This window comes from Hypanus sabinus, chromosome 14, assembly GCF_030144855.1.
Source record: "Hypanus sabinus isolate sHypSab1 chromosome 14, sHypSab1.hap1, whole genome shotgun sequence".
NCBI lineage: Eukaryota > Metazoa > Chordata > Chondrichthyes > Myliobatiformes > Dasyatidae > Hypanus > Hypanus sabinus.
In genome coordinates, this window is record NC_082719.1 from 67,921,599 (window position 1) to 68,209,956 (window position 288,358).

At 39.0% G+C, this 288,358-nt stretch overlaps 1 protein-coding gene, 2 long non-coding RNA genes and 2 pseudogenes across 3 annotated transcripts; 1 reads left to right on the forward strand and 4 right to left on the reverse strand.

The window, feature by feature from the left end:
* Positions 1 to 12,617: 12,617 nt before the first annotated feature.
* map3k1 (mitogen-activated protein kinase kinase kinase 1, E3 ubiquitin protein ligase) lies at positions 12,618 to 96,831 on the reverse strand. Its single transcript, XM_059989384.1, has 20 exons — positions 96,167 to 96,831; positions 61,511 to 61,661; positions 60,440 to 60,661; positions 57,813 to 58,013; positions 56,142 to 56,258; positions 54,933 to 55,081; positions 53,759 to 53,880; positions 52,922 to 53,003; positions 49,515 to 49,665; positions 48,956 to 49,249; positions 37,466 to 37,587; positions 36,578 to 36,669; positions 35,727 to 35,925; positions 31,635 to 32,940; positions 30,753 to 30,905; positions 28,510 to 28,672; positions 26,350 to 26,481; positions 25,673 to 25,815; positions 19,303 to 19,434; positions 12,618 to 16,867 (listed from the first exon to the last, which is right to left on the reverse strand). The coding sequence occupies exons 1-20, from the start codon at positions 96,505 to 96,507 to the stop codon at positions 16,721 to 16,723; spliced, it is 4,419 nt and encodes a 1,472-aa protein (XP_059845367.1). The 5' UTR covers positions 96,508 to 96,831; the 3' UTR covers positions 12,618 to 16,720.
* Positions 87,342 to 87,496, reverse strand: LOC132405094 (U1 spliceosomal RNA; annotated as a pseudogene).
* A 67-nt stretch (positions 96,832 to 96,898) lies between the features above and the next one.
* Positions 96,899 to 141,055, forward strand: LOC132404840 (uncharacterized). Its single transcript, XR_009515683.1, has 4 exons — positions 96,899 to 97,002; positions 132,191 to 133,131; positions 134,433 to 134,640; positions 135,858 to 141,055. It is a non-coding gene; the product is annotated as an uncharacterized LOC132404840 (long non-coding RNA).
* Positions 129,647 to 130,214, reverse strand: LOC132404427 (peptidyl-prolyl cis-trans isomerase-like; annotated as a pseudogene).
* A 4,546-nt stretch (positions 141,056 to 145,601) lies between the features above and the next one.
* Positions 145,602 to 157,666, reverse strand: LOC132404847 (uncharacterized). Its single transcript, XR_009515685.1, has 3 exons — positions 157,315 to 157,666; positions 156,729 to 156,839; positions 145,602 to 149,881 (listed from the first exon to the last, which is right to left on the reverse strand). It is a non-coding gene; the product is annotated as an uncharacterized LOC132404847 (long non-coding RNA).
* Positions 157,667 to 288,358: the final 130,692 nt, after the last annotated feature.

Here is a 288,358-nt window from a genome sequence, read left to right on the forward strand (position 1 = left end):
TATTATTTAAGAAGTAAATGGAAGGGCGAAGCTTAGCGGAATATGGGCCACCAAGTACAGACAATTGTGGGGTAAGAGTCTGTAGCTGTTCTGCAATGCTTCATGACTGAACAATCTCTTCTCCCACTCCCTCTCCTTTCCCCTCTCGGCTTCTCTTTCTCATTCCTCCCCCCCCCCCCCCCCCCAGTTTCAAGCTCACGTTCGTTTATTGTCATCGAACCGTACACATGTAAACCACCAAATGAAACAACTCACTCACACACAACACAAAGTAATATTACCACAGATTATAAGGTGCATTTCATGACACAAGCTAGAAAGTCAATGGTACAATGCTACTGACACTTCATACTTGATTAAATCTGGGTGGCAGCAGGGAGTTCAGTGGCCTCATGGACTGGGGGAAGAAGCTGTTTCCTATCCTCAAATGTTATTGTCTTAGTGCCCGATGTACCTCTTACGCAATAAAAGGAGGTCAAAGAGATCATTGGACGGATGGGACGGACCACTGACAATGGTAGCAATCACATCAACGGTGATGAAGTGCTTTGAGAGGGTGGTCATGGCTAGAATGATCTCCTGCCTCAGCAAGGACCTGGTCCCATTGCAATTTGCCTATCACCACAATAGGTCTTCAGCAGATGCAATCTCAATGACACTTCACACTGCCTTAGATCACCTGGACAATATAAACACCTCTGTCAGGTTGCTATTTGTTAACTATAACATCATTCTCACAATCCTGATTGATAAATTATATAACCTGGACCTCTGTACCTCCCTCTGCAATTGGATCCTCAACTTCCTAACTGAAAGACTACAATCTGTGCGGATTGGTGATAATATCGCCTCCTCACTGATGATCAACACTGGTGCATCTCAGGTGTGTGCTTAGCCCACTTCCCTATTCCTTCTGCACCCATAACTGTGATGCACAGGACTGAAAGAAGCTATGGAAAGTTATAAAATTAGTCAGCTCCATCTTGGGTACTAGCCTCAGTAGTCAAGAGTCTTAGCCTCAGTACCCAAGACGCCTTCAAGGAGCGGTGCCACAGAAAGGTGACATCCATTATTAAGGACCCCATCACTCAGGCCATGCCCTTTTCTCACTGTTATCATCAGGTAGGAGATACAGAAGCCTGAAGGCACGCACTCAGTGATTCAGGAAAAGCTTCTTCCCCTCTGCAATCCAATTCCTAAAAGGATATTGAACCCATGAACACTACCTCACTTATTAAAAAATATATATTATTTCTATTTTTGCACTACTTAAAATCTATTCAATATATGTATATATACTTACTGTTATTTATTTATTCTTTCTATAGTGATATATATTATATAGAGAGATAACAGACAACTGCAGGAGACAAAAAGTTATGTGTTACGTACCACGTAACTGGGTGTCTGACCAGCAGAGAAAGAAGAATCCGTTGGAGTCTGGTGGTACCAAACTAAAGGTGTTTATTAGTAAACTACACAATACAATATCAAAAATGCAAATATACATATAAAACAAGTTAGCAGTAATAAACCTAAAAGTGTAGGAATAATAATAACCAATAATAAACAAGCTCTATCGATGTCTAGGGGTAAATGAATTGTCATAGGAAAGTATAGCGTTCAGTTCATAAATGCTGAGGTGGGTATGGTTGTTGTATTGAAATTGTTGAGAGAGAGAGAGAGAGCGAGCGAGATGTAACAGCTACAGCAGCCAAACCTTCCGTTGCTTTCTTAATCCGTCGTATCATTGTGGTCATTCAGTTATGACTCCTCTGTTCTTCAGCCAGACCGTTCTTCTGTGGCGGACTTGTCACTCTGGCATGAGTGGACACACACACAAATCCCCACCAGCCCTGCTGTAACACTGTGAGCTTTACTGATCAATCTCCTGGTTCGGTCTCCAAAACCCCCACCTTTCTGTGGGTTCCCAACACTCAGTCAGTGTCCACTGGTGTGTCTCTCCAGACCTGTCTCTTTATCCCCACTCACAGGGTCTCAGCTATCCATCAACTCTGAATGACCGTGTCCATCAAATCAGGCCACTCCTGCTATCTCCTGAGGAATGTTAACGAGCAAAGTAAAGTCCTTGTAGTGGAAGGTAAATAATCCAGGAAGAGTCATAATACAGTAAATCAGCAGTCTCTCTCCCCCTCTTATCTGTAGCAAATGTTCTTGCCTGGGCTTCATCTCTCTCTCTCTCAATAGCAGCATAATAACAGCAATAGTTCGTAGTTCTCAGGAGGGGGGTTGGGAATGGTTAACTCTGTACCCCATTGTTCATCAGGTCTGTTCATCACTCATAACATATGATTGTAGGGGATTTTAATTTTCCACACATTGATTGGGACTCCCATGCTGTTAAAGGTCTAGATGGGTTAGAGTTTGTGAAATGTATTCAGGAAAGTTTTCTAAATCATTATATAGATGTACCAACTAGGGAGGATGCACTATTAGATCTCCTATTAGGGAATGAGTTAGGGCAGGTGATGGAAGTGAGTGTAGGGGAATACTTTGGTTCCAGTGATCATAAAGTCATTATGATCATGGTTAAAGATAGATCTGGTCCTTGGGTTGAAGTTCTAAACTGGAAAAAAGCCAAATTTGAAGAAATGAGAAAGGATCTAAAAAGCGTAGATTAGGACAGGTTGTTCTTTGGCAAGGATGTGATTGGTAAATGGGAGGCCTTCAAAGGAGAAATTTTGAGAGTGCAGAGTTTGTATGTTCCTGTCAGGGTTAAAGGCAAAGTGAATAAGAATAACGAACCTTGGTTCTCAAGGATTATTGGAACTCTGATAAAGGAGAAGAGAGATATATAACATGTATAGGCAACAGGGAGGAAATAAGATGCTTGAGGAGTATAAAAAGAGTAAGAAAATAGTTAAGAAAGAAATCAGGAGGGCTAAAAGAAGACATAAGGTTGTGTTGGCAGTCAGGGTGAAGGATAATCCTAAGAGCTTCTACAGGTATGTTAAGAGCAATAGTAAGGGATAAAATTGGTCCTCTTGAAGATCAGAGTGGTTGGCTATGTATGGAGCCAAAAGAAATGGGGGAGATCCTCAAATGAGTTTTTTGCATCTGTATTTACTAAGGAAACTGGCATGGAATCTACGGAAACAAGGCAAACAAGTAGGGAGGTCATGGAACTTATACAGATTAAAGAGGAGGAGGTACTTGCTGTCTTGAGGCAAATCAGAGTAGATAAATCCCCAGGACCTGACAGGGTATTCCCTCTGACCTTGAGGGAGACTAGTATTGAAATTGCAGGGGCCCTGGCAGAAATATTTAAAACGTCGCTATCCACAGGTCAGGTGCCGGAGGATTGGAGAATAGCTCATGTAGTTCCGTTGTTTTAAAAAGGCTCAAAAAGTAAGATGGGAAATTATAGGCTGGTAAGTTTGGCATCGGTAGTAGGTAAATTATTGGAAGGAATACTAAGAGATAGGATCTACAAGTATCTGGATAGACAGGGACTTATTAGAAACAATCAGCATAGATTTCTGCATGATAGGTCATGTTTAACCAATCTATTTTTCGAGTAAGTTACCAGGAAAGTGGATGAAGGGAGGGCAGTAGCTGTTGTCTACCTGGACTTCAGTAAGGCCTTTGACAAGGTCCCGCATGGGAGGTTAGTTAGGAAGATTCAGTTGCTAGGTATACATGGAGAGGTAGTAAATTGCATTAGACATTGGCTCAATGGAAGAAGCCAGAGAGTGGTAGTGGAGGATTGCTACTCTGAGTGGAGGCCTGTGACTAGTGGTGTGCTACAGGGATCAGTGATGGGTCCATTGTTATTTGTCATCTATATCAATGATCTGGATGATAATGTGTTAAATTGTATCAGCAAATTTGCTGATGATACAAAGATTGGAGGTGTAGTGGACAGTGAGGAAGGTTTTCAAAGCTTGCAGAGGGATTTGGACCAGTTGGAGGAATGGGCAGAAAAATGGCAGTTGGAGGTTAATGCGGACAAGTGTGAGGTATTGCACTTTGGAAGGTCAAACCAAGGTAGAACATACAAGGTAAATGGTAGGACACTGAGGAGTGCAGTAGAACAGAGGGATTTGGGAGTACAGATACATAATTCTCTAAAAGTGGCGTCACAAGTAGAGTTGTAAAGAGAGCTTTTGGTACATTGGCCTTTATAAATCAAAGTATTGAGTATAAGAGTTGGAATATAATTGTGAGGTTGTGTAAGACATCAGTGAGACCGAATTTGGAGTATTGTGTGCAGTTTTGGTCACCTAATTACAGGAAGGGTATTAATGAGGTTGAAAGAGTGCAGAGAAGGTTTACAAGGATGTTGCTGGGACTTGAGAAGCTGAGTTACAGAGAAAGGTTGAATAGGTTAGGACTTCATTCCCTGGAGTGTAGAAGAATGAGGGGAGACTTGATAGAGGTGTATAAAATTATGATGGGTATAGATAGAGTGAATGTAAGCAGGCTTTTTCCACTGAGGCCAGTGGAGAAAAAAAACAGAGGTCATGGGTTAAGGGTGAAGGGGGAAAAGTTTAAGGGGAACATTGGGGGGGGGCTTCTTCACTCAGGGAATGGTGGGAGTGTGGAATGAGCTGCCAGATGAAGTGGTGAATGCGGGCTCACTTTTGACATTTAAGAAAAACTTGGACAGGTACATGGATGGGAGGTGTATGGAAGGATATGGCCCTGGTACAGGTCAGTGGGACTAGGCAGAAAAATGGTTTGGCACAGCCAAGAAGGACCAAAAGGCCTGTTTCTGTGCTGTAATGTTCTATGGTTCTATGTATTGCATTGAACTGCTGCCGCTAAGTTAACAAATTTCACAACACATGCCAGTGATAACAAACCTGATTCTGATTCTAAGGACCCTGATAGGTGGAAGAAAGACCCTGATGATCCTCTCAGCAGTTCTTGCCATCCTTTGTAGGGACTTGTGGTCAGATGCAGTTCCTATACCAGATGGTGATGCAACTGGTTAGGAATCTCACCCCAAACTCCTTCTCTGTTGATCTTCTTGCTCCTTCCTCCCCATCTCTACTTCTGTATTACTCCTCTCTCTGCTCTGTTTTTCTGCACCCATCTCTCTATCTTCCTTTCTGTCTCTATTTTTTCTGCTGTTTGCTCTCTCTCTCTCACTCATTCTTTCTCCTAATCTTGTTCTCTTTGTTCCCCTCACAGCTCTTATTTCCCTTTTATTTCCTCACTGGTCTCTGCCCAATTCATTTATCTTACCTTCTCTCAAAGTTCAAAGTCAATTTTATTATCTATGTATGTCACTATATACGATCCTGAGATTCATTTTCTTGTGAACTTACTCTACAAATCTATAGAACCGGAACTATAACAGGATCAATGAAAGACCACCCAGCTAGGGCATTCTACCAGAGTTTGGAAGACAACAAACAATGCAAATGCAAATATAAATAAATAGCAATAAATAACAAGAACACAAGATGAAGAGTAATTGAAAGTGTGTCTGTTGGTTCTGGGACTGGTTAAGGAGTAGTAACTGGTCTTGAACCTGGTGGTGCAAGTCCTGAGGCTCTTGAAGCTTATATCTTATAGCAGCAGTGAGAAGAGAGCATGACCTGGGTGGTAGGGATCCCTGATGGTGGACGCTGCCTTCCTACGACAGCGCTTCATGTAGATGTGCTCAATGGTGGGGAGGGTTTTACCTGTGACGTACTAGGCTGAATTCACTACTTTTTGTAGGATTTTCCATTCAATGGTATTGTTGTTTCCATACCTGGTTATGATGCAGCCAGTCAATATACTCTCCACTACACTACACATTTATACTAGTTTGTCAAAATTTTAGAGTTTTGTTATGCCAAATCTCCACGGATTTTGACAGAAGTAGAGGCACTATTTTGCTTTCTTCACAACTGCACATGTGTTGGGCCAAGGACAGGCCTTCTGAAATAGTAACACCTAGGAACTTAAAGTTGCTAACCCTCTCCACCTCTGATCTTCTGATGAGGAATGGCTCATGAACCTCTTGATTCCCTCTCCTTAAGTCTACAATCAGTTCCTTGGTCTTGCTGACGCTGAGTAGGAGGTTGTTGTTATGACACCACAAAGCCAGATTTTCAATCTCCTTCCTATATGCCAATTTATCACCTCCTTTGACTCAGCTCATGACAGTGGTGTCATCAGAAAACTTGTACATGGCATTGCAGCAATGCTTAGTTCCGCAGTTGTAAGTATAAAGGGAGTAGAGCAGGGGTCTGAGCACAAAGCCCTGTGGTGCACCCTGTGTTAAAGGAGATGTGGAGGAGATGTTGACAATCCAAATTGACTGGGGTATTCAACTGAGGAAATCCAGGATCCAAATTGTCAAGGAGGTATTGAAGCCCAGGTCTTTCTCAAACTCGCACTCTCTCTTTAAATAACTAGCTGATTTCAGCTACTATTAGTATCAATTTTAAATAAAACAGTTTCTCAACTGTATTTACAATTTTCCTAAGATACTATCTTTTGATTTAATTACGACATAGCTGATGTGAAAAATAACCAATGCTGACTTTGCAACTAATAGAGCAAGCCACAAAACCAGTAGATGGTGCTGCTGTATAGTATGAAAACAAACATCTACGTATCATAGATAACTTATGCTCCTTTGCGCATTCCCCCTCCCCCCACTACTTTCAAATCTCTTACTATCTTTCCTTTCATTTAGTCCCGACGAAGGGTCTCGGCCCGAAACATTAACAGAGCTTCTCCCTATATATGCTGCCTGGCCTGCTGTGTTCCACCAGCATTTTGTGTGTGTTTTTCGAATTTCGAGCATCTGCAGATTTCCTTGTGTTTGCTCTACATTATTAGTATCTGTTATCAAGGAATAATACAAACTCCGAAAGATAAACCAAAACATGAATGAGAACATAATGAAAACCAGAACTCAAGCAGGTATAAATTTGTTTTTATTATAACTAATTTTAGTTAAAATTTGAATTACTAGTTTTTATCTGGGTGGGACTTTCAGCACTTCAATTTAAGGCGGTTTATAAAATGAAACCCATAACGACTTGAAACGGCTAAATCAGATTGCGGGAATCCCTGTCCTGTGACCAAACAACGTGCACTACTGACTGTGCTGAATGTTGGACTGAATCATATAAACCACCAAAGAATCACATAGCATAGATCAGATTTTTATTTCCAACCTCAGCATAGAGCTTGCAACTCCTATACTCAGTAGTATTGTCTTACTGATACAGAAGGATTGTTTACCTTTGCATCTGTTACGGATTCAGCAACAATAAATATGTGTGAGGTGGGTTTTTTTTATAACGAATAAAACATTTATTAAACACTGAAAAACAAACCCCAAAAGTAAACAAACAGCTAACGCAACCGGAAATCAGCTGCTGTGCGGCAGCTTAAACAGTTTTTAAAGCAATGTTGCAAAAACAGTTCTTCAAAGTAGTACTGTGAAAGTTTAAAATGTTTACAGTCCATTAAAGGAGAGACTTTTTAGACTATTTAAATTCTCTTTAACGTCGTGTTGTTGCGGCTCCCAGTCGAACTATACTTTTACGGGAGAATTTACGAAGATGAAAATGAAACGGCTTTAAGGCACTTGACCTTTACTTGACAAAACTGTACCCAACCCTTTCTGCTATTATTGCAGGGGTTAGCACGGGGATAGCTAACGAATTCCTTCCGAATGAGGATCAAACAAGGTCAAACCTGTTTCACTGTCGAAATCGACTTTCCTCAATCTTTTAACTCCCGAACTCCGATCTTCACTCTCCACCGACTTTTAACTGGCATTATTATAAAGAAACTGCCGGCAATGACCTTTTAAACTTTAGGCATTAAATAAAACTCCACCTTTCAACCAAACTGCGTCATAATATTGGACCACGCAGTGGCATGGAGTCAAAATAGCAAATCCAGCCACGAACTGCCCCTCCTCACAAGGAGAGTTCCTCCTTTTATACCATGTTGAAAAACTGTCACATGACCTTTACTGGCAGGAAAATGACGTCACTCCACCATCACAAGACAATTACCGTAAGTCCTGTATAGCTTCAACACCACTGTCACGTGACGTACCAGATACCCACAGGTACATGACACATCCTTGAGGCAGATGATTTAACATATAATGCTCATTAGTAGTGGCTAATGACCTCAAATGCCATCTATTGTAAAAATTCGCCGATGACGCCACTGTTGTTGGTAGGATCTCAGTTGGTGAAGAGGAGTGCAATAGGTTGGCAGATATGAGTGGTGTCACAACAGCCACCTTGCCAGCAAGATCAAGAAAATGATTGTGGAGTTTGGAAGAGGAAGTCTGGAAAATGCACATCAGCCCACATTGAGGTATCGGCGTTGAAAGGGTGGGCAGCTTCAAGTTCCTGGGCATCAACAATTCGGAAGAGCTGTTCTGGGCTCAACACATAGATACAATTCTGAAAAAGGCCCTCCAGTGACGTTATTTCAGAATCAGAATCAGGTTCCCTATCACTGGCATTTGTCATGAGGTTTTTTGTTTTGCAGCAGCACATTGCAACACATTTAAAAAACTATAAATTACAATAAGAAATATATATATGAATTAAGTAAATAGTGTAAAAAGAGAGAGAAAAAAGTGAGGTAGTGTACACTGGTTTATTATCAATTCAGAAATCTGATGGTGGAGGAGAAGAAGCTGTTCCCTGAAATGTTGAGTGTGTCTTCAGGTACATGTACCTCCTCCTTGTCGGTAGCAATGAGAAGAGGGCATCTCCCAGCCTAGCCGGCCCGGCCCAGCCCAGCCCAGCCCATAGCCTGTCATCTCCATTAGGAGTTTGACAAGATTCAGTGCAGCATGTCACTGAAGATCCTTACACATTCCTATGGATGTTTAATGAAGAGTGTTCTGACTGGTTGCGTCACAGCCTGGTATAGAAGCTCTGAATCACAGGACCACAAGCAGCCTCAGAGGGTTGTAGACTCAGCCAACTCCATCATGGGCACAACCCTCCCCTCCATCAAGAAAAATTGCAAGATGCAGTGCCTCAAGAAGGTGACATTCATCACTAAGGACCTTCACTGTGCAGGACATCCCTCTTAATGTCTCTATCACAGGGAGGAGGTGTAGGAGTCCTAAGAACAAACTCACCTCCGCCACCATATTTCCGAATGGTCCATAAAACCATGAACGTTACCTCGTCATTCATTTGTTTTTCACTATTTACTTGTTTTTGAAAATTATGGTAATTTTATGTCTTTGTGTTGTACTGCTTCTGCAGAGAAATTGCAGTGACGGTAAACTTGATTGCCTTTCAGAATAAAGGTTCTGCTGAATAAAAACTTACAATTCCTTAATTCCAAACAATTTCAAGAGGTTCCTTCTGAAATCATGACTGCTTGCTTCTTGAGAGGGTGTGTTAAGCAAAAGACATCAGTTTCACTTATGTGCCATCTATCATGTGACTTATCACTACACCTACAATATATCTTGACACATCTTCAACACATGCACATTGTGACAACCAAAAGGAGCTCCTCACGCTAAATTTTTCTAGCAGTCTTCATATGCATGTTGTTGCTTCTTACTCCCTATTCTTTTCTATGTCCCTCTTCAATGAATGATACCAAAGTATGGACACTGTGTTGAGATGTGGAAGGAATTGTGCGAATTCTGCACTACTCCAAAGAGCAACCCTGGCTTTGCTTTATTTCCAGACTTCAGGACATTTTTCCATTGTCTTCTTACAGTCTCTCAGGATGGAGGATGTCTTGCTTCTCTTCCATTTTAGCAGAACCCCAGATAACTGATGAGGCCGATGTGGAATATGCAATCTCTGCCGTATGTGGGGTAGGAACTGCTTGACAGGATCGTGTGGAATGATTGGCACCTTCCACTGTTCATACTGGGCTTCTGCATGCTTCACAAGATGATTCATGTTTTGCAACGTTCTAGATGCTTGCTCTGTGTGCTGTTTGGTCAGAGCCTAAGGGTTCTCATGAGTCAGTAAGAATGACTCATGTTGTCAAAGAAGCTTTGAGAATATCCTTGAAACATTTCCCTGTTACTTGGTAACCTTTACTTGTGAACCTAGAATGGATCACTTGCTTCAGGAATCTGATGTCCGCATGTACCAAATTGGCCTGCCTACTAGAGCTGGGTAAACATGATTGCTGCTGGGGATGTTGGCCTGGCAGAGGATGATGAGGTTGGTTCCATTAAAGACACAGGGTGCTGGAAATCTAGAGCAATAAACACAATGTGCTGGAGGAGCTTAGCAGGCCAGGAAGCACCTATGGATGGGAATAAACAGTCGACGACCCTTCACTGGGACTGGAAAGGAAGGGAAAGAGGTCAGGATATGAAGTGGGGGGAGGGTGAAATAAAGAGCTAGAACTTGATTGGAAAAAGAGATGAAGGGGGAATCTGACAGGACACCATGGAAGAGGGAGGAGCACCAGAGGGAGGTAATGGGCAGGTAAGAAGAGGTATGAGGGAAACAAGAATTTACCAGGGGTTATTTACCAGAAGTTCAAGAAATCAACATTTAATTATCCTCTCTGCGGCTTGAGGGGATTTTTCTTTCTACAAGAGTTGGAATGTCTTGTTGCAGCTGTACATAACACTGGCTTCTGTGTACAGTTCCAATTGCCACATTGACACAAAGGATGTGGCGACAGATGTGGTGTGGAAGATTTATCACAATACTGTGTGGAATGAAAGGCTTTACTTGTAATCATACCGCTGATTCCGCCCAGAATGAACCCAAATTTACACAAAATCAAATGGGGCATAAATAGGACCTCTTTCCATGGGTGGGGGAGTCTAAGACTGGAGGGTATAAGTTTAATTAAGAAGTGAAGGAGATCTGCAAAGAGTAATGTTAGAGAAAATGGTAGAAGCAGATACAATTACTGCATTTAAAAAGGTACTTGGACAGTAACTTGGATAGGAAAGGAGTAGAAGGATACAGGTCTATTGTGGAGAAGTAGGATTAGAGTAGACAGGCATCACAGTCACCATTGGTTATTGCTGTATAACTGTGACTATGAGATAGCATTGACAGGTTTTCTTGTGTGTTGGAACACCTACTGTTAAGTGGTCTAGCTGGCGAATGGAATCACTGTTACCCTGTAAGTCTGAGCTTTGTGCTGGGTTTAAGATCTTGACCTTAAACATTTTTTAGGTCATTAGCATCAGCCTTGAGGTATTTTCTGTTGCTAGAATGCTTTTTCCCTTTGGTTCAACTTATGAGCTTATGCAGGTTCCTAACTGCTTTTCCAAAGGCACATTTTCTTTTATGCTTGTGACAATCAACATGATAGTGCAACCAGTGAGCCAGTGCTTACACCATTTTATTCATAGCAGCCTAGACTCTAACACAATAATGAATGGAGCTCTTTATTTGATGATCAGATACTGCTATTTTTGTTGATTTTCATGGGTAAATGGATTACAGATCATTTACACCACAACCTGATTTTGTGTGACTTAGTCTCCAGATAACTGCATTATTTTGTCTGCCTCAGATATAACAACTTTGGGCATGGCCGTTCACTCCAGTCAGTTTCACAAGCATGCAGTTTAGTATCTTAGCTTATATGGCATCTTAATAGAATTCATATTCTTATTGGGCTCCCAATAATTGTCTGAATGTGCTGATATTTCATCATTCCAGCATTATTCAAACGTTTTGCAAATGTGCAGCTTTGCAGCAGTCTCCTCAAGCAATCCTTCTCAATTTGAGATGGCCCATTTTTACAATTTGCTCCAGTGGTGGGTCTTGGGCACTCCAGATTCCTTACCAACTGTAAAAACCTCACCAGCATGTCAGTGATTGTGCTTTTCTCATTAATGGCATTTGATTAAGTTTATGAGATTATCCTGACTCATTAGTAATGCCGCACATTGATAACTTGCTTGTTAATCAACACAATTAATTAAAAATCTGTTCACTTATTGCTTGCAGCAGCATATAGTATATATATAATTCTTTGTATAAATGAATTTCCAAACTCACAGCCTGCTTCATATTGCCTTTTTAAATTACTCTTAAATTTTGGTTAATCGGTGAAATTTTGGCTTTTAGCCTGTGGTCTATCTGAAACACTTGGCTATTATAACTGGTAAGGCTCTCTGTAAGTGATGCCTGGATTAGAGAATATTAGATATAAAGAGGTTATTTTCTCTGGATCTTCAGAGAAGGATAGATGTACATAAAATTATGACAGGTTGGTAGCTAATCTCCCCCCCCCCCCCCCCACTGAGTAGAAATGTCAAATACCAGAAGGCATGGCTTTAAGGTGAGGGGGTGGGAAAGTTCGAAAGATTTAAGAAGTTTAAAAAAAAATTATTAATAAAGAGGGTTGGTAAATGCCTGAACCATGCTGCTGGGTGAAGTGGCTGGTAGTACATACAGTAGCAAAATTTAAGAGGCATTTTAAGGTTCATGGCCAAGCCTTCATCTTTAAATTCCTCTGAAGTTACAATCAGTTCCCAGCTAATTTTTCCACTCCTTCCCCTTTAGCCATCTGACCCATTCCTCCCTCCCTTCATGTTAGGTTAATAGCAGAGGCATTTGTCATGGTAGAGTAGCAGTCGTCTTAGGCACTTTCTCCAGCCACTCACCGAGGGCCTGCCACTGATGAAGACCAAAATAATGAAGCCACATTGTAACCATGGGGTTAAATATATGATTTAATAAGTTTAGCTTAATATAAAAGTAAATGTTACAAGTTTTGAAAAATATGATTGTAATATTTTTGTTTTTAATTACGGAGTAAAAATCAGAACTACCCTCATGCAATTCTACAAATGTAGAGAATGAATGTATTCATAAAATAATTTGATCAGTGCAAAATTAATAATTGTTGGGATACACCATGGCAATCAGTAATCATATTGCATAAAGGGTGCTTTGAGACTTGGTCCATGTAGGTGTAGGAAGTTAACAGTTATTCACTCAGCCAGTAAGTAATAACACACAAATGATCAGTCTCCTCCAAACCCTACAACATATTACAGCCAGAATAAATACTGACCAGGTCACAAACTAGTGAGATGAAATGTGTCTGTATGAATGAGCATGTGATGGGGGCTTTGGTCAATGCCTCATTCAAAAGGCAGCATAGCCTCAAGTGCTGTTCTAGATCAACAAGGTTACGGTTTTTTTTTGCTAAAATCACTGTTTTGGCACTTGAATCCCTGATGTTGACACTCAAAAACAAATGCTTACATCTGTCTGCAGTTCACCGATTAATCCTCTGACTTTAAACAAGATTCTTCATAATTAAAAATGTGAGGGACAAAAAGCAAAGAGAAAACGTTTTTCCAAAAAAACTTTTATTTACTAGAAAGACAAAATAACAACAAAATAGGTCCAAATTATGCTATAAAATGTTTTAAAATGGGGTAAAAATTTCAATAATTAAAATATTTGATATATTTAAAATTACAAAGGATACATTTAACCAAATTTTTTCAACCCTAGAGATTTTTTAAAATTTTGCTTGCACAGCAAGGTGCTAATAAAAGTCAGCCCTTAAGACCTAGAAATTTTAGAAATTACAGTCACATAGCAAATATAGTTTCATTGTGAAAGTGTACTTTGGTAGAAGAACTATAGGACACCTGAGGTAGTAGAAACTGGAATAAAACAGCAGTAGACGTTATTTACAATTTAAGAAGTACCAAATAACAATAAGAACAGCACAAATAATTACACATAACATTTTCAATCCAGCTCTGATCCAAAGAAAAAGAATATTACATCACATGTGCATAAAATAAAAGAAAATTACACAAAATACATCACAATTTACCAGCAAGCTGAGGGCAATGCAAACAATCTCAATTAAAACACATCTTGAAAATAAAAAGCATCAACTTTTTAAAAACAATCCAGATGCTGAGATCTATGAAGTAATACTGATTAGCTGAGGTTCATCAGTTTAATGCCTTTGTCAGAAAGTGAAAATATGACAAAAACATCTCCAGTATAAAATGGCAAGTGTGCATCTTTTAAAGCTCACGAGAAAACACATAAAACTTATTGACTTGAAAGGACCACAATACAATTCAAAGTTGTCAATACCATAAGGAGCCAGTAGTATCCAGTGTGCTTACAAATACCTCTGTACTCCTTTTAACTCTTCAAGCAATAAAAGCACCTTTCTAACCAATAAGGAATGTAACATAATATTAACACAATCTTTATAAAAATTAGTATTTTCAGGGCTTCACATTATAAGTGGACTTTTAAAAAATAATTGAAAATAGGGACAAAAATCCCTCACATCATTGACACTTAAAATCTTATGTTTTTTCCCCCTAACCCTTGTATGTTAATTTGACACAAACATTTTTATTTACCAAACTTGCCACAGTTACAGTGGTAACAATAATTAAAAATTTGTAAAGACAATCAAAACTTATTGCTGGAAGAGTTAAAATACCCAAATGACAACATCTTTAGGATGCAAGCTTTTATAAGCCAACCACTTCTTGAAACATTTACAAAATATTTAGATTCACTATAAAATGTCCACGTAAAATGCCATTTTTTTCAGCCTAAATACATACCTAAAATTTGATCATGTCAATCAGAATTAATTTTTATTTTAAAATATACTGATTGATGTAAAATATGATATTTTCAATTGTTTTCAATCCAATAGTGCTACTTTACATACAGCAATATGCATTTTCTTTTCCAAACATCTTAAAAAAGAGCAGTCGACAATTCAGGTGATCTCAATAAAGTGATGCAGCTAATTCAAACTTACATTTCTCTATAGTTTAAGGAAAAAGAGGTGATGAAAACATTCACACACTTAAAAACTTAAAGGTGTTGCATGTAATTTTTCAACATACTTCTTAATCAACTAAAGTTTCTTAGCATTAAATCACCTCTATCCTGCAATAGATCACTGAATGAAGGGCTAACATTTAAAATGATTATTCTGTAGGGAAGGGCACATCAGTTTGCACTAAAATTTAAATATTAAGATATTACAAAGGGGAAAAATCAAGTTGAAAATTAAATATGATAACAATGAATGAAAGCCTTTGAATGAAAGAAATCTGCAGACCAAGGATCAAATAATTTTTTTGTCTTTTTTTGTTCTGAAGCGTAAAGTAGTAAGACTTTTCGCAAACCTCCCAGAATCATACAGCAGTTAACAAAACTGAAGTTCAACTGATTTAAATATTTACATATTGAAGTTGAATAGAAAGTAGCACAAGTGAAACTGCAGTAGATTCTCAATATTTAACAGGAACTGAGCTCAGGTTTAAACAGTTTATAAGGGACACTGATTATTTGACAATGGAATTCCAAAAGCAACTTGTTTAGCATTTTACAAGATTCATTTTCAATATTTTTTGTAACTCAATAGCTGAATTATGGCGAAATTTTTTTACAAAGTTTGTTTTTCAAAAATTACCCTTCCCTGAATATTAAACAAATTAATCCCTAAGTAATTACCAGAATTATTTCAAATACTAGTAAAACAACTTGTCCATTAAAACTGGACAAAGATACAGTAGGCACCTTCCTAGCAAATTGGCCAATCAGCTGAAATGATTTTCTAACTTCACTGTCTTCACATTGAAAACCTATAATCAAGTACTTAAATGGATTGCTGAAGGTAATAAAGGGTAGAATTTCCCCTAGGCAGCGCACATTTTTCCTAGTTTAAATGTACTGAAGACGACCACAAAAGAATAAAAGACTGAGAAATTTCAAGTCTGGTTAAAATTGCAATCCTTTCTGCTAGTTTCTTCGAATAGCATTCCAAATCTGATTCCACCCACAAAACCAGAGACTTTATTAATATGGCAAGTGTTTGTGATGCTTCAAGAAAGCACTTACAATTAAGGCACGATGGCAATAATAGACATTTTTAAAACTAAACAATAAACTGATTTTTAATATTTAACAATTAAATTATCAAAGCCATCTTCAGTGATTTAAACCTGGGCTACTCATAAATGGGGGTGGGACACATTAAAATACTTTAAAACAAACTATTTTCATCTGTATGAAAACTGTATTATGTTACCACATTTAAACACATCTTTTATACACAAAATTTTTTTAAAAAGTCACTGTTTACAATGATACAGATTGTGCTGGTTGATGATGGGACTTTACTTTCATTGATCTGAAACCCAAGCAAATAGCATCCAATTTCAAACTCAGTGCAATTCTATGCGCAATTTGCATTTGAATAAGCTGATTGCGCTCAAAGTGGAAACTCTACCCCCAGATATCTCAGCATTAAACCCAGAAATAAATCCTTTACCAGAACTTCTGTACATAAGCTTAATAAGGGGAGAGCCTGGTAGTGTTGACATGTTACTTCAGAAGATAACCAATGGCAGCTTAAAAACAGCAAAAACTCACAGGAGCCCCTCAGCTGCTAGTATTGGCTGAAGAAGTACTCCAATGAAGAATTTCTCTCAACTGCCCTACAGCAGATCCAAAAACCATTTCTGGCCAACAAGGACAAGTCTAATCAATAAAAAGGCACAACTTTTACAAGCAAGAACAAGACATCTGCATACTATTTAGAAGTATAACTCCTTGCACGGTAGTCATTTCCTGAGACAGGCTCCGTTTGGCTTTGCTGCTTTAACTTCAAACTTGAGGCCAGTTCATCTGCTTATATAGCTCTACAACATACTGCAGGACAACACTTGGGCATTTTCTTTGTTTCAGTAGTTTTCTCTTGCACAGCTTTTGTCTCCCGCCCCCCCCCCCCCCCCCCATAGTATTCTTCACCATGTTCGGAATACTGGGTGTTTGAGCAGCTCCCGTGATGGAGGTCTATCCTGGGGTTGAAGCTCCAAGCACCTGAGAGCCACATCTCGCAATGCTGGGGATAAATGATTTGGAATTGTCGGGGCACTCGTTGCACTGGCAATCTGTTGAATTGAAGACAAAATGCAACATTTACACATAATTCCTGGTATGCATTAATAGTCAAATTTGAAAATAACAATCCTTGTGCAAATGTGGTTTATAAAATTTTAAATTGTAATGCAATATCCTTAATTGGTATGATAGACCAAATGCTAGTTTGGTTTTATTCAATGCTCTGACCATTTCCTCCCTTTGGTCATGATTAAAATATAATCAGAGTAAATACACTATGAAAGCAGGCCCTTTGGCCCAACCAGTTCATTCAGAACACATCATCCTCCTGCCATAACCCTCCACTCAATGTAGCCATCCAAATGCCTCTTAATTTTAACACTCGTCAGTATTCTGCCATTCTTTGAACATGTTCTACCCAGCTTGACTGGCAAAATGCAGCAGCTCAGTTCACCCCAGCTGAAATCTATTTGCCATTCCTCAGCCCTTCTCCTTAATCAATCAAGATCTCTTTGAAATTGACTGTAATCTGCTTCAGTATCAACAAAACGCCCTGATTTAGTATCAACAACTTGCTAATTTTGCCATGAACATTCATACCCAAATTACTGACATGAATAATAATAACACTGACCACTGGAGCATCCCACTATTCACAGGCCTCCATCTGGAGAACTGATCTTCAACCATTACCCTCTGCTTCCTATCACTGAACCAGTCTGAAGCTGCATCATTGGCTCCCCCTAAATCCCATGCAGTCTAACTATCAGATCAGCTTGCTATGCAGGTCCTTGTCAAAGGCCTATTGACACATCACCCACTCCCTTATTTTCATCTATCCCTTTAGTTACCTCTGAAAAATTCCAGATGATTTGTCAGACCTGCCCTCCCACACATAAAACCATGCCGAATATTCCTGATCAAACTGTAACTATCCAAGTGATGGTAGATCTTGTCCCTCAGAATTCCTTCCAGTCCTTTCAATCAACTGAAGTCAGGCTCACCTTCCTGTAGCTCCCTGTCTCATCCTCACTGCCCTTCCTGAAAAACTTAATTGTACCAGTGTTCTGAAATTTGCCATTAGCTAACGATGAAGCAAATATCTCTACGAGGCCCAGCATGTTATTTTTTCCCTGGCTTTCCACGAGGTCCAGGGGTGCATTTGGTGAGGTGTTGGCGATTTGCCCAGTTTATTGTGCTTCAAGGTTGCAGGCATCCCCTTCCATAATATTCATAAGATCCAAGACCTCGCTACTCATTACCTCATTTCTCTGGCATCCATGATATTCTCCTTAGTATACACAGAGGAGAAATAGTCATTATAATCTCAAACATCTCCCACAGTGATGGCCCCGATGGTTCTTAAGAGGTCCTAGTCTCCCCCAGAGCCCTCCTTCTGTTATCATAACTGAATAACCTCTTGGGAATCTGAATCAGAATTAGGTTTATCACTGGCATATATCGTGAAATGTTTTGTTTTGCGGCATATGTATGTATATAAAAAAAAGTGCCGAAACACAGCAAAAAAAAGTGAGGGATTATCTTCAACTTCCATCTCATGCACTCTTTTTGCCCTCCCAATTTCCCTATTATACCTGGTTTAAACTTTTTTTAAAAAATATGTACATATCTTTCTTTTTCCTTATCAGAGCAGAGTTTTCTAAATTTGGTACCTCAACCCTTCAACATTAAGGGGATGCTACATGCACAAAATGCTGGTGGAACACAGCAGACCAGGCAGCATCTATAGGGAGAAGCACTGTCGACTTTTCAGTCCGAGACCCTTCGTGACGACTGTCCTGATGAAGGGTCTTGACCCGAAACGTCGACAGTGCTTCTCTCCATAGATGTTGCCTGACCTGCTCTGTTCCACCAGCATTTTGTGCGTGTTGCCTGAATTTACAGCATCTGCAGATTTCCTCATGTGACCATTAAGGGGAAGCCCAGCCCCTGGACTCTTGACATGATAATTTTAAAAACTATTCACTCACCTAATTTTCCATTGCCTTTAAACATTCACCCAGTCAACCTCAGTTAGACCTTGCCTAAAACCTTCAAAGCTGGCCCTGCTCCATTTCAGGACTTTAATCCATGGACTTGTGGTGACTGGACCCAAAGTGCTCCCCAGGTACCACTTGAGTTACATGGCCCCCTCATTCCCCAAAGTGGTCCAGTACTGCTCCTTTCCAAGTATGTTCCTCACAAATTCAGCACCATCCGATCCTCTGTACTCTGAGTGGCCCAGCATTTACCAGGAAAATCGAAATCTCCCACTAGCACTGCCATACTGTTCTCACAACTACGTGCAATTTCTCAACACACACGCTCCTCAAGTTCCCACTGAGTAGCGGGAATAGTTTCCTAATGCTTGGCATCACTGAGCTTGTAATACTTTAAAAGGGATTACTGCATCGTACTTCACTGCAATTAATATGCATGCAGCTTTTCAAAATTTAATCTGGATAACTTCTATAATTTTCTCTACCTTAAATATAAGAGCAAGATGATTAGAGTGCTTCTCTGCATTCCAAGGCGGTTTAGCACAAGCCATCTCTATTATAACACAACCAACGCTCCAAACGTCGCAGCTTCTGCCATATTGCTGACCCCTTAACACCTAAAGAGACAATGGATTAGGATTAATACAGCATGTGATTTACTTTAAATACTTCCAATAAAGCAATTTGGTAAGCAATATATCTTTCATGAAGCATGCAACATTCTCCACTGAACTAAGAATATCTTATACAAAAAAATGCCACTGCTGGAAATCTGAAATATAGAAAATCCTGGAAGTAGCGAAAAGTTAGGTAGCACCTGTGGAAAATAAAACGAAGTTCATTTTATGAGTCTAAGATCCTTCTTAAGAACTCATGTCAACACACACAAAATGCTGGGGGAGCTCAGCAGACCAGGCAGCATCCATGGAAAAAGAGTACAGTCGACATTTCGGGCTGAGACCCTTTGGCAGGACTGGAGAAAAAAAAAGCTGAGGAATAGATTTAAAAGGTGGGGTGTGCGACTGGAGAGTGAAACACAAGGTGATAGGTAAAACCTGAAGGGGTAGGGATGATGTAAAGAGCTGGGACGTTGATTGGTGAAAGAGATACTGGGCTGGAGACGGGGGAGTTTGATAGAAGAGGACAGAAGGCCATGGAAGAGAGAGAAAAGGGGAAGGAGCACCAGAGGGAGGCAATGAGCAGGCAAGGAGATAAAGTGAGAGAAGGAAAAGGGGATGGGAAATGGTGAAAGAGGTGGGGTGGCTGTTACTGGAGTTCAAGAAATCTTTGTTCATGCCATCAGGCTAGAGGCTACCCAGATGGAATACAAAGTGCTGTTCCTCCAACCTAAGTGTGGCCTCATCACGACAGTGGAGGAGGCCATGGATAGAAATATTGGAATGGGAAGTGGAATTAAAATGGGTGACTACCAGGAGATCCCACTTTTTTCCTGGGGGAGCGAAGTGTAGGTGCTCAGCGAAGTAGTCTCCCAATCTACGTCAGGTTTCACCGATATACAGCAGACAAACATTGGGAGAAACAGACATAGTACATGACCCCAACAAACTCACAAGTGGAGTGTCGCCACACCTGGAAGGACTGTTTGCAGCCCTGAATGGTAGCAAGGGAGGTGATGTAGGGTAAGGTGTAGCACTTGTTCTGCTTACAAGGATAACGGGGGAGGAATGAATGGGCAAGGGAGTGGCGTAGGGAGCAATACCTGCGGAAAGCAGAAAGGTGTGTGTGGGGGGCGGGTGTTGGGCAAGATGTGCTTGGTGGTGGGATTCTGTTGGAGATGGCAGAAGTTGCAGAGAACTCATGTCAACAGGTGTTCTGAAGGTAACTGCACTGCATCCAATTCATTAGGACATGTGTATGTACCCTAACACAAAGAAAGCTGCCTGCATTTTACTAGTATTCCCCATAGTTGCTCGCAAGTGAGAGAGTCTGAGGTTTAATACAAAAAGACAGAAGTTACAAACAATGTTATGGTTTTCAAATTTGTTAAAGGATCCAGTACATCATATCATAGAGTTCTCCAAGTACTGGCTGGCATTTTAAAATAAAAAATTAAACATTGCTCTAGTAGGATTAAATCAATCACAATTTGGATTATTAACATACGCGAGATACTTAAGATTTCTGTCAATGTGATTTTGACTGCATCTCCCAGTAAATCTAACTAGGGAATAAGTAACAGCACACTAAGAATGTTGAAAATAGGGGTAAAAAGTGTCCATTTCTTTGTTTTTCAATCTTTTTATTAATATCAACAAGATTAATTAATAGTTATTGGGATTACAAAATTAAAATGAACATAAAAGGAAACGCAAGCAATAAGTACAATATAGTTAAGTCTTCCCAAATCATGAATGATACAACTATCATATAAACGAAACAACAAAAACTAGGTATATCATGTTGAGAAAAAAAAGAGAAAAAGAGAAAAACAAAATTATTGCCCTAAGAAAAACTAATCTAACAAACTAACTACTAACTAATAAAGAGAAAAAGGAAAAAAATGAAGAAAATAAATATGGGCTGTTTATCTATATATATAAAAAATCAAAACCGGAAAAACAAATAGGATTGGAACAGGGTTGAATTACACCATGTGAAAATATTGAATAAATGGCCTCCGTCTTTTCAAATTTAACAGAAGGGTCATATATGACACTTCTAAATTTTTTCCAAATTTAGACACAACATAGTTTGAGAAAGCCAATGAAATATGGTAGGGAGATTAATTTCTTTCCAATTCAACAAAATAGATCTTCTAGCCATTAATGTAAGGAATGCAATCATCCGACAAGCAGAAGATGATAAATTAATTGACTATCATTGGTAAACCAAAGATTACAGTAATAGGATGAGGTTGCAAATCAATGTTCAATACTGTGGAAATAATATCAAAATTGTCTTTCCAATATTTTTTCAAAAGCGGACATGATCAAAACATATGAGTTAAAGAAGCTATCTCAGAATGACATCTGTCACATATAGGATTTATATGGGAATAAAAACGAGCCAATTTATCCTTGGACATATGAGCCCTGTGCACTACTTTAAACTGTATCAATAAATGTTTAAGCACATGTAGAGGATAAATTAACTAATTGAAGAATTTTATCCAAATTCTCAATAGGGATAGTAAGGTTAAGTTCTTTTTCCCAATCATTTTTAATCTTATAAACGTGCTCTGAACATATTTTCATAATTATATTGTAAACATTTGATATTACACCTTTCTGAAAAGGATTTAGTTCTAACAATTTCTCCAAAATACCCGGAAACAAGATTTGGAAAGGTAGGAAGTAGTGTTTAAAAAATTCCTAATCTGTAAATATCTAAAAAAAAATGAGATCTAGGCAAATTATATTTATTAGATAATTGTTCAAAAGACATAAAACAATTATCCAAAAATAAATCAGAAAATCGTAGTATACCTTTAGTCTTCCAAGCTGAATAAGCTTGGTCCATAATAGAGGGATGAAAAAAGAAATTGGATACAATAGGAATTGCTAAAACAAACTGATACAACCCAAAAAATTTCTGAAATTGAAACCATATACATAAAGTATACTTAACTATTGGATTGTCAATTCGTTTCTGCAATTTAGAAAGAGCAAAGGGAAGAGAAGTCCCTAAAATAGAACCCAAAGAAAATCCTTGTACAGATTTAGTTTCCAGATTTACCCAATGAGGGCTAGGAGATAAATCCCAATCCCTTAACCAACAATTCAAATATTGAATATTAATTGCCCAATAATAAAATCTAAAATTAGGCAATGCCAATCCACCTTCCTTCCTTGCCTTCTGTAAATATCTTTTACCCAATCTAGGATTTTTATTCTGCCATATATATGAGGAAATTTTTGAATCAACATGGTCAAAAAAGGATTTTGGAACAAAAATTGGTACTGCTTGAAATATATATAAGAACTTGGGTAAAATAATCATCTTAATAGCATTAATCCAACCTATCAGAGATAAAGACAATGGTGACCAATTAGTAAACATTTAATCTGATCAATTAAGGGTAAAAAATTAACCTTGAATAACTCCTTATGATTTTTTGTAATTTTAATCCCTGAGTATATAAAAAAAGTCATTAAATAATTTCAAAGGTAAATTTCCATAAATTGGAACCCGTCTATTTAAGGGGAACAATTCAATTTTATTAAGATTCAATTTATACCCGGAAAAATTACTAAACTGAGCCATAATGATATAACTGCAGGAATGGATTTCTCAGGATCAGAAAGGTATAACAACAAATTATCTGTGTATAAATGATAACTTATGTATATCTATCCCTTGAGTAATGCCAAAAATGTTAGGTGATTCTCTAATAGCAATTGCCAAAGGTTCCAGAACAATATCAAATAATAATGGACTAAGAGGACAGCCTTGCCTGGTACCCCGAAATAAATGAAAAAAGGGAGATCTTTGATTATTAGTAAAAACCGAGGCTACTGGAGTATGATATATCAATTTAATCCAGGATATAAATGTGGGACTAAAATTAAACTTCTCAAGCACAGTAAATAAATATGGCCATTCGACTCTATCGAATGCTTTCTCCTCATCTAATGAAATGACATATTCTGAGGTACTGCGTGAAGGAGTAAAAATTTTATTCAATAATCTCCTAATATTGAAAAAAGAATTAACGATTTTTAATAAAACCAGTTTGATCCTCCGAGATAATTTGAGGTAATACCTTCTCCAGCCTAGTCGCCAATAACTTGGAAAAGATCTTAGAATCTACATTCAATAGAGATATTGGTCTATAGGATGCACAGTCAGTAGGGTCTTTATCTTTTTTCAATATTAAAGAAATGGAAACTGTATAAAAAGATTGTGGTAGTTTACCTAGTCTAATTGCTTCTTCAAAAACCCTGCATAACCAAGGAGAAAGAGTAGAGGAAAAAAGCTTTAAAAATTCCACTGTATACCCATCTGGACGTGGTGCTTTCCCGGAATTCATAGAGGAAATAACACCTTTAATTTCTGCATCCGTAATAGTGTTTCTAATATAAGTTCTTCAGATGATAATTTTGGAAAATTCAATTATGAACACTGGTAACTTATAAATCGGGTTAAAATCTGAACAAATAAAAGTTAGGATGTGATAAGAAAGGCATTATAGGAAGACGACGACAAAAAAAATGGCGAAATCAAAAAAAGCAAGAAGTATTTTAAAAAAGAATCCACCATCTTAGATACACAAAAAATGAAAAAAAGATATATATCAAAACGTTAAAAAAATTCACCTTCAGAGAATAATAATGACCAAAAAATAAAATACAATGGTTAAAGTAAGTAAATTTTTAAAATTAGTATGTCGATAAAGAAAAGCTTTAATAGGAATATAAAATGTAAAATAAACCTACACCAATAACCAGAAACAAAATCTGGTTTTGGACACAAAAATTATCTTGTAACGATCAAAACCATACATTTATTAGAGACGAGAAACCGAAGCAGTAGGATAATTCTCATCCAGAAAGCTTCGAGCATCAGATGTGGAGAGAAAAACACGTCGTGGTGCATTCGAAGGCGAGATTCTAAGTTTCGCAGGGTATAGAAGTGCTGGTTTTAGGTTTTTCTCTTAACATTCAGACATCAAAGGTTTAATAGCGAGCCATGCCTTCATCACTTCTGGGCTAAAATCCTCCACAAGCCGAAATTGGAATTCTCGCAATTTAACCATCCCTAAACGCCAAGCCACACGAATAAGGTGCTCTTTCACTATGTGCATGTTAAATTGAACAATTACAACAGGTGGGTTAGATGAAGAACTTGGTGATCGGCGCATAATTCTGTGGGCACGATCAAGTAACAGAGGACTATCTGGGAAAACAGAAGGGAATGCATCCTTTAAAAGTTGAGCGAAATACTTCGAGGGGTCCCCTTGTTCGATACCTTCCGGGAGACCAAGTATGTGTAAGTTCTGCCTTCTAGATCGATTTTCAAAATTGATACTCTTGGCTTTAAGTATTTCCAACTGTTTAATTGCCAAAGCTAATTTCTGCTCCAGATTCTCAATTTTCAAGTCTCGCATCCGAGCGTCCTCTTGCAGAGTTGCGATTAAAGTTTCATGCTGTTTAACTTCATGACCAATCTTATCCAGGGAATCCTGAAAAGCCTTTAAATCTTCTTTGAAAGTTTGTCGTTGTTCTTCAAATTTTTCATTTAAGAGCTCCAATAATGTATCATGAGTCAATTCAATACGTTTAGGATCGGTCTTTTTTTTCTTTCCATTGCCGTTAGAATCTTTCCCAGGGTCTCACCCTTTAGATGTTAAAGCCATTTCTGTACTCATTTCTTCAAAACTCACAGTACACTCTTAAATGCAAGTCCAAGAAAGCAACAAGAATCTTCTGGTGTAGGTAAAAATAAGTTAAATAAGGGTGATCATAGATTAAAAAAGTAAAGGTTATGGAGCAAATCTAAAATAGTGCTCACTCCATGAGCATCTCCTGGTGACCTCCAAAAAAAGTGTCCAATTTGTTCAAGCAATACAATTGTTCTGCAAATGAGGATGGATACATTCCAGATTTCCCCAAATGTATTCACAAATACACTTTCTTTAGACCACACGGTGGTTCTGAACATTGGCACCTAGTCTGAAAAAAATGGATAACAAGCTGGAAAATGTAAACAAACTAAAAGAATTTGCAACAGAACTTTTCGCATTGTTTTCTCAAAATAACACAAATGACTTAAGAATGTCTAGGTGCACCCCCAATATTTCTTAAAGGATTATTCAAATACCAGTGACTACAGAGAAACTGCAACTGAAGTACTACATGAATACAAATAGCAAATGAAATTTACAGTTCATCTCACCTCAGGTGCCATGAACGCAATGGTTCCCAACAGCTGTCCCTGAAATTCACCTGCACCAGTGCCCTTTGATGCCAGCCTGGCTGCAGCTCCGAAGTCTGCTATTCTTAGTCGCTGTCCTGTACTGTCAATTAACAAATTGGCACCTAGGAAACCACACGCTGAGAGTTAGTACAGTAATCAGCGGGGGAACATGTTATTTCCAAGTCACAATCCCAAATATCCTTATAAATATCTAATATATAGTACTATAATGTAAAATGCCTAAGATTTTTGCACAGTACTGTATACTGGTTAAAATAGGAAGGTGGCTGGGAAACAAAAATAAGAGTACTTAGCTTTGTTTTAGCTCAATAGTAATAAGTGGAAGGACATAATATACAGTACTGTTAAAAGTTACAAGCAGCCTAGCTGTGTACATGTAGTTAACACTTCTGCACAGTACTGTACATGCCAAAGAAACCTCAGTTATTTATAAATACTGACAGGCATGCATTTTTAAAAGGAGTAAACATGTTATTGGATATGGCTCAAAGGTTCTAAATCAAAAGGTCAGAACAAGATCATGCTCTGTTCTGACAGCACCTCAAAGCATGGCTGCTTAGAACAAGACCTGCTCTTGTTACATATATTTTTCTTTTGAACCCATTGTACTTGGCCAAGGATCAAGGCATTCTTACCTTTGATGTCCCGGTGGATGATCTGGTTCTCGTGAAGATAAGCCAAACCTCTTAACAGCTGCTCATTGTAATTAATAATAACTTGTTCCTTAAAAGCACCGTACTTGTTCAGCAAATGAGAAACAGATCCACCTAAGAGATAAAATTGCCATGTGAGAAGATTCTGAAGCTCATCATATTCTCAGTCTGTCAAATGAAAAATGGCAATTTTTGATTTTGCTTATGTAATGCAACACTTATCTGCTTGCTGAGTTTCTTACAGAGTGACAACACTTCAAATAATTACTTTATTGACTACTAGGGGATATCCCGAGATCATGAAAGGAACTTTACAGATATAACTTTGTCAGAGGGTAAAATGTAACATTCATGAGCTGAAGTATCCAAAATCATTCAATGTTAAATTCAAAGCATTACTTCCAACAAATAAGATGCAAATTTAATTTAATTTTAAATACTGGCACTTCACAAGGTTACATCCTAAGCCTTCTACTCAAATTCCTGCACTGTAATGACTGTAATAATGACAGGTCAGAGTACAGGAAGGGCATAGTGACATGGGATCGTGACAAGAACTTCTCCCTCAATGTCAATAAAACAAAAGGGCTGATTATTGTAACACACACAAAATGCTGGTGGAATGCAGCAGGCCAGGCAGCATCTATAGGGAAAGCGCTGTCAACGTTTCAGGCCGAGACCCTTCGTCAGGACTAACTGAAAAGAAAGATAGTAAGAGATTTGAAAGTAGGAGGGGGAGGGGAAAATGTGAAATGATAGGAGAAGGCCGGAGGGGGTGGGGTGAAACTGAGAGCCAGACAGGTGATTGGCAAAAGGGATACAGAGCTAGAGAAGGGAAAGGATCATGGGATGGGAGGCCTAGGGAGAAAGAAAGGGGGAGGGGAGCACCAGAGGGAGATGGAGAACAGGCAGAGTGATGGGCAGATGAGCTGGTTATTGCCTTCAGAAAGGGGACCAGTGCATCTGCTCCTGTCTATATCAACGGCAATGAGATCAAGAGCTTCAGGTTCTTAGGTGTTGACATCAGTAGCCCATCTTGGTCCACCAGTGATATCACAGTCAAGAAATCTTACTACAATTCTACATCCCAAGGAAGCTAATGAAATTCTGCACGTCTCCTTTGGCTCTCATCAATTTTTAAAATTGATATACCAAAGAGCATTCTGCCTGGATGCACAATGGCTTGGTATAGCAACTGCTCTACAAGTCACTTCAAGAAGCTGAAGAGTTGTGAACAAAACTCAGCCCATCACAGAAAGTAGCCTCCCCTCCGTGAGTTCAGCCTCCCCTCTATGAACTCTTTCTATACCTTTCAGAGCCTCAATAAATCAGCCAGCATACTGACCCCACACACTATGGATTTCTCTTTCTCTCCCATTGGAGAAAAGATACAAAAGCCTGAAAATGTGTACAACCAGGTTCAAGTACAGTTTCTATCACACTGTTATGATTTTGTACTTTATTGTTCACCTGTACTGCAATTTTTCCACAGCTTTTACACTTTATTCTGTATTATTATTTGACCTTCTAGCTCAATGCACTGTGTAATATTTTGGGCATTGGTGTCTCCACGTCAGGCTATGATGCAATCAAGTCAGGGTTATTCTTCACCATTATTCTTTTAAACTCCATTTGAAGTGTTTCTCTTAGTTGCTTGTTGTAGGACAACAAAGGCTTTAGATGTAGCCTAACATCCTGACAAATAGTCTTCAAACTGAGATGTTGACTCTCCACAGATGCTGCCTGAATTATGTTTCTAGCATAAGAAACAGGGCCTTTGGCTAATGATCTTGTATTAAACTGAGCTAATGGTACCTCAGCCCTTCTGTCCACACATCTTCCATATCCCTCCATTCTCTGCATATTTAAGTGCCTAAGAGCTTCTTAAACGCCTCTCTGCCTCCAACATCAGCATTTTCCAGACACTTTTTTACTTTTATTTCATATTTCCAGTTTTTTAAAATTATTAACTTCATGGATATTTGATAGAATGTCTCCAATGCTAATCAACAGAAGGGCATCAAAATAAACTGAATAATGACAACGTTCCTATGTCAGCAAAAAAGTAAGCCAGTTGAAAACATGACTTTACTTCAGAATATTGAGAATTTGGGAGGCTTTAAAAGAAATATTAATTCTTACCTGCCATCCATTCAACAAACAAATTATAATTACTCTTCTCACAAGTGGCACCTAACATCCGAATAATATTAGGATGGTTAAGGTGTCCCATCATACGGATTTCTTCCCTTAGAGTCTGTACCACTTCTTCTTGTTCAGTAGAAGTGTTCCTGACGTAAGTCACCTGTTTAGCAAAGTTAGAAAAGATATTAAGTACTCTGAATTAACAAAATTAAGTTTCATACTCCAACATTACAAAGGACAGCAGATCAAAATGAAAACCACCAGATGAATGCAAATTCATTTTGTTTAAAACCAAATTTTTTTTAAGACAGCTTTCCAACCACTATTCCTGTCCTTATGTTATCACAATGTGCCACCCACTTTTCAGTTTAGTCTTTTTATTAGAGTTTGGGCATCTCTGCCAAAGTCAGCATAATCTAACTTCTCTATTTGCCCTTTAGAAAACAGCAGTAAACCACTATCTTGAACCACTGTCATTCTCTGGTGTCTCCAAATGCTGTTGACTGCAGAGTCCCAGGAATTAGACTCAGCGATGACCAGCTATATACTTCAAAATCAGAGTAGTGCGCAACTTTGTGGGGAACTTTTAAATAGCCCACTATCCCGAGGTGGTGTTCCCATGCACCTGCTACCTTGGTGGTAATGACATTGAATATGAAAGGTGCTCTTGCAGAAGTCTAGACAAACAAGTGCAATGGAGTGTACAACATTTTATCATGGAGGAAGAAATTAATATTCAGACTGGTTGATGGTGTGTTATCAAGTGGGTCACTTTGTCCTGTGTGGCATCGAACTTCTGAGAGACATAAGCTACATTTGTCCAAATGAAGAAAGTATTCCCCAACTCTTCGGTGTATTTTCAGGATGCTGAAAAGGCTTTAGAGCAGCAAATTCACCACAAGATAGCCAACCTCTGACCTTTTCTTGTAGCTACTTTGGTCCATTATACTGCGGCATAATTGTCACTTATCAGCCCATGTCCTAATGTCCTAAACTTATGATGGAAAGTTGGTCATTGATGATGGGATAAATTGTATTGTTGAAGAATGGCTTCTATTATGATGTGAATCTCAGGAGAAAGCAGAGATAATCAGTCTAGGATTTCTGGCTAACCAGAATTGTGAATGCTCCAGTTTTATCTTCAGAGCTTGCTTGCTGGGAACTACTAAATCTGAGAATGGAGGCGTTCTTGAAGCCTCTTATTCCTGGCGTTTACAACCATTCAGACTAGATGTGGTCCACTGCATTGCTTCAATCTCATCAATTGCTGAGATCACTTCATTCCGTCTATTGCATACCATGTTTCTGTCTAGTATACGTAATCCTGAATTTGCAGCTCACTAGGTTGGCACCTTAATTTTTTGGTATGCCTGGAATGCCCTTCTACATTAATAGACCTTCTCAGCTAACTAGTATTGATAGAATGAGAGCCAACAGAACGAATCATGCGGGTCTGACTGTGTGTACCTCTGTTGCTGCTAAGATCCATTATACTTTAAGGATGACCAACTTTGAGATAAATTCTATCCATAATTGATTTTATTAAATATGATTCAAGTGCCCCACACTACTACAATCAAGGGTATCCTTGGTGTGAAGGTGAAACCTTGTCCCACAAGAGTCGTGAAAAGGTGACTTCTCCGAATGCTATCCTCGACAGCTACACTTTAGAGAGTACCAGTCAAGTAGATTAATCCCTAGTTGGTTCAGACACTAGTGGTCACAGTACTAGTTTGCAACTGAGAACCTTCAGGGTTCAGTGTTACCGCAATTGAATATTCGGCACCCAGTATGGAAGAACACCGATTCATCTGTTGAGGTAAGACAGTATGTGATAATTAGGTTTTCTTATCATGATCTGATGCCATGAGATGTTATAGGGTTTGGATAAGTCTAAACACCAGTCCCCAGATGCTTTCAGGGAGAACTTTGCATTCACCGTATTACAAAATTTGAAAAGAATATCTGTAGAAAATAGTGAGTTGCAATATAAATTAATCTTTTTATGGAGATGGAAGTACTGTTTTTATAAATTGCTTTAATATACTGCCCTTTAAGGTAAGCAATATTTTACATTACATTAAGCTACAAGAAGAAATAAAAGACATGACATAAAAAATTGAAGTAATTGCCAAATTTTGAGTATTAAAGTACTGCTTGAATTGGAGCAAATTTTAAATGCATCACATCTTCCTACTAGCAATAGCATACCAGAATAATAAGGAATATCTGAAAATTACCTGTTTCACAGCCATTAATGTCCCTGTTCCCACATCTTGTGCCTGATAACATGAAGAAAAGGCCCCCAGTCCAATCTGTTGACCTTTGAACCATTCTACACCTTCTCTGTAAGCAAGTTTTGCTTTGGTATGACCAGGTAAGGTTTCTGGTGTCTACAGGTTGAACAATTAAAAGATAAAATACTTAAAAATGAAATATTTAATTGTAAATTACAATTTAGATTCCAAAATTACAAATATCACATTAATTGGCTTTTTCTTTTTGTTTGGATGTTAGGATTTCCAACAACTGAGAACAGTTTAGCAGTTGGATTTAGTACAAATGCTATGTAAATACATTGGCCTGAGATTTGACAGAACTCCACCATGTATTATCAGTGTATACATTCAAGACTAATTCATCTGAATTACCTACAGTACCTGTTACTCCGATAATATCAGTAAGCATTTTTCTATGGGAATAAAAGAGAATGACCAGGTGGGAAGAAAATTGGAAAAAAGAGGGAGAGGTGGTGGCAGTTAAAAGAAGAAAGAATTCCACCCCCCCCCCCCCCCATGTATTAATTTAATGCCACTTCTATGTTTAGACTGCATATTAGGTCAGCAATTAGCAGTATCTCATCTGAAGCCTCTTTGGCTCCTCACCTTCCCAGCATCTCATGGAGGAATGCAGTTAAGTCATGAGTTAATAATTTTGCCATGTGAAAAGAAAGATCGTTCAAAGGAATTTTAATTATTGGCCATTTATTTTGTACACTGAAAATATTCCAAATCTAGAATGAAAATGGTTTGAAAAATCTGCTTGAAAACTTCTCCAGAAAACAAGTGATAGGAATACCAGAACATTTTAAAGGAGAAAGATTAAACATGAAAAACACTTACATCTAACTGAATGAGAATAACATCCTCTCCATTCTGAACTTGCAGCTGAGGAATGGTGGGAAGGGCATCCTGGGATGCAGACATAGCCAAGGCAACAGCTAATGCCGCCTCCTCCTCTGCTTCCATCTTTTCTTTGCATTTTTGATTCTGGTTAACATCATCATTGTAGGTACAGTCAGTCTCTGCCTTCTCAGGAGAGAGCACTGCAACTTCAGATTTAAATGTAACAGTACTATCACAGGCAGGCATCGAAGCCTCAAGCAAATCTTCCATACTGGAGTTTAGCTCTGCTGAAGCATCAAGGCGAAAATTATCCTCCACAGGAGTGAAAACAGTTTCATCACTGGGAATAACTGGATTGCTGCCAGAGTGGTCACTCGGCGTCAGATCTTTTAGTTCAAGCATCATACTGCTTTTACTCAAGTCAGATGGCAATTTTCCTGCTTCGTTCTGGCACGGCCGAGATGGTTTTGGTCTATGAATCTGACTGGATGCAGGAGGCTGTGCCTGGGTAAAAACTGGAGAAAGCTTTTCAGTCTCTTTAGCTCCAGTAATATCCTTAGAACAATTGTTCTGAATTGGAAGTAAAAATTTACGCTGTGCTTTTGGGGAAGACGACGCAAGTTTGCTAGGAACAAAACCCTGAGGTCTTAATTTGGAACTTTCAATAGCTTGTTGTCCAACTGAAGGATTTGACAATGAAGGAGAAGGCAAAGATGGGAAGGATGATTGGGAATGATGTAATGGAGTCATTGATGAATTGATACATTGACTCAGTGGCCTGGGACATGCTTGAATGGCTGTCTTTGGTTGTTCACAGGACACAGAGTTCAATGGAAGTCTTACTGTTGAAGTATTTCCTGTCATCTCTCCCATTTCATCTGGTTTAACACCAGATTTAACGTCATGATCAGGACTCAACATATTTTTCATTACTCTTCCAGATAACTGCACTGTGTTGATTGGGGAATTATTTTCTGTAGTATTTGGTGAGTTATGTGGAGCTGAGGGTTCTACAAAGTCATCGTGTCTTCCTTCCACAGTTTGTAGGTCCTCTATACCTAATTGAATGGCATCAAGAATGTCCATCTCCTCCGCAATAGCCATCAAGCGCCGCCTCATACGTGTATAATGAGTTGAGCTGGTAACACTCAGCATATGTATCAGTTTTAAAAAAATATGAGGCACCCTTGCAACCATTCGTGCAGCACTGAGAAAGACTCTCCGAGACATCTTCCCAACCATTGAATGGGAATTGTCAATCGACTGCAGTGCGAAGTTCAAAAGTGACAGTAGCTTCTTGTATCTGAAAAATAAAACAGAACAAAATGCAGCAAGTTTTTTTTAAAAAACCTACTTAATAAGAACAAATGCAGAGTTGGAGTCATGGACCAGTGGATTTTCATACAAAGTATTCATCCATTGGAGCTACCCAGAATACACCATCAGTAGATAAGGAAACTACAGGTTACTATAATAGATAACAAAACAACTCAAAGATTTGACTGTTCTTGTTCTCTATAATCTTCACATGGTGCACTGCCATTTAACAGCAAAATTAATTTGGGGGTGCTTATGTCTTACAAAGAAAAAAAGTTAACATTCACTCTACTGCATCAGTAGACATCCCCTCAAAGTAATTTTTTATTTTTAAAAAAATGAAAAACTTCACTCATTTTCAACTTTCTAATTTTACCAGACAACTTTGATAGTATTTTGGACCATAATTGCTGCTGGATGGAACTATAACATTGAACCTGGATAGGGATTTTTGAACACTCCGGATTTTAGCTATTCATTATCACTTCTCTATCTAGTTCATAAAAGAACCCGCTTTGAACTTATGTTCACAGCTAAACTTTCCATGAAGTTTATTTGCATGAGTATACAAATTGATTCCATGGAACTTAGCCTATTAACATATATATATAAAAAAATGAAATCTCTTCCCATTAATGGTCTCTAATAGACCATTAAATTGGTCTATTATTATGGCATTTAACCAGGTACAGAGGGAAAACTTTGTTTTGCATGCCATCCATATTGATCATTTAAACAGTGCATTCAGTATTGCCTGCTCACATTAACTCAATTTCTTCACTCAGTGCTCCACTATAAACATTGTCCTGCCCATCTCCTTGTTAACATAACCCCATCACTACACTACTGTATTTCTATTCTTCACTCACCCTGCTGGATCTGAATGGTAAGAACCCGTGATCCTTGCCATTCTTAATCTATCACTCGACATTGCATCACTGATGACATCCAGAGCAAAACAAAGTGCTGGAGGAACTCAGCAACTTAGGGAGCATCTATGGAAATGAATAAACAGTCAACCCAGACTGCATTTTGATCACTGGGAGAAAAATCGCCCTCCTACTGGAGAGGGGAGGCTGCCTTTTGATCATTGGTGGGATTGCTCTGCTACTGCAGAGGGACAGACCTACCACTGTGACTGGAGAACGTTACCCAGGTTTTCTGCATTTTGGATATGGACTTGGACAACAGACCTCCCCCCCCCAACCCCCGTCTTAGTTTTTTGTATATATATATTCCATGTTTTTCACCCAATCTTCCTTGTACTTTTGTGTGCGGGGAGGGGGTATTATGGGGGTCGACGAGCCTGTTCTGTTCTTGCTCATTTTTTGTGTGGGAAGGAGGATTTGAGGGTTGATGATCGTGCTGCCGTTCGTTTCTTTCTTGGTTTTGTGGCTATCTGGAGAAGAAGAATTTCAGAGTTGTACATTTTGATAATAAATCAACCTTTGAACCTTGAACATTTCAGGTCAAGACCCTTCAGAATTGGAAAGGAAAGGGAAAGATGGCAGAATAAGATGGTGGGGAAGGGGAAAGAGGTGATAAGTGAAGTCAGGAGGGTGGGGAGGGGTTGAAGTAAGAAGCTGCAAGAAGGTAGGCGGTAAAAAGGTAAAGAGCTGGAAGCAATCTGATAGGAGAGGAGTGAAGCATGCCAGAAAGGGGGGGGCACAAGGTTGTCAAGCACCTTTGCTCCATCCCAAAATGCAGGGTTTTCCCCAATGGCCAACCATTTAAATTCCAATCCCCATTCCCATTCTGACATGTAGGTCCATGGCCTCCTCTTCTGCCACAGAGGCCACTCTCAGGTTAGAGGAGCACCACCTTATATTCCATCAAGGAGCCTCCAACCTGTGGCATATTCTCCAGCTTCTGGTAATTTTCCCCATTCAACCTCCCCTCTTGCTTATTTCCTCATTTGGATCCCCCTCCTACCCTTTTTTGTCTCCTCACCTGCTTATTCACTCCCCCAGTGCCACTGCTGCTTCCTTTTCTCCCAAAGTCCACTCTCCTCTCCTATCGGGTTTCTTCTTGTCCAGCCCTTTACCATTTTTATTTCATTCCTCCTCCGACGCACCTGGGTTCACTAATCACTTCCTAAGCTTGTACTCCTTCCTGTCCATTCCCCACCTCTCCACTTCATATTCTGGCATCTTCCCCCTTCCTTTCTATTCTGAAGAAGGGTCTCAGCCCAAAACATTGACTATTTATTCATTTCTATAGATGCTGCCTGACCTGTGAGTTCCTCCAGCATTTTATCTACGTTGCTTTGGAGTTCCAACATCTGCAGAATCTCGTGTTTATGACGACACCCAGAGAACATTTGTAAGACACTACACATGGGCTATCAATGGTCAGAAAAAAGGACTACAAAAGGCATAAGTTTGCAATTCCTTACTCTACTCTATATGCTGACAAGCCTAATTAAAGTACATAAGCCTCCCCTTTGTGTCATTTAGCAGCAGAAACTAGTGCCTTGCTCAAACGCATGAATCCATTAGTTTTCTGGCTCTTTACACAAAAGCTCACTTCAAAGTTGATCAATTTTGACAATTTACATAAATCAATGTTTATAAATTTTACAATAAACAAAAATAGTTACCCCAATCTACATAGATTTTATAATTAAAAAATGAGAACTACTAGACCAGCTATAGCCTATGCAATTTTCTTTGGTAGCATTTACTCTTAATATCTATCACCTCAAATATAAAGTATGGGGTGTACTCTGCTGCCACGAGGTTATGAAAGGAATTTGAAAGAGCTGACCATTACCTTTCCAGCACAAGTTCTGTTTGAGCAATCGGACCTTCACCACCAGAAACAATGTGGGGATAGAATTCTGCAGGAAATTCCAGTAACAGTCTATCAATAAGACACAGGCGACCAAGCAAAGCCTGCCAATTTGTGGACTCTGTTGAGGTGCCCAAGATACAGTTTAAGACATAGTCAACACCTCCAACTCCAATGGACCCTATGCAAGAAGAAATAACACATGTTACCAATAGGAGTTAATTTTCAAAATCAGTTTGCCAGAGTGTTTTTATTTTTGCTTACAACTAGATGAAGGTTAAAAACATGCAATGGCAACACCACATCCCCCACCCCAACCACCCGCACAGCTCAAATTCCATTTCACCATAGATAGCTTTTTAAAAGAACTTATGATAAACGGCAATCTGTTGTTTCTAGCAGTTTTATATTTCCAAATTAAATAGTACAATTCTCTCTCAAAAATTTGGCGTAAAATTGTAAGACATCAGCAATTTCCTCCTGGTTTGATTTAATATTCTAAGATGGAAACCAGCACATGATGAAGACTAAACAATTGTAAATATGGTCAAGATATGGTTTTCATTTTGTTAACAACGTTATATTCAATGCAAATCAGCTTCAGTAGATGTACAACCAATCACATGAAATACTATGTTCAAGAACATCCATTCTTAATTTCAATACAAATTCAGTCATTCCACAGTAACTTTCACATCTGTGTGGTTTAGCTTTGAACAAGTGATTAACAGACATCCTTCTTTTAGCTATGCAGAATTAAAAGGGAAAAATGAAGACACATCTGTGCACAATACTCATCATTTAAAATAGTTGTAATAGCAAATATTTCTTGCCTGATTTAAGAATTTCCCTGCCCACAGCAAGCTCCCCTGACTGGCCTTTGCACAATTCCAGCAGAGTGGATACAGAAAGTTGACTTGTACGACTATAAATAAAATGCAAAATATTATTAGTTTTGCACATCCTACTGCTTTTCCAAACTAAATTATAACTTTATATAATTATTGGAATAAAATGTAGGCTCAAAGAAACAAAAGTAAGCTTGGATTATTGAAATAAACGGTCATTGAATAACTGCCAGAATTATTTATTATATGCTTTCTAAGCATAAATAATGTTTAGAAACAAGAAACACTGCAGTTATATCATGTGTCAGAAGCAACATATTGCTTGTTTTGTACAAAACCAAATTAACCAACCAGATTATAAAGATATTGTCTCCACATACCTGTATCCTGGCATCAAAATACTTTTGTTCGAGGATCAAAGGATTAGATGACTTAAGTGTCATCAAGATATCAGACAAACTTGTTATAAAGTATCCAGATTTACAATTAATTAATGTATACTTCACTACAATTTCGCAGAAAAATAATTGTAGTTGGGAAAGCAGAAGGTGGGGGAATGGAAAGAGAATAACATTCATATAATTGTGGCATTACAGATAGGCTTGCAAATACTTCCAAATCTGAATGGAATACTTAAAGACAGCAAGAAAATGGTCTGAATCAACTAAATTCAGAGCAAAGGAATCATAAAGGCAATTTTAGAGTGAATGGCAAAGAGGATATTAAATGATGCCAATTAAGGAATTAAAACAGAAATGCTGGAATATTCCTCCCACCATGCAGAAAATACAGGAGTACTGCTTGATTAAAAATGTAAGTTAATGTAGTGTTATCTACTAAATAGTGAAATATGCAATTCCCAAATTACATTACCTGTTAGCATCTGCACATTTGACTAATATAGTTTCAACCACTGGCCTAAGAAGCCGTTGAAGTCGTGTCCTTTCTGTCGCTGCATGACAAGGTGTATACACTAACATGGCTCGCAAGGTTTTCTGGTTAAAACAATTAAAACAAGAACTTCAGTTACAAAGCTTCTGAACATATAGAAAATTGAGTCAACATCAATAACCCAAGTTGTGAAAATATTTTGATAGGAGCCTGAAAGGGTTTATTGACTAAATTTTCCATCTATATAGTTGTTTATACATTGTTGGCCAATTAATGCTGTTTAAAAAAAACCCATACAATTTAAACTAGTATACATATTATAAATCAATGCATGTTTTAAACCAAGTAGACTTTTATAAAAAAGAATAGTTTTAGTACCAAAATTTAGTTACCAAGCTGATGATATACTAAAAAAAAATTAAATTGCCCAGAATATTTGGAGGCTCTAACATGGCAGCATTACATGTTTTACAAAACACAAAGTATACTGCAGATGCTGTGGTCAAATAACACGTACAAATAAGCTGCCCGACCTGCTGAGTTCATCCAGCTTACTTGTACGTGTTACATGCTTTACTAATTTAAGACACTTGCAGCAACACCTGTCAAGTGATAGTCTGCTGTTTAGGCCTTCCTGCCTTCTCATTCAATAATATGTTTCACATTACCTCTGTCCCTCAACTCCACTAACATCCAAGATTCTGTCCATCTTTCTCTTTAAATATGTTCAGTATCTTGGGCAGAGAAATGTAGAGATTCACTACTTCCTCATTTCGGCCCTGAACAGCTGGCCTTTTATTTGGAAATTGCAAATCCTGGTTACAGGCAGCTACAAGATGCATCATCCTTGCTCTCTCCAGTCACATCAAAAGTTTGTCTTTTCCACTGAACTCACCCCTCATTCTAAATTCTGGATGAAACTAGTCTGTTCGAACTATTCAGATCCCTCTGAACCAAGAATTACTGTAATGAACCTTTGCAGCATTCACTCTCATCACTAGTTAACTCTACAAACAAGACATAACATTCCAAAAACCATGCTGACAGATGTTAGAAACATAAAATTTTACTAGCATTGTACAAAATTAAATGTGCATTTCTTTGTAGTGAGAATATTCCATTTTCTATCCACAACGCAACTGTAAAAATGCAAGAAAATTGAAGATAACTATTGCCAGACTACCAATATATACTTACTAGAATACAATGTATATTTGCATTGAGGTAGATCTGAAGACGGATACAGGATTGGCTACACCACTGAGCCCTTTAGAAGCTAAATATAGAACAATACAGCACAGAGAGAGGCCCTTTAGCCCATCTATTATGTGTCAAACCATTAATCTGCCTAGTTCCATTGATCAGCACATGGACCATAGCCCAGCATATTCCTCTCATCCATGTACCCATCCGAAATTCTGTAATGTTGAGATTGACCCTGCATCCACCACTTGCACTGACAGCTTGCGCCCCACTCTGAGTGAAGCACCCCTTCATCTTCCCCTTACATATCTCATGTTTCACACTTAACCCACGACTTCTAGTTCTAGACTCACCCAACCCTCAGTGGAAAAAACCTGCTTCCATTTATCCCATCTATACCCCTTATAATTTAGACCATAAGACCAAGGAGCAGAACCAGGACATTTGGCCCATCGAGTCTGCTCCATGGCTGATTTATTATCCTTCTCAACCCCGTTCTTCTGCCTTCTTCCCAGAACCTTTGACGTCCTGATTAATCAAGAACCTATTAACCTTCGCCTTAAACAAACCCAACAATTTGCACTGCACAGCTATCTGTGGCAAGTAATTCCACGGATGCACCACCTTCCGGCTAAAGAAATTTTTTCTCATTTCAGTTCTAAATGGACGTCTCTCAATTCTGAGGCTGTGCCCTCTGGTCCCAGACTCATCCATTACAGGAAACATCCTCTCCACATTCATTCTATCCAGACCTTTCAATAGCCAATAGGTTTTAATGAGATTCTTTTAAACTTCAGAGTACAGGCCCAGGGCCATCTAATGCTCCTCATATGTTAACCCTTTCATTCCCGGACTCTCTCCAATGCCGACACTTCCTTTCTCAGATTAGGGGCCCAAAACTGTTCAAAATTCTCATGTACGGTCTAACCAATGCCTTATAAAGCCCCAGTATTACGTCTTTGTTTTTGTATTCTGGAAATTAATGCTAACATTGCATTTGCCTTCCTTATCACTGACTCAATCAGCAGGTCAACTTTTAGGGAACCACCAGAAAAGATCTGCAGGTGCTGAAAACACAGGCAACACACAAAATGCTAGAGGAACTCAGCAGGCCTGCCAGCATCTATGGAAAAGAGTACAGTAGACGTTTTGGGCCAAGACCCTTCATCAAGGCTCCGTTCTGTGGGGTACAGCGCACTCTACCTATTCCCTTTCCCTATCCTGACAGTCACCCAGGTACTTGCCTCCACCAGCTTGGATGTGACTACCTCCCTGTAGCATCTATTTATCACCTCCTCATTCTCCCGTATGAGCTGAAGGACATTGAGCTGCAGCTCCAATTCCTTAACATGGTTTCAAAGAAGTTGCAGCTTGATGTACTTCATGCATATGTAGTTATCAAGCAGACTCTACCGTCTCCCGAATTTCCCACATCTCACACAAGGAACCTTGGATCCATTCTCAGCAGCCCAGCCATGTATTAAAAGGGAAAAAAGCAGAAATATTCTTTCTTATTTACCTCTGTTTACCCAAGCCTGTTGAGTCAAAGTTGAACCACTCCAACAATGTACATCTCTATCAAATCTTCCCTCAATCTTCTATGTTCTAGGGGATAAAGTCCTAGCCCATTCAACCTTAACCTATAACTCACACCAAATCCCGGCAACTTCCTTGCATATTTTCCATGAATTCTTTAAATCTTAGTTACATTTTTCCTGTAAGTAGGTAACCAAAACTGCACACAGTGCTATAAAATTAGCACTTTATAACCAACACCTTATACAAATTCAACATAACATCCCATCTCCTGTACTCAATATATTGATTTATGAAGACCAATGTGCCAAAAGCTTTCTTTGCAATCCTATCCATGAGTGATGTTACTTTTGGGATCTGTATTCCCAAATTCCGCTGCAAACTTTGAGAGTCTTCCTCGCTGTCCACTACATTCCCAATCTTGGTGTTATCTGCAAATTTGCTAATTAAGTGTACCATGTTCTAATAGGTATCAATGATTTGGATGATAAACAACAAAGGACCCAGCACCAATCCCTGTGACACACCACTAGTCGAAGACTTCTACTCAGAGGGGCAACCATCTCTCTGTAGCTTCACTCACAAAGCCAAAGTCTAATCCAATTTACTACCTCACTTTGAATGCCAATGGACTAAGCCTCCTTGACCAACCTATGTGGGATTTTGACAGAGGACTTGTTTTCCAAGTAGTTGCCTCAAAAAGCTAAGATTTATTTAACATGACTTACCACGTACAAAGCCATGTTGTCTATTCCTAATCAGTCCGTCTATCCAAATACTTTTATACCAGGTTCCAATAACTTTCCTATTACTGAGGTCAGGTTCACCAGCCCATCATTTTCTGGCTTATTCTTACAGACGTTCTCAAACAACGGAACATTAGCTATCCTTCAATCCTCTATCACCTCCCCTATTGCTAAAGATGCTTTAAATATCTCTGCTAGGGTCCCTGCAATTTCTGTACTAGCCTGCTACAGGGTCCGAGAGAACACCTTATCACACCCTGGGGAATTTCTCCACCCTAATTTGCCTCAAGACAACAAACACCACCTTCTCTGTAACCTGCTTAGGGTCCACGACCTTGCTGCTGCATTGCCTCACATCTATAGACTATGTCTGTCTCCCAAGCAAATACAGATCTAAAAATCTCCCTCATCTGTCTCGGCTCCATACAACAATTACCACTCAGATCTTCCAGAGGATCAGTTTTGTCCCTCCTATCCTTTCGTTCTTAATGTATCTGTAGAAGCCCTTAGGATTCACCTTCACCTTATCTGCTAGGGAAACCTCATGTCTTCTTTTGGCCCTCCTGACTTCCTTCTGAAGCATTCTCTTGCACTCCTAATAGTCAAGTACCTAATTTGAAAATAAACTAGCACAAAATATAAAAACTGACAGTAAGAGTATTTATAATTATATAAAGCGGAAGAGGGTAGCCAAAATGAACACAAGTCCCTTGGAGGAGGATAAGGGGGAATTTATATTGGGTAGTGAGGAAATGGCTGAGCCTTTGAATGACTATATTATGTCAGTTTTTACGGTGGAGGACATGTCTAACATGCCGAAGAGAGATGATATGGATGCAATGGGAGGCAAAGAGCCTGATAAAGCAGCTATCACTAAAGAGGTAGTGCTGAACAAACTTGAAGATAGATCAAGTCCCCTGGTCCTGATGGAATGCATCTCAGCATATTGAAAGAAATGACAGAAGTTATAGTAGAGGCTTTGGTGATAATTTAGCAAAATTCTCTGGACACTGGGCAGGTTCCAGCAGATTGGAAGAAGGTGAATGTCACACCACTGTTCAAAAAAGGATGTAGGCAAAAGCCAGGTAACTACAGACCAGTTAGTTTAACATCTGTAGTTGGGAAAATGCTTGAAGTTATCATTAAAGAAGAAATAGCGAGGCATCTGAAAAAAAAATGGATCCATCAGGCAAGCCCCACAGCATAGATTCAGCAAAGGCAAGCCCTGTTTGACAAATTTACCACAGTTCTTTGACGATATAGCAAGCACAGTGGATAGAGGGGAATGGATGGAGTTATATACACTTGGATTTCCAGAAGGCGCATAAAAAGACTTCTCCATAAGGTAAGGATGCATAGAATTGGGGTGACGTATTAGCATGGATAGAGATTTGGTTAACCAATAGAAACCAGAGCTGGGATACATGGATTTTACTCTGGTTGGCAATCAGTGGTAAGCGGTGTTCCACAGGGGCTGGTGCTGGGCCCAGAACTGTTCATGATATACATTAACGGTATGGAAGAGGGGACCAAGTGTAGCATATCCAAGTTTGCTGATGATACTAAATTGAGTGGAAAGCAAATTGTGCAGAAGTTAAGAAGAGTCTGCAGAGATATAGATAGGTTAGATGAGTGGGCAAGGGACTGAAAGATGGAATACAATGTTGGTAAATGCAAGGGCATCATTTTGAAGGAAAAATGAAAGAGCAGATTATTATTTAAATGGTAAAAAATTGCAGCAGGCTGTTGTGCAGAAGGACTTGGGTGTGCTCATGCATGAATCACAAAAAGGTGGGTTTGCAGGTACGGCAGGCCATCAAGGCAGCAAGTGAAATGCTGGCCTTCATTGCCAGTGGGATTGAATTGAAGAGCAGGGAGGTTGTGCTGCAATTGTACAGGGCACTGGTGAGGCCACACCTGGAGTACTGTGTGCAGTTCTGGTCTCCATACTTAAGGATATACTGGCTTTAGAGGCAGTGCAGGAGGTTCACCAAGTTGGTTCCAGAGTTAAGGGTGTTAGATTATGAACAGAGATTGAGTCACTAGGGTCTGTATGTGCTGGAATTTAGAAAGCTGACAGGAGATCTTATAGAAACATACAAAATCATTAAAGGGATAAGATAGAGGTAGGAAAATAGTTTCCACTGGTAGGTGAGACTAGAACTAGGGGACATAGCCTCAAGATTTGGGGGAGTAAATTTAGGATGGAGGTGAGGAGGAGGAATTGCTTTTTGCAGAAAGTGGTGAATCTGTAGATTTCACTGCCCAATGAAGTAGTGGAGGTTAACTCATTAAATATATTTAAGACAACGTTGGATAGATTTTCGCATAGTAGGGGAATTAAGGGTTATGAGGAAAACTCACTCCAGACTCGCAGTTTTCAAATGGCTCCTGCACTACGAAGAGGGAAGCCACAGATTGATGCAGGAGCTAAAAGGACTCTTTTTTTTTTAAAAAAAAGATATAACTTCACAACTTAACAGCAAATATTTAATTTGTAAAGAAAAAGGAGTCTAGAACAGGAACAGCAGTTAAAAAACAGCGATAGACGACTGCGCAATTTGCATTATAGTAATATAGAACTGCAGAAAACAATAGGATTTCCATTGCACAATTTGTTTCAATAACAAAAGAACCTGTGGAACAGTTTAATTTTTATTTACAACCACTGCTTTCAGATCGAATTATGATTCAAAACAATTTTATACAATAATAAGTACAAGAAACTGAAAAAACATCAAGATCTGTGGAATCTTAAGGGAATCTCAATTTGACAGGGAATGTACAAATTTGGTTTAGCATGCGGGGGCATTTCAGATAGGTCCTTGCTCCTGGTTGATTCCTAGCCATTCTGCTTAAAAGTATTTGTATATTGAGATTGTGCATACATAGTACCCAAATAGATGAACTTGTTTAAAAACATGAACAAATCACTTGATCATGATGCAAGAAGTTATTAGTACTTGTGGAACCACATGCCTATTGTTAATATCTTTGAGGGGTGGGGGAAATGAAAGTAAGCCTTTAATGACTTGGAGCACAGTGAATTTTAAATACTGAAAAATATTGAACAAGTGGAAATTAATGTGTATCGTATTATAGTTACACAATGTAGTGGCCATAGTCTGCATTTAACAGTACTGGTACAAATCTTGTCTAATGAATGAAATTCATTTTGACATGCCAACATATAATCTATTCCTCCTGCAAATCATCACCATTGTCTGACACTTTTGACCACATCATCCTCTTCTAGTCACTTTTCACTATTATCCAGAAGAGCAGGGCAAGATTCAACTGCTTTCATTTTCCCTAAAATACTTCAACTATCCTTTTGTCTCCACAGACGCTGTCTGACCTGTTGAGTTTCTCCAAAAGCTTGATTTATTAGCTCCAGACCGCAGCAACTGTAGTCCCTTATGACTTCCATTCTGGTGTTATCCACTTCACCATAGTATAGGAATAACCTGATGAAGAGTCCTTGATTTTAAACATTTAACTCAGTTTCTCTTCCCATCAATGCTGTTTGTTGCGTTTTCTATTTTTGCATAGGGTTAGAGGATACAGCAGACACAACTGGTCTCTTCATTAATAGAGGATCATTTTGCACAAATACTGATTGTATTCAAGCTCAATGTATGTCTATGACTGTAGTCTTGTCGAAAGATAAGGGTAGCTCTTTGTCTTCTATGTAAAAATATTTTACTTGACGTATGACTGACATATTCTAATAGCAACCAATAATTTTAATACATGTTGTCTTTATATGCCTCAGTGCTCCTATTTACTACAGCATGTAGCACCATACAAATGTGCAACAGAAAAGCCTTTCTGTATTACACGTGGTTACAAACCTAAATGAACAATGCTTTTCGTTGTTCCTGCATGCCAACCCCTCTAGACAAAATGCCACAAGCAAATGTCAGCCTCAGTAAGGCCTAAGAATTCAAAAGGACAACGTTGAAAATGTAATATGAAGTTTCAAATTTCACCCTTTTAACCTAAAAAGTGAAAATTGCTTAGTTAAAATGATTCCCATCTTTCACAAGTCAAGGACTCATGAAGTCAGGGCTTAATTTAATCATTTCACTATGCAAAATACAAAATAAACAAATTATGACACCCATACCAAAAAAAAATTAACTTGGAAGTGGTTACTTTGTTTTTCTATCAACAGATAGTAAGCAAGGTATTCCAAAATATACAATATGTAAAGCATAAAATTAAAAATTTATGATTTTCGGTCTTCTGTCACAGCCATCTTCCATTCTGAATTGCTCGATATCAGAATATAAACTTCCTCTTTTATGTACCATCTGTGGGGTGTGTTGGAAACACTTGCTAAGACACCAGATTTTCTGGGTCATGTATGCTTACTTTTTAAACCAATTGAATAGAGAAAAGATTTTATCTGAATATATGCTAACTGAACTGCAATACTGGGATGTCAGCAAAATGCAATGTTTAAGCTAGAATCTACTCAGAGACAAGTGCCCCAAAGTGATATGGTTCTAAAAAAAGATATTTTATCAGAAGATCTCTACCAAATGATTTCTGAACAAAATTATCAAGCAATACAATTTTAAATCCATTCCATAAGATATAGCAGCAGCATAGGCCAATTGGCCCATTCAAGTCTGCTCCACCATTCTATCATGGCTAATTTATTATCCCCCTCAAGCATTTGACGCATTAATCATTGGAAGTTGCATCAATTTACCTCAAAGCTGTTCCGAATGCTTGTTATGTCTAAATCTTGCTATCTGAGAACAGCTCTAGTTCTTTTGAGCTTCCTTAAAATTGCTGCATCCTTAAATTTAGTAAATGAGAACTATTTACATAATTATTAAGTGTGAAACACAAAATTAGGTATTAGCTTTATTCTACGATATCTAGAAGCCTAATATTTATTTAGTATTCTACATATTTAACAAAAACTCACTGGGTCAAGTAACAAACGTAAAGACAAAACGATAGATGACACTTTGAGTCATTCCTGGTTATGGCTGATGTTTGATTACAGGTGTCTCCTCCCCACCCCCCCCCCACAAAGGTAGAGCACTCCTATGAAACCTTTAAGTCGAAATGGCGTAAAGTGAAATTTAATTTATAATTAATTAATTTATACGGTAAAAATGTCCGTAGAAGCGAAAATCCTCTTCGTAATGCAAAAACAGGTTACTAATGTAGGTCTTTCATAAAAGTGAAGTGGCGTAAAGCGAACATTCATAAAGCGAGGGACACCTGTACTTACCTTTCCTTTGCATCTTCCACCTTACTTAATGTTGTTAATAGTTCCTGGGCCTCTGATTCTGGTCCCCCCTCACCATTTAATTTGCAGTGATTACTCCCCCTTGCAAAGTCCAATTCCTTAACTCTATCCTTGCAAATTAACACACTAATTCCAGCCTCTGCTTTTTATCCAGAGCCACTGTTGCTTCCAATGTCTGCAGCCACCTTTCCCAGAATTCCAAAAAGGATGCCAGCTCAAATCAAAGTACCAATATGGCATTAACCATGTTATAATAGCAAAACAGCTTGTTGTCAGAGTCATACTGCTTAGGCTGTTTTGGCCTAACAGCCAACAAGAACCAATCTATCCTAATTTGATTTTCCAGCCTACAGCCTCCTTTGCTGTGGTGATTCAAGTATTTGGTAGACACAAATCGTGAGAGTTTCTGTACCACAACATTCTCAGATGCTGTGTTCCACAATGAACCATCATCCAGGCGAGTTTTTTTTAAAAATTCTCTCAGCTCCCTTCTAAGTACAAGATTCTTTTATCTCAAAAATATGTTCTCCGGTTTTAGAGATCTCTTGCCAAAGCTACAAATAATATTAGGTGTTACACAGAAAACCAGCTCTCCCTCTCCCTTTGTGTCTACAGCTTCTGACATCCAATGCCTCGCCAGTCATTCATTTGTATTGGGACTATACTCAGTTGGTTCCCACTTTTGCTGATCATGCAGAACCAACATCTTTCCTTTTCACTTACATGCATACTCCAGATTTATCAATATGCTTCCCTCATTAATATTATCCACTGGTGGCTTCTACAATACTGCTGATGCATTTAACTTTCTCAATACCTCCAGGCCACACATCGTCACCCAAATGTCATTCTACTGGTCTGTCTTCCAATACTAAGCAAGCACACATTTCCACCTTTTGGGAATTACTGCAAAGTCATTTCCCAATCACTCGTCCAACTCTTCTCCTTGGTCAGTGTCCAATGCTGAACTAGTTAATTTGAACCCCTGGTGTCTAAACTGACCTATGGATGAGCTTCTGCCAACAAACCACCGCTTTCCACCTTTAACAATACTCGATTCAACTCCTACCCCAACTCATCCTTATGCTTTCTACCCTACCTAACAACTCAGAGTCTTACATTCACCATCCTACCTGCTTTGCACAGCAGCTTTAATTATTCAAGAAGCAATTTAAAAACGTTTACCATGGCCTTGCTCCTCATCTCTTTAATTTTGTCATACAGATTAGCAATAATTAAATTCCATGCTCACCCATGGACAATCCACAATTTTAATCCTGTTGCTGAAAGATGGCTTTCCCTACTAATGCAAAGAACCCAAGATCTGAGATCCCTCATTAAACCTCTCCATCTCCCTACCCCACTTTACAAATTTAATGTTTTATTAAAACCCATCTATTTGGTTTGGTTTTTGCTCACCTGTTCTAACATTTAATATGGCTCAAATAAATTCCCCTGCAAAATGTCTTATGACTCTTTACAATGTTATTTCATATAAAATGACAAGTCTCACTCCATTGCATACAAGTGACTTTTATTAATAAGCTTCCCACACAGCATAAGCTAACTTCCTTTTGAAATCTATATACACAAGATCTATTATTTTCTACTATTTAACTTTTATAAATAGTTAAGTGTCCTTTACATTATAGCTGGTTGAAAAATGCAGTTCCACTTTCTATTTTAGATGAACACAATTCTCGTTGCATTAAAATTATAAGCATAAGCAGCCTCAACCTATTTTGCCCAGAGGGGGAAATGAGCAAATACTGGTGACAAAACTGATTTAAAAAGATTAAAAAGATAAATCATATTAACAGGAAATTAGTAAAAAAAAAATCGGTAAATTAGTGTTTGAAAACAAAAAGATGTGTTGGATTGGAAATAGAAGACTGACAACTTCTGCCAGATTATTTTCTTCAGCCCACTACTCTGATGTGGACAATTGAAAACTGAAATTTTAATGTTTCCACTAAATTAGGAAGCAGCTACACAGCCTACTAGGATGTTAAATGTTTAATTTTCAACCTGACTGTAACATCAAGTAACTCCTCAGCATTGTTTCTCCACCACCCAAAAGAAAAGCAAAATCACAAATTCCAAAATTATTTTAAGCTTGCTTTCTACCAGTTTCAATTAACAACCTGAGTAGCCTCCAACCTGATGGCATGAATATTGATTTCTCCATCCAGGTAAACAAAAATTGTCGTCTCTCCACCCCGCCCCCCCACTGCTCCCTTCTTTCTTTTCCCCAATCTGGCCTCTTCTCAACTGTCTATCACCTTCCCTTGGGACCCCTCCTCCTTCCCTTTCTTACATCAGATTTGTTTTTCTCCAAGCCCTCTACCTTTCCTACCCACCTGGCTTCACCCATCACCTTCCAGCTACCTTCCTTCCCATTGCCCCACCTTTTTATTTTGATGTCTTTCCCCTTCCTTTCCAGTCCTGAAGAAGGGTCTCAGCCTGAAATGTCGACTTGTTTATTAATTTCCACAGATGCTGCCTGACCTGCTACGTTCCTCCAGCATTTTGTGTGTATGTTGCTTACAAGTAACAAAATATCTACAATAAAATAATCTGTACAAGTTTTTGTTTGAGATCTAATTTTGGGTTTTGAGAGACGATTTGCACAATACATTTTGGAGCTGACATCCAGTTCTTATATTTTATTGACTAAGCATTGTATACAGTACATTTGAAATACTAATATCTTACCAGAGCAGCAACATATACTTTGTAGACTGGGTCAGCACAGACCATAGAGAGTACACTGCAACATGACTCCACCACCACATCTCCTGAGATATCAGTCTGAGATGATCCATTGGCTCCTATTAGACAACTAGATCCAGTGTCAGATCCATTACTACAAGTGGAACTTCCAGTACGGATTTCACCATTTGCCAAGAGCAAGGCACCACTAACATCATGTGAAAGACGTCTTAATGCCATCTCACGTACATTCCAGTTCCGAGAAAAGAGACAGCTGACAAGTTCCATTCCAAAAACCTAAAGAAGAAAGTGGACAGCATAACTACAGATAAAAATCTAAATTGTTAAATGCACATACTTCAAATAAAAAATTTTCTTATCAATTAAAATTATTAAACATTTATAGCTAGTTCATGATAAATATTGCAATTTATAACAGAAATTCAATAATAGGTTTCAAAGTTTTCATAAGGCATGTGTTTAAAATTTTCAATGCATTCAATAAAATGCAGCAACTCTCCTCATGAATAAAAGTAAAAGTAATTCTTTGACATCTCCTCACCTGAATCCAAGGTTCTGTCAGCTCCTTGTAAGAATGTGGAATTTGTTGGACACCATAATGATGAAGACTAAAGTCACTGTCCTGTTGTCGTCTCTGTGCAGCTGCATCCTGCGGCGAATTTTGAAGTTGCATTGAACTTTGAGATTCATGGCTTTAAAAAAAAACAAAGCTGTCTTGTAAAATCCTGCGACAAAAATATTAAAGGAATGAAATTCCATCAAATCTGGGATTTTTATATTTGCCAATATCCATAAGAATCCCAAATATTTTACTGACAGTCAATGGCATCTCTGTCAATACAGTTGTTAGTGGACTTGTCAACAGAACTGTACCTTGCTGAGAAATACCAACATTTGTATTAGAGGATGATAACAATTACAAAAAGTTTTGAAAATTCAGAAGAGAAACATTTAAAAATCGTGACAGCTTTAATGGCTAATAGAACTGGGAGTAGGATTCCTCCAAGTCAGCTGGACAAGACCATCTAACCTGGATACAGGCAGCTAATGTAGTCCTGAAGAGCAGAGATTGGGCATGGTGGAGCATTGTTTGTAAAATTCAGGCTATAATTTTAGTAGTAACTTTTACAAATAACGCTGGACAAAGATTTTGCTTCCCAAATACATTTGTGTACATCTTACAGATTTTTGGCAGCTAATCATGAAAATCACCATGAAATGTCCCTGTCACACACTATTAAAAATTGCTGATATTTGTTATTTCAATTCATAATTCAAGTTAATTAAAATGTTGCCCACAATTTAAGCTGAAACCATGAAGTGCAACATGTCACTAAAGATTCAATTTCTGCATTCCCATTTAGACTTCTCTCCTGCAAATCTTGGTGCTGTCTGTGATGAGTATTGTGAAAGGATTCACCAGGACATTGTGGTTTTGGAGAAACAGCATCGAGGCAACTGGCTGATTACTGTTGGACATTTAAGTGAGAACTTCAGTACAAATGAAGATCATCAACAAAACATTTTTAGCTTAGTTGAACTATTACAAAGCATCAGCACCATTATGCAATTAAATCCATTATATTCAAAAGAAGTTAATTTCTAGTTTCTCCAAATTCCTACAAGCAGTCTGAAACTATAAGCAAGTTCAACTTTAAGTGATCTATCAAATAAAAAGAATCTCTGAGGAAGCACCACCTTCGAAAAAAATTGTTGTTCAGTGTAATTGGGGCTGTTTTGTAGCTTACCAACTAAATTTAAAGAAAATTAAATCTTATACCTCCTTATACCAACCAGATCAGGCTAAACTCCCATGCTCACTAAAATATTTTTTTGCTTAAGATACACTGAACAAATTTTGGGTATAATTTTGAAACAGAAATGGGAATTGGCATTTCTGGAAGAACTGGTTAATAAATAACAAAGATCATCCACATGAAAAGACAGCGCCAGTGAACAAAGTGATCAAGGGCAGCATCCTTCAGACAGTTCACAAAATTACTTCTTTCACTTTTTTTTCTTTCGAATGTGGTTCTGCTACTGTTGAAATGATCTGCATTTCGATGGTTTGTTTTTGGGCCATTTGAGCAATCTGGCACTTTGCTGTCGCTGAGGGTGTTCGGTGAGGTTTTCAGCCTTGAAGACAAGAAGCCTGGAGCCCATTATCGACTTCATTTCTCACCAATTAAAACGTCGAGGAACACTGAAATCAGAGGCAAGAGTGGAAGGCGAGCGCGTTCAGCATCGTCTACCAACCTCTTTTACGCTGCTGCTGGAGCGAAGTTTCCGTGTGCAGCGGACTCTCATCACTCTTGCTCATTACTCCTGGAAGAAGGTCCCTGTGTTTGAATGGTTTCTTGCTCTCCCTCAACGTTGAAGAATGGTGCCACAGTCCTGGGTCTCAGGCAAGGTTTAATCAACACGGTTTGTGGATTGGACTCTATAGCTCACGATATGATGTATTTTTGGTCCTTCCTTTTTTTTCCTTGCTATTTTTGCGATTTCGACCGGAGTAGCCTGCAGACAACGAACGACAGCGCTAGTCTGAACTGAACTGAATGCCTGGACTCTTTCGATGTCTCTGTAGGTTGGATGTTTTATATTTTGTGGTGTTCACTTTTTTTTGGTTGCTTGTGCGTGCAATTTTGTTTTTTTTTTAAAAAACACATGCGGTGAGTTTTTGGGGTTTCCTTAAACAGGTTCCATGATTGATTTTGTTTTGTAGCTGTCTCTGGGAAGATGAATTTCAGTGCTGTATACTGCATACATACTTTGAATCTTTGACACCTTTGAACTCCAGATTCTGTTGCATCGTTTTCAGCTTGGATTTTGCAGACTGCTGCTGACCTGTTCCTGATCTTTACAAATATTTGGTCTCTTTTCAAGTGCACATATTTATTTCTGACATCAGTTTCAAATTCATCCAACGGAACTGGTGAAGGTGAAATAAAGATTTGGACATAAACGTTTGATCAGACACATCTGTACATCAAACTCCATTTAAAATAATGAATTTTGAAATGTCCTGAGAACATGAGATTTTGTGTGAGGGAGGTTGCTCAGTTTAGTACGTTGTTAAACACTCAGTTACATCTGACTGATCAAGGGTCGTTTTCACTATTTTATGCAAAGATGAATGAGTTAATAGATTAAATTCACATCAGTAACAGTTCTGTATTAACTTCATCTGCAAATACCCCAAAACTCCACCCTGTGGAGACCATTAACACCAGCTTTATATTGCCATCTAAATGTGAGGGCTACAGAGTCTGTTTGGTTTCCACTGTCAGTTATCGCATTTATCAATGTACCAATAGTTTTGCTATTATTTACTAAAGGAAATTTCAGGCATCTTTGAGGTGGCCAGACAAATCAGAGTCAGAGTGGAGTCAGTATGGAATATAGAAACAAATCCTTCACCACAATTAGTCTACGCTGACCAAATTGCCTACCTCAGCTAGTCTCTATTACCTACGTTTGGCTCATATCCCTCCAAACCCTTCCCATCTATGTACCAACCATATTGTCTTTTAAACACTGAACTGCAATCTGCCACCTCCTCTGGCAGTTAATTTCACATACCCATCACTCTTTCTGTAGAAAAGTTGCCCCTCAGTTCCCTTTATCTTTCCTCCAAATTGGTTATGGATACAAGAGTTTCAACATTTGAATAACAGATAATATCCAAAATTGCTGCTTGATATTTTTAAATCTCAGATGTGACCTTTTCACAAGATCTGATGAGCTCCTGAATTTCAACATTAACATCACTTCCCCTGAATGCCAAGAGGGAAATACAGAATAGGTTTAACCAGAGGTAGTAATTTTGAGGAAGTGTCACAAAACCATCAATGGAAAATTGATTCAAAAATAGGCAAGAATTAAAATGAGGTGAGGGTATTAGAGGTATATGAACAAAAACCTAATTCATGAAGCAAATTTCACTACCTGTGAAGTTCATGGGACTTCCATTTGGCTCTACAAAGAGGACAGATCAGCGTCTCCCGGTTTCTTCTGCATTCTTCAGCCCCTGGAATAAAGCCCAACAAAACTCAATGCACCATTACTTTAAAACATTTTTAAATACATTCAGAAAATAGACCACCGTAAATCTCTTTGAGTTTCCAATTCAAATCATCCTTTCAGAATGAATCCAGAATAAATAGCTAATCTACTGAGCTCCAGATGAAAATATTCCCACTTGTTTTCAAATTGTCACATTTCCCAGTCAATTCAGATTGGCAAAAATCTCCTCCGCAGCCTCCATCAGCACAAGTGCACCACAAGGCTGTGTGCTCAGCTCCCGACTCTACTTATGACTGTGTAGCTAAGCACAGCTCCAATGCCATATTCAAGTTTATTGACACCACCCAGGACATGGTCTTTTCTCACTGCTGCCATCAGAAAGGTGGAATAGGAGCCTCAGGACTCACACCACCAGGTTCAGGAACAGTTATTACTCCTCAACCATCAAGCTCTTGAACCAAAGGGAATAACTTCACTTCCATCACTGAAATGCTCCCACAACCTAGGTACTTACTTTCAAGGACTCACCTTGTTCTCAATATTTATTGTTTAATTATTATTATCTTTCTTTTTGTATTGGCATTTATTGCACACTGGCTGAATGCCCAAGTTGGTGTAGTCTTCCATCATTTACATTATGGATTTATTGAGTATGCTCGCAAGAAAATGAATCTCAGATTTGTACATGGTGACAAATGTAATAATAAATTTACTTTACTCTGCTTAAAAGCTAAAAGTTGAAGAAAGTCATAAGCTTACAGATTGACATGCAGTGATGATGAAGTTTATTCCTGCAGCCTTCTTCACACACTGTTAAGCTTTCCTCATCCAACATATCCAGAAGACAAATGGGGCACATCTGTTCTTCTTCATCTTTCAAGCTATATATAAAAAGAAATAAATCCCAACTTTAAAGTTTCATGAAGTTACCAAATTCCAAAACTTCTCGTCTATTAAGGTTGTATGTATGCATGCAAAGGTCAATTTCCCTATTCCAATCACATTTCCACATAAACACAAACAGCAATAGATCTTAAATTTTATTTAAAATTTAATCAACAATACCGAAATTCCACTTCCATGTTCTTATAACTTAAAGAATGAAGCAGAATGTGTTGAATGGACATGTGTTTAATTTCAAGTAGCAATGGCTGGGCTTCGTATAGTTCACTGAGACAACTTTGGTTTGAGTCATTACTGCAAACTAAGAATATACAACCCTTGGGATTTGGAGTTTGCTTAGACAGAAATGTGGAGTGGTGGAGATGGCAGAGGGATAGAAGAAAGGTGCGAAAGAGGGGGAAACTCGTACAAGTTTACTTGACTGATTTCCAAAATGAAATAACTGTCCTCCAAGGAGACAAAGCAGAATAGACCTTGATCTGTCAGTGCTTATAAGAATAAGGGGTAACTGCATTGAAGGACATGTTTAAAGATGTGGAGAAGCTGCTTCTCTTGGCTGAAGAGCTTGTCAAAAGTCAAAGTCTTAAGATGAGAGGTCAGCTATTTAGGGGTCAAACGTAAGAAATTTATTATCCAAAAACCTGTGTACAGTCAGTGATTATGCAGCTTCCTGAAATTTTCCAATTCTCATGCTTAGGTGCTTCTTTTGAATTAAAACCACTTTTAAAACTCAGAAATCCTAATGCCAACCAAACAGCAGAAACTAAACTTTAATTCGCATCTCCTCATTCACATAATATAAAGATTAGATGTGCACATTTAAACAAGAAATGAAACTGCACATTTAAAACAAGAATCAACAAGAAAAATAGAATTCAAAAGGACAAAAGAAAAGGTGCTTTCAAATTAATTTGTCAAAACAAGAATTAAGACTATACAGTTGGTGAACTTTTCTTGTCCTAACAAATTAATTTGGAAGTAATTATTCCATTCTCCAGACCCCTTTAAAGTTATTCATTTCAATACCAACCTGTTTTCTGAATTGGATGTAGAAGTACTGGATGAAGCAGATATATGCGAGTTAGACATACGGGAAACAAACTTCTGTATGGTGCTACGTGATGGTGCTTTGATACGGGAGCTCCGTCTATTGTGGTACTTCTGAAACAGACTCTCCACCTTTTGAAAAAAAAAACAACAAATTTTCATTATATTTTGGTTAAAACCAATCCTATTGCACAAGCTTGACAACAACTTTCCACATCATTTCCTTCTTCCCGAGCAGAGACTGTACATACACTGTAATCAACAAGGCCTGCATCAAGTCTGGCACTTTTCCCTCACATTTCATTAACTGAATCTAGTTACCATGTACTGCCAAAACCTATGACCACCCCCCCCCCCCCAAAGATATCTTATGCGTTAGGATAAGATCTTCTGCTGCTTCTCCAGCAATCCCAATCCAACTCCTATTGGCCCAAAGCACTATCAAAATTTTGATATATCAATTGGCTTCCCATGGGAACAGCCTACTTTGGCACAGTGAAGAAGAACACAGTAAAACAGATTATTTCTATTACTTATTTTGATCAGTATTAAGTCAGCGGACTCTGATGTCCTACATTATCCAGCAGCCCTTGACTGGTTCATGAAAACAACCATATTAAGTATTGGCATCTATTAGTTCTCTTCCAATGAACTATAAATTTTTCCCTAGTCCTTCCTCCCCCTCCCCCAAACTGGCTTGCGGTAGCATCCCAAATACTGTTTTCTTCTCCAATGCATTTTTTGCCCAGTAATTAAAACACTCCATAACATGTTTAGCAAGTCTGTCTGTAATATCTGCACTGGCAGTGTTTTTTTAAAATAAACTAATCTATCTCTGGAAAGGTAAAGCAAAAACTAACAATGCAAAGCGTACAAGTTTGCACTTCAGGTGAGGTAGCACTCTGAGAGCTAGCTAGCCTGCATAGCCAAGCACAAAATATCTTGCACCACAATTTTGTAGCAGAGTAAGCAAGTTTCTATGTTCAGTATTTTCTGTCCAGTATTTATCCCACAACCTGTGAGTCAGCCAGTCATTTATCATTGAACTTGGACCTTGTGCAATATTAGTGACTTCTTTCTGGCTAGAAAGTGCTATTGGATATTCTGGGGCTATGAAAGTTGATCCACAAATTTAAAGATTATGAGAATTCAATCAAAAAAATCGTAAGTGAAATCTGAAAGTTCCACTTACCTCAAAATTTTTCAAAGTCTTTCTCCACAACATTGAATCAGAGGGCTCTAACTGGAAAACTCGTAACATAACGAACAGCACATGAATGCAAAATGTTCCACGTCCACAACTGCAAGTCTACAAAAGATCAAATTAGCAAAATGCTCAAGGCTAGGAAGTTAAATTTAATAGTAAAAAGTTAATTTTTTTGCCAGAAAATCTTCAAGTCTTCAATATGCCTTCCTCTCTATCCTCCCCTAGAATATAGATCTCCCCTACCTACACCCTCCAAGTTGGGACTGAGGATTTAACTTTACCAAACTGAATGTGCGTTCAAAAACAGCAAGAATTTGGCAGATTTAACTAAATAGTAAATCATTGTCTTGGGTAATTTTTGTGGAACTTGATGTCTTCCATCCAGACATTGCTTTGAGGCAAAGCATCAGTGAGGACGTTGATACCATACAGATTACAGAGGTGGTGGTGTTTGGTATCTTGAGGTAAATGATGGTGGATGAATCCCTAGGGCCTGACAAGATATTCCCTTGGATCCTGTGGGAAGCAAGTGCAGAAATTGCAGGGGCTCTTTACATCAATTGTAATCCTTTTCGAGGTACCAGAGTATTGGAGGAGAACTAATATTATTCCAGTGTTTAAGACCGCCTCAAAAAATAAGACAGGAAATTATAGGCCAGTGCGAAAGTTATTGGAAGGTATTCTAAGGGACTGGATACAAGTACTTGGATAAACAGGGACTGATTAGGGACAATCAGCATGGCTTTGTGTGTGGTAGGTAGTGTCTAACCAACCTTAGAGTTGTTCGAGGAAGCTACTAGAAAGGTTGATGAAGATAAGGCAGAGGATTTTGCCTACATGGACTTTGGTAAGGTATTTGACAAGGTCCAGCATGGAGTTTGGTCAAGATTCAGTCAGATAAGGTTGTAAATTGGATTAGACATTGGCTTTGTGGGAGAAGAGAGTAGTAGTAGAAAGTTGCCTCTCTGACTGGAGGCCTGTGACCAGTGGATTAGTGCAGTGATCTGTGCTAGGTCCATTGTTGTTTGTCATTAGATCAATGATGATAATGTGGTTAACTAGTTCAGCAAATTTGCTGATGAAGGAGTTGCGGACAGCGAGGAAGATTAGAGCTTGCAGTGGGATCTGGAGCAGCTGGAAAAATTGGCAAATGGAATTTAATGCAGACAAGTGCGAGGTGTTGCACACCAACCAGGGTAGGTCTTATACAGTGCATGTTAGGGCTTTGAGGAATGCAATAGAACAAAGGGATCTGGTAATATAGGTCTACAATTCATTGAAAGTAGCAGCTCGGGTAGATAGGATTGTAAATAAAGCTTTAATTTATAAATTGACCTTCATAAATCAAAGACCTGAGGAGATGAGATGTTGTGTTGAAGACATTGGTGAGGCCTAATTTGGAGTATTGTGGGCAGTTTTGGTCACGTACCTACAGGAAAGATGTACATTGTAAAACAATATCATTCAGAGCCATGCAATATGATTATCTTTGCTTTGATAAGCAAATTGGTAATTGTGAGCAATTTACACAATTGCAACTGGAACACCTACAGCCCAAAATCTCTTATAAAACCTTCAGAAGGAAGGCTATAAATATGCTCAGTTATTTCTTCTAAAGGTGAAAATGAAAATGTTAACAATTGTGTTCCAACTGACCTGAGGACCGATAAAGACCCTGTACTTATTGTCAGGAACATCGCCTCCAATGAGGAAGGAGTTTGGCCCTATTTGCTGCAGCAAATATAAGCGAGCACGCATTACTTTGTTGACTCTACGGTTAGTTTCTTCGGGGCTGTAAGGTGAGAAGCCATCAGGTGATGGAGCTCTTCTTGGTGGTGTTACGCGTCCATTCTGAAACTACAGAAGAAAAAAGAATTGGAAAAAACTTCCACCACAGCCAGATTTTAGAATTCTTCTTTAGAATCTAAGAAAGCAATTGTTCTTCACAGGCATCTACCTTATCAGGTATATGTACAAGCAAAGGAACCCGAGCATTTTTATAGCTCAAGTCAGCTGTTCAATAAAACCCAACACTAGGAAATCTGCAGATGTTGGAAATTCAAACAACAACTCATACAAAGTGCTGGTGGAACACAGAAGGCCAGGCAGCATCTATAGGGAGAAGTGCTGTCGACGTTTCGGGCCGAGACCCTTCATCAGGAAGTCCCTATAGATGCTGCCTGGCCTGCTGTGTTCCACCAGCATTTTGTGTGTGTTGTTGTTCTTTAATAAAACCAGTAGTTTGCTCTGAATAGCAAGTAGCAATTTAGTCGTAAAATGTGCCTTGCTATTATTTTCCAAGGGTTACAGGATATACAACTATGAAGTTTATTTCAACTTTTCTGCAGCACCATTTACAAGTAGGGTTTTTTTAAAAAAGAAAAAGGACAGAGGATGTTTTATACTGTTGTGAGCTAGAAATAGAATTCTTTTTAACATTCTCCCATCAAGACCCACAATAATCCAAGATCGAGCAGTTCATGGAAAATACTGGGAAGAATTTGCTTACTCATTCCAACATTCTGATAACACTCAGGAATAAGTCAACATTTGTGGAAAAATAAACAGAATTAATGATTCAGGTCGATGAGCTTTCATCTGGGGCATCTCCAGCATTTTCCACTCAGTATCCAGCAATTGCAGCTTTCTTTTGTACGATGCAAAAAGCAATACTTGAATGGAACTTGGCCAAACCATATAAAAATAATGGTGTATATTCATAGCCTTTTAGCCAATGTCCTTCAGTAATATAGCTGATACTCATGCAGTTGATGCAAGCAAAGTATGGAAACACCAATGAATGCCCATGAACAGAAAATCCTACAAAAAATATTAGATACAGCTCAGCCCATCACAGGTAAAGCCCTCCCCACCATTGAACATATCCCACAAGGATGCACATCATCCAGGTCATGCTCTCTTCTCACTGCCATCAGGAAGGTGGTACAGGAGCCTCAGGACCCAAACCACTAGGTTCAGGAACATTTAAAACCCCTCCAACCATCAGGGCCTTGAATCAGACGGGATAAATTCACTCACCCCATCACTTAACTGGGCCGAAAGTCCTATTTTTTTGTTGTACAACTATTCCCTTTTATGGGAGAACCTACAACTTGGGATCACTGAATAAAAATAATGGGTTACCCACTTAACCAAAGACAGCTCAAGTTTCTTTAGTCTTTGGAACCCTCAAAGGGTGGAGAAAGCTGAATCTTGAGTATTTTAAGAGAGCAGAGAATTTTGTCAATAAGATGGTGGAAGGCTAGTGGAAGTAGATGGAACAAGAGCTGAAGTAGCAAACAGTTCACCAAAGATCAAACTAAAGAGTGGAGCAGGCCAAGTGGTTCACTCCTAATTCTGTGTGTACGTTGACATCCCCCCCCCCAACCCTGCCAAAATGCATCATGGAATCTTGAATAAAGTACATTAATGGCATACATATTTCATTGGTAGAGCTCGTATTCAATGATTAAGGAACAGTTTCTTCCCCTTCTTCAGATTTTTGAACAGTCCATGAACAGCACCATGTTATTCTGTTTTTTTGTACTATTGACTGACTTCTGTAATTTATAGTAATTTTATGCACCCACTCTACTGCTACCACAAAACATCACATTCCATGTCATATTTCATGATAACAATTCAGATTCTGATCAATGTTAACCACATTGCCATAAGGAATAAAAATGGTCACTGGGCTACTATAAATCGTGTGTCATATGGCTTTATATTCCACGTTGTGCATCCTATGCAATTCTGATTTCAAAAGGCAACTTTAGCACAGTTGAACAGTTCTTAAAAAAAAATCAGACCAAAAAGCCAGGGACATTCATTTTCACCCTGTCAATGTAAAATTAACAATATTTCATCATAGACTTAACAGCATATTTTTGAATTAGTTCTTAATATTACAACGTTGTCCACGGAAAATGTCAGATCTAACCAATCAAGCAGACTCACAAATTTTCTTGAACATCTCAATAAATTTTAATGCACCCGAGAAAGTCGCAACACTTAAAAATTCTAGTCGGCTGGAAGAAGATTAAAACTCAGTCCTCGAAATATTAGCTCCTTTAAAATCAGCTTTGAGTGTTGAAACTGTGATAGAATTTGGCCATCCGCAGATGATTAGCTCATACATTATGAATTTAAAGGCTAATTTCGATAAAGTTATGACACAATATTCAGTATTTGACAGGTGGCAATTTGATTTTAGACACTTGTACATTTAAATACCATTTCACTGTGGTCAGGAAAGTCAGAATTTTTTTTCATGCACTTACAGGAACTGGTGATATTCTTTTTCTCCTTACACCAGGAGATTCGGACTTTACAACACATTTTGAAGATGATGATGATGATGTGGCTGATGATGATGAACTACTGGGGGAAGGACTGCGCCTTCTTTGTTGCATTTGTGGAGAGACATTTGCATTTGTTTGACAGTCAGATGCTTGCTTTCCAAACTCTGTCCCATCTGCTTTCACTGGAATTGGTTTCACAATCTGCAAGAAAAACAAAAGTGACCCTAGTTAATTTATTTCCAGTGAACTGGAGTACAAAAGAAAAAAAACGTTTAAATTAAATTTAGTAAGTCATTTGCAATTTCCATCAACTGCATGTAGGCATGAGATACAACTATCCTGGACTACAAAATTAAAAGCAAATTAATTTTAATAATATGGTAATAATCTGCATTTTTATAATTATGTACACGAACACACAAAATTTATATACCAAAAGGGAAGGGAAACAAACATCTGCGCCTATTTCAATGAAAACTAGGACAAGTACCTGAAATAACAGTAGAGGGCACTGTGATAAGGCTTTAAGTTTATATCTGCAACGCAATCAGTCTGTGGAATCAACACCTCCTTTACCCCAATTTAATGCTACTTTTAACCTGATATTAATTGCAAGAGCTAGCAGCATTGAAGTTGATGTCATACCAAATATCTTTCAGACTGAAGAATTCTCAGAGTAAAGCAGGAAATAAAAGTACGATTATAACTATTTTTGTTTAAATCAGGTTTCAGAAAGTGAGTGAGTTTGGGTCTGCAAAAGAACAAAAGGCAGGAACTGAAATACAAGCATTTGAAAATTAAAAATTGAAATTATGGGACTCTAAATGTGGATGAAAGCTTACATTTTGATATTGGTCAAGTCCCACCTCCCTTCCCAACAATACAAAATGCAATCTTAATTTTAATTTGTATCCCTTCCTTCTTTTAAACAAACAGATTAAAGAAATAATCATTTGCACTTTTCACAGAATAATGCAGAAACTGTCTCTGCCAGAACCTTCTCTTGCTCAAAAAAAAACATTCCTTTGCAAGATATATCACTGTACTTACTACAGGTCCTCGCCTGTTCCTTCTTTCTAACCATTCATGCTTCCAGGCTGGCATGCAAGTCACCTTCAGCTTTTCCCTAATTGTGCGCTCTTCCGGGCGGTCATCCATCTTTGTTAACCCCTTGAGTGTCTCCTTGTTTTCGATGTCCCGACTGAAGAAAAAAATGTAGAAATTCAGCTAAATAACAAAGCCAGTTTAGTGTTTATAAATACTGCACTTTATATCTATTACTCTTTAGACAACTACAGCGCATTTTCTGAAACTACCTTTCTTGCATACTTCTATGGCAAGAGTTTCCAAGGGTGGGGTAGGGCAACCTGCTTCTCTCAGAATCATTAATACAGATCAATAGGATTTGTAGTTGTTTCTTAAGGCAAGATCACCAGTAATATCCATACAGCAAGAGTCAGATTGCAAAACAAGTCTCAACAGAAATACTAACAAGTTTTTAGTTCAACTATTCTCCAAACCTAATACAAAGCCATAATTGTTCTGCTGGCGAATTACTAGATATCCTAATACATTAAGTACATTTATAGAATGTCTGAACACTTGGATTTACAAAATACTGTAACCTTGGACACTAGGGGCCCTCAGAGAAACAGCAGGAACACATTAATGTGCAAGCTATAACCCAACAGAGCAAAAGGAAGCTTATTGACAAGCAGTTTAAGGCAACGGGTTTAAACAAAATAAATGAACCCTACCAAGTAGATTGCTGAAGCTTTTTTCAACAGTAAAACAATGCTGGTATATACACTGGGTACTGTGGAGTATTATCACTAATTTACTCAAAAGCTCAAGGTTACCAAAACCATTCTCAGTGGGGGTGTGCAAATAGTTCAGCAGAAAGCACTGCTCAAAGTAGGTTTTATCACCAGTCACAGGAAGTGAACCTACAAGGTTAATTTTATGATAGTGTTACTGAAAACAAAATCTGTGTATGCTCATTATCATTACAGTTTAATGAGAATAGTCTCCATTTTCTAGCTGGCAAAAATCACTTGATTTTTTCTGAAGAACACATTAATAATCCAGCACATGGGCACATTTGCTGATGAGTTAGCTTCCTGTTGTGCATTTTGGTTATCCCCTTCTGTTCCAGGGGATTTAAAAACAGTCCTGCATAGTTGTGATGATCTGGGGGTGGATAGTGGGGGTTTGCAGCCTAAAGGCACATCCTTAAGAGCATTTTTAAGTAAACAATAATGAAGGCAATTGAAGGATTAGCAGATGAGAGAGAGAGCAGGAGAGCCAGTCGGTCACAGTGGTAAAGTGCTGTCTCACAGCTCCTAGACACGATTTTGATTTCCAGTGCTATCTGCGTGGAGTACACATCACCTCCCAGTGACCATACAAGTTCCTCCTAGATGCCACAGCTTTCTCCCTCCCATTTCCCAAGACATACTAGTTGCTAGGTTAATTGGCTAATGCAAATTTCCCCTCATCCATGTGAATTACAGTAACACGAGTCTCCTGATTCAAGTATTCTCTTGCTTCAATAGGAGATGACAGAATAGTTTTCAGGGAAATAAAGGTGTGGTTGGTGAGATTACTCCAAGAGTCAGCTTGTGAGGCCATTCAGCACACTTTTCATAAGGAAAAGGGAGGTGGTGGTGGAAAAAGATGAATGGGGGGGGGGGGGGGGAGAACGAGGAGCACTGGCATTCTAAGATACATTTAGAATGCCAGTGCCTGAAAGATTTCAGCTAGCAATTGAACATAGTAAATACAATTGACAATAATCAGCTGTATCGGAGTATGAGTGCACTGAGGATTGTGGCCTTGAGGGGACATTTTCCATTTCAGAAAACGCACCAGGGACAGAAACTGTCCTGCTTTAGGGCATAGAAATTATAAACGTTGAGAACGTGTACCTTAAAGAATCTTGTACCTTGTAATAGCACAAGTCACTTGTACAAGAAATACCTGTACACTGATACATATAGATATCAACAGATAGACAAAATGTTGGAGGAACTCAGCAGGTCAGGTAGCATCCATACAATTAGGTGCTTGATGGTTGTTATGGCATCATGGGGCACAGGGCATTTCCATGCTGCATCTCTTGAACTTTATGGCAAACAGATCAGAGGAAGTGACGTGCAAGTTTGCATACAAGGCAGGGCTGACCAGCTGATCAAAACTGAAGACTCACTGTATATTCCATAACTGGGCAGATGCTTTCTCAACTCCATTCACTTACATGCAAAACAATAACAGATACTGTATCAATTATCAATTCAGGTGCAACCTCATGGTCCTTTATGCCAATTTCAAGTGAGCATAATGAGGCCTACCAAAATTCTCCTCCCCTCCAAGAAACTGTCAGGAACAACAGTTACTCATTTCTCCATCTCTCCTGCTTCCCTATCCACTTGCACAATGCAACGGTTCTTGTTGGATTCAAAAAGGTTCTAATGTGCAACTGGGTCTCATCCATTCTCCCAAATGCAACTTCTCAAAGAGTTGAGAACATTTCTGCTAATAAAGGATCTTCATATATTTATGAATGTTGACATGCAAAAACATAAATAAACAATTCAGAGAAATGCAGAAACAATCAACTGAATTGAATTACATTGTAAGACCCAAATTCCATTTCAGAAAGCATGGACATGAGCCAACTGCTGTTCTTCAGTGCTATAAATTACTTTATGTGGCATTTTAAAAAAAACATTTAAAGTTCCAAAGACACTACTCTTACAAAAAGTTTGAAAGTAACAATTTCTAACTACAGTTCACGCCAACTGATGATTTTAATGCAAGTATTACCTGCTTCTGTACTTCTCACATAGAAGGTGGAATCATGAAAATAGCTTGCAAATAAAGAGTGCCTCAGGTTCAATGGTAAGATAATCCATCTCATTCAGGACTAAAAGGGGAAACACTGAATTGGCTACAGTCACCCAGGCTCAAAAGACAAGACACTTGGTCTTCCCATTCCATCTAACACACACACACACACACACACAATGCTGGAGGAACTCAGCAGGCCAGGCAGCACCTAGCAAAAGTGTACAGTCGATGTTTCCAGCCGAAATCTTTCCCATTCCATCTAGTGACTTCCTGAAGGGCAAGGTGAAAATATGGGCATAAAATTGAATTTTGTTCTCTCCAGTTATTCAGTACAAAAGCAACTAATTCATTGCCCCCTGCCTATTCAACACCAGAGATGGTTTTATATGGAACACTGTCCTCAGATTGATTGATGAAACAAAACAAAAGGAATAACAAACTGATAGGTGCAGAACGTCTACTCAATGCTAGAGTGAATGCTGTTCACATCATATTGGAACATGTGCCATACTCAAAGTATGTATACAGAATACAGCTCTAAGGAGCTGTCCTTCTGAGTTGTACTGTATACACATACTAAAGGCATAAAACACATATCCAACAGCAAACACTGACAGATCAAGTACATCACTCACAATGCACTTGCTGATATGTTTTGGTCTCTCTTTAGAAGGACTCTCATAAGACATAGGAGCAGAATTAAGCCATTCAATCCATCGAGTCTGCTCCGCCATTCCATCGTGGCTGATCTCAGATCCCTCAACATCATACATCCGCCTTCTCACCAAATCCTTTGATGCCCTAAACAATCAGGAAACTATCAACTTCTACCTTAAATATACCCACGGACTTGGCCTCCACTGCAGTCTGTGACAAAGCAATCCACAGGTTCACTACCATCTGGCAAAAAAAAATCCTTCTTGCTGCTATTCTAAAATGTCACCCTTCAATTTTGAAGCTGTGCCCTCTAGTTTTGGATATCTCCACCATAGGAAACATCCAGCCCATCTAGTCCTTTCAACATTCAGTAGGTTTCAATGAGATCCCACCCACACAGTGTTTGAGATCACCCCTCATGATGTTTGAAATTCTTAAAACACAAATCAGAATTTAAATTAGTCTTAAATAAAATAGCTCTAGTTCTTCAAAGAATATTGTCATGATGATAGTAGGATTAAAGTAGATAGCTCATAACTTTAAAAATACTGAAAGATGAACCACAGTAAATGGATTTACATTTATAGGATTTTATAGCATGTATAAGGCACAGGATTTTTATAGGGTGTAATATTTTATAGGACTGATTTTATATTTATTGCATTTTTTTTTTAAAGTGTTCCCATTATGCTTACTGTAGGATTTTTTTTACAACAGATCTGGAACAACAAGCAGTTTGTTCTCCTTTACACTCATGTATTGAAGAATGACAATAAACAAGTTTGAATTAAACTCTCGAGGGATGTGGATACTCAAGATGGGAATAGGAGTGGCAAAAGCTCAAGGGGAATATAAATGTTGGCAAACATCTGTTCTATTGACAAATTATACTTTTTAAACAGTTCTAATTACCGTGATGGGCCTACATTGTCCTCTTCTCATGGTTCCAACCAGAGTTTACCATATGTATAACTTGCACACTGTAAACCTGAGGTTATTTGATCTCGGGCACACTGAAGATTAATGATATTTAAACATCAGCTAAGGAGCAGAAAAAAAACTTAAAACCCCAAGAATGTTTATGGATTCCACAAATCACCAACGTTGCACCTGGATTCAACTTAATGCCATAATACCAGTCTATACCTAGCAAAGATTTAAAACTGCAAGTGACATTACATTTAGTTAAAACACCTGGTGTCTCACTAAGAAAACCTTTGATGCAGGGTTCAGATGCATACCAGCTCACAAAACAGCTGGCAAAATAATATACACTCAGCAGCCATTTTATTAAGTACACCGGTTCACCTGCTCCTTATCTAATCTGCCAATCATGTGGCAGCGACAAAATGCGTAAAAGCATGTAGACATGGTCAAGGGGTTCAGTTGTTGTTCAGACTAAACATCAGAATGCAGAATAAATGACGCCCAAGTGACTGACCACGGAATGATTGTTAGTGCCAGACGGGCTGCTTGAGTAACTCAAACTGCTGATCTGAGATTTTCGCGCACAACAATCTCTAGAGTTTATAGAGAATGGTGGGAAAAAACCCACCAACAAACCTAAAAATCACATCAAGTGGTAGTTCTGTGGATGAAAATACCTTGTTAATGAGAATGGCCAGACTGGTTCAAGCTGGCAGGAAGGCAATAGTAACTGAAATAACTATCTGATACAACATTGTGGCGCGAAGAGCATGTGAATGCATGCCACATCGAACCTCAAAGTGGATGGGAAACAGCAGAAGACCATACTGGGTTCCACTCTTGTACTTAACAAGGTGGCCAGAGTCCAAGATTGGTTACCATTTTATTTGGAAAAAAAGCCCAATTTGCAAACACTTCCATTCTACAAATTATGCATTGACACTAGGCCATAAATGGCATGCAAAAAGGATAGATAAAAGGTCTTCATTAGGTTTTCACGGAGCAGTGAAGCAAACATTAAATATTTGAATTTATGGTACATTTTTTCCTGGTTGCTTTAATTATATACTGGTTTGCTTATAATTACACTACTTTTAGTATTTGCCAAATCTGACATTTATTGTTCGTTATATACATCCACAAATCCAAAGAATTTTCCTATTAGACTTCTCTGATAGCTTCTTTTTAAATCCTCAAATATTATTAAACAATAGTTCATACTCATTAGAAAAATGAAGTACTAATACAGAGGAATATTTGACTCCCTTTGTAAGCAATTAGCTTTGTGAAGAAGTCAGGAGGAAGAGGCATGCACACAGTGACATGGGCATCCATTAGGTTTTCCCCTCCAAGTGATTTCAAAGCAAATGTATTTCTTGGATTGTTTCCTGGAACACAAATTGTTCTTTTTACCTACTAAAATGAATAAATTCCAGTAATGTAAATAAATATTCTTAAATCACTACTAATCTCTTATGAATCCAATGCGAACATAGGAACTATGAAGGAATAATAGGATTTACTTCTCAAGTTATGAGTGTGATCACACAGAACACAAAAAAAATAAATGTCACTTTTGTATAAGAAAGGAATTAGAATTTGTACATTATGCTTTGATATTTCATTACTTAGCCCATGCCTCGTACAAGAAGCTCCTTACAAGATGGACCAACAGCACTATACTTTGTGTTAGAAGTCAATTAGTGATACATTACGATTATTTCCAAAAATTCCTGTCTTGATACAGTTCCACAAAATTGAAAAATGTAAAATGTAATTCTTATTTAAAAACAGAAACAATAAGCAGGAATCAAGCTGGTAATCTTAAAAAAAGTTGTCAGAGGGTAAATGCATTATGATGAAAGATGGCATAGCATGTTACTCAGAAACGTTCAATATAATCAAGCAAAGTGAACACGGTCTGTGAAAGAAAAATCACGCTTCACCAATTTGCAGAAGCAGTAATAAATGAAGATCAGGAGATACAGTACAACACATCAAATTTTCAGAAGCCATTTTATTAGGTGCCCCATAAAAGATCAGGGCAGAAAAATGCAAGCTCTAAGTGCAAGATGTAACATAGTAGTGTGGGCGGAAGACTGGTTTGCAAACAAGAAACTGAATAGACATAAACAGATCTTTTTCAAGTTGACAGTGTATGCTACAAAGATTATTAGAATTCATATACACCAAGGCAGCTTGTTTTAAAGCTAAAGCAACACAAAATGTTGGAGGAACCTCAGTGAGTCACAGCATCCATGCTGACTCGCTAAGTTTCACCAGCATTTCATGTGGGTGTTGCAAGATTTCCAGCTTCTACAGAACCTCTTCCATTACTTGCTTGAGACACAAAAATAGATGGGAAAATAAATTGTGAAGGCAGAAAGAGGCTGCAAAAGGTAAAATGCACAGGCTAAGACCTCGCAAATGGAGCACCACATGTTCTAGACTGAAACTGCCAGTCTGGAAGGGGAAAAAAAATCAAGTGCAGTTTTCTAAATGGAGAAAGATAGACTTGCATGCCCTGGTCCATGAATCACAAAGCCTAGTGTACAGGAAGAGAAAGTTATCAGTTATCCCCAGGAGAATCAAATGCAAAACTAATGCCTTACAGTGCATCATGGTATATTGGGCATTGACGAGAACTTTGGAGGGACACAGAAAGAGAACACAATGTATAAAGTACTGACCTCTACTGAAGGATGTTAATGCATTCAGAAGTTCAGTTTTAGACTAGTAACAAGTGATCTTTCTAATGAAAAAAGTTAGAGAATAGATATATCCACTGGGGTTTGGAAATGTGAATAGGGATCACTGTTTTAAATGGGGGGGGGGGTTAGAGATGAAGGGTGACAGGGTTACTTGTTTAAAGCAGAAATTAGGCAAATTTTCTTTACTTAAAAAGATCACAAGTCTGGAACCTTCCTCAAAAGGGTAGTAGAAACAAATATTAGATAGAAATTTGAGCAATGGGGATAAATAACAATTGTGGGCAAGTACAAATGCAGCTGAGATTAGATTAGATTATCCTAGCCATGATTTTACCAAATGCATAGTAGGCTCAAGATAACTCCACTCCTGCTTCTAATTTGTAATCGTGCACAGTAAGCTTTTCACACACACGTACTGGGTCAATTTGGGTCAATTTGCTGTGCCCAAGACATTTACAGCAATAGTTTTGCATCACGAGATCAGCTTGATCCTTTGTTTTACGTGACAGGAATCTCACCACCTACTGAAACTTCAATCGTAACTTCTAGAAGAACTGCACTGACATCCAACTATCCAAACTTCATTTTAGCATTGGATGTTATTTTATTGCTCAATAAATTCCACATGCAAGCACATTTCAAAATTAAGTATTTAATTATATTTGAAATCATTGCTTAATGTTACTTTTTGTTGGACTGAAAAGGAAACTTGGTAAGACGCACATTTTACGCTGCTATAGCTGTTTACTTGCTCAAAGCTAAACTTAAAAGATTTGCATGATATTAGATTGAGAAAGCTGCAGGTTTCAACAAGACTTCTGTTTGCTAAAGCTCACTCTAGACTACAGTCAAGCCAGAATTCTGGAACTCCCTCCCTAACAGCACTGCAGGTATAGTCACACCTCAACCTCTACAGCAGTTCATCATCAATTTCTCGAGAGCAATTAGGGATGGAAAATTAAATGCTGGTTGGGCATGTGATTTCCTTAACTCTGGAATATATGAGGAAAAAAAAACTATATTTTCCATCATGTATTCAGTACAAGTTGTTATAATTTATCTTCTCCAAATTATACTTGTCTAGGAATATTAGAAATATTAAATACGAAAATTTAGAAATACTTTGTTACAGAAGTATTTACCCAGTTTAGTAAGTTTGATGTGCATCTTTAAATCAGCAAATAGGATAAAACACTACCAAAATTCTGTCTCAAATCTGTCAAGGAACAAGGTTCCTAAAGCAAAATTACAAGATTACTGCAATTCCATTTGCAGCTTTTATAGCTACCTAAAAGGTATACTACTATGTAAATTGTTGCACTTAAAGAAATAAAAACAGCTAGACCTTGGATTTTGACTACTATACAATAAATATAGATACTTCGAGATTACTTCCAGTGGAAATAAGGTTAGGAGGGAGGTGTAGGAATACTCAAAAGATACATTAGTAAAACAATGGGAAAAATCTTTTCATTTATTGTCAAGACAGTTCTTTTATTTAAAACTAGTTGCCAGGTTTCAAAACTTGGCATTAGCTAACCACACAAAAACCTTCAGCAGCACCCACTCTGCAAAACAGTCTTGCTGAAGTTTAAATTGGCAAAACAACTTTAGAGTTACAAATATTTCAGAGCCAGTGTTGTTCTAAAAGGTACAATAAAACAGAATTCAACTCAAGCTTGTACAAGATTACACAGAACTGCCGGAGTGACTTAAATTACTTATAAAACAATTTAAAAGACGAAGATTAGGCCTGACTGGTAGGGAAATACAAGATTGGTTTTAAAAATGCGATCAAATGCATCCTCCAAGACTTCATAAACTACACCACACCATCAAAGACAGTGGCAAAACTGTTAGCACATGCATTACATTTCCGTGATACTTTTACGCCATTCATCACACAGATAAACAAGCGTCTTCTGATGTCCTCAATCTCAAACCCTTTCAAACAACTCAAACCTTAAATAAAGCATGTGCTTTAAATCCTTTCCACATCATCTGCCACAATTATTCTAAGCACCCACTTGAAGATCAAAATTTCATAATTATATTTCACATGACAAACAGTCTTTTTCCACTGTGCTCTGTGCACTGTGCTCATACTACTTTACTGGGACAAAACTGCCTTTTACTTCAGTATTTACATATTTCAGCAATTTTCACATCTATACTAAACTCCAATTGTAACAACAGGGAAAACTATCAATAAATACTTCAGGAAAGGAGATGACTTTTCAAAGCTAATAGACTGGACACAAGTGATTACTGAACTCCTGACAAACTGGATGACTTCTATTGCCTACACATATATACAAGAGGAAACTACTGCCTAAAGAGGTGATGGAATCAGATTTAGTTTCTTTCAAAAGAAATTGATCAGCAAGTACAAGGATCCCATGAAAGAGCTAGGAATGGAACTGATTACATTGTTCTTCCCAGGAGGTTGAAAGGTGAACTGATGGATATTCAATGTCATAGAGCCCAATGAAGTGAAAAAAAGACTATTCCATTGGCAGAGTCAAGAATCACAGGGCACAAAGTCACGGGCAAAAGAGCAGAGGCAACATAGGGAAGAACAATTCCCAAGCAGAATTTAGACATTTATCTGGAATTCTTTGGAAAAAGGTTAAATCAGAATAAAATTATTATATTAGACAAAGAACCCATCACAATAGTTGACATAAAACTTGATGAAAGTCTATTTACTGCAATGTTAACACCAGAGAACAAATGAGCTATTTTTAAGTAAGATCAGCAGTCCCAGTGAAAATATCTGAATTGGGACAAATTTTATTAGAAATGTGACTCTTGAGCCAAATTATCAATAGATATTGTTCCCTTCTTTCAGCACAACAAACCATTGCAAATATGAGGTGGCAAGGGCATCCCATGCTTGGTGACAGATGGGAGGGAGAAAGAGGAAGGAAAAGAGGAAAATAAAATTAAAAAGAGGAACTGAAAAACTTGGTCCTGATGTAAGGTTTCAACCCAAAATAATCAACAATTCCTTCCCTACACACCCTTGACACCAGATTCTGAAAGACATACCAAATTCCTCTAGCACATTGTTACTCCAGGTTCCAGCATACGCAGTGTTGGGATTCTAATGTAAATATTGCTACTCAGTATACAATTCTACAGCTTCATTGTTCTGAGCTTGTTCATTAATATTTCATTTAGAAAAGGTATTTGCATTAAGTTCTAGTCCCAACTTCTTGCAGCAAGTTCAACTGGCAACTGACACAATGTTCCAAAGCTTTTGAAACATAGGAGTTTGTTGAACTGTGAGTAATGGGTTTATTATTCTTGCTATAAGTTGTTAGACCAGATACACCTTAAAAATGTGTTTTAAATTGAGGTTATTGGAATTCCATATGGCTTTGAAACAAGCAAAATAATTATAAACTTACGTTGCCAACTTTTCTCATCGTTAGCTATCTTAGTAGTTCAAACAATTTCACAACTATTAAGAGGTTTGTAACAAGAAAATGTATTCAAGAACAAGTATTAAAGCAATGATCAAGGAATATTGCATACACTAAACATATAACCATAACCATATAATAATCACAGCACGGAAACAGGCCATCTTGTCCCTTCTAGTCCATGCCAAACACTTACTCTCACTTAGTCCCACCTACTTGCACTCAGCCCATCTATGCACTTGTTCCATCATTCCTTACACATCTGCCTTTCAGAACCCATATACCAATCAATAATGACAAGCCAAATCTACTTTTCAGTTCTCTTGAACATAGAAATTTACAGCACATTACAGGCCCTTCGGCCCACAATGTTGTGTCAACCAGGTAACCTACTCTAGATACTGCCTAGAATTTCCCTAGCACACAACCCTCTATTTTTCCTTGCTCTATGTACCTATCTAAGAGTCTCTTAAAAGACCCTATTGTATTTGTCGCCACCACTGCCGCAGGCAGTGCATTCCATGCACCCACCACTCTGTGTGAAGAACTTACCCCTGACATCCCCTTGGTACCCATTTCCAAGCACCTTAAAATGATGACCCCTCTTGTTAGCCATTTCAGCCCTGGGAAAAAGCCTCTGGCTATCCACAAGATCAATACCCCTCATCATCTTATACACTTCTATCAGGTCACCTCTCATTCTCTGTCACTAAGGAGAAAAGGCTAAGTACACTCAACCTATTCTCATAAGATACACCCTCCAATCCAGGCAACATCTTTGTAAATTTCCTCTGCACTCTCCCTATAGCATCCACATCCTTCTTGTAGTGAGGCGACCAGAACTGAACACACTACTCCAAGATCTTATACAGCTGTAACATTACCTCACGGCTCTTGAATGCCATAGTTGATGAAGGCCAACACACCATATGCCTTCTTAACAACACTGTCAACCTGCACATCAATTTTGAGTGTCCTATCGGCCACGGATCCCAAGATCTCTCAAATCCTCCACATTGCTAAATGCTTTACCATTTATATTATATCCTGTCTTCAAATATCTGGGTTGAAATCCATCCGCCACTTCTCAGCCCAGTTCTGTATCCTATTGATGTCCTGCTGTAACCTCGGACAAGCCTCCAGACTATCCACAACACCCCCAACTTTTGGGTCATGAGCAAACTTACTAGTAGGGGCTATTCACAATTTGAAAATTTATCAAAAATATTTACTTAAACTGTAACAAGTTCAAGACAGTGTACTTGCTCCACTTAACAAGCACTTAGCAATGCTTAAGATGGCATAGCAATTGTCAAAATCAATTTTTTAAAAAAAGTTTCCAGACATACAAAATGTAATCTGCACCAAGGACAAGACCACATGCTTAGCTTGCCTGAACCAAGGGGCGTAACATTAACTTTGAATGAAAAGTCAGTAGGACAGGCATTTCAGATTTAATGGTTACGGGTAAAAATTCCTTGTCAACACAGCCAGCTCCATCATAGGCACAACACTCCCCACCAAAGACATCTTCAAGACAGCGGCATCTATCACTAAGGACACAAATGGAGAAAGCCCCCTTCTCGTTACTATCATCAGGCAGCTGGTTAACCTCAAGAGCCATACTAAGCAATTCAGAAACAGACTCTTGCCCTCTACCATCAGATTTCTGAATGGTCCATGATAACTATTATTCTTTCTTTCCACACTATTTATTTTTGTAGTCATTTTTATGTCTTTGCACTGTACTTCTGCCACAAAAAAAAACTTTGTCATGTTATATGATAAACCCAATTCTGATTTACAGTATTTAGTTCATTTTCCTTGTACTGTTACAGGGTAAATGGCAGGAAGGACTGGATTAGCTACTTTTGAGGAAAACAATTAGTTTTTATGCTTTTGAATCTAAAGCTCATTAGAAATTGCTGCTATAATTGTGTCACAACATTAGCATAGAAAAAAGCAAAATACATCCTTTTACCAGCTGACAACCAATATAATGGATTCCAGTTAATTGGGTCATCGGTTAATAGAAGCAGCCACTATTTGGAATAACTCTTAAAAGAACAAAGACTAATCAAATAGTCAGGATTCCTTTTATTTGGGACACTATGCCACTTAATTGGGACAGGAGACTGTTGCCGAACAGTTTCTAATTAGTGTCAGTCACATACACTTGTGTGGACATTAGCCACTACACTGTGCCAAGCATGAACAGGTTTAGCATCAGTTCTATGCAACTTTGTATTAAAAAATGCAGCAATATTTATCATTGATAGTTGGCGAGAAATCAGCAGCAAGACAACTGAGAACTGTTTTGCTGACTGTGGTTTCAAGCATTCAGGTTCGGAAATGCTGGAAATGGCCAAGAGTGAAAATGAAACAATTTCACAACTTCACCAAGCTAGAAACTACAAAGAATTTGAAGATATCGACAATCATCTTGAATGTTACAGTGAAATTGAAGATCGGGGATGCAATCACGAAAGCACTGTGCTGAGGCAATCCATTATCTGCACTAGGTGTTTATGCAGATTTTGTTCATCTACAGTTCATTAAAAGAAATAGCACTGAATGAAATCCTCCATCAATAATTATTAGGAACTAATACACAATTTTACAGTACTGCAGTCGTATTGGTAGCGTTCTAATTTGTTGTGTATTTCATTTAAATACATAATTTGTTAGCCAGTTAAATGGTTGTTTGTCTTTTTAAAAAATCTACATTTTTAACTATTTCCATAAGAGTTTGGCTATCTGGGTCAGCCATTTAATTGGACCAAAGTGTACTGATCCAGACTTGTCCCAATTAACTGTAATCCACTGCCTATACATCTTGGCAAACAAAAACATGCATTCAAAGAGTTTCTACTCATTTCTTGATCAGTACTAAATGCCTTAGCCAATTACAAACAATTAGACATGCTGCTGATACAAGTATTTTGGTGTGCTACAGAACACTTTTAATTAACACATAACTACTAACAACTATTCTCATTTAGTCCGCACGTTCATCAGTAATGACAGGTACATAAACAAAACACCATACTGATGCCAGGCTGAAAAAACGTTTAACATTAAGTGTCTTTCCACAATTGATAAAGAAGGCATGAAGGCAGACCTGACATGGATTTGTAGTGTAGTGTATACTGTAACTACTATGAAAGCTCATACTCAATGTCTGTGCCAGTGGTGTAGAAGTACCCGCACCGAGGTGAGAGGCCCCAGGTTCGAATTCGGTTGGCTCCTTGCACAAGTTCCACCCGTGCTGGGTTGAGCAACTAGCTAGCAACCTGGCCTCGTAAAACAGACAAGCATTAAAGGAATGGCAAGGTTGCCGCTCGATGCGCCCGAAGGCATGGTGAGGAACTTTATACTCAATATCAAAGAGGTTAGTTGTTTCCAGTCTCAAGTGATTCATTAGAACACTCCCTGAACATCAGATGAACTGAAATTTCTCTACATAAGTGATAAGTACAACATATGTATGTATAACCAGAAAAGATTTTAAGAATAAATATTGAAAATAACAAAGTTGAAAATCCGCAGACTTCCAAGAACATATATATTGTAGAATCAAGGTTCAGTATAAGGTTTCAGCAAGACAAATTACCATCTGTTCAGTGATTTTGTATCACATAGTCTTTCTCTTTCATTTGTAAAGGTCAAAGTGTACACACACACACACACCATATACAACGCTGAGATTTATTTTCTTGCAGTAACTGCCAAAGAACACGAAAGAATCAATGAAATACCACACACAAAACGGCTAATGTGCAAGAGACAAGAAACTGCAATTACAAAAATCACAATAATAAATAAATAGGTAATATCAAGAACATGAGAAGAAGAGTCCTAAGGTTGTGGGAACAGGTGAGTGGTTAAGTTATCCCTTTTAGTTCAAGAACCTGATGGTTGAGGAGTAATAACTGTTCCTGAACCTAGTGATGTGGGCCCTGTGGCCCCTGTACCTTCATCCTGATGGCAGCAGCGAGAAGAGAGTAATACCCGAGTGCTGGGTGCCCCTGATGATGGATGGATGCTGCTTTTGGAACTGAATTTATTTTATTTTATGAACCCTTCTCTCAACTAAAATGGATCAAAGGATTTTGTTATTACTAATATGGAGCAAGATAACTGACAAGGTACTTGGGAATAAATTGTACGGATTATGTGGGAATTTGTTTATGTACAGAATTGCCAGTAAAGAAAAATGTATAATTTCTCAGTTCTGACGTGTTAATTTTAATTGCTATTTACATTAAAATAATTATTGGGATCTAAATCTGATCATTGTAACTGATTAGAAGCTCAAAAAGAATAGGAAAATGAAAATGTAAACCACTGCAAAAGGACAAATAGAAATAGCTCTAATCAGCCACCATTTTTAAAAAAAGTGCATCTGATGTAGCATGTACACAAAAACTTCTAACACACCGGAATACAGTTAGCATATTAATTCACAAATACATTGCTGATTTGTTGCCATAAATAGGCTTCTTTGAACTCTTGAAAGCATTGAGATACCACATGAAAGGACTGCAAAAATAAACGATTTATAATCAATATAAAGATCTGCAGAATCTAGAGGTATTTCAAACTTGATTGAAAGAATTGTCATTACAATCCATACGTATTAAAATTTTAGATGTGTAAAATTTGATGTTAAGCTATCTGTAACAAAAATGATCAATTCTTTACTAAAATACTACTACAAACCTTGACTCAACTACTGTAAAATACTTCTTTCTAGCCACACACCCAACTATCGAAACATCACAAATGTGCAGAATCTCATTGATTGGGCAGAAGCACACTGCAGGAAGAAAATTAACGATCAGGATCTTTGTTTTATCCAAGAGATACATGACAATGATTTAATATTGTTTATCTGTTGATGCAGCAATACCCATGACATTCTAACCAGCAAATCAATGGGCTGGAGCTTGCTGGTAAGGAACTGTCTGAGTTTCCCAAACTGCTGACATTTTCTCCTCACTGCCTAGTGCACTATTCCATGTTCATCAACAACACTGAATTTGAACACCATTCCCAGTTGTGGAATGTAAATATGCTTCAATACAAACTCTCCAACCAAACCCAAACCCTGAAATATTTAAAAACACATTCAAACAATAAATGTTTTCTGACTATCAGCCATTCAAAGGAGACAAAAAAAAACACATACTAGTTCTGGAAAAACAAAAAACTTCCGGAGGAAATCAGCAGATCAGACATCATCAGTGGAGGGAGTGGAACAATCAGGTCAAGAACTTGCATCAGGAGTGAGTGTGCAAAGGAGAGCGAGCCAACATAGAGATGAGGGTGTGAGGATGGTGCAAGGTAGAAGACAGCTAATGGGTGGAATTAAGTGAGTTGATGAGGTGGTGGGCAGATGAAGCCAGGAGGGGAGAGGTAGAGATCAAGACAGAGGTGTAAAATGTCAGAAGTGGGAAAAAAAACAAAGGGCTGCAGATTCTGGAATCTGATAAGTACAGTGATAACAGAACTAGATAATGGAAGGAATGATGGATAGAGTTAGAGAGAATAGGCAGCCTAGTGGATAAAGCACTAGAGATGGGTCTCAGCCTGAAACGTTAACTGTCTATTATTCATTTCCATAGATGCTGCCTGACTTGCCGACCTCCACAATTTTATGTGTTGCTTTAGATTTCCGGCACCTGCAGACTTTTTCACATAGTGGATAAAGCATGTGGGTGACATACAGTTGGGGCTGCAACTGAAGTGACTGACCGACAGGGTTGATAGCGAGAACCTGGGTTGACCAGGTGAGAGGGGAAGACAGGAGGCGCAAGTTGCTGAAAAATTCAGATATTCATACAATTGGCAGAATAAGGGGCATTTTTCTTCCAATTTGTTTTGGCCTCAGCCTGTTCAGTGTAGCAATGGGGCTGTAGTTAAAAAGGCATACAACTGGGAGCTCAGAATTGCCAACGAGGACAGGGTGCAGATGACCAGCAAAGCAGCAGCCTAGTCTATTCTTGATTTCACTGACATACAAGAAGGAACAAAGTAAGAACTGAATGCAATAGGTAAGGTGTATGTTATCCTTTAACAGCTGGAAAGGCTGTTTTAGCCCCTGAATGGTAGTAAGGATGTTGCAGGGGAAAGTACCAGAGGGGGAGGATGGTCTATTTATACTAACAATCTCCTCTCTACATTCAGTCCCTATGCAGAATCTTGATCTGAAACACTGACCTTCTCTCTCTCTCTGCCTCTTCAGTTGCTGTCTGATCCACAGAATTCCCCCAGCAGTTTAGCTTTCTGTTCAAGGAGAATTCAATGTCCTTGCCAGATTTTATAGCTGGCAAAGTCCATGGTGTGATTTAACCAACTGAAACTTTCTTCCTCCCGTCCCGCTGTTTCATAGGCAGGGTTCATTCTGGGCCACTCAGTTGCTGACACTGCACGATCATCAAGACATAGCTACTTGGATCAGGATAACTTTAGGCAGCAAGCTGACAGGCAGATTTGGAAGTCTCTCTCTCTCTCTACACCATGGGAGAGATTTCAAGCAGGCTGCCTGTCCTTGAACTAGGTTCTGGCACATCACAAGCAACCCACACATACCTTTGGTTGCTTCCCTAGAGAATGGGTAGTATTACGAAGCTCCATAATCTGAGCATATGTCAAGAAATGTGAATTGAAAAAGAAGCAGACTTCGTGTTGATTTATTTACCACACCCCCTCCCACCCACACAAATTCCACGAGAGTGAATGTTTTACTGCATCTCAAATTTTTGGATAGCGATTTGTGAAACCAGTACAATTGAATTTCTGCAACCCGAACGATAGCACCCGTATTTATTGCGTGGTGTCAGAAATATTTCCCATTGCGGCAAAATGGGCTTTGCTTTTTATAAAGAGACAAATGACAAATTGGCAGTGCTTGGGATTATCACATGCAAACACACAGAAAATTATTTCTATTCAAAACTTGGGAGTGTTTTTGTCAATTTTGTCAATCTCTTCCACTAGAACAAATACTCCATGTTATACTAAAAGGATCTGAAACACAAAATGCAAACATACACAAAACCAGTCACAAGATTAACTGAATATAGAAATACCAAGGACAACTTCACATGCTTTCAAATCAAGTGATTTGCATGTGCTCCAAAACTTCTTTCCATCGTATCAAGTATTGCCAAGTGGTTTGAAGTTTATTTCAGTCCAATTACAAAAAAAAAGTATCATTTGGGGCCAAGCATATTTTTACTTTTCCCTTTAATAGGATTTATTGTCATTGTTGCAAGTGAGAACAAATATACAAGACCCAACATGTTTACTAGAACTTAACTGTCCAATTTGTTTTCTGCTTTCACTTATTCTTTTGAAGATTCCATACAAAAACTGCAATTTCTCAAAACTTCAGACTTTAGCACTTAGAAATCCTTTATTCATCATTTATACCTATATTCCAAAATTTAGTATGAAGCCATTCTTTAACTAGATCTCATCTACAAATGCTTCAGCAGAATTATCAGACACCAATGACAAAATCATTGTGTGACATGGGAGTTAAACCAAATCCATAACAACCAAGCACAAGTGGAACACCAAAATGCTGCTGGAACATGCAAGAAAACACTTACGATACAACAGTCAAGTCAACACTTACTTAAGTTTAGACTCCCTCATCTGCTAAATATAATTTTCTGATAGGCTTAAATGTGCAAACTAATCAACCATGCAACAAGAATCAAGTGTTGAGGGCTGTATAAGCTAAGTACTTACACTGTTAATACAAATGAAATGGATTCTCATTAATGTACCTGAAGAAGAATCAGCTCATTCATCAAAAGGTTAAGTTTTATAGTTGTAGTTCAACATTCAAAACACCACCATTGTAAAACTGCAAGGATTAACCAACAAGTAGAACACAAGAAAAATGTAGTTTCCTCCAGTAACAATGACTAACAGTCTTTATATATTAAAAAAATCCAGTATACATCTCAGTACCACCTGGAAACCAGAGGAACTGAGGGGTTCAAAATGATGTCTAATTTATGACCCATTGTCAATGATTTACTTTGTAAAAAAAATAGATCAAATACTTAAAATTGAATTAATATTCGTTGCTTCAATCCAGCAAGACAACTAGTTCTCCAGTATATCTGACCTAAAGACCCAATTACTCATCACAACATACAAAATTATGAACAGCATAGACAGCTGAAAATGTCACAAAACATAAACTTCCCACTTCTCACCTTAAAATGAGATGTGCAAGGCAAATTAAACAAGCCACAAAAGTGATAGGTGTCTGACAGGCTCTGGCATGGTAAGCGATTGAAGCAAATATTGAAAAGGCAATTAGATATGCCACAGGCAGAGAATGAGGGATACAGGCAACGTGTAGGTGGGATTAATTAGATTAGCAGTATAGTTGAGGTGAACACAGAGGGTTGAGGGGCTCTGTACTCCTTAGTCAACTCCTTGTGCACATTTGTACTTTACCAATACAGTTTTATTATTAGTAAAACAGCACAGCAAAAAGCTGAATCAACAAGCTTTTAAAACAATGCTTGGTAACCTCCTCAGATCATGTATAAACACAGGTGAAAAGGAGATACTTCATCTGAGAAAGAGGAGTAAAATTTAATGGTGGAAATAGTAGCCATCAAGACAAGCTTGAAAAAACAAAATTTTGAGAAGGCAAACTCTACAGGAGTGAATTCAATTGAATTTATTTAAATCTTACATCTGTCCTAGGATGTGAGGGAGTAAAAATCATTGCGTTGCGACTGTCGCAATGTACAGACAAGCAAATTTACAAATCTAATGTGAGTGAGCACGCGTGTACACATGTGCGGCGTGGGGAGGGAGAAGACAGTGTACACAGGAATGAAGTCACTAGTAAATCCAGTGATCTTGTCTGTTTACAATGCTGCCTTTCCACTCACATGGGCTTTGGTTTTGAAGCGCTTCTTCATGCTACAGGGAAAAAGCAGAAGGGTTGAGAGGGATAATAAGTCAGCCATGATGAAATAACGGAGCAAACTCGACGGGCCAAATGGCCTTATTCTGCTCCCATGTCTTATGGTCTATGCACTAGCATATATGCTTCTTTCCCCACGTACTTTATTCCAAAATTTATACAACTGTCTAACATCTAAAGAGGTGGATTAAAAAATGAGCAGTCGTATTTAACATCATAGAGTCTGGAAAAAACTGAGTATGTCATAATGTTACCAAGATTGCTCAATTGTCAGTGTTTTGAATACTAAGAAATCCTGCATTTGGAAATAAATCCAGCCAACAACTACATATCTTTAACATGTCAATTATAATGAAGCCATGTGCTCATCGACAAGCTGATCACCCCGGCCATAATGCAAGTCATATTTTCTCAGATTACCCTCAATTACAGGATGAATTGTTTTTACGCAAAAACAAGATTGACTAAAATCTAAGGCAGAATACAAATAATCTGTAACAGTCTACCATGTGTCAACATTTGCTATTAAATAGTGTGCCTGAAGTGACACATTGCACAAAACCTTTTATTAAACATCAACTCTTTTTTTTAAAAATATAGCATTGGTTGAACTATAGAAGTCAAGACACACAGGAAAGTCAGTCTTGGATTTAGAAACATGGGTCAGCTTTAAGTGGTGTGGTTTCTCTGCAAACATCAGTAATTTTTCAACTGAACAACTTCTTTGATGCAAGTTAATCTGGTCACATATACTGTTTCATGCCAAACTGAAGCAAGCACACATTTTCAAAATAATTATATTCTCATGGCAAAGCATGAACATTTAATTTAAAATCATCTAGCATTTAATATTTTAAAAACACAAGGTTCATTTCATTGATCAATTGAAAAAAGACTACCATCTTAAAACATGGAATTTAAAAATTAGCGAAAAGAACCAAATCTGGAATTTGCTTAATCCGAGACAAATAAACCAAATACAGTATCCCTGAGCAGTGGCTCAGTTGCAAAAACAAACTGCGTTTTCAAAAACATCTATTCGTGTGCTTCCTCTACAGCTGCAGAGCAGAGAAATGCATCGATTCAAACAGGCATGCAATGCCCTTATTAATTTCAACAAACACACTCCTGCAATAAGGCAAGATAGTCTGTTTCCTATCCAGCATATCAATTTATAGCATTTCTTTAATAATTCAAATGATTAGGAAGCATCAGGATAAAACAATCCTGTAACAGTATTTAAACATTTTTGAATTATTGCTTTCATTTTGAGTACAGTCTAAAGATGCAGTTTCATCACAGCTAAGTGGGGGGGGGGGGGGAAAGAGGAGGAAGACCACAGGGTGTTAGGTGAAATCTTGGGGTGGGGGGGGGGGGGGGGGGGAGGACAGAAGGCTTCCCAGCTTTTTAATTTCACTAACACTCCAGAGAAAAGGCAGATAGGTGGAGATGAGTCCATGGTCAGTTCAGCCATGATCTTACTGAATGGTGGAGCAGGCTCAATAGGTCAGATGGCCTACTCCTGTTCCCATCACTTATGTTATGTTCCTCCCCTCCCGCCACTTTCTTGCTCTATCTCCTCGTCTTTTTTCTCCCAATCCTGATGAAGGGTCTCAGTCTGAAACGCCCACTTTACTGTTTTCCACAGATGATCCCTGGCCTGCTGAGTTCCTCCAGCATTTTGGGTGTGTTGCTTGGATTTCCAGCATCTGCAGATTTTCTCTTGTTTGTGATTTAGAATTATAAGCTAACTGCAAATAAAGCCACATTTTGATACACTTGATCTTTTTGTTGCACAATTAGCAGCGGGTTTCATGAATCAAGTAAAATGGGGATGAGATGAATAATAAATCAACAAAAATGGAATGGCAGTGCAGATTCAATGGGCCAAATGACCTAATTCAGGCTTCTTTGTTTTATGATCTAAAACACTGCACAAAAGTACTTTTCTTTCAAAACAGAACTCCATAAATAGTTAAAGATGTCTATGGTCTTGATTCATGGGGATTCTCCCTCTTTATTAAATATACAAATCAACTGGACTTACACATTTTTTTGTTAAGGTGCCACGTAACAAGCTTTATCAAAAAAGTCAGAGCTCACGATACAAGGGATAATGATAGTATGGATACAAAGTTGCCGAAATAAAAAGATCATGATCAATTCACAGATGAAGGAAGGTAAATATCTCTCTCTCAAAAAACCTGTATCAGGTCTATTGCTTTTTTAACATCTATATACTAAACCACACTCAGGGATGCAATCTACAATCTCTGGTTTTGCAGATCACACAAACCTTACTACCATTAAAACCTGAGAAAGGTTGCAGCAGGAAATAAAGTGGTAGAATGGGCAGAGGAAGTTTAATGTGAAGTTATTTATCTTTATAGAAGACTGATGAGTGACATTGCAGAATAAAGGACACCATTCTAAGAGGTGTAATACAGAAAGATAATAAGGCATACAGATTTTGGGTTTTTAAATCAATAGTGTGTAAAAGAGAAATTATCCCAAACCTCTATATAAAAAAAAACTGGTCCAACCTCAACTGGAGTACCATTCTCAATTCTGGTCAACACATAATAGAAAAGATGCAAAAGATTCTACAGCTCAAAAAAAAAACCTGTGATAAATGACTACAATTGGAAGTAAAAAGCTATTTTTTTTTTTGAAGGCCAAAGGAAGACTTAGAGATATTTAAAATTATGAGTGATCTGAACATAGTGAGCAGCAGCAGTTTATTTCCACCATTGAAAAGGCAAAGAATAGAGGTCACAGATACAAAATAAAGGGGGAAGAGCAAGGGATGGCAGTGGAGCAGCCAGTAGAGATGCTTCACAGTCCCAAATACCTGGCCCTATCCTGACCTCAGGCTCGGCTATGTGGTTTGTACATTTTCCCTGAGATTAAATGGGGTCTTCTAAGCTGTTCAATTTTCTTCTCACTTCCCAAAGTGTGCCAGTTGTTAGGTTAAATAGACAATGTAAATTGCTCCTAATGTTTGGAACCTAGTGGTGCTGATGAGAATGAGAGATCAATTAACAACATTAATATAGTATTCGTGTAAAATAAGTACATAATGGTCAGTAGGGAAAAGGACTAATTTCAATGTCTCATGACACACACGAGAGTCAAGGGTAACACATTTTTATGCAACTGTGATTGGTACCTGGAATGTACTGCCTGCAGATGCGGTGGGGGCATGTTGCAGTGAGGCCAATGGATAAAGGGATGAGAAAGAAATATTTGCAACACTACAGAGGAAGAGCAGAAGGTAGGAGCTAAAAAAGTCTGAAGATATGATGGGCTGAACTATATGCATGAGAAAGAATGGCAGTCACTGTTCCATTGAAATAAATTTCCTATGAATCAATATCACTAAGAAGGTCTACAACACTGGAGTTAAAAAAATTGTATGAAATAGGATTACACGATTTTATGCGCATAAGGGAGCAGACAACAAAAAGTACATTCCCTCAGAATTGCACTAAAGATCATGAAATGACAAATATCTTATTTTCTACTTCTCGTCACCGTCTGCAGCATGAAAGCTGACAAATTTCACAGAATGCAACCATATCACTGATCCAAACTGAACAGAATGAAAAGGGCCCAGAAAAGTGGAAAAGGCATACATTGTATGCAAAGTTCAACTGAAGTATTACTTGCCCTGAGAAATCAAACCCACAAAAATTATATTTCAAACCTCATCTCCATTGCACAATCCTGTCAAAATCAAAATATTAAACTCTCTCTTAATAATACATTGAAAAATCTAATTTCTAAGTGCAATTTCAGATGGAATCAAGTTTTTAAAAAGTCACACATGCTGTGAAAATGGGGGACACCTCCCTCTCCCTTGCCAGGGAGAGAGAGAGAACCTGTGGTTGGTCAAATGTTGGTTGAAATGCGAAGCCTTTGGGGTAACTTTGGTCTGTGTCTTTGCTATTGCTCAGCACACACTTGGGCTTGGTGACGGTACCGATGCACTTTTTTTTTGCTGGGGGGGGGGGGGATTGTTGCTTGCTGCTGATTTCGCGTGGAGGGTGGGGGCAACTTTGGGGTTCTCACATTTAACTGTCGTTCATTCTCGGTTTTCGTGGATGTTTGCGAAGTATTTCAGGATATATATTGTATACATTTCTCTAAAATTAAATTTGAACTTTGAAAATGGCTCTGACTAAATAGCGACTTGCATTTCAGAATAATATAATCCTAGCCTTCCAAACCAACCCCATTTTAAGACTAAACCTTCCATGAAATCTCTAATACTACTGTATCACCAACTGTGGGCAATATGGACACAAAGATCAGCATTAACACAGCTCTGACCCTCTGAAGATAACTCACATGCAAAATTACCAATTCTCTGCTTAAAGCTGTCTGATACAGCAACTCATCAAGCAACATCCTCTGCTTCCACAGATGCTGCCTGAACTGACCTGCTGAGATCTTCCAAAGTTTGTTTTGTTCTTGTTCTGAGTATAGGATCTGCAGCTTCATATTTGCAGGTATACCACCCCAAGAACAAATATCAAGAATATGCAATACCATATGATAAACACATGTTCATCTTTTTATCCATTGTGTACATCCCAGTTAAAAAGGAATCAATTTCATCACCTATACCTACTCTAGGTTCATATTATCACAGAGTATAGCAAATCAAAGGTTATACTATACACTCTTAAAATTTACTCACGGCCTCTGCCACAACTATTTTCTCAGGCAGGAAATTCCTAATCATAACCACTTTCCAGACTGTTACATTTTTCAAAGTTAGCCACTGATTTTGAAGCATTCATAAATTAATGTTATGCTAAGGTAAAATGTTTAAGTATTATAAAAAAAATTTAGAGAAACAGATTTCCCCTGTGCAAGAAAACTCAAATAACAGGGAGACAAGCTCACAATTTGAACATTTCCCTTAATGAAGAAAATCAAAGTTCCACAATTTTATGAAACTCACTTAACCCAACTGCACTGTTTATTAAACTAAACATTATAAAAATAATTTAATTGCAATATAATCAGTTGTTCAGCTTCAGTCACACTAAACAGTCTGAACCAAACTCCAAAGTGAACTCATCTTTGAAATCAGAATGAGTTACCAACGTGCCAAAGTGTCAGGAATAGAGACTCATACACCCAGGGCAAATTGACCTATATAATTTTATATCCTGTCACACCACCTTCACATTTCTAGCAAACATAAACTTTGCATTTTTGCTATAAACAAGTAGAAATATTGTTCTGACTAGCAACATCTATGAAACCTGAAGCACAATTTAAATAATCAAAACAGCACACTCTTTGAAAAAATTAAAGCTATTTTAATTAAAAAAGCAACATCCTGCAATATTTAATAGAACCAGCAAAGCACAATTTGGCAGAGCAATATTTAAAGTAGCATACAGAAGTGTAACTGCAATTATGATGGGCTCTGTCAAAAAAAAAATCACACCCGGAATACTTGACACATAAAGTGCTCTCAACAATGAAGGGAGGTGGTTCATGCCTCGGGACAGAATCCAGCATAGATTTCTGCCTGACCTTTGGAATGACTGGAGCATCCTTTTAGATGCAATTGAATAAAATTTGTCTGAAATTCAGAGCTTTGTATTTCAGAATGAGAAGCAAGCTTATTAAAATTATACAAAACAAATTATCTAGATGCTCTATTAATTAATTCATTGAGCACAGGAAATCACAGGGTTCTGTCACTACTTCAATTTTTGCAGATCCAGATGAATAACTTTGAGAACTGTTATTTGAAAAATTAGAACCATCAAACAGTATATGGCACAAGACACATTTTTGCTGAAGTACAAGTCCAACTGAATCAGTAAGCCCATACAGTGGCTTTTAGGCCTTTAAATGCAGTGAGTCTCTGATGAGAGCCTGATTACGGCTGGACTTTTAATGGCTGCTGTTCCAGGAACTGTTCAAGTAGCTGTTAAAAGTTAACATGCCGTTTATTAGATGAACATTTCTGACAATGAGTCACCTTCTTTGCATACATCCTGTGTTATTGAAACATTGTTTATTATCCTGTTGTTTGTGGCAGATAAGACCAATAGCATTCTCTCAGGCAACTACAATTACAGAGTTATTTAAGAACTATTAACAAGGCAAATCTTTTAAAATTCAAAGTAAATTATCAGAGTACCAAATTAAACAATGAGATTCTTTTTCTGCAGGCATACTTAGCAAATCTATAGAAACATAGAAAACCCACAGCGCAATACAGGCCCTTCAGCCCACAAAGCTGTGCCAAACATGTCCTCACGGTAGAAATTACCTAGGGTTACCCATATCCTTCATTTTTCTAAGCTCCATGTTATAAAAAGAATGTAGTCCCCCACTACCACAAATTATGCAATCGAGTATCCAGCATTTGGGGATATTGCAGACTTCAGCACACCCAAAGTGCAATGGGATAGCCTCGTCCTGAACCCCGGCCGTCCTGATTACCAACAATTCCCCGCCAGGTAAGAACAGTAACTGTAACAGTAAACAGGATCAGTGAACAAACCGAGTAAATGCAAATATAAATAAATAGCAATAAATAAACAGGATAAAGAGTCCTTGAAGTGACACCATCGGTTGCAGAAACAAAAGAAATGGAATGAGTGTAACTATCCCCCTTTGCTCAAGGGCCTGATGGTTGAAGGGTAGCAGCTGTTCTTGAACCTAGTAGTGAAGTTCTGAGGCACCTGTACCTTCCACCTGATGACACCACACCCTACACCACCACAATGAACAAGCCCAAGGTATTTCCAAAAGCAGGAACTGACCATTCCTACTCTCTCTTAGTGCCAGATAGATTCATTTGCATAACTGGTCTGTGTTTATCACTGGCCACTGGGAAAATATTTGCAATACAACACTTAACCCACAAAAATCTGAGAATGGCTGCCAATACCAATTCACACTCACCTCAGCACCCCATTTTATTTACATGAAAAGTCTTCAAATCATAAAAAAGGAGAATAAGTTGAGAAATCAAATTTGTTCTAAAACACCCACAAAAACATGCACATTGAATAGGCAAGGCTACACACTTTCAAAAATGTAGGCAAATGAAAATCATGAGCATACAGTAATTATTGTGCTAGTCATAGTACGATGTCATTGCTTTTGTATTAGTTATATTAATGTGTAAACCACGACCAATTCATTGTACTATTACTACTAAATTTAGCTCCTATACTGAAACTGGCATATGCAGACCTAGAAAACAGTTTCCTAGAACCAAGGTAAAAGAGAAATAGTATAGAATCAAAAATTCAGCAAAACATACAACTTCTTATTCCACAATTAAATACACCTCGATATAACTTTTCCTTTCAGACACAGTATCTCTGGGTAGCCATCTTGCATTTATGATGCACAATTTCAAACATGACAGCACAAACGAAAAGTAGAGGAGCGAACTTTCTGCAATGATCCTGTTTCCTTTCCTCTTACAGAATTCACCATTTAGTGCAAAAGGTTATTAATGAACCCTCAAAGCATCCATGAAGAATTTTGTTGAAATACTAAAATGTACAAATTACAAATCTATTGATTTCATTTCTGGCAAGTTCACATAAATCAGCACTCTCTAAAACTAAATAAACTTGACATTTTTGCTATATCAAAAAGGGAACCCAGGCACCATTTTACACTATTTTCTTATGAACTACAAGGAACCCATTTTAATGATACACTAACAAACTGGATCATCTTAAAAGCTTATTTCTGCTATCAACAGGGAATACTGTGATATCAGGAAGAGCTCTTATCAGATTTTTATCTTGATGGAAACACTGGAGACTGAAGATGTTGGAGTCTAGATCAACACACACTGGAGTAACTCAGGAGGATGGGCGAATAGCTTTATTTATACTGTTGGAAATAATTTTCAGCCAACTTTTATTATTTTGTGCTTTCATTAGATTAGTTCTGTGGAGCTATCCAAACATTTCCCACTTATAGCTACACAAGCTTGTAATATCTTTTCCTTCCTTCAAGCTAACAAATGTAGTGTAACCATCTTGAACAGAAAAAAATTTCAGTTAAAGTGAAGTAGAATATTTCAGGTCAGAATTTCATATTTTAAAAAAAGCAACACACAAAATGCTGGAGAAACTCAGCAAGACAGGCGGCATCAATACAGGGAAACGGACAGTTGATGTTTTGGGTCGAAGTACTTATTTCCTGTCCTGCTGAGACCTGTCATTCGCCTATCCTCCAGAGTTCCTCTAGCGTGTGTGTTGATCCAGACTCCAACATCTGCAGTCTCCCATGTTTCCATCAAGATAAAAATCTGATAAGAGCTCTTCCTGATATCACACTATTCCCTTTTGAGTCACCAGAAATAAGTTTTTAAAATAAATTAGCAGGAAATAGCGCAGAGGATAAACAAATATTATAAATCTGTCCTGACATATACTAGAACTGTTTGTCAGCTTGCCTAGTACCTGTAAAAGTAGCAAAAATAAAAGAGCGGAGTGATACCAGTGAGATCGTATACTTTAGAAAGGTTTTAGATAAATTAAGGGCATTAGGCCTAATAAACCTCCTGCAGCTGATATTTTCCACCCTAAGAAATAGATGCGTGGACTATCAAAGTTTACAAGGTTTAGAAAACATGCAAATGCAGCACTACTATTCAAGGGCAGAAGAGAGTTAACAGAGCTGCTTAGTTCATATTGGACTTCAAAAAATGTGTCAGCAAGCTGAGTTGACTTAAAAAAACATTTCTAGGATTTGGGGTTGAATCTTCACATACTCGCAATAAAAACAAAAATTGTTTGTTGATTTCATTGCTCTGTCGGTGGCAAATGTGTGCAACATTTGAGAGATAGCAGCAATGGTACAGCAAGGGGGAAAACAGGCTGGAATGCAGCAGACAGGTAGAAAGAGTGGCCCAGGGACTGAAAACAAATGTGGTTCTAAATGAAAGTAATATTCCTTCTAGACTCTAGGGCCTGACTACCCAATTCCAAGCTCCAACAGGACCAAAAAAAAAACTGATGGCAATGTTGCTGAATGATCATAACATCAACCAGTAATTTTGTTTCTTTTCATACTGAAAAAGAATGCTGAATGTTGGAAAATATTTTATGTTTATTCAATTTCAGGTTAGCAGCCATATTTTACTTTGGAAGGCAAAGAGGACTTTGGTCTTTACTTCAAGGGAGACACCATATGGAAAAGAAAACTAAGGGAATTTACTTAAAAAAGTGTACAGCTGCAGTAATTATAAAATAAAAACAGAAAATACTAAAAACACAACAGGTGAGCCGGTGTGTAGAAAAGCAGATAATGTGTCAAGTATTATTGCATTTCAAATTTATTTTAGTATCCAAACTGCCACACTTCAGACAATTCGTTACACTCTAGGAATGCAGAAGTCTGAGGTAAACTTTAACAGCACTTTAAATTGCTCATTTTTTTTTAATGCAAGAACTCAGAATGCCATTATAATCAAAGTACACATGAACCTATTAACAACATCAAAATACATTTCTGTACACGACTTCCTTGTCCAGTTGTCCCTTCTCACTGATCTTCCTTCTGGCTCTTACACCTGCAAGTGGAACAAGTGCTGCACCTGCTCCTACACTTCCTTACTCTCCACCATTCAGGGCCCCAAACAGTCCTTCCAGATGAGGCAGCACTTCACCTGCGAATCTGTCAGGGTCAGCTGCTGTATCTGGGTTTCCTCTACATTGAGGAGAGCCAACTTAAATTGGGGGACCACTTTGTCGAGCGTCTCTGCTCCTTCTGACACAAAAAGGTGGAATTTCTCAGGGGCCACCAATTTTAATACTACTCCTATTCTCATTCTGATATACCAGTCCATGACCTCCTCTAGAGCCACAAACAGGCTCTCAGGTTGGAGGAGCAACACCTCATAATCCATTTGAGTAGGCCTCATGAAAATCAATTGCTCTACCTTCCAGTAATTTTTCCATCCTCCCCCTTCCCTCTTTTCCTATTCTGGCTCCCTCTTACTCCTCCTCACCTTCCCATCACCTCCCTCTGGTGTCCCTCCCCTCTCCTCACTCCTCCTCCTTTGCATTTTCTACCTATCACCTCCCAGACTTTCACTTCGTTCCCCCCACTCCTCCACCCCTCCCCCGCAGCTGATTTTACCTATGAACTGCTGGGTTGTACTTCTTACCTCCCCCACTTTTTATTCTGGCTTCTTCCCCTTCCCTTTCTGTCCTGATGAAGAATCTTGGCTCAAATCGTCAACTGTTTATTCCTCTGCATGGATGCTGTTTGACGTGCTGAGTTCCTGCAGCATTTTGCATGCGTTCTCGACTTCCGGCATCTGCAGAATCTCTTGTACTTGTACACTCAAACAGTTGTCAACTAAATTACATCCTTTTATTACCAGAACACCCTTCATGAAAGCCTAACATAAGCTGCTGCTCATCAATAAAACCATCTAACCTTTCAATACAAGTAGTATATAGCAGTCTGTTACAAAAGAAAAATCTATTTATTTGTAAATGCTAATGTACATTTATTTGTGTGAAAAACAGTTGTGCCATTTTGATGATGAACTTCAAAACAGAGACAGGATATTGAGCTTCTCAAATCTGCTTCACACTTCAAAGGAAATTGTGAACATGAGACAATTCTCTACACTTGCATATCAATACCAGTATAATACTAAAGATGGCAAACAATAACAGAATTTGCAAGTATTGCAATAATTTGGAACAAAACAAATTTCTACCAAGTTAAATGTGTTTCAAAATATGAAAATATAACTTAGCTTAATATATTATAGTTTAACTACTTGTAAAACTCAACTACAAGAGAAATTATGATCAACAAAGAACATCCACCATTGGAGAATTTATGAAGTAAATACTTGTTTCAGCCCACAATCACTGAATGTCCTCAGATTCTTGCATAAAGTTTGAATTCGATGGCCATGTTTCTTGTTAAGAGAATGAAGTTAACAGCCATCTCTGGAAGTTAAATAGCAAAACATCCAAACAATCACAACAGCAGATAATTTAACTATTCTGTTAATGGATTAGCATTAGTCCTCCGACAGAGACATCTGTGATGTTGGTTCACAGAAGGCACTATCAACTTTACAAGTAAAAGGCACTTAATCACTACAATTAGGTCCTAACTAGAGTTGAAACACCAGAAAACACGCCTAATGTAAATAAAAAAACTTTATTCACTTTTACATACATTGTATTCATTTCTACTGCTGAACTGACTACAAAATACAGATGAACTTTCACCCAAGTTTCTGACATAGCCCAACAATACTCAAGAAATAACTTAGATTGTTATATTACCCAAAATTTGGCAGTTTGTCAAATACACCAAAATGCCTGACACAACTTAGCACATTGAAAAGTGAGAAATATGACTCAAGCAGCCCACTATACCCTCTCCTCCAGTAAATCTGGGAGAGGAAGCAAGGAATATGAGTGATAAACAAATCAGTCATAAAGAACGACAAGGTGCCAGAGGGCTGGCCGTCAAGGGACAGTATATCACTAAAAATAAATTCCTTATCCAAAGTGAAGACAGAAGAAGCATTTTCTAGTTACTGGGGGCGGGGTGGGGGGGGGGGGTGGGGGCTTCGGAAATAGAACTGTGGGCAAGAACAGCAAGAATTGGGTTAGAACAAACCTAACAGCAAGTACAGAAAGAAATAGAATTGCATATCTACACGTAAACACTGAAAGGAGAAAAACAATCTACCTCATTTACAAGCAAAATTAAACACTCAGTTTGCCATTAGCAAATCTTGAAAACCAAATGTTCCCATTCATACAAAAATTGGAGTTAAGAATTTGATGTAAAACAACTTTTCAGATTTCACCCATTGACTGAATGCAGTACACAATTATTAAATGCTGAGTCATACATATTCTTACTACATTACGATCAACCTTTAGTCCTTTTATAATGATTGTACTATAGGGCATGCAAGTCATGTGTAAATCTGGTGCAACTTCTCAACCTATTTTGAGGTATTAAAATCATCACATGCGCTGATATGATAAAGGGTGTTGTTTTGTAGCATTAGTTGCCATAGATTCAACACATTGATTCCTGAGATGAGAATTACCCTATTACTATATTCTCCAGAGTTTAAAAGAATGTAAGGCGATCTTACTAAAACCTCAAAATTCTCATACAAACTTTACAAGATAAACGCAGACACATTTTCTTAAGCTGAGATGTGTAAAACTTAAGGTCACAGTCTTAAAAGAAGGCATCAGACTTGAAACGAAATTCTTTTACTGTAGTAAATGCTCTCATCAGCAGAGGCAGACTCAGGATATTTTGCACATTTAGTAAATCAAAAGAACATGGGATCAATATATTAGAGTAGTTTGTATTTCATATAGCATTGAAACAGGCCCTAAAGCCCAAATCACTATGTGGCCATGGTGCCGTCAAGCTAATCCCTTTTACCTGTTTTGCCCATATACTCAAAACCCCTCCTAACCAAGTGCAGTACTTACCAAAATAGATCAACTATGACCTCTCTGAACAGCAGAGAAAATTAAAAAGCAAGAAACCCTGAGACCACCGGACTTTTAGCAAAACTAAACCATTTCCAGATTTATTGGTTTTGATTAATTTGTTTTCACAAAACTTCCACTTGATCCCTCCACCTTAACCATCTCAGAACTTGACTTCTGTCCAAAATATTGTTCATCATCACAAGTGTCCCATTATTAAGTCATAGAATGATACAGCAGGGATACAGGCCCGTCACCCTAATGAACCCATGCTAATCCAGGTAGTATCAATTCTTTGCATTCAGCCTATAACCCTCTAAGCCAGGAGTTCCCAAGTTGGGTCCACAGACCCCTTGCTTATGGTATTTGGCAATAGCATAAAAGAGACTGGGAATCCCAGCTCTAAACCCTGCCTATCCATGTAACTATCCAAGTGCTTCTTAAATGATACTATTGTACTTGTCTCAAGCACTTCTTCTGATAGCTCATTCCATAAACCCACCACCCTGTGACTGAAATACTGCCCCTATCTTTCCCCCTTTCACTGTAAATCTATACCCACTCATTTTGGATTCCCCTACCTCTGGCAAAGACTGTTAAGCACCCACCTAATCTATACGATTTCTACAAGGTTCATTTTACCTGTTTCCCAAGGACAAAGATCCTAAACTGGCCAACCTCTCATTATAACTCAGGTGTTCTAATTCTGTCAACATCCTTGTAAAAGTTACTTGAAGGGTGTCCTTATCAATGATTTATACAACTCCATTATTCAATGTCCTGACTGATGAAGGTCAGCACGCTGAACATCTTCCTCTCAACCTAGCTTACCTGTGACATTGCTTTCAGTGAACTGTGCACCTGTACATCGTACCCCAACAGTCATAGTGCAAGTCCTACACTGGCTTAACTTTCCAACTCACCCCACTTCCCCAAATGAAAAACATCCTCCTTTAATCCACACTTCTACTCTACCCAAGTGCTATATTTTCCTAATATAGCACTTGCTAATTTTGTGTCATCCACAAACTTACTGATGAATCCCTATAGACCTGCATCCGAACCATTTATAAAAGTAAAGAATAACAAGGGTGCCAAGACCAACCCCTACAGCACACCACTTGTCACTGGCCTCCTTTCCAAGAAAGGACCTTCAACCACCACCCACTGATCTGAGCCAGTTTTGAATTCACCTAACCAGCTTTTCCTGGATTCCACGGAATCTAAACTTCTAGACAGCTATCATGTGAGACCTTGTCAAAGGCTGTGCTCATCAATAGACAGAAATTAGGACTACAATTTAAATTGGTTTGTGTACTGAGATACAGTGAAAAAGTTGACCCGTACTGTTCATACAGATCAAAATTCAGTGTACGGTGCATTAAGGTAGTAAAAGGTAAAATAATAACAGTTAATAATAACTGTTATATGGTTATAACAGAATGCAGAATAAAGTGTTACAGAGGAACTGCAATGCAGGGATATAATACGGTGCAAGATCATAACAATATGGTAAAGAGCCTATTGCACTGGGGAACCATTCAATAGTATTTAAGATTGAAGTGCCTTGCTAAATCTGAAACATGTTTGGAAGTCAGCGTAAAATATTGATTTAAAGAACATAGATATTAATCTGATATCACTTTACTAGTTAATACATTTCACTACTAACGGCAAGAGGTTTTAGAATTCCAATCAATAAAAAGCTGGCAATGAACAATTATTTAAATTGAAGACATTTATACAATGCATTTTACATTTCTATCAGAATGTTTCTATTGTTTAGCCAATTACGTTTGCCAGTAATGCTGTAATGTAGATAAGACGTCTCTTTATATTATCCCTTTTGCATTAGAATCGCTGTTTTAATGCTCTATATCAAATGCACGATACCGCAAGCATCAAAGATATACACGCACACACACACTGCACAGTTCCGCACGTAGGTACAAATGTTAAGACGCCTAGTGTCTGAAAGGCAACATACCAGGGGGAATATAAACGCGTGCCTCTGTTCACGTGCTACAAGCAATTTACTACGTTGAAGATATGTGGTATGAAACTAAAGCAGGCGTGTTAGAGAAAGTGTTAATGAACATTATAAGAAAAATTATCTTAAATTGTAAATTATTAATTTGTCCGTTAACCATCCACAGCGGCCCGTAGTTGTACAATGCAATGCTACCAAGTCTTGTTTGCATCCATGAGAAAGCGGCAGTAAACCTTTACAACTTCAGCACCACGTTCGCTAACTTATCAAGTGAACGGAACTCAAGCGCGGAGCCACACACACACTGAAGGGAGGAAGATTGCTCGACTGATCAAAGAGGATCATATGACAATGCAACAACCGACAACACATTCAAAATCTGGACAGGAAACTAGGCTTGCTAAGCACTTTCGGGCGAAAAAAAAAACACGATACGGACACGCAGAGACAAAATAAAATCAGTCCTGCGCACATAAAAAACCCAATAACAAATCAGACAGAACCTCAAAGCAGTGATCACCTGTAGTTACGCCCAGGTTTAGGACACACTGTTTATTTACATCGAAGTTGCATGTGGGACACCTGAGCAGCGTTGAGCCGTGCCGCTTCTCCAAGCGCAGCCACCACACGTTCGCCCAACCCAGGAGCATTACCTGAGCTGCAGGAGCCACCTTACCTGAAAGGAGCGCCTATATCCATGAGGATAGCCCCGGCCGAGCCTCCATACGCTACTGCTGATCCTCCCGCGGTGTCCCCACTGAAGTGCGCGGGCTGCTCAGCGCTGGACTCGGCCTGGGGACACGGGTCGCCACTCGCCTCTTTCTCCACCGAAGCATCAAAGTCGACACTTTTGACTTTACGGAGGTGTTTCCTGTAAGAGGCGAACTGCCTCTGGGCAGAGCCTAGCTCTTCTTCCCTCGACTCGGCGCTCTTGCTGCTGCGACTGCCGGTCACCGTGGTGGGGTCGGCGCTCAGAGCCGCCCGGCTTCCCGTCACCGTCCCCGCTGCGGCCGCCATTTTGTCCTGCTTCAGTTCATGGGCGCCAGTATAATGGAGCAATAGTTGGCCTCCTACAGTACAGCCGGGTGCTGCTCCACCTCACACCGGCCCAAAAACGCACACGGCTTTTGTTTCAGGAGGGCGAAACAATCTCTACAGCTCCACAGTCGCACTCACATCCTCCCTCCTCGCACAAGCACTCAGGCTCCGGCTGTGCTCTTCAAAACTGCCCGCGTCTCCTCCCCCGGACCGGGTTTACCGTACGAGTTTATTAGCCGGCCTCTGCTGCATCTCTCTTCGTCCAGCCACGGGGCAGGACCCACCGACAAACTTCGAGTTTTCTATTTTTTTTCCTCTCACCAAGGGGAGGAGCACCCTAGCTGCTTCATGATGTCGGCCCGTCCCCATCCCTTATATGGAGAAAGATCCCTATCCTTCCCTGGCCACTAACCAACTTCCTACTCCACAGCGACAAGTTAGTTGGACGTAGGAATCAACGGTGGAGAGCATTCTGTGAGTTGATCAGTCATTTCATTCATTCATTCATCCATCCATGCGTTCCTCTAGAGGCGTAGATGGTAGTATCCCGCAGTAAATTCTAACACATATATTTTTAATGAAGCTACAAAACGTTGGAACTGCTCCGCAAGCTAGGCGAAGGTGAGAGAAAGAGAGTTAATCTTTCAGGTCAATAACTTCACACAGAGACAAACATTTTCAGTTGAGAAATTTGAGCTAGATTTTGACAAGCTATTTTGAGGAGGGAAAGATAACTTGATCACTTTGAACGGTCAGTTTGGAGAAGCTACAATCTAGGCATTCATAATGTTATTTGACAGGAGATCCCCATAAGAAACAATGGGAATGGGAACGATACAATTCAGTTACAAGAGTATACACAACCATAGAAGGACATCCTCGAATCTGCTCTATCATAAAGTAATCTTGGCTGATCTAATTTGAAATCTATGACCAGTGTTCCACAAGGATCAGTGCTGAGAGATCTGCTTATATATAAATTGGATTTCACAAAATTTGGTGGAATTGCAGATACTGAGGAAGATTGTCAAAGGATACTACCTGATATAGATCTGTTCATAAAATTGGAGGTAGAAGTGTCAGATGCAGTTTAATTTGGGCAAGTGTGATGTGCTAAAGGTTTGGAGGTCAAAAGCCTGAGGAAAGTATACAGTGAACTGTGCAGTACCTGGGGAGCATTGATGTATCAAGGGATCTTGGAGTGCAAGATCCCTGAAAGTGGCAAAAGAAGTGGAAAGGCAGGCTTACCATGTTCTGATGGGACACTAACTATAAAAGTCAGTATATTGTCTTGCAGTTGTATACAACTTTGGTTAAGCCATATTTAGAGGTTTATGTACAGTTACGATCCCCTTAAACCTCTGGGCAAATGCTCAATCATAGATACACTCTACGAGCAGCTCACCTGAAATATATTGTAGAAAATCTTTCATTATGCGTTGGTACAATGCATTGAAATAAGATCAATATTTTTTCCCAAGTAAAGTGCTTAAAGATGAATAAATTTATTGTCAGCAGAGGTCTATTTTAATTGGATCTACAATTTTTTTGTTCCAGAGTCGCCTGGCATTAGGGAACAAATGGGCACAAAATCCATTCTGGGAATTCTATCATTTGTCATTTCTTGCTATCCATATTAGTAGTTGAGAAAATGTATGAAAGTTAGTATATAATGGTACCAGTCTAATAAGAGGAGCAAAAGAAGCATTGTAGGCTGTGTGAATATCACTACCACTCAATTACCTTTAAAAGAAATTATTTGCTAGGGTATTTTGGTCTGAAGTCACAGATTTGGTGGGATAGTTGAGCAAATCATTTTGTTTCTTCCATAAGTTGCTAATTTAGTTGTTAACTTACTAAAAATAAAATTTTATTCTAGATAAAATCTAGACCACCATGGTAGGATTTGAAATCCACTTTATCAGTCCAGGTCTTTAGTTGGCTAATAGACTATTGTACTCTTGTCCAAATTCATCACATTGATGCAAGATCTTGGATTTGACATATTTCTATAAATGTGTAGTGGAGAGTATATTGACTGGCTGCATCACAGCCTGGTATGGAAACACCAAAGTCTTTCAATGAAAAATCCTACAAAAAGTAGAGGATATAGCCCAGTATATCATGGATAAAGCCCTCCCAACCATTGAACACATCTACATGAAATGCTATTGCAGGAACACAGCATCCATCAGCAGGGACCCCCACCATCCAAGACATGTTCTCTTCTCATTACTACCATCAGGAAGAAGGTACAAGAGCCTCAGGACTCGCATCACCAGATTCAGGAACATTTACTACCTACTCCTCAACCACCAGGCTTTTGAAGCAAATGGGATAATTTCACTCAGCCTCACTTTCTTCACTATTGCAATGTTCCTACAACCAATGCACTCATTTTCAAGGATACTTCATCTCATGTTCTCGATATTTATTGCTTATTTATTTTTATTATTTTTTTTTTTCTTTTGTATTTGTAGTTTGTTGTCTTCTGCACTCTGGTCGAACACCCTAGTTATTTTATAGATGTATTGAGTTCGCCCACTAGAAAATGAATCTCAGGGTTCTATATAGTGACACATATGTACTTTGATAATAAATTTACTTTGAATTTGAAATCACAAAGAATTTGTCACAAAAAAGTATGGAAGACTTAAACTTGTTTCCAAAAGAACCTTGAATTGAATTGACTTTATTGCTTACATCCTCCATCTATATAAGGAGTATAAATCTTTACATTACATCTTTGTCTAAATGTGCAATGTGCATTTTATAGTCATTTGTAAGTTATGTAAATTACATACAAAATATAAAAGAATTGTACAGTGAGGATTTAAAGGGCAGCAGGAGAAATGTGGGTAAACTGGAATTGAGATACAAAATTGATAGTTACATAGTAAACTTATAGAATTGGAATAGTTATCAACATTCAAAGTAAATTTATTATCAAAGTACATATAAGCCACTATATTCTATCCTGAGATTCATTTTCTTGTAGGTATTCACAGTAGATACATAGTAATACTATGGAAGCAATGAACAACTACACACAAAGACAGACCAACAATGTGCAAAAGAAGACAAGCTGTGCAAATATAAAATAAAACAAATAATAATAAAAATTAAATATATAATCATAAAAAGAACATTGAGAACACAAGTTTTAGAGTCCTTAAAAGTGATTGGATGACTCCAGAGTTTGTGGATCAGTTCAGAGTTAATGTGAGTAAAGTTATCCATGTTAGTTCAGGAGCCTGATGGTTGAAGGGTAATAACTGTTCCTAAGCTTGATGGGGTGGAACCTAAGACTCTTGTACCTCCTTCCCGATGACAGCAGCAAAAAGAGAGCATGACCTGGATGTCCTTGATGATGCTTTTTTTTGTGGCTGCATTCGTTGTAAATGTGCTGAATGGCAGGGATGTCATTACCTCTGATGCACTGGGCTACAGTGAGTGTAGGGGGCTCTGGAAAGATGTTGTACCTGTTATGTCTGGCAGCTACACTGTACCTCGTAGGGTGGACGCGCATCACCGGTCCTCATCCATCTCCTAAATCTTTCACGTCTGCATCCAAATAGCACACCTCATTACACTGCTTCAGCTGGCGGGTTAAATGATGTAAGGGGGTGGTGTTAACACGGCACCACTGGGTGGAGGACCTTGTCGAAGAAGTCACCAGCCAGGGTGGATGAGTTCCCTGAAGAACTATAACAGCCACGTGTTCGAAACCATGGCGAGCATCCAAATTGGAGGGCATTGGGTGTGGTCTGGCCTGGAGAGGGATGGGCATAGCCAGGCCTCACCAGCCCAAGACATGCAAAAAGCGCCCCTATGACCCATAGGTGGGTTGCAGGATCTGAACCTCCGTATCCAATATTTTTTGTCATCTTTTCCATTCAAGAGCATTGATACTTCCTTACCAGGTCGTCATGCAACCAGTCAAGACACTCTCCACTGTGCATTTATAGAAGATGGTCTGTCAGTCAATAAAGTGTAGACCTTTTCATAGAGCTAACCCATGTATTTAATTTACTCTACAAGTTGATATTTCTTAAAGTGCCTGTCCAAATTTCTTTCAAAAATGATCATTAATGTTGTGTTTGCACTGGCACTGAAAGCAAGAGAGAGTTGAAAGGGCTGATTTTACTAAGAAAGGAAGGAAGCAGCTGAATAATCAATGTACTAGTCAGGTCTTAGCTACTGCATTTTGTACTGCTATTCTGAAGACAACCAGCTTTGGTTGTCACAGGATCTTGTTAGGATCAGTTAAGCTTCTGAAATCACCCTGAGTAAAGGGGTGATGTGCACTGTGCTTGTTGTAGCAGGCCATGCAGAAGATTATGCTGCTGAGTCAGTGTATGTTTTGGTTATTTCTTCTCCTACTTTGTGGACTAAAAGCTTCTCGTTTAGTTCTTTCAGCTCTGCAAGGGAACACTGGGCCTCACTTTCTATTGGTTTATTTCCTTTTTCCTGACTGCAGTCCTCAAGAGGGTAAATTAAAATGAAAGACTGTGGGCAGTTTTATCTGCCTAGCTGCCTGGCTTCTGGTTATTGGATAACTCTGCACCTTGTTATTTCACCACTAAATTCACTACTAAAGAAAATCTAAATGAGAGAATATACGACAGTTAGGCCGATTTCTTAGAAGGGTTTGGGGAAATAAGTGCTAGGTATTTCATTTAAATATGCCAGGTGAAATGCCTAACATTGTTAGCTAGCCTAAATATACAACTCATTATTGAACTTAGTATCAAATTAAACATCATTTAAACAAACTTAACACTTAGAGTAGTCCAATTTCCAGATAAAAGTGCATCAAGCTAGAAAGAGAATGAAGCTAAGTTCATCTTGTCACATATTGATTTCATTTATGAAGAATAGTTTAAGTCTGAATTCCTGTAAAGGCTCTTCTCTTATATGCCTTGCCAAAGCACAGGTGCAGAGGATACTAAAGTCTTCTGCCTTCACATATTATAATTATGACAATTTGTTTTCAGTGACCACTCATGTTGTCCAGTTAGTACATATAAAATTGATATGGAACTTGATGACAGAGATTGAATGCCCAAGCAGGTGTTAAAACTTAAATTGCAAGATCATAAAAATATACCGAATAATTACCATAATATACCTAGCCTTACATTATTTGGTGGAATATAATCAGTGGTTCATCTTCAGAGTGCTATCCCAAAATGCTCAGTAGATACTTTACACGGCTGGATGGAAATATTATGAGTGATTTGTGAGCCTCTGAACAAGTGCATATGCTGTTTCTGTTTGGGCAGTTGAGTTTGTCTGATAAGTTTGCCTGATCAGTTTGATGACAATAGGTAGTTTGAACAGTATTTGTCAATTCCCCAAGTAAAATGGTTGCATAATTTGTGACCTTGATGATATAATTTTCACACAAATCTGTTAGTCATCTTTTTATAATTAGATTCTGAATTCAAATACTAGCCAGCTTTTACATTCAGTTATTCTAGTGGCATTTATATGTTCTGTTTACCTAAATGCAGGCCATCTGAAACATCAACATGTGTAGTGTACAACTATGTTTTGCTCCATACCATTACTGCCAAATTTAGTTTTTTCCATTTACAATATACCAGAATAACAACTTACCATTACACCTTGTGAATGGATGACAATGTTTACTTCAACCACAAAAGTCTCTAAAATGGCAGTAGACCTTTTACATGGCATCTTCCAGTTAATTTAAAACCACAAATTTGAATATTCGTAGTTTTTACAATGAGATTGGTTACAGCAAGATAATGTGTAGTAAAGAAGCAAGGTTAAATGCAGGGCAGAATACATTTATATATATATTTATATATATATATAGGTAGGACAGTAGACTTTCTGCTGGTATGTTCCTGTATTAATTTAAGGGTGAAACTGCAACAACTTCAGAGAATATTATTTAATGTTCTCAAATATTCACAAGGTTCAGGAGCATTTATTACCCTTCGACCATCAGGCTCCTGAACCAACATGGATAACTTCACTCACTTCAACACTGAACTAATTCCACAATCTACAGATTCACTTTCAAGGACCCTGTAACTCATGTTGTTTTAAAAAATTATTTATTTATTTTGCACAGTTCGTCTTCTTATGCACATTGGTCGTCCATCTTTGCTTGTGTGTAGTTTTTCATTGATTCTATTGTGTTTCTTTGTATCTACTGTGAACGCCCACAAGAAAATGAATCTCACAGTAATATATGGTGACTTATACATACCTTGATAATAAATTTACTTTGAACTTTAAGTTGTTTTCATCTATCATTCACTGAAAGTATTTGGTGAAAATTGATTAATTAAGGAAATCCAATTGCAAAATAAAAGAAATGCCTGGAAGTAAGGATATTACTGGATATAGAGAAATGAATTAGAAAACGCGTTATTCACTTCTATTATGACTAACATTGGAGGACGACAGTGAATTGAGTGGCATACTCCTGAAAACTATGCAGTAATGGCAGTAGAGCCAAAGCAGTACAACTATTTGCCATTCTAATGCCCTCCCCTTGGACAACATTGGTAGTGTGGAGAGGGGAGACACAGCTTCGGCAACTGCCGGTATTCCATGAAAAAAAAAACCTTGCCCAGGCTTGCGCTCTGGAAACTTTCCAAGGCGCAATTCCATGGTCTATCAAGACTAATGGAGGCCTACCTACTACATTTGCCATTATGCAATTCACAGACCAGTACTCAAAAAATCCAAGCTGGAGAATTAAATTCACCCCTCCAAAAATTATGTGGGGAATATCAATAAAATTACTAAAGACCTAAATATAAAATGAAAAGGTACAACTTATTTTGTTTATTTTAATTTTCAACTGCACAGATAACGTTTTTTTTAAGCATGGTAGGTTTATTTTGCTGTCTAACAGTTTTTTTTACCCACTTACCTTTTCAAACAGAGCTTAAGTGCAAGCTGTAAACTTAAGCAACCACTTAAAGGAATTTCGCTAGATGCAAAACTTGATATTTTACAAAGGTTTGATGGTGGATACAAACGCTGTCCTATGGGGCATGGTACAGCATCTCTAATCCCTTGTGTCACCAAGTGCAGCTGCTGCTTACTTAAACAATATCCTTTGGAAACTGACAAGACAATCTCTTAAGTGCTCTCCTGCTGGCAACTAGCAGCTGCAAATATTATCATTACTTCAGAGAAAAAAACCATAGGATTGCTTCTCCATAACATAGTGTTCAATGGGAATTAGGGTTTCACTTTAGAGGAAATCAGGATGTGGATGTTATTCAAAAAACACAAACCCTCTGTAATGAGGGGGCCAGTTGTAAACATTATGAAGATATGTAAGTACTTTGAGATAATTAGAAACTCGTAAAAAGTTTGCATTATTTAGCTTTCATTTGAGCACATTCAAATGAATGTGCCTAACGAATTGACTTCTTTTTTCAACCCTGAATAACTGTTCATTTCTGGATATTTTTAACAAGTCCTAAAGTACTTTTGAAAAGAATTTTAAAGGATTAGTTTCATCTGCTTTTTATCCTCTTTTCTTTTTGAACATTTTGTTCTAAAGAATAGTATGTCCAGCTTTAATTAAAGAAATTGCCTTGGTAACGTTATTGAGCTTGCCTGTGGGTGATTTACATCAGTGCACATAGTCATAAACATTGACTTTATTATTAAAATTATATATAACTTGTTCTGTGCTACATTGGTCCCACCAAGTAATCCTCACAATTATAGTTTGAAGACAAAATATTCTTCTTAAAATTCAAAAAAAGAAGCTGAGAACTGTTTATTTAACAATTTTAATTGTTAAATGGACATACAACCTTACACTTAAATCTTCAGTTCTATTTAATACAATAACTTTTAAATGACTTTTTCTACAGTGAGTAAAGAATCTGAATGTTTAAAATAAATATAAATGTTTAACAATGAATTTCAGACAAGGTGCTTATATCATAGAAGCTAAAATTTGTATTACCAAAAAGCAAAGTCATGAAGACTTATTACATTCTTATTCAAGAAGGAATACAATGCAAAGAGCTTTAATTATATTTAGCTTAATTGTTAGAATAATGTGGAAAATCACTTGAGAAGGTGAACTTTCTTTAAGATCTGAAATATCCAGTTATAGGATCGTGTTAGAGGATCCAGTTATAGAATTAGATAAATATCAAAATATTTATAGTTCTTAACTGTCATTAATGATCATATCCATTTTTAGTTTAAACAATGCAATTTCTTTCCTGTATTTACACATTTTTTACTTTCCCATATGGTGAATTTACTTAGAGCCATGATAAATTGCACATTTAAGATCCCAGGTCACATAACATGCACTGAGTGCTGCACAGTAAATCATTTTGTCTATATAGGGTAATGCATCTGTATTTGCTCAACAGGGTGCAGCCTCCTTAAATTTGTTCTTCAATCTAATTTTAGCCTCTTGCGAGGGTATGACCTGTGTTATAGTTACGGCAAAAATAGCGTTCAGAGTAACCTGGTTTTAACAAGTAAGAGGGTATAGGATGCTTTCTGCTGCCTGCCAGGTCATATGCAGGCCATTTAGCTGTAGAGTACTTTTTTTTTAAGAATATCACAGAGAAATATTTTCATTGTGCCTGCAGTTTAACAATGTCAGCTATATAATAGAAGTTCTTCATTGTAGAGTTCTTCTAATCAATGGATTCATTTGTGCTGATATGTTTTACTAATGATTCCCTGTTTAATAATTTATCCACTTTCTTTGGCCATGTTTTTTTTTATCAGTACAGCACTAGAAAAATGTTCTATGTTACAGCTAATTTGAGTAGAATTAGTGTCCAATGACCACGTTGGCATTTTATCACTCTAACATCTGCTCACATTAATATAACATGTGTATCGCTCTACTAGGGCTGTGTTTATAAAGTTACATTTAAGGAATCAGAATCAAATTTATTTTAACTGACTTAGATGATGTGAAATTTGTTTTTTCATGGCAGCAGTATAGTACAAAGACATAAAATGACTGTGAATTCCAAAATAAAAAGGACAAAATGAAGGAATGACAAGATATTTTCATGGGTTCATGGACCATTCAGAAACCTGGGTAAAGAGGACGAAGCTGCTTCTGAATGTTTGAGCACCGGTCTTCAACTCATATACCTCTTCCCTAATGGTAGTCATGAGAATAGGTTGCATCCCAGATGGTGAGGATCCTTATGCCTGTCACCTTCTTGAAGCACCAGCTCTTGAAGATGTTTTTAATGGTAGGGAAGGTTGTTCTAATGATGGAAATGGCTGAACCTACGCCCTTCAGCTGCCTCTTGCATCCTGCACATTAGAACCTCCAACCAGGCTGTGATGCAACCAGGAAGAATGTTCTCAGTCTGGAACCTCAGTAAAATAGTATAAATCAACCATAATCTTATTGGATCTCAGGGTATGCTTGATGGGCTTGGAGCCACTCCTGCTCCCACTTTCTTGAGTTTTTGTGTTTAGGAGCTGTTATTGCCATCCTTTTCGCTTGCTACATTTCTAAGAACCCATTTTTTGATGTTTGTATAATATTTGTGTAGTATATTTTCCCAATAGTAGTTATTCTTTGTGCTATATCTGTATGATTATGTACAGATAATATGCTCAAAGGGAAAATCTTACCAGTAGCATTCAGTTGTGAGAAGTTCTCCCTCTCCAGTTTATTACAGACATGCTGCAGTTCTGTGATGGGAAGAAGGTAACTCCTATTGAAGCTATTGTAATATAAAATGGTCATAGCATTACCAAACTGAATTAATGGTTCGGGTTGTTCATGTTGATTCAACAACACAATGATTGAAGGGAACTACCGGTTCTGAAGCTTCTGCCCAATCATAGCTACAAGAAGGTGGTATGGTCCAAATTAGAGGGATGTTTGATAATAGGTGTTGTCTTCTTGAGGCAGTATTTCATGTAGATACTTTAAGTGGCGGAGGGAGATGTACCCTTGATGTACTAGACTAAGTCCACTACCCTCTGCAGCTTTTTTCTGTTCCTATACATCCGAATTGCCATATCAACTATGATGCAGCCCGTTAAGATACTTTCAACATATTTTACATGGCATTTCTATATTTTAGAACTGAATTGTGTTAATGTAAATTACAGCAAAAATAAATCAAATGAATGTCTACTCATCATCAAATGGAATGTCAAACTTTTGTTGCTGTTAATCAGCCTATAATCACTCTGTATAAATGCAATTACATTTAACTGGATTTCTTTTCACACTTGTCCTATGTAACACTTTAAATAAAAGTCATTATTTGAGTTTCCTATTTGTTGTCCAGATTAATCTTAAGGCTTCAATCTGATGAGATGTTTTAAAATTTTTGGGATATGTAGATTGCTGACAATGCAAGCACTTATCTCTCATTCCTAATTGTTTTTCAAAAGATGATAGTGGGCTGCATTCTTAACTCATTGTAGTCTGATTGTAAAGGTACTTCTGAGTATTCTGATTGGCAGGAGGTTTGGGAATATAGATGCAGCAAAGATGAAGGCATAGCAATATGTTTCCAAGTCAGGATAGTGTGTGGATTGAAGGGGAATTTTCTGGTGGTGGTACTCCCATGACCCTGCTCTCCTTTTCCTTCTTAGTGATAGTGGACCCTGGTTTGGAAGGTGCTGTTGGAGAGTCTGGATGGATGAATAAATGCAGTTCATTTTGTAGATAGTGAACAGTATGATAGTGCACACATAGATCCACTATGCACTGGCGGTGAAGGGGATGGACGTTTAGAAAGAGATGCTTTGTACTAATGGTGTCAAATTTCTTGAGAGGCATCTGCACTACTCACCCCAGCGAGTGAGAGTATTTCGTCAATCAACTGATTTGTCCCTTGTACATTGCCTAAAGGTCTTGGGGTATCAGGAGCTGAGTCACTCACTGCAAGGTACACTGTCTCTGATCTATTATAGTAGTCACAATATTAATGTGGTTGGTGCAGTGAGTTTAGGATGATTGGAGATTCCCAGGATGGTGGTGATCATGGTGATAGTATTACCATTGAATGTTAACACTGAAACATAGTGCAATCAGCAGAGACCATCCCCTATTCCAAGCTCATATTGGAAGGAGGCTCATCGCTGAAGCAACTGAAGGTAATTAGACCAGAACACAGCACTGGTGAGTTCACAGTGAAATCCTGATGCTGGGATAATTAATCTCTGGTATCCTTTGTGTGATATATGACTCTGCCATAGGTTGTTTTCCCCTTGATGCCCATTGACTCCAGTTTTACCAGGGTATTTTGATATCAAATCATTTTCTTTCAATTCCATTTTAGAATTCAAATTTTGGTTCAATACGTGGGCCAAAGCTGTGATGAAGTCTAGCCAACCGGCTGTGGCAAATCTGAAGAGGGAGTGAATGGGTAACAACATTCAGGATTGCATCCTTTGCTGATGAGTAGACTGAATGGCCAGTTATTTAGCCCAAGTAGAATGGTCTAACTTTCTGTAAATTGGACAGACTGGAGCAATTTTTCACACTGTTGGGAAATTTGTTCTGGAGCACAAATCTGCAAAGGACAGCTGGATTTCTCTGCACCGGGATCCTTGAGTAGTTCTCTGTAGCTATCATCTGTTTGCTTTAAAATAAAGTCTGGACTTCAAAATAAGAGCATGTCTTCATTATCCAAAAAGGCACATTCTATTGAACTGATCACCCAAAAATTACATAAGACTTTTATAATCTCATTGCTTAACAACTTTGTTCAATACCTCGAATTTCACATACTTTCTACTTTTCCACTAAATTTTAAGATGCTGGAATACTCTACAAAGGTAGTTCAACTGATTTATTAGCACCAACTGAAACCTGATATTTCTTTCTACATTGAAGCACATTCGTATCTCTTTTGCAATGTATTAAATACACAGACCAGCTCTTCAGTGCTTTCTTTGGAATCTGACTTTTTGATCTTGTGTTTGAACCAAGTTACTTCATTTCAGCCAGATTGGCACCAGGTCAAAATTGGCAACGATCAGCCCAAGAATTTCTGTGCTAAAGAGAGACGGAAAAATTTAGCCAGGTCAAGGCTCAAACTCTTTATTGCTATCCAGTGACTTCTTCTGGAAGGTGCGTACTTATTGAGACCAAATGAAGACAGGATCAGATTTGTTAGTCTGCCTTGAATGATTGAATAACCTGTGGACAAGCGCTGTTCAGGCTCAAATATCAAGAATAATTACTTGGGCCATAAACCAGAGGGCAGCTGGTGCTCATGAAACTTTACCCCAGTAGAAGTTTGTGCTTTCAGGAGAATAGAAGAAGGGAAGATAATTTTGAAAAGCCCTTGTAGAGCTGAAAGCTATGGTATTCAGCAGTAAACATCTGGAACTCAAAGTAGTTCTACAATTCCATAATGCAATATGAATCATCCTACTGTGAAACAAATTGGTATTTCTAATTTCAAAGAATAATGGTCTGTATTATAAGAGAGTTTAGGGGTATAATAGCATATCAGCTAAATTACTGATGTAGCAATTCAGAAGCCTAGACTAATGATTTGGAGATAAGTTCAAATCTCACCACAGCAGCTGGAGAATATAAAGTCTATTAATTAAATCTGAAATATTTTAAAAAATAGTACTAACTGTGAAACTGCCACATTGTTGGAAAAAGCTAATCTGGTTTACAAATGATCTTTAGCAAGCAACCTCACCCCATCTATTCCAAATGTAATTCCATACTCACAGCCAAAAAATTAACTCTTAATAATACTCTGATGCGGCTTAGCATCCATTCAATCAGACCTAATTGTTGTCTCATGAACTTTCGCAGTTCAAGAAGAACCACCTTCATGAAGCCTGCTCAGCAACCATGAATAGTTAGCAAAATTTGAGCTGGCAATGGAGAATGACCATTTGATGTTCTCCTTTAGCTTGAGTGAAAATGGAGTAAAACAGTAACTACAGCTGGGCTCTCAAATGGGAGCAGAAATGTGAAAGCAAAATTCAGATCTTTAAAAATGAAGGAAATTTAGGTATATTTGAAAGATAAAATGTCTAATGTAATAGGTTATCTAAAATCAGTTAATTAGTCACCATCAAATGTTTCAAACGTGCAGCTCAGTTTTAGAGTCATAGACCCATACAGCACAGAAGCAAGCCCTTCAACACAACTGGTCTGCATGGAGCAAGATGCTGTCTGAGCTAGTCCCATTTACCCACATATGACCTGTATTTTTCTAAACATCTATCATCCAACTGTCTCTTAACATCTAGCTGTCTCTTTTTGTTACTGTACCTGCCTCAAACACTTCCTCTATCAGCTCATTGCATAGACATACTATCCTCTGTTTTTAAAAAAAAGCAACTTTCCCCTCAAGTTTCTATTACATAATTCCATCTCACCTTAAACCTCAACCCTCTAGTTCTTGATACCCCAACCATAAGAAAAAGAATGATTTAATTTTTAATTCACCCCATCTATCCCCCCCACCTCAGGAGTTTATACACCTCAATACGATTCTCCTTTCCACAGCGCAGAACTTCTCCAAGGAAAAATCCAACCTCTCCCAAAACCCAGTCCCTTGAGTCCTGGCAGCATCCTTGTTGATCCTTACTGCACTTTTTACAGTGTAATGACATTTTTTAATACCAGAGGATGCCCAAAGCTGAACACAATACCTCAAATGCAGTCTCACCTGCACCTGGTAAATTGTGACATATCTTCTCAACTTTAAACACAGTGCCATAACTGATAAAGTCAGCATGCCAAATACCTTTCTTCCTACCCTGGGTAAATTTGACTCCACTTTCAGGGAACCATGACCTAAGCGTTGATGCTTCCTTCTGCAACTGGATCCTCGATTCCGTCACTTGTAGACCCCCTCCTCCACAATCACTATCAGTACAGGTGCACCACAAGGTTGTGTCCTTAGAGCTTTCCTAGACACTTTATACTTATGATTGTGGAGCGAAGTACACCTCCAAGATTGCTGATGACCCCATTGTTGATGGCTGAATCAAAGATGGTGACAAATTGGCATATTAGGAGGGAGATTGACAGTGAGGTTGAATGGTGCCGCACAACAACTTCTCACTCAATATTAGCAATACCAAAGAGCAGTTTATTGACTACAGGAAGAGGAAGACGGCTGTGGAGGCTAAGTCATCGGGTACATTTAAAACAGAGGTCCATAGGTTCTTGATTAGTAAGGGTCTCAAATTTTATGGGGAGAAGGGTTGAGAGAGATAATAAATCAGCCATAATGGAATGGCTGAGTAGATTCGATAGGCTGAATGGCTTAGTTCTGCTCTTATGTTTCATGGTATTATGATCTAAAAAACCGGAGGTCCATGAGCCAGTCCTCATTAGGGCATTGGAGGTGGAGAGGGTCAGTAAGTTAAAATTCCTTGACATCATCATTTCAGAGGATCTTTCCAGGGGCTACCATGTAAGTGTCATTACAGAGAAGACATGGCAGTGACTCTCCTTTCTTTGGCATTTGTGCAGATTTGACATGTAATCTAAAACTTTGACAAACTTCCATAGATGTACAGTGGAGCATATCCTGACTGGTTGTATCATGGCCTGGTATAGGAACATCAATGCCCAAGAAGGGAAAAGTCTACAAAATGTATGGATAAAGCACAGTCTATCACAGGAAAAGCCCTCCCCAACATTGAGCACATCGACAAGGAGTGCTGTGACAAGAAAGCAGGATCCATCATCAAGGCCATCTTCTTTTCTCACTGCTGCCATCAGGGAAAGATACAGGAGCCTTCGCTCAGCACCAGGTTCAGGAACAATTTTTACCCTTCCAACATCAGGCTCCTCAATCAGCATTGACAACTTCACTCACCTCAACACTGAACTGATTCCACAACATATGAGCTCACTTTCAGGGGCTCTGCAATACATGTTCTCAGTATTTATTGATTTATTTTTGTACTTGTGCAGTTTGTCTTCTTTGTCAGTGGCTTTTATTTATTCTATTATATTTCTTTGCTCTGCTGTGAATGCCTGCAAGTAAACTACTAATGCATTTGCTATTCCTTAGCCCACCTACCTAGCTGATCAAGATCCCACTGTAATGCCTGATAACCTTCTTCAATGTAAATGATGCCACTTTTTTATTTTCATTTGTTAGAAGTATTTTATTTAATGCACTTGGGGTCCAGAAATCTAGGTTAGGTTTTCTTGTTTTGGAAAATATTTTATTTGTAAATACAAAATGCCCTCCATTCATTTTGCATTCTCATGATTCAGAGGTTTTCATTTGTCCTTTAAGCTCCGAGGCATCTAAGTAACTTGGCAAACTTGCATTTTGGCCACACATAAAAGAGTTTGCAGGAGGAACAAGGGAGTTCTGATTTGACATTGATACTTGGAGCATATTGACTATGTTGTACAAAAAGAACTTCACTCCCAACATTTCCAAATGGCTTAAGATTTCTCACGGTGGAAACTCAAATATTGTTTAAATTTGTTGACAAGAAGAAAGACTAATAATTTTTAATGTTTCAGAAATCAAAGAGGTTTGCTAAGATCCTGAAAATATTGCACATCATTAACAGCAGCAGTCACTGGCCTTCATTTGGCACTAGAAGACCATCTGTTAGCTCTGACAATTGTATTTTTCATTGCCTCGTAGAGATTCTGGCAGAACAATTTATAATTGTAATTGATTATACTACAGATTTGGATTTAACATACTTATCCAATTTTGAGAACTTAGATACAAAGAATATTGTTTTACAATAAAACCATAAAATTGAAGTGTTAGCAAAACATTTTTTATTGGCATGCAATTGAAATAACTATGAAATGTATATAGACTGTAACATTAAGTAAATTATTCTGGTGCCTTATTGATACCCTGGGGAAAATATAAACATCAGATGCACAAGGAGAAGGTTGAAGTTGGTAAATGTATTATCACTAGCTGTCAATTCATCTTGCATCACTCAAGATATAACAGCACTATAAAGGATTGTACCCTTTTGAGAAAGCCTTGAGCATATATGGTACACAAATTGTCAGTAAACAAAGCGAAATATATGTGCTGCTAGCACAGACAGCAAGTCTCTCTGGCAATGATGAAAGCAGCTCTTTGGCTTTCTGTTGATTCAATTATTTCCAGAGATGATTGCAAGTTCTCTGTATCTATTATTTTTTGTCAAACATTGTCCCTGAGTTTGAGTGTCTACGTTACTTCTGTAAATTCTTTTTTATACTGTCAGGCAGGCACATGTGCTTCCAGCTGGTCTGTCAGCAAGTTTAGGGTTTAAGATATCCGGGCATTAAATATTGTAATTGCTAGTCTTTTGATTCTTTCCTTCCATCTATCCTAGCTAAAAATCTTAAGATATAACTTAATTAATATTTTGTGTTCCGTTCACTGCTGAATATAGTATCAAGCTACCGAGGCCTGGAACATCCTAGTTTTGATCTTTTCCTACACTGTGTTTTCTAACCTCAGTTGGAAAGGTGGTTATGGTGTTGCAATTCTCTGTTCTCCAGTGCTGTAGAAGAGGAAAAATAAGCCAGAACACACAAATTGCACCATGAGATGTCTATAGGACATGACCGGTTGTGCTGTTAAACTCTTTATTTTCCCTCAATCAAAAAGCTTCCGGATTCTGTCTAAATGAGAAAGGAGACTGAGCTAAATGGGGCATCCAATAAAAGGGCTCCACATCAAAATAGTGCCAAGCAAACCTGAACAATATAAGTCAGACGTGTGTTTAAAGAACATATGGAGATGTTACATCCGGTTATCTAAACCTCACCTTGTTTTTTGAAATTCATTGATGATGAAGCTAGGTCCATTTTTCATAAAAATGTTTCCTGGCAGAAATTTTTTTTCTTTGTAATCATGTAATCTGAATGATTGACACGTTTAGATTAACTTATCTCCTGCCAATAGGCAGACCTGGAATTCAATGTGAATTTTAAACAAGTGTCATTCTGTCAAAGTCAAATTGTCCCCCAAATTCTGTTCCCTGACACAAGTACATATTTTGACTCTCCAAAAATTAAATGTTGTTCTCTAAACCTTTTTTAAAACCTTAAAATATTTTTGAAATAACTTTATTTCAAGGCACATGTCATGTCTTTTTTTCTAGTGTACTTCAGTTTGCTCATTCGGCTTCCTGGGTCTGCGTGTTATTAACAAGGCAGGACAGATAGCTGCCTGCAGCTAGTCAGGATTTGTTATTAAAACATGAAGCAGAGCCCTGTCTGCAAAATGTAGGTCAACACATCATAGGACGTCTTCAAAAGAAATAAATGAACCATTATTTAAAGGGATATTGTCAGGAATAGTATTTGGAAAGCCTTATTTTAGTTTGGCAAGGGAGAATAGATGTAAAAGCCACATTATTCACTGTAATGTCATGTGAATTAGTCACATTGGTAGATTATTATTATTTTTATAGCTTCAAGTATAATACTTCATAAAATGAATACAGCTTTTAATATTTTTGATAAATTTGTACCTTTTTAGTAACTATAATTCTGTCATTTAACACAAAATGTTTATCCTGCACCCTTGTTTACACCATGAGGAGACCAAGAGTGGTAGGATGAATTCAAGATTATTTTTTGAATGGAAGAAACAGATTTCAATCTGATGATCCCAGTAGAAGAGCATTGTTGTCCCTGAGAGCTTAATTTACATCAGGATGAATTTCTTACCACATGTCTGAGACTGGTGCACCTCAGGGGTGTGTACTTAGCCCACTGTTCTACTCTCTATATACACATTACTGTGTGGCTAGGCATAGTTCAAATATTCCTTATAAATTTGCTGATGATACAACCATTGTTCGTAGAATCTCAGGTAGTGACGAGAGGGTGTATAGGAGTGAGATATGCCAACTAGTGCAGTGTGCCGCAGCAAAAACCTGACATTCAACATCAGTAAGACGGAAGAGCTAATTGTGGACTTCAGGAAGGGTAAGATGAAGGAACACGTACCAATCCTCATAGAGGGATCAGAAGTGGAGAGAGTGAGCAGCTTCAAGTTCCTGGGTGTCAAGATCTCTGAGGATCTAACCTGGTCCCAACATATTGATGTAGCTATAAAGAATAATAAACCTGATGCTGATTCTGAGAATTGTGAAGCCACCAGATAACTTTAACTTAAACTATAACTCTATTTACAATACTCTTATTTCTATAGGATTAGTTGTTGAAAATGGGTTGGAATTTAACTATTGAATGAGTGGTTGGAGCCATTTAAGTCAGATGAGGTGGACTCTTGAAACTATGGCACTGAATTTGTAATAGTTTGAATAGCTAGCAATTAAGTGCTGCCAAAGGGCAAGCAGAATATATCACAGAAATGTAATGCTAATGGAGTACCATATAAAGATTTACTATTAAATGCATTGATGCAATATCCCTTTAAATAATGATTCTTAATGATGATACATTAATGATCTGGATGATGGGGCAGTAAATTGGATTAGTAAGTATGCAGATGATATGTGGTGTTGTGGATAATGAAGTAGGTTTTCAAAGCTTGCAGAGAGATTTAAGCCAATTAGAAGAGTAGGCTGAAAGATGGCAGATGGAGCTTAATGCTGATAAATGTGAAGTGCTATATCTTGGTAGGACTAATCAAAATAGGACATGCATGGTAAATGGTAGGGCATGAGGAATGCAGTAGAACAGAGTGATCTAGGAATAATGGTGCACAGTTCCCTGAAGGTGGAATCTCATGTGGATAGGGTGGTGAAGAAAGCTTTTGGTATGCTGGCCTTTATAAATCAGAGCATTCAGTATAGGAGTTGGGATGTAATTTTTTAAATTGTGAAAGGCATTGGTGAGGCCAAACTTGGTGTATTGTGCACAGTTCTGGTTGCTGAGTTATAGGAAAGATGTCAACAAAATACAGAGAGTACAGAGGAGATTTATTAGAATGTTACCTGAGTTTCAGCACCTAAGTACAGAGAAAGGCTGAACAAGTTAGGTCTTTATTCATTGGAGTGTAGAAGATTGAGGGGGGACTTGATAGAGGTTTTTAAAATTATGAGGGGGATAGATAGGGTTAACATGGATAGGCTTTTTCCATTGAGAGTAAGCGAGATTCAAACAAGAGGACATGAGTTGAGAGGGGCAAAAGTTTAGGGGTAACATGAGGGGAACTTCTTTACTCAGAGAGTGGTAACTGTATGGAACGAGCTTCCAGTAGAAGTGGTAGAGACAGGTTCGATATTGTCATAAAAAAAAATTGGATAGGTATATGGACAGGAAAGGTATGGAGGGTGATGGGCTGAGCGCAGGTCGATGGGACTAGGTGAGAGTAAGCATTCGGCACAGACTAGAAGGGCCGAGATGGCCTGTTTCCATACTGTAATTGTTATATGGTTATATGATTATTTTTGAAAAATCATAGGATTCTGCATTTCCCATGTGAGTCTTTGGTTGTTCAGAAAAGATATGCATTCTGCAGTAATGTTTTTGATTATTGATGCACATTGGATAGCTAAGCAACAGTTGCATTTGATACAATTTCCTTGCTGTCCTGGAGGCAGCAACACATGAACCATTACAGATCTCCAATCCTGAAGTATCTAATGATTAATTGTTGATATTTTCTTTACGTTAATACTGGGGCAAAACAATATTTCTCATTATATGCTCAATTTTGATAACACTCTTCCTTAATGTTCTGTAGATGTAATATGTCTAAAGTAACAAAATTGCACTTATCTATTACTTTTAAAATAGGAAATAACAAGTACTTAGAAAAAGAATTGCATAATGGTGATTTTCAGTGTGTAGAACAGAATTTTGATGCTTAATATCAGAAAACTTTGATAATTCTGCACAGATAGAATATTTCCATATGAAAGATATGGGTCTTCAAATTGTTGATGACACAAAGATAGGTAGGAAAGTAAGATGTGAAAGAGAATATTGAAGATTACACAGGGATGTGGATAGGGAAAGTCTTGGCAAGAAAAATCAAAAGAACCATATCGAGTGAAAATAGAGGGATGGGGTGCATAATCTAAAAATGGCTAGTATGGAGGTATGAGTAATTAGGAAGTTTAATAGAATATTATCATTATTACTAGGTAAATTACTTACAAAAGTTGGGAGATTATGCTTCAGTTACATAGAACAATGTTGAGACCACATCTGGAGTATCGTGTGCACAATTGATCTCCGTATTTAAGAGAAGGTTTATCACACTGAAACTTGGAACAGGTGGGCTGCCTTGTGAGTAAAAGTTTGGACAGGCAATGTTTCAAACTGCTGGAGTTTGGAAAGCGAGTGACAACTTGATTGAAATATAAAGGATTTTACAAAGTGGTGAAACACATCTATCTTCTGTGAAAGAATGTGAGACTTCAGTTATTGTTTATAAATAGGGCTTTGCCCTTTTAAGACAGAGATGAGGTGAAAGGTTTTCCCTCAAAAGGCAGCAGACACAGTATCTTTGAATATTCTTAAGGTAGAGGTGGATAGATACTTGAATAAGCAAGTGGTTGGAAGCTTATCAAGGCAGAGAAAAATGTGGAGTTAAAAGTTATAATCAGATCAGCCATGCTATTATTAAGTTGTGCAGCAGGGTCAAGGGGCTAATTGGCTTAGTCTTTTTCCTAAATTGTATGTCTATATGTATATTGCAAAGTGCATGCAGCAGTTCTGGACAAGGTATTCTGTAATATATGCCAGATGTTTATCAGGTGCTTCAGACACAGAGCGATGCCATTGTAAAATGTATGCTTGGAACTTTGGCAGATGAAGTTGGATGTGCTTTTTCACTTGAAGAACATGAACGAAAGTTTACCTTTCTCCAAAAAACTTCCTTTGCAGCAGTTAGCACAGCTCCCTCACAGATCTGGAGACTTGCATTTGAACCTGACTGTAGGCACGCTCTGTCTGCGTGTTCCAATTACCCACCACATTCTGGTTCGGAGACTACTTAGCCACTGTAAATAACACCTAGTCTAAATGGGGCAGGGAATTTGTGGAGATATAATGGTGTATATATATGGCTGCTTGGTGATCATGGTGGACAAATAGGCTTAAGGACTTGTGTTTGATGCTACGACTCTAAAATAGCAGAATTCTTTGGGTGGGTTTCACTGTTACTATTCAACAGTTTCTATTTGCTGAATATGCTTTTGCTGTACTCCTGCTGTGTATGCTGTATAAGGAATACTGAGGAAGTAGGAGAAGCAAACATGTTTATGGACCCAATATCCCATGAATGTTCAGGGAGCCATCAACTTATCATTAGAGGCTAGGGTTTTTAAGTGATGATGAGACTTCTACCTGCAGAGGTTAAGATCACTGTCACCCTGAATTCCTTAGCCTCGACAATATTCTAGGCAACAGTGACTGTTCTGAGCTGTTTTGTCTCAATTTTCTTGAGCAAATGGATTTCAGATTTTTGTAGAATTCTTGAAGCTTTGTGGAGTAATAGACTGCACTAATTTCTGTTAAGACACTGATGTTTGTAAGATGGGTAGCTTGTAAGATAGGCAGCCTCAGTGGGATAGATGTGTATGCTTTTGTGGATGTTTGAGATCTTTGAGGTCGAGTCAGAAGACTTGCTAGTTCATAGAGGTGTATAACAAACTGAGTGTGTGTATATACCTGTATATATATTTTTTGAAATATGGATTTATACGAACATATAAATATATGAACTAGGAGGAGGTCATTTTGCTCATTAATTAATAAGATGAGGGCTGATCTGTAACTTCAGCTTTACATTCTGACTACCTCAAGTAACCTTTCACCTCCATATTTATCAAATATTTATGCAGTTCTGCTTCCTCCACCCTTTAAGTAAGAGAACTCCGTAGACCCACAACCTTCCAGGAGAATAACTTTTACCTCATCTGTCAGAAATAGCCATCTTTTATTTTTAAACAATGACCCCCTACCCATTCATTACAGCAAATCTCTGAACTCCTTGCAATGTATTAACATCATTGCATCAATCTTACACACTGTACTCCTGATGTGGTCTCAGTAAACACCCATAATACGAAAGCATAACCGCATAAATTTATCCCGTTGTGATAAATAATAATATTCTGTTAGCTTTCCTGTATATTGGTCTTTTAAAAATCATGCACCAGGCCACACAGATTGCTCTGCGGTCTCTCATGGGTTTTGAACTGCCAGAGTTGTTGATTCTATGCTAATAAACAGATTTATAATGCCACACAACACAAGGCAAGTATCATCTGTGTAAAAGTAGGATCATGTCTATGCAATTAGGTCATTTGTAGCAAATTTATGCTTGCTACATCCATTGTTTCCCTGTTGTCCACATCACCACTGGGGCAGAACTTCTGCCTGCTCTTTAAATCCATTACAATCACAACCCATTCCTCTGCCTTGGATTTAATCAGAAATACAGTCTGTGTCAATCTTCAGGCAATACTTCCATCTGACCTGTATATGGAGGAGGATTTCTGTAGTGCTGAGAAGGGACAGCATATGCTCTAACTAAGTTAAGATAAAGAGTAGACATCCTGTTAGAGCATCAGGATGAAGGGTGGACATACCAAGTTCAAAGAACCCAGGCTGATGAGAGACATCAAGGTGCTGGTAAGGACAAAAAAAGGAAGTATTTAGGCAGCTGGGTATGAAGGAACCCACTTGATGAATATAGAAGTTTAAGTTTAAGAGGGAAATCAGATGAAGAAAAAGAGGGTATGGGATAGATTTGGCAGACAAGGTAAAGAGAATCCCATGAGGTTTTTAAAATTTATAATAATGGTAAATGGGTGATTAGGGAGCAACTAGGTGCTCTTAAAGATCATTGGGGTTGCTTATGTATGGAGCTGCATAAGATGGCTGAGTTTGTTTAATTTCTGTTTTTCCTGAGTGTTTACGAAGGAGAATATCATGGATGCCAAAGAAATTAGGATAAAAAGTGACAACTTGGAGCATACTTATATTGCAAGGAAAGAGGTATTTGCAGTCTCCAAGTGCAGATACCCACTTCCTTGTAATATACATATGATCCAAGACCCTGGGCAAATTTCCAGAGCCTTAGACCTAATGGGACCCCAGGGAAGAAATTGCAAAAGCCTCTGTAAAGATATTTTCTTCATCGTTAGCCACTGGTGAAATTCTAAACGACTGAGGGTAGTTAATGTTGTTCCATTGTTCAGGAAGGGTGGCAAGGACAGGCCAATGAACCTGATTTAATTTGTAGGGAAGTTACTGGAGGGAATTCTGAGGGACAAGATCTGCCATCACTTAGATAGTCAAGGGCTGATCAGGAATAGCATGGTTTTGTTTTATGTCTGACAAATTTTTTGGATTTTTTTGGAAGGGTAACTGAGGAGATGGATGAAGGTAGGGCAGTGAATAAGTTTGATATGGACTTTAGTAAGATCTTTGACAAGGTCCTGCATGGCAAACTGATCTGGAAGGTGAGGTTGCATGGAATCCAATTGAAGTGGATTCAGAATTGGCTCAATCAATGATAAGAAGCAGAGGGTGATGGTTGAAGGTTGCTCCTCCAACTGGAGGTTTGTGACTTGTGGGGGTCACAGGGGTTAGTGTTAAGACATCTGTTATTCTTTATTCACATAAATTGTTTGAATATGAATGTACATGATATGATTAGAAAGTTGCTGATGATACTAAATCAGGGGGACTTGTTGATAGTGAAGCAGATTACAGTGAATTGCAAAGAGATCTTGATCAGTTTAGGTTGAGGAATGGCAAATGGATTTCAACTTGGGTGAACTAAGTTGATGAATTTTGAACAGCCAAACTGGGGTCGGACTTGTACAGTCAATGAAAAGGCAGTGCACAAATGTGGATCTGAGGGATCTTGGAGCACAGTTCACTGAAAGAAGCTGGCCAAGTAGACAGAGTGGTGAAGAAGGTGTTTAGATCACTGCGCTTCATCAGCCAGGCCATTGAGTTCAGGAGCAGTGACATTATATAACTTGCTGGTGAGGTCACACTTGTAGTATTGTGTATGGTTTTGGTCACCTTGTTACAAGAAATACATTTATAGGCTGCAGAAAGTGCAGAAGAGGTTTACAAGGATGCTGCCTGGACTTAGAGGGCTTGAATTATAGGAAGAAGCTGGTCATATTTGATCTTTATTCCCTAGAGTGCAAGAGAATGAAGGGTGCACTTATGAAAGGTTAAAAATCATGAGGGGTATAGATTAGTTGGACAGCTATAGACTTTTCCCCAGGTTAGGGAGTCTAAAATGAGAAGCAGAGGTAAGAGGTAAGGGTGAAGGGATTTATAAGATTTATAAGGGTAGTGAGTACCTCGAATGTGCTGCCAGAAGAAGTGATCATGCTTGCAATTTTCATCATGTTCCAACACTTATCCATTACATTTCAGGCTGCTCATAAAGTAAAATCCTTGCCTGATAAGATCAACACTTTTTCTCAATTACATTTTTTCAGCATGTGGATACCATGTTTGTATTATTTTCCATTGTTTTTTGTCCAACTCATGTGCGGTATTAACAAGAAAACCAAGAGTGAAAATGAATCAATGCAGAAGTGTGAGTGCAATAAGATCTGATAATGGTAATGGTCTCTTTTTTTTCTCTTCAGGACACGAAAGTCACCTTTTCATAATGAATCCCTAAACCCCCAATGCTTGTTTATTACTTTATCTCAGTCAGGGAACTATCTGTTAGCTAGTGGGTGAAAAATATCGAAGATGGGTTCATACTTAATCTATAAACAGCAACCTGCATCAGGTCACATCCAAATTACAGTGAGAACAGGATTGTTATATTTCAAGCTTTACATACGTTTTCCTAAGCACTATACAAAACTGTGATTCAGCTCCCTACCAACTGGAGCATGACCTTATGTAGGAAGTATTCTGGGACAGCAAGCTGCAGAGTGAACAATGAATCCTTTTCATAATTAAGCATTTGTTGGAAATAGTACAAGATCCCTCCATATCCTCTGATCTCTGATATTGAACACAGAGCACAATGGCAGACCAGCAAAACCAATGTTTCAAGTGTGTATTAGGAAGATTGCAAAATTACAAGATAAATGTGGGAGAGGTATACAAAACAATCAATGGTAAGTCATCCATTTAATAAAAGACAATAGCATCACCCTATTGTGGCAATTACAGTTTTTTAAATGCTTCCATAGTTTTTGTTTTTATACTGTACCTGGTTGTTTATTCCATTAGTCTTTGCATAGAAGGTAATTTCCTGATACTGATGCTAAATAGCCCAAGTTTTATTAATGTAATTTAACACTTAAGGCTCTACATTAAATGTGTGATAAACTTGATTTCTGAAAAATTATTAACTGTGGTACTTTTCAGGTTAAAGGGTATGTGGTTTATTTGGAAAACAGTAGCAATGAATATTTGAACATTTTTTTAAAACATTTAAATTAGTAGAGTGCTTTGTCCTGCACACTTCTCAGTATAGTGCAATTCACTGACCCTTTACATTAGTGGCCTGATAATGTGGAATCCACAACATCCATAATATTGCAATTTGGGTAAGCTTTTATTTGAGGCTAATGTTTTTAATTCTTTTTACAACCTTTTAAGTTTGTGTGGTAACAGCTCTTGATGATTCCTTTTGTAGTCCAAATAGCTCAGATTTCTCTAGTATTTTATAACAGAACACTGCCTGTCATAGACAACCTTGTAATTCTTTTCTGTTAGTGCATAATTTGAATATTGTTTATTCAATGCCAATCAGAACCTTCACTATTCATAATGGATTATTACTAAGATAATTTATAGTTTGGCCTTATGTTCTTTGAAATTTCTTACTGTTTTAGTTATTTGTTGCCTTTGATACAAACATTGAATGGTTATGTTTAACATCATCTTGATAATTCTCCTAGCACTCTTGTCTGCTGAAAGTGCATTTATGCGATGCATGTTGTCCAGTTGTTCTTCCAATATGGGCATACTCACCTGCATTAAATTTCAGCTGCCAGTTTTGCATCCAGCACATTCAGTGGTCCAATTTTTCTCTTAAAGTTCCAGTGCTTACTTCCATTTGTTTTATCTTTTCCTTTTTACTTTAAATATGATTACCCTCTGAGGAAGTTTTAGAAAATACAGAATTGCAGGACTCCTTCATCCTTTTTGCACTGATTTCTAGATCACCAGTACACTTACTTAAGCCCATTACCCCTACTGGGGCAGCAGCTCATTGGAGTTCTCTGTCCTGGGCTCACCTTTCCAAGTTGTCCCCAGGTGTTTGACCTCTTACATTTTCTAGGTGAGGATCCTTCCTCTTTCAGGGATGGGGAGCTTCTGTTGGTGTTTCTGTAGCTCTGGTTTTTTTTTGGGATGGGGTTACAAGCACATTGCCCAACCCTAATTATTCCTTTTGCAGCCAGGTTTGGGACTGTTCATGGTGGAGTTACCAGTATGTTGGGTCTGAAAATTAATTCTTCTAAATGGTTTACCAATTAACTGAAGTACTTAGGCAATGGCTTCTAATATCTATGACCCCCAGGAGATGGGTCCTTCATATTCATGTTGACTGGACTTAACTTTTCACAATCATTTGTTAAACCACTACTCAGTCTTTTTTGTTACAAATAATAGAACCCCAATCCAGGTCATTCTCTACAAATAGTAGTTACCAGCCCTGACAACATGCTTGTCAATCTTTTGTACAGTCTCACTAGTGCTACTGCATCCTTCCTGTAATGTGATCAGAAATTAATGAAAACTGCAACACTAAAAATACAAAAAAAATCTACAACACATAAATAGATTCAAGAGAAATAATAGCACTAACACATGAGGCTCACATGTAGATTGGCCACATAGTTAAGAAAGCAGAATATATATTTTAATGTCCCCCCAGAAATCATGTTTTAAAACAATAAAATGGGTAGAAGCAACATAATGTGTGTGAAGTGACTTGTAGTGATCCTAATTTGCAAATTTGAAAGCTAGTTAAAGCATTTCTGAAAGTTAGTTATGACAGGGAGCCATTGGATCACTTTCAACAGATAAAAATAAGCAGCATTGTGATACAGATCATTTTATAAGACTTGCACCATAAGATTTATATAATACTGAAGAAAGCATGGTCACAGTTGTTGCTTCGGATACCCTCGCTGATGGAAAATTTGTGATAATAAGAATTAAAAGATTTCTTGCTTCCTAATTTCTTAAGATAAGCTTTAAGATTTAGCTGGATGAGGTGTGCAAAGCAGGTGCTGGTGGTTCTATTACTGGCTGGTATCTAAACATTGTACAACTGTGAAAACATGGTGAAGAGAAATCTTGACATTCCATTACTGAATTGTTCCTGTCTTATCACATAGACCTGAGATACAATTATCAATGTCCGCTCTTATGAAAATAGGCCGGTTGGCAAGGCTATAACTTATTTTCAGTACAGTTGCTGAATATCAACAATATGTCAAGCTATTATTAAAAATCCAAAATATGTTAGTCTGATTTAAATTGTTTATTCTGAAATGAATTATTTTGAGAAATGTAGGCCAAATTGCTTTTGAGTTCTTATTCTGGAAATGAGTGTGATTTTTGCTAGTTCCTTTCAGGAGTTTCATTATTCACATAATTGATCCTAATCTGTCTAGACTGCAGTGTTAATGACACTATGTTTTACTGCGTTGTAATACTGGATAATAACATATAGTAATTATGTGACCTGTATTATTATACTTATGGATAATTTCATAAGAGGTTTATCATTTAAGTTTTCAAAATGTTTGAGAATCTTGTAAGTTTTTAAACTTTGAAACAATTGAATCACTTAAATAAGAGGCAAGAAAAAAACAATAAAAACTCCACATTTAAATCTCACTGGTAAAAGAAACTGGACCATTATAGTAAAATTAAAAATTTGGAGTTTTGCGAAGTTTCACATCTCTTTCTATATATAGTATACATTTATAAGTACTCTGTAGTAATGAAGTACTGTTGAAATCATTTTCTGATTTTCACAAATACTCTTAGATTTATGTGGCACCCGTCAAGGATGCCCTTTAAGTCCCTTTCTCTTTGATTTGGCTATAGAACCTTTGGTGATAGCATTTCGAAACTGTCCTGAATTGACCGGGATTTTGGGGGGGGTGGGGTGTTGAGCATAAAGTTTCTCTTTATGCTGATGACTTATTACTTCTTCTTTCAAATCCGTCTACATCCTTACCTCCACTGTTCTCACTTCTTGATCAGTTTAGCCAGTTTTCTGGCTATAAACTTAATTTACATAAGAGTGAACTTTTCCCAATTAATAAAGAAGCACAAGAGTTAGCATTTTGTGACCTCCCTTTTAAAGTAGTTCATAATCAATTTACTTATCTTGGGATGACAGTTACAAGGAAGTTTAAAGATCTTTTTCGTGAAAATTTTGCCAATCTTTTATATACTACAAAACAGTCTGTCACAATGGTCACCTCTATCTATGTCCTTGGTAGGTCGTATTAATGTTGTTAAAATGTATGTTCTCCCTAAATTTTAATATTTATTTCAATCAATCCCAATTTTTATTCCTAAAACTTTTTTTGATTCCTTAGACTCTATTATTTTGTCATATCTGAGGAAGAATAAGCATTCCAGAATTAATAAAGTTTATCTCCAAAAATCTAAAAAAGAGGGTGGCATGGCTTTACCTAACTTTTGTTTATATTATTGGGCAGCCAATATACGTTGTGCTACCTTTTGGTCTTTTTTCCATGGCCAACCCAAGTGCCCTAATTGGGTGGCAATGGAGTTGAGTTCCACTAAAGATTTATCTATTTCTGCAATTCTTGGCTTTGTACTCCCTAGTAGTTTGTCTAGATTAATTGTTAATCCTCTTGTTAGACACACTTTGCGAATATGGGCTCAGTTTAGGAAATTTTATGCTTTCTATGGTTTTTCCTCTTCTAGTCCTATCTTACATAATCACCTTTTTTTTACCTACTATGTATGATTCAACATTCCATGATTGGTATAGGGAGGGCATTAGACATTTTGAAGATCTTCTTATTGATAATTGCTTCGCATCTTTTCAACAGCTCTCTGCTAAGTTCAATCTGCCTAATGCCCATTTTTTTAGATATCTCCAAATTAGACACTTTATTAATCCTTTAATTCCTAACTTCCCTGAAATGCCTGAGAAAAATGTTATGGATTTATTTATTTCTATTAATCCACTGGATAAAGGTTTAATTTCATTTATTCATGGTAAATTAGCATTCTTACGGCGTGCCCCTGTGGATAAAATTAGAATAGCTTGGGATCATGATTTAAATATCTTTATCTGATGAGACTTCGGACTCGATTCTCAAATCGGTTAACTCAACCTCTCTTTGTGCTCGCCATTGCCTTTTACAGTTTAAGATTGTTCATAGAGCCCATATGTCTAAATCTAAACTATCTTGATTTTACCCTAATATTAGTCCTCTTTGTGATAAATACAAAAGGGGCGAGGCCTCTCTTATTCATATGTACTGGTCTTGTCCTAGCTTAGAGAAATTTTGGAAAGATGTCTTCATAACTTTGTCCTATATTCTGAATCACCACTTAGAACCTAACCCTTTAATTGCTCTGTTTGGGTTATTCGGTGAGACAGGTATACGTTTGAGTTCAACTAAGTGTCAAATATTATCTTTTGCTTCTTTCCTGGCTAGACGTTTAATCCTCCTTAGATGGAGAGATGTTGCCCCACCCACACATGCTCAATGGCTTAATGATATTATGTCCTGCTTAGACCTTGAAAAAAATTCATTATTCAGTTCTTAATTCGGATATGAAGTTCCATAAGGTCTGGGGACCTTTTATTGAGTACCTTCATAACCTTCCTTTTAATTAAGGTTTTTTTTTCAGTCCTTTGCTTTCAACTCTTTTTTTTTTGGTAGTAGGCATTATTATCTTCTGTTTTCAAGTGTATTTACAGTTTTGGGGGTTTGATTGTCCTGATTCATATTCTCTATATTGTGTTGTGGTTGGTCTGGAGTTCTTTTTGTTGCGGGGCTTGGGGAGGATACTAATTTTACATGACTTCAATTTGGGTGCTTTCTCAATTATCTTTTTTGTATCATATTATCATTGTATGTTTATTTTTGCACTGTATTAATTTTCTTCATTTTGGTTTGGGGTTTTTTCTTATCTGTAGTGATGTAGAAAATGCATAAAAAAAGCAATAACAAAAAAGATTTATGTCCCAAGTACAATTCTTAGGCTGACAATGGTTTGTTACTTTGCACGAGAGAGCTGGGTAATGATGCAGCTAAATTATTTGATTCTGAAGGCTCTCAAAGGCTGGTCTGTTGACTAAAAAAATTGAGTCATAGCTATTCTGACCATTGGTAAACAACTATTGTTGAAATCTTAACACTAGTTTTGTTGAATGTGGTATTGGCCTTATTGGATCTGGGACTTGCTTACTCCACAAAAAACGTTTGATGCATCTAACATTTAGTTAGTTACACATGTTCTCATCACTAATGTTGAAAATAGTAATTAATAATAAGTAGATGCTAAATTTTCTCTAAGTGGTGCACAGTTCAAATACTGAGCTGCCATTAGTTCTGAGAGTTAGCAATATTTTTCTGTATTTCTTCCTCCTCTGTCTTAATAGTAAAATGCAAAAAAGTATCGTGTTATTTTGATTTTAAAAATCCTGTTGGATCATCAATGTAGTCAAATAGAGAAATTAAGAAGAAGTGGTAAGAAGTCAGGAAATACATCATCAGCTAAAGGAAATAGAGCTGGAGCAATTTTGAACCAATGCAAAGAGTACAGTAATTTGTAGAATTTCATTTCAAGCATGAAAGCTATTCAAAGATATAGGAAAAATAGTTGTTAATCTGGTATGTATTAGCCACATAATTCATTGACATCACTGTTCATTTAACAGCAAGAATTAGTCATTTTAATATGAATTTCCATTCCGTTTCATTGAAACTCCTTGAAGGGTTTACTCATTAACAACAGGCTGCCTTTGGACTTTCAGATAATCTTAGCAAGCATACCATTGGTGTCTGAAAGATTAAAGACAAGTTAATATGTTGATATGCTTAAACAAATAAAATGTGCCAAGCTCTGTCTATTCTTTTAGAGCCTGATTTACCTATTGTGCATTATGATATTTTTATGATTTCAATCCACATTAACGTTTTTAACTTTCCTACAATTTTAAAAAAGGCTCAAGGTTCAGTTGAACATTCGTAAAAATGTTTGTAAATGTTCTGGGAAAAAAGGAAATGGCACTTGTAAAGCATAGTCTATATGTCGACGAACTTTCAAGACAATTGCTTTTAGAACTTTAGTTAGAGACCAGTTCAAGCAGGAAAAGAACCATATTTGGAGACCGATACATGAAATAATGTTTAAAATAATGTGCAAAATGTAGTTGCTGAAATATGTGTGTAGAGTTACTTTTAGGCTCTATTTGTTCATGCTGAAACAAAATCCTAGGTGATGGATTGAGTTTTATAAGAAATAATCTGACATAAAGAACAATAACCTTTTTATCATTATATTAACTGTTATGTTGTGCTTTTTCATGTATTTTACAACTTTTTGTTTATTGTTTTGTGCTTTACAGAAACCAAAACCATGACTCTTATATTTGAGAATTTAAAGTATGCATTAAAGGTATTTTATTCAAATTAGCAAGATTCTAGTTTTAATTATGATTACAAACTGAATGATCCAGTCTTGTCTAAGACTCAAGTGGGAATGTAAGAATTATTAGAAGTACTTTAGCAGAACTGACGGTGATGAAATGATACATATTTGGTCTTTGGTGTACCTGAATATTCTATAAGAAAGGACCAAGATCACTTGTTCTGTTTTGCTTTTGTTAAGTAATCTAGTGACATTCTTTGTCTGAGTTTGCAAAGAGGGATTGCATGCAATTTTAACTGATGTATCCCAATTCCAGGAGAGAAATTTGGAAAAAGGTTGAAGTTAAGCATATTTTTAAAAAACATATTAAATATCAAAGAATATTTTGGGTGTAGGAATGCATGGTGCTTAATTTTCCTGTTGAGTACACAAAAACCATTAATGTTTACTGGAACAGTTTGCTCAGATAAGGAGGAACGCAGTAATGCTTCCACTCAATTTCCCCTATTTATTTCTCTTGTAGTGTTTGCAGATCAAATACCTGCTAAGTCCTTGATGTAGGAATGAATACTCTGATACTTGAAATTCTTTCACTGGTGTGGAATTTCTTTCTAACCATTTCAGAGACCAGCAGTATGTTATTGAGAATGTAATCTTATCAATTGGGTCATGAATTTCATAATGACCCACTACATTATTTTCCTTAAGTCTATGTTTAAATTTACTGTGCTAAATTTAACTTTTATTGAGTATGCTAGCATTCACATACATGCCTTAAGCACTTTTTTGGGATTATCTCATAAAATCAATTTTGTTTCAGGGAGTCAAGGTTTAATATTGAACATTTATTACTAAGGTAAATTAATGAGTTTTAAATTCTTGAAAAATATCCAGTAATATCCTAGCAAAACAGATAGTGAACAGCATTTAATGAATTAACTGAACGACCTGTTATTTATTTATAACAATTAATCATGCAATTAGTGGTTTCTCTTCAGTAGTCACTGATGATTTAATAGAACCGAGTTCATAGGTGGGCACTATACGTGACTGAAGAGGTACATCAAGAACAAGAAGTTAGCGACAAATGGGTAGGACATAGAGTTGGCCATGTACGCTTAGGTGAGCTCCACATACGAGCTATAACAATTTTCAATATAGAGACCATTCCATTTTTGGCTGCTGCAATGACCTAGAGCACAGCAGAAATTGATCTGATGCATTAGAAATGAAGAAAATATAAATGAAGTACATTAATGCACACAAATTTCTTGTGAATTTTACATTCTGCCCAAATCTATTTGGTTTAGCAAAGGGAACCTGTCCATCAAATTGTTTGTACTTTATGCTGCTCCAGCAGCCATGTTATTATGTGTGCAAACAATTGGCCCAAATGCCCAAAAAGCTTGTGGGATTTATTTATTTATTTATTGGTCAGCAAATGTACATTTTATTTGAATGAAGTGCTTTAGTATAAGGCTAAAATAAACAAATAATTCCATTATACCTCATGAAAAAGTTAAAAGCTAAGCACTGCCAAAGATAACTGAAAATCGATGGTTTGGGCTTCAACCTGGGCAAAAGCCTCAGGTAACTTGGAAATATACGATTACACAAATCAACTTGAGATTTGGATTTTGCCACCTTCATTGCAATGTACCAATGGAGAAAAGACTGAGCAGCCACCGTAGGAATGTTCTCATCACATTGTTCCACAGTCAAGAATGCGAACAATAACACCCGTCTTTCCACTCTGCGATCCCTTTGATTCCATTTGTTTTACGGCATCCATGCCTTCTACCACATGGCCAAACACAACTTGCTTTCCATCCAACCAGCTAGTTTTCTCAGTACAGGTAAAAAATTGTGATCCATTTGTATTGGGCCCAGCATTTGCCATTGACAGTATTCCTGGACCTTCATGTTTATTACCTTAGATGGATTTGCCCCCTGTGCCACTGCCTTTTGTGAAATATCCACCTTGGCACACAAAGCCAGGAATTATTCGGTGAAAAATTGATCCCTTAAAGCTGTCACCCTCTGGCTTGGTACAAAGCACATGGAAGTTCTCTGCAGTTTTTGGAACAACATCGCTCCTTAGCTCGAATACAATGCGGCCCACTGGTTGCTTTTCAAAACCAATGTCAAAGAAGGCACGAGGGTTGCCCATTCTCTTTTTTCCCTCTCTCACCACTTGGTGCTGACCTCAACAGAGCACACTGCTAGAAGCGTTAATTTAAAGCTTGTGGCATTTAAAAATTAATTGAACTGTTTCAACAGGCTTTTGGAAATCTGCCTTTTACAAGTTAAGACTGTATTGTTGTACTACTTGTATGGGCTATAGTTTACTAACTTACCACAATGTAATTGCAAATATTGCTGGATTTTGAGAGGTGGTGACAGGAAACCAACAGAAAAGAGTATGTGTTATCTTTCAAAGGTCGATGGAATGGGGAAGAAATTAAGCATTTTATGAATTTATACTTATTGTATGTGGAATATATTAGGTATTCTGGCAGAGAAGATGGTAATCCTCAAGTTATCCCTAACTTTTACTACTCTCTTTCAATCACTACCCAATTCTAGATACTATAAAGGCTCTTGACGTGTAATGTTAACTGTACAATTCCTTCTGTAGAAGCTGCCTGCCTTGCTGCGTTCCTCAATTAGCTCTTTTTTTTTTGCTCTGGAGTCCAGCATCTGCAGTTGCTTCCCTCACTACTTTATCTATATCTCTCTTCATTTCCACCCAGTCCATGAGCTTCCTTTTTGATCTCACCATCGTCTTTGCAACTTAAATATCATTCCTTTCCCAGATACGTTAAAAGGTCCTGGAACTTCTATTGTTTTTCTCTCTGCTTGACCTGCTGAGTAAATAAGGCATTTCTGTTTTGTTTCAGATTTTCAGCATCTGAATCATTTTGCTATTGTTTAGAGATTTTTTTCCTCAAATTGAAGCTCTATTAGCATTTAACCTTTAAGGAACAAGAAACTTTTCAATGCCAATTGGGGATAGACAATAAATGTTGGTACCATGATGCCCATTCCCAAGAGATGATTTTGAAAAATGTGATGATACTGCTGTGAAAATGCATGCCTGTTAATTACAATGCAGGTAAAAAGGATCACAGATCTAGTACTTTGACTGTTTCTCCATACACAGATGCATTTGACATGCTGAGTGTTTTTGCAGCTCTTCTGTTTATTTTTATCCAATTTTCAGCCATGCTTCTTGTGCATCAGGTTATGAATGTCTTGTGAGTTGTTCATGTGCATTGATTTCCTGCTGTATGATTAGTAATGCACACCTATAAAACTGATGTGGAACCAAGTAATGTTAGGGTTTTACTGATAAAACACACCTAGGCATTAAAACACAGTACAGCTGGTGGTCTTTTTGAGCATTTGAAGTGTTCTGCTATCAGTAGGATCACGGCAGAGAAAGGTGATTCTGTTGATATCACACCACCTCAAGTCCTGATATATACAGGTAATAACCAACATTCTAGTGAACAAAATCAAAAAATGTTCGATAGTCAGAGGTGATCAGGGACTCCTGTGCTGAGTTGACACTGGGAAGAATCATTCAAAACAACAGCGGTAAATAGAGATCCCCAATGCTGGAACAAATTCCTTGACTTAATTTGGGTGGCAAGTCAAATGAATTTATGTATTATAATCATACATACAAACATCAATGCATGTACCTGCACAACCCCACAACACAGCACAGATAACCTACACAGCAGAATTCACAATTTATTCCACTGTGTTAACTATCTCCTAACAAGACATGAAAATAGCTTTTCCTTTATAGTTTAAGATGCTATTAAGATCAGTGGAAAGGGCAGTCCATTTAATAGGTTTGAATGCAACAGATGGGTTAACAGCTGCTGGAGTTGAGGATATTATTGTGTAAGCAAGAATATAGAGTGCTCTATCATATTCTTCATTGCATAATGTATTTTGCTTCTGTATGTTTGGTGAGCACTCCACCTTGCAGAACTAAAATACTTCCCTTTCCAATGTTACTGTCTGATTTGCTAGGTTGTTCCCACATTTTCTGTTGCTGTTTTAGATTTCTAGTATCTGCAGTTTTATTAAAATTTTCAATGTTTTCATATTCTTATCCTTTTGTCATTGCAGACTCTCAGAAGGTCACACTACCTGGTCTTTTCTCTCTTACATCCTGAGAAAGAAGAGGAAAAGGAGAAGAACACAACATCAGTGAGCTTGACATCTCTAGGCTCCAACTCGATCCTGTTTATTACAATGGAGCTAACAAGGGCTGAAGAACCAAAGTATAACTAGGCTAGAGTAGAGTTTTGGCAACATATTTGATAAAACAGAGCTTTGGGAAAGCTAATAATGCTCTGGAAGATTTGTTTGTGGAGCAAGAAAGCAGCACACGTGGGAGACTGATGCAGTTGACATGGATATGCTTGATCCCTTGCTCTACTGATTGGCAAGCCTGCAAAAGCTGCTAAGTAGCAGAAAGGTTTCCTCCTTTTAACAGCTGTTCAAGTAGGTTTCAGCTTCCAAGAAAGTGTATATGAAGACCAAGTCAGTGTGCATCACATGGAGCTCAGCTTGTTGCCATCCAGGTTTGCAGACAATAACAACAATGTAATCTGGCTAGCTTGCTTTCAATTCCTGTTCTTGGGAGAGTGCTGTTGGCCCTGTGGATCATGCAATTTCTATCTTGTGCCAAGATGACAAGTACGTGCACTTCCAACACTGGCATTCCCACAGGGCCAATCTCATATGTGCCTTTTCTCGGCTATCTCAGACTGCTGCTGCTCATGCCAAGACAATGCAGTCCCCAGACAGGGCTTCTGAGGAGTGAGCTTCTTACAGTTGACTTGCCTGACTATCTGTATCCAGAGATACCGGCCACGTGACAGATGCTCTGCCACCTGGCTGGTCGGAGGACACACCACATGCCAATCAACATTTGGTCCCGCCCAACTAATCAATGCACACCTAAATTATTGGTCACCTTAATTGGATTATTGCGCCCAGCCCCATGCTATAAAAGGTTATACTTGCCCCTGGCTCGGTCTCTCTTACAGACCACCTCATTGAAGGTAAGTGCATTGATTTATGTTTGGGAAGGTCTATCGTTTGTCCTGGTAAGGGAGCCGCGGCTATCCAAGGTCAAGGGGGATAGCTGTTGTAGTGCTTTTCCCTTGTTCTTCGTTTGTGTAACTGTACCCTGTCCCCACACCGCTTCCTGTGTATTGTAGTTGCTTGTGTTGACCCGACTTCCCCTTTAATAATAAATTCCTTATTATTAAAACTGTGTGTGTCCAGGCCTCTACTGTTGAGACTCAAAGAACCAGTTATTTCCATCACAACACTATATACTGACTAACCCACTGGAAACAAGAAGCTTAAGTATCTTGGCTGTAGGCATTGTAGAACATTGCATGTTTATGGATCCTATTAAAACTGTTAAATTTGTTTCAGTTGACTTCTGTTGTTGCGTTCTTGAAATCTTTTGTATTATGGATTTCATGCTCCTGGCTTTTATGAAATGTGCAGCAGGGATGAAGAGGATTGACTTGAAAAATGGAACATAATATAAGTCATTAAGCTCTTACGTCACTGAATGTATGGTGGTGGCCCCTGTCGGTCATGATTGACCATGGGTACTGCGCCTCTGGTAGTCACTGGGAGTGGCTTTTCCAGGGCACAAGCCAGGGCAGAGTTGATATGGAGATCCATCTGTTGCCCATACAGTGGGACCCCCCCCCCCCCCCACCATGCTGATGACAGGTCCAAGGGAACGACGAAAGTTGATTCGATACCGTTTGGCGCCAGCAGCATCGCAGGAGTTGTCGTGCCGGTGCTGGGTACAGCAGTCAGCCGCCTTCAGGACTCTGACTCCGGATTTTCCTCTGGGTTTACTCCCAGAGCCTTTCTCATGGGTGCGTGGTTAACGAGCCCCATCTGCAACAGGTTTTAAGGCGTCAGTGGTCCACCTTTGCCCCTTCTCCTGTCAGTGAGAACAGCTCCGCCGGGCATAAGAACTATGCCACACGTGAAGGCTAGGAGTAGTGTATACTACTCCCTTTATTCCACATTTGTATTCCCTTGCCAGTATCTGATCATCTATAAATCACCATAACATTACAAATTATGCCACTTCAATATCTATGGAATGCAGGTGCTAAAGTAAAGTTCACTTTTACAAAGAGTAGGAGAATAACTTTATTGTTACAAATGATTGTAGGTAAGAGATTAACTATTGTAGTGCAAATACATTTTTGGGTTTCTCATTTGTTCTCACTTCAATACTTTTGACATTGTAGGTATTCAATATGCATAAGCAAAGTAGAATTTTGAAGTTTGTGACATTAAATAATATTATTAATTGTATCACCAGGTGATTGGATCAACAATGTGCAGTGCTTGAAGGGCAGAAAGTGGCATGCATAAATGACCATGGGTCAATCCTGTGAGACAAAGTGTCACTTTGCAGGCAACAATGGCGCCAACATTTCTCTTTGCCAAGTGGATAGCGACTGATTGCAAACTCAGTGCTCCTGCAGCAATAAGCTATGACCCATGCTAATCGATTAGCACACCATTAGGTAAGAAAGTTAATAAATTTAAACAATTATAGAATGTCATTGGGTATCACAACTGTAGTGGAATTCATTATTACTGTTGCACTGGGAGTTCTGATTTCTTAGAGTCAGACTAATAAGGATGATTTGATATATGTGGGGGAAATGAGATTAAGTTACTAAATACGGATAGCCATAGATGTAATTTGCTGTTACATGTTTCAAATCAAGAATATCATTGTTTGTATCATTATTAGGGCCTACAGACCACATAATATCTACAGTACTGTGCAAAAGTCTTTTTTTTGTGTATGCCATTCTCTGCCACAGAGCCTCGGCAACCGCTTTTTTTTCAAGTGGTTGTCTTGGAGGAAAGATTCTGTGAGTGGTCCCCCACGTCCTTCTCACAGCGCAGTTGTTTTTTTTTTACAAGGCCGAGTCGCAAGTTCTACATGCAACCCGGCATGGATAGAAAACATGCCTGGGAGCTGGGTTCAAACTTGGGAACCTTCGTTCTGGAGTCAAGCGCTGATGTCACTGCGCCACCAGCCAGTCTTAGACATGCATATATTGTGGACTGAGAGTGGGGAGGGGGCAGGGAGAGGGGCATCATGGTTGGGAAAAGGAGATGGAGAGGGGAGGGAGCGGGAAACACCAGAGAAATATTCCGTAATGATCAATAAACCAATTGTTTGGAATCAAATGAACTTGCCTAGAGTCTCAGGGCTGGGTCTGTCTGCACCCGCCATCCCCTGTCCCTGGCAATCCTTCTCTGCCATCTCTCCCACACCCCTCCTGTGGTGTTCCACCTTCAACATTCCCAACATCCTTTGCTCCAACCTTATTTACAAACTCCATATCCGTTCCACATTGTCAAGTACAGTATTGTGCAATAGTCTTGGGTGTCCTAGCTATATATACTGTATATGCCAAAGACTTTTGCACAGTTCTGCACTTGCTGGCCATATTATGGGGATATTGAGTATTGCAAGGACCTAATGAAACGAATTGACAAGCAGTACAACGATCAGCTTATTAAGCCAGGTTCCTGATGAGCACATACAAAATGCTGGAGGAACTCGGCAGGTTAGGCAGCATTTATGGAATGGAATAAACAGTTAATGTTTCAGGCTGAGATCCTTCATCTGTAATATGTATATGTTACTCTGGATTTCTAACATGTGCAGGATCTCTTGTTATTAAGGTTCCTGATGATATCATTTATGTTTATTTCCCATCAGGAATGGGTGACCCCTGGAAAACTAACAGTTATCTAACTGAAAGAGATTAATCACTTAGAGGAACAAAAAGGTAATAACAAATGGTTGCTTTGTGGAGAATACTCTACCTTAAGACAATCTTCCTAGCACACAAGTTAGGGATCCACTCTTGAATGTACTACAGGGCATACCAGGTCACTGCAGGAAATGGAATCTTGAAACTCGGATTCCACTCCCCATGAGACTCATTTACTTATATGACCCCTGATTTCTCAGATCAATAACAAAAGCTGGAAGAAGTGTGAAAGGACATTTATCTCCTTAAAGTGAACACTCTGTAGTGCACTGATGAAGTATGGTGAATACTTCAGACATCCTGATAATAAAAGAATCATGAAAGCTCCTGAAAAAGTTGGCATTAACCATGAGAAAATTTGTGATCCTACACCAGAAACACCCTTTCAGTTTGTGTAGCTTTGAGGAGACAGAATGCCACATACGTGCAGTTAATCACTCCTTAAAGCTTGTAAAACCAAGAGTTCTCCTGAATCCAAGATGGAACTGCTGAAACACAGCCATGTGTTGCAGGCAGCTTACAAAGTTTCTTAATATACTTCTGAACTACTTTCACTGCAATCTGCAGCCTGTAATTTCCCTTTAAGTAGCATACTTTTGAACCGTCTCAATGAGCTTGCGATTTCATAATCTTCTGAAGGGTTCAGTGGACTCACACTCAAGCATGCAGGTGCAGCTCTTTTAAGATTATGACTGTACATTGCCACAGCCAGATAAGAAGGAAGCAGGGAGGACTCCAAGCCAGACAAAATTCTGGGGCATGAAACTTCCTCTGTCTGGCATCTGGTTAGCAAATGTACATTCGCTGAAGAACAAGATTGAGGACCTAAAGCAAGGATTGCTGTATCAGAGGGAAATGAGGAATTGTGTTCTGTGTTTCATGAAGACATAGCTCACTCCAGACATACTGGATACATTGATAAGACCTGAGGGCTTCTTGATACATTGAATGGACTCATCTGCTGATTCGGAAAGGCAAAAGGCGCGGGGTCTGTGTTTTGTGGTGCTCAGACACAGCCATCGTCGCATTCTTGTTCCCCCAACCTGCAACATCTAATGATTAAGTGCCCACCATTCTATTTACAAGAAAGTTTTGCTTCATGATCCTGACTGCAGATTACATGCCACCAAAGGCCGAGGTTCAGCAGGGACTCAACATACACTTATGCCACCATCAGCCAACAATGAACAGCCGACTCCGATGCTTTTCAAATAATTGTTGGAGACTTAAATCAGGCTTGTTTGAAGAGATCTCTGCCCAATTATTAACACCATATCACAGCACTAGGGGTCCCAACACACTTGATCACTTCTATACTACAACTAGGAATGCCTACCATTCCATGCCTAGTCCACATTTTGGGAAATCTGATCACTTGGCTGCCCTATCTGCATACAGGCAGAGGCTAAAGAGCAAAGCTCCAGAGGTAAGGATAACAAAGAAGTAGTCATGGGAGGCAGAGGAGTGACTATAGGATTGCTTCAAGTCAATGGAAACAAGGTTGAAATATGAAGGTAAGCTAGCCAATAAAATAAAAGAGGATACTGAAAGTCTATTCAAATATATACAGTAAAAGAGAGATGAGAGTGGCTATTGTTCTGCTGGCGAGATATTAATGTGGGACAAAAAATGGCAGACAAACTTAATAAATATTTTGCATCTGTCTTTACTGTGGAAGACACTAAGAGTGTACCAGAAATTCAATAGTGTTAGGGGGCAAAAAGAGTGCAGTTGCTATTACTAAGGAGAAGGTGCTTGGGAAGCTGAAGGGTCTAAAGGTAGATAAGTCACCTGGACAGATGGACTACTCCCCAGGATTTCAAAGCAAGCAACTGAAGTGATTGTGCCGGCATTAGTAATGATCTTTCAAGAATCACTGGATTCTGGCATGGCTTCAGAGGACTGGGAAATTGCAAATATCACTCTACCCTTTTCGAAGGGAGGGAGGCATAAGAAAGGAAATTAGAGGCTAGTTAGCCTGACTTCAGAGGTCAGAAAGAAGTCCATTATTAAAGATAATAAAGTAGGTCAACATTAGCATGGTTTCCATAAGGGAAAATTTTGCCTGATAAATCTGTTGCAATTCTTTGAAGAAATAATAGGCAGGATAGACAAAGGAAAGAGTGGATGTTGTTTACCTGGAGTTTCAGAAAGCTTTTCACAAAGGACCACACATTAGATTGCTTAACATGATAGGAGCCCATGCTATTACAGGGAAGATACTAGAATAGATAGAAGATTGGCTGACTAACAGGAGATATAGATTGGAAACAAAGGTTGACTTGTCTGGTTGGATGCCCTGACTAGTAGTGTTTTGCAGGGATTGGTATTGGGACCGCTTCTTTCAACTTTAAATGTCAATGACTTGGATTATGAAATTAATGGCTTTGTGGCCAAGTTTGCGAATGATGGGTGGAGAGGCAGGTAGTATTGAGGAAACAGGGAGTCTGCAGAAGGAGTTGGACAGATTGGGAGAATGGGCAAATAAGTGGCAGAATGAAATACAAAGTAGGGTAGTGTATGGTCATGCACTTTGGTAGAAAGAATAAAGACGTAGAATATTTTCTAACTGGGGAGAAAATTTACAAATCGGAGGTGCAAAGGTTCTTGGGAGTTCTTGTACATGACACCCTAAAAGTTAACTTGCAGGTTGAGTTGGTGGTAAGGAAGGCAAATGCAATGTTAGCATTCCTTTCAAGAGGTCTAGCATACAAGAGCAGGGATGTGATGCTGAGGCTTTATGAAGCACTGGTGAGGCCTCACCTTGAGTATCCTGAACAGTTTTGGGCTTCTTATCTAAGAAAAGATGTGCTGACATTGGAGAGAGTTCAGAGGAAGTTCACAAGGATGATTCCAGGAATGAAAGGGTTATCATATGAGGAATGTTTGATGGCTTTGGGCCTGTACTCACTGGAATTTAGAAGGACTGGGTGGGAGGGGATTGCACTTTGAGAGGACTAGAATACAAAACCAAGGATGTAATGCTGAGGCTTCATAAGGAATTGGTCAGACCACATTTGGAGTATTTTTGCTAGTTTTTGCCTCTTACCTATCATGAAAAGTTACACTGGCAATGGAGAGAGTTCAGAGGATTCAGGGAATGAAAGGGTTAGTATATGAGTGTTTGATGTCTCTGGGCCTGTACTCACTGGACTTTACAAGAGTAAGGGAGGAATCTCATTGAAACTGATATAACATTCAGGGGCCTAGATAGAGTGGATGTGGAAAGGATATTTCTTATAGTGGTGAGTCAGGGATCAGAGCACACAGGCTCAGAATAGAGAGATGTTCATTTAGAACAGAGGTAAGGAGGAATTTCTTCAGCAGGAGGATAATGAATCTGTGGAATTCATTACTGCAGGTGGTTGTAGGCCAAATTACTGAGTATATTTAATGCAAAGATTGATAGGTCCTTGATTAGTCAGACATCAAAGGTTATGGGGAGAAGGCAGGAGAATGGAATTGAGAAGCTATTTTATATCTAGGGATTGCTCCGTTACGGAGAGGAGAGACTGTCTTTTGATCATTGGTAAGATCGCTCTGCTGCCGGAGAGAAGAGATTGCCTTTTTATCCCTGGTGAGATCGCCCTGCTACAGAGAGAAGAGACTGATTTTTGATCGCTAGGGGATCACTCTGCTGCTGGATAGGGGAGATTGCCTTTTGATCACTGAGGAACCACTCTGCTACAGAGAGAGGATACTGCCTTTTGATCGCTAAGAGATCGCTCTGCTGCTGGAGAGGGGAGACTGCCTTTGTATTCCTGGTGAGATCGCTCTGCTGCAGAGAGACGAGACTGCTTTTTGATTGCTGGGAGATCAATCTGCTGCTGGAGAGGGGACATTGCTTTTTGATTGCTGAGGAATCGCTCTGCTACCAAAGAGGGGACACTGCCTTTTGACTGCTGGTGGGATCGCTCGCTGCTGGAGTGGGAAAGGCCTGCCGCTGTGCTTGGAGGATGTTACCCAGATTTTCTGCATTTTGGATATGGACTTGGACATAGACTTTTTTCAGTATTATAACTTTTTACATTCTGCGTTTTTTGCCCGATTGTTCTTATTGTTCTTGCATTTTTGTGTGCGGGAGTGAGGGATTTGGGGGCTTTGATGTGCCTGTTCTGATTTTGATCATTTTTTTGTGTAGTGAGAAGGGATTTATGGGTTGATGATTGTGCTGTTATTCTTTCTTGATTTTGTGGCTATCTGGAGAAGAAGAATTTCAGAGTTGTATACTTTGTTAATAAATGAACCTTGAATCTTTGATACACCAGCCTTGACAGAATAGCAGAGCAGACTCAATAGGCTGAATGGCCTAATTCTGCTCCTATGCCTTACGGTCATTTGGAAACTCAAAATGTACTGAAGTAATTTAACATTGCTCTATAGCTAGAGCTAATTTTTGGTTCATTTACTGACAAGCATGCCTCTTACCCAGTAACATGTTGAATATGGTTAAAAAAAAATTCCTCCTTAACCAGTGTGCTGATTCAAACCGTTCAAAGTAATAGTTAGGAGCACGTGTGCAATCTTTGACAGTGCTTTGATGGAAATGCTTTTCAAAAATAAGTTTTTGTTCTGTATTATTTATTCCACTAATATTTTGAATTTTCTGAAGAAATAGTTGTTCAGGTTACAATGACCTATGCCAACAGATCATTATCACATTTCTTAATGCATTTTAGAAATGGCCTTCACATGTTCCTGGGACCATGTTTTTAAATTTTACATAAAACTAACAACTCTTGGTATGCAATAAACTGCAGTGGAAGAATGTAGGAACAAATTGAAAGATGATCTTTCGTTTTGCAACATTGAAAAATACCATATTCATTTCAAAGCATTGATTAAAAGGGAGGGTTTTGACTTAGAGGTGCAACAGGAAACTTTGTATGAGTACACAAGTAAGTTGTGAACTGCAAATGAAAGACTGAATAATATCATGCTCTCTCAATTGTACATCATGATTAAGTCTTTCAGAATTGTGTCAAGAAATTTTAACAAGAAATGTACTAGTCTGTTTAGTATCTTTATGAATTGAACTCTGTTTTATTTCTTTCTATAGTTCAGACATAGGAGGAAATAATCATCATAATCTAATACTAAAATTTGGATAAAAATATAAGGCTCAGACGCTATGTAATCTGTAAATTCCTCTAATATAAATAAATGCTTTTTTCATTTTTTAAAATTAAATACTTTTTGCATCATGATTTTATGATACTCAAAAAATAGAGTATACTGTAAAATCTGACACATGGAATCCATATTCTTCTAGTGCATCTCTCTTCATGATAACTACTCTGTCCAGGTGAGGAGCACTGTGTAAGTCCTAGGTCCTGTGGAGAGTTACCTGATCTCAGCAGAGGCATTCATAGAGGTAAACAAAATATAAAGGAGAAACCAGCCCAGATTTTAGAAAACTTGATTGATTTTATTGATTCTATTGTACTACTTTGTTATACTTTGAATGTCTGCAAGAAAATTATCCACAGGGTGGTATTTGGTGACATACAGTATATGTAGTTTGATTATGAATTTATATTGAACTTTGAAATAGTAACATTTCCCAAACCAATTCAGATATGTGAATACTGAATGAAATTATTTGGTCAACTGTACCAACACATCTGAAGAATCTGCTGATCTTTCACACACCTTCTCATAATATATTTGATGTAAGAAGCACAGAAAACCTGCAGAAATAGATTAAACCCACAAAGCTACAAATATAATGAATTAGTGCTATTGGGAACAGAAGAGATCAAAAATTGGAAAATAAAGATTTTTAGCAAATTATTGAAATAGTCAAATCAAAATGAAACATGGATGCCACTGTGTACATACAGTAGATTCTGGTAAAATGGGACACATCAGGACCAGTACATTGTGGCCCAAGTGAGCGGCTACCTCCAACTGGCTGGTGCCATCTTGACTTCTGGTGCCAGATGGTGCCAGCAAACAATGATTCCTTGGGCGACATTTTCCAGATAATCAATCCGTTCAGCTTTTCTATGTCTTCTACTTATTCTTTTTATCTTAATTTTGTTTCTGAAACTGTTGGAGCCTGGGACTTACAGTCCGTAGTTCAATCAAGTGAGCTAGTGCTCTGCTGTTCCTGAGAAAACTCCATGAGCTACCAGAAGGAAAAACTTGGAGATGAGACGAGGGGCCATTATTGACCATAGCTCTCACTGATTAGAGCATTGAGGAAGTTTGAAGCACCAAGGTAAATGCGGAGGAGAGCGAGCAGTTCTTGGAGAGTCTGCTGGTTCATGTTGGTTTCTTTGGAGAGGCTGCTGGTTCAATTTGTTGCCGTTAGAGAGGCCACTGATTCAATTCACTACTGTCAGAGGGGCCATTGGTTTGAGTTGCTGTTGATGGAGAGACTGCTGCTTCAAGTCTCTTCCCTTGGTGAGGCTACTGGTTCGAGCCACTGCTGTTGGAAGGGCCGCTGGGTCAAGTCGCTGCCATCAGAGAGGCCACTGACTTGAGTCACTGCCATTGAAGAGGCTACTGGTTCGAGCCACCGCCCACAAAGGGGACACTATGTTTTTTATTTGTGTTCTCACCCATTCTTTCTTGTTGTTGATTGGTGGGCTGGGGGTTTGGGTGATCTGTTAGTTTTTGTGCAAGAGTGGTTTCTTTTTGTTTCTTTTTCTTTTTGTGCTGTGTGGCTTGATCTTTTTCTTTCGACTACTTATATGATTTTTTGTATTCTATGGCTATCTGAAGAGTCAAATTTCAGAACTGTATTCTGCATACATACTTTGATATTAACATTCACCCTTTGAACCTTTGAAGTTTCACAGAAATAGTTAAAAGTTGTAACTGTTTAACTGAGTAATAAATTATGTATTTAAGTGAAATGCAGAACAAATTAGACCACTATCAATGCTACTATAGTACTATGAAACAGCGTATTAGTTCCTAATAGTTAATGACAGAGGAATTCATCCAGTGTATGCATTCTTTTGATTAATTGTAAATGATCAAAATCAGTGCAGACACCAAGTCCAGATAACTCACTGCCTTCATACAATGCTATCATTGATTGCATCCTCCAAATCTTCATTTCGTTGTAATATTCAAGATGATTGTCGATACCTTCAAATTCTTTGTCATTTTCAAGCCTGAATGCTTGAAACCACAGTGAGTAAAACAATTCTGCACTCTTATTTCTTAACAACTGTCAGAGTCAAAAATCACTGCTTTTTGAACACAAGTGCTCACAACTGTTGCTATTTTAAAAACTGTTCATTCTAAGCACAGTTTGCTGTTTGGCACACATGTCTGATGTTAGTTAGAAACTGTTTGGCAACGGCATCCTGCCCCGGTTAAGCAGCATTAGATCCAAAATAAATTAAAGGAATCCAGGCTATTTTCTCAATTAGTTTTTGTTCTTTAAGAGTTGTCCCAAATAGGCAGCTGCCTTCATCAGTGGATCAAAGGTGGAGAGGGCCAGCAATTTAAAATTCCTTGATGTTCTCATTTCCAGCATGGGTCCAGTATTAAGGTGTCATTACAAAGAAGGCGTGACAGAACCTCCACTTTTTTTATAAGAGGTTTATGAAGATTCAGCATTTCATCTAAAACTGTCAAACTTCTATAGATGTTTGATGTACAGTTGACTAGTTGCATCATGGGCTGTTATGGAAATACCAATGTCTTTGAATGGAAATGGTTACAAAAAGTAGTGGACACAGCATAGTTAATCATGGATAAAGCCCTCCCCACCATTGATCACATCTACACGGAGCAATGTTGAGGGAAACCGCATCCATCGGCAATGACACCCACTACCAGGCCCTGCTCTCTTGTTGCTGACACCAGGAAGGAGGTATAAGAGCCATAGGACACACACCACCAGGTTCAGGGACAATTACTACCCCTCAGCCATCAGGCTCTTGAACCAGAGAGGATAACGATGACACTCACCCCAACATTGAACACCCATAGACTCTTCTTCAAGGTCTCTTCACCCCATGTTCTCGATATTTATTGCTTGTTTGTTTATTTATTATTATTATTATTATTATTATTTTGTTTTTTTCTTTTTGTATTTGCACAGTTTCTTGTTTTTTGACATTGTTTTGACATTTTTTCTTGACTTTGTTTTTATATTTCTGTCAAGTGCTGTTTTAATTGATTCTATTGTGTTGCTTTGTATTTACTGTGAATGGCCACAAGAAAATTAATCTTAGGGTAGTACCTGCTGATGTATGTATTTTGACAATAAACTTACTTTGAACTTTGAAGTTTTTTTGAACAATCTCTCCATACCCATTAGATCATCCTGAGTACCTTCTATAAACAGTCTTGCAAAGATAGTACATCTTTCCTAAAATTAAGAGACTAAATCTGTGCACAGTACTCTAGATGTGACCTCATAAGTGTCTTCTACAGTTTGCGATGACTTCCCACTTTCATACTGCAACCCCTTAAAATATGAGCCCATCTTGTCCCTGTTTAATTAGAATATGATTTTCCATTGTCTGTGATTAACTCGTTAATAGACAAATCCAAACATTCTTCCAATAATAACTTAAGCCAGTTTGTCTAGTATCTATAGGGAGAAGCGTTGTTGACATTTCGGGCCGAGACCCAAATGTTGATAGCGCTTCTCCCTATATATGCTGCCTGGCCTGCTGTGTTCCACCAGCATTTTGTGTGTGTTGCTTGAATTTCCAGCATCTGCAGATTTCTTTGTGTTTGTCTAGTATCTATCCTCTTTTTGACTCTGACTCTTTTTGAATAAAGATATAATTTGCAGTTTTCCTGTCCTTCACTATCTACCCCAAACCTATGGATATTTGAAGGATTCTAACCTGTGTCCACATTCATTGGGTTCAAAGGCTACTTATCAGCCTTTAGCCCATTACTTTGTCTAGTCAAAATGTAATTCCTTTACTGTTTTTTATCATTAATGGAAATTTCACTATATCTACGATACAGACAGAAACAAAATACACATTTAGCTCCTTTTCCATTTATTTGAACTACATAACTATTCCCCCAACTTCATTCTCTCAGGGGCATATACTATCATTGTATTCCCTTTAATGTAGATAAAAAACTTTAATTGTCAGTTTTTTACGTCCATTAGTTTGCCTTGCAGCTTATTTTCTCAGTGCAGGAAGAAGTAAACTTAATGTAGCTGGAATATTTAATCTTAAATGGAAATACATTGTGGTCTGTGGACTACATAAATATTCTAGATTTATGGGTGCTAAACATGCAGTGATGTAGGAAATGTCTTGAGTTATCATTTCACCCATTTTGCGCCTTTATCTATTACACTCTCATCTCTAGTTACCTTTGGAAGACTTTTATTTTATTTTCCTGACTGAGAACATCAGAACTTAGTGTCAAGACTATTGCTTATTATAATAGCTCTTCATATCTGGCTACTTTCCCAGGAAGTCAGCTGAACAACATCAGATTTCTTGCACAGTCATCAGAATATTTCATACACATTTGCTTGAATGAATCAGACACCTGGTGCAATCTTAAGATTTTCGACTGTAAAATCTCAAATGGCACTGATACGTATTTTTTTTTTAAATGTGTTATTAAAGCTTTAAGGGATGAAGATCTCAGAAAGATAAATATGTAACCAACTGAAAATTTAGAGAGCAAATAGTTGTAAAGAGCCCATTTGTGCTGGCTTTATAGCCAACACACCAGCTTAATGCATAAACAATTCTACATACTCTTACACTAAAGATGTAAAGTTAGAAGCCATTATATCTTGTTGGCTATACACTTTGGAGTTCTCATATCTGACAGTTTCTTGAAGTAATAATTTTAAAATGTGTTTCCATAATGATTTTATCTGGTTTGTCCCCTTAAATTCTCGCTATTATTTACCCTGCAGTGACATATTCTCCCAAAACATACTGTATACTAAACTTACAGGAGATCACTGTCACTGGATGGCTGCTGAAATTCAGCCACCTCCTGGTTGGGAACAAATAAATTCTCATATGCACAAGTATGGAGAGGTACAAGTACAGTGAAAAACTTGTTTGCACTAGCATCTCAGACATGTAGGTACAGACAACACAAAGAATATAAATGTTGCATAAATTCTGATTAATATACAGTACAAATTGCATCAAGCTTTTATTTCCATTCAGCCTGTCACTTGGGAAGAAATCTAGACTCAATAATATTAGTTAAATTATTTGCATGTTTTTGTTCAAAAATGTTAGAATACATTTTTAAAAGACATCACATGACTAGTTCAAATTGTGCAGTATGTTTTAAAATCAGTCTAATATTTCATTTTGGGTTTAAATAGTGCAAGGCTTAATAAAGTGACCATTGGTTTTGATTTCAAAGGTTTATAAAATCACAGTCCAAATCAGGGTCACAGTTTTCTCACAAATAGCAACCAGATGTGTTTCATCCATTTCCAGTAACTTGGTTTTCATCTGGCATTGTACGTTCAAAGTTCTCTTGTCTCAAGAGAGCTGGTGGCAGAAGGCTACCAGGAGGATTTACAAGGATGAAGACTAAATTGCTTGCAGAGTGGGGGATGGAAAGCTCGTGGCCAGTCACGCTGAGCTTGTTCCTAAATTTTTCTTAAAAATTAATTGTGTTTACTTTCCCATCTTTGTCTGTCTGTCAGTTAAAATTAGAAGCTGTAAATACCCAAACTGAATTGGGGAATTATTGGAAAACATAATTACACACAATACTTAGAAAATATTGTTGAACTCACTACCGCACAAAGTGATTAAGGCAAATAGATACAAAAGGAAATCAGATGAAAAGAAGACTAAAAAGATAATCAAAAAGACATTGAAAAACTGAAATCAAGTGAATTATATGGAGATCTGATGGAGTATAAACATCAGTACAGAATATTTGTGTTGCATGATCTGTTTCAGGGCTGTAATTTTCATTTCTCCTGTGTAAGCATTGACTTAGAAACTTAGAAACATAGAAAACCTACAGCACAATACAGGCCCTTCGGCCCACAAAGTTGTGCCGAACATGACCCTACCATCGAAATTACAAGGCTTACCCGTAGACCTCTATTTTTGTAAGCTCCATGTACCTATCCAAAAGTCTCTTAAAAGACCCTATCATATCTGCCTCCACCACTGTTGCCGGCAGCCCATTCCATTCACTCGCCACTCTCTGAGTAAAAAAAACTTAACCCTGACATCTCCTCTGTACCTACTCCCCAGCACTTTAAACCTGTGTCCTCTTGTGGCAACCATTTCAGCCCTGGGAAAAAGCTTCTGACTATCCACACAATCAATGCCTCTCATCATCTTATACACCTCAATTAGGTCACCTCTCATCCTCCGTCGCTCCAAGGAGAAAAGGCTGAGTTCACTCAACCTATTCTCATAAGGTATGCTCCCCAATCCAGGCAACATCCTTGTAAATCTCCTCCACACTCTTTCTATGGCTTTCACATCCTTCCTGTAATGAGGTGACCAGAACTGAGCACAGTACTCCAAGTGGGGTCTGACCAGGGTCCTATATAGCTGCAACATTATCTCTCGGCTCCTAAATTCAATTCCACAATTGATGAAGGCCAATACACCGTATGCCTTCTTAACCATTGAGTCAATCTGGGCAGCTGCTTTGAGTGTCCCATGCACTCGGACCCCAAGATCCCTCTGATCCTCCACAGTGCCAAGAGTCTTACCATTAATACTATATTCTGCCATCATATTTGACCTGCCAAAATGAACCACTAGAAACTTATCTGGGTTGAACTCCATCTGCCACTTCTCAGCCCAGTTTTGCATCCTATCAATGTCCCGCTGTAACCTCTGACAGCCCTCCAAACTATCCACAACACCTCCAACCTTTGTGTCATCAGCAAACTTACTAACTCATCCCTCCACTTCCTCAACTAGGTCATTTATGAAAATCATGAAGTGTAAGGGTCCCAGAACAGACCCCTGAGGCACTGCACTGGTCACCGACCTCAATAGTCCAGTGTGATAATTTTAGACAATTTATACAGTGTTTGGTTTGGTGTTTCACACACTCCAAGCATTGGATAAAGTATCATATACTGTGCTCTGTCATAGGTTTGTAAAATATGCCCTTTGTCCTCCAATTTAACCAGTATTATTTGATTTGAATCAGGAACACATCATAGTAGGCAGCTGTCGATCCCAGGGGATCATGGGTTTGTGTCTCTGGTGGACTTTGTCCACTCCAGGGCACAAGCCTGGGTGGGAAGATTTGAAGAACCATTTTTGCCCATGCAACGGGTTCCCTCCCTCCACGTCACTGATGTAGTCCAAGGGAAGGGCAAGTGCTGATACAGCTTGGCACCAGTATCATCGCAGAGGGCGTCAGAGTGAAGTTGTAAACAACACCAAACTGCCTTAGGGACCCCTGCTCTGGATTTCTTCCTCGGGATTTACTCCCAAAGCCTTTCCCATGGGTTGGTATGGCCATAAGGCAACGGAGGTTTAAAATCAGAGTTTTCCTTCTAGGCAGGCTGCCGTCCAAGGCTGACGAGCCTCACCTGCCTGAAGCAACTGGTTTTGAGGCGCCAGTGGTCTGCCTTTCTCCTTTTTTTGTCAGTAGAAACAGTACCGCTGGGTGTAGAAGCTAAGCTACATATGAAGGCCAAGAGTTGGACTTGGTTGTCAGAGGCTGTTAGAGTTGCACACCATTTGGAGCACTTTGTAGGTAGTGGGAGCTTATCCCCACTACCACACCCGGCTATGACAACCTTAGGAACCAGAAACACATCAATGTGTGAATAATGAGAATGAATCTGTGTTTTTATTGTGTATACCAGGAATTAATGGGATAAGACGTACTGCAGATTCAACTTCAATGAAGATGATTATAGGTATGATTTAAAGTTTATTTTTAAGAAAGAAAATTAGTATGACTGACCATGTGCTTTCTATACCCCACTCTGTAAACAGCCAATCATTCATCCTCCCAAATCTTATTGATAGCTTCATACCACAGATGCAGTGGTCCTGAGATTAATATGAAACTTCCAAGCAGCAGGGACTTTTTGGGGATAGGATGTACGGAATTCTCGCTAGATAGTCAAACACAGGAGGGATGACTTTCTCCCTAGAAATGTGAAGAAGATCACTGCTACTCCTAGTACAAAGACATGACTAGTTGTACTTGAAGAGGAAACATTAAGACATCTGTACCCGGACAGTAGTTATTAAGCACTGAGCAGATTAATAGCCTAACCTAGTCAGAAAAGTGCATTTGCTGATTCAACTGTAGCTTAAAAATTATTTATTATTCTTCACACTCAGATTTCAATTGCACCCAGATTACTTGACAGGAGTTCAGTGATGGCCCAAGTGCAGAGGGAGAGATTCAGAAGCAGGATGAACAGTTCACTGAAATTTAATGAGAAGTGCACAGAACAAAAGAAAATAGTAAACACGAGGCCAACAGAGCCACTAACTAAAAACTCTCAAACTAACAGTGTTACTGCGACTTGAAAGTAGTAACCTAGAACTAAATGAATCAGATTCAGGTTTATTATCACCAGCATGTGACGTGAAATTTTTTAACTTAGCAGCAATGCAATGCAATACATAATATGGAAGAAGAGGAAAACAAATACTAAATCAATTACAGTATATGTATATTGAATAGATTAAAAATTGTGTAAAAGAGCAGAAATAATATATATTAAAAAAGTGAGGTAGTGTCCAAGGGTTCAATGTCCATTTAGGAATTGGATGGCAGAGGGGAAGAAGCTGTTCCTGAATCGCTGAGTGTGTGCCTTCAGGCTTCTGTACCTCCTACCTGATGGTAACAGTAAGAAAAGGGCATGCACTGGGTGCTGGAGGTCCTTAATAATGGACATTGCCTTTCTTAGACACCATTCCTTGAAGATTTCCTGGGCACTTTATAGGTTAGTACCCAAAATGGAGCCAACTAAATTTACAACTGTCTGCAGCTTCTTTTGGTCCTGTGCAGTACAACGGGTGATTGATAAGTTTGTGGCCTAAGGTAGAAAGAGTCAATTTTAGAAAACCTAGCACATCTATTTTTCAACATAGTCCCTTCCTACATTTACACACTTCGTCCAGCGGTCGTGGAGCATACGGATCTTGGACCTCCAGAAAGTGTCCACAGCATAGGTGATTGATAAATTTGTGGCCTAAGGTAGAAGGAGATACAGCTCTCGCTACACGCACATACAGATCAACTCTTTGTATGATTATGCAGAAAGTTTGAAGTTAATAACTCATCTCCTTCTACCTTAGGCCACAAACTTGTCAATCACCCCGATGAGTTATTAACTTCAAACTTGCTGCATAATCACTGTGCATACAGTGTGCAGTTGAATGACAATAAATTTGAACTTGATGGAAGTATAACTATCTACTGACCTATGCACGTTGGCTTCTTTTTTTCAATGATTGGTCAATGATCAATTGGTCAATTGGTCAATTGGTCAACTTGAATTATTGTGATTAATGAGATTTTTGCTTTGTCACAGTTGAACTGGATACCTTGATTTCATTTTCCAAAGCCTATACATGCAGGTCTCATTCTTTTTAAGAACACATCTTCTCAGTGCGGTATACATATATTTGGCTGAAATGCACAAGGTTTTGTTCCGATAGGAGAATAAGGAGTTCATTTAAAACCCTATCTGAACTGGTCCTCAAATTGTCTATTTTCGTGATTGATTTGTGAAACTCCTGGAAGACCAAGTTTCTGAAACTATTTAGAAGAGCTCGCTAGTGTATTTAAAGGACTTATGGACAAAATTGAATCCAGTTTGGGTCCTCATTGAGCCTCCAATCCTATACTCTCTTCCATTAATGACAGTAGGGAGGACTTGTGTACAGATAAGGCCTGGTGTAGACCAGCTGGGTGAAAATTCATGTGCTTTCACTGCAGTAAAGTAGAAATGAAAGTTAAAGATCTGGATAGGCTTATGGAAGAATTGCAAATTTTAAGGCCTTGGCTGAGAAATTCTGGTTTCCAATGGTGAAACAAATGAAATGAGGACGATGACTGATATTGCTGGAGGTTATATATATCTGGAAATCGTAAGTCTGGGAGAAACTTGTATAGTAAAGATTAATGATTTAAAACAGACATGCATTTTAAAACTGAGGCATACTAAATAGTAAAGTGTATGTTTGGTGTGAGCGCAGGTATTTGGATGAATGGAACATAGTGATTAAATCTAAAAACTCAGCAAGTCAGGCAGCAGCAATGGAGAAAGAAAGTGATAGTGCTCCAGCTGATGAATATTATTATCAGCTTGAAATGTTAAGTTTATTTCTCTCTCCATGGAAGCTGCCTAACCTGCCAAGTGGTTACAGTATTATATGTTTTATTTCAGAACTCTACCATCTGCTTTTTGATTAATGATGAATAGAACTTAAGTGGCAGAACTTTGGATGCCTGAAGTTCACTGGGAAGGAGAGTAGAGTGCTGGAGCTTTGGAATCAAGAGATGATACGGATATGGATAAAAGTTTCCACAGCAGATTAGCTGAAGCAGGATGGAGTCAGGTGACATTTCGGTGATCTTGAGAATGTGCAGGAGCTCATTTCAGAGTTCTGAAAAAAATAAAGATGGCGATAAGTCTGAATGAGCTCAGACAATTGCCAGAGAGAGGGAATTGCTAGGGAATTAAATTTGTTGAGTGGATTTGAAGTAATAGTTTTGGTCTTCTCAATATTCTGTAGGAGGAAATCATTACTCCAAGGATTAAAATAACTTAAATATGAGGATTGATATTGAGATTTTTCCCTTTCTCAGACAGAGAGGCTGAATTTGTGGAAAGGCCTCAGGCAAGACTATAACTATATTCATCCTCATAATAATTACAGAAGACCAATATCTGAACTTCTCAATTAAAAATTAATTTATACGGATTAATTAATAGGATATATGAATTCTCAGTCTAACAACTAAATTTTATAATACTTGCTGGAAGTCAAGCATAACAACAAAATTCTTCCCAACACATTTTATCTCTAGCCACGTGGGACAAAGTGGTGATGAGGACTTTCATGTCCACCTCCCCTCTTAATATTGCAGAGCCATTTCCAATTGCACTTCTGCAAAGTGTATTGTGAACTCTTATAATGCTGTGGAATCTAAATCCTAGTGTCAATGAAAAAAGGAAATGCAAAGTACATTTGGAAAAGATTTTTTAAATATTGTGATTTTATTTTTATTTTACTTAGTGATGTGGGGTGATAACAAAGGTCAAGAATGAACAATAGTAATAAACCTTCGTCTCAGACTTCAAAAATCAGGCAGCTGATTTTTTTTTACATCAGATGTGTGGTTGTTTAGACCGTAAGTCCATAAGACATAGGAGCAGAATTAGGCTGTTTGGCCCATCATGTCTGCTCTGCTATTTCATCATGGCTGATCCGTTTTTCCTCTCAGCCCCAGTCTCCTCCCTCCCTCCCTCTGTATCCCTTCATGTACTGACCAACCAAGAATCTATCAACCTCTGCCTTAAATATACATAAAGACTTGACCCCTGCAGCTGCCTGTGGCAAAGAATTCCACAGATTCACCACTCTCTGCCTAAAGAAATAACTCTTCATCTCTATTCTAAAAGGTCGCCCTTCTATTCTGAGGCTGTGTCCTCTGGTCTTAGAGACTCCCAACATAGAAGCATTCCATTCTATCAAGGTCTTTCACTATTCAGTAGGTTTTAATGAGGTAACCCCTAGTTCTTCTGAATTTCAGTGAACACAGACCCAGAGACTCTTCATATGACAAACAGTTCAAATCTGGACTTATTTTTATGAACCTCCCTTGAATCGTCTCCAGTTTCAGCACATCCTTTCTAAGACAGAGGGCCTAAAACTGCTCACAATACTCCGTGAGGCCTCACCAGTGCTTCATAAAGTCTCAATGTTACATCCTTGCTTTTATATTCCAGTCCTCTTGAAATGAATGCTAACATTGCATTTGCCTTCCTCACCACAGATTCAAACTGCAAATTAACCTTGTGGGAATCTTGCACAAGGACTCCCAAGTCTCTTTGTGCCTCAGTTTTTGTATTGTCTCTCCATTTAGAAAATAGTCAACCCTTTCATTTCTTCTACCAAAGTGCGTTGCCATACATTTCCCGACACTATATTCCATCTGCCACTTCTTTGTCTGTTCTCCTAATCTAAGTCTTTCTATAGTCTCTACACTTCCTCAAAACTGCTTGCCCCTCTTTCTATCTTCGTATAGTCTGCAAACTTTGCTACAAAGCCATCAATCTCATCATCCAAATCATTGACATATAACTTAAAAAGAATCAATCCCAAAACAGACCCCTGTGGAACACCATTAGTCTCTGGCAACCAAACAGAAAAGGCTCCCCTTATTCCTACTCCTTCCCTCCTGCCAATCAGCCACCACTTTATCCATGCTAGAATCTTTCCTGTAATACCATGGGCTCATAGCTTGTTAAACAGCCTTATGTGTGGCACCTTGTTAAAGGCCTTCTGAAAATCCAAGTACATAACATCAGCTGATTCTCCTTTATCTCTCTTGCTTGTTATTTCTTCAAAGAATTCCAACATATTTGTCAGGCAAGAATATTCCTTGAGGAAACCATACTGACTACAGACTATTTTATCATGTGCCTCCAAGTACTCCGAAACCACATCCTTAACAAACGACTCCAACACCTTCCCAACCACTGAGGTCAGACTAACTGTCCTATAATTTCCTTTCTTTTACCTCTCCCTCTTCTTGAACAGTGGAGTGACATTTGCAATTTTCCAGGCTTTCAGAATCATTCCAGACTCTAGTGATTCTTGAAAGATCATTGCTAATGCCTGCACAATCTCTTCAGCCACCTCTTTCAGACCCCCAAGGTGCACACCATCTGGTCCAGTTAACTTATCTACCTTCAGTCCTTGCAGTTTCCTAAGAATCTTCTTCCTAGTAATGGTACCTTCACTCACTTCGTGCCTGGGATTTTCCACCATAGTGCTAGTGTCTTCAACCGTGATGACTGATGCAAAATACTTAATTAGTTCAACTGCCATTTCTTTGTCCTCCATTATTATCTCTCCAGCATTGTTTTCCATCAGTCCCATATCCACTCTCTTCTACACTTTAGTTAAATTAAAGTGCAATCTAGTTTAGTTAAATTCTGCAATTGTCTATCACCAATTGAATGTTTAGAGGTGCAAGCCACCTTGTGTACAACCATCTGTGAATAAACAGTTGTGCAGGACACACTAATGCATCAGCTTGGAAAAATACGAAGAATTAAACTGCGAACAAGAGGAAATCTGCAGATGCTGGAATCCAAAGCAACGCACACAAAATGCTGAAGCAACTCAGCAGGCCTGGCAGCATCTATGCAAAAGAGTAAACAGTCAACATTTCAGGCAGAGACCCTTCATCAGGACTGGAAAGGAAACGGAGAAGTCAGAACAAGAAGGAGGGGAGTAAGAAGTAACTGGGTGAGGGAGAGGGGGTGAAATAAAGAGCTGGAATGAAGAGGACAGAAGACCATGGAAGAAAGGGAAGGGGAAGGGGCACCAGAGGGAGGTGATGGGCAGGTTAAAAGTGAAGATGGGATGGGGAAACAGGAATGGGGAAATGGTGAAGGTGGTGGTGGGGTTGTGGCAATTACCAGAAGTTTGAGAAATCGATGTTCATGCCATCAGGTTGGAGGCTACCTAGATGGAATTTGAGGTGTTGCTCCCCCAACCTGAGTGTGGCCTCATCACCACTATAGACCATGGACTGACATGTCGGAATGGGGATGGGAAGATCTATTTCAGATCTAACCGATATACAGAAGGCAGTGCCGGGAGCACTGGATGCAGTAGCTGACCCCATTAAACTCACAGGTGAAGTGTTGCCTCACCTGGAAGGACTACTTGGGGCCCTGAATGGTAGTGAGGGAGGAGGTGTAGGGGCAGGTTGTCACTTGTTCAGCTTGCAAGGATAAGTGATAGGAGGGAGATCAGTGGGGAGAGCTGAATGGACAAGGAAGTCATGTAGAGAGTGATCCGTGCAGAAAGTGGGGTGGGGTGGGAGGGAAAGATGTGCTTGGTGGTGGGATCCTGTTGGAAATGGCAGAAGTTATGAAGAATTATGTGCTGGATGCAGAGGCTTGTGGGGCGGTAGGTGAGGACAAGATGAACCCTATCCTTGGTGGGGTGGGGGTTGGATGTGGTGAGGGCACATATGCGTGAAATGGAAGAGGTGCGGGTGAGGGCAGTGTTGATGGTGGGGGAAGGGAAACCTCTTTCTTGGAAGAAGGAGGACACCTCAGTTGTTCTGGAATGTAAAGTCTCATCCTGAGGGCAAATGTGGTGCAGACGGGGAACTAAGAAAAGGGGATGGCATTTTTACAAGTGATGGTGGAAAGAGGTATAGTCCAGATAGCTGCAAGAGTCAGTAGGTTTAAAAAAGTTATCAGACTGCAGATATGGAGATGGAAAGATCCAGAAAGGGGAGAGGTGTCAGAAATGCACCAAGTAAATTTGAAGGCAGGGTGGAAGTCGGAGACAAAGCTGATGAAATTGATGAGCTCAGCATGGGTGCAGGAAACCACACCAATGCAGTTGTTAATGTAGCATAGAAGAGTTGGAGAGTGATGTCGGTGTAGGCATGGAACATGGACTGGTCTACGTTGCCAATGAAAAGGCAGGCATAGGTGGGACCCACGTGTGTTCCAAAGGCTACACCTTTGATTTGAAGTAAGTGGGAGGAAATTGTTGATGGTTGAGATTGAAACCACAGTTTGAAATAATCATCTAATTTCCTTTTGAACAATAAAGCCTCCTAGTTTTACCCTAAGCAAAAATATGGGAAGTTCAAAATGGCCTCTGTTCTAGCCATGGCCTCTGTTGTCACTTGATTTTCAAACAGTGTTTCAGCAGTTTAGTAACTTTGAACAAACCATGAAATATTTAAATGCTGTTTGCTTTACCCAATTTGGATATGACATTGCAGAGGTACTCTCCTTTTCCTCAAGAACATTAGATGGGCTTACTAAGCTGGATTTAGAAGTGTTACCCCAGTCAGTTATGCAATGCAGCTTTTAGTGAATTTGAAGCAGGTTTTCAAGTGTATCCCAGCCTGGTTTCCACATTTCTTATCTAGCTTCTGCTTCAATAGAAGGCAGGAAGCAAAAATGGAACATTTTCATGGAAATCTTATATAAAGAACCGCTAATCACACACCTACTTTTTCTTTACATTCCTTTCCTTTAACTAAGGATTATTTGTGCTGGGCAATTATATTAATGTCTACCTGTAGAAAACTTTCCAACTAGTGTAAACTGAATGCACTTGGATTAAATTTAGTACTGATGAAAAAAATGAAACTTTAACCTATTTTACAAAGCAATTCTTATTTAGGGATCATTAAGCACTCAGCTATGTTTCCGAATTAGAGGTTCAGACAGTACACACTTATCAGTTACTTTCCATTGCGCGATTTGCAAATCTCTGTGGAGCAGGTGGGGAGAGTGAATAGAACGAAGAACAATACAGCACAGGAACAGGCACTTGGCCCACCATGCCTGCACAAGCAAATCTAACTAATCTATCTGTACGTGGTCCATATACCACTTCAGGCTCTCCCTGGCTATGAACAGCTGACCTATGGACATTCCTTACATAAAAATTAATATTTGGGAGACTGGCAGGATGGATGTGGATAGATTTGCTTTGCTGCCTTATGGAATTTTCAATTCTATTCTTGACTTCATCAATGCTTCAATATTATCAAATGCTATCTTGCAAATTCCTGCAGAAGGTAATATCATAGTGCGTTTTTTGCTGTATGAGGCAAATAACTTTGTGCATTTAAAATGTGATTGAACATTTCTAGACCGTACTTACCACAACTGATGAAGATGGGGTGCATGTCATGATCACAATGAAAATTGTTTGGAATTCATCAATTTCAAATTGTTTTTGGTTATACTTCTTGTTGCAATTAGTTAGATGTGTCTGTAATTAATCAGATGTAAGTAACAATGAATAAGACATAATTGTTGGAAACTAAAATAAATTCAAAATTGCTGGAAATATTCAGCTGGTCATACAGCATCTGGGGAAAGAAAGATGGTTAACACTTCAGTCTTGAATCAGGGTATTGACCTTAAATGCCAACAATTCCTTCCTGTGTCCCTCCCTCCCACAAATGATGCTTGACCCATTTAAGTTCCTCCAGTAGTTTGTTTTTTGCTGCAAATCCCAGCATCTGCAGACTCTGGTGTCAAAAATTCCACCCTGCTCCATGATTCTGGCCATGTCTGCTTTAAAACAATTCAGATAAAAAGATTTTTGATCTGAAATGTCAACTTCTTTCTTCTTTCCTCAGAGACAGGCTGACTTGTTGAGTTTATTCCAACATGTTCTGCTTTGAAACAGATAGAAATTCTTTCATAAAATAAACCACTGGCATTTGTCTAACTGCTCTTACCTGTGAGATAAATTGCCTTTTTCAAATGAGTTGTCTCCTGCAATATTAAATATAAAATGTCACACTCTGATGCAATCATTAACAGTGCATATTACATATTAACTTTTTAGTTCATGCAGCAAAATTGGGCATTTGCAATATGTAAGACTGTAGGAATGCTTGTGTTAAGCTGTAGACATGGTACGCTACTCATGATGGGATTAGAGTAAGAGTGATCCTGAATTCAGGTTCCGATCATAATAAATTGTGCAACTATATTCAATAAGTGAGTAATTTGTAAGCTATCACTATAATATTAAACATGCATAATCACTCATCTCTGAATTTTATGGAAGGCAACCTATTTTTTTACTGTCTCCTATATTATACAGTTAATTCCAAAATGATTTAACAAACCACCAGTTTTAAATTATTGCTACAAAGTTCAGTGTTACAAAAAAAAAATCAGGTGAATTATTTGCAAAAACTTAAGCATAATAACCACCAAAACTTAGACAATCCCATGTCATTCTACCAGTATGTTTCTCCTCATCATCAATTGGTGCTCAAGGTGGGAATATTGCCCTTTGAGTCAATAGTCTGACATTGGTATAATTTCATGAATATAACAATTAACCAGCAGCTGTGACTCATCTTTCATCAATCCTTGGTATGTTTTGTCTTGTCTACAGGAGAGCTCTGCCAGAGTTGGAGCCATATGAATATGCTGTCAGGTGGAACAATCTACGAGTCCTCATTATTAATTCCATACTCTCTGAAGTTTCATGGCTTCACATCAAGATACCTGTTCCTGCTAAACACAATCTTTCATGATGTACAATGTTTGGAATGAGTACTGAAAGAAGATAGGGAACGGAATGTTCCCTGAATGAACAAAGTAGTGTTTACTCATGGGTACCTGCTCCATTGTGTTGTAAGGCACTGTTTTAGTGCTAAGCGGAACCTTGCAGCTCAGCATTAAACACCCATGGGTGCTATGGACCAGCAAAAACAACTGCAATTTAATTTTACAGGCAATGAAGTTACTTGTCAATTACCATTAAGCTAAAGAAATATAGTTGAGAAGAATGTGGATGTACGATGGTGCGATGAGGTAATAGCGTTGATGGAATGAGGGAAATTTAGACAGCTAAAGAGAAGAGTTAGGGTAATATTCGAGTGTAAAGATGTGCAGGACTGAATTGGATCAAAATGGGGAAAATGGTGAAGTCAACACAGGAAACATGAATTAATATAACAAACAGGGATCAAAGGATGTGACCTACTGATCATGGAAGAGGCCTGGTGGTTCAGAATTGTAGGCAGAGTGCAGAAGGAGATGGGTCATTCTGAATGTAAACAATGACACAGAACAGCAGTGAGAAAAGATGTTAGTCCAGAAATATAGGAAGTAGAATCTCTTTGGGCAGAGATAAAAAATAACAACTGAAAGAAAATATTTGTTGTAATTATCCACATTTGAGGATAAGTTCATGGAATATATTCTAGACAAGTCAACAGAACAATTGTAAATCCAGTGAGGAACAGTATATTTTACATCCGGTCATGTGCGATGAACTAGAGTTGGCTAGTAATCTTGTGATGATGGATTCTTAAGGAAGACCGATTCTAATATAGTAATATTTCATACGCAATTTAAGAATATTTTCATTACGATTATTTGTGCAAAACTAGAAGGCACAGATACAGGACGAGAGTGGAGATAGTTAAAAGAGACCTGAGAGATAATGTCTTTTCACAGAGGGTAGTGAGGACCTGGAATAAGCTGCCAGAAGAAGTTGTTGAGGTGGTCGAACCAGAACCCCTCAGAGCTTCGCAATATCCACCAAAAAAAGTTTTAGGTTACAATGAAGCAAACTTAAGGAAGACGATCAGGTCCAGCACATGAATGCAAGAGGCAAGGACTTACATCAAAGACTGTGATCTCTGATAACATCTGTCATAGACTAAAGCTTATTCACCAGAGGTAGCTGCCCACTGACACAAACAGTTTAAGCACATTTATAACTCTAATGAGTACTTGACACTGGCACTTTTGGGACATGAGAATTGCTTACCAATTGTCACTGATCTTGATCTATGTGTGGAATAATGCAGCCTGACTTCGTGATTACTTTGAGCATTTTCTGTTTTTATTTCAGATTTTCAGTATCTTCAGTGTTTTGTTGTTTTTAGCATTCTCATAACATTGATCAAACAGCTGAAAATGCTTATCTGAGGAGCACTTGCATTGCTCTCCTGAATCTGTGATTGTTGATTTCCACTAGTCATAGCTATCTTTCTTTGTGTTAGGTGGGACTCTACATGCACTGAATTGTTTCCCTCTTTATCAACATTAAAGATAACAGTTGCCAAGGTTCCTTAATACCGTGTTGATTTATATAGATCAAAGAATAAAACAAAACTAATCTTCTTTGTATAATCAATGTAAATCATTAGCATTAATTGTGATTGCTTTAATTCATTCATTTGAACTTAGTACTGTACATGCATTCCAGTTGTAGACATACATGTTTTGGACTAGACATAGTAGAATCCTTACTAAATAAAATAGGATCTTACCATGCCTTTAATTCTACTTTTGATGTCATATAGTCAAGTCACTGAAGGCTATGACTGATATTAGCATAATTGTAAGTGATCCAATAATATAATAGAACGTTGTATTTTTTGAATATGTAAAATTAGTGGTTTAATAAGTACAGTTTTGTGATGGTCTGGTAAAGTGAAAATTTTCAGAGTGTATTACAAAGAGGAAGTAGAGCATATTACTCTTTGTTTTCTAACATATAAATATTCCCTGTGTAAATTAAAGTATTGTGCCATATGTGGACCTGTTATAAAAAACATCAGCTAAGTGTAATAATTTAAAAAGACTAGAATTTTTTGTTTTAAAGTAAATGGTTCCACGTGCAAATTTAAGTAATGCCAGTAAAAAAATTCATTTGCCAGCTGTAGCAAGTCTTCCAACATCTCATTCAAGTTAATTTTTTGTAGGAATCTTTTTCTTGCTTAAACCACAGAAAATTGTATGCTAATAGTATCACATCCACCAACTCTGTTACACAGTTTTCTCCTGCTGTATCTTCATGTGTCTAGTTTTCCCAAAGGGAAGATTTATTAATCCAACAGATGTATTTCAGCTTTGTCTGATGGATTTCTTATTCTCCTTGGAGCTTTCTAGCTGTCAGTATTGCTGATTTCAGCAAGCACAATATTGATTGACCATTGAACTAGGTAACTTACTAGTCTGAATTCCAAAAATCAATATTTTGCTCATAGGAACAGACATTACCAGCTTTAATTTTTCATCAACCATAAGCCATATTTCTCAATGGGAACAAGCAAATTGTTATGAAAATAATTTGAAACAATATTTCCTTCTGGGTCCCTCTCTCCTTCCCTTTCTCCCATGGTTCACTCTCCTCTCCCATCCAGTTCCTTCTTCTTCAGCCTTTTACCTCTTTCACCGAAATCCTCCCAGATTTTCACTTCATTCCTCCTCCCACACCCACTCACCTTCTCCCTCACATGGATTTACTTATCACAGGTCAGCTTGTGCTCCTTCTCCTCCCTCCATCTTCTTATTCTGGCTTCTTCCCCCGTCCTTTCCACTTCTGATGAAGGGCTTCAACCCAGACATCAACTGTTTATTCCTCTCTTGCAACTCAAAAAATACCAGGTTCCTCCACCACTTTGTATGAGTTGCTCTGGATTTCCAGCATCTGCAGAATCTCTTGTGTTTTTAAAATTATCCTGGCCACACCACCAGATTTCAGAATGGTCCGTGAACACCACCTCACTATTGATTTATTTTGTAATTTATAGTAATTTTTATGTCTGTCCAGGTACTCCTACCTCAAAACAACAAATTTCACATTTTATAAGACAGAGATCTTAAACCTGATTCTGACTCTAATAATGTAGCAAGTGCAAATCGTTTAGCAAAATCTTTGCAGGAGAGTTTTCCTAGTGTCTTTGCTCAGGTTTATCCCTAATTCAATATGATAAACAAAAAGAAAAAAATTCAGTACTACAATCATTAAAAAGCAGATTGTCTGCTCAGTATTTCATTCCTGTTTGCTCATCCTTGTGCAAATGTACTGCTGTATTATTTATCTAACAACATGCACCACTCATCCTTAAATTGCTTTGCACTGGGAACGTAGACTTCATTGTACAGTTACAATTTTCTTACTGATGTAATATTCTACTAAATGTAATTTACAGTACTTCAAAGCATGGAAGATACAGTTAAATTACTTCCAGAGATTCAGAATATATCATTTCAATATTATTTCAAGCAAAACTAGAAAGTATTTAATGTGTTTGTAGGCACAGTGAGGGGTGAACTGTTGCAATCAGGTCTGATGAATTACATGTATTTCCATTATATATGAATATATCTTCAGAGACTCTTGAAATTTATAATTATCCTGACATCTTAAATGCTGCCATGCATTAATTCCTGATTGATGGGATGGGTAAGAAATCTGCTGACATTATTTATTAATGCTATCGAGGAGCCACCTGCTACTTGATATCATCGCATGCCTGCAGGTGTATTGTTTCTCAATGGCTTTGTGGAACCATCTACCAACTCCCTGTCTGACCCTTTCACTGAGAGTGGAGAATTTATGGATGCAAGGAATGGTAGATGTTCTATAAGACATGGGAGAGCACTGCAGTGTCCCTGCTGTATCACTTGAAAATTGGAATGCAACAATGTGCCTCCTTAACCCAGTTGTAATATTTTGCTGTAAAATTCCTTGCTTTTAGTCAGAAGTAGGCACATTCTGTGTACATTTCTCATCAGCTATGCCAGACTAATCTGAAATACAATGCTTTAGTGCAGCTCTAGCAATGTGGTACATATCAGTGAAGCCAGCAATCACAAAAGAATGATTGTGGAAGTTCTGGAATCAGCATGCCTAGAGAATAGCTAATTACACTAAGAATTTTTTGCTGCTGTCATATTGTGCTTTTTGAAAATTTAAAAAGCAAATTGTTTTTAGCAATCAGAAAAATACAGTGTGCATTGAGTCTGATAGTGAAAGTTTAAAGGTCTTAGTTTTCCCACCAAAAGTATTTGATTAAACGGCAGTGTGGGTGGGTGTGCGCAGAAGGTTACAACCTCCTTTATTTTTACAACTACTGCGATGATTTCATAATATTGGCAGCAGACAAACTTATACACTAAACTTATTGCTATGAACATTTCCTGGAATCCTGTATTTGGCAAAGCAAATAATGAATTATATAATTATAAAGAAAGGGTTGTAGAATCTTCATGATACCATAATTACATAACTCCACGAGATTCTATTTATTTTATCCTTTCAACATACTTTACAGTTTGCTAATACAATAGTACTTTAAAAAGAGAATAGCAGGGTATTTTGAGGACATGACTCACATTTTTTAAATATAGAAATTGAAAGATGTATTTGTATACTACTTTTGAAACCTTGAAACATCTTAAACATGTTTACAACTTATGTCTCCCTGATGTGTGGTCTCTTGTAAAATAGGAAATGTAACAGCAAACTCTTGCAAACAGTGATCAGAAAATGATCAGATAACTGATTTTAATCATATTTCAAGGGATAGGTGTTGACAAGGACACCAGGACATAGAAACTTGCGATCTTATAGATTTAGTGATAGACCTTCACAAATTCATTAAGGCATAATGTAGGTACATTAAAAGCAGCTGTGCCTTATTTGCATGGCAAATTCTTTAACGTTTGTACATGCTTTATGTCATTGTAACATGGCTGCAGACCAAGCACACCAATACCAAATGAGTTCAGGTATGAGTCAATGACCCCCTAATGCAGAGAGGACTGTGAGTACATGCATATACGTAAATGGCCCTGCACTTGGTTTTGGAAAGACAACGTCTACAACAGTTTAGCAGTCCCTCAGTAAAAGTGGATTGTCAGACTAAATACTTGTACTGTTATTTCCGGAGCTGGTTGAGAGGTAGGTGTGATACTGACTGAGCTGCAGCTGCATTTATATATTTTTCCTCATATAAGGTAAAATAAGCCATTTTTAGCCGTTGCAACACAGCTTATTTTCCCTTTTACTGGGAACAGCAGCTAACTTCTATCATTTGTTGGTGAAACATATTCTTGAAGAAAAAAATGCATGCTTCTGTTATATATTTTCTTGGAAGTGGATTAAAAGCTTAAAATAATTTTGCACTAGATTCATTAGAGGAATATGGGAACTCTTGTGGAAATAAGCAGATTCTGAGTTGAAAAAGACAGCATCATATCAACAAACTTTCCCCTTGGAATCCACCCACTTTCAGTGTGTAGAAGACAAATATAAAAAGTAGAATTTTCAGGTTGTTATTATTTATATAAATAATGCAACCTTATGGTTGTTATAGTTGGGGGTAGTAATGGGGGCACGCTCCCACTACCTATTAATTGCTCCCAGTGGCATGCACTTCAATTAGCTTCTGACAGCCAAGTCCAGTTCCTGGCGTTCACGTAGATAAGATAAGATAAAACATTATTTATTACAAAGGAAATGATTGTTGCAAGGTTACACAGTCAGAAATACGTACTTTAAAATACAAAATGTAAGTTCTACTAAGCCCAGTGGAACCATTTCTGCAAATGCCTTAAAACCAATCACTTTGGATGGATGGGGCTCTACAGCTGTTGTTGACGTCTCACTCAGGAGAAGTAAATCTCTGATCTCAAACGTCCGCTGGGGAATAAACCGCGAGGAGTAATTTGGAACGTCCCTAACACAGTCCTACTTTGAATTCAGAGCTGACTGCATCGGTCTCTGCTGGATTCAGAGGGGGAGGCTTTGTCTCCATATTCTACTGCACAGGTTTGTATATCACATAAGCTGGGACCCAACATCCGTGGTCAACCTTGATCAATGGAGGGCCTCAAGTAATGCTCATAAGAATAGGATGCAAATACAATTAAATATATTTAGTAAGTAGTAAAACTATAATCACTTTAGTACAGGAATTTTGGATGTTATAAATCAGGGTATAAAGCATCAAAAAGTAAGCATATTTCTACTTGAGTGCAAATGTAGATTGAATATATTTCTTTTTCTTTTCATCCTGAAGGACTTTCATGTTAGTTAAATAAGCTAGACTTATCTATTCATATTCTAATCTACACTCAGTGGCCATGTTATTAGGTTCCTCCTGTACTTAATAAATTGGCCACAAGAACATAGAACATAGAAACCTATGGCACATTAAGGCCCTTCAGCCAACAATGTTGTGTTGACAATGTAACCTACTCTAGAAACTGCCTAGAATTTCCCTATCTCACAGCCCTCTATTTTTCTAAGCTCTGAAAGTCTCTTAAAAGACCCTATTGTATCTGCCTCTACCACTGTTGCGGCAGTGCATTCCACACACCCACCACTCTCTGTGTGAAAAACTTACCCCTGACATCCCCCCTGTACCTACTTCTAAGCACCTTAAAACTATACAACCTCATGTTAGCCATTTCAACCCCGAGAAAAAGCTTCTGGCTATCCACATTATCAATGCCTCTCATCATCTTCTACACCTGTATCAGGTCACCTCTCATCCTCCATCACTCCAAGGAGAAAAGGCCAAGTTCACTCAACCTGTTCTCATAAGGCACGCTCTCCAATCCAGGCAACATCCTTGTAAATCTCCTCTGCACTCTTTTATACTAATCACATCCTTCCTGTAGTGAGGTGACTAGAACTGAGCACTACTATGTGGGGTCTAGCTAAGGTCTTATATAGCTGTAATATTACCTCATGGCTCTTGAACTCAGGTATATGTTCATGGTCTTCTGCTGATGTAGCCTATCCACTTAAAGGCTTGATGGGTTGTGCATTCAGAGATGTTCTTATGCACACCACTGCTGTAACATGTGGTTGTTTGAAGTACTGTCACCTTCCTGTCAGCTTCATCCAGTCTGGCCATTCTCCTCTGACCTCTGTCATTAACAAGGCATTTTTGCCCACAGAGCTATCGCTCACTGGATTTTTTTTAGTTTTCCGCACCGTTCTCTGTAAATGCTAGTCTGGAGACTGCTCTGTGTGAAAATCCCAGGAGATCAGCAGTTTCTGAGATAATCAAACTACCCTGTTTGGCACCAACATTAACTCCTTTGGTCAAAGTCACTTAGATCATATTTCTTTCCCATTCTGTTTTGTCTGAGCAACAACTGAACCTCTTGATTAAGTTTGCATGTTTTAATGGATTGAGTTGCTGCAATATGATTGGCTGATTAGATATTTGCATTAACAAGCAAGTGTAGAGGTGTACTTAATCAAGTGGCCACAGAGTGGATTTCATACACGGTATTCTTATTAGGTGGTGTGTGAAAAGTTGTTTGAGGGATTTTCTGAGGAAAGGAAGTGGAACAGAGCTGCCAAGATCCACCATGTCTTATCCACCACTGGTACCATTGTTTTCAATGTTGTTTTATAGAAGATGGACTGTTTTGCCTATACTGTATCTCTTCCTTCTATACTACAGATAGTTACCTTGTCGTCTTTCACCAGGATATCGTTCCATTATTTGATTTGATAGTTATTGTTAAATGCATTCAAAATTGGTCTCTGTCTAGCCACATAAACAGGTGTAAACCCAATGAGTAACACAAGGGTGTTAACCCAACATTAAGTTATTGTAACAGGTTTCTGCACTGCTTTCCTGGTTCAATTTAAACTTTGCCTTGTACATTGTTTTCAGAGGCAATCAAACTTCATCTTTTAGAGATAGTGGGAGCAGTTACATCAATGAACCTGCTTTCTAATCTAGAATTTCTAGCCACAGTAGAATAGTACTGAACTAATGGCAAAATATAGTTCAGTACTTGGAGAATCCCGAGTATTTTTGTCTTCCCCTCCCCTATCGCTCAGTCTCAGCAGCAGGTGGTGGCAACACAAGAAAAACCCAATTCCTGATACTTCTTTATGACATAGAAGGAGACCATTTAGTCTCTCTGGTCTTTACCCGCATACAGAGCACCGCCCTCATTTCTATCGAGCAGTGTCAATTCCTGAAACGCTTCCCTGATTCAGAAATAAAGATTCTTAATTTTCTCTTGAATCAATGCCACACCTACCCTGAATCACTAAAATCTCAATCTAACATCTTATAGGGACACAAATAGGTGACAGGTTTCAAAGCAGATAGCAAGTTAAACTCTTAAACTTAGCAGGTAAAGTTGTGGTTTCCTTAAAAATTATAGAGTCTAGCTAATATGTAAATGAGTTGTGAGACTACCTCCATGGCACTTAACACAGCAAGACATATCCAGTAAGTCAAACCTGTCCTGTGCTGGTCCTGAATATTCCTTGTACAGTATTTCAATTGGATTTTGTTTTTCAGTTGGATAAAAGGAGCAAAAAACAAAAGGAAGCAATTTCCAGCAACAAACATAGTTACAGAATCAGAGTTAAATTATGTTTAGTGAAATGTACATATTTACTGCTTTACTGCTGGTTCTAAATCAAACAACACCCTGGGTCCTTACCTGAATGAATACTGTTCATAGCTGAGCCAACTAGTTACTGCCAGGAGTGTATTTGACTAGAAGGAGGCACTATAGATGGGTTTCAACTTGTCAGCTCCACACCCATGATCATACATTCCAGAAGTTGTTCAACAGCAGGATTTACTGTGGCTTTCCTATCTGCCCCCCTCCCACCATTTCCTAATGATGCCATAATTCCGAGTGCATCACAGATTTATAAAAATATGGAAACTTACAATGCTGTGCAAAAGTTTTAGGCACATATATATAGCAAAGGTGCCTAAGGCTTTTGCGTAGTACTGTACTTGTCAGCGTGGAGGAGAGAGCGAGCAAATGGTGTTAGGAATGGCAAGAGTGGAGTGCTGCAAGAGGGGTATGGGCAGGTGGCACAGAAGGAGCACCAGGGTGGGGTGGCATGGGTGAGGACATACCCAGACACCAGGCAAGGTATTTTGATTCCAAACAATTGGTTTATTCATCATTAAAGAATATCTCTCTGGTGCTCTCCCTTCCCCTTTTTTCAACCTTGATTTCCCTCGCCCTGCCACCTTCTATCTCTCAGTCCACAAGAGAGACCCATATCCTCACACACAAATGTCATGAAATTTGTTTTTGTGTGTGGTTGCAGTACTGTACAATACATAAAATACTACAGTACTGTGCTAAAGTCTTAAGCACCCTAGCTAAATGTACGTGCCTAAGACTTTTGCACAGTATTGTATATCGCAGAAAGTGGTAATTTGGCCCGTCACATCAATGGCAGTAAAATAAGAGCTGTCTTGTAAAATTGTAGCTCATGATTTTTAATACTAAAGATCACATCACTTCAAGTGCCACGTGAATCCACAGACTAAACTAACCTCAGCTTCCCTTTCTAAGAAAAATAACTCAAGCCTCACCAACTTCTCAGAACAAATATTTTTTTTAGCTCTTACCTTCTTCTCAATATTATCTTTGATGTTATCAGAAAATTCTGACAACATGCAGAGCAGAATTCCAACTTTGGCCTAAGTAAAATCTTGTACAATTCCAGAATGTTAATCTTGTTCTTATTTTCTATACCTCAGGCAAATTTCACATCTGCTTTCTTAACCACCTTAGGTACTTGTCACATTTAGGAACTTTGGATATGCACTTCCAGATTCCTTCACTCCTATATGCCATCAATTAATGAGGGGGAAAATACCAATTTTGATATCATCAATATAGTTAACAACTCAAATTTTTGTACTATTCATCAATATACACAGCCAAAACAAAGGGTTCAGAACTGAGCCCTGTGCAGAATTATTACAAACAACTTTCCAGTCACTAAAACATCTGTCAGCCATTACACTTTGACGACTGAGACATCTTTTGATTGAAAGTAACACTTTCCCTCGAATCCCTTGAGAGCAACACTTCAGATTTCAAACTGATTCAATGCCAGAATTAGTTGTGCACGTGCGAATCCAATCATCTTGTTAAAATCCATTTAAGTTACACCAGTTTTGTTACCTACAATGCAAATAATTATTTTTAGAATTGATTTGACTAGTAAATAATCTACTGTCTTAAAGATCCATGCTCATTCTGTATGTTGTTTTTTAGCCCTTTTGCCAATAGTTTTCTGACACTGATTTTATACTGATTGATTTTCAACTACTTGGACTATTCCCTTCCTTTTTAATTAAACAACTGCACAACTTGGTGGTCTTCCAATCTTCCAAAAGTACTTTTTACTTGGATTTATGCTTCAATTGGCTCCAGCTCCTAAGTTTTGGAGACAGGGGAAGAAAGTAAAACAAGATTTTACTCGAGTGCTGTGCTTAATTATATCTTTCTAGGCATTGGGCAATTACGTATTGGATTCAGCAATTAACAATCAATAAAAAATACAAAAAATAAGTTTATTATAAAAGTACATACATCATCTTGAGATTCGTTTTCTTGCAGGCATTCAGAGTAAATACAAAGAAATGCAATAGAATCTCTGTGCCAGATGCTTGCAGTGGGTTCACCTTTCAGAAGGATGCTCTCACGTTGGAGTCAGGGACTGAAATTACAGTGGGATTGGGGACCATGGGTGCTCGTGAAGGTGTCTCCATCTTTTGTCAGTCAAAGCGAGCATAAAGAGCATTGAGCTCACCTGATTGTCATATTTGTGGCTTGGTTTAACTTTGTAGGCAGTAATAACATTCAAGCTGTGCCACAGCTGTTAGGCATCTTTCTCTGATTGCAGTTTGGTTTGGAATTGCAGCTTTTTGCGTGTGATATGGCTTCCTGGAGATCATTCCTGGACCTGTTGTATTTTACTTGGTCCCCAAATCCAGAAATTATCAAAGGTTTGAATCATCCTTTTTTTGTTTCCTGCAATCTTTTCAAGCAAACAGGATATATCATCATGGTGGCTGTGCATACCACCTTTGCCAGACCATTTAATTTTGTTAGTCATCAAATTTCTGATAGAGGCTGAAGCCCCACATTTCTGCCAGCCACTTGATCAGAGAGTGAGGAGTGGTCTGCCTGGAAGCCAGGTTCTCCAGTCTTAGACTTTTGTAGATCTGCAACATCTCAACCATGAGCTAATAGTCCTTGCTACGAACTCTAATGTGGTATCAGTTAACGAATGAGACCTGCCAATACACAACTACAGTACTTAAGAGCACCAGGCCACTTCATTGACTTCCTTGGTATTAGAGATTCACTTCTTTCTCATCCCTCCCCCACATGGTAGCTTCCATCACTCATTAATAGTGGAAACCAGCAGAGGAAACATTTGCTTCTTACGTGTTTGCTCAAACCCCTTCAGAACTTTGAACACTCCTAATTAAGCAGTGATGACTCTTCTCTCCCTAGCTGTAATGGTCACTAGTTTTATTGTCTCCTCAGTTGTCCCTCAGTGCAGTAAGTAGTTTCTTCATCTTCCTCAAAACCACGATTGATATCCTTCCTTATGAAACAGTTTTCCTACTGAGTCCTCCCCAGTGATTTGCAAAAATATAACCATATAATCATATAACAATTACAGCACAGAAACAGGCCATCTTACTCTCACCTAGTCCCACTGGCCTGCACTCAGCCCATAACCCTCTATTCCTTTCCTGTTCATATACCTATCCAATTTTACTTTAAATGACAATACCAAACCTGCCTCTACCACTTCTACTGGAAGCTCATTCCACACAGCTACCACTCTCTGAGTAAAGAAATTCTCCCTCATGTTACCCTTAAACTTTTGCCCCCTAACTTTCAACTCATGTCCTCTTGTTTGAATCTCCCCCCTCAACCTTCTACGCTCCAAAGAATAAAGACCTAACTTGTTCAACCTTTCTCTGTAACTTAGGTGCTGAAACCCAGGTAACATTCTAGTAAATCTTCTCCGTACTCTCTCTATTTTGTTGACATCTTTCCTATAATTTGGAGACCAGAACTGTACACAATACTCCAAATTCGGCCTTACCAATGCCTTGTACAATTTTAACATTACATCCCAACTCCTATACTCAATGCTCTGATTTATAAAGGCCAGAATACCAAAAGCTTTCTTCACCACCCTATCCACATGAGATTCCACCTTCAGGGAACTATACACCATTATTCCTAGATCACTCTGTTCCACCGCATTCCTCAATGCCCTACCATTTACCATGTATGTCCTATTTTGATCATTCCTACCAAAATGTAGCACCTCACACTTATCAGCATTAAACTCCATCTGCCATCGTTCAGCCTACTCTTCTAACTGGCCTAAATCTCTCTGCAAGCTTTGAAAACCTACTTCATTATCCACAACGCCTACCTTAGTATCATCTGCATACTTACTAATCCAATTTACCACCCCATCACCCAGATCATAAATGTATATGACAAACAACATTGGACCCAGTACAGATCCCTGAGGCACACCACTAGTCACCGGCCTCCAACCTGAGAAACAGTTATCCACCACTACTCTCTGGCATCTCCCATCCAGCTGAGTACTGAGTAAAATCAGTAGTTTACTACTTCAATATTAATACCTAATGATTGAACCTTCCTAACTAACCTTCCGTGTGGAACCTTGTCAAAGGCCTTACTGAAGTCCATAATGGTGCTCCTTGTTTCTATTTATGTGTGCCTAGAAATAGGATTCCACCTATTTTTGGAGTGTTAAATCATCATAGTGCCAAGTATTAGCACCATATTATGTCTCTGTCAAAATACTTCTGGCTGCCTCACTAAAGCACCCAGCATAATTAAAGACCCCCTCACTCCAGGTTTCTTTCTTCTCCCCTGCTCCATCAGGTAGAAAATAAGAAAGACTGAAGGCATGTATCACCAAGTTCAAGTATCAGATTCTTGAACGCCCCTTGTCCCATAAGATAACCTGACAATCTACCTCATTACAATCCTGCACTTTATTAAAAGACCATAAGACCATAAGGCATAGGAGCAGAATTAGGCCATTTGCCCCATCGGGTCTTCTCCACCATTCAATCATGGTTGATTCTTTCTTCCCCTCCTTAGCCTCACTCCCCAGCCTTCTTTCCATAATCTTTGATGATGTGGCCAATCAAGAACCGATCAATCTCCATCTGAAATACACCAACGACCTGGCCTCAACAGCTGCCAGTGGTAACAAATTCCACAAACTCACTCCCCTCTGGCTAAAGAAATTTCTCTGCAACTCTGTTTTAAATTGACGCCCCTCTATTCTGAGGCTGTGCCCTCTTGTCCTAGACTCTCCCACCACAGGAAACATCCTTTCCACATCTACTCTGTCTAGGCCTTTCAACATTCAAAAGGATTCCATGAGATCCCCCTCATCCTTCTAAAATCCAGTGAGTACAGGCCCTGGCCCAGAGGTATCAAACCTTCCTCATATGATAACCCTTTCATTCCTGGAATTATCCTTGTGAACCTCCCCTGAACCTTTTCCAATGCCAGCACATTTTTTAGATAAGGAGCCCAAAACTATTCAGAATAGTCAAGGTGAGGCCTCACCAGTGCCTTATAAAGCCTCAGCATCACATCCCTGCTCTTATATTCTAGACCTCTTGAAATGAATGCTGATATTTCATTTGTCTTCCTCACCACTGACTCAACCAGCAAGTTAACCTTTAGGTTATTCTGCACAAGGACTCCCAAGCCCCTCTGCATCTCACATTTTTGGGTTTGCTCCCCGTTTAGAAAATAGTCTGCATATTTATTCCTTCTACCAAAGTGCATGACCATGCATTTTCTAACATTGTATTTCATTTGCCACTTTCTTGCACATTCTCCAAATTTGTCTAAGTCCTTCTGCAGCCTTCCTGTTTCCTCAACAGTACCTGCCCCTCCTCCAATCTTTGTATCATCTGCGAACTTGGCAACAAAGCCATCTGTTACTTACTGCAAGTCATTGATATACAGCATAAAAAGAAGTGGTCTCAACACTGACCCCTGTGAAACACCACTAGTCACTGCCAGCCAACCAGAAAAGGATCCTTTTATTCCCATTTGCTGCCACCTCCCAATCAGCAATGCTCTAATCATGTTAGTAACTTTCCTGTAAACCTTGGGCTCTTAACTTGGTAAGCAGCCTCATGTGTTGCACCTTGTCAAAGGCCTTCTGAAAGTCCAAATACACAATATCTACTGCATCCCCTTCATCTATCATACTTGTAATCTCTTGAAAGAATTTCAATAGGTTAAAGCAAGATTTCCCCTGGAGGAAAAGCCATGCTGACTTTACCCTGTTGTGTCCTGTGTCACCAAGTACTCCATAACCTCATTCTTAACAATTGACTCCAATATCTTCCCAACCACTGAGGTCAGGCTAACTGGTCTATAATTTCCTTTCTGCTGCCCTCCTCATTTCTTAAAGAGTGGGGTGAGAGTTGCAATTTTCCAATCCTCTAGAACCATGCCAGAGTCCAAAAATTTTTGAAAGATCATTACTAATGCCTCCACAATCTCTACTGCTACCTCTTTCAGAACCCCAGGGTGTAGTTCATCTGGTCCGGGTGGGTAGCTTATGTACCCTTAGATCTTTCAGCTTTTTGAGCACCTTCTCCCTTGTGATAGTAACTGCACTCACTTCTCTTCCCTCACACCCTTCAACATCTACCACACTGCACATTGATGACTGATGCAAAATACTCATTAAGTTCATCAGTCATCACCTTGTCCCCTGATATTATTTCCCCAGCCTCATTTTCTAGCAGTCCTATAATCATTCTCATCTCTTTTTTAAATTTTTCTATACTTTAGAAAGCTTTCTTTATTCACCTCGATATTGTCTGATAGCTTGCTTTCATATTTCATCTTTTCCCTCCTAATGATTCTTTTAGTTGCTTTCTGTAGGTTTTTAAAAGCTTCCCAATCCTCTATCTTCACACTAAAATTTGCTTTATTGTATACCCTCTCATTTTTCCCAGAAACTCAAGCCATTGCTGTTCTGCTATCATCCCTGCCAGCATCTTATCCCAATTTACTTCAGCCAACTGCATCCCCCTGTCAAATTAGTTTGAACCCTCCCCTACAGCTCCATCAAACCTGCCTGTGAGAATATTGGTCCCCCTCAGGTTCAGGTGCAACTGGTTCCGTTTGTACAGGTCATACCTTCTCCAGAGATATGCTTACCTGCACTGCACTTCTTCAGTAGCCTTTATGCTTTATTCTCTGTTGTTACTCTTGTACCTTGTCCTACTTGCATACGTTGTATAATGACGTGGTCTATATGAACAGTATGCAAGGCAAGCATTTTACTGTATTTCGGGAATGTGACAATCATAAACCAAAACCAATATTGTGAAATTATTCAGAAGGAAGCTGCAATTATATTACAGAGTTTATTATCCAGACGAAAGCACTAAAGTATGAACCGTGTGTTTCCCAACTGGAACACACTAAGTTCACTGCATTTGGTGACATTTTTGCCTTACTATAGTTAGGGCAGTTCACAGATGCCCATGGCAGTCAGAAAGCAGCAACAAATATTAAATCTACACACACAAAATGTTGGAAGTACTCATCAGGTCAGGTAGCATCTATGGAAATGAATAATCAGTTGACATTTCAGACCTAGTCCCTTCTTCCGGTCTGGAAAAGAAGGAGGAATAAAAAGGTGAGGCAAGGGGAAGGAGGATAGCTAGAGGTGATAGGTGAAGCCAAGTGGGTAGGAAAGGTCAAGGGCTGGAGAGGAATGTGTTTGATAGGAGAGGAGAGTGGCCCATAGGAGGAAGGGAAGGAGGAGAGGACCCGGGGGAGGTGAGAGTAGGCAAGAAGCCAGGGTGAGGCATAGAAAAAGAGGAGTGGGGGAAGGAAATTTTTTTACCAGAAGGAGATATCGATATTCATGCTGTCAGGTTGAGGCTACCGAGAAGGTATATAAGGTGTTGCTCCTCTACCCCGAGGGTGGCCTCTTCGTGGCACAAGAGGTTCTTCTGTTCTTGTCCTACTGTCACTGAGAATTCCTCAGTTCTTCAGCATTCTGTTTCTTCATACAGATATAGTCAGTTGTTGTTATGGCTTTAAATGAATCAGAAGTGAACACTGAAGAATTTCTTGTCATTGAGTGAATGTGGTCTTAAATAGCTCGAGTTAGCCCCTTAGTGCAGCTCCCTTCCTGTGGCAAGGCACTTGTGATGAATATTACTGACAGTTTCATTGGCTACAATGGAGAACATCTGCCATTGATGTTGAACAAAAGTAAAAGATTACCATCAAGAAATGTCTGGCTATCCAATTTCCCAATTGCTGTGTATTTTTACCTGGAAATGATTGCTAACATGACTTACATTGGGTAAAATTAATTTTGGTTTGTGCAGCCCTACAAAGGACACTGATACATATTTATTTTCTTAACCAAAAATTATAAATTTCTTATATTCTTCAAATTACATGTAATTAGGGTACTAAATGCAGGCATGTCCTTTTGAAATATTGACTGTATTTACATTTAATGCTATTAACAGTGATTTAAATTTAACGGGCAAGCTGTGTTAACTAATGTCATTGTGTCTCATATTATCCAAAGATCATTTTTGTATATCTTTAGAGTCCTTTAATTTAATAATGTGTGCAATTTTACACAAGCGTTGGGCGTATAATCAGCAAAGACCGAAGTCACTTACTTTCAAATTCAAATGTATATTCTTGACAAAAGGCACAGTTTTCATGATAAGATTAGCAAATGCTTTGCACAATTACAGAAATTCATTAAAACCCAGCTGTTTGGTTGTGGTGATTCATACAAATAACACACTAGTCTTCTAAATTCTCTCTTTTAACAACAAAAAAGGAAAATTGATTATAATTTTCCATTACAACTAACATAATTATGATCAAAACTATATTTCATAATCAGCACTTGTGTATTCTCAATAATCTGTATTTGCTTTATAATATTTGCTTTGTTGCATTTTCTGGTATGTAACTAATAGTCAATGGTAATAGTTAGTTGAAATGTCTTTAGCCGAGATGGTTCAAAGCAATGAATGAGGGGAGATTAATCAAATAAATTATTTTCATTTTTTTTCTACTTCAGTGCAGCTTTTAATGTAGCTTCATCAGTAAAAGGTCACTGCATAATTACATTCTGAATATGGCTTTGTTTAGACTCATGACTTAACAATGTAACCCCAGGAGACTTTCTGTCTGAGTCTTCTCAGTATTTCAGTTAGTAAATCTATGTGAAATGATTAAGATTAACAGTCCCAGTACTTTAAGAGAAAAAAACCCCTCAGACTTGTTTTAATGTGTGCAGAAATCCGATGCTTCTTGCTGTGATATTCAAAGCGAGGCTTGTGCTTGCAGAAGACCCAGGAAGCAAAACAAGCCATTCCTCAAAGCAGTTCAGCACAAAATGACCACAAGACCACAAGAGATAGGAGCAGAACTAGGCCATTTGGCCCATCAAATCTGCTCTGCTATCTCATCAGGGCTAATCAATTTTCCCTCCCAAACCCATTCTCCTGCCTTGTCCCCCCCCCCCATAAACTTCCGCATATTGACTATCAACCTCGGTCTTAAACTCTCAATGACTTGGCCTCAACAGCTACTTATGGCACCGAATTCCACATATTCTTTGCCCTCTGGCTAAAGAAATTCCTCCTCATCTGCACTCTAAATGGATGTCCCTCGATTGTGAGACTGCGCCCTGACTAATCCAGAACCTATCAACATCCACCTTAAATAGATCCAATAACATGGATTGCCGTCCCTCTATACATGAGAAATTGGAGCAGGAGTAGGCCATCTAGCCCATCGAACCTGCTCTGCCATTCAATACGATCATGGCTGATCTGGCCATCTCCACCTACCTGCCTTTTCCCCATAACCCTTAATTCCCCTGAGACTGTACCCTCTGGTTCGAGACATCCCACTATAGGAAACAGCCTCTCCAATTCCACACCTTCTGGACCATTCTATGTTCAACAGGTTTAAATGAGATCTGAATTCCATTGAGTACAGAGCCATCAAACACTCCTCATATGTTAGCACTTTCATTCTTCTGAACTTTCTCTGAACCCTCTCCAAAGATAGCACATCCTTTCTGCGATAAGGGGCCTAAAACTGCTCGCATACTCTAAGTAAGGTCTCACCAATGCCTTATAAAGCCTCAGCATTACATCCTTGCTTTTATATTCCAGTCTTTTTGAAACAAAAGCTAACTTTGCATTTGGCTTCCTCACCACCTAGTCAACCTGCAAGTTAACCTTTAGGGAATTCTGTATGAGGACTCCCAAGTCCCTTTGCACATCTGACTTTTGAATTTTCTACCTGTTTAGAAAATAGTCTATGCCATTATTCCTTCTATCGAAGTGCATGACCATACACTTCCTGACACTGTATTCCACCTGCCACTTCTTTCCCCATTCTTTTAAACTGTCTGAATACTTCTGCAGCTTCCCTGTTTCCTCAACAATACCTGCCCCTCCACCTATCTTCATATTGTTTACAAACTTGGCCATAAAACCATCAATCATCCAAATCATTGACATATAATGTAAAAAGAATTGGTTTCAACACTGACCCTGCAGAACACCTCTAGTCACGGACAGCTAAACAGGAATGACTCCCTTTATTCCCACTCTTTGCCTCCTGGCAATCAGTCTATCCTCTATCCATGCTAGTATTTTTTCCGCAATTCCATGGAATTTTTATCTTGTAACAAGGCTTCACGTGCAACACCTTGTCAAAGGTCTTCTGAAAATCCACGTACACAACATCAACTGATTCTCCTTTGTCTACCCCACTGGTTACTTATAACCATATATCCTCAAAGAATTCCAACAAATTTGTCAGGCAAGATTTTCCCTTAAGGAAACCATGCCGACTACAGCCCATTTTATCATGTGCCTCCAAGACCTCGTCCTTAGCAATCAACTCCAACGACTTCCCAGCACTGAGATTAAGCTATAGTTTCCTTTCCTCTGCCTTCCTCCCTTCTTCAAAAGTGGAGTGACATTTTCAGCTTTCCAGTCCTTCAGAAATATGACAAAATCTGGTGGTGGTTGTAAGACCATTACCAAATCCTCCACAGTTTCTCCAGCCAGCTCTTTCAGAACCCTGGGGTGCAGTCCATCTGGTCCAGGTGACTTAACTCCTTCAGACCTTTCAGCTTCCTAAGCACCTTCTCCCTAGTAGTAGCAATTCCATTCACTTCTCCCCCGACACTCTTGAACTTCCAGCATGCTGCAGTGAAGACAGTTGCAAAATACGTATTTGTTTTATCTGCCATTTCCTTGACCCCTATTACTACCTCTCCAGCATCATTTTCCACAGGTCCAATATATACTTTTGCCTCTCTTTTATTCTTTATACATCTGAAGAATATTTTGATATCCTCTTTGTTATTTTTGGTTGGCTTACCATCATATTTCATAGTGGTTTGGGGCTCTCATTCATTGCCTACCTCATTAGGTAAATTAATGGAAATACTGAATTAACCATGCACAACCTCCTGTGCATTTACTACTATTTTTGTAATCATTGTCAGGTTACTGACAAGAGTATTTCACAGGCAGATGGAATTGATCAGTATTTTATATCTGAACCCTAAAAGTTAAGTGCACCAGCATCTGAAAACAAAATATACATTCTCCATGGTTGGTACTTATTGCCGGTACAGAGTTCTAGTGGTAAAAGAAGATAAAAACTGATTTTTTTCTAAAAAGGTTTAATTGCTTTGTTATCAGCTTAAACCAAAAATAATCAACATTTTTATTGAGTCAAAATGTAGAGAAGTAGGCACATCAGAGAAACACTGTGGATAGATAAGAATTAAAAGATCATTTAGCAGTTAAATAAGATTTGATAATTTCAGTATAATTATGTCTCCCTCTGCTTAAACTTATTTTCTGTTATTTTCCTTCAAAATTCAATTAACATATTAACATTAAAAACCATTATAGTCAATGTACAATGAAGTTATTGTGAGATTTTTAGTAAAATTGAATTCATTGAAAATGATTTTCAGTTCTTCTAGCAGGTAATGGCTAAAATGATGAGACTAATGCACATATCAGAAAGGCTTCTGCATCAACTTGCTGAATTTCTTAACGTCAAATGTACTGGGGATTGGAAGTTGTTCAAGGGTCTAATGTACTGGGGCTTGATATTAGGCTTGATCCTGGTATCAAATATGCTTCTGTGTTGCAATTGCAATGTGGAGCCAAATATCAAGACTTGCAAACTCATTCTAAGGTGACTCCTTAGTCCACATCTTAGAAGTGTTTCCTTGATAGGGTGTTACACTCAGGCATTTCAGCTTATTGAAATGGACTTAAAATACCTGAATTATTTGAGCAATCACCAAAAAAACAACAAAATGGTGATTTATTTTTCATTTTGTTGTAGCTTATGGAATTTTGCTGTTTAATTCGGTACATATTTAGTTACCAATGGTACTGAGACAGCACATGAAAGCATATATATTTTTATATAAAACACTTATCCTTTTAAAATAAGATCAGGGATTGTTGTTGGTAAAGCAAAATCCAGAGATAAACAACCCTGCAAGCAACAGATCAGAACAAATACAGGAGAAAATATGCAGATGGAGGAAATCCAAAGCAACACACACAAAATGCTGTAAGAACTCAGCAGGCCAGGCAGCATCTATGGAAGAATAAACAGTCAATGTTTCAGGCCGAGACCCTTCATCAGGACTGGAAGGGAAGGGGAGAAGCCAGAATGATCAGATCAAAGCTCTGCAATCTGACTACATCTCTTTACCAATGACGACAGATGATTAAGCAGCAAATGGGAGGAGATAGCTCTAAGTTTATCTCCACTCTCACCAATGGCAGAACACAGCATTCAGCTTTTCAGCCAGAAGTGCCAGGCAGGAGATTCATCATGGAGTCCTCCAAAGATCACCACAAACACAGAAATACGATTCTAGCCCATATGATTCATTCCATGCAACAACAAGAACTGGCAAAGTGCTCCGGAAACATTAAAGGTTATGGGACAAGACATCATATCTGATTTAGTACTCAACATAGCCATGGTTTTCCAGTATAATTTCAGCATTGGCATCTATCCAACAGTGTGGAAAATAGCCCAGGTGCATCCTGCTCACAAAGAACGGAGAAATTGATTGCAGCTCTTTACTGTACAGTGTTTTCTCACCACGGTAACATAGACCTTAGCATTCCGCTACGACAGCTCAAGGCGTCAGTGTTCACAGTTCAATTCTGACATCACCTGTAAGGAGTCTATAATTCCTCTCCATGATCACCTGGGTTTCTTCCAGATGCTCCAGTTTCCTCCCACAGCCGAAAGACGAAATGGTTAGTTTGTTAATTGGTTATTGTAAATTGATCCGTGACTAGGCTAGGGTTAATCGGGGTTGTTGGAGGTAGTAATGAAGGATAAAGAAATGGCAGATGAACTTAATAAGTACTTTGCATCAGTATTTACTGTGGAAGACACTAGAAGTGTGCCAGCAGTCCTTGACTGTCAGGGCTCATGAGTGAATGCCATTGCTATTACAAAGGAAAGAAGTCTTAAGGTGGATAAATCACCTGGGCCAAATGGACTACAACCCAGAGTCACGAGAAAGGTTGCTGAAGAGATAACGGATGCATTGGTCATGATCTTTCAATAATCACTTGATTCTGGCATGGTCCTGGAGGACTGGAGGATAGCAAATGTCACTCCACTCTTGGAGGAAGGCAAAAGAAAGGAATTTATAGGCCAGTTAGACTAACCTCAGTGGCTGGAAAGAGTTGGAGTCTTTTTATAAGGGTAAGGTGTCTGGGTGCTTGGAGACTAATGATAAAATAAGTCAAAGTCAACATGGTTTCTGTTAAAGGAAATCTTGCCTAACAAATCTGTCATTTACTTGGATTTTCAGAATATATTTGATAAGGTGCCACACATAGGCTGCTTAACAAGATAAAATCCTATGCTGCTACAGGAAAGATATTGGCATGGATAGAGGAATGGCTGACAGGCAGGAGGCCGCGAGTGGGAGTAAAGGGAGCCTTTTCTGGTTGGCTGCCAGTGACTAGTGATGTTCCTCAGTGGTCAGTCTAGGGACTCTACTTTTCACATTATTTGTCAATGATATGGATAATGGAATTGATGACTTTGTGGCAAAGTTTGTGGATTGTACAAAGATAGGTGGAGGGGTAGGTAGTGCTGAGGAAGAAATGTGATTGCAGCAGGACTTAGACAAATTGGAAGAATGGGCAAAAAAGTGGCAGATGGAAGATAATGTTAGGAAATGTACGATAATGGATTTTGGTAAAAAGAGCAATAGAGTGGACTATTATCTAAATGGAAAGAAGGTTCAAACTTCAGAGGACTTAGGAGTTCTCCTGCAAGACTACCAGAAAGCATTAATTTACAGACTGGGTCTGTGGTAAAGAAGGCAAATGCAATAATGGGATTTTTTCAAGGGGAATAGAATATAAAAAACAAGGAAAAAATGCTGAAGCTTTATAAGAGGCTAGTCAGATTGCACTTGGAGTATTGTCAACAGTTTTGGGTCCCATATCTCTGAACAGAAGTGCTATCACTGGAGTGAGTCCAGTGGAGGTTCACAAGGATGATTCCAGGAATGAAGGAGTTAACATGTGAGGAGCGTTTGGCAGCTTTGGGCCTGTACTCGCTGGAATTTAGAAGAATGCAGGGGGTTCTCATTGAAATCCACCAAATGTTGAAAGGATGTTGAGAGGATATTCCTATGGTGGGGGTATCCAGAACCAGAGGGCACAGCCTCAAAATTTAGGAGTGATCTCTTAGAACAGAGGTAAGGAGGAATTTTTAGCCAGGGATAGTGAATCTGTGGAATGCTCTGCCTCAGACTGTGGTGGAGGCCAAGTGCCGTGGGTATATTTAAGGCAAAAGTTGATATTTTCCTGATCGGTCAGGTCATCAAAGGATATGGCGAGAAGGCAGGTGTATGGGGTTGAGTGGAATCCAGGATCAGCCATAAGGGATAGCAGAGAAGACTTGATGGGTTGAATGTCATAATTCTATTCCTATGTCTTATGGTCTTATGCTAAAGCTACTCAGACAGCATCTCCCAACCCCATGATCTCAGCCAACATCAACAAGGGCAGTAGGTGCATGGGACACCACCACTTGCAAGTTTCACCCCCTCCATTGCCTCACCAGAGTTGCGCATGTCATCTTGAGTTGGGTCACTTTCTTCCTCATTATTCTCTTATTTAGAGATAGAGCATGGAACAGGCCTGTCCAGCCCAACGAGCCACATTGCCCAGCAACTCGCTTATTTAACACTAGCTTAATCACAGTACAGTTTATAATGGCATACTGATCTACTAACTGATAGGTTTTGGACTGCGGGAGGAAACCATACCACCCAGAGGAAGCCCACACGACCACAGGGAGAACGTACAAACTCCTTACAGTTGGCACCAGAATTAAACTCCGTAGTCCGATGCCCTGAACTGTAGTAGCATCATCCTAACTGCTGCGCTACCATGGTGCCCGTAGACTTCATTGCTGTAAGTCTAACCCTCAGAACTCTGCACACGTCAAAAGTCTGTGCAGAGACATAGGTATAAGGTAAAGCACAAAAGATGATTTATTAATACTGATAATGGTGAAATGAATAGAATTTGTTATTATAATTTCTCATTTTTATTTTTTCAAAACAATTCCATTTGCTTTGGAAGAACCCAAAATTAATTTATTGTTCTTATAGTGTTACATTATTGTCATGTCCTTGACTATATGGTTCATTTATTTTGCATGTCCACAATCCTGATCCAAGTCTGAAACCTCTGGTGACACTCCCTCAAGAATACAGTGAATGGAGTTAGCAATAAATATTGCAAGCATTTGTCTTCAAGATATTAGGCAGGTACCATGGTGACTGGTTATTGTACAGCCAGTTCTTCACTGCTGCTTTTTTTTTGTCTCATCAGGAGTTCAAGCCAATAATCAGGCCTGGATCCTGAGTACCTCCTATTACTCATGGCTAGCAAGATAGTATTCCACATTTGGAAAGCCACTCTTCACTGAATCTCGAGACACACCCTTATGAACAGGACTGGAATAAACAGGGATCCAGATCTAAGAATTCCAATTGAAATCAGAAGCATATTACAAGAGACTGTTTAAATCTAGCTTCTAGCTAAACCTATCAATTCACCGATTAATGTTAATTGCAAGAATATTGACACTGGAGTGGTGCTGTTCTGGGGCCCACTGTTGTTTTTGCCTGGAGTGAGATTATTCGCCACAGCTGAGTGAATTAAATGATCCTACTCAAAATACATGCAGATGAATGCCAGGTGAGGTTGAGGAATGTGCTACAGAACAAATGCCCTTCTCCAACAAATGCTCACACCAAGTTGACAAATTATCCTTTGAGATTCCAGAGTTTGAAAGCGCATCTAACTTTGCGCTGATATATTTTAAGGCCATTTGTTCATCTTTTGTTTAGTAATTCATGCTAAATCTTTGGTATATCTTTTACAAAACTAAAGTGTAGTTAAAAACAGCCAATAGCTGAATAAATTTATTCAAGATTTTTTTTTAAAAAGAAAATGAAATCCACATAATTTTGTGTTTGCCCAAAGAAGAGTTTGTACATAAATTATATGTTGGTTCACTATTCAAACCCATTTAGCTCTTTGATTGGTACCAATCGCAATTCCTCAGAATGGTACTTTTCCATGTTGAACAACCCTGAGAGAAAACCAAACTTTTTGTTGTATTTTGACTTGGGACTCTGCATCACTAGGGACATTCAACAACCTCGCTGTTGGAGGGCATAACCGATAGACTCGACCTGCTTCATAAAGTGAGAGAAACAGAGCGAGACTTTAGCATCACCATCCTAACTCTTATAAATAAGTCAGCACTGTTTACAGAAATGAGCATTCCGTAGTCAGATTGCTGGAATTGCAAGAATTGCAAGATAGAATTGCTGTTTATTTAAACTGCTGACTTTAGTGTTTGGTTCTGAAGACTGTAATTTCCCACATTACAAGATGAGATGCTGTCCCTTGAGCATAGGTTGTGCTACTTTGAAGCGATGTAAGGGGTCAATGACAGAGGTCAGAGTGAAATGGAATGGAGAAATGAAGAACTGAAAGTTTAGGATCACCTAGCAGACTGAAAAGGGATATTACTCAAGGTGGTCCCCAAATCAGAATTTGATTTCTCCGTTGTAAAAGAGACCAGATTGTGAGCATCAAATGCAGCGTACAAAATTGAAAGAGCAGACAGTTGAAAGAACTTACACTTCACTATATTATTGTCTCAAACATTCTTCACAAGGGAAAGTACCACTTCAACAGCATGCTGATTTACATGGGCGTGCCAGTCGGCTCAGCTGACATATCTGAGATTTCAGTTTGTTGCAGTTGACAATAAGGTATTGTGTGTAATACAAGATAGGTGTGTTCCAATGTATTATCGAAGGCTGGATTTGACAAAACAATTCTAAACAATTGGGCTAAATCATAGCCTGTGGTTTAAAATTACTGCATTGAGCCCCTATTAAGCCATATGATATAGAAACCAGTTTTTCAAGTTATTTTGTCTAACTTGTCAACTTAGCTGCACTTTAAAATCAGTGTGAAGGTCGAAACGACAACATAAGTAATTGCCCTTAGCCCTTCCAGCCAAATAAATGTATTTGATGTTTGGGCTTTATTCCATCATCTCTTTTAGATCTCACTTCTTTAGTACAACAGCCAACTTTAGTTGTGAGCATGAGAAACTTAGTAAGTGAACCAACTCTCTGTTTTTTTTATGAATTACAGCGCAAATACCTCAAGCTCAACTATAATTTCTTTTTCCTTGGCCAAGTATTAGGTCTTTCCAAAAATCACTCCAGGGTATAGGGACAATTGAAAACTTATTTTATTCACAGTAACCATACTCTCTGACCCTATAGTACTTTCTTGTTAAACCTCTGATGTGAGATATTAGACTACCATTTCTTACCTGCTGTGGTAACGTAACAACGCTTTCATCATCCATACTATTGAGGCCACGTATGTCAAGATAAACAATAAATTTCCTAACTCTCACAGACCTCTTCATTAAATTAAACATTTTTAGTAACAAAAAAGAACACATGTAGGCCAAACTAAATGCAGTACATCTGTTGGTTTCCCTTTGTACATCCTGACATATACATTTTCAAAAAAACTCAAGCAAAGATGTCAAATGTGATATCCCTTTCATAGGTCTATGTTGATACAAGTTAATTACCTTATGATTTTCTACATTAGTTTCAATAACCAACTTAATAACAAGTTCCAGCATTTTTCCAATGATCAACAATTTCTGGCATTGTCCTGTAGCTCACAAATTTCTAACTCCCTTCTTTCTTGAATATTGGCATTAAATTTGTGGTTATCAAAACCTCTTCAATCTCTCTGGAAACCAGGGAATTTTGGTATACTACAATCAATCCTGTCATAGAGTCAAACTGTACAGAAGCAGTCCCATCATGTGCAGCATCTCACCAGTTTCAGGCCTGGAATTCAGGGGTCCCATCAGCAGCTGGTTCTGGGGCCAATACCGAAGATCGAAGAACAAAAGCCGATCGGAAGTTCCGAAGTCGAGACCTGGTGGCCGTAGCTCTGGCTCTACGAGTCTGAAGTCCACTGCGGAAGTCAGAGGCCTGTTGTCCTTGAGTCTACTAGAGACTCAAAGGCCTGTCCCATGGGCCGGTCAGTGGGAGGGAGGAATGTTCTGTTGCTGTTGTGTAGCTGCTAGTTGTGCTCTGTGGTGTTTTGCCAGACATTGGGCATAACTATGTTGGCCACAGAATATGTGTCGACACTTGCGGGCTGCCCCCAGGTTGTGCTAATTATTAACACAAATGATGTATTTCACTGTATGCTTCACTACACATGACATTTCTATCTCTTGGTTGCAGTAAAAGTGGCAACACAAATAGGGTGGTAAAAAAGGCCTATGGCATTCTTGGTTTTATTGGTTGGGGCTTTGAGTACAAAAGTTAGGAAGTTATGTCACAGTTGTGTAAGACCTTGGTTAGGCCATATTTGAGCATTGTGTGAGATTCTGGTGACCACATTACAGAAGGATCGGAGGCTTTGGAGAGCATCCAACCGAGGTTCAGCAAGACGTTGCTGGATTTTATACATTTAACTATAAAGAGAAATTGGGCAAACATCTATGGAGTGTCAAAGGCTGAGGGGTGACCTGACAGAACTGGATAAAATGATGAGAAGCATAGACAGGGTATAGTCAGAGTCTTTACCCTAGAGTGAAAATGTCAAATACTAGAGGGCATAGATTTAAAATGGAAGGGGGAAGGTTTAGAGAAGATTAAAATGCATTTATCTTTTACTCAATGTGGTAAGACCATAAGACACAGGAGCAGAATGAGGCCATTCAGTCCATGAGTCTGCTCCCCCATTCCATCATGGCTGATCCCAATCAACCCCATAATCTGTCTTCTCGCCATAACCTTTGATAGCCTGACCAATCAGGAAACTATCAATTTTCACCTTAAATATACCCATGGACTTGGCCTCCAATGCAGTCTGTGGCAGAGCATTCCACGGATTCACTACTCTCTGGATAAAAGAATTCCTCCTTACCTCTGTTCTAAAGAAGAAGAAGCAGAAAGCCCTTAACTCCGAGTGGAGTCATCAGGATGCCGTCATGACAGCATTTTTTTAGCAGGCTTTCTTGTTTTTATGAGGCCGAGTTGCTAGCTCGACACTCAACTCAGCGCAGATGGAAAGTGTGCAAGGAAGCTGGCTGGATTCGAACACAAGAGCTTTCACTCCGAAGTCCAGCACTGATGCCACTATGCCAGCAGCCGGCTATCTGTTCTAAAGGATCACTCCTAAATTTTGAGGCTGTGCCCTCTAGTTCTGGATACCCCCACCATAGGAAACATCCTCTCCACATCCACCTTATCTAGTCTTTTCTACACTTAAAAAGTTTCAATGAGATTCCCCCATATGTTTCTGAATTCCAATGATTACAGGCCCACAGCTGCCAACGCACCTTATATGTAAACCCCTTCATTCCTGGAATCATCCTCGTGAACCTCCTCTGGACTGTCCCCAATCACAACACATCCTTTCTGAGATATGGGGCCCAAAACTGTTGATAATACTCCAAATGCAACCTGACTAGTGTCTTATAAAAAGCCTCAACATTATCTCCTTGCTTTTATATTCTATTCCCCTTGAAATGAGTGCCAACATTGCATTTGCCTTCTTTACCACAGACCTAACCTGAGATTCTGAGATTCTTGCACAAGGACTCCTATGTCCCTTTGCACCCATGATGTTTGAATTTTCTCCTCATTTAGATAATAGTCTGCACTTTTGTTTCTTTTACGTTATCATACATTTCCTGACACTATATTCCATCTACTAGTTTTTTGTCCATTCTTCCAATTTTCTAAGTCCGGCTGCAATTGCTTCGCTCCCTCAGCCCTACCTACCCCTTTGCCTATCTTTGTATTATATGCAAACTTGGCCACAGAGTCATCAATTCGACTATCTAAGTCAATGACAAACAAGGTGAAAAGTAGTGATCCCAATACTGACCCCAAGGAACACCACTAGTCACTGGCAGCCAATCAGAAAAGACCCCTTTATTCCCAATCACTGCTTCCTGCCTATCAGCTATTCTACTATCCATGCCAGTATCTTTCCTGTAATACCATGCGATTTTATCTTGTTAAGCAGCCTCATGTGTGGCATCTTATCAAATGCCTTCTGAAAATCCAAGTAAATGACATCCACTGCCTCTTCTTTGTCCACGCTGCTTGTTGCTTCCTTGAAGAACTCTTAACAGATTTATCAGGCAAGATATCCCTTTGGAGAAACCATGCTGACTTTGACTTATTTCCTTATTAGTCTCCAAGTACCCCGAAGCCTTAAACTTAATAATAGACTCCAACACTTTCCCAACCATTGAGTTTAGGCTAACTGGTCTATAATTTCCTTTCTTTTGCTTCCTGCCTTCTTAAAGATTGGAGTGACATTTGCAATCTTCCAGTCCTCCGGGACCATTACAGAATCAAGGGATTCTTTAAAGATCATGACCAATACATCTGTTATTTCTTCAGCAACCACTGTCAGGACTCTGGGATGTAGTCCATCTGGTCCAGGTGACTTATCCACCTTAAGACCTTTCAGCTTGCCTGCACTTTTTCCTTTGGAAAAGCAATGGCACTCGCTCCTGCTCCCTGACACTCACAGACCTCTGGCACACTGCTTGTGTCTTCCACAGTGAAGAATGATGCAAAGTGCTTATTCAGTTCAGCTGCCATTTCTTTGTCCCCCATTACTAACTCACCAGCATTATTTTCCTGAGGTCCAATATCACTCTCTTTTGCTCTTTTACTCTTTATATTACTGTTTATATATCCTGCTTTATTTTATTGGCTAGTTTGCCCTCATATTTCATCTTTTCCCTTCCTATGGCTTTTTTAGCTGCCATTTGTTGGATTTTAAAAACTTCCCAATCATCCAATGTCCCACTCACTTTTGCTATATTATCTGCCCTTGCCTTTGCTTTTAGTCCTTAAGTTCCCTTGTCAGCCACAGTTGCCTCCCACTGCCATTTGAGAATTTATTCGGTGGGACGTATCTATCTTGCGCCTTATGACCTTTTCCCAGAAACTTCAGCCATCTCTACTCTGCCATCATCCCTACCAGTATCCTCTCCAATCCACCTGGGCAAGCTCCTTTCTCATGCCTCTGTAATTCCCTTTACTCCATTGTGATACTGATACATCTGACATATGCTTCTCCCTCTCAAACTGCAGTATGAATTCAATCATATTATCATCACTGTCTCCCAAAGGTTCCTTTAACTTAAGCTCCCTAATAAAATCTGAATTATTACACAACACCCAATCTACGATAGCCTTTCCCCAAGTAGGCTCAAACAAAGCTGCTCTAAAAAAAACATCTCATAGGGATTCAACAAATACTCTCCCTTGCGATCTGACACCAACCTGATTTTCTTAATCCAATTGCATCTTGAAGTCTCCCATTACAGCTGTGACATTGCCTTTATACAAGCCCTTTCCAGCTCTCTTTGCAATCTCAACCCTACATATTGGCTACTATTTGGAGAGCTGTATATGATTCCCATAATGTTTTTTCTCACCTTTGCAGTTTCTTAGCTCCACCCACATAGATTCAACATTCTCTGACCTTATGTCACCTGTTTCTAAAGATGTGATTACCAACAGAGCCACACCACTGCCTATGCCTTCCTGCCTGTCCTTTTGATACAAAGCATATCCTTTGATATTAAGCTCCAACTATCACCTTCTTTCAGCCACGACTTTGTGGTGCTCACAACAACAGACTGACCAGGCTCTGTGCCATGAATTCATCCACCTAATTCAGAATACTACGTGCATTTAAATATAGCACCTTCAGTCTTGCGATCTTCGCCCTTTTGAATTTTGCCTCTGTGGTACAATTTAACTCTTTGCTCTGTCTGCATTTGTACCCAATCATTGGCTTGTCCTTCCTTACATTCATGTTACACCCATCATCTACTTGCAAACCTGCTGGCTCATCCTCAGCTCTGTCATACTGGTTCCAATCCTCCTGCCATATCATTTTAAACCACTCCCTACAGCACTAGCAAACCTGTCTGCAAGCATATTGGTTGCCCTTAGAATCAAGTGCAACCTGTTTTTTTTTCCCAGGTCCCACCTCTACAAAAAGAGGGCCCAGTTATCCAGAAATCTGAATTCCTGACCCCACTCCAATTCTTCATCCACGCATTTATCTGCCACCTCATTCTATTCCTATAATCAATGTTGCGTGGCACAGGCATCAATCCCGAGATTACTACCCTTGAGGTCCTGTTTCTCAGCTTCCTTCCTAACTCCCTGTATTCTGTTTTCAGGACCTCATCTCTTTCTCTATCTATGTTGTTGATACCAGTATGTACCATGAATTCTGGTTGTTCACCCTCCCTTTTCAGGATACTGTTAACGCGTTCAGAAACATCAGAGATACTGAACCTGGGAGGCAAACTACCATCCGTGTTTCTTTTTCATGCCCACAGAATCTGTCTCCCTAACAATAGAGAAACAAACTCTGCCAGAGTTTACCATCAAAACATCAGTTATAATCAATACCTGTACCCAGCTGGAAGCCCAAGAGGAGTTTATTCATCTCTGCTCCTTTTCTCCCCTGTTTGGAACTGTTTTTTTTTAATCAAAAGTTAGTGCTGTATGATTTATTGGTTCTAATTATGAATGGTTATTCAGGGTTTGGTTTTCTTCAGAGCAGCATTGGTTAATTTAAGTTGTTAACCATAGTAATAATAACTGGTATTTTTGACAAGTAATAAACATTCTATTTTTGCATGACTGGGATTAAATTTCCACATTCCCCTCCATTCTACCTCCCACATACCCAGAAACGTCCATCCCTTACGTCTTACATTATTCCAATCATGCCATCAGCAACCTAAAGGAAAAGTATATTAATTTGTTTTTCTTGATTGCAAATAAATAGAAGAAAACAGGAGAAGAAAATTAGGTGATTCTTTCTTGAAACAATCTAGTTCATTAAAAAAGAGAAACAGATCAATCCTTTCTTAGGCTTTAACATGAAATTTAATTTGATCTGTTTTTGCACTTGTATCTCAATAGTGGAGCAGTGTATTTTAGAGTGTCAAGTCTCAGTAAAGGGATAAATGTACTCCAGCAATTTGTTGCTTATGTTTGACTGTGTGGAACATACTGTATATGTTGGCACCTTCCACTTGCGGCTAGGGAGATATTAGTAGTATTTCTGGAAAACATTATATTGATGGAATTTGATTTTTTCCCAAGATAAACCCTGTGAACTTCATAGTTCAGAATTCTTGATAAAAATCAGAACACTTTCACTAGTGTAGGGCAAGTGAGAATGATTTTGTTTAATAACAACAAACACATTTTACTCTCCATGTATTTGTATTCTACTGTAAGAAAAAGAGATGCTTACTTAGGGGTAGGACTGTATTAAGGTGTTGAAAGGATAAGCGAGCAAGGGTTTTTATATTCGGAGTGCAGAAGAAGGAGAGATGACTTAATAATGTGCATAAGATGATAAGAGGATTCATAAAGTGGATAACCAGTGCCTTTTTCCCAGCATGGCAACTGCTAGCATCGGAGTTCATCCATTTTAAGGTTAGCGGATGAAAATTTAGGAGAAATGACAGAGGAGGGCCTTGACACCGAGAGGGGTCAGTGCCAAGACCGCTCTGCTGGGACTGGTGGTGAGGCGGACACATTAGGGACATTGAAGAGTCTTTTAGAAAGGCAAATGGATGAAAGAACAATGGGGAGTGACGTGCTCTGGTGGAAGGAAAGTTGAAATTGATTTTAAAGTTGATTAAAAGGTCAGCATAACACTGTGGGCTGAAGGGCTTGTACTTTGCCGTGCTGCTCTACGTTCAAAACAGCAATTGAACAAATTATTTTATGTTCTTTGTTATGAACTCAGATGTTTTATTACTCGAAAAGTAGCACATTATTTGCAAGTGCCAATCTTTCTGAAGTTTTACTGGGCAGTCCCCCTGATTTGATTCCACTCCACATGGATCATAGGGTGACCAATAAAGTCATCGGTTACGCAGGGGAAACTTGGCAGTGCTGAGGAATGGGGCAGTGTGCTTCTTCCACGGTTTATATTGGGTTGCTCTGTGCCAGAACTAATGCCACTGCTGCCTTTCAGCTCCGTGTTCCAGCAATGTTGTCTCTGTGCAGGCTGCATATTCTTTCTGTCACTGTATGGCTGTCCTCCAGGTGTTCGGATTGTCTCCCACATCCCAAACAAAGGTGCATGTCAGTGGGTTAGTTAGCCGCTGTAACTTCAGTGGGTGAGCAGTAAAACCTGGGGTTAGTGGAGGAGGACAAGGGTGAGGGTAGGAGCAGTGGGTGATGAGCAGACTTAATGGGAATGTGGAAAGAATCAAACGGGTTTGGTTGCTTGATGGTTGGTGTTGATACAGTGTGGGCCAAGCCTGTTTTCCTGATGCATCTCACGATGACATTACGGTGGGGCTTCACCGTACTCCCATTGCACGGACTGAAGGTGCTCAGTTCCATCCAGAACACTTCTTATCCATGGATCAGCTGTGCATTAAGGATTCCCAGAAGTTAGTGACATCCCCACTGACTCTTGGGAATCCTCAGTACAAAGAGGTTTTGAGAAAATTTTTTCCTCCTCTGTTTACATGGTGATATTTTACTGTGACCAAGCCCAGAATAAAGTGCCTGTTCGCAAAATTTAATACAGGGAATAATATAATGTGGCTTGCTCAGTGGAACCATGTAAGTGCTGGGAGAGTTTGTGTGTGTTGCTGAAGTTTTCCTGCCTGTGGTTTGGAGAATTTGCATTAGTAGCTACCAAGCCATAGTACAGGAAGGCAAGTACGACAAAGTAGTTTAAAGTTGTAACAAATTTTATTAACAAACAGAAGTTTTATTAAAAACATTTTACATGGAGAGGTACATCCAATCTCAAAAGAAAACACAGCTCCTGAGTTACCATCAGATTGAATAAAGTGCCATAATACTATCTTTAGCTTATGGCTCATAAAAAGGCTGAAGTTTCACTGTCCGTCACAGAGAAATAAAGTGCATCCATGCGATTAAGTGTATCAGATAAAGTTACTACAGCAGTATAATAAAGTGCCTCAGGTTCACATGGTATTTGTATGGCTAGTCTTAAATCTCCATCAGTTCAAGTTAGGCAAAATTAGTGAAATAAAAGGCTAAAGCCGTGACTCGCACAAAGAACCAAACCGTCCCGCAATGTACAAAAGGAGCTTCTTTAAGGGTGAAGAGACAGTTCCGAGTGAAGTTGGAGGCAACATCAGATGCACATCAGCTCTGGTAGGGTTTGTAGAATATTACCTCCTACAAAGCGAAACTCAACAGCGTGAATGACAGCCATGCTTCACTACCAGATGAGCTTGACGCCTTCTATGCCCACTGTTAAAGGGAGAATATAACTACAGCTGTGAAGATCCCTGCTGCACCTAATAACCCCATGATCTCTGTCTCAGAGGCTGATGTTAGGCTGTCTTTAAGGAGGACGAACCCTCACAAGGCAGTAGGCTCGTATGGAGTACCAGGTAAGGCTCTAAGAACCTGTGTCAAACAACTGGCAGGAGCATTCAAGGACATTTTCAACCTTTCACTTTACAGTCAGAAGTGCCCAGCTGATTCAAAAAGGCAACAATTATACCAGTGCCTAAGAAGAGTAGTGTGAGCAGCTTTAATGACTATCGTCCAGTGGCGCTCACATCTACGGTGATGAAATGCTTTGATAGGTTGGTCATGTCTAGAATCAACACCTGTCTCAGCAAGGAGCTGGACCCACTGCAGTTTGCCTATCAAAACAATTGATCAACCCAATCCCAATGGCTCTTCACACAGCCTTCAATCACGTATCAGTCACAGCCTTAAATGCTCAGCAGTTAACGCCATCATTCCCACAATCCTGATTGATAAGTTACTGAACCTCAGCCACTGTACCTTCCTCTACAAATGGATCCTCAGTTTCCTAACTGGAAGACCACGATCTGTGTGGATTGGTGATAATATCTCCTCTTCACTGACAATCATTACTGGCACATCTCAGAGGTGTGTGCTTAGCCCACATGCTCTATATACACATGACTGTGTGGCTAGGTATAGCTCAAATACCATCTAAACATTTGCTAATGATACAACCATTGTTGGTACAAACTCAAGTGGGTATGAGAAGGTGTACAGGAGCAAGATATACCAAGTAGTTAAGTGGTGTCACAGCAACAACCTTGCATTCAATGTCTGTAAGATGGAAGAGCTGATGTGGACTTTAGGAAGGGTAAGACGAGGGAACACAAACCAATCCTCCTAGAAGGATCAGAAGTGGAGGGACAAACATATCATTGCAGTTATAAAGAAAGCAAGACAGCGGCTGTATTTCGTTAGCAGTTTGAAGAGATTTGGTTTGTCAACTAAAACACTGGAAAACTTCTATGGATGTGGAGAGCATTCTGACAGGCTGCATCACTGTCTGGTATGGGGGGGGGGGTGCAAATACTGCACAGGACATAAAGAAGCTACAGAAAGTTGTAAAATTAGCCAGCTCTATCTTGCGTACTAGCCTCCATCATACCCAGGATATCTTCAAGGAGCAGTGCCTCAGAAAGGCGATGTCCATTATTAAGGACCCCCATCATCCAGGATATGCCCTCTTCTCATTGTTACTGAGGGGTAGGGGGTACAGAAGCCTGACGGTACACACTCAGCAATTCAGGAACAGCTTCTTCCTCTCTGCTATACAATTCCTAAATGAACGTTGAACCCATGAACACTACTTCACTTTTTAAAATATATATTATTTCTGTTTTTGCACTATTTTTAATCTATTCAATATGCATGTATATACTTACTGTAATTGATTTACAGTATATATATTTTCTTTCCATATTATCATGTATTACATTGAACTGCTGCTGTTAAGTTGACAAATTTCGCGACACATGCCGGTGATAGTAAACCTGATTCTGGCAACTGAGATTTGAGATACTTGCTCAGGGCCAGGGATCAGTGTTACCAGGCGACCAAGATGTTTGTAGAATTGATTTCCAAAGTATGCAATGAAAAAACTGTTAAGACTAAGTAATATTTTAAAATTTGCCTTGTTATGCCACTCTACAGCCTTATTAGGTTTACATTTAAAAGCTGTACAATCTTCTTTTGCGAAGTTAATTGCTGGGGCAGCAAGTAAAAGAGAAGGTCTGGAGCAAAGTTTGATCGAAAACATCATTCACCTAGGGAACATACTCATCTGAGTACAATAACAGCATTAAAGGCCCTCACAGATTTAATCTGAGGTGCCAGAATCAGGCTTTTCCTTTTATTGAGTGAAAACAATAAAATCTTTCCTCAAAGCTGTTTCCTGCCCAAATAAAACGTAGGATCTAAATCTCACTGATCCCTTTTCAAAAACAGACTTAAAAGGGAACATTTTAGTTTTGTATACTATGTATAAATGAGAAACATATTTTTGTATGTTTAATGTACCCTTTTCTTCTTTTATGAAAAGCATAGCTAATGATATAGGAGTGACCACATCAAGGGGAACTATATCCAATTAGGATGAATTTTGGAGGCTGCCTTACCTTTTGATACATACCATATTGTGTTCCCAACGTTTTAAATTAAAAGTATTGGTATCCAAAAAGGCTGTCAGATTTAATTTTTTCTATTTCATAATCAGAAGAAAAATAACTAATGGATCAAAAAAATTTTTGACTTTAATTCTACAAAGTCCCATGTTTCTCTGTTTCAATAAGGCATTTAACAGGATGCCCTAGTAGCTTTGTTTCTGCAGGAAATAGCCAATTTGGTTCAAAGGGTGGGTCATTTTTTGTTCTATAAACAGTGTATGGAAAAATTTGCAGATGCCAAAGAACCATATTAACTCTGTGAACTCTGAAATCACAAACTTCTAACTTGCTTGCCATGGATAACAAGGTAAGGATGTACAGTATGTCACACACCCGAATAACCAGAACACATAAACGATGCACGCGCATACGTTGAACATTCACATGTGTAATTCTCAAGGGCACACAGATACTTTCACATGGCATTTGCTTTAGGGAACATTCCATATTCTACACTGCTCAAGCGTGCATACCTTCCATCAAACATCAGTAATATATACATATCATACAAAGGCATACACACACTCCACCTATAATGGTCGTGTAGCTGATAATTGTTGCATTGTTTACCTTAGGTAAGTGATTAGGTACAGTAATGGAACATGTAGAACACCTTGAGCAAACTGACATGGATTTGTGAAATACAGTTCACCTATAGTTTAGATCTTCAAGATAATAACAGAATTGGTATGAAGGGGAATACCCGCGGATGACCTTCCTTGGCCTTCCAAGAGGCATGCAGTATGATTCTAAATAAAAGTCTGTAGATAAAGACAAAACTCAAGAAATTGTATGCAAATTATTAAACTGTTTAAGAAATTGCGTAAGTGATAGATAACAGAAATTATGAGTTAGTACATGTGCCAAATACAAAGGAAGTGATTTGTGGTTGCCCACAATGATTTGTGTTAAGGTTTCATCTGGTCAATATATTTATGAACAGCTTTGATAACAGAGGCTATATATTCATAATTTTCAGTAACAAACAGATAGGTCATCTGGAGTGTAGAAGGGAGCACTGCACTATTATTTTACAAAGAGACTTTGATAGAATTGATGTGTGAGCAAAATTTATGGCAGACAGATTTCACTTTGCGAAGTACGATATTCATCTTAAAGCAAAAAATTACAGCTCCATGGATTACCTAAATAACAAAGAGCTAGAAACAATGCATGTCTAGAGAGATAGTGACATTAATGTACACAGATCATAAAACTTACAGTCGCCAGACAAAAAAGATATATTCATCCATATAAAGAAAGATTGAGAATATAAAAGGAAGAAAAATTAGCCATAGCTTTACAGTACTGATTAGAGCATATTTAGCATACTGAATGCCATTTTGGGTGTTAGCTGTTTAAAAAGTAACTCCGGGAATAAATGTGATACTGAATGTCCAGATGTTAAGAGCACTGCACTGTGATGAGAGATTCTATATTTCCCGAAGAATAAAAGGTTGTGAGATGACTTCACCAAGGATTTTTGAAATGGATTGTTAAGGTGCATAAAGAAAAACATTTTCTGCAGATAGAAGAGTCCAATTCAGTGGGACACAAACTTAAAATCAGAGAAAAGCACTGAGGGAATTTAGAATTTTTTTCACAGAAAAGCTGGTGGGATTACAAAACTTTTTCCAAAATGTAGTACATTTCAGCTCAGTTACTAACGTTAAATCTATGGTTGATAACATTTTACAAGAGCATGAAAGGATTGGAGCCAAGGCATATGAATGGAGGTAAGACATCAATTAGCCACAGATCTCAATGAAAACAGGACACAAGAATGGCACATTATTATTCCGCAATTTCATTTTGTGCTTATATACGGTTTTCACACTCTATACATCTAACCCAATTCATACAATATGCATACTAATTGCACACGAGGTACAGATCACTTTACCACACCCTTAAAGTAATTTCACTGTGATAAGTGTCCTGCCAGTACATCTGCAAGCTAGCAAAATGAAATTTTCACATGTGGATTTTGTTGGATTACAGCCAGTTTACACAATTTTAATAAACTCCATATGTGATGAAACACATGAGACAAAAATGAATGGAAGAGATTTTGAGTGCAGTTCTGAGAATCCTAAAATTCTGAAATGTTAATCCTATCTTCCCGTTTCCAGTTATTTAAGGAATTTCTGCATCTGTATCAATAAAACAGTGGTAGTGCCAGCACAGATTCTTGTAAAGCACCACTCATCACCATTCTCCTGCCTAATTGTACCAAGGGTAAGATTTACTTCCCGAATTAGTAAGACAAAAATGACACCAGCCAAGGTTAAATTAAATTAATTTAGTGATACAGATAGGAGTAATTCCCTTGGCCCTTCATGCCATGCTGTCCCAGCAACGCCGGACAAACCCAATTTACTTAAACCCAACCATGGGATAATTTACAACAAACAATTAGTCTACCTGGTACGTCTTTGGACTCTGGGAGGAAACCTTGAGGGCCTGGAGAAAACCCACACATTTCAGGGGAGGAGGTACAACCTGTTTATGGAACAGTGCTGGAATTGAACTACAAGCTCCAAGTGCTGTAAAAACGTCGCACTAACTGCTACGCTACTTTGGCAGCCAAAGTTGAATAGCCAGCCAAGGATGAAGGCATGTAGAAATATAAGAGGCTTAACAACACAGAAGGGAACTATTTGGGCTATTGGTTCTATGCTTGCTCTCTGAAGGGAAATCAAGTTAATCCCCTACACTTATGTGGTGACCTACATATATCTGTCTGGACACGCCCCCCCACCTGCTGACTGCTCCCATGACTCCTCCCATAGACCATGGCGCCTCCCATGGACCCCGGTATAAAGGCGATTGGAGACACCGCCCCGGCCTCAGTCTCCAGGATGCAGTGTGGTGGTCAATTGCTGCTTGTTCTTTCTACCAGCCAATAAAAGCCTATAACTCGCCTCATGTCTCCGAGAGTTATTGATGGTGCATCAGCTTATTAATCCTTGTAGCCCTATTTATGTCAAATAATACCTCATTTTGAAATCACTGATCATCTTCACTTCCAAAATTTCAAGGGATCCATACATTGCATAAGAAAAATACACCTATATTTCATACTGAACATCTTGAATATTGTCCCCTTATTCATACACTCTCAACTAACTGGAGCAGCCTTTCTAGCTCTACCTTCACTAAGCTACCACAGTCTTGTATACCTCTATCAACACTTCCTCCAACTGTACTCCAATGAGAACAACCTGCTCTCTTCTTGCCTCTGCCATTGGGAAGGAGGTAGATTATCCTTAGGTTCCACCACACTAGTTTCAGAAACAGTAATTAACCTTCAGCCATCAGGCTCCTAAACCAGCAAGGATAGCTTCACTTACCTCAAATCTGAACTGATTTCACAACCTATGGATTCACTTTTAAGGACCCTTCAACTCATGTTCTCAGTATTATATATTTATCAATCAATCAATCAATCTATCTAATTTTTTATTTGCATAGTTTGTCTTTTTTCACATTGGTTGTTTAAGAGTTTGTGTGTAGTATTGTATTTCTTATTTCTACTGTGAATGCTGCAAGAAAATGAATCTTAGGGTAGTATACGGTGATGTATACAGTACATACTTTGAAAATAAATTTACTAAGCAAGTCACCAGGATCAGATGGGTATACGACAGAGTGGTACAAAGAATTTAAAAATGAGTTAATTCCTGCTTTATTCCCCACACTGAACTGGGCTCTAAAAAAGGCACAAATGCCACCCAGTTGGAAGGAAGCGATAATCTCAGCTATACTGAAAGAAGGCAAGGATAAAATGGAATGCGGGTCATTTAGACCAATATCCGTTCTTAATGTAGATTATAGATTATTTACCTCCATCATGGCCAAACGATTAGAGGAGTTTCTACCCATACTGATATGTAACGATCAGACAGGTTTTATACAACAATGCCAGACACAAGACAATATACGAAGGACAATATACTTCACATTAAGGATCATATACAAAAAAATAAAATCGAAGTAATAGTGATAAGCGTGGACGCTGAAAAAGCATTTGATTCGAGTACTTGGAATTTTCTTTACAGAGTTTTACGTAGATTTGGTTTCCAAGACACAATTATTAAAGCTATACAGACACTATATGACAATCCTACTGCTAGGATTAAAATCAATGGATATATATCAAATAGTCTTACCCAAGAAAGGGGCAGAAGACAGGGTTGTGCATGGTCACCACTACTCTTCACATTATATCTGGAACCATTAGCTCAAGACATCAGACAAAATGAAGGTATCAGGGGAGTTACTATTAAAGGGACAGAGCATAAATTGGCTTGTTATGCGGATGACATTTTGATCTATCTAGGGCAACCAACATACTCTTTACCTAAATTGATGCAATCCTTTGAACAATATGGTCAATTATCAGGATACAAGATCAACATAGATAAAACCCAATTACTTTCATATTACTATAGCCCACCAAGAGAAATTGAAAGTCGATACCCCTGGGCATGGCACACAGAGTCTTTCAAATATTTGGGCATCATTATGCCAAAAGATTTGGCAAAATTATCAGAATGTAATTATCAGCCTTTATATAAAAAAATTAAAGAATATGTGGCAAGATGGAACCTGATTCCTTTTTTCAGTCTCAATTCAAGGATTGAGTCTATTAAAATGAATGTACTGCCCAGACTGTTATATCTCTTTCAGACCCTATCAATAGAGATTAATCAAAATCAATTCAATGAATGGAACAAGATGTTATCAAGGTATATTTGGCAGGGTAAAAGGCCTAGAGTTCATCTCAAAACTTTGCAATTAGCAAAGGAAAAGGAGGGAATGGGGGCCTACCTTCTCTTAGAGATTATTATTTTGCAGCACAGTTGAGAGCTGTGACATGTTGGTGCAACCCATCATATGACGCTCAATGGAAAAACATTGAGGAGCGGGTACTTCCCATCCCCATACAAGCAATTTTGGCTGATAACAACCTGCAAAAGTACATAAGTGCTATTGATAATCCATGGGTGAAATTGACTCTTAAAATATGGAAAACTACTATGACAGAATATAATCCAGAGGGAGATATTGCAATTCTTAAATGGTGTGCATATGACTCAGATTTTACACCAAATAAATTGGATGCTAGATTTAAGGTCTGGACAGCTAATGGAATAACAGCTCTTTGCAACATAATGAAAGAAGGAACACTGTTCAGTTTTGAAATGCTTAAAGAGAAACACTTATTAGAAAAACAAGATTTTTATCGGTATTTACAGATGCGACAATCTGTTAATAAGATACTTAAAAATGTAACCAAGGCAAGTACATGCTTGATAGAGCTCTTTAGAAAAGCATATAATTCAGATAACAGTAGTAGAATCACTTCAAGCATGTACAAGGGAATGTCAAATCTTAAAACACATTCGACTTCATACATTAAAACAAAATGGGAGAAGGAAGGAGGGATAGTTATATCTGAGGAAGAGTGGACAACAATATGGAGGTATCAATGCAAGTGTACCAGTTCACAGAAATGGAGGGAGTTTGGATGGAAAAACTTGATAAGATATTTTATTACACCCTCTCAGAAATCCCATTATGATAGTAATCTCCCTGTTTGCTGGAGAAATTGTGGAAATCAAAATGCAAATCATTATCATATTTTTTGGGACTGCCCTGTTATCAAAAATGATTGGAGGAGGATTCACAATGCCCTACAAGACATCTTTAAATGTGAAATATCCTTTGCGGGTAAGACCATATATTTTGGATATATACCTCAAGAATGGTTGAAAAGAGATAAATATTTAATGAATATACTGTTGGTGGCTGGTAAAAAGACTCATACTAGGAAATGGTTATCACAGGAGGGCCCAACTTTAAATAAGTGGATGGAAATTACAAAATGGAGAAGATAACAGCATCTGTTAATCACAAGCTTGAACAATTTGATTCATACTGGGAAAAATGGTTTAACTACATAATGCCTCATAGGCCTGATTTTATTCTCACAAATTGATGAATCTGTTGTAAAAAAAAAATCACTCCCTACTTGTACATAGTTTTTTCATTTTGCTTGTTTTTTCTTTCCACTCTTTTCTGTAAGTGTATACCTCAGATAAATACTTTGTGGAGATTTGTGATATATATGATTATAGGATATAAATGTACAATGTCTGAAATACAGCTTATAGAAATGTTTGTTTGATGATGAACTTCAATAAAAAAAATTACGAGAAAATAAATTTACTTTGAACTTTGAATTTCCTCCATCCAAAGATGCAGCTAGAACACTTCATTCTTGGAACCACTCTAAAAAGTTCCTCTGCTTTCTGGTCAAGGACCTTCAGATTCTTCCAAAAGCGCAGTGACTAGAACTAGGTCCAGTTTAATGGTAGTTATATAACCATTCAGTTAAATTTCTCTTCATTCATGCTAAAAGTCTTGATGACCAATAGATCACTGGACAGCATTTTTTTTTCAAAGGTGTTGCTTCCTCAGAATTTTGCTTTTTTTGTTTATGAAAGACCACTTGAGGTTGAACTAGGATCAGGCAGATGAATGCGTGGCTGAGAGACTAGTGCAGGGGGCAGGGCTTCAGATTCTTGGATCATTGGGATCTTTTCTGGGGGTAGTATGACCCGTTCAAAAAGGATGGGTTACACCTGAACCCGAAGGGGACCAATATCCTGGCAAGAAGGTTTAATAGAGCTGTTAGGGAGGGTTTAAACTAATTTGGCAGGGGGATGGGAACCGGAATAACAGAGCAGAGGAGGGGGAAAACAGAAATAAATCTAAGATAGTGAGCAGTAGAGATGTCAGGAAGGACAGGCAGGAGATGGGGCAAATTTGAGATGAGTTGCAGTGCAATCAAAGCAAAAAGTACCAAATACTGTATATTTAAATGCACGTAGCATAAGGAATAAGGTGGATGATCTTGTTGTACAGCTACAGATTGGCAGGTATGATGTTGTGGCCTTCACTGAGATGTGGCTGAAGGATGCATGTCTCTGGAAGCTGAACGTCCAAGGATACATGATGTATCAGAAGGATAGGCAGGTAGGCAGAGGGGGTGGCATGGCTTTAATGGTAAGAAATGATATTAAATCATTAGAAATAGGTGAGATAGGATTGGAAGGTGCAGAATCTTTATGGGTTGAGCTAAGAAATCGCAGAGGTAAAAGGACCCTGATGGCAGTTATCTACAGGCCTCCTAACAGCTGCAGTGATGTGGATGATGTGGAACACAAGTTACAACAGGGAATACAAAAGGCTTGCCAGAAGGGCAGTGTTATGATAATTGTGGAGAATTTTAACATGCGAATGGATTGGGAAAATCAGGTTGGCACTGGATCTCAAGAGAGAGACTTTGTAGAATGTCTATGAGATGGCTTTTTAGAACAGCTGTTGTTGAGCCCAGTAGGGGATCGGCTGTACTGGATTCGGTATTGTGTAATGAACCAGAGGTGATTAGAGAGATTGAGGTGAAGGAACCCTTAGGAGGCAGTGATCACAATATGATTGAGTTCACTGTGAAATTTGAGAAAGAGAAGCTGAAATCTGATGTGTCGGTATTTCAGTGGAGTAAAGGAAATTACAGTGGTATGAGAGAGGAACTGGCCAAAGTTGACAGGAAAGGGACACTAGCGGGAAGGACAGCAGAACAGCAGTGGCTGGAGTTTACGTGAGAAGTGAGGAAGGTGCAAGACAGATATATTCCAAAAAAGAAGAAATTTTCGAATGGAAAAGCGATGCAACTGTGGCTGACAAGAGAAGTCAAAGCCAAAGTAAAAGCAAAGCAGAGGGCATACAAGGAACTAAAATTAGTGGGAAGACAGAGGATTGGGAAGTTTTTAAAAGCTTACAAAAGGAAACTAAGAAGGTCATTAAGAGGGAAAAGATGAAATATGAAAGGAAGCTAGAAAATAATATCAGAGAGGATACTAAAAGCTTTTTCAAGTATATAAAGAGTAAAAGACAGGTGAGAGTAGATATAGGACCAATAGAAAATGATGCTGGAAAAATTGTAATGGAAGATAAGGAGATGGCGGAGGAACTGAACGAGCATTTTGCATCAGTCTTCACTGAGGAAGATATCAGCAATATATCGGACATTCAAGGGTGTCAGGGAAGAGAAATATGCGCAGTAACAATTACGACAGAGAAAGTACTCAGGAAGCTGAATAGTCTAAGGGTAGATAAATCTCCTGGACCAGATGGAATGCACCTCGTGTTCTGAAGGAAGTAGCTGTAGAAATTGCTGAGGCATTAACAATGATCTTTCAAAAGTCAATAGATTCTGGCCTGGTTCGTGAGGACTGGGAGATTGCAAATGTCACTCCACTATTTAAGAAGGGGGCAACTAAGCAAAAAGGAAATTATAGACCTGTCATCTTGACATCAGTGGTTTGGAAGTTGTTGGAGTCGATTGTCAAGGATGAGGTTACGGAGTACCTGGAGGCATATTACAAGATAGGCCAAACTCAATATGGTTTCCTTAAAGGAAAATCCTGCCTGATAAACCTATTGCAATTTTTTGAGGAAATTACAAGTAGGCTAGACAAGGGAGATGCAGTGGATGTTGTGTATTTGGATTTTCAGAAGGCCTTTGACAAGGTGCCGCACATGAGGCTTCTAAACAAGATAAGATCCTATGGAATTACGGGAAAGTTACATACATGGATAGAGCGTTGGCTGATTGGCAGGAAACAGAGAGTGGGAATAAACGGATCCCATTCTGGTTGGCTGCCGGTTACCATTGGTGTTCCACAGGGGTCTGTGTTGAAGCCGCTTCTTTTTACATTGCATATCAACAATTTGGATTATGGAATAGATGGCTTTTTGGCTAAATTTGCTGATGATACAAAGATAGGTGGAGGGGTCAGCAGTACTGATGAAGCAGAGAGTCTGCAGAGAGACTTGGACAGGTTGGGAGAATGGGCAAAGAAGTGGCAAATTAAATACAATGTTGGAAAGTGTATCGTCATGTACTTTGATAGAAGAAATAAATGGGCAGACTATTATTTAAATGGGGAGAAAATTCAAAGTTCTGAGATGCAATGGGACTTGGGAGTCCTCATGCAGGATACCCTTAAGGTTAACCTCCAGGTTGAGTCGGTGGTGAAGAAGGAGAATACAATATTGGCATTAATTTCTAGAGAAATAGAATATAAGAGCAGGGATGTGATGTTGAGGCTCTATAAGGCACTAGTAAGACCTCACGGAGTACTGTGTGCAGTTTTGGGCTCCTTATTTAAGAAAGGATGTGCTGACATTGGAGAGGATTCAGAGAAGATTCACTAGAATGATTCCAGGAATGAGAGGGTTAACATATGAGGAACGTTTGACTGCTCGGAGTTTAGAAGTATGAGGGGGGATCTCATAGAAACATTTTGAATGTTGAAAGGCATGGACAGAGTGGATGTGGCAAAGTTGTTTCCCATGGTGGGGGAGTCTAGTATGAGAGGGCATTACTTAAGGATTGAAGGGCGTCCATTCAGAACAGAGATGCGAAGAAATTCTTTTAGCCAGAGGGTGGTGATTCTGTGGAATTTGTTGCCATGGGCAACAGTGGAGGCCAAGTCATTGGGTGTATTAAGGCAGAGATTGATAGGTATCTGAGTAGCCAGGGCATCAAAGGTTATGGTGAGAAGGTGGGGGAGTGTGACTAAATGGGAGAATGGATCAGCTCATGATAAAATGGGGGAACAGACTCGATGGGCTGAATGGCAGACTTCTGCTCCTTTGTCTTATTGTCTTATAAATGTAATTTCAGACTATTTGGTCATGTAGGAATTCGGAGAATAAAGAAAATAATTTTTACTAAACGTAATGCGCTTAATTGCTTATTGGTGTTGACACTTGGCAACAGTTCAACTAACCTAAAAATGTTTTGTTGACGATTTTCATTTGTACAGAGTGTCTGAGGCTTCTTGATTAAGAGTCCAACAATAATCAGCATAACCCTCCATTCTTTTCCTGTCCATGTACCTATCCAATTTTTTTTTAAATGACAATATCGAACCTGTCTCTACCACTTATACTGGAACCTCATTCCACACAGCTACCACTCTCTGAGTAAGGAAGTTCCCCCTCGTGATACCCCTAAACTTTTGCTCCCAACTCTCAACTCATGTCCTCTTGTTTGAATCTCCCCTACTCTCAATGGAAAAAGCCTATCCACATCAACTCTATCTAGCCCCCTCATAATTTTAAATACCTCTACCAAGTCTTTCCTCAACCTTCTACGCTCCAAAGAATAAAGACCTAACTTGTTCAACCTTTCTCTGTAACTTAGGTGCTGAAACCCAGGTAACATTCTAGTAAATCTCCTCTGTACTCTCTCTATTTTGTTGACATCTTTCCTATAATTCAGTGACCAGAACTGTACACAATACTCCAAATTTGGCCTCACCAATGCCTTGTACAATTTTAACATTACATCCCAACTCCTATACTCAATGCTCTGATTTATAAAGGCCAGCGTTCCAAAAGCTTTCTTCACCACCCTATCCACATGAGATTCCACCTTCAGGGAACTATGCATCATAGTTCCATGCAATTTTTTTCAGTCCCTCTACAAATTCTCTGAATTGCCTGTCATTGATGATCTGTTTGATAAGTGGACCAAAAATGCCTTCCTTAATCTTGGTATCAGTTATTCTGGGAAACATCTGTCTCAAATATCGAAATCCATTCTTGCAGTCTTGGACTCCGTAATTCTGTTTTTGCCCTTGACAAAACCAAGTCTCTGACCAGGTCCCTTAACTCAGATTGAGCTATCAGACGAAGCTCCCTCTACATAAAGAGTTCAAAATCAGTATCAGTGTCAATGTTGTTTCCATTCCTGGCTCGTGCATCATAGCATCTTCGTCTGCCTCCTCTGGACTCCGTATCTCTGTTGGCTGCGGTACTGGAAGCTTTTCATGGCTGATGGGATATTGGGTTATTCAATGGATTCCTCGTTTTTAGCAGAGAAACTAGACATACTGGTCAGACAGAAGTAGCAATCTGTCACATGATCCTTCTGTTCTCGCCATATCATCAGGACAGCGAATGGCATTGACTTCCCAGTACCTCTGAGCCAAGCTCTAAGATGGACAATGCATGTTGTGCAACAAATGTGAGGAGCCCAGGCTTTGTCTCAGTTGCTAATTTTATATCGAAACTAGAACTCATTGGCTTTCTTAATGAGAGCAGCCATGTTCTGTCTTTGAGGTTTAAGCGTATATCACCACAAGTATATCAGAAGGTATCGCAGCTGTTGCAACATTGCTGAGATTTTGGACTGCTATCATGAACACCCCTCAACATATTTTTGCAATTCTTTCATGAACTTGTTCCTCCATCTTCCTCTCACTATTTGATGATGACGATGGCAATGGGTGTGCGTTATGGGTCAGTCTGTTGTAGAGCTGACCTCTCCCCAGGGTACAAGCCTGGGCAGACCGTATGAAGATCCTGGGATGCCCAGTCATCAGGAGCCCCCCCTCGGGCTCACCAGTGTAGTACAAAAGAAAGCAAAGCAAAATGTTTGGCACCAGCTTGGCTGAAGGAGCTACCGAAAGGACGTTCAGTAATGTTCAGGAGCCTCAGGGGCTCCACTCCGGATTTGCTGTCTCATTTTACTCCCGTAGCCTTCATCTCTCCCGAGGCTGCCCACAAGGCAGTGGGGTTATCTACCCATCGCAGGGGATCTGCTTCACGATTACTGAGGTGTGTCCACACACTGGCAGGCCTGCGCGATATACGTGTAGGGGCCTGACCTCTTCCCCATCCTTTGTAGTTCAGCCTGAGTCCGAAAAGGAGTTCAGTTTCTGTGTGTTGCCAGCGAGGAGGCACTACATGAATTTTGCTGTTGGAGAGGCTATCTATTGGCAGGGAGAGACTTAGGTATTCAGCTCCCCTTTTCGCGAGTCTGCTAGCCAGTGGTGGAAGCTGCAAGTGAGAGCAACAAGCACTACCCACTACACTACCACAATAGACGTGTCACAACAATCATTTGACAAAGTTGCAGTGGCAAAAATTACGTGTTGGCAACTGCAAGATCTTACAATAAATCTGTAAAATTAGGTTTGATGAAATTTACACAGCCTGTCATGAGACAGGGAAACCTGACAGTGCTGTTTTGAGAACAGCCACTTAGGGCAACAGACACAGTGGCTTTAAGACCATTAAATTATAGCAAAGGGATTTCTAAGTTCTTTCTTTCTCACCTTTCCATGTTAGGGTAGTGATATTGCTGTTACCTTCAATGATTATTATGTTGCTTTATCACATCTGCATATATTCTGTACTTTAGTGATATCCTATCCTTCAAGAGACCCAGTGTACAGGACCTTCGCCGTCAATGGCACTAGGAAAGCTGCAGGGAGTGGTTTACTTCAGTGACATCACCAAAGCCTTTGCTTGCCAACTGAGAGTGATTGTTGACAATCCCTCATAATTTTGGCAATCTTCAGAAATGTGGTCTGCTTCTCATATGCAAGAGAAAATCTGCAGATTAATGCTGATACACTTCGTCTGCCAGTAAAAGCAGGATCTCCAAGTGGCCACCCATTTTAATTCCACATCCCATTCCCATTCTAATAAGTCCATGCATGGCCTCCTCCATTGTCATGATGAGGCCACACTTAGGTTGGAGGAACAACACCTTATATTCTGTTTAGGTAGCCTCCAACCTGATGGCATGAACATTGATTTCTCAAACTTCTGCTAATGCCCCCAGGTCTCCGCTTCACCATTTCCCATCCACTTTTTCCTCTCTCACCTTTCTCCTTGCCCGCCCATCGCCTCCCTCTGGTGCTCCTCACCACTTTTCTTTCTTCTATGGCCTTTGGTCTTATTTACCAATTTACTTCCCAGCTCTTTACTTCATCCCCACCCCGCTTCAAGTTTTACCTATCACCTTGTGTTTCCCTCTCCCCTCCACCACCCTTTAAATCTACTTCTTGGCTTTTTTTCTGCAGTCCTGCCGAAGGGTTTCAGCCCAAAACATTGACTGTACTCTTTTCCTAGATGTTGCCTGGCCTGCTGAGTTCCTCCAGCATTTTGTGTGTGTTGCTTCTCACATCCCAGGATTCAAATGCAGGCATCAAAGATTAATTTTACTACTGATAGCCAGTTATTTGCTGCCATAGATTGAAAAAACATATTCTCAGAAAGCATACATTAGGGAACCCCTTATTACCAGAAAGATGCTGGCAATGTTTTTACTGCTTATAAACAACAATTGTTTCTCATGTCTCATGTTTTCATTGAAATGAAATTTCAAGATAACATTATTCCCATAGCTCACAGCAGCTGATTAAATTTTCCAGTTTTCCTAGTAAAGTTTAGTAGAAATTATTTGTGAAAATCCATGGGAAATTACAATGAAGTGTAGGAAATATGTTGCTTTCTTAATCACAAATGGTATCAACATGAAACTGTATCTGTGCTGTGTATATTTGTATGTATCTGTGTATTATAGACAATAGACAGTAGGGGCAGGATTAGGCCATTCGGCCCTTCTAGCCAGCACCACCATTCACTGTTTTTATGGCTGATCATACACAATCAGTATCCCGTTCCTGCCCTCTCCTCATATCCCTTGACCCCGCTATCTATAAGAGCTCTACCTAACTCTCTCTTGAATGCATCCAGAGACTTGGCCTCCACTGCCTTCTGGGGCAGAACATTCCACATATCCACCACTCTCTGGGTGAAAAAGTTTCTTTGCATCTCTGTTCTAAATGGCCTACCCCTTATTCTTAAACTGTGGCCTCTAGTTCTGGACTCACCCATCAGAGGGAACATGCTTCCTGTCTCCAGTGTGTCCAATCCCTTAATAATCTTATATGTTTCAATATGATTCCCTCTCATCCTTCTAAATTCCAGTGTATACAAGCCCAGTCGCTCCAATCTTTCAACATATGACAGTCCCACCATTCCAGGAATTAACCTTGTGAACCTACGCTGCACTCCCTCAATAGCAAGAATGTCCTTCCTCAAATTTGGAGACCAAAACTGCACACAATACTCCAGGTGGGATCTCACCAGGGCCCGGTACAGCTGTGGAAGGACCTCCTTACTCCTATACTCAATTCCTCTTGTTACAAAAGCCAGCATGCCATTAGCTTTCTTCACTGCCTGCTGTACCTGCATGGTTGCTTTCATTGACTGATGTACAAGAACACCTAGATCTCATTGTACTTCCCCTTTTCCTAACTTGACTCCATTTAGATAGTAATCTCCCTTCCTGTTCTTGCCACCAAAGTGGATAACCTCACATTTATCCACATTAAACTGCATCTGCCATACATTTGCCCACTCACCCAACCTGTCCAAGTCACCCCGCATTCTCATAACATCCTCCTGACATTTCACACTGCCACCCAGCTTTGTGTCATCAGCAAACTTGCTAATGTTACTTTTAATCCCTTCATCTAAATCATTAATGTATATTGTAAACAGCTGCGGTCCCAGCACCGAGCCTTGCGGTACCCCACTGGTCACCGCCTGCCATTCCGAAAGGGACCTGTTAATCGCTACACTTTGTTTCCTGTCAGCCAGCCAATTTTCAATCCAAGTCAGTACTCTGCCCCCAATACCATGTGCCCTAATTTTGCCCACTAATCTCTTATGCGGGACTTTATCAAAAGCTTTCTGGAAGTCCATGTACACTACATCCACTGGCTCTCCCTTGTCCATTTTCATAGCTACATCCTCAAAAAACTCCAGAAGATTAGTCAAGCATGATTTTCCCTTCATAAATCCATGCTGACTCGGACTGATCCTTCTACTGCTATCCAAATTTGTCGTAATTTCCTCTTTTATAATTGACTCCAGCATCTTTCCACCACTGACATCAGGCTAACTGGTCTATAATTCCCTGTTTTCTCTCTCCCTCCTTTCATGAAAAGTGGGATAACATTAGTCACCCTCCGATCAGCAGGAACTGTTCCTGAGTCTATAGAACATTGGAAAATGATTACCAATGCATCCACGATTTCTAGAGCCACCTCTTTAGATACCCTGGGATGCAGACCATCAGGTCCCAGGGACTTATCAGCCTTCAAACTCAACAGTCTATCCAACACCGTTCCTTGCCTAATATAAATGTCCTTCAGTTCATCCTTTACCCTAGTTCCTTTGGCCACTATTACATCTGGGAGATTGTTTGTGTCTTCCCTAGTGAAGACAGATCCAAAGTACCTGTTCAACTCATCTGCCATTTCCTTGTTCCCCATAATAAATTCACCCGTTTCTGTCTTCAATGGCCCAATTTTGGTCTTAACTATTTTTTTGCTTTTCACATACCTAAAGAAGCTTTTACTATCTTCCTTCATATTCTTGGCTAGTTTACCTTCGTACCTCATTTTTTCTTGGCGTACTGCCTTTTTTGTTATCTTCTGTTGCTCTTTAAAAGCTTCCCAGTCCTCCGGTTTCCCACTCATCTTTGCTATGTTATACTTCTCTTTTATTTTTATACTGCCCTTTACTTCCCTCGTCAGCCACAGCTGCCCCTTACTCCCCTTAGAATCTTTCTTCCTCTTTGGAATGAACCGATCCTGCACCTTCTGCATTATTCCCAGAAATACCTGCCATTGTTGTTCCACTGTCTTCCCTGCTAGGGTATTGTTCCATTGAACTTTGGCCAGCTCCTCCCTTACAGCTCCATAGTTCCCTTTGTTCAACTGTAATACTGACACATCCAATTTTCCCTTCTCCTTCTCAAATTGTAGGTTAAAACATATCATATTATGGTCACTACCTCCTAATGGTTCCTTTACCTTGAGGTCCCTGATCAAATCCGGTTCATTGCACAACACTAAATCTGGAATTGCCTTCTCCCTGGTAGGCTCCAGTACAAGCTGGTCTAAGAATCCATCTCGGAGGCACACCACAAACTCCCTTTCTTGGGGTCCAGTACCATTCTGATTCTCCCAGTCTACCTGCATGTTGAAATTCCCCATGACAACTGTATCATTACCTTTGCGACATGCCAATTTTAACTCTTCATTCAACTTACACCCTACATCCAGACTGCTGTTTGGGGGCCTGTAGATCCTCCCATTAGGGTCTTTCTACCCTTAGAATTTCTCAGTTCTATCCATACTGACTCTACATCCCCTGATTCTATGTCCCCCCTCGCAAGGGACTGAATATCATTCCTCACCAAGAGCCACCCCACCCCCTCTGCCAGTCAGTCTGTCCTTTCGATAAGATGTATATCCTTGAATATTCATTTCCCAGGCCCTGTCTGCTTGAAGCCATGTCTCAGTTATTCCCACAACATCGTACTTGCCAATTACCAACTGAGTCTCAAACTCATCTACTTTATTCCTTATACTTCGTGCATTCATATATAATACTTTTAATTCAGTACTCCCTTCTCCTTTCATATCAATTTCTTTCATATTGCTGGAAACGAGAGAAAAATAATTGAAACAATTATTTATTTGTTTATTTAGAGATACAGTGTGGAGCAGGTCCTTCCGACCCTTTCAAGCCACACTACCTCAAAAATCTCTGAGAATCCCAACATCTCCTGATTTAACCCTAGCCTAATCACAGGGCAATTTATCAATTTATAATGACCAATTAACCTACTACTTGGTACATCTTTGGACTGTGGGAAGAAACTGGAACACCTGGAGAAAACCCATGCATCCCACTTAGAGGATGAACAGAGATTCCTTACAGAGGATGCTGGGACTGAACTCTGAACTTCGACGCTCCGAGCTATAGTATCACCATGCTAACCACTACGCTACCGTGCATTCATTGCAATAAACTAAAATGAAGCAAAAAAAAATTCTGAAAAAATACTATTTTCAAAAAATTTACAGTATGTTATTAAGTCTGACATGCACATGGTAAGTTTAAAGATATTAAAGTAAATGAAATCAGGAAGATAACCTGATACATTGAAAATAATCCTTTCGAAGCTGTGCATAATAACACTCGTTTTGGAGAGAAGATAACAAGTCACCTAATTTAATGGAGTGACGTGGCCTTACAGAACAGAAAGCTCTCTCCAAGTCAGTTGGTGGTCAGTGACAAAAAGATTGTTATGGAACTTGATTTTCAGAACAGGCTTCATTGGCAATGGATATAAGACTGAAAATGTGATGCTCAGCTCTGTTCTGGGTATCAGATTTGCTTACAAATGACTCTAAGGATAAAAAGGTGATGCAATTTTACCAGAATAGATGTCTTCAATTACGCAGGAGTTTCTGCAGATGCTGGAATTCCAGAGCAACACACACAAAATGCTGGAGGAACTCAGCAGGTCAGGCAGCATCTATGGAGGGGAATAAGCAGTCAATGTTTCAGGCGAAGACCTTCATCTGGACTGGATTTCATTCCAATATTACTTCAATGAATGTTTCTGGCATAAACATTCTTGCTGTAATTTTTTTCTATTTTTTGCACTGATACACAGGTGCATATCAACATATGATTGACAGAGTTGCATTCTTTGTTTTCAGTTCAACACTGCTCTCCCATAATTTGTAATAATCAGTTTGCACAAGACATGCCTTCATTTGATTAGTTGAATAACTTATGAATCTGTAACCTGCTGAAGCCTCAACAGTGAGGTTTTGCAATCAATCAGCAATCAGACACTATTTGACCCAGCAACATTGTGAAGTCAGTAAGTGAAAATTCTCGATGAAGAAGCCACAGCTGTTGTAGAGGTTTATGGTGACAGAAATGCATCAATGAGCGGCTGACTTTTTGGAAGCACGACTACCAGTACTCCTGTGGTTGCTGATGCCACTGAGCTGAATGGCTTTGTACTGGCAATTTTCCCAGCTCTACCCTCACTTTCAGGAAAGATGTGCCATGCAGGATTAACACAATGGAAGGTTGTGTATGGCAGAGGGGGGTGAGGTGGCTCTGTTGGTAAAAACATGAAACCAAATCCTTAGCAAGAGGTGACATAGAATCAGAAGATGTAGCATCCTTGTGGGTAGAGTTAAGAACTGCAAGCTTAAAAGGACCCTGTTGGGGTTACAAACACCCCTCCTAATGGTAGCCAGGACATGGGGAACTAATTACACTGGGAGATAGAAAAAACAGGTAAAATGGCAATGCTATGATAGTGATGGGGGATTTCAAAATGCAGGTAGTTTGGAGAGTATATTGACTGGCTGCATCACAGCCTGGTATAAAAACGCAATGCCCTTGAATGGATACGGCCCAATCCATCATGGGTAAAGCCCTCTCACCACTGAACACATCTACATAGAGTGTTGTCGCCGGAAAGAAGCATCCATCATCAGGGACCCCCATCACCCAGGTCAAGTTTTCTTTTGGCTGCTGTCATCAGGAAGAAGGTCCTTAAGACCTCACCACCAGGTTCAGGAACAATTATTACCCCTCAACCATCAAGTTCTTCAACTAGAGGGGTTAACTTCATTCAACTTCATTTGCCCCATTACAGAGCTGTTTGCATAACCTATGGACTCAATTTCAAGGACTCTTCATCTCATGTTCTCGATATTTATTGCTTATTTATTTATTATTTTTGTTAATATTTCTTTTTTCTCTTTCTTTTTTGTATTTGCAGAGTTTGTCACTTTTTATACACTGGTTGTCTGCCCTGTAGATGAGGTCTTTCATTAACTGAGTATGCTCACAAGACAATGAATCTCAGGGTTGTATTTGCTCACATATATGATAATGAATTTACTTTGAACTTTGAAGCTCATTTATCTTTGCTTTGCTTTACCTACCAGGAAATATCTTTCCCACTAGCAAGTAGATGTATTGTCACAACTGGTTAATTTCCTTTACTAGTTTGATGAATTTTGTCCATGGATATTGTATCCATACTTTAGAACATTTTGCTCTGGTGTGCTTACCTTACCTACGAATGCACCATAACAAAGAGATCTCTGTTGTAACACAGCATTCCCTTGCTCCACTGTGAACAATGGATCTGATTTACATCGAACGCATCTTAGATTAGCATGGCGATCTGCCTTTTCAACCTGCACCAGCTACTTGCAACCCAGCCTGCTTCAAACCAAGCTGTCAGGGAAAACATTTCTTGTACTCACTCACAAAATGCTTTCGGGCCGAGACCCTTCGTCAGGACGTCGAAACGTCGACAGCGCTTCTCACTATAGATGCTGCCTGGCCTGCTGTGTTCCACCAGCATTTTGTCTGTGTTGTTGTTTGAATTTCCAGCATCTGCAGATTTCCTCGTGTTTGCTCTTGTACTCACTGCCAGTTTTAAATTGCGAGAAGACAGTGTTGAACTGAAAGCACAAGACATATACAGTAAATATATATATTCTTCTTCCTCTTACAGAAACACCCGCATGATTCTCTCTCTCTCTATAAATATATATATATATATATATTATATAGATATAGATATACACACACACTTTTTTATATATATAATATATATACATACATATATAAGAAATACATGTTTATATGCACCTGTGTATAACTGCAAACAATCTGATAAAACTCACTGAAATAATATTTATTGGATTAAATTTAATATGGGAATAAAATTCTCTGAAAATATTTTACAACTAATTACATGATGTTATGAAATCTGACACAAAGGTAAATAAATTAAGAGAATCTGATATGTTAAAATCTTCTTTTGACAGTTATATACACTGGTATTCACTTTGGAGTGAGAGCTATGATTATGGATTGGCTTAACGTAACTCTGACCTGATTTTAAAAATCAAATAAAATATTAAAATCTGAATCAAAGCAGCAATACACTATTTGGCTTGGAATATAGAAGTTCATTTTCCCAAGTCCCCTGTAAAGCAGTTTACATATTATTATATCTAATGAGATGTTTCCTCAATTAAAGATCAGGCAGTTACTTCTGAAAGGCAAATTTCTGACAATAGTCTGTGCCAGTTGTCAATGGAGAAGCATATTAGATGTTTCCTCCCATTGCAAGATAACAGAATCGTAGAATCATACAGACACCTTGTCATATACACCTATCTATGTTACTCCCATTTGCCAGCAACACGCTCAGGTTCCTCTATTCCTTTTCTATCCAAATACCTGTTCAAATGCCTCTTAAATGTAAACATATCTGCCATCCCTATCTTTACTGGCGCTTATTCTAAATACTCAGCATCCTCTGTGGCAAGTGTGCTTCGCAGATCTTCTTTAAGTTTATCTTCTCTTATCTTAAACCTGTGCCCTCTTATTCTAGACTTCCCCACCCTCGGATAAAGATTTTGACCACCTATTCAACTGCAGTAACGCCCTTTATCATTTTATAATCCTCCATAAGGTCACCCCTGAGCTACCTGATAAATCCACCTATCCAGTCTCCCCTTACAACCACAGACCTCCATTCCAGGCGACATTCTGGTGACTCTTTTCTGCACTCTCTTTATAGTTACAATATCCAAGTTGCATTGTGGTGGCCGGTACTGTAAACAATACTCCAAGTTGTACCTTTCCTCTTCTAGCTGGACCCTGCATCTGGTTATAATGTGGACTCTATTTGTAGATATGGCCCCTTTTAATGGAGAAAGATATTTCTGTTGCCTGGATTGGAAGGCATACCTTATGAGGATAGGTTGAGTGAATTTGGCCCTTTCTCCTTGGAGCAACGGAGGATGAGGGGTGACCTAATAGAGGTATATAAGATGATGAGGGGCATTGATCATGTGGAGAGTCAGAGGCTTGTTCCCAGGGCCGAAATGGCTAACATAAGGGGGCATAGTTTTAAGGTTCTTGGAAATAGGTACTGAGGGGGTGTCAGGGGTAAGTTCTTCACACAGAGAGTGGTGGGTACATGGAATGCACTACCAGCGGTGGTGGTGGTGGTGGATGCAGATATAGTGGGGTCTTTTAAGAGCCTCTTAGATAGGTACATGGAGCTTAGAAAATTAGAGGGTTATGCGTTAGGGAAATTCTAGGCAATTTCTAGAGTAGGTTACATGGTCGGCACAACATTGTGGGCTGAAGGGGCTGTAATGTGCTGTAGATTCCTATGTCCTATCATCTAAAATAACAGATAGATGATTTTTGGCTGGCTGTGGGAAAGTGAACTTCTCAAACCTCTCTTACTTATTCTTGAGAAAGTGTATGATGCTAACATTTTGGGACCAAATTGAATCTGTGTATTCCTCAAATAAAGAAAAAAGTGTGGAGAATAGCAGCATTAGGAATAATCCTTCCCATACACCTTCCAGACTTCCTGGACCTGTTACTTATTCAAGAGCAACACCCGCGTTACTGAGAAGCCTTGATGCCTTGAGTTTAAAGGAGGCAGGAAGATAATATAATTCATCATTATCCCTTGCTTTGTATTTAATACACAGTCAATAATATTTTTCGCAGGCACAAATAAAAGGAAAATCATCTTAATTATTTGCAAAAAATTATCAATTTACACATGGCCAATGTAAATAAACCAATATTAGACCGTAAGACATTGGAGCAGAATTTTGCTCCACCAGTCAATCATGACTGATCTTTTTATTCCTTTCCTTAGCCACACTCCTTGGCCTTCTCCCCGGAACCTTTGATGTCATGTCCAATCAAGAATCTATCAATCTCTGCTTTAAATACACCCAATGACCTGGCCTCCATAGCTGCCTGTGGTAAGAAATTTCACAAATTCACCACCCTCTGGCTATAGAAATTTCTCCACATCTCTATTTTAAATAGACACCCCTCTATCCTGAGGCTGTGCCCTCTTGTCCTAGACTCCCCCACCATGGGAAACATACTTTTCATATCTACTCTGTCTAGGCCTTTCAACATTTGAAAGGTTTCAATGAGATCTCCCTCGTCCTTCTAGATGATAGCTTTTCATTCTTGGACTCATCTTGTGAGCCTCCTCTGAACTCTCTCCAATGCCAGCACCTTTTATTTGGTAAGGAGCCCAAAACTGTTCATAATTCTCAATGTGAAGCCTCACCAGTGCCTTATAAAGACTGTTCTTATATTCTAGACCACCCTTGAAATGAATGCTAACATTGTATTTGTCTTCCTCACCACTGACTCAACCTACAAGTTAACCTTCAGGGTGTTCTGCACAAGGACCCCCATTTCCTTTTGCATCTCAGATTTTTGGATTTTCTCAACGTTTAGAAAAGTGGCTGCACATTTATTTCTTCTACCAAAGTGCATGACCATTCATTTTCCAACATCGTAATTCATTTGGCACTTTCTTGCCCATTCCCCTAATCTGTATAAGTCCTTCTGCAGCCTTCCTGTTTCCTCAATACTACTTACCCCTCCACTAATCTTCATATCATCTGCAAACTTAGCAACTAAGCCATCAACTCCATTATCTAAATCATTGATATACGGCACAAAAAGAAGTGGCCCCAACACCGATCCCCAAGGAACACCAATAGCCACTGGCAGCCAAACAGAAAAGAATAATTTTATTCCCATTCACTGCCTCCTACCAATCAGCCAATGCTCTAACCATGCCAGTAAATTTCCTGTAACATCATGGGCTCTTAACATGGTAAGCAGCCTCATGTGTGGCACCTTGTCAAAGGCCTTCTGAAAATCCAAATATACAACATTCACTGCATCTCCTTTATCGATCCTACCTGTAATCCCCTCAAAAAATTCCAACAGGTGCATCAGGCAGGATTTTCCCTGAAGGAAACCATGCTGACTTTCACCTATCTTGTCCTGTGTCACCAAGTATTCCACAATCTCATCCTTAACAATTGACTTTGACATCTTCCCAACCATTAAGGTCAGGATAACAGGTTTATAATTGGCTTTCTGCTGCTACCTTCTTTCTTAAAGAGTGGAGTGACATTTGCAATTTTCCTGATGTGAAATACTCAGTTAATCTGCCATCTCCTTGACCCATTATTATTTCTCCGCCCTCATTTTCTAGCAGTCCAATATCAACTTGCATCTCTCTTTTATTCTTTATATATTTAAAAAAAACTTTTTTATCCACCTTTATATTGTTTGGTAGCTTGCTTTCATGTTTCATCTTTTCCCTCCTAATGATTCTTCTAGTTGCTTTCTGTAGGTTTTTAAAAGCTTCCCAATCCTCTATCTTCTCACTAATTTTTGCTTTGTTGTATGCCCCCTCTTTTGCTTTTACATTAGCTTTGACTTCCTTTCTTGGCCATGGTTGTACTATTTTGCCATTTGAGTATTTCTTTAATTTCGGAATACACCTATCCTGAACATACCTAATTTTTCCCAGAAACTCAAGCCATTACTGCTCTGCTGTCTTCCCTACCAGTATCTCCTTTCAATTTACTTTGGCCAACTCCTTGTTCATACCACTGTAATTTCCTTTATCCTCTGAAATACCGTTATGTCAGAATTTACTTTCTCCTTATCAAATTTCAAGTTGAACTCAATCATATTGTGATCACTGTCTCCTAAGGGTTCCTTTACCTTCAGCTCCCTAATCACCTCCAGTTCATTACATAATACCCAATCCAGCACAGCTGATGCCCTAGTAGGCTCAATGACAAACTGTTCTAAAATGCCATCTTGTAGGCATTTAACAAACATACTCTCTTGAGATCCATTAACAACCTAATTTTCCCAGTTGACTTGCATGCTAAGATCACTCATGAATGTCATAAAATTGCTCTTTTGACTCATCTTTTCTCATTGTAATCTGTAGTCCATGTCCCAGCTACTGTTTGGAGGCCTATATATAACTGCCATTAGGGTCCTTTTACTCTTGCAGTTTCTTATCTTAACCCTAAGGATTCAACTCTTCTGATCCTATGTCACATCCTTCTAATGATTTGATGCCATTCTTTACCAGCAGAGCCATGCCACCATCTCCGCCTACCTTCCTATCCCTCCGATACAATGTGTAATCTTGGTCATGCAGCTCCCAACTACAACCATCCTTCAGCCACGATTCAGTGATGGCCACAACATCATACCTGGCAATCTGTAAAAGCGAAACAAAATCATCCACCTTATTTCTTATACTCTGTACATTGAGACAAAACACTTTCAATACTGTTTGTGCTACCCTTTTTGATTCTGTATCCATAATGCACTGATATTCACCCTGCTGGCTGCAATTTAGTCCTGTCATTTGCCTGCCCTTCCTGACAGTCTAACTTGTTTTTTTCACCATCTGTCTGTATTAAAGCGAAGTATTTTAATTAAATACATGAACCTGGTTGACCATTTCTGTGCTTGGCAAAGCTTTAAACGTTTTGTTCATCAGTTGCTGCCAAGCTTCAGTGCATGCTGCTTTTATGTGAAATGAACCGGTGATAACTTTAACCCAGGTTTCAGACATCAACAAAACTATTATATATATTATGCTCCTCCAAGTATTTTGAAATAATGAAAAATAAATGTCTTCTGTATAGTATCTTCCAAAATGGGTTAACAAATATGTTAGCTGACTATAATTACTTATTAATCCTACAGCAGGAGATCATTGTTACTCACATCTGCAGCAAATGAACATGTTTAATTTTTTTACACTTTCCCGGTCATCATTCCATGAACAATGGAAAGATTCCACCCAGCTATCAACTGAGTGCCTATTAGGAAAGATGGTGTTTTGCAGCTAACACAACATGCAACATGCCAAGGTCATCTTAGTCCCATTGCTTTTGTCAAGATGAATACCTGCAGAGAAATCCTTTCATTCAGACAATGTTTCTTAGATTTTCATTGTCGGTTTGTTTAGTTATCATTGCATTTTGGGTGCTGGGCAAACCTTAAGCATGGAGGACTCCTGCCAGTCCCCATAAAATTTGTAAGCATAGCAAATGCATGCTATTTTCATAGCAATGAATGCCAAATTGCATGCACTATGCAATTCTGGTACTGTTCAGCTGTCAAGATTCGAATGAGAATTCAGGAAAAATTACATCAAGAGGAAAAGTACTATAATTATAGCCCAGGATTTACAGCACTGACAAAAGCACGTGTCATTTACAAAGATCAGGTTGATAATTAAAGTTGCAGGGCCCTTCTGGGTTTCTAGTTCATTCTTACATAGAATCCTATCCTGCTGTCACCACGTCAGTCTTCTCTTGAACAATACACAGCTTTTGGACTGGAATTTTTTTCTGTGTTTCCCTGCCTGAAATTTGAGAGGTAAGACCTAGTTCTATTTCATGGCTTAATCTGCAATAGAAAACTTCTGCTAACCAACACTGCTGTTGGTCACTCCTATTACTTGTCATAGATCCGTAGGGTCATAGTGCAATACAGCAGGGATGCAGCCCAACGAGGCCTTGACAATACACTGTCCATCTAATCAGTCTCAATTTCTGACGTTTGGCCTATATCACTCCAGACACCTCCCCACCATGTACATACCTATCCAAGTTTTTCTTAAATAATTCTACTGAACCAGTCTCAACCACTTCCTCTGGCTGCTGGTTCCATTTGCTCACCACCTTCTGTGTGCATAAAATTGCCCCTTTTAATCCTTTCCCCTCTAATTCTAAATCTATGCCCCTAGTTTTGGACACTCCATACTCTGGGGAAAAGACTTACTGTCTGCCTTATCTATCCCTGTTCCAATTTGAACCCTTCTATAAGATCATCTCTTGCTCTTTTACGTTCCAAGCAATAAGACATATCTCGGCCAATCTCCCCCTACAACTCCAGCCTTCTAATCCTGGCAACACCCTCATATATCGTTTCTACACTCTTTCAAGATCAACTATGTCCTTTCTGCAACAGGGTGATGAAAATGGGAAGCAGTACTCAAATTAGTGCTGCACCAACAACATATATATCTGTATAATAGTGTCCCAACTTCTTTACTCAATTACACTGACTGGTGCATAGACCCTCACTATCTGGGGCATGCTCTCTTAACAGTATAACAGTCAGAGAGGAGGTGCAGAAGCCTTATTAACAGCCTGTCCATGTGCCCCTGACTATTTGAAAGTCCTTATCCATCTCTCTCCCATCACTGAAGCATCCATTCTTTAATTAGCCACTGGAGGTTTGGATTTTCATCTGCCTCTGATGAAGATCGCAGTCAAATGCTGTGACACTTCCAACAGATCATAAAGGGTTGGACCACATTGAAATGGCCTGGCATGGTGTTACATTACGAAAACCAACAATATAATTCCTGATGTGGTGGCTATGGGTTCAATTTCAACATTTAAGTAAAAATTTAGATAGGTACATGGACGGGAGCGGTATGTAGGGCTATGGTCCAGTGTGGGTTTGAAGGGTTCAGAAGGAATAACAGTTCAGCATGAATTAGATGGGCCAAAGGGCCTGTTTCTGTGTTGTGGAGCTCCATAACTCTATGACTGTAAGCCTTGCATTTGATGGCTACATATTTTATGGAATTCTTACAAATTGTCACTGGGAATTGTTTAAGTGCAATTTCTTGGCCGTTGCCTCATTACTTTGTGTAATTGCTCTAATTTGTTATGGATCTAACTTTTACTCATATGTTATCAGACTTGAACTTTGCAGTGAATATTAGAACTGAAGGTGGATGGCTCTGATCTTGAGCACATGCATCATTCCTAGACGTGTGGTTTCTAGATAAGTAGTATCTCGTAACAGTAGTTGATCTTCTCTCTAAGCCAAGAGCTGAAGTCCTGTGCGACTTCAGTTAAAATATTCAATAGGACTCTACCACAAAGCACATCTTTACCTCCATCCTACTCACTGCTTTCTGCTGGAATTGCCCCCTCCATGATTCCATTGTCTATTTGCCTCTCCCCACTAACCTCCCCCGGCACTTATTCCTGCAAGTATCAGAGGTGTTGCGCCTGCTCATTCACCTCCTCCCTCAGCTCCATTCAGGGCCCCAAATATTCCTTCCCAGAGAGACAACACTTCACTGAATCTGTAAGGGTCTTCTATTGTATCGGGTGTTTCCCCTGCATTGGTGAGATCTGATGTAGTTCGGAGCACCTCTGCTCCATCTGTAAAAAGCAGGTTTTTCTGGTGGCAAACCATTTTAATTCCTATCCCCATCCCCATTCCGACATATCAGTCCGCTGGCTCCTCTTTTACCACGATAAGTCCACTCTCAGGCTGGAGGAGAATTTCCTAATGTCTGACTGGGTGCCCGCCAGCCTGATGGCATGAACACTGGTTTCAGAATCAGGTTTATTATCAGTGGCATATGTAATGAAATTTGTTGTTATGCAGTAGCAGTACAGTGCAATACATAATAATAAAAACTGTAAGTTACAGTTAGAAGTGTATATATATTTTTAAAAAGTTAAATTAAATAAATAGCACAAAAGGAGGGGAAAAAAGTAATGAGTTCATGGATTCAGTATCCATTCAGAAATCAGATGGCAGAGGGAAAGAAGCTGTACCTTCAGGCTCCTGTACCTCCTCCCTGATGGTAGCAATGAGGAAAGGGGTTGTCCTGGGTGATGTGCATCCTTAATGATGGTATCTGACTTTTTAAAGCATTGCTCCTTAAAGATGCCCTGGATGCTGGGGTGTTTAGTGCCTGTGACAGAGCTGACAACATTTACTCCTGAGCAGTGCCCCCCCAAACCCCATACCAGATGGTGATGCAGCCAGTAAGAATGTTCTCCATGGGACATCTTTAGAAACTTCCGAGTGTCTTTGGTGACACAGCAAACTTCCTCAAACTCCTAATGAAATTTAGCCATTGTCATGCCTTCTTTGTAACTGCGTGGGGCCCAGGAAAGAACTTCATAGATGTTGACACCCACAAACTTGAAATTGCTCACCCTTTCCACTTCTGATCCCTCAATGAGGACTGTTCCATGTTCTCTTGTCATATCCTTTCTGAAGTCTACAATCAATTCTTTGGTTTTACTGACACTGAGTGCAAGGTTGTTGCTGCCACATCAACTTCCAGTGATTTTTGCCCTCCCCTTTCCCTCTTCTTCAATTCCCCACTCTTGTCTTCCTCTTCCCTCTTTACTTCTCATCACCTGCCTATCACCTCTCCTTGGTGTTCCTCTTCCTTCCATTTCTCCCATGATCCACTCTCCTCTCCAATCAGATTCCTTCTTCTCCAGCTCTTTACCATTTCCAACTATCACCTCTCCCACCCACCTGGCTTCACCTATCACTTTCTAGCTTGTCCCCCCCCCCCCCCCACCACCCCAGCCTTCTTATTCTGGCATCTTCCCCCTTCCTTTCCAATCCTGATGAAGGGTCTAAGCCAGAAATGTCAATTGTTTCTTAATTTTCATAGATGCTGCATGAACTGTTGCCCTTCTCCAGCACTTTGTGTATGTTGCTCTAGATTTCCAGCATCTGCAAACTCTCTTGTGTTCAGATAAGTTAAGCAAGCTCAGCAGCTATCTTGATCACACCTGGAATAACTTATGCTTCAGCAGTTAATGAATAAACACTGTAGTAACTATTTAATATGTTAAATGTACATGTGCCCCCCATGGAAATATGTCAAAATTTCACTGAACAACAACATTATGAAAAAGAGTAACCATTATATGCATTTATCATATTTATCTTGTAAAGGAATAATGTTAAGAATAACTTTATGATATGGTATTCAATCAAATAATTTGATAGCTATATCGCGAGCAAAAATGTAGACCGTATCGTTATTCTTTCAAACTTTTTTTTCCAGGTCAAATTAACTAGGTGATACACTTCCCATGAATTAAAGCAAGACCTCCAAGTACCAGGGTAGCAGCCGAACTGCTCATTTTCCATCTCACAAGTTCTAAAAGTAGTTCATTCTTTTCTGACAGTGAATGCCATTTGTTTCTTCTTTTGTTGCAGCAGTGGGCTTGCTCAGCAGTTTCTGAGGAGCATTTACAAGAAACAAGAATTTTGTCAACTATTCACATTAAACCCCTGACCACGGTCAGACTTCTCACCAGTCACTTGTCTTTGACAAATATGTAACCTCCAACAGAGCAATCACTAAGTCATTTGAATTCAATAGATCAGAACCCACTTATTTGCTTGACTACAATTATTCAAACATCTTGCAGAAAAGGGTCCCTATCCTATTTGCCCCTATAATCCAAAATAATCTGAAAGACTTCTCAACCATTGATACCACTGATAAAGTGTCATAATGATTATCTCTAAATTATATTAAAATTGAATTATAAATACTGTATGCAACCTTTGGTCATTTTGTTAGGTACACCTGTACAGCTGTTCCTTAATACGACGCGACCACTCCCCGCTAAACACCGATGGTTCCTCAGTAGAGATCGTTAAGAGCACCAAATTTCTTGGTGTTCACCTGGTGGAGAATCTCACCTGGTCCCTCAACACCAGTTCCATAGCAAAGAAAGCCCAGAAGCGTCGCTACTTTCTGTGAAGGCCGAGGAAAGTCCATCTCTCATCCCCATCCTCATCACATTCTACAGGGGTTGTATTGAGAGCATCCTGAGCAGCTGCATCATTGCCTGGTTCGGAAATTACACCATCTCGGATTGCAAGACCCTGCAGCGGATAGTGAGGTCAGCTGAGAAGATCATTGGGGTCTCTCTTCCCGCCATTACAGACATTTGCACTACATGCTGCATCCGCAAAGCAAACAGCATTGTGAAGGACCCTACGCACCCCTCAAACAAACTCTTCTCCCTCCTGCCATCTGAGAAAAGGCATCAAAGCATTCGGGCTCTCACGACCAGACTATGTAGCAGTTTCTTCCCCCAGGCTATCAGACTCCTCAATACCCAGAGCCTGGACTGACACCAACTTACTGCCCTATTGTCCTGTTTATTATTTATTGTAAAGCCTGCACTATTTTGTGCACTTTATGCAGTCCTGTGTAGGTCTGTAGTCTAGTGTCATTTTTTTTTCTGTGTTTTTTTTAACGTAGTTCAGTCTAGTTTTTGTACTGTGTCATGTAACACCATGGTCCTGAAAAAACGTTGTCTCATTTTACTATGTACTGTACATAGCAGTTATGGTCGAAATGACAATAAAAGTGACTTGACTTGACTTAATTGGTCAATTAACGCATAAAAGCATGCAGACATGGTCAAGAGGTTCAGCTGTCGTTTAGAAAAAAACATCAGAATAGGGAAGAAACGTGATATAAATGATTTTGACCGTGGAATGATTATTGATACCAGATGGGGTGGTTTGAGTATCTCAGTAACTACTGAACTTCTGAGATTTTCACACACAAAAGATTCTAAAGTTGACAGAGAATAATGCAACAAACAAAATATCTGACGAGTAGTTCTGCGGGCAAAAATGCCTTGTCAATGGGAGAAGTCAGAAGAGAATGGCCAGACTGGTTGAAGCTGACAGGAAGGCAACAGTAATTCAAATAACCACGCGTTACAACAGTAGTGTGGAGAAGAGCATCTCTGAATGCACAACACACTGAACCTGGAAATGGATGGGCTACAGCTGCAGAAGACCATGAACATATACTCATTGGTCATTTAGGTATAGCAGGTACCTAATAAAGTGGTCACTGAGTGTATATTTTTGCCAAATCGACCCATTATAAATTAGAACAATTTTGCTTTCCTTCTTTTTTGTTCATGACAAATGCATCATTATTAATCTGTTTGGTGAGAGTGTCAGACACTATCTTAAGTATAATTAAAATTAAAATTAAAGGAAACAACTAGACTTCTATCACATACAATCCTGTTCAGCCACTTCCTGCACAAAATTCCCAGCTTATTTGGAATTAGTTTAGTTTAGTTTGTGCTTATAGCATTGAATGCCGTGGAAGATCCTGTTCAGTTACTTCCTTACAGGGTTGTTTCAGCTGTTGTTTGTAACATCAAAGTGGTCAGGAAGTTGTTATTCTGTCCTCAGTTTCAAATCCCTGAGCCAGTCTATCAAATAAAAACCTATGTAGATAGTTTAAAGAATTTTCTAGCTAAAAGCAACTTGACTAATATCTTCTTTAAAGTGCTTAGCCTTTCTGACTTCAAAGAATTCCTTTGGTTCCACTGTGAAAGTTTTAGTTATCAATAGCCTGACATGAATTCTTAACTATCAATAGGCTTTTACATATTTACCATGTGTTAAAATTCTCTGGTGACATATTTTGATGGTTTTGGAATTTGTTCCATGATATATTTAGTCTACGTGCAATTCTCTGAACCCTTTTCTGCTAGTTTTATGAATAACATCATTTTTAAAAGCAAAATATTGGGGGAATATGATACGTACTGACATCTAAAAATTTTTTGGGAGCTAAGTTTCCAAAGCCATGTGGATCACATAGGAATACGCTGATGCCAAGAAAATGGAGTTCATTCTTTTGAGTGAGTACTGTAAGTCCTGCATTTAGCAGCAACACCCAATCATGGGAACTTCAAAATAAAAGTAATTGGACAGTATGAACACATTTTCTTTCATTAAAACTTTGCCTGACTTCCTCATAGCAGCAGTATTCTGTATTTTCAGCTGCCATGTCCTTCCTGCAGTGGTTGATGGGAGGTGAGTCAGCCCTGTCAAGTATGTTTTCCATGGCAATCATGGCACAGTGCCACTAGGCTACCATGAAGGTAAGGGAAAATTGAGCTGGGAAGAGGGCTGATTGCAGTGCACTTTGGTGCCTTTCAGCATTGGTTCTTCTGTGTTTGATTGGATCAGGGAGGATATCATGTTTACATAAGGTATCGATGTCTGTGCAATCACAGTAGGATCAATCATTCACCAAATTCCTGCAGATAGTCATGTTTACCTGGACTCTCCTCTTGACACCTCCTTGACTTTCAACCATTCATAACTCTTCACTTACTGTGCACCAACAACCTTCAAAGAGTTTTATCAGTGATAAAGCTGCCCATTGAACTGGTACTCCATTACTGAGGCCATCATAGAGAGTACCCTCATTGCTGTCCGGTTTGGTGCAGTACTCTCTTTCAATATACAAAAACTACAGTGAAAAGGTGATTGGCGGCAGCCTGCTATCACTGTGAGTGTCTAGGACAAAGAAACAAGCAGAAAAAAATCATTGTGTACACTGCCCACCCCGCAAACTGTCACTGTAGGGCTGTTCAAACTAAAAAACTTTACCCCATCTTAAAACAAAAAACTTTACCCCTTCTCCCCCCAGGCAGTTAATCTGATCAACCATTATAATTAGCCACCCCTATCACCCTCACTGTACTGCATTGAAAACACTTGAAACCACATTTTATAATGCTATTTACATCTGTTATTTATGTATTTATGCATACTGTATTCTATATCTCTGCATTAACCTCCTTAAAAGACATCTTCTATACCTTTAATTTTTAATATATTTAATTTTTAATTCTTTATTCATATAGTTGTTGAATGTTGTTTTTTTTTTGCACGTTGTGCCAACACATCACAGCACATTTCTCATGCCTGAAAATGTATTTTGTGAATAAAGTTGGTCCTTGATTTACTCCCTCCCAGGTGCAGAGGGCTGTGGAGTAAACATCAGCAAAATACTGTATAGTGTAGGTTACTCTGTCAGCAACTGCAAAACCTGTGACCTCTAGTATCAAGAAGGACAAACGCACAGATATAAGTATCAGACCTCAAGTCTGTTCCACTATTTAAATAAGTTGATTATAATCTCAATCCCACAACACCCTTCTATGCATGGTAAACTTTAGTTCCCTTGCTTATCAGGTATCCGCCTACCTCTACCTTAAAAATATTCAGATAATCTACTTGTACTGCCCTTTAAGAGAGCTCGGTCACACAACCTTCTGAGGGGAAAAAACATTACTTTATCTCTGTTTTAAATGCGTGATCCCATATTTTTAAACAGTGATTCAGTTTAAATTCTTAGATTCTCCAAGAGGAAATACCCTCTCCACAATAGAAGCACCATAGAAAGCATTTGATATGGATCCTAGACAGCTGTCGTGCCCAAGCCTTCAAGAAATTGCAGAGAATTGAGGGCACAGCCTAGTCCATCACACTTCTGCATCCCTTCATTGACTCTGTCTACAAGTCCTGCCACCTTGGGAGAGCAAGGTGTCCTTGAACATATTCAAGGGCAGCTTCCAACCTGGTCATTCTCTCTTCTTCCCTCTCCAGGTAGGTAAAAGATACCAAAGTTTGAGAGTACTGTACACACCATCAGACTCTTGACAGCTTCTATCACGCTGTTATCAGAATCTAGTTCACTAAAAATGACTTCCTGATTGACAAATATAGCTTGCTGTGGCCCTCACTCCTTACTGTTGTCGTGGTTTTCGTGCCCCACAAATGACCAGGAGATGCAGATAGCAAATAGCAAAAAGCTCAAAACTGATTACATAATCTACATCTCTTAGCTAGCCTCTCATTAACACACCATTGTCTTCCACATTCCTAAGATTTCATTCTCCTACTAAATTGGATACATACATAGCAAATAGCAAGCTCAAAGCTGACTACATAGTTTTGGTTACACAGCAAACAATGCAACTTTCATACTCCGATACTATCAACCTGCAATACACTTTCTCTGTGACTGCAATGCTATATTTTACAGTCTGTTTTTCTTTTTGCTATTTCGATGTATTCACATGTGGCATAATTCATCTAGATCACACACAACAGAAGCTTTTCACTGTATGTTGGTAAATGTGGCAATTATGAACTAATATCAACATAAAGTCTTTAAAAACCTTATATATTGTGATCATATTGGGATGAATATCCACCACTATGTTTCATCAAGTTCTGTCTCATTCTTCAGAACTCCAGTAGCTACAAGACAATCCTATACTACCATAAGACCATAAGATATAAGAGCTGAATTTGGCGATTTGACCCATTTCATCATGGCTGATCTAAATTTTTCTTACAGCCCCGATTTCCTGCCTTTCCCGCCCCATACCGCCCTTATCCCTTCATGCCCTGGCCAATCAAGAATCTATCAACTTCTGCCTTAAATAAGCATACAGGCTTGGCCTCCAAAGCTGCTTGTAGCAAAGAATTCCACATATTCACTACTCTATGGCTAAAGAAATTCTTCCTCATCTCCTTTCTAAAAGGACACTGCCCTATTCTGAGGCTCTAGTCTTAGACTCTCCCTCCAGAAGAAACATCCACTCTACATCCACTCTATCAAGGCCTTTTGTCATTTGATAGGTTTCAATGAGGTCACTGCTCATTCTCCTGAATTCTACTGAATACAGGCCCAGAGCCATCAAACGCTCTTCATATAACAAGCCATTCAATCCTGGAATCATTTTTATGAGCCTCCTTTGAACTCTCTCTAGTTTCAGCATATCTTTTCTAAGATAAGGGGTCCACAGCTACTCACATGCTCCAAGGGAGTCCTCACCAGTGTTTTACAAAGTCTCAACATAACATCCTGGCTTTTATATTCTGGTCCTCTTGAAATGAATGCTAACATTGCATTTGCCTTCCTCACCACAAACTCAAACAGCAAATTGACCTTTAACTCCCAAGTCCCTTTGTGTCTCAGATTTTTGTATTTTTTCTCAATTTTGAAAATAGTTAACCCTTTCATTTCTTCGACCAAAGTGCATGACCATACATTTCTCGACATTGTGTTCCATCTGCCACTTCTTTGTCCATTCTCCTAATCTCTCTCAGACTTCTCTACTTCCTCAAAACTACCTGTCTTCATATCATCTCCAAAATTTGCAACAAAGTCATCAATTCCATCATCCCAATCATTGACAAATAACATTAAAAAAATCAGTTCCAACACAGACACCTGTGGAACACCATTAGTCACAGGCAGCATTTCAGAAAAGTCTCCCTTTATTCCCATACTTTGCCTCCTGCCAATCAGCACTACTTTATCCATGTTATAATCTTTCCTGTAGTACCATGGGCTCATATCTTGTTAAGCAGCCTCATGTGTGGCACTTTGTCAAAGGCCTTCTAAAAATCCAAGTACAAACATCAACTGATCCTGCTTTGTCTATTTTACTTGTTGTTTCTTCAAAGAACTCCAACAGATTAGTCAGATAAGAATTTCCATTGAGGAAACCATGCTGACTATGGCCTATTTTATCATGTGCCTCCAAGTACCCTGAGACCTCATCCTTAACAATCGACTCCAATATCTTCCCAACCACTGAGGTCAGACTAACTGGCTATCATTTCCTTTCTTCTGCCTCCCTCCCTTCTTGTAGAGTGGAGAGACATTTGCAATTTTCCAGTCTTTCAGAACCATTCCAGAATCTAGTGATTCTTGAAAGATCATCACTATTGCCTCCACATTCTTCAGCCACCTCTTTCAGAACCCTAGGGTGTACACCATCTGGTCCAGTTGACTTATCTACCTTCAGAACTTCCAGTTTCACAGGAACCTTCCCCCTAGTAATGGTAACATTGCACACTTCATGACCCCGACACCTGGAACTTTCACCATATTGCTGGTGCCTTCCATAGTGAAGACTAATGCAAAATACTTATTCAGTTTATCTGCCATTTCCTCCCCCCCCCCCCCCATTAGTAACACTCCTGCAACATTTTCCAGTGGCCCGATATCCACCCTCACCTCTCTTTTACACCTTATATATCTGAAGAAACTTTTGGTATCCTCTTTAATATTATTGGCTAGCTTACCTTTGTATTTCATCTTTACCTTCTTAATCCTGTCGAACCTTTCCTCAAAAGGGACAGCAGGTGTATGGGAAAATTGCTACTTTTAGGTTTTCCTACAAGTCAATCATCATCTCAACTTGGAAATTCTGAATGTTGTTGTTCCTTCATTAATGTTGCATTTAAATCTTGAACATTTCTACTAAGTTCCAGCTTTTTCACAGGACTGCAGCAGTTTAAGATCTCAAAGATCTTTAGCAAAGGGCAATAATTATTGCTCATGAAAGAGGAAGGCACATGTAATGAATAAAACTCAAAATGAATGATGAAATAGCCACTTTAATGCAGTGTAAGTTCAGAAGGTTGATTTATGGGGTTCAGAGACAGATTTGCAGGGAACAATGGCTGCAGATTTTAATGGCAACCACACTTCAGATGACTTTGAAAACCAGGTTGGTGGTGATAAAATGCATTTTAAAGACATGGGACTCTAGAGTTCTTTGTTGAAAAATTTAGTGAAAACGTGTGACAACACCTGTGAAATAAGAAATGTTAAAAATATTGGCTAACAATAGAGACAAGTAATGACTTGGGTGGTCAGCAGTGTGTTGAGAGGGAGATGAACAGGAAAACATTTCAGTTGTTGATGCCATACTTGGAAAAAGAAATATGGTTGTAGCGTTTGGACGTTAATCATCCCGGTCCCAAGACATTGTTGCAAGAGTTCTTGAGGCAGTGTTCTCATCCCACTCATCTGGATCTAATGGATAATGTGAGCTAAAGTGGGCACCAGGGAACTTAGGGAAGAAATTATCAAAAGATATGAGCTCAGGTTTCACATGGGAGAAACTTAATGCAGTAAATGTTTAACATTGGGATATAATAATGGTCTGAGCTTTGTGTATGTTTGTGATGGAAGCAGTATTAATCTTGTTTTGCTTAATCTGTCAATATCTTTGGAAGAGAGACAAGAATACTTACTTTAATCCTGCAGTAGGACTAAATTAAAGAAATATGGTTGTATGATATCTTCACTCTTTAGGAAGGAAAGTAGATTTTTCACATGGATATCAGACGTCTTGGTCCTCTGTGTTTTAGCATACTGAACAATTCCTTCGCATGCATGTGAAAATAAATGACATTATTTTTCAGAGTTTTGCTCTATAATTAGTATAATTACTTTTGGCTCCTTGCTCTTGATAGAAGTGTTGATATTAACTTTTGATTTTTGCAAATGAAGGTAATTATGCAGCTCAGAATTGCAGAAGTAGTGAAGTAATTTCCTCAAAGACGCTACTCCCATAATTAGACTAGCCTGCACAGAACACAATTCACCTTTCATGTTTAACTTAATATATTTGATGGTGTAGTCACAAGATGTCTTTACTAATGTCATCAACATTTGCTGGTTAGTTTTCCAAATAAATGCAGAAGTAGTGAAGTAATTTCCTCAAAGACGCTACTCCCATAATTAGACTAGCCTGCTCATCTTCCAAATAAATTGCTTGTCTGAAGTGAGACGACAAAAGGCAAACAACAAACATTGCTCTATGAATTTAATTTTCCAAATTCGGGAGTGGTGCTATACACGTGAGGTATTCATTTAAGTATGTCAGTATATTTCCCTCTGAAGTAACGAACTGGGTCAGGTCACAGATCTGTCAGTGGGTGAGCATCTGGGGGACAGTGATCACCGCTCCCTGGTCTTTAACATTATCATGGAAAAGGATAGAATCAGAGAGGATAGGAAAATTTTTAATTGGGGAAGGGCAAATTATGAAGCTCTAAGGCTAGAACTTGCGGGTGTGAATTGGGATGATGTTTTTGCAGGAAAATGTACTATGGACATGTGGTCGATGTTTAGGGATCTATTGCAAGATGTTAGGGATAAATTTGTCCCAGTGAGGAAGATAAAGAATGGTAGGGTGAAGGAACTATGGGTGACAAGTGAGGTGGAAAATCTAGTCAGGTGGAAGAAGACAGCATACGTGAGGTTTAGGAAGCAAGGATCAGATGGAGCTATTGAGGAATATAGAGTAGCAAGAAAGGAGCTTAAGAAGGGGCTGAGGAGAGCAAGAAAGGGGCCTGAGAAGACCTTGGTGAGTAGGGTAAAGGAAAACCCCAAGGCATTCTTCAATTATGTGAAGAACAAAAGGATGACATGAGTGAAGGTAGGACCGATTAGAGATAAAGATGGGAAGATGTGCCTGGAGGCTGTGAAAGTGAGTGAGGTCCTCAATGAATATTTCTCTTTGGTATTCACCAATGAGAGGGAACTTGATGACGGTGAGGACAATATGAGTGAGGTTGAAGTTCTGGAGCATGTTGATATTAAGGTATTAAGGGAGAGGAGGTGTTGGAGTTGTTGAAATACATTAGGACAGATAAGTCCCCAAGGCCTGACAGTATATTCCCCAGGCAGCACCATGAGGCGAGGGAAGAGATTGCTGAGCCTCTGGCTAGGATCTTTATGTCCTCGTTGTCCATGGGAATGGTACCGGAGGATTGGAGGGAGGTGAATGTTGCCCCCTTGTTCAAAAAAGGTAGTAGGGAGAGTCCGGGTAATTATAGACCAGTCAGCCTTATGTCTGTGGTGGGAAAGCTGTTGGAAAAGATTCTGATAGAATCTATAGGCATTTAGAGAATCACGGTCATATACCTGTCTAGTAGTCTCTTAACCTTCACTAGAGCAGTGGTGCCCTGGGGAAGAGGCACTGGCTATCCACTCTATCTATTCCTCTTAATATCTTGTACACCTTTATCATGTCTCCTCTCATCCTCCTTCTCTCCAATGAGTAATATTTTAATAAGTAACATATTTCCCCATAATTCTCCAAGCCCACACCTCACCCTAGCTCCAACCCTAATATGTATTTGTCATCTCTCCTGACTTCTATGTCTCTGATGTAGAGCAGTTATTTCTTAGCAAAGTCCTTACTTTTTACCCCCATGTCTGTACCATCGTGGGGTTGGGGCCTCACATGATGTGGAGACCTTCTCTCTCTGCCTCCACCACCATGCCTACTTCAAGAGATCCTCAGACCCTCCCATCGATGATCCCACCCCCCCACCCTTTTATCTTCAGAGCTCCCCTTCCATTTGGATTCCCTCTTCTTACTCTTTATCCTCTCATTATCTTTTTACTTCCAACTGCTGACGTAACACTGGCCACCTTGATCTCTCTATTCACTCCACCACTCTAACCTCATCCCTACAAACATGCAGCACTCCGCTTACTTCAGGCAAATCCCAATCCAGTCATCAAAGACAAAGTCCACGGTAGTCGGGTGCTTTGACCTCTACCTTGCAGAGGCCAGGTGGCAGTTTTCTGATACTTCCCCATATCTCCTTCTGGATCGTTATCCCACTAACAAGCAACAGGCCATCATTTCCTGGACTGTTACAGATCTAACCACATCAGGAGAGGGTTCCTTCCACAGCCTTCTAATTCATAGGTCCCCCAAAGCCACACTGCTGGCTTCTACCTCGAACAAGCTGCCCTGCTAGGCCCTTTGACTCTGCCAGCTCTTGCACCACTAAGCTCTTTTCTTCATCCTATTTCCCTTATCCAGTTACTTCACATTTGCATCTGTGTCACCTCTCGAACCCTCTACCATTTTAATAACTTCTAATTGGCTGGTACTAGTCTGCTGATCTTTGTAATGGTCATCTGGACTATCTACTTCCAACCACCATCAGGAAAGTCTAAAGACCCTCTATCAACACTTTCATTCAGTTGTCCTTGTTTTTAATGCGTTTGATTTTGATGCCTCCCACTTGCTCCAAGGTAGACATGGGCATTCACATATATTCTTTTTATTGTCTTTTTTGGCAACATGGAACAGTCCATTGTCCAAGCTTGTTCTGGCACACCACACATTTCTCTTCCTTTTATTGAACTTCTCTTAGGAGACAGACATGCCACTGAAATCTTCTGTAGATCCATCAACAACCACAGCTACCTTGACTCTCCCTCCCCTCATCCTGCTTCCTGTAGGAATGCCATCCTTTTTTTCAGTTCCTCCACCTTGGACTCATCTGTTCTTGACCACCAGCTCTATAGCTTCTGAAAATTTCATCCTTAACCTGAAGGGAAGGCTTCCCCTCTGCTGTTGCCACCCACATTTTCCCCTTTCTGCTTTCTGCAGAGACCACTCTCTTCTGGACTGCCTGAACCTCTCATCTCTCCCCAAGCACCCTCTCCCTGTCCCTGACACTTTCCCTTGCAAACATTGCTGGTGTAACACTTGTCCCTCAGCATCATTCAGGGAGCCAAACAGCCCTTCCAGGTGAGTCAGATGTCCACTTCCTCCTCTGCATTCTGCTCTGAACGTGGCCTCTTTTACACTGGTGAAGCCAACTGTAGACGAAGAGACCATTATGCAGGGCATCTACACTCAGGCCACAATATGTTGAAGGTCATTTCAACTCTGCTTGTCACTCCCACATAATTTTTCTGTCCTTGGCATTCTACATTGCTACAAGACTCAAGTGCGACTTAGAAAAAAAAAAGCATCACATATTCCACTTACAACCCAATGATATTTTTTAAATTGCAGGTAACCCAAACCCCAGCATTATCCTCCCACGCACCCTCACCCGTCTATACTGTTGTCCTCTCCCTTTGTTTATCTCTCCCATCCCTTCCTGCACCTGCTACAATCTGCCCATCATCCCCTCCCGCTCTGGTTCCTCCTATCACTGTCTGTATTCCAACCCCCTTGAGCTGCCATGCACAGGCATCCTTATTTGAGGCAGGGTCTCAATCCCAAGCATCAACTCACACCTTTTTCTCCTGCAGATGCTGCCAGACCCCTATCCACTGTTTGTTCTGGATTCCAGTTTCTTCATTCTCTCTTGTCTCCACAAAATATAATGGTAAAAGTAAAGCAAGCTCTTAATGCCAATTCTCCATGTTATCTGAGATGCAACTATTTATTTATCTACTATACATAAAACTAGCACTACCGGTTTTCACATCTGTGGTGAACAGGAATAATTAGAATAGCAAAAGCATAATTATTACTCTTCATCAAACCTTGCAAGAGGCTTCACACAGTTGTGAAATTTTCCTCACACTAGCACGCTGCTTTAAATTTACGTCAGGGATGGTAGGCTGTCCATGCTGGGTAAGCCATTATGCCACTGTCCTTACACCAGGTAGCTAACTGTTTTGAATGCCACAGCAAAGGTCCCCATGCCTCGCCAGGGATAAACTGAGATGTCAGAGCTCACAGGAAGGGACACTGGTGTTAAATTAGCCTCAGTATGTCTGCAACAGACAGGAGAAAATGGCAGCTTTGATCAGGTTTATTGTCAAGCTGGAAACTGTGTACAAGCTGTTCACTTCCTACATTGACATAGCACCTTTTTGTATTAACAATGTCCCAGATGTTATGCTTTGATGGAACCATTTACTAATTAGGCTAAAACTTGTGACTTAACTGAACTTAAAGCAGTTAAGTAGACAAAATAAAACTAGTCTGCAGTAGCAGAGAATAAGATGGGCTGCTCGGTGTAATACCTACTCCAGATATAACTTGTCACCCTCTTTAAGCTGGTGCTGCTACTATACGTGTCACCCAATCACTCCTGATCTCAACTCTATTACAGACCTATCCTCTGATTATTTCTGTCCCCTCTTCCTCCCCCCACCCCACCTCAACTGAAAACTTACTTCATCTCTAGCTGGCCCCTGTTCTGATGAAAAAGTCATCATACTGAAAAATCTGTTCTGTTCTATGAGGGTAGTGGAATGAAATTTTTGTCATTCCTAGTAAATGAGTTATTTAGATCCCCATCAACTGGGCCATGCCACCTTCCCATAGCTACCACTGGCAGGACATACAGGTAAAGTCCCACACCACCAGGTTCATGAACAGCTACTTCCCTTCAACCATTTCATTTTTGAACAACCGACAAGGTCCTAATCACTGGAGTTTAGCGAAACACTGACCACTTTGATCATTTCCTACTAAAATGGACTTTTATTCCATTTTAATTCTGCTCTTTCTTGTAAAAATGTGCTTAATTTGTGTTTAATGTACATTTTTCTTCTGAAGACTGTGACGTTCAAAGTAAATTCATTATCGAAGTATGTGAATGTCACCACACACAGCTCGGAGATTAATTTTCTTGCAGGCATTTACAGGTAAAAAAGAAATACAACAGAACGTTATGAAAAATCATATTGACACCTCGTGCCAGTGATGCTGCTGCAAGGAAATTTTTCATAGCACCTGTGCATACATGGCCTTGTGCACGTGACAGCAAACTCAACTTTCACCTCTTGACTTTAACTTAAAGTTCACCTTCTTCTCGTATTAGTTTAGAATGCTGAAAAAGGCTGTCTTGCTCTGGGTGCTTTCTATGTGCTCAGATCTTTTACAGTACAACTAGCTGGGAGATAAATCAGAATATTGTTTAGGCAAACGTTATTACTAAGATCGACCACACTCCAAAGATACCAGCAAATAAACATGAGAAGTTCATCACTTGTTGCTTACAGGTAATTACATCTTTTATTTGGAAGATACCACTGTGTATGGAAACAGCTAAGTTAGTTTTTTTTTGCAAGCAGTGCTGGCAGCAAACTCATTACCACCCACTGGTTGAGTAAACAGTTCCCTGTGTGTGGTTTAAGGTTAATTGAACATTATACTTCCACCTACAAACACCACAAAGTCCCAGAACATTAAAACAACCTACCTGAGAAACTGCTGGATAAAATATCTTGGTTTAATTCAAGATGAAGCAATGTTAGGGGACCAACCACATTGTCTTAAGTTTCTAATATTTTAATCTGACCCAATTTGAAATCACAACTATCCCGCCATCCTCCGAACTGGAAGGAAGCTGGAATAACCGAATGTGACATCCCAACTCCCATACTCAATACAACTGAAGGCCAACATACACAGTGATACACCTTCTTCACCACTCTGACTAGTTGTGGCAACATTTTCATGGGACTGTGTACTTGTATCCCAGTTTTTAATTCATTTTTCCACCTGCCTCCCCAAAACTCAGCTAACGTTAGAAGTGCTAGTTTCTAGCTATAAACAATTAAATCGACACCACAAAATAGGTCGTCTCAATTAAAAAGACCAATAAATCAACAGCACAAAAGAGACCATCTGTAATAACTTATCCTCATTTTATTAATCCTGCTCCATCCTTATGATGTTTCCTTGTCTATTAATTAGTCCATTAATTAAGTAAAATCTATTGTCCGGCAACTCCTGCAGCAAGAGGCCACCATGTGTAATGATCTTTGTGCAGTGGATCCTGACCTCTGAGGCCGAGAGAGTGGGACTGTCTCCATGCTAAGGCTTTTTCACTACAATATCTTTCATGCACAGGTCCTTGTGTTGTGCATCTTCGTCTTCTTTCTCTCTTCACAAGTCATACGGTGATGGGAGAGCAGCCCCATCTGCAACCGTATCTGCGCTTCGGACTTCAGCCTCAGTAGTCATATGCGTGCCCACAGACATTGACTGCGCAACACGTCCATCTTCCTCGGACTCGAGAAACTACTACTACTACTAATTAAGTAAAATACTTAAAGGACTAATCTAGGCAAGGAAACATCATAAACTGGAGTAGGATTAATAAAATGAGGATGGGGATACCACAGCAAAGAAAGCTGCAAGTTAAACTGCAAGTGCCTAACTTTATTCTACAGAACATAAAGTATGAGCAAACAAAAAAAATTAACAATGGAAAAAACATAAACTGTTTAAACTGTAAATGATATAAAGTGTTGACTTTTTTCCCGAGATGCAAAGCTTCCCCCTCAGAACTTCTTTAATTTTCTCTCTTCTCACCTTAGACCATGCCCTCTAGTTCCAGGCTCCCCCGACCTGTGAAAATGACTGACGCATAAACTTCCATAAGAACACCCCTCAGCCTCTTATGTTCCAGTGAGTATAAATCCAACCTATCCAATCTCTCCTTATGACTACGGCCACCCATTCCAGACAACATCCCAGTGTGTCCCTTCTGCATTCTCTCTCTCTCTCTAATCCTGCCATACAGTTCCAGCAGTGTGATAACCAAATCCATTTGCAATACTCAAAGTGTGGTATAAGCAGCATTGCGAATAATAATGAACAATGTTACAAAAAGGAAAATGGATATTTGAGGGTAGCCCATCCTTTATTCTTGAGGGTGATCAAAGAAAATAAGAATATAACAGCAGAAAGACTGGAATTAGACCAATTAATAAACACACGAGATTCTGTAGATGCTGGAAATCTTGAGCAACACACACTCAGCAAGAGAGGTAGCAACTATAGAGGGGAATAAACAGCTGACATTTTGAGCTGAGACCTTCCAACAGGATGAGAAGGAGAAGGGGGAAGATGTCAGAATAAGAAGGTGGGGAGAGGGAAAGGAGTACGAACAGGCAGGTGACAGGTGAAACCAGGGGAAGGTAGCTGGATGGGGGCGGGGGACTGAAGTAAGAAGCTTGGAGGTGAAGGTTTGAAGAAGAAGGAATCTGATGGGCAGAGGACAGTGGACCATGGAAGAAAGGGAAGGAGGAGGGCTACCAGGAGGTGATGCAAAGGGGAGGACAAGAGAAGGGGTGAGAAGGGAACCAGAATGGGGAAGGAGAAAGAGAGAAGCAGGAGGGAGGATAAATCACTGGAAGTCAGAGAAATTGAAGTTTATGCCATCAGGTTGGAGGCTACCTTGACAGACTTAACTTCTCAGAGTTCGTTTTGCCATCCATTGAAGTCATAAGTTATCTGTACTCTAACTCAATAAATTTGTCTTTGCCATATACTGTATCTCTTTGCAAAACCACTAAATTAAAAAAAATCCAACTGAAAATGATAATTGACCTAACATCAGTTGCTGTTTGTGGAAGAGCGTAAAAGAGCTCACATTGTTTGTCTGAACAAGTACTTTCAAACATTAATCTTGAATGGACTTCCTCAATTTTTAAGACAGAATTCAACTTTCTAACAAGCAGAATTAGTTTCCATATATCTTCGCTATCCCTTAATAACTTAAACTTTGATTAGATTATCTTATACTGTATATTCCAGGTAACATAATCCCAAGATTTTCCAATTGTTGAATGCTTAGAGTCCAGGAATCTATTCTACATTCCCTCTAAAACAGTTTACACAGTATTCACAGTGCCCACTATACTATTTAGCTGGTCCTATTTGCATTCTAGAGTGTGACATAAAAAGGTAAGCATTTTGTTTGTGTTGTGGTTCATTTTTGTATTTTGGTCTCTAGACAAAGAGTATTTGTTCATGCTGTGTACTATTTAGAAAGTAGATATCCTCATACTGAGTTCTGCTAATCAAAGCTTAATCTCTTAATATCTGCATGTAATTTTTAACTTCCATCTTCAAAATGAACCAAGAATTAATTGAATCCTCCACGTATATACTGTGGGTACAGGAAAAAAAGCTGAGACTAAGTTTTCATCATCTCATCTCCAGATTTGACAATGTCTTATTAGCATCTGCAAGACCTCAGTAGCACTGTGATGGAAAACTCTCCACTAGCCTGGATATGTGTAACATACAGGCAGCATGACAGCATTAGACAAAGCTGCTTACCTGATTGGTAACAGATTAGATTAGATTTATTTGTCACAGGTACATCGAAACATACAGTGAAATTCGTCAATTCACATCAGTGCTGGAGGCAGCCCACAAGTGTCTCCTCCCTTCTAGCACCAACATGGCATCATATATGTTTTGAATGTGGGAGGAAACTGGAGACCCCAGCAACCTCAACAGTGACCCACACCACCCAGGACATGCTCTCTTCTCACTGCTGTCATCAGGAAGAAGGTATAGGAGCCTCAGATCTCACACCACCAGGTTCAGGAACAGTTATGACCCATCAACCATCTGGCTCTTGAACCAAACTTCACTCAACTTCACTTGTCTCATCATTGGAATGTTCCCACAAACTATCGACTCACTTTCAAGATCTCTTCATTTCATGTTCTTGATATTTACTGATTATTTATCTTAATATTGGTATTTCTTTTGTTTTGTACTTGCACAGGTTGGTGACTTTCACACAATGAATGAACGCCCCAGTTGATGTGGTCTTCCATGGTTATTGAGTATGCCCACAAGAAAATGATTTTCAGGGTTGTATATGGTGACATATACGTACTTTGATAATATATTTACTTTGAATTTTGAACTTTGAAACCCACATGGTCACGTGGAGAACAAACAAGATATTGCAGACAATGGAGGAATTGAACCCTGATCCGTATCACTCACACTGAAAAGTGATTGTGTCACCCTGCCCATAACCACGTCCTAAACATCCATTCCCCAATCCTTGCATTATGGGTACTGATCAAAGAGTCTACAAGATACACTGTAGCAATTCACCTTCAATATCACCTTTAAACAGTGACCTTTACTGCATCACACCTGGATGGACGCTCCCTTTCTTACAGTATTGATGCTCCTTCACCAAACGTAATGTTGAAGTTCGAGAAGGCAGTTCAGCAACACCTCAGCTGTTATATTTTGGCCATTATCTAGTGGCACGCCTATGATATTTACAGTACATCCTGTGAATGTTACAGCATGAGAACTCAAAGCAGAAGCAAGCTATTGACTCCTTATGTCTGCCCTGCAATTCACTAAGATCATGGCAATATTTTACCACAGCACACTTTCTGTGCATGAACACTAAGTCCCTTGATCCTTTAATATCCAAAAATACAGGATGAATTAAAAAAAGGCTCTACTTATAATACATACTATTCTAGTGGAGAACTTGCATATATGTCTTTCTAGCCTATCACTTGTCCTGAACAAATACAACGGGTAGTTTAGGACCCAACACAGATCCACAGGGACATCATGAGTCATATCCTGCTGATATCATTATCTTCTATTATCTTTACTCTATTGCATGTGGTCAGGAAACTGGCTAAACAGCTCCTCTTCCTCACTTTAATTCCATGAGCTGTAATCTTAGCTTACAATTTCTTATGAAAAACTTTATCAAATGCTTCCTTGTAATTCATTTTGAACTCATACGTAAATGTTCACAGTCCACAACCTTAGATACAAAAAAGATTGCCAGACATATCCGACTCATTGGAAATTTTTAACTGATCTGTCAAAAACTTCCAAAGTATTCAGCCACTTTATAATTCATTACTGATTTTAATAATTTTCTGACAACAAATATTAAGCTAATTGACTTATTATAATCCCCATCTTCCTTTCGTAGCCAAGCAATATGCATAACTTTCCAAAATAAACAATTCATCTGCAAGTCAAGAAGCCTTTAACAGGTCTTCAAAAATATTCTCATACTTGATTTAAAAAAATTATAATGGACAAATCTTGTCTTAAAAACTTCACACACTTAAATTCCATTATTTCTTCATTACTGTTACAAATGTTTGTATTTTGCTTATAATAATTTTAGTAAAACCCCATCACTGACTTAGCACTGTGCTTGAGATAGCCCACATGTAATCTCTTTGCCTTTAGAGTAAGTATTGTCAAAACTTCTCCTTTCAGCTGATCAGTTTTCTTGTTTTCATCTACAATAGCATTTTTATCAGTTGACTTTCCAATCTACTTTTCTAGTTTACTCTGAGCAGCCTGTGTCTCATCAAACTGAAATCAACCTTTCATAAAACCGGAATCTTGGTAGCTATTTCATGATTCTTCTTTTAAATATGAAATTGAACTCAAACATGTTGTGATCATTACGGAATGAATGTTCACATACTTCTAAAGTTGTACATTTCTCACATACAATATTCGCAACATATTCTCTTTTACATGTCTATCAGTGTTCATTACTTCTTTTACCACTCACCTAATGTAAAGGATAATTTACAGCATCCAGTTACCTACTGGCATGTCTTTGGAACATGTGAGGAAGCTGGAGCATCTTGTGAAAACCCATATGGACATGGAGAGCATTTGCAAACTCCAGACGAACAGCATCTGAGGTCAAGATCAAATTCTGGAGCTGTGAGACAGTGGCATTAACTATTGATGCAGTGAAGAATGGTGAGCACACTCAAGAAGATAGATCTAGCAGAACAGAAGATGCAGATGCTAGATGAAATGAAGATGCTAGATGTGCTTAATTAGATTTTCAGAAAACCTTTAATAAAGTACCACATAAAAAGTATGAATAAAATTAAAATGCATGGAATAGGGGCTCAGTGTTGGCATGGATTGAAAATCGATGGATGGAGTAAGTGGTTTTTTTCAGTGTGGTTAGTGATAACCAGCTCTGTACTGCAGGGATCAATATATAGAGATATAGGTATAGTTATATTTATATGAATATTTGAATGAGGAAACAGTCTAATATTTCAAAATTTGCCTTTATACTAAATCGTGTGAGACTGTATTGTCAGGAGGAATCAAGGAAGTATGATGTGGATAGATTGAATGAGGGTGGAGAAACATGGCAGATGCAGTGTGATGTGGGTAAGTGTGAAGTTATCCACTTCAATAGGGAAAACAGGAACAACATGTTGTTTAAATAGTGTAGGATTGGGAAGTTCTGATGTACAGAGAGATTCGGATGTTCTTGTACAACAGTGACCACGAGTAAATATCAGGTGCAGCAAGCAGTCAAGAAAGAAAATGGTGTGTTGGCTTTCACTGCAAGAGGCTTTCCGTACAAGGGAAGGGATATCTTACAGTATCTTACAGTAATGGTGCAAACTCTTGGTGAGACCATGTCTAAGGTTATGGGGAGAAGGCAGGAGAATGGGATCGAAAGGGAAAATAAAGCAGCTGTAATCAATTTCTGGAGCAGACTCTTGAGCTGAATGGCCTAATTCTGCTTCTATGTCTTATGTTCGCTTTTTGAGTTCTGTATGCAATTTGGTCTCTTACGTATGAAATACACAACATGGAAAGAATGCAATAAATGTTTATCAGACTGGTTCCTTGTATGGCAGAACTTGTGTAATGGGATATCAGGTAATCTAAGTTTATATTTAACAGAGTTAGAAGAACGAGTGGTAAACTAACTAAAACTTACAAATCTTTTACAGGGCCAGACAGGCTGGATATGCAGAGAATGTGGTTCCACTAGTGGGTTTCTGGTTTGAGACATTATTTCTTTGGGTACTGGACAAGAGATTTAGGACAAATATGAGGATATATTCTTTCTCTCAGAGCATAACGAACTTATGAAATTTACTACCACAGGGAGTTGTGGAGGACGTGTCAGTGAATGTATTTAAACAGACAAAAGATTTTTTTTTGATACAAGAAGCATTAAAAGGTAGGGGAGAGAGCAGGAATTGAACTCAAAGACCAGGTATGTTGTTGAGTATAGCGGAGGGAGCTCAAATAGTTGAATAGCCTGTGTTTCTGTGCATGGAACTGATTAACTTTTTGACATGAACCGAGTTTAGATACTCCGGCACACCACAGTAAAAGTCATAGCGTCACAAAGTAATAAAGCATGGAAGCATACCCTTTAGTGCCACTTGTCCTTGCTGATTGTGGTTCCCCACCCCCCCCCCCCCCCACCAGCTCTACAAGTTGCCCACATTTGGCTCATATGTCAAAACCCCTTCTATTCAAGTTCTTTCCCAAGTGACTTTTAAACATTATTACACTTAACTCCAGCACATCCGCAGTAGACCATTCCATATAGAAATACAATATATAGTTGGTATCAAGGAGCTCAGACACTACTCCCTCTTTCTAAGCCTTGTATTTAAGACACTAATAACTTAATTGCCTGCTTGCCTCTCATTATATTCTCTTGTGTCACTGAAATTAATTCAGACTTAACCACTTATGTTACATGGCCCCTCCACCAGTTCCTTATCTGCTTTTTGATCAGAAAAAACTGGTAATTTAAACCTTCAGTCCCAATCATCTTCCACCCACTTGCAATGACTAATACATTCACACATTGCAATATGCATTCGTGCATGCAATTCCTTCATTTTGAATCATGTAATCATAGACTCATTACACTATCAAAAGCATACATTTACCTTTTCTAGTTTATACTAGTAACAACATGGCAACTGGTTCCAATCCACTGCTCTCTTTTCCATAGTCTTGTAATTTTTTTCTTCTCATATTCCGTTCTGAATTCTTCAATTGAGTTTGCCTCAATATTGCCCTCAATAATGCATCCCAGGCATTGTTTTCTTGGTTAAATTTTGTTAGATATAAACAAGTTTGATTAATTTTCCCATCATTTGCAATTCCATGTCTCCTAGATAGAAACGTAGAAACATAGAAGACCTACAGCGCAATACAGGCCCTTCAGCCCACAAAGCTGTGCCGAGCATGTCCTTACCTCAGAAATTACCTAGGGTTACCCATAGCCCTCTATTTTTCTAAACTCCATGTACCTATCCAGGAGTCTCTTAAAAGATCCTATCATATCTGCCTCCACCACCATCGCCGGCAGCCCATTCCTTGCACTCGCCACTCTCTGCGTAAAAAACTTACCCCTGACATCTCCTCTGTACCTACTTCCAAGCACCTTAAAACTGTGCCCTCTTGTGCTAGCCATTTCAGCCCTGGGAAGAAGTCTCTGACTATCCACACGATCAATGTTCTTAGAGTTTACGTTAAACTAACACTTTCTCTGAATGTATGCTCTTAATTTTTATTATCTCTATCATATTTAACTGCATATCCACATAACCAAAAAATCCTTAATACCTAGAAATGTTTTGGTAAATTCTTTGCATCTTCTCCAGAAGCTTCACATCTTTGCTAAAGTTTAGTGTCTAACCAGTTGTGGCCAAACCAATGGTTACAATGGTCCAACTTAATATTCATGCTCTTACACTCAATGCCTCCTTTAAGCAAGTCCAGGATCCCTTATACTTCCTAAACATCTTCTAAACCTACTGTGCCATTTTCAGCAAAATTTGTAAATATCCCCAAACTGTCTATTACTGAATTCCTTTTGGAACTGCACTTAATTAACACAAAATGCTGGAGGAACTCTGCAGGTTGGGTGACAGAAAAGAACAAACAGTCAACGTTCTGGGCCAAGACCCTTCTTCAGGACAAATGTCTGTTCATTTCCATGGATGCTGCCTGACCTGCTGAGTTTCCCAGTCTTTTGTGTGTGTTGTTTTGGATTTTCAGAATCTGTAGAATTTCTTGTACTAAATGTAGACTGTCAATGTTTCACAGTTCTCAGCATAAAATCTCATCTTCCACTTACCTGTCTATTCTATAAACCTATCTATATCTCTTCGAAGTTTACTGTAATCCTTCTCAAATTCATTCTGCCTGGAAGTTTTGTTTTATCTGCAAACCTGGAAACTATGGACAGCCAAGTGCTCTTCATTTATGAAACAATAGTTTGAGTAGTAATTCCAGCCAACTCCATGTGACCAAAACAGCTAACTTCACTCCTCTCTGTATTGTGTACTTAGCCGACTACCTCGGCTGTTCAAGTCTCTGTTATTCTAAAGGCTTCAGGTCTTGAAAACAGATCTATTATATGGCACCATGTCAAAAGCTTTTTGGATGCCCAAGTACACCACATCAACTATACTCCCCCATTAACTTTCTGTTGCTTCATCAAAAAACTTGATCAAGTTGGTTAGACGAAATTTGCCTTTTACAAATACATGCTTTCTTCCCTCTTATCAACTCATTCTTGTCCAACTGATTACTATTTGTACCCAATTATTGTTTCCAGAATTTTCTATGCTGGCAAAATTAAATTGACCATTCCATCGAAATTGGCTCTATACCTGCAAACATTTTTTTTTTTAACAAGGCTGTTATCTTAGCATTTTCCTTTGCTTTGGCACATCCTCAAACCTCTAAATGTTTCAAAGATTACGGTTATTTCCCCTGACAATTGGGGAACACGTGAATTCTTAATTTTAAATGCTGCTAGTCTTTCTAGTACCTGTTCCTATATCAATTTCTACCATTGTCAAACTCCCAGCTACACTTTTATTTGCTGAACAGCATCTCTACCTGTAGAGAAGCCACGAGGCAAGTTATTAACTTCACACAAATAGCCAGGCACTCACGGACCTGATGATATACATCCCAGAGTGTTGAGTGAGGTGGCTTTAGAGATTATGGGTTGCTCTGGATATCATCTTTCAAAGTTCTTTACATTCTGGAATTGCTTTTCTGGTTTGGAGGGTAGCCAATATGACTACACTGTTTAAGAAGGAACTACTGACCTGCTAGCCTAAAGTTAGTAGTAAGTAAGATGTTTTTGTAAATCTAAAATGAAGAATATGGTAGTACAATACTTGAAATAAATGTTAAAATTGAGCAGAGTCAATATGCAGTTCAGAAGGGAAAATCCTGCTTCAGTAATCTGGCGTAGTCTGTAAAACTGTGACTAGTACAATAGGTAATGAAGGACCAGTGGATGTGATGTATTTGAGTCTTTGGGTGAACTTCAGGTAAGTCCTGTATCAGGGAATGATTAACAAGCTTGGAATACCCGGAACTGGGGACAATATATTAACATGGATTGTGCATTGATTATTGGACAGAGAGCAAAGAACGTGAATAAACATACCCTCCTCAAATTGGAAGTTTGTGAATATTGGGGTAACATAGGGATTTCTGCTTGGCCCCCTACTATTCAGAATCAGAATCGGGATTAATATTACTAGCTTAAACTGTGAAACTTGTTCTTATGCAGCAGCAGTACATTACTATACAAAATAATAAAAATTAATAAAATAATAATAAAAACTGTAAATTACAGTAAGAAGAATGTGTGTGTGTGTGTTAAATTAAATAGGCAGTGCAAAAAGAGAGAAAAAAGTAGTGAGGTAGAGTTCATGGGTTCAATGTCCATTCAGAAATCGGACGGCAGAGGGAATGAAACGATTTCTGAAAGTGTGTGCCTTCAGGCTCCTGTACCTCCTTCCTGATGGTTACTTTGAGAAGAGGGGCATGTCCTGGGTGATGAGGGTTCTTAATGATGGACACCACCTTTTTGAGGCATCGCTCCCTGAAGATGCCCTGGCCCCTGGGGAGTCTAATATCCATGATGGTGCTGACTATATAACTTCCCGCACCTTGTTTTGATCCTGTGCAGTAACTGCTGCCCACCCCCCTCCATACCAGACAGTGATGCAGCCAGTTAGAATGCTCTCCACGGTACATATGTAGGGACGTACAAGTGTCTTCAGTGATGTACCAAAAAATCATCAAAACTCCTAATAGAATAAAGCTGCTGTTGTACCTTCTTTGTAGCTGTTTCAATACGTTGGGCCCAGGATAGATCCGCAGAAATGTTGACACCCAGGAACTTTAAATTGTTCACCTTTTCCACTTCTGATTCCTCTATGAGGACTGCTGTGTGGTCCCTCACCTTACCCTTTCTGAAGACTACAATCAATTCTTCGATCTTACTGATGTTGAGTACAAGGATGTTGCTCCAACACCACTCAACCCGCTGATCTGTCTTGCTCCTGTATATCTTCTTCATCAGCAGATTTACAGATTACAGAGCTATCCCTAGCTACACAGTTATGGGTGTACAGAGAGTAAAGCAATGGACTAAGCACACATCCTTGAGGTGTGCCAGTGTTGATTATCAGCAACACACACAAAATGTTGGAGGAACTCAACAGGCCAGGCTGTGTCTATGGAAAAGAGTAAACAGCTGACATTTCAGGCCGAGACACCATCAGTCCTGATGAAGGATTTCGGCCTGAAATGTCGACTGTTTACTCTTTTCCATAGATGCTGCCTGTCCTGTTGAGTTCCTCCAACATTTTCTGTGTGTTGCTGGGATTTCCAGTATCTGCAGATTTTGGTCAAATTGGCAAATACTTAGCACATATTGGTCATTGATGCAAATGACATGTTTCAGCATACAATGTTGAACATGTAACAAACAAAGCTAATCTCTGCCATTGTTACTACAATGCCTTTTCCCTCATCCTCCCATTTTGGACAGCCTGCTGACCCTACGTCCCACAGGCAGCTCTCCTTCTGACAGCCTTTAGCCTTATTTACCACAGGTGCTGCTCAGTGCTTTGCTCACATTGGGTCTCCGTTCTCTATCTACCAATGCCATTATACTGCTGAAGACATTACAAAAAGTACTGCTCGCAGAAAGTACAAAGCTGTTTATAGGGGCAGGCTGCCAGACCACCCACATCTACTCTAATCTTCAGGTCTTGATCTGTAAATCTTACTTTATGCCTTCTGAGCTCTTCTTCCAATTCTCACAGTGATCACACACTCCACAGCTGTGCGGGTTTGCAGAGTGCGCTATTCACACCCGTAAAATGGCCACCGAGTCAGACACTTCTAACAAGCTTGTTTGATTGGCTGTTTGTTCCCATTTTAGTTTTAGCACACTCCAGTGAACCTAGGTGAGCATCCAGGAAGTCCCTAGGACAAGATTTTGAATAATGCATTCAGAAAAGCCAAACTCTGAATCTTACTGCTCTTCTAAGAATTAGTGAATGACAGGGATGAGGTTTAAGAGGTAAGGTAGAGGAACCCGGAGTGTGGATTGGCTCTGAGTACTGGGATATTATAGTCATAACAGAAATATGGCTAACTAAAGGACAAGCCTGGTAGCTAAATATTCCATGATACAGATGCTACGGTTGTCACAGAGGTACAGGTAAGTGAGAAGGGCTATACCCTTTTTGATAAGGGTGGACATAAGTGTAACACACAGAGATGACCCTCTTGAGGAAACGTCCTGTCAGAACATAGAAACAAGCAGGGGAGGGTCACTCCAATGAGCCTGTTTTATAGAATACTATTATACCTCCCCCCCCCCAGAAGACAGTGAGAACTTGAGGGACAGAGGTGTAGAGAAATTGATTATTTTTATAAGAATATTATTATTGGAAGGTTCTAATTTCCCCAGTATCAACTGGGCCATCCAGAGTGTTATGGGGTGGAACGGGCAGAAATTGAGAAATATGTCCCGAAATATTCATTAATTAAAATATAGAGGGCCTTACTTGGGAGGGTGCAATATTGGATTTCCTCATTGGGAATGAGACATGGCAAGTAACTGACGTGGCAGTCAGGGACTATTTTGGCTGTAGTAACCATAATTCTACTAGCTTAAGATAGTGATGGAAAAGGTTAGGATAGGTCCGCAGGTTAGTGTCCTAAACTGGAGAAGGAGGAATTTAGGGGGAATTTAACAGGATCTATAGAAGGTGGATTGCGTGAGTCTGTTTGAAAACTAAGGAACAAATAACCAGTGCAAGGCTTTTAGGAGTGTGATATCAAGAGTCCGGAGCATAAGTTTAAGAGTGTTATGTTAGGTTTGGCTCTCACTGCTCCATCAATGGCTCATTCAAGGTCTGTTAATGCAACTGAGTACCAAAAAGTATAGAGCTATGGTGTGATTTGAATGCTGCTTCCTGCTGATAAAATTTACTAGGAGTTATCTGAGTATTATTTGTATCATAACATCTCCCTTATATTTAAAAACAAGTATCTCAAACAAAATGAAAAAACCTCTTTCCAAAATTAATATCCAGAAAACTAGAAAGTTATGGCTAATTGGTGGGTATATTAATCTTGCTAGATTCTCATTTCAAAGTTGACAACTCTAATGTAACCACATGAATAACGGAGGGGGGGGGCTTCTCTATGTTTTACATTCAAAATAGGATTTGCGATCAAAATAATTGCCTTATATTCCAAAACTGACTTCAATGGACATAATCAGCTCCTTAACTATTAATGTCACATTTATCCATGTATATAGTAGAAATAAATGTCAAGAAACAACTTGAAAATTACCTGTACAATAGCTTGCCCAGGATTTAACATTGCTTTTAATTCATAGGTGATCTGCTTCTGGAAACTGAATGCTAATTTGCTGAGTTTGCAAACCACATTCAGCTGCAAGGGGCCATGTAATTACAAAAAGCAGCTGTGTTTCACTAAGAAGTGCTGGCTCTGGGTGAGACAATGCAGGCATGTGTAATTTATTGCATACAGGAAGGAAAATAGATCAGTATATACAGTATATCTATTGTATATCATGTCAGTGGTACTGACATTGCAAATAATAAAAGTAAAAGAGATCTGGAAGTTTTTACAACTCGAAGTATGTCCAACCAATGCAGAACAGTAATTATCTCAGCCAAAAGCACATTAAACAACACAGCCAAAACCACAGAAAACAAGGCAGACAATGCCGTTCAAATTTCACTGTTCTTGTTAGACCACATCTTGAGTGCTCCCTTGTTCGGGTCCTTGAAGCACAAGGAAAGCATTCAACTACTAGAAATGGGCTATCCAAAATGAAATTGAAGTGGATGTATGTAAGCTATTTAAGGGAACAAAAATTTCATCTTATAAAGTCGACCAGTTATTCCTCTCCATTGATGCTGCCTGATCTGCTGAGTTCCTCCAGCCTTTATGTGTGTTGCTGTGCTTTTCCAGCATCTGCACAATCTCTTGTGTTTCTCAGATCATAATATTATTTTAAATGAACTATGATGAAACAGGAAAATTCATCCTTGGTTGCATCTATTAATGTTGAACAAATTTAACTTATTGTCTTGAATTGTCATAACGTTTCTTTGGCCTATTGACACCTACACAGAACATCAACACACATTTACACAAATCCTATATCATTCTCACTTTATTCTCGTATATTCCCATCAATTCCCCTCAGATTCTACTATTCATTTCAATGTAGGAAGCAATTTACGGTGGTAAATTAACCTAACAGCCTCGTAGTTTTGGTTGTGGGAGCAAACCTGACCGTTTGCGGGAAAATTCCACACAGGCAGCACCAAAGGCCAGGATTTCAACCAAATTCTTTAAAATCAAAATGAGTAAAACTGAATTTATACATAAACATTAGTCCAGCATTAATTTTGTTCTTATGTACTCAAGAGAAGTGAATTTGGTCAGATCAGTACTGATTGCTCATGCCTTTGTACCCTGAGAGAAGAATTAGAAGACCATCGTGGTGGTCTAGAAACTCATATTGTCATCATACAAATAGTTTAAACGAGGTATGGAAAGGAGATTCCTTCCCTTGAAAGACAACAGTAAACCAGAGGGCCTTCTGCAATGACTGATAATTTCATGGTTACCATTATTGATGCTGTTAGTGTCTCTCTAGACCAGGGTTTCCCTACCAATAACCGAGGGGCTGTAGACCCCAGTCTGGGAACCTCTGCTCTAGATGGATATGATTACCTGAATTTAAATTCCTCAGCTTCTCGATGGTGGGGTTTAAACTCGAGTCTCCAGATCAAGCTTCAGAATATTTGTCATTAACTAAGCCAGCTTAGCTAAACTGCTGAAGAAAACCTTTATATTTCTATTGGATTCCAGCTCTGTTTTTCATTTATTGGATATATTCAGAAGTTCCATTTTAGACCATAAGACATAGGAACAGAATTATGTCATTCAACCCATTGAGTTTGATTGATGGCAGACTCAAGGGGTTTGGTTATGAGTATTTTGGCAATCATTATATTTTATATGTGCAGGAAAAGCTCAAACACCATCTATAATTTTCCCAATGACACAACGAATGCTGCCAGAATTTCCGATGGTGGCGAGGAGTTATACAGGAGTGGGACAAATCAGTCAGTCAAGTGGTGTCACAGTACCAACTATGCACTCAATGTCAGTAAGAGCAAGGAATTGAATGTGGACTTCAGGAAGGAGAAGTCAATGGAACTCCATCATAGTCACTAGCCTCGCCAACATCCAGGACATCTTCGAAAGACAATGCCTCAAAAATGCAACATTCAACAAAGTTTAAAGTAGATTTACTATCAAGTTCATGTATATCAACACATAAAACCCTGATATTCATTTTTTGTGGGCATACACAGTAAGTCTAAGAAACACAATAGAATCATTGAAAGACCTCACGTAACAGCAAGGACAACCGTTCAATGTGCAAAAAGCAAAAATTAGAGCAAATACAAAAACATAATAATAAAAAAACAAGCAATGAATATTGAGAACATGAGATGAAGAATCTTTGAAAGTGAGTCCATAGGTTATGGGAACAGTTCAGTGATGGGGTGAGCGAAGTTGAGTGAAGTTATTCCCTCTGGTTCAAGAGCCTGATAGTTGAGGCATAGTAACTGTTCCTGAACCTGGTCGTGTAACTCCCGAGACTTATATGTACCTTCTTCCTGTTGGCCTGGGTGGTGTTGCTTTGCTGAGATAGCGCTCATGATGAACGTTGCTTTCCTGAGATAGCGCTCCATGTAGATGTGTTCAGTGATGGAGAGGACTTTAACCATGATGAACTGGGCCATATCCACAACATTTTGTTGGATTTTCCATTCAAAGACACTGGTGTTTCCATACCAGGCCATGAGTGATGCAACTAAGTCAATATGCTCTCTGCCACACATCTATAGAAGTTTGTAAAAGTTTTAGATAACATGCTGCATTTTTGCAAGCTTCTAAGGAATTAGAGGTGCTGCTGTTCTTTCCTTGTAATGGCCCTTATGTACTGGGCCCAGGGCAGATTCTCTGAACTAATAACACCAAGGAATTTAAGTTACTGACCTCTCTACCTCTGATTCTCTATGAAATCAATAATCAGATCCTTGGTCTTGCTGACGTTTTGGCACCACTCAACCAGGTTTTTAACCTCTGTGCTATATGCTGATTCATTACCACCTTTGATTCTGCTGACAGTGGTATTGCCAACAAATTTAAATATGGCACTGGTCTGTGCTTACCACACAGTCATAAGTATAAAGCAAATTGAGCAGGGGGGCTAAGCACACAGCCTTGAGCTGCACCTGTGCTAATGGTGATTATGGAGGAGATATTGTTGCCACGCTGAATTGACTGGGATTTGCAAGTGAGAAAATTGAGGATCTAACTGCACAAAGAGGTCTTGAAGATTATTGATTAGTTTTGAGGGGATGATAGTACTGAATGCTGAGATGTAGTTAATAAAGAGCATCTTTGCTGTCATCAAGGGCTCTCATCGCCCAGGACATGCCATCTTCCCATCAAGAAGGAGGTACAGGAGCCTGAGGACACACATTCAACATGTCAGGAACAGCTCTTCCTCTCCACCATCAGATTTCTAAATGGACAATGAACCCATGAACTCTGCCATAGTATTTTTCCCTCTCTTCTTGCACTACTTAATTAATTTAATTTTCTTTATATATATATATACACACACAGTATATTTCTTATTGTAATTTATAGTTTTTTTTATTATTATGCATTTCAATGTGCTGCTGCTGCAAAACAACAAGTTTCACAACATGTGCCAATGATAATAAACTTGATTCTGATTCTGATTCGTGATTAATTGAAACTGGGTCTAAATTTAATGCAGGCACATTTTACATTGTAATTATCTCCTTTGAAATTAAAACACAACATTTTAAAATTATTTCAGGCTATAAATTTTATTAATATTGTGCAGAGGATAAAACAAAATTGTGGGGAAAGGGAGGCTTTTGACCACTGAATAAAATATGATCCATTGATCACAGCTCCTATTCAACATGGAGACAAAGGCACTTAACGGCTTGTACCACAGTCTCCGTTCTCTGACCTCTTCACTTCTTTCTAAGTGAAATATGGTGAAAGAGGTATTTTGATTGTGAGACCAACCAACCATTGATATCTTTCAGACAGCAAACAAAATTATTGGCCGTAAACAATGGTGCACTCATAAAAATATGTTTGAGCTAAGTACTGAATGTATTGCCTCCACAATGCCTATACTGTACATCTGCCATCTCAGACTGCTGTTTTTCATTTTAGCTAAGCTCAGTTTAGAATCCTAGCGAGATATTTTGGGTCATGGTGCAATGTGGTAGTGCATGGAAATGCAGACTACACCTACCTATGATATATTTAACCCTTTAAATGCAGGTTTATACTGTAATTCCTTTTACCATTGTAGAATTGTGCAAACAGGGATTGCAGGGTTGAGAAATGAATATACGTATTGTACAAATTCCTTTGTCTTTTTAGCCAGAACCACTGTTTTGATGAGCTATCATCAACATAAAATGTAATTTTGTTACTTCTCCTTGATATACTGAGTATTTTCAGCAATTTATGTTTTAATTTCAGCTTTCCAATGTCTACATTCACTTTGCTTTTGATCAGATGGTGTGGAAGTAGTTTCAATTAAAGTTTAGGTGACAAAGGGGTGATAGAATGATCCCTGGATTCCAGGATAGTGTGAAAGGATCACAGGCAATTCATGAAGAACAGCTGGTACCAGCTGCTCATTTTCTTTATAATTTAATCCAGTTGGGTTTATGAGCCCTGCAAGCTTGTTTCTGGACAAGAGGTAAAAGATGCTCCATACTTTATTGCCAATTAGTCCCTATAACTGTTGCTCAGTTTCTTGGAGTTTGCCTGGCACTTGTGTCACTTAATATCTTATGACTATTCTAGGTGGGTCCTGAATGAAGTGCCGGATTCTTATGACTATACATGAATAAATTAATGATGCTTTCAGGCAGCTGCCCTTGAGATTCAACATTGTGACAGTTGTACTTCGGGATTATAAGACCTAAACTGTAAACTTATTTACCTTGGTAAAAAGTTGGCAAAGGGATACATAAAATTAAATGAACTGGTGGTAGGATAATCAGATCTAGACAAACGGCATTCTCCTCAGGGCAGTATATAACTGAAGAAAGGGGCCTCTATCCATGTGTTAAAATGAAGTGAAGATTTCCGTCTCCACACCCCTTCGAACAGAGTCTAGACTCCTGTCATTTTTTTCTCAATCTCTGTTTCATCCTTCCACCAGTTCACTTAAATGTTTGCATTCCCCCTTACAGTCTCTTTACTGACATATAATAGGCTCATTTGGAGAGGGCACGATGTCAGGTAGATGTTCAGTTAAAGAGGACAGCAAATACTTTGAGGCCATGTCAGGAATATTTTGTACTTCTGCTGGAATTTAGACTTTGATATTTGCAGCAGCAAGTGGTGAAGATCATTGTGATTGGAGTTCCATGGAGTGTGAATGTTGCAACTCTACAAATCTCTGGTGAGACCACATTTAGAGTACTGTGTTCAATTCTGGTCACCTCATTATAGGAAGGATCTGGAAGCTATGGAGAGGGTGCAGAGGAGATTTACCAGGATGTTGCCTGGTTTAGAGAACAAGTCATATGAAGCAAGGTTAGCAGAGCTGGGACTTTTCTCTTTGGAGAGTAGAAGAATGAGAGGGGACTTGATAGAGATCTACAAGATTATGAGAGGCATAGATAGGGTGGATAGTCAGTACCTGTTTCCAGGGCACCAAAAGCAAACACCAGAGGGTATATGTACAAAATTAAGGGAGAGAAGTTTAGGAGAGACATCAGGGGTAAGTTTTTTACACAGAGGGTTGTGAGTGCCTGGAATGACTTGCCAGGGATGGTGGTGGAGGCTAAAACATTAGGGGTATTTAAGAGCCTCTTGGACAGGCACATGGATGAAAGAAAAATGGAGGGTTATGGGGTAGTGTGGGTTTAGTAGTTTTTTTAAGGATTATATGAGTCAGCACAACATGCAGGGCTGAAGGGCCTGTACTGTGCCGTAGTGTTCTATGGTTCTATGAATAGTGCTAAGGTCCTGTTGATTTTAACAGATAATCTCATTTTATGTCTTCTTGGTTTCAGGCTGTAGACAGAGCATTGGCTGAGACTGAAACAAGGAAAGGGGCAGGTGAGATAGGGGCATGGGATTAGAGGACCATGGCATGGGGGTTCTGAATTCAATGTTCAAGGTTCAACGTACATTTATTATCAAAGTATGTATGAGTATACAACTCTGAGATTCATTTTTTCCAGACAGCCACAGAACAAAGAAAACCATGCAAGCTGTTCAAAGAAAAACATCAACGCCCCCACAACACTCACAAAAAAATCATGCAAACGGCAACAAGAACCTCAAATACCCTCACATGAAAAGAAGAAATAGTGAAAATGTCAGCAAGAACATCAGCCCCCCCATGCACAAAAAAAAACAAACAAATCATGCAAACAGCAAGAAGAAAAATGGATGAAAATACAGGATATAAAAACATAAAATGGAAAGAATGCTAATGAACTAACAGTCCAATCCATAAATCACAGTGCCAGAACTTCAGTATCGTCCTCCGACAGCAGTGAGGGAGAGAGAGGCAGAGAGGGAGAGAGACCACTGGAATTCAGCGGCCTTCCCGCGTAAGCACCGAGCGAAAGACCATCACATATAGCCACTTCCCTGACAGCAGCAAACGAACACTTGCTGGACGGCACTGAACACATGCTCGCCTTCTGCATTTACTCAATATTTCAATCTTTCTTGATGCTTTAATCAGCAAGACCAGTATTATGGGCTTGCACCTCACCTCTAAGCTTCTCGGCCTCTTGTTAATTTGAGCAGAAACATTCCTGCTCCTGCTCCTCCTGGACCTCCAGCGATTCTGGAAAGGCACCTTTTTGGTAGATCTGTCCTTCCTCACATTTCTTGAATTGTGGAATTTCCAGATAATTATATATATCTAAATATGCAATGGGTAGGCCTAAAAACCAAGTATATTCTGTAAAACAGCAGCATCAGATTGCTATAGACACAGTTAAACATACCTTCAAACAACAAATTAGATCAAGTCAAAGTAAAATTTATTATCAAAGTACATATGTTACCATATCTAACCTCGAGATTCATTTTCCTGCAGGCATTTACGGGCAAATAAAGCAATACAATATTATTTACAAAAAAACTATACATAAACAAAGACTGACAAGTAACCAATGTGCAAACAAAGACAACTTTTCCTTATAAAGAAATACCAAGAAAAAATTGTTAAGAGTCCTTGTAAGTGACTCTGGGTTGTAGAATCAGTTCAGAGGTGTGGTGAGTGTAGTTATTCACACCAGTTCAGGAGCCTGGTGGTTGTAGGAAATTACTGATCCTAAACCTTATGCTGTGGGTTTCTATACCTCCTACCTGACGTGATTGTAGCAAGAAGAGAGCGTGGCCTGAATGGTGGGGTTTCCTCAGTGCTGGATGCTGCTCCCTTATGGCAGTGCTTTATGTAAATATGCTCAATGGTGGGAAGGACCAGGCTGTATCCACCAAAATCTGTAACCTTTGCCGATCCTGGACGTTGGTGATTCCATACCAGGCCATGGTGCAACCAGTTAGGAAAGTCTTCACTGTGCATCTATGGAAGTTTCCCAGCAGACCCAGCTCTCAAGTAATGACAATATAAGGCAAAGAATGTTTCTGGTAAGGAGTCATCCAATAATCTTTTTATAACAATGATATTATTATCATTGAGTCTGCCATCATCCAGGTCATACTCTCTTCTCGCTGCTGCCATCAGGAAGAAAGTACAGGAGCAACAGGACTCACATAATCAGGCTCAGGAACAGTTATTACCCATCAAACATCAGGATCTTGAACCAGAGAGATAACTTCATTCAGCTTTACTTGCTTCATAATCCACAACCTACGGGCTCACTTTCAAGAACCCTTCATTATATGTTTTCAATATTTATTGCTTATATATTTATTATTATTTATTTTTTTCTCTGCTCAATCTGGTAAAGCCTGATGTATGGGCATGGGCAAGCACACTCATTTGTCAATGGCTAGGAGCTTTCAGACTATTCTAGTGGTGTTTAGTATTGTTGTTTTCTGAAGATTTATATAGATATTGTTGTGTAGTCCTAATTGTTTAATGCTATTGTGTACTGCCTTTGGGATGGTACCAGATGTAGATATTGGGACAATATATACCCGTCATGTTCCAAAGTCTTTCAATTTCCTCTTCTAATTTAGCATATTTCTGGTGTTTTTCACTTACTGATTTCTGTAAATTATGAGTGTTTGGAAAGGCTGTATCTATTAAATAAGTTGTTCTTGCTTGTTTATCGTGTATTATTATATCCAGGTGGTTATTATGGATTGTCCTATCTGTAATATCAGATTGGTCATAATGTAATTTGTGGTACTCTGACTTTAAAACTGGATCAGGCTTGTATTTATAGTAAAGTGTGACTTTTATGCGTTTGCACTTTAAAGCACAATCTTGGTGAATGATGGTTACCTCTTGATTGTACCTGTGTAAGTAATCAGATTGAGTTAAACAACCAAAAGATCCTGTAATGTGTTGGATTGTTCCTGTTTTTTTCATGCCATTTTCTACATTTATCATCTTGAAACTGTTGGCCTTTTATTGTATTGTTGTTCATTTTTTGTGTTAACTACCTGGTCCTGTATTGCCACAAGGATCCTTTCTGAAGAGATCCAACTCCAACTCTGAGCCAGGCGTTCAATGCTTCCTTGTCGACATCTAGTATTATTACTATTATTAACATTTTTTCTTTCTTTTTGTACTTGCACAGTTTGTTGTCTTTTGCACATCGGCTGTTTGTCCATCTTCTTGGGCACAGTCTTTCGTTGATTCTATTGTGTTTCCTGTATTTACTGTGAATGCCCTCAAGAAAATGAATCTCAAAATTGTATATGGTATGCACTTTGATAATAAATTTACTTTGAACTTTCAACTTCTGAGTCCCCCGCTATCGATATCCTCACGATGTGACTAGAATTTTAGCTGAACTGGACATTCAAGAACCATGGTTAGATCAGTGGGTGGTAATAGAAAGCTCCCTATCTGGATGCTTCAAAGCAACTGCTCTGCTTAAGTCCACTAGAAATTGCAGAGGTGTGAAAGCAACTCAGTCTATTACAAGAACTATCCTTCTTTCTATTGGCTGTCTAAACTTTCTGCTGTCTGGGAGAAGCAGCCAATATAACTGTTCTCTTTTCTCCTTCCTTCCCCTCCCCCCATCACAAAGAACATACCACCAGACTCAAGGACAGCTTCTATCCCACTGTTATCAGAATTATGAATGAATTACTCAGATGCTAAAATTTGAACTCTTGATCTCCCAGTCTACCTCATTGCGGCCCCTGCATTTTGTAATACTTACTGTAACTGTAACACTAAATTCTTTATTCTGCTTTTCTTTATACCACCTCATTGTACTCATTAACGGAATGATTTGTCTAAATGGTACACAAGTGAAAGCTTTTCACTGTATCACATTGTTCTCATGGTACACATGAAATAATAAGCCGATTCCAATGCCAGTTCTAAAGCGTGGCTCATCCCCTGACCTGCCACCTTTCTGGAGACTGTATCTCTTGTAAGACCCAGGAAACTGGATATTATCCAGGACAACGCAGCCCTCCTAATTCACATCCAGTTCACTGTGTGCAATGCGTATCATCGACTAGAATTCATCATGGCTTAACTGATTCCTGGATCTCTATCAGTAAGAAGGGCAATGACAAGATGGACAAACCAATATCACAAATTTCAAGTTCTCATCCAAGTATCCACAATCCTGAATGAGAAAAATGTTACCATGCCTTTTTCTCTTGCTTAATATCCTGTTACTGTCCAACTAACAGTTGTATATGAATGCCTTTGATATACAAGTTCAACTAACAGTTGTATATGAATGCCTTTGATATACAAGTTCAACTAACAGTTGTATATGAATGCCTTTGATATACAAGTTCAACTTACAGTTGTATATGAATGCCTTTGATATACGAGTTCAATTAACAGTTGTATATGAATGCCTTTGATATACGAGTTCAACTAACAGTTGTATATGAATGCCTTTGATATACGAGTTCAACTAACAGTTGTATATGAATGCCTTTGATATACGAGTTCAACTAACAGTTGTATATGAATGCCTTTGATATACGAGTTCAACTAACAGTTGTATATGAATGCCTTTGATATACAAGTTCAACTAACAGTTGTATATGAATGCCTTTGATATACAAGTTCAACTAACAGTTGTATATGAATGCCTTTGATATACAAGTTCAACTTACAGTTGTATATGAATGCCTTTGATATACGAGTTCAATTAACAGTTGTATATGAATGCCTTTGATATACAAGTTCAACTAACAGTTGTATATGAATGCCTTTGATATACGAGTTCAACTAACAGTTGTATATGAATGCCTTTGATATACGAGTTCAACTAACAGTTGTATATGAATGCCTTTGATATTCAAGTTCAACTAACAGTTGTATATGAATGCCTTTGGTATACAAATTCAAGCATTTCAAGTAGATGGCTCACCCGCACCTTCTTGAAGAAGACTGATTATTAATAATAAATGCTGACTTTGCCGATGATAGAGTCACTGAGTCAAAGAGCAGAGAAACAGGCTCTTCAACCCATCTAGTTCATGCCAAACTGTAATTCTGCCTAGTCCCATCAACCCACACCTGGAACATAGTCCTCCATCCATGTACTTATCCAAATTTCTCTTGAATGTTGAAATTAACCCTGTATCCACCACTTTCACTGGAAGTTCATTCCACACTCATAGCATTCTCTGGGTGAAGAGTTTCCTCTTAAATATTTCACGTTCACCATTAACCTATGACCTCTATGGTTCTAATCTCACCTATCCTCAGTGGAAAAAAAAGCTTTGCTTGCATTTACCCTGTCTGTACCCCTCATAATTTTGTATACAGTATGTCTATCAAATCTCTGCTCCTTCTCCTTTGCTCCAGGGAATAAAGTCCACACCTGTTCACCCCTTCTCTGTAACTCAGATCCTTAAGTATTGGCATCATCATTGTAAATTTTCTCTACTCTTTCAATCTTACTGACATCTTTCCTATAGTAGGTGACTAGAATTGCACACATTACTCTGAATTAGGCCTCATCAACATTTTATACAATTTCAACATAACATTCCAACTCCTGTACTCAATACTTTAATTTATGAAGGCCTGTGTGCCAAAAGCTCTCTTTATGACTCTATTTACCTGTACCACCTGGGTCCTATGAATGATCTGAAAAAAAATCTATAAGTTCTATAAACATACTGATCTAATCTCTCAAAAATTGCAATGTTGCAAGATTTGATTATTGCAGTTTGTAATGGTTCTTCACCTATTTTGTTCAAATGAACCAGCATATGTGGTTAGATCAAATAATAATTTTAAGTGTAAACTGCAATGAAGCATCAGCTGAAGAACATCTCTGCAACATACTCTTCCTCAGTGTCACTTGTTTTCAATTTAAGTTGCAATAATATTCACATACTGTACATGACACTATCACAGTTGCAGTTTTGTTTACAGGAAGTGTTCATAACCCCATTAAGAAGCAGACTGGATGTTTATGATGGAACTGTCTGAACCACCAGTGGCAAGGGATGACGCAAGACCAAGCAAAATCATTTGAAATGATCATGGCAGGCATACAGATATAATGCACAATTTGATGCAACTTAGCACTCTGCATTCTTGGGCTCAGTAATTTCTTGTTATTATTTGCTTCAGTGACATCATTAAGAAATACTGTAAAGACCTAATTTTACAAACATCCTGTTTAAACTGGTGAAATCACTCTCACATTTCTAAAAAAGATAACTTATGATTTCATTTTGTTTTACTTTATCACACTGAGCATGCGGAACTTAAAGTTCCTTAAAAACCAAAAGCTTTAGAACAAATGGCAATCATTAAATTATATTATTTAGCAAACTAGAACTCCTGATACACTACTGTAAACTTGTATAAACATTAAAATTGTGTCTAGTGATTAACATGTTCTTCTAATAGATGACCAAAGAATGAAAATTGTAATTTCAATAACCCATGCTGCCATTCAATGGACTTATAAGAAAGAAAAATTCTCGTCACTGAGCCAAACTACCTTTGAATCCAAATCAATTGAAATTGCAAATGCAGGAAATAAATTGAATGGCTGAGTTCTTCCCATATTTCTGGTTTTTTTCCCTTTAGTTCCAACTCCTTGCTGGAATCTTGGAATCAATCAATTTACTCGAAGGAAAATGGGAGACCAAAAATATGTGGACAGACATTGTTCCACCATTTACTCTGTCAACCTAACTTATATTGGTGACTCTAGTATTTGGATCCTAGCCTTCTTATTAGCTGTGTTACTCATCCCTTAAAAAGAAATCTAGGACTATCTTGACCTGGATTTTCCCATTAGCAGTGTGACTCTCCTTTTCAGCTCCACCTCAATTGCACAGATAGCGATAGTCTAACCGCCTTCATGACAGTCCTTTTGGGTTATGGCATTATTTTTCAAGCAGAAATGTATACATGCAATGGGCTGTTAAATGAATGGTTGCTTCAGTGAATCATATCTGTTAGACATTGTTGGGAAAAGGATTAATTTTCCTATTAATATGTTGGAAACTTCAGGGCTTAGATTTTACTTCCATTTGCCGCATTGAGAGCAACTAAGAAAGCCTCAAGCGCTTTTTTAAACTATGTTGAATAATTGTTCTACAGATACAAATGTCTGGTCTATATCTTGTAATGAAGAATCTGAAAAAGTGCATGAGTCTTTTAGATCATCTCTGCTTTGTTGTTCGATGTCTGCCTGTCAATCACTAATTACCCCTTAGGGACTTAGCTTTTGTCAAGGAAATTATTCAAGTAAAATCAGATTTTAAGGTCATAATACTCATAAGAGTATAAACAAGTCAGTTTTGTTACCAAGTTTTATACCAATATCTTTATAGTTGGTCCTGTAGAAATATATACAGTATGATATTTCATTTTCTATACAATAAGAACACAGAACTGGGGTCCTTGCTTTTAAAGAGGCATGTGCACTGTAGCATTTTTGAAAAATTAACTAGGTCCTTGTCTACCTGCAAAAACATTTCTTGGTTAACCTTCTCAAAACTTAATCGATAAATTAGTAATATATTAATAAAAATGGAAATTGTTAAGGATATATTAATTTTTATACATTAGACATAATTGCATCAGGTAAAACATATATACTTCAATTCGGGAAGAACAGCACGGGTGAACAAGTCCCTGTCACACTGTGCTCATGCAGCCTATAATGGCAAGTATTATGCCATTCCAGAATGATGTATTCAAAACCTTTGGAAAGGACTTTTCAAGACAAATAGAATCAAGCTTCTCTTCTTAGATGATGTCTTGGGATCAATGTGGTGGAATAGCAATTAAGCATGTTGCACGTCATAGTGCAACACGCCCAAACAGAACAGACAAAGCATAAAGTAGACACAAGAGAAGCTGTAGAGGTCGGAAATCTGGAGCAAAACAGGTCTGGAAACAGGACAAACAGCATCAATGGAGGGCTTTGGCCAAGTGGACATTTCTGGCTGAGACCTTTCATTAAGGACTGGAAAGAAAGTTTGAGAGGAATCGCCAGTATAAACAGGAGGGGGAAGAGCTGGAGCAAGAGCTGGCCGGGTGAGATGGGAATGATAGGCAGGCAAAGGCATAAAAAAGTTCAATTGCCTCACAAGAGCAACATGGCTGAACACAGTTTTATGCATTTGATGATACAAAGGGCTGCAGATTTTGGAACCTGGAACAAGAAACAATCTGCTGGAGAAAGTCAGTGGGTTGAATCATCAAGTCTTACAACATGGATCCTGGTCCTTTGGCCCAGCTCTTCCATGCTGACTGTGGTACCCTGCAAGCCAGTTCCACAGACTTCCTAACCCTTCCTATTGTTGGTTGAAAGCATGCATTTTTTTTTTGCTTTTCCACTTCTTTCTCAGTGACACATTACAAAACAATTCTCAATTCTTCCCATGCTGTCAACTATTTTTCCTTTCACCCACGGTCTTAAGGACACTCTCCACACCTCTTTCTCATTCCATTCAACGAGTTGTAGCTTCATTCTCCTCTTATTTATTGGCACAATCATTGACTTCTCCCAGTATAATTTCCTAATCACATCTCAAAGGCAACTTGCATTACGTAGAAACAGCAAATTTGCCCTCGTAGTCTAAGCAAATAGTAAACCAGATGATCAAACTGTTGGTCAGAGAGAAGTTTCAGTGAGAAAGATGGAGGGGGTTAGGGATTTCAGAGCTTAGAGCCTTGTGAAATAAAGGTGCCATTGCTATAGGTAGTTCAATTAAAATGAGGGAAGTTCAGAGGCTAGGAATGGAGGAGTGAGATATCTCAGAGGGAGGAAGTGGAAGAGAAAGTGCTATAGATGGGTTAAATAAGACCTTATGTCAGCAGGCATATGAACTTGAATTTATAGAGGGTGGACGGCAGGAAGATCAGTCAAAATCAAAGCAATGGTTAAGTTATAAACAATAAAGGTGGTAAGACTTGAGCAGTAGAATAGCCAAGGCAAGGGCAGAGTTAAACAATAGCTAAGTAGTTGGGAATTTATACCAGAAAGGTTACTGTATATTGTCAGAATCTGAGACTCAAGTTTAATACAGGGACATAGGTAACCAGGGTTAGTCCTCAGTAAAAGAGATTGTATAAACTTCCCCTTACATTCAGAAACTTATTATTCTCATCTTACTTTCACTCCATCTCTCAACAAAGCATCTTACGAACAATTTCCACTTAACTTTTATAACACCTCTCATTTATTCTGACCCTTTATTTCAGAGGGTACCATTCATCCATGCAGAGAAAGATTAGGATCAGTGGCTCCAACTGAACTAGTGGCATCAGCAAGGAACAAGACAAGTGAATAAAGTCACCAGCCTATCCTCCAATTGCACAGATTTACATTCACTTCACAAATGTTGACAGAAGCTTCATGATTTTAGATCTTATTCTCAAAATCACCATAATCAACTTCTGTGTCTGTTCTGTGGATTCTTGGCAGCAGAATTCCCCCTGTGTGGAAAGGCGCTTCAGTAGATCACAGTCCAGCTGAGGGTGCGTCATTGTGAACTCCATTTCTTCCAGGCCTTGGGGCATGAGTTAGAAACTTGTGGAGAAACATCCGGCACCAGTGAGCGAAGGTAACCATGGAAATGACAGGAAAGGAAACAACACACTAAAGCCAGCCCCATGCAGAACAGCGTAGTGGTGCATCATTGAGTGTTAATGCTTCCTAGGTCCAAGGGCATGAGTGAAATACTGAACTTGGCTAATTGGTAACGATATTCAGTTTATTGCTGTCAATATGCCAAAACATAGTGAAAAACTTTGTTTTGCATGCTACCTATACAGATCTTTTTGAAAAAAAAACATCAATGTATTATAAAGGGAAAAGCAGTAAAAGAATGCAGAATAGGTGTTATAGATATGATTGCAAAGAAAGTGCAGTGCAGGTAGACAATAGGGTGCAAGGGTCATGGCAAAGTAGATAATTGAGTCAAGATTTTGTCTACCATGCAAAGTCTGCTTAAGAGTCTTATAGCAGTGGGATAGGAGCTGACCTTGAGTCTGGTGGTACATGTTTTCACGCTCTTGTATCTACTGCCCGATGGAAGGGTTGAGAAGGGCGCAAGGGACCTTTGCTGTCTGAGCTAAATTTTTAGTCTCCCTTTGACTATATCGGTCACCTTGCTGCCCTGGTTTCTGCCTACATCCTGAAGATGTTCTGATAAGTTAACTGCAACTGCTTAAGTAGCCTATTTATATAGATTAATGGAAAACAAAGAAATCAAAGGGAAAGAAAATAATTCCAGGAATTCAAGGGAATAAGTGGAGGAAAAAGGGACTAATGTGATTTTTGCCCTGTGAACCAGCATTGACCCAGTAAGCTGAATGGCATCCTTCTGCATTGTGATAGGAAAGTTAATTATTAATTGAAATGTACTAAACTTTCTAACTCTATGTTATATAAGTGGTTTATTATGGTCACATGTAGCAAAGTAGAGTGAAAAACTTGTCATGCATCCCATCTACACAGATCAATTCATTACAATGATGCACGGAGGTAGGGCAAGGTAAACCAATATGAGAGTTCAGAATGAAATGCTAAAGTACCGAGGAAGTGAAGCTCGAGTAGATAGTAAGATGCAAGATCACATGGAGGTGGAGGCTTTAGTAACTTCTGCCTGATGTGATGGCGGGGGGGGGGGGGGGAGAGAGAGAACGTCTGGTGTGGATAGGATCTTTGATTATGATGGCTATCTTGAAGACATGACAAGAGTAGAAAAAAATCTACTGAGAGGAGGTTGGTTTTTGTGATGTTCTGAGCTGTGTCTGCACTCTTTGCGGTTTCTTGCTTTCACGAGCAGAGCAGTGGCTATACCAACCAGTGATGCATCTGAATAGGATGCTTTCTGTGGTACTTTGATAAAATTGATGAGGGTTAAAGGGGACATTGTTAATTTCTTTATCCACCTGAGGAAGTAGAGGCCACGGCAGTAACATGGCTGGAAATGGATAGGCTGTTAGTGATGTTCAACTCCCAGGAACTTGAAACTCTCAACCCTCTCAATCACAGCATTGGTGATGTAAACAGGAGCACCTGCATTATCCCCGTCTTGAAAATAACCAGCTCTTTTGTTTTGCTGTCATTGAGGGAAAGGTTGTTGTCATGTCGCGAGGTTCTCTTCCTCCTTCCTGTACTCTGATTCATCACTACTTGAGCTACAGCCTACTGTGGTGGTGTCATCTGCAAACGTGTAGATGGAGTTAGAGCAGAATCTGCCCACACAGTTGTGTGTATAGGCAGTAGAATAGCAGGCTGAGGTTGCAGCCTTGTGGGGCATCAATGTTAGGTATTGATGCCTATCCTTACTGATTCTGGTCTGATGGCCAAAAGGTCAAAGATTCAAAGGTTTAAAGATTCAAAGTACATTTATATAGTTCTATAAATCCAATATTATCAAATATTGTAAATCAAGAATTCAGTTGTAAACTTGAGTCCTAGGTATAGAAGTTTGGAGATCAGTTTCCTTGGAATTACTGTAGAGAAGACAGAGTTGTAATCAATAAACAACAGCCTTTAGTCAGTGTCTTTGCTGTCCAGATACTTCAGGGATGAGTGGGGCCAGGGAAATGGCATTAGCCGTGGACCTGCTTTGATATAGGTGAATTGCAGCAGACAAGCTTTTGAACTATTTCAGAAAGAGTTTGTTGAGATCATGATAAAACAGCCAACAGTCTGCAGAAATTTCTGTGTTTAATTCTGCAGCAAAATATTCAACAAAAACTGAAATCCAGGAAATGGCATTCATACAGAGTCGGGAACAATTACTTCAGTACTGTAATTTGAGAGCATGTTGGATATTTTGCTGATTCTAGTCCTTGATTTGAAACACAAGTTGATAATCTCTTCCACGGCAGGGGCTTTTGCTGCTGATTAGATCATGTATTTCCTGGTCTTGTGAATTTTTGTGTATATTTCTTTCCTTTCAAAGCTCTGGAGATGTGGTTTTATTAGTTGTTGTATTTTAGTTGAGGACATTCACCCCACATATAATTTCAATGCTATCTTTTACCTTTATTAAAGCTCTTCAAATATTATACAGTTCTGAAAACCTTGCAATGTTTTAGATGATGTGATCACAATTCAATCTCCTTTACCATAGCATTGGAGAGAGATAGAAACAGACAAGTTAGAAAAGCTTTTAATTGGAGTAAGGGGAATTATGAGGCTATCAGGCAGGAACTTGGAAGCATAAATTGGGAGCAGATGTTCTCAGGGAAATGCATGGAAGAAATGTGGCAAATGTTCAGGGGATACTTGCAGAAAGTTCTGCATAGGTACGTTCCAATGAGACAGGGAGGTTATGGTAGGGTGCAGGAACCATGGTGTACAGAGGCTGCTGAAAATCCAGTCAAGAAGATAAAGAAAGCTTACGAAAGGTTCAAAAATCTAGGTAATGATAGAAGAGTTCTAGTAAAATTATAAGGCTAGCAGGAAGGAGCTTAAGAATGAAATTAAGAGAGCCAGAAGGGGCCATGAGAAGGCCTTGGCAGACAGGATTATGGAAAACCCCAAGACATTCTACGAGTATGTGAAGAGCAAGAGGGTAAGATGTGAGAGAATAGGACCAATCAAGTGTGACAGTGGAAAAATGTGCATGGAACCAGAGGATATAGCAGAGGTACTTAATGAATACTTTGCTTCAGTATTCACTATGGAAAAGGATTTTGGCAATTGTAGGGAGTACTTACAGTGGACTGAAAAGCTTGAGCATGTAGATATTAAGAAAGAGGATGTGCTGGAGTTTTTGGAAAGCATCAAGTTGGATAAGTCTCCAGGACCAGACGAGATGTACCCCAGGCTACTGCAGGAGGTGAGGAAGGAAATTGCTGAGCCTCTGGCAATGATCTTTGCATCATTAATGAGTATGGGAGGTTCCAGAGGATTGGAGGGTTGTGGATGTTGTTCCTTTATTCAAAAACAGGAATAGAGATAGCCCAGGAAATTATAGACCATGAATCTTACTTCAGTTGTTAGTAAGATGACGGAGAAGATCCTGAGAGGCAGGATTTATGAACATTTGGAGAGGCATAATATGATTAGGGATAGTCAGCATGGCTTTGTCAGAGGCAGGTCTTGCCTTACGAGCCTGATTGAGCTTTTTGAGGATGTGACTAAACATGTTGATGAAGGTAGAGCAGTAGATGTAGTGTATATGGATTTCAGCAAGGTATTTGATAAGGTATTGAGAAAGTAAGGAGGCATGAGATCCAAGGGGACATTGCTTTGTGGATCCAGAGCTGGTTGCCCACAGAAGGTAAAAAGTGGTTGCAGATGGGTGATATTCTCCGTGGAGGTTGGTGACCAGTGGTGTGCCTCTGGGTTGGCTACTCTTTGTGATTTTTACAAATGACCTGGATGAGGAAGTGGCAGGATGTGTAAGTAAATTTGCTGATGACACAAAGGTTGGGGGTTGTTGTGGATAGTGTGGAGGTCTGTCAGAGGTTACAGCGGGACATTGATAGGATGCAAAACTGGGCTGAGAAATGGCAGATGGAGTTCAACGCAGATAAGTGTGAAGTGGCTCATTTTGGTAGGTCAAATATGATGGCAGAATATAGTATTAATGGTAAGACTCTTGGCATTTGAGGGTCAGAGGGATCTTGGGGACCAAGTCCATAGGACACTCAAAGCTGCAGGTTGGCTCTGTGGTTAAGAAGGCATATGGTGCATTGGCCTTCATGAATTGTGGAATTGAGTTTAGGAGCTGTGAGGTAATGTTGTAGCTATATAGGACCCTGATCAGACCCCATTTGGAATACTGTGCTCAGTTCTGGTTGCCACACTACAAGAAACATGTGGAAACATGTGGAAGGGTGCAAGAAAGATTTACAGGGATGTTGCCTGGACTGGGGAGCATGCCAAGAATAGCTTGAGTGAACTTGGCCTTTTGTCCTTGGAGAGACGAAGGATGAGAGGTGACCTGATAGAGGTGTATAAGATGATGAGAGGCATTGATTGTGTGGATAGTCAGAGGCTTTTTCTCAGAGATGAAATGGCTAACATGAGAGGGCACAGTTTTAAAGTGCTTGGAAGTAAGTACCGAGCAGATGTCAGAGGTAATGTTTTTATGCAGAGAGTGGTGTGTGCGTGGAATGGGCTGCCGGTGACGGTGGTGGAGGTGGATACAATGGGGTCTTTTAAGAGACTCCTGGACAGGTACATGGAGCTCAGGAAAATAGAGGGCTATGCTTAACCCTAGGTAATTTCTAAGGTAAGGACATGTTCGGCACAGCTTTGTGGGCCGAAGGGCCTGTATTGCGCTGTAGGCTTTCTATGTCTCTATACTCATTTCAGCAAAAGGAATATATATATTAGATTCATGTTGACAGAGGAAATGTATCTTTTTGTGCTACAACAACAGGCTTATTGAAGGGGTGGGATTTTCTTCTATTCATATAATGATCTGGGTTATTTAGAGATTTCTCAATCGTGGAATCCAGGGATTGTAGAAAGGTATAGCACAGAAAACTGTCCATGCTCTTATGGACAAACGAGTGCAGTCAGTGGCTGCCTGCTGCTACCTTGTCCTCACTGAACTCAAAGCAAGTAAAATAATTTGTTTATGAGCAGAAATCTGGGGTAATTTTTCTGATGCAATGGAGGAGGGGGGTTGCAACAAATTGTGAGACCATGGCAATGGTTGGCTGAAGTTGCTTGGATATTGTCTGCAGCCAGGGTGTGATGAATCAATGTCTGTGGAGAGAGCTGTCCTGGTATAAAAGCTTGCTTAAAGTCCTTCCATAGAAAGTCACATATTTCACTGATGACTACTGTAGAAACTCTGAGCCTGTGAACACATTGGTCATCAGATACCTTCAGGTAGGATGTAGTGTGACTGACGACTCTCTGGAAATAGGTGCTTCACTGGTCTGTATGGCTTTGCCTCTTGAGGATTAAGATATAACTTGAGTGTCCAGCTATTATTGTAATCATCCTCAGTAAGGGAGAGCCCCTGTTGAATGAGAATCTCAGCAGAAAAACCTTTAGTCTAAGCACACTGTGGAAGCTGTCTGAGCGGCCTGAAGTCAGTCTTTAAGTTGGACAGCTTGCTGTCAACTAGCTGACAACTAAATGCAAAGGGCTTCTCTTTCCAATGAGGTGCTTCGTTCCAGGATTTCAGTAGGTTGGAGCTCTGAGCTCCAATTTAGGTCAGCAGGGTGGAAATGGGTATTGCATGAATGGTAGGGTAATTCAGTTCTGAAACTAAGACAGTATCAAACCTGTTGAACCAATTGCACAGCAGGCATAATTTCACGCAGAAAAAGAAATGAGTGTGATATCATCTGTGAAAAATCAAAACTGAATTGTGATAAAAAAGTGCAATGTGATCCAAATTTTAGGCCTGCTTATTTTTGCAATAAGCTCAATCAATGATCCACTGTGCTGTCAGGTAAACTGTACATTTATATTTTAACTGGCTCTAAGTTATATTCTGTCTTATTTGTAAAATGTCTTCAGAGAAACAAAACGTTTTGAAGTGGAAAATGTTGAAAACTTCTGAGGGAAACACATTTAATATAATTTTACATAATTATTATTTACTCCCTGCAATGCAGTCATTCCCAAAAACATCAAAAATAAAGAAAAGGAAGAGTTCAAAAAAGAAATCAAGATATAAGAGATTAACTCATCAAATAAGTTTCAAACTTTAAATCTGATGCAAATAAAATTAGCAGGCTTATCATTCAAGGTCTGTAAAACATGATGGTAGTATCACAACATGAATGATTTGATTATATTTTAAGATCAGCTATTATTTAAATCTTTGTATATCTCATTGAAAGTAAATCTATAACAAATCTACTTGAACAAAACACCAGAATAGTTTAACATTAAAAGACCTTCCGTGCTGTTTCATAAAATAATGCTTTTGATCTTTGTAGAACAAAACTTTATTCTCAAGTGGCTAGGAAATAAATAACAGCATACTTTAAGGACAAGGAACCAAGTCATATATTCAACTCTTTTCAATGACAATATCTTCATATTTAATCTGAGCTATTTTACTGATAAATAGGATTTAACTTTTTAAACTCAGAAATCCAAAGTGATCTTGTACTTTCATTGTCCATTAATCATTCAAGATTTAAGTCAACTCACTTAAACTTTCTAACTAAATTTCTCATAGTTTGCCCTACTAGTGTATTTGAAAGAGAAGGTAATTCTACATATTAAGTTTAGGATTTCTTTTCATAACTGAAGGAAATGAGTTTCTAATCAAAACAAAGCAGTTGAAAAATCTTCCTCCCAAGAAAAAACAGCACAGTTATGCAGTATATCTGCATAGGTAACCAAATGTTTTGTGAAATGACTATGCAAATACAAATGCGTGGTCTAATTTGCTAAAGTTGTTTGTCAAAATTTCGATTGAAAGCAGTCTCCATGTTGTAAGTCAACCAAAACAGAGCAACAATTCAGTTATCCCATTGTGTGTTGACGGTTCATTTTTCTCTATTTATATATGCCAATTTCCTTCCTTTGGTTCCATTCCATTTATTTTCACTGGGTCACGCCTATCTATTGCATGGTAATGCAAGGCAGCCAGAAGTCCTTCCCAAGAAGAATAAAAATCCTTCATTGTAAACTGAAAAAAGTAACAACTATTCTTTGAATTTTATCCTCAAAGTATAAAAGAGAAGATATTTTGATTTATCTTTAGCTATAATCATGAACATAACATTACTATGCTCAAAGGACTATGAATTCTCATAAGTGATTATTTAAGCTCCAAATGTTTTCAACATGATTCTGTAATATTTATAATTGTGAAATATTAAATGTTAATTTTAGTAGTTTATCATGAATGCATTCAGATTGTTTAAGTTTATTTTGAAAAATTGATTAATATATTTTTTGAAAAAGAAGTTCTTACTTTTTATATAGTGCAAAGTAATAAGATTTAGCTTTTTCTTCTGCGGGTTTTCTGGAGTGCATATAGCTTATTTTTCCTCAGGAAGTCCACTCTGAAAGACGATCTCAGTTGCCTGAAGAATAGATCTGAGGGAGAAGGTCTATTTCTACTTGTGTGCACTTCAATAATAGCAGCTGAATACAGTCAGAGCTATCAGAGTACCAGAACTGTAGTGAAAAATGCATTGGGTTCTCTTGCCAGCACCAGTCCACAGCACATATCAGCAGATGTTCCAACTCCATCACTGCCTGCTGTCTGCTCAACAGTTCTGTTAAACATACAACAGCTGATATCATAAGGCCAAAATGTGAGGCATGGTAGGGCATCCAACAAATGACGGCACCAACATGACAGCGCTGCACAGAGAAAATTGTGATTTAACCTAACTGAGAATGAAGTTAAACAGAGCCGCTGTTTTGAGTTCTGTTTATAGCAAGGCAAAGTTAAATGATATATGAATTGAAAAACTACACATCCTAATTCTTTTCTTGCAGAACAATCTTGTAGATGGGTTGCAGAGTCTCAATGCACATCGCAGTGACAACAGCTTGACTGCTGGAAGGCTCATTTCTTTCACTTCAAGACTGGGATTTTGAAGTTGTCCTATAGCCGGACACGTATTATCTAGACTTTAAAATCGGAAGTAATCTCACAGAAACCTACAAAAGCTTTGGCCTACGTAAACCTATCAGCACAATGGGTCTATTTTAGATGCAATTTCACTAGCTCTTCACTCGGCTTTGGACCATCTGAACGACAGCAATACTTACATTAGGTGACTGTTTATTGATCAAAGCTCAGCATTCAACATTTCATACCCTTTGTACTAATCAATACACTCCAACACCTGAGACTCCGTACCTCTCTCTGCAGCTGGATCCTTCGCTTCCTCATCGGGAGATCACGGTCAATGTGGATTCGAAATAACGTCTCCTCCTCGCTATCCAGTCTGGTGCAGCTCAAGGATGCATGCTCAGCCCACTGCTCTATTCTCTCTGCACCAAGGGTTCCCAACCTTTTTTATGTCATGGACCAATAACATTAATTAAAGGCTCCATGAACTCCAGGTTGGGAACTCCTGCTCTACACCCATGAATATTTAGGTAGGCACAGCTCAAATGCCAACTATAAATTCGCTGATGACACAATTATTGTTGCCAGAACTTCAGTTGGTGATGAGGAAGTGTAGAATAGTGAGCTAGATTAGCTGGTTCAATGATGTTGCAAGAACAACCTTGCGCTCAACGTCAGGAATTGATTGTGGACTTCAGGAAGGGGAAGTCAAGGGAATTTCCACAAGTCCTCATCAAGGGATCAGCAGTGAAAAGGGTGAACAATTTCAAGTTCCTGAGTGTCAACATCTCTGAAGACCTATCCTGGACCCAACATATTGATGCAATTACAAAGATAACATGACAGTGGCTATATTTCATGAAGAGTGTGAGGAGATTTGGTATGTCACCAAAGACTCCTGCAAATTTCTACAGATGTACCATGGAAAGCTTTTGAACTGATTGCATCATTGTCTGGTATGGAGGGGCCATTGCACAAGATTGGAAAGAGCTGCAGGAAGTTGTAAACTTAACCAGCTCCATCATGGACACCAACCTTCCCAGCATTGAGGACATCTCCAAAAGGCAATGCCTCCAAAAGGTGGGATCCATCAATAACAAGCCCCATCACTCAGGACATGCCCTCTTCATACTGCTACCATCAAGAAGAAGGTGCAGGAGTATGAAGACATTTACTCAATGTTTTAGGACCAGCTTCTTCTCCTTCCCCATCAGATTTCTAAATCGTCAATGAACCCACGTACACTACATGGGTTATTCTTTGTAATGTAGAGGATTGAGAGAAGATTTGATAGAAGTGTACAAAATTATGAGGGGTATGAATAGGGTAAATGTAAGCAGGCTTTCTCCACTGAGCTTGGGCAGGACTGTAACTAGAAGTCATGGGTCAAGGGTGAAAGGTGAAAAGTTTAACAGGAACACGAGGGAACACTCTTTCACTTAGAGTGTCGTGAAAATATGGAACGAGCTGCCAGCGCAAGAGGTGTTTGTGAGTTCAGTTTCAATGTTTAAGAGAAGTTTGAGAGGTACATGGATGGTTGGGTTATGGAGGGCTAAGGTCAATGAGAGCAAGCAGTTTAAATAGTTCAGCATGGACTAGATAGGCCAAAGGGCCTGTTTCTGTGCTGTACTTTTCTATGACTCCATGACTACCTCACTATTTGTTTTTGCTATTTGCACAACTTGCATAATTTTTTTAAATATGTATGTCCCATTGTAATCTGTAGTTTTAAAAAAGTTATTATGTGTTGTACTGCACTGCTGCTGGAACACAACAAACTTCATGACATATGCCAGTGATATTCAATATGTTTCTGATTTTACAGGGCTTTGCAGTGCACATGCAGTGATAATGTTTCCCTTTTTCAAACCAAAGATCATAATCTCAACATTCAGCACAGAAATGAGGAAAAATTGCTACCAGGTGGTACTTGATTCCAGTGACTATACAACACTTACTATGTTATTTTTTCTCTTCGCACAGAACAGAAAGAACTCATTTTGTAAGTGTTCTGCAACTTAACTGAGCTAGTGGGTGCAGTGGTGATGGAAACGAATCACACGGACACAATAAGATACAATTACACCACTTGATTCCTCAGGATTGACTCTCGATTTAGTATGAACATTGTCGATCTGTTCCAGGCCTCATCTCCTCATCTGTACTGGTTCACCATAACTCTGAATTTCCCAGTCTTTGAAAATATACCTACCTCTACTTTAAATGTCCCTATTTGATATATATAGATATATATCCCATAACTATCTGGTGACAGAACTTCCAGAGATTTACCATGTTCTTTGAGAAAAAAAATCCTATACACCTTAGTTTTAAATTACTGCATCTTTGTACCTGAAGAATGCTGGCAGCTTTATTGAAGTGATGTCTGAATAAAATCAACACCAGTTACCTAATTTTTTAGCCTGATGATTGAGAGGCTATCATGAACAAGGGTTGAGAAGAGCAGTGTCCCACAATCCAGACTCATGCAGATCGGTAGCTTAAATGGCCACTGTAAGTTATTTCTTTTGTCTATGTGGATAGTTGGTGAGAATGTGGGAGAATAAAATTGAGTTAATAAAAATGGGTGCTGGATAGCCAGTGTGGACTTGGTGAGTGGAAGGACCTTCTTCAAGCTGGATGACTCCATCATTCAAGGAAGTGAGCGGTGTCCTTTAACTGCTGAGGCCCAAGATGGCCCCAGGAACACAATGGACTGGAGGAGGAGGAGTAAGCAGCTGAGGTGAATGATCTAAAGGAGATGTGCTTAAAGGAAGCACACTGCCTCGAGAAGCTTGGTTACTTCACACTGCTGATCAGGGGCCAGCGCAGACATCATCAAATTCCACTGCTCTGTAACTCAGATAAAAGTTTATAAAATTAATGAGAGAGAGAGAGATAGATAGAGTAGACAGACAGTGTCCTTTTTCCTGGAGTTGAACTGTCAAATACTAGAGAGCATGCATTTAAGATGAGAGGGGGAGAGTTCAAAGGAGATGAATACGGCAAGAACTTCACACAGAGCAGAGTGGGTGCCTGAAATGCATTGCCTGGGGTGGTGGTGGAAGCAGAGGAGTTTAAAAGGCTCTTAGATAGGCACATGGGTATGCAGAGAACGGAGGAACATGGACTGAGCGCAGGCAGAAGAGATTACTGTAATTAAGCAGCATTAGTTTGGTATAATATCACAGGGTGAATGTCTGTTCTTGTGCTACATTGCACTAAGTTCTATGTAACTGCTAAGTACACTATATACCCCAGTTACTCGCCTATCAATAATCAGGCCTGCGTCCAAAAATTTGCATTTTCCACCACATAATTCATAGTGCATAGTTCCCTGAAAGTGGAGTCTCATGTAGATAGGGTGGTGAAGAGGGCTTTTGGAACGCTGGCCTTTATAAATCAAAGCATTGAGTACAGAAGTTGGGATGTAATGCTAAAGTTGTACAAGGCATTGGTAAGGCCAAATTTGGAATATTGTGTGCAGTTCTGGTCACCGAATTATAGGAAAGATATCAATAAATTAGAGAGAGTGCAGAGACGATTTACTAGGATGTTACCTGGGTTTCAGCAATTAAGTTACAGAGAAAGGTTGAACAAGTTAGGTCTCTATTCATTGGAGCATAGAAGGTTGAGGGGGGATTTGATCGAGGTATTTAAAATTTTGAGAGGAATAGATAGAGTTGACGTGAACAGGCTGTTTCCATTGAGAGTAGGGGAGATTCAAACTAGAGGACATGATTTGAGAGTTAGGGGGCAGAAGTTTAAGGGAAACACGAGGGGGTATTTCTTTACTCAAAGAGTGATAGCTGTGTGGAATGAGCTTCCTGTAGAAGTAGTAGAGGCCAGTTCAGTTGTGTCATTTAAGGTAAAATTGGATAGGTATATGGACAGGAAAGGAGTGGAGGGTTATGGGCTGAGTGCGGGTAGGTGGGACTAGGTGAGATTAAGGGTTCGGCACGGACTAGGAGGGCCAAGATGGCCTGTTTCCGTGCTGTGATTGTTTTATGGTTATAATTATGCACTTAAGAGATCATAAGACCATAAGACATTAGGCAGAATTAGGCCATCTGGCCCACCGAGTCTGTTCATTATTCAACCATGGCTGATCCTTGTTTTTAATCCTCCTCTACCCCAGTTCCCGGCCTTCTACCCATAACCTTTGATGCCATGTCCAATCAAGAACCTATCAATCTCTGCCTTAAATACACCCAACGACCTGGCCTTCACAGCTGCATGTGGCAACAAGTTCCATAAATTCACCACCTTCTGGCTAAAGAAATTTCTCTGCATCTCTGTTTTGAAAGGGCGTCCCTCTATTCTGAGGCTGTGCCCTCTTGTCCTCAACTCTCCCTTTCCATATCTACTCTGTCTAGGCCTTTCAACATTCAAAAGGTTTCAATGACATCCCCCCTCATCCTTCTGAATTTCAGCAAGTACAGACCCAGAGCTATCAAATGTTCCTCGTATGATAACTCTTTCAAACCTGGAATCATCCTTGTGAACCTCCTCTGGACCCTCTCCAATGCCAGCACATCTTTTCTAAGATGAAGGGCCCAAAACCGTTCACAATACCCAAGGTAAGACTTGACCAGTACCTTATAAAGCCTCAGCATCACATCCTTGGTGTTTTATTCTAGACCTATTGAAATGAATGCTAACATGGCATTTGCCTTCCTCACCACTGACTCAACCTGTAAGTTAACCTTCAGGGTGTTCTGCACAGGGACTCCCAAGTCCCTCTACATCTCAGATTCCTGGATTTTCTCCCTGTTTAGAAAAGTCTGCACATTTATTTCTACTACCAAAGTGCATGACCATACATTTTCCAACATTGTATTTCATTTGCCCCTTTCTTGTCCATTCTCCTAATCTAAGTCTTTCTGTTTCCTCAACACTACCTGCCCCTCCACCAATCTTCATATCATCTACAAACCTGACAACAAAGCCAACTATTCCATAATCTAAATCATTTATATACGGCATAGAAAGAAGTAGTCCCAACACTGACCCCTGTGGAACACCACTAGTCACTGGCAACCAACCAGAAAAGGATCCTTTTATTCCCACTTGCTGCCTCCTACTAATCAGCCAATGCTCTAACCATGTTAGTAACTTACCTATAATACTATGGGCTCTTAACTTGGTAAGCAGCCTCATGTGTGGCACCTTGTCAAAGGCCTTCTGAAAGTCCAAATATACAACATCCACTGCATCCCCTTTATCTATCCTACTTGTAATCTCCTCAAAGAATTTTAACAGGTTCGTCAGGCAGGATTTTCCCTGAAGGAAACCATGCTGACTTTGTACTATCTTGTCCTGTGTCACCAAGTAACTGTTTTAATCTCCGCACCCTCATTTCAGAGCTTGCTTACACCGATTCATCATAGTGTGAATCGTAGACACACCCACCTGATCATTTGTCTCCTGCCCTATTTATGTCAGGATCTTCATTGATTTCATCAACTGGAGTAGAAAGAAGTTCCAAGGGGACCACTTAGAAGGAGAAAATGCTGGATAATGATGGCAGATGCCTTCTTGGAAGGGAACTGGGAAACAGATTAGTTTTTTGACTTTCGACTATTTTTGTATTTATCAGACTGTCACTAGTGTCAGATTCCAGATTGATTTAATTATTTGAATTTAAAATTGCCCATCTATTTATCTGAACTTGTCTCTAGAACCAAACGTTTGGTTTCTAGTTCACTGTGCCGTCACATAGATAGCAGTATTTTGGAAAAAACTAAGGACAAAATTTTCTTCAGATAATGTTTTCATCCCTTTTAAGCAGTGTTTATTGGACAGCATACACCTTCCCACATCTGGTGTGAGCTAGGGCTTCTGTCTTTGAAATGAGAGAGGATGAGAGGCAACTTGATTGACAGCCAGCCAGGAAAGCCTAGTAGAAAAGCTAGAGATAGGGTTTTCACATAGAGAACACACTCCCAGGGCTGATGGTAGAGTGTGCCAGAATAGAGGCATTTAATAGACTCATAGATAGCCACATGGATATAAGAAAATTGGAGGGTAATGGGCTGTGCAGAACGGAAGGGTTAGATTGATTGTAGAGTAGGTTTGGCTAGGTTGGCACACCATCATGGGACAAGGAACTTGTACTGTGCTCTGCTGTTCTATTTTCATTGCCAACAATTAAAGAAATTTCACTTTACAGAAATACATGAAAATTCAGCATAATCTGGGGCCAATCTGGTTTCTTAAATAACTCTGTTTCCTTTTCATCTGCAAATCTTATCCTTCATCAAATCAATTATCTGAGTTCTACTTACTACTCTATATGATTGCTTCATTCCTCATGTGGTGATCACATCTTGGCACTTTCACCAAGCCTGAAATATATTGCTTGGTATAATTTAACTGTGATGCAAATAGGCCATATAACAAGACTTGTAACAATGAACAAATGCAAACACGAGGAAATCTGCAGATGCTGGAAATTCAAGCAACACACGCAAAATTTAGCAGGCCAGGCAGCACCTATAGGAAGAAGTACAGTCGACGTTTCGGGCCGAGACCCTTCATCAGGACTAACTGAAAGAAAAGTTAGTAAGAGAAAACAGGATCTCCCAGTGGCCACACATTTTAATTCCACGTCACATTCCCATTCTGATATGTCTATCCATGGCCTCCTCTACTGTCAAGATGAAGCCACACTCAGGTTGGAGGAACAACACCTTATATTCTGTCTGGGTAGCCTCCAACTTGATGGCATGCACATAGATTTCTCTAATTTCCATTAATGCCCCTGTCCCCTTCTTACCCCATCCTTTATTTATTTATTTATTCCCTCCTTTTTTCTCTCTCCCTTTTTTTTCTCTCTCTGCCCCCTCACAATCACTCCTTACCTGTTCTCCATCTTCCTCTGGTGCTCCCCTCCCCCTTTTTTTCTCCCTAGGCCTCCCATCCCATGATCCTCTCCCTTCTCCAGCTCTGTATCCCTTTTGCCAATCAACTTTCCAGCTCTTAGCTTCACCCCAATCCCTCCTGTCTTCTCCTATCATTTTGGATTTCCCCCTCCCCTCCCACTTTCAAATCTCTTACTATCTTTTCTTTCAGTTAGTCCTGACGAAGGGTCTCACTCGAAAAGTTGACTGTACTTCTTCCTATAGATGCTGCCTGGCCTGCTGCGTTCCACCAGTCTTTTGTGTGTGTTACAATGAACAAACACTTACTTTGCACTATTTACCTGCTCCTCCATTTAGAGTAATCATTCTACATCCACTGTCAAAGCAGGGAACTCGACAGAGACAACTGAACAGCGCAATGATATTTTCCCTTTGTAACACACAAAGCGCTGGAGGAACTCAATGGGTCAGGTAGTATCTATGGAAGGAAATGGTCCGTCAATGTTTTGAGTCCATTTCCTTCCATTGATGCAACCTGCCTCACTCAGTACCTCTCGTATTTGTGTGTGTTGAACCAACTGGCACAACCCTAATGAGTATAGTTTAACAACACGATGACCATTTTGATCATTAAAGTTGACATTCTTATTTTGTTCTAATTGTCCTCTTTCTTATAAAAAAATTGTGTAATTTACGTTCAATTTATGCTTTTATGTGAATGTTTTGTCTCTAATGTTATCTGTCTGTAATGGTGATGCAGGTAAGCTTTTCATTACACCCATGGTCCTCCATTGATTCTATTACGGTTACTGGATTTACTGAGCATGCTCGCGTGTAAGTGATTCTCAGGGCTGTATATGTACGTGTACTTTGATAATAAATTTAATTTGAATGTTGAACTACATCGAGTTGCCTTGTCAATGAATTCATGTACTTTAACCATAATAAGTTATCAGCCTAGTGCTCGTGTGCTTCCTTGTTGCTGTCCTGTGCGAAGTACACTAATGGAAATAATTGGCACATTGAGCCTCATTACTTCTGACAGTAATAAATCATGAAGTTCTATTTCCAAACAAAATTAATCACTTTAACGCCAACTGTGAGACTATGCCATTGTTTCATTATCCTGAGACTCCTGCGGCGCTCTTCAGACTATTTTCTACAGACCACACAGCAGGTCAGAAACCTTGGCCTAATCCCATGCTCAGATAATTGTTTCACTATCCTCCAACACCTGCTTCTAGCTGGGCCAGTTTCCTCTCTTAAAAAGACAAACATAAAATTGTTGGGTTGTAGATCTCAATATATGATTGTTACAATGTTTATAAAATGGGTATATTTTACATAAACCTAGCATCAAAGCTGCATTATATTATATATTATGGATATGAGGCAGTTATTTGATGAATTAATATCCTAGTGCAATCTCTCACCCTTGCAATGCAAAACTACAAGTCATTTGCTGAACTTTAAAACCCTCCTCAGTGATTCTCCATTGGAATTAGAGCAATTTATGTTGTCTGAATATATGGGCCAAACAAGGGTCATAAATTACTGTCACCTTTTGGTGCACTATTTATATTGTTTAGAGACCGCAAGACCATAAGACATAGGGGCAGAATCAGGCCATTCAGTCCATCGAGCCTGCTCTGCCATTGCATCATGGCAGATTTATTATCTCTCTCAACCCCATTCTCCTGCCTTCTACTATAACCTTTGATGCCCTTACTAATCAAGAGCCTATCAATCTCTGCTTTAAATATACCCATGACTAGGCCTCCACAGCTGTCTGTGGCATTGAATTCCACAGATTCAACACCCTCTGGAAGAAATTCCTTTTCATTTCTTTTCTAAAGGGACATCCTTCTATTCTGACATTGTTCCTCCTGGTCCTAGACTCCCTCACTATAGGAAACATCTCAGAAAACTCTATCCAGGCCTTTTGATATCTGATAGCTTTCAGTAAGATCACCCCTCATTCTTCTAAGCTCCAGCGAGTACAGACCCAGAACCTTTCAATGTTCCTCATGCGTTAACCCTTTCTTTCCCAAGATCATTCTCAAAAACCTGATCTGGACCCTTTCATTGTCAGGAATATTCTCATGAACCTACTCCGGAATCTCTCTAATGCCAGCGCCTCCTTTCTTAGATAAGGGGCCCAAAACTACTCAGAACATTCCAAATGCGATCTGACCAATGCCTTAAAAGCCTCAGTTTAATATACATTAGAAGGTAAAAATTCCAGTTTCCTGTCTTGATGTGTCCAGCAGTGACCAGTAGCAAATGTTTTTGACCAACTATGGATTAATACCTACTTCTTTCCTTTCTCTTTGGCAGGTAAATTGGATTCTGGAGTTGCTCCTGTAGATTGGAGGTTAACAAATGTGACCCCCAAATGCTTCAGAATAGTGTGAGAGGGGGATCAAGGAACCAATGCCTGGTTACCCTAATGCCAGTGTTGGGAAAAAAGCGGACTCAACGTTGAAGGATTTAGGGATAGGAGTGTTTGAAAAGAATCATAAGATTCAGCAGAGTCAGGGTGGATTGATAAAGAGAAAAATTACATTTGACTAATCTGTTGGAGTTCTTTAAGAATGTGACTAGTGTAATAGAAAAGGGGACTTTGAAAGATTTTCTAAAGATTGGTCAACAAGGTCAGGTCTCATGAAGGGGGGGATAACGAACCGAATGGATTGAGAATTGGTTATTGGATAGAAAGCAAAGAATGGGTCCTTCATAGGTTGATAGTGATATACCACGAAGATCAATGCTTTGGTCTCAATCTATATCAACAATTTGACTTAGCTGATAAATTGTCATTTTTTCCCCAGGTTTGATGGGATTGCATGTGCAGGAGAAGAGTAAAGATGCTTCAAGGCGTTATGGAAAAACTGACTGAATGTGTGAGATGGTGGCAGATGGAATGCAACATCGTAAAAACTGAGGTCATCCACTTTGGTGCACAAAATAGAAAAGCAGAGGATTTGTGTGGTGATGAGAGGCTGGATAATTAATGCTCAAGGGAACATAAGTCACTGAAGGCCAAAATGCAGGTACAATAAGATATTATGATAATCTTCATTACAAAAGAGTTTGATTACAGGAGTAAGCAAGTCTCTTCACAACTGAAGAGCTTAAGATGAGGGACATATCTCCCTAGATGTCTACGGAATTCAGTCATTTGTTCACTCAAAATAGAATTTGGTAGATTTCTGGATATTAAGTGAATACAAGGATATGGGAATAATTTTGAAAAATAGTGCTGAGGTAGATGACGACACAATTTTGATGAATAGTGGATCAGACTTCATATGATCTATTCCTGCCATTGTATTGTATTGTGAATGATTAGAAATTCATGGATTATAAAAAAGTAGTAATTTACAAGAACTGTTTATGCAGTTCAGTATTATCTTTTATAATGAAGGGAGAGAATGAATGCTTGCTGCAATATTCTAAAGATTTGGAACAAATGTGGAACAATGTTACAGATCTGAAGGAAAATGGCAAGTTAGTGTTTTCCAGCAACTCCATGTACCAGGCTAAGGAAATGGAACTGAATGTCAATGTAGTGTGGATATTTAAAGTTTGTGTCAGTAACATGTGGACTGAAAAATGGCTTCAACTGAAGGTAATCTTTAATGAAAGTTACAGCCATAATAATTGGAGTGATGTAGTCATCTTGATATATCACCGAATTTCATTGAGACATGAAGAGCAGAAAAAGGCCATTTGGCCCACTGAATCCATGACAACCATAAGACATACATTTGCTGTACTAAATGCTGCATTAATTCCATTTTATTTTATTCACATTCCCATCATCTCCCTCCAGATTCTAGCACTCGCCTACACTAGGGGCAATTTACAGAGACCAAATAGCCTTCCAAGCTGCATATACTGGCATGTGGGAAGAACCCAGAACAACCTGTGGAAACTCAGGTGGTCATAAGGAAAATGTGCAAACGCCACAAAGTACCGGAGGTTAGAATTGAACCTGGGTCACTGTGTGGAAGAAGCTTTACCAGCTGTATCACTGTGGCATCCTTAGAAAAAACACTGCCATTATGTGTTTCATGAAACGAAAATTCACATTAGTGGAGGAATATATTTGGTACTGAGCTGGAAAGAGACTTGATATGTTCAAGCTGTGATCTTGTTTTCATTTGAGAATTATAGCTGGCAGTTGTGAGCTATGTAGTGGCATGTTACAGCTGTTCTATTAATTATAATATTTCTAGTGGCAATAATACTCTACTGGTCTTACGCTTTCATCACTGAAATTGGATACCTAGCATACACAAACTTTCACTAGAAAAAAATGCACTACGGACTATATTGATGGTACTTCTGATAGCATTGCTGTCTTTGGATTTTAAATATTAACATTCTACGTTCCTGTAACATTTTACAATGCAATGTATGTTCTTTCTTTCAGACATAACAAGATGAAAAATAATTACCAGAGAAGGCCAATTTCTACTCGGTTACAAGTTCAATAGGATAAGTCAGAAACATAGGTCAATGACTTTTAGTTCTCAGAAGTGCTTTGTCGTTAAATCAAACCAACAAACTGAAGGCTTGCTCTCACAGCTAACTAGGCAGACTGATTAAGGAAAGTAACAGATGATTCTGACTTAACTCCTTATGAAGACAATTCCTCAAGTTCCAAAGTAATTCTGAAGGGATCCTATGTAAGTGGCATATGTTCTCATCTTCACAGTATGGCAGAGTGCATCTTCAGAAAAACAGAAAATTGTTCAATTTTCCTTCCATTGGTTTCAATGGTATAGGTAACACCAACAGTAAAGGCTGTTTGCCTCAGATCTATCACAAAAAAGAATGAATTTTGCTGTCCAAAAAGTCATGCCACCTTTCTGTTGAAACCTCCCATCCAGCATGCCTTACTTTTTGTTCCAAACCACTTCAAATAATTATTGGCACTGTATCACTCAAAATAGTTATGTGACCCCTAGAGATAGGCAAAAAATGCTAGACTTGGCATGGATTTCAAAAATATATTTCAAAAATAAATTGAATAAAATACAAATGTTGTGCTCAGGGATGAAGCTGAAATGGATGGTTAGGTTGGTTTCCTTGGAGGATCAGTGACTTTTGTACTTCAGACAAGTAAGATCAGGCTCAGACTGTGCTTTAAATGCTCAGCAGGTAAGGCAACATTTATGGGAAACATTTTAGTATTTCACGTGAATGATCGGACTAAACTTACATCAATGAAGGATGTTCAACGGTTGTGAGAGGGCTTAAATGCTTTCATCTCTTATAAAGTAAAATTAAGCAACAACAAGGCTTCGTTTCAGATTACCTCAATTCCTTCAATGTTCACGTTGTCAGTCGAAACATGGAGGTACCATCACAAACTGTCAGCCTCTGAGGCTGATGTTCGAGTATCCTTCAGGAGTGTGAACCCACAAAAAGCATCCAGCCCAGATGGAGTACTTGGCCAAGTACTAAAGACCTGTGCTGATCACTGGCTAGAACGTTCACTAAGATCTTTAACCTCTGTCTTCGACAGTCTGAGGTATCCACCTGTTTCAAGCAGGGTTCGCTTGTACCGGTGCCTAAAAAGGATGTGGTAGGCTGCCTCAACAACTATTGTCCAGTAGCACTTAGATCTGCAGTGATGAAGTACTTTGAGAATATGGTGATGGAACATGTCAATCCCTGTCTGAGAAGCAATTTGGATCTGCTCCAAATTGACTACTGGTGCAACAGATCCACAGTAGATGCCATTTCATTGACTCTCCACTCAACCCTGGAACATCTGGATAGCAAAGATGCATACATCAGGATGCTCTTTATCAACTACAACTTGGCATTCAGTACTATCATCCCCTCAAAGCTAATCAATAAGCTTCAAGACCTTGGCCTCAATACATCCTTGTGCAATTGGATTGTCAATTTCATCACTGATAGACCCCAGTAAACTTGGATTGGCAACAACATCTCCTCCACAATCTCCATCAGCATATGCACACCACAGGGCTGTGTGCTTAGCCCCCTGCTCTATGCAGTTTACACTTCTGTCTGTGTGGCTAAGCACAGCTCCAATGCCATGTTCAAGCTTGCTGATAACACCTCTGCTTTAGGCTGAATCAAAGTTGGTGATGAATCAACAAATTGGGGGGGAGATTGGAAATCCGGCTGAGTGCTGCAACAACAGCAACCTCACAGTCACTGTCAGCAAGACCAAGGAGCAGATTATTGAGTTCAGGTGGAGGAAACCAGAGGCCCATGAGCCAGTCTTCACCAGAGGATCAGTGGTGAGAGGGTCAGCAACTTCAAATTCCTTGGTGTTACCATTTTGAAGGATGTTTCCTGGGCACACCCAGCATTGAAGTGCAATTACAAAGAAAGCACGGCAGTACCCCTTTGGTGTCAAACAATGCATTTTTATAAATAAAATAAGCTTTTCCATTCTGGACTTTACGCATTTAGTAGTGGTACTATATTTTGCTAGGATACAGCCCCCTTCAGGTATTAGTTGCCTTGTAAATGAATAGCTTCATAAATTAATGCCAAATACTACTTACTTTGAAACATGTAAGGTAAAAGGATCAAAGCAAGCAGTTCAAAGGAATCTGACCAGTCAAAGATAAGCGGTTTGTTTACCCAGTGTTCATGACTGGCACAGGTTGAAATGATGTTTCTGTTTGCTCCCCAGCAAGCTCATCATTCTCAAACAAAGAAAGAGCCTTAGACAAGGATGCATTGAGCAGGATTTTGAAAATTGAACGTTTGAGAGTCATCTCAATGGAACTCTTGAGCTCAAGAACTAGAAGCTGAAAGCATTGGATCTCAGTGTTATGATGAAGACCACCGAAGACCCTCCAGGTGTTAGAGTTGTAGGAGTGCAAATGTCGTGTAGGGCTGTGGAGATTACAGAAGTACTTACATGGTGAGACATCACAGAATTTGAAACCAAGTTTGAGAATTTTAAAGCTGGGATATTAACACCTTGGAGGGAATTGTAAGTCAGTTAATAAAAAGGAAGAGAAGTGGGTACAGGTAGGAGTCTGAGCAGCAGAGTTAAAGGTCAGAAGGTCTGCCAGAGAAACATCCACATAGTTAGGGCTGGAAGTAGCAAAAGCATGGATGAGAACTCCAGTAACAGGTTAGGCAGAGGTGGAGGCAGAGATCAGAGATGCTATAGAAATAATAGAGTCTGTAATGGAGCCTTTCAGCTTCCACACCATTAGAATTAGGAAACCCCTAAGATCTATCTTTGGCCATCTTCTACTTCCCAGCTATATGCTGTTTTCAGTGATTTCTGGAAACATGATCACAGTTTCTGATGCACCTCCATCTCCAGCTGAAGTTTTCACCACTCCATTCACTGAACCATCTAGGCCAGCAGAAATGTCCTCCAACAAAACAGTGGGAATATGGAGATAATTTTCCATGCCATAGACCCTGTTCCCCTAATTTTCCATGCCATAGACCCTGTTCCCCTGGCAAATATTAGTGGCACAGACACTACTTTTGCATGCTTGGAGTTATATTTGACCTTGGGACTAGAGTCCAGACACATGTCTACACAGGTACATCTTCTACATTTGCCCCTATTTTTAGCTTTGTATCACAGTCCTAGCTCTATTGTAGTGTTGCATTTTTAAATAATTTGGTGTTGTAAATATCCAGATATGACATAACAAAATTCATTACATTAATAGAGTTTACTGACTACCCCTTAATCAGTTAAGGCAGCTGGGATGAGTTGCATTGCTGGGTGGACGAGAGGGTGGACAAAACAAAACTCTATATCTACACTTACACCTGAGCACACAGTTTTTAAAAGATGTTCAGATATCAATTACATTTATAATGTTAGCAAAAAGTCAATAGAGCAGGTGATTGAACAGCTTTGACAGGTTTTATTTAGGTTTTTTTGTGCTTAGACATTAGTGTGCAAAATTAAAGCGCGCAGTATTGGGGGTGACATACTGTCATGGATAGAGAAAGTTGGAATTAATTGTTTTGTTGAGTGGTAGGCAGTGAGTCGTGGGGTAGCACAGAATTCAGTGCTTGGACCCTAACAGTTCAATGGTTAATTTTATTAATGATTTAGATGTAAAATTAAATGGAAGTGTGTGGGTGACATAAATCTGGGTGAACAGGTGAGGAAGATCCATTGTGATACAGGCAAGTTGAATGAATGGGTAAATATATAGCAGATGCATTACAATGTAGGTTAAGTATGAGATTACCCACTTTGTCCAAGTCAGATCAATGGTGATTAATTAGAAAAGGAGGAGAACATAGAAAATCTACAGCATATTACAGGCCCTTTGACCCACTATCTGGTGCTGACCATGTAACCTACTGTAGAAGCTGCCTAGAATTTTCCTACTGCAAAGCCCTCTATTTTTATAAGCTCCATATACCTATCTAAGAGACTCTTAAAAGACCCTATTGTATCATATCTCTACCACCTTCGCTGGCAGTACATTCCATGCACCCACCACTCTCTGTGTGAAATATTTACATCTGACATCCCCCTTGTACATACTTCCAAGCACCTTAAAACTATGCCCCCTGCATGTTAGCAATTTCAGCCCTGGGAAAAAGCCGCTGGTTATCCTCACAATCAATGCCTCTCATTATCATATATGCCTCTATCAAGTCATCTCTCATCCTCCGCTGCTCCAAGGTGAAAAGGTTAAGTTCACTCAACCTATTCTCATAAGGCATCCTCTCCAAACCGGGCAATATCCTCGTAAATCTCCTCTGCACTCTCACTGTAGTATCCACATCCTTCCTGTAAGGAGGTGACCAGAACTGAACACAGTATCCAAATGGGGTCTAATTAAGGTCTTATATAGCTGTAACATTACCTCACGGTTCTTGAACTCAATCCCACGGTTGATGAATGCCAACACACCATATGCCTTCTTAACAACACTGTCAACCTGCGCAGCAGCTTTGAATGTCCTAAGGACATAGACAACAAGATCTAGCTGATCATCCACACTGTCAAGATC

What these genes read in the sequence shown, in the direction of transcription:
- map3k1 (XM_059989384.1), bottom strand. Translation starts at nt 96,507, where the DNA reads ATGGCGGCCGCAGCGGGGACGGTGACGGGAAGCCGGGCGGCTCTGAGC. An exon ending in GGAACAGGCGAGGACCTGTA is followed by an intron (nt 60,662 to 61,510) that starts GTAAGTACAGTG and finishes TTTTTCTTGCAG; the next exon opens with ATTGTGAAACCAATTCCAGT. An exon ending in ATCTTGCTCTTATATTTAAG is followed by an intron (nt 16,868 to 19,302) that starts GTAGAGAAAATT and finishes TCAATTCAACAG; the next exon opens with ATTGCCAGTGCAACGAGTGC.